The sequence below is a fragment of the Podarcis erhardii genome (genome assembly GCF_964252035.2).
Source record: "Podarcis erhardii genome assembly, chromosome: 2".
NCBI lineage: Eukaryota > Metazoa > Chordata > Lepidosauria > Squamata > Lacertidae > Podarcis > Podarcis erhardii.
The window spans coordinates 70,751,098-70,992,254 of record NC_138498.1 but is presented as its reverse complement, the minus strand read 5'-3'; the positions used below and the strand labels follow the sequence as shown (position 1 = coordinate 70,992,254).

The following is a 241,157-nucleotide window of genomic DNA, read 5'->3' as shown; positions in this document are numbered from 1 at the left end:
AACATATTGTACTCATGATATGGTTTGACCCGAGAGTGTTAAAACATTACAGGAATAAAGCTGTAGCAAAAATAGAGAGTGCTTGGTGCTGTGGTGTTGGAAATATAAATTCAAGAGTGGGAACCATTGTGAAAACAACAGATTGCTGTGACATCTCAAAGACTATTGCGGCATAAGCTTTCATGGAACAGTGCCTGCTTTGTCAGATACGTGAAAAACACTTGGCAAGTGAATGTAGATGCAATTGCAACAGCAAAGGTGCCTGTGATTTCAGAATGATGTTTCCATTAGAATGGGACCCAAATTCTGGCATCCCAAATTCTAGTATGACAGCCCCTCCAAGTGTCCCTATTTTCCAGGGACATCCCTGGTTTAGAAAAGTCATCTGGTTTTCTGATTTGATTCCAGAATGTCCCACTTTATGTGTGCTACAGCACAGGACAAACGCCAGTTCCCTTGGCCTGAAAAGCGAGATGAATGCCGCACCTTATGGTCGCCTTTGACTGGACCTAACCATCCAGGTGTCCTTTATCTTTGTAAAGTAAGAGCATAGAGCATATGGGTACCCTAATACTGTCCCCAAATAATATGGGTACCTTAATACTGACCTCAAATAATACCAGCAGTTCACATCATTGAAGGCCATGAATTTGTGAAAACCTTCCTGTCTTAACTTTGTCTGACTTAGCAACAACTAATCAGTGAGAAGGTGGGTGTAGCTGTCCTTGGACAAAGGGATTAAATTCTGCAGTGCTGGAACAGAGCAGAATTTAAAAAACAAGTTTGAAGGAGACGTCCCTTCCTATTATAAAAGCAAATGTATATTTTTCCTTTTTTGGTCAAACAGGGTTTGCAGGTTTTTCAAATAATATCAAAAACTGCACAATCAGAGGCAGAGATGCAACACAGACACACTTTGAGCAATAAGTTTTATTTAAAATGACCATCTGTCTCCATTCTAAATCATTCCAGCCTTGAACGGAAATTTGTAAAAATAAAAAATGGTAATAAAAAAATCCTGCAAAGCGGGGATTGGGGCACTCTCTGGGGCAAACAGATTAAGCATTTTAGAAATTAAGTGTGCTGAGTTTTCTTTCTTTTTTTTGGCAGATGTAGATTAAGTGTGGAAGGATGGGGTGTGTGAAAAATATAGGGTGTTAACACACTTGCTGCAAGCTTCCTGGTAAGGTAAGGTCAGAGGGCAGGCCTTCAATCACATTCCGGATAAGAGCAGATTTAGCAGAATACCAAAAGCGTGTGTTAACTGATAAAGGTGGCGGCAGGGGTCAGAAACTAAGTTATAGAAAGGTAATCTAGGAACCACTTTCCATGGAAAGAGCAGAGGTCAGGTCCTGAAAGAGCTGCCTCAAGGTGGAGGTAGAGATTAGCAGTGAAAGGCTTCTTCAATTGGTTGATAGGCCATGAGTTGTTAGCCAATAGACAATCGCCCCTCCACAAGAGGATGGTTGCGTCACGTTTGCGCAGCGTGCGTCGGAAAACTGAAGACGGGGTTCCTGCCGAAGGAGGCGTGGAGAATTAAAAAGAGTGACGATTACACCATCCAATCAGAATGAGGAACAGCACAACGCCAGGAACACATCGGTACGTGATTGGATTATCCTCCTAGGAAGGCGGACCTTGGACAACACGGTTGCTATGACGGCAGAATGCCCACCTTCCCGGCGCCGCCATCTTGTTGTTGATTCGAACCGTAGGGAGCGGGTGAGGGCAGTGTTTGAAGCCGGCCTGGGGGGACCGAGTAGCAGCGCCCCCCGGCCGGGCAGGGAGAAGTTTCCCTTGGTAAGTGTCGGTCTCGGAAGCGGGGTTTGTGCGCGGGAGGCGAAGGGGAGGGCGCCCCTCTTCCTCTCTCGGCTCGGATCTGAATGAGTGTCGGGAGGGGGAAGAGGAGGCCGGTCGGCGGGGGGGAGAAGGAAGGAGCTCGGTGGGGGCTGAGGCGAGGCAGCGGCGCCTGAGAAGAGAGACCAGGCTCCCTGGTGGGTGTGGTGGGTCCGTGAGGGCTTCTGGGGCTGCCCCCCGAGGGAAGGATCCTGCGCAGGTGTCTTTCCATTGGGGGGGGGAGGCGGAGGGTGTTACAAAATGGGAAGTGGAAGCGGCTCTCCTGCCAGGCAGCCCGGTCTGCCAGTCGTCTTCGTTCTCGACGGGCTTCGGGGCTGCCGCTTTTGCAGGTTCTGCCGGTTCCTTTCCTCCCCGGTGGAGACGCGGCGCCAGGTTGGCTTCGTTCAACCGTCTGTTTTGGAAGCGGGCTTTCTGGTGAATACACGGCGCGCTACTCCTCTTAGTGGTTGACATCATTAGACAAGGCCACTTTGGGATGCGTGTGTAGCTTGGAGTCAGTAGCTGCTGCACAAGAAATTTGGCGGGGGGGGGGCCTTCGCTCATGCCGTTTTTCTCTCCCTCCCCCTCCCCTGCCTGGGAAAAGCCTTTAACGAGGTGACAGGTTGAATCCCAGAGGTCACCATGTCCGTTGGGAAATGGTGTTGGTTTTCAACAGAAGGCGACTGCTTGGCACACCGGACCTAAGTAAGTATGTTGGCCCCAATCCAGGGAACTCTGGGAGTAGCAGAAGGCTTTGTAGGCAGTAAGTATCCAACAACTGACTTTGATGGATCATCCTTAACATAGAACCACATGTAGGCAATTGTACTGGAACTGGACAAGTAATAACTTTGCATTTTAATATTTTCTCTCTTCCCACCACTCAAATCTTGTTCTAGTATAGGGTTGGGTAATCTCAGTCCCAGAGACTGAATGTGGCCCTTCAGACCTCTGGGACTGGCCCTTGGGACTTTCCCCAGGCTAGACCCATCACCAGGCCTTCTCTCAAAGCTGCAGCACACATTGACTGCTCTGCACACTCCTCAAGGGCTTTTGCCTGACAAGAATGTGTCTTTGAGCTGTGACTCTGCCTTTTGCTTGCCTGGATGTAGAGATGGGGGTGGTGTGAAGAAACCTTTGACTTTAGTGTGGCTCACATGTAGCCTACTATATAAAAGTAAAAACTGCTTGGGGTCTTTTCAGTAGTGGCCCTTCACACTTGTGGAATGCTCTCCCTAGGGAGACACAACTGGTATCATCTTTATTTTTGCGCACAAGGCAAAGACGTTTTCTCTTTACCTGGCGTTTGGTCCTTAATTTGAAGGCAGTGTTCGAAATACCCCTGGCACCAGGTGTGTTTTGTGACTGGCATTGGTCCAATTGCGACCATGTGGAGATCTCTGGATGCCAGGTTGGCGACTGACATCTCCATCTGTCTGGCCTCTCCAGCTTTCTTAGGCAGGTAAGCAGAAGAGCTTATTTACTGCATTCATAGCCCACCTTTTTCTCCAAGGACTACATGGTTCACCTGCTCCTCAGTTAATCCCTACAACGACCATGTAAGGTAGGTTAAGGGACTGTGACAGACTTCAAGGTCACCCAGTGAGCTACATGACTGAGTGGGGATTTAAACCCTGATTTTCCAGGACCTAGTCCGACACCCTGACTACTACACCACCCTGAATTCCTAGAGTACTTCTGCTATGGGGATATATAAATTAAGTAGGTACATAAATATGGGGAAAGCAAAATGTTACTTAGAGAAGGATCTGAAATATTTTCCTTGAAGATTGAATTTCTTTTATTCTGAATTGTTTTATCTGTTGTTTCAATGTAAGTTTATTTGGATCCTTCCATGAAAAGAGTAACTAACAACTATGATAAATAAATTGCCCCACCAACTTTTGTCTCTGGCCCCTCTCACTCCTGGCATATGGGTCCTGGAAGGTTGTCAATGAAGGAATGCAGGCTTTGGTCTGAAAAAGGTTCCCAATCTCCATTCTAGTATATTAGTGTTCTCTCACTTGCTATAACATTTGTTTGTACTTAACATAGTAGCTTGAGCCATAATTCAAAATGTTGGTGCAGGGGAGCTCGCACAGTATAGGTGACACTTAAGTTACACGGTTTTGCATGGATACTCCAACCCTCTTGTATAGCCTTGGTTACTGCTTTTCTTACAGAAGGAAGTCAGTTCGCCTAAAATCAGCTGATGAATTTTGTTATACAAGCAAAAAAATGCCTACAGCAGAACCTATTTATAACTAGCTGTGTGTTAAATTTGCAGAGATCCATGCATTCAGAAAATGATTATGTCAGGAATCAAAGTTAAGATGATTGAAAGTATATTTCACTAAAAAATACACCAACAAGGAAATATTTAATGCTTCTTGAAAGATCACTGCAGCTCAGTCAGTAGAGCATGAGATTCTTAATCTCAGAGTTGTGGGTTTAAGCCCCATGTTGGACAAAATATTTCTGCATTACAGGGGTTGGACTAGATTACCCTTATGGTTCCTTTCAACTCTACAATTCCATGATTCTATTATTTCTTTTAAAGTAACCTTTGCAGCCCAGGGACCATAGTTATTAACTACGATCTGCAGTTTTTAGTGCAGTGGGTACCTTGCGATTTGTATTTTATTCATCCTGAAAACTCATTTTAATTAGGTTAGGTTGATAACTTGGCAAAGAATTTAGGTTTCAGAAATATGAGTGCTTTTCATCAACTTGGATTTGGTATGAAGGTTACACTCAGACTTTTTGGATACAAACCAGCCATTGTAATGTAAGAAGAATGACTGCAATATGCTCTGCATGTAGTTGCCTTTAGTGACTAACGAGTACATTGGTTTTCATCCAGTGTGCCGTGGTACCCTGGGGTGTCTTGAATGATGGTCAGGGTGCCATGGGCAACACTAGCCTCTGTCCTTCTTTCCTTCCCTCCCTCCTCTGATGCCCTCTCACATCTGCCCCCCAAAGGCTTGCACAGCTGTTCGTTGCAGCAGCCCTGGTTACAAGCTCCCCAGGTGAATGGTGCCTCTGGAGCTGACCCAGGGGGTGCTTCCCAGGCCCCTGTGGGGCAGTGTGAAGAGGCTTCTCTCTTTGGGGCAGGAGGGCAGCTCAGGGACCAGGGTTAGCAGCTGCTGCTTCCTAAAGGATTCCCAAGGAGAGGGGAGAGGAGAGGAGGCTCAGGAAACACTCCACAAGGGACGGTGTTTGAAAAAGGGTGAGAGGCTGCCAGCTCTGCAGGCAAGGGGTGACATAACTGGGCTCCTGAGCCCCACAGGGCAGAAAGAATGTAACTGGTCAAGGGAGCCATGCACTGAAAAAGGTTGAAAACCTCTGAACTAGTATATCCCTCTTTTTGGTGGGAAGGAAGTCTGGTAGCATTATATGTTGGTGCTTCTGCAGCCACAGCATCATTTTCCAAGCAGATTTCAAGGTGCTGGTTCAAATCTACGTACCAGATGGGTAGGGCACATGCTAAACAGGCTGCCAGAACCCATGTGTTCTATCACAATGGGTTAGCCAATGGGAACTTCCTTTGACATGCAAATAGCAACTTGTCAGAATTGTGGTGGGCAAAGGAAGAGTTAAACTCCTCTCTGTGGTCCTAAGGTAGTTTAGGTTCCTCTGTGGCTGCCCTTTATGTAACCCCCCCCCCAAAAAAAACCCCTCACCCATGCATGCTAACCATCATATTTTGTTTATCTCTGCTATCATTTAAAAACACTTATCTTTGTTACTATCCATGTGTCATATTGAAACAAAAAATGAGCATTAAAGGCTGATGGTGTTGCTTCTTCACAAATTTGAATTCCTGAAAATTTATCAGAGCCAGAGAACATATTTCAGGAGTGTACAATTTTGGCTGGCTATGGAAAGTGGTGGGAAGGTAGGATTATCATTTTCTGTTTTTAACCAAGTTGTATTTTACAGTGGAACCTTGGGTTACAGACGCTTCAGGTTACGTGTTTTCGGGTTGTGCACTGCGCCAAACCTGGAAGTACCGGAATGGGTTACTTCCGGGTTTCAGCGCATGCGCAGAAGCGCCGAATCGTGATCCGCATGTGCGCAGACACGGTGTTGCGGGTTGTGAACGTGCTTCCCGCACAGATCATGTTCATAACCCGAGGTTCTATTGTAATTGCATTTGCCTGAGATACTATAGCAGACATCCATGCGTCTTAATATATTGATAAACTTCACAAGCCTCTGTGATAGAATGAGCTATAAATTAATCATTGGTGTTTTAGTGGGTCAGATGAAAGGTGAATCTTTTTGTAGTTCTGTGAGGCAGAAATTTGAGCATAATTGAGTTCTTGTTGACATTAAATTGTCTCTGCTTGGCTTTAAGCATTGGTTCCTACCTGTGCTTCCCTAAATTTTTGATAAAAGCTGCAACCCTAGCCTAAACTATCTTAAGCTTTATCTTTCTTACTGTAAATTTCCACTGTTGTGTGTTTTTGCTTTCATTATACATATATATGCCTGAAAGGGTCTAAAGTAGTGCAGAAATGACATTGCTTACATAATTGGCCACAACAGTAATTCAATCATAGTCTCTGCTTAGGTGATGCCACTTCTATCTTCCCTGTATCAAGTGTTTGAACTCTGTAATTGGTACAGAATATGGGAGTCAAAATTCTGACTGGCATGTCTCATCTTGCTGATATTTCACCAATTATAAAAGAGTTCCACCGGCTACCTGTTTGCTTCTTAGCTGAATTCAAGGCGTGAGTACAGTGGTACCTTGGGTTACAAATGCTTTGGGTTACAAACACTTCGGGTTACAGACTCTGCTACCCCGGAAGTGGTACCTCAGGTTAAGAACTCTACCTCAGGATGAGAACAGAAATTGCTTGCCAGCGGCGTGACGGCAACAGGAGGTCCCATTAGCTAAAGTGGTGCCTCAGGTTAAGAACGGACCTCCGGAACGAATTAAGTTCGTAACCAGAGGTACCACTTTACTTATGTATAGAAACCATAATTGCTAATTTTAGTCTGTTTTGAGATTAATCTATTGCTTTTATTTTTTATCTGTTTTTAATTGAATTTTGTTTTTGTTGTTTGAATACCGTAATAAAGGGTGGAACTCAAGTATTTTAAAAAAATAACCGTAAATTATAAGGGTGTATCGAAGTTTGCAGTAACTTTCTAGTGTTTGAACTCCTTAATGAAGATCCATTGGAGGCTGTTTTCTGGAGACAGTGCAGACAAGACATTGTTATTGGGAAGATAATTGGTGCCAGATAAACGTGGATAGCCCATCGTGTTTAGGTGGGGCTTTTTCTTTTTGCAGTTTTCTTTTTAAAAATTGTAAACTGCCCTTGGACTGACTTGTAAGATAGGATAAATCTTAATTAAAATTGACATGAATTCTTAGGCTGCTCCCTCTGTTTCCTAACAGTGTGACAAATATCAAAATAGAATTTACTGGCTGTTGGCCGCAGCATGCTTTTGTTGATAATATTTGAGTAAAATTTATAAAATTTGCTCTCAGTGCAATGCTCTTGAAGTGCCTATATCTTTTCTTGGTGTACATGAAGCTACAATCCTGTGCACACCTGTCTTTGGGTAAAGCCTATTAGGTAGAATTCAGTGATGTGCTAAGTGAGGTATGGGGGCATAAAATGAGTTCCACATGAGCAGTGAGACTCCCCACTCCTCCCCTTGTGTGCCCCCCATCAGCATTTGAAACTTCCATTGTTCTAGTGTGTTTTGTAACAGGGAAGTTCATTAGCGCAAGCAGTTTCTGAGCTCTGGGCACAGTACTGTGCATAAGATTTCAGATTAAAACTGCACAGTGCTGAAGGAAAGGAGGACCCTTTTCTGCCTCCCCACTTCCAGCCACTTCCTGAAGTCTGGAGAACAGACCCTCTTAAGAATATTAGGGGGGTGGGGCGGGCAGGGGAAGCATGGCTTTGTTTTTTGCAGTCTTCAGATAAGGACTAGACCATGTGAAAAATGAACATAAGATTTTAGCTGCAGTTCATTTTAAGCTTTGTATTCCTGTTATAAAAAAAATGCACCTAGACATTCCATTGTTGTCCCCATAACCTAGGTTTACGGTGCCATTTAGCTCCTAGCTTTCATATCTCAGTTTTTGCACTGCCCCCATGTACCTCTTAAATCTGTTCCGGGGGTTTTCCCAACCCTCCGAAGTCGCATAGCACAAGCAGCGCCCATTCTGTGCATGCAACAACTTAGTTGAATCCCACTCATTGAATACAGTGAGGACCCATCTCTGGGTAACTGTGTCTAGAATTGGGCTGAATGTTATCTGACAGCAAGCCTCTCTCCATTTGAACATTTGTAACATGGCACCATTTCTGAAAAACAAAAGTTCTATTGGAAAGCTTTCTCAAAATATTGTTACTGAGCTTCTTTGTGGAAGGATCTAAGCTTTTAATCCATCATCACCTCAGAAGAGTAGGAGCAGAATCTATACTTAGAGTATTGTTGGGACTGCAAGATGGAAATTTACTGAAAATTATTGCAAATTAGTGCTCTGAATAAGCCTGTACTCACTGAAGATTGTGAAACTTGCGGACTCTGCCTCTTCTTCCTTCCACTGCTTCCCTGCCATTAATCTGGCACAATATATGTAACTTAGGAATCTTATAAAAAGTGAATATTATGCACAGAGTTTTGAGACACATTTCTGTGGAAAGCAAAGAGCAGCAGAAAATCGTTTCATTTCCTGTTAGGAGTTATGCCAAGTCACTAGCATGGCCCTTTGGCAAAATTTGGGTCTTCCCACACAATGGCTTTGCTATGTCATGGCTTAAAGGCTGTTGTATAAATATGATGCATTGTGACTACCATAAGGACAAATTCTGCTCATGCTTGCAAAGATACCAGACCTCTGAAATATCATTGGTTCTTGACTAGTTTAGGAATAAGAAAATACAAATGTTATATGTGAGGGGTGGGAGCAGGGCAGAGGGGAGAATAAGAGCACAGGAGTTTCCATAACTGTAACTGGAAGTGTAAGTTTTATAGGTCCCCAGAATTGGAATCTCCTAAAAGAAAAAAATAGGTTACAGTTTGAACAGGTGTTTGGCTGGTGTCAGTTTTCTGTCTGTGGTTGCGGTGTGATTTGAGAGGTGATCCATGCTTCTTCTTTTTTAAAAAAAATTGCTGCCACATATTGTGGAAGTGCATGGTAAGGATGGCTGTCAGAAACTTTTCCAGTAGGAAAGAGACAAGAGATACAAAAAGTGGGGTATCACATGTGGCAGTTGGGTTTTTTAAGGCAAAGAGAAATTGAAACCATACACACAGCAAACACAGCTTTTGTTTCTCCAGCGTAATAAAAGGGCAACAGCATCTTGGTGACCAAGTCCTGGAGCAGTCAGACTGCAGTTGCAATTTGCCCCTTGCCTCTTTGCTTTTAGCAAGCATAAGTATGCCAAATTCCACGGGAATAATAATAATAATAATTACTATTATTATTTATTTATACCCTGCCCATCTGGCTGGGTTTCCCCAGCCACTCTGTATGTTGTACAGTTATCTCTGAAAAGGGAATACTTCCAAGCACTGCCTCAAATTATAATTATATTGACATATTAACATTAGTAATTTTGATAAAGCTTTAATTAGCCATTGAAGTAGTGCATCAGGTGCCACTGCCATCAATCCACACACTCATCTTACTGTAGTGATGTTAAGCTGCTCTAGCCATGATAGGCCAGCGCTGACACTTTCTCCAGTAGGAGAAGGGCAGCACTGTAGCATCTGTGCATGTAACATGGATATCTGAAAGGCAGTAACTCACTGTGGCATTCATGTTCTCTGGTACAGTACCTTCAAACTAGGGGACATAGTGGTAAGAAGACTGTATTATCTGTGCTCATGTGCCTGTTCCTTCAGTGTAGCCTGAGTCAAAATTCTAACAAGTGATTCACTTGGAAAAAATAGTTATTTGCCCCTGCTAAGTCACTAACTGCACAGATAATGCATTTTACTACTGGTGTCTTATTGATTGGCACCAGTTTTATGCTAATGTATCTTAAGTATGTGTCAGAGGTAGTTCCTCTTTGTTTTGTGTTTTGCTTTACTCTAGTAAATGTGTACATCTATTGCATTGTGCCCAGTGAAGCTTCTGAGCTTATACAAAAGCACAGAATGTTAGTTGTTCAGGGAACTAAACAGTTTGCAGTTCAGTTCCTTTGAGGGAAATGTCAATATGGCTGTAGTTAGAAACTTTACAAGGGAGAGACTGAGTTCTTGGGGTGTAGAGGCTAGGTTTAAGAATGATGGTGATCAGGAAATGGATTGAGAAAGAGGAACCTGCACGAAGAGCCAGGTTGCTATGTTAGATGAGATTGGGACCTGAGACAAGAAGGGACTAATCAAAGAGACCGCTCCAAAGAAACTATTCAGCATTTAAGGCCAGGAGACACTCTGTGCTGTTGAGGGAGAGAGGAGCATTAGGTCAAGACACGGTGGTTAAAAGAAGTGGTTGCTAGCTCTAGAGTCTAAACCTGAATACAGTGGTACCTTGGGTTACATACACTCAGGTTACAGACTCCACTAACCCAGAAATAATACCTCAGGTTAAGAACTTTGCTTCAGGATGAGAACAGAAATCATGCTATGGCGGCAGCAGGAGGCCCCATTAGCTAAAGTGGTGCTTCAGGTTAAGAACAGTTTCAGGTTAAGATTGGACCTCTGGAACGAATTAAATACTTAACCCAAGGTACCACTGTAAGGGAATTCTAGAAATTATGACTTCAGTTGTCACTGTAGCATTGTAACATGGCAACCCTAAGTGGGCAGCATGCGCCTGCTGCAAAGAATCTGTATGGCTGCAAAGAATCTGTATGGCTGCAAAGAATCTACTTGTTAGCGGACTTCCTCAACCCATATATACTTGAAGGCTTTTGTGATCTGAGCAACCTGCAGTAAACTGACTTGCTCCTGTAATCAAGTTTATTACCACAAAATATATCCACACTTTTGAGAGAATTATTATACCCTGCACATCTGGTCTAGTTGTAAACCAGAAATTAAATATTTTACAAAGTCTATATACCTGTTATTAACTTGAAATGCAAGAGAAATTGATTAAAGAAATAAGCACTAGAAGAAGAGCAGCAATCACTTAAGTGGTGAATTTCACTGTCATTTCTGCTGTTGGGTTTTCTTCATGTTTGGCCTTGAAGTAAAAAGAGAGAGTACTGGCGGTCTTCTGAAATTATTTGTAGTAGTTTCTGCAGCTGTGGTGAAAATTCTTTTTTAAAATCATATTTGTAAATGCTTTGTAAATTACAAAGATTGCTGTAGAGATCCATACATTGTCAGTTGACATGTGATGTGTCTATAGCGAAAGGGGTGCTTGGAAAAAATGCAGGTTAAGGATTATAAATTGTAGGGTTCTTCCACCAGTAAGATGATGTTTGAATATTGGGATTTGGACTGCTCTACTGGGTTTAACTAACTGAAATACGAGACACTTATCTGTTCCATTACCTCTCTTGAGCCAGAGTCTCCAAGCTCCTCATTTTATTATGCAGAACTGTGTGTTCAGTGTTTCAGATTGCATTGAAATAGACCTTTAGGAACCATAGGATTGACAGATTGAATGGTATTTGTTGGCTATACCATAAGTGACTGCTTTGAACATTATTTTTGCCATGTTGTATGAATGGTTGACAATTTTATCTAGTCTGTTCTTCAGTGTCCAGCATTTTCTGTCAGTTTTAATATTTGCAGGAAATACTGACTTCTAGACTTCATAACTTTCTTCTGCAGGAAATAAGAAACATAATCTTACATCTTTTCTGGGTTTCTAAAAATTAGTAAAGACAGGAGAAAGATGTATGCTGCTGCTTTGCATTTAGCTCCTGAAATATTTTCTGAGACTGCCTCCTATAGCAGATTTCCACTTTACTTCAATATTAAACAACAAACAGTGACTGGTGTATGAATTGAAACAAAATACCCCTTAAGTCTTACTTCCTATTATTATAGAATCATAGAATCATAGAGTTGGAAGAGACCACAAGGGCCATTGAGTCCAACCCCCTGCCAAGCAGGAAACACCAACATTATGTGTCTCAGTTCTCTGTTACAGAGCTCTAAAATTATTTTTACTCTTTGTTGTTGTTGTTGTTGTTGTTGTTGTTGTTGTTTAGTTGTGTCCAACTCTTCGTGATCCCATGGAACAGAGCACGTCAGGCACTCCTGTCTTCCACTGCCTCCCACTGTTTGGTCAAACTCATGTTGGTAGCTTCGAGAACACTGTCCAACAATCTCGTCCTGTTGTCCCCTTATCCCTGTGCCTTCAATCTTTCCCAACATCAGGGTCTTTTCCAGAGAGTCTTCTCTTCTTATGAGGTGGCCAAAGTATTGGAGCCTCAGCTTCAGGATCTGTCCTTCCATTGAGCACTCAGGGCTGATTTCCTTCAGAATGTATAGGTTTGATCTTCTTGCAGTCCATGGGACTCTCAAGAGTCTCCTCCAGCACCATAATTCAAAAGCATCAATTCTTCGGCGATCAGCCTTCTTTATGGTCCAGCTCTCACTTCCAGCTCTCACTACTGAGAAAACCATAGCTTTAACTATACAGACCTTTGTCGGCAAGGTGATGTCTCTGCTTTTTAAGATGCTGTCTAGGTTTGTCATTGCTTTTCTCCCAAGAAGCAGGCGTCTTTTAATTTCGTGACTGCTGTCACCATCTGCAGTGATCATGGAGCCCAAGAAAGTAAAATCTCTCACAGCCTCCATTTCTTCCCCTTCTATTTGCCAGGAGGTGATGGGCCCAGTGGCCATGATCTTCGTTTTTTTGATGTTGAGCTTCAGACCATATTTTGCGCTCTCCTCTTTCACCCTCATTAAAAGGTTCTTTAATTCCTCCTCACTTTCTGCCATCAAGGTTGTGTCATCTGCGTATCTGAGGTTGTTGATATTTCTTTCGGCAATCTTAATTCTGGCTTGGGATTCATCCAGTCCAGCCTTTGAAAGAAAACTAATGAATTTTATTTTCCTTGATGTGGTTAATTTTTGTCTGCACAGTCCTTACAATACTAATTTAATTTACTGGCTTTCTTTAAATAAGCTGTTTACTTTAAAAACCTCTCTCATATATGGGATGGGAAGTGCTGGTACAGCTGTTGGTGGATCACTATTATACCTCTACTCCACAATGGTATTTCTCCTAAGTGTTCAAGCAGAGGGAAATCTCTCTTCAGTGTAAGCTAAGCATCACACCAGCTGTTGCTGAATACAGGGTGATCTGACCTCTCTATTATTTCATGAAAAGCTTTATATAGAATGTACACATTTAATGCACATTAATATCATTTGCACAGCTTTATACGTCAAATTACTTTCATTATGCTTATCTTACAATTTAACTCCCAACCCCATCCAGTTTCAAAGTATTACACGATCTCCCTCTGTTTCCTTGAAATCATTTTTTTGTCTTTGATACTGAATTATCAGGTCCCAGCTGCTCAAATAACGTCTGTTTGATACTCTATTGTAATTGGTCTACTGTAGTAGGACATTGATTGCTTTTCTGTGTTTACAAAGAGCATGGTAACTATAGTGATCATTTATTTTAAAATATTTTTTCAATTGAAACACAGCTCTTGATAAAATTAGAATATAGTCCACGGGCTTCAATTCTACTCTGAACTGAACTGAACTAGTTCATCATTTATTCCTAACACTATCTTCTAGTATCTGGCGGTTGTTGGTTTTTTTTGCATATTCTCACCACATATGATAAAAGTCTCTGTTATAGCTCTTCCAAATTTTTCAGGCTGCTAAACACCATTGTGAATTAATTTTGAATCAGATTTCTTTAAAGCAGACTGTCACTGAGAAGTGTGAGCTTTTTGTATAAAGGCATGTCCCCATCTCCTCTGGGACTTAACTCTGTAGTTTTCTATTCCACTTCCCCATATGAACTTTTCTATCCACTTTCTGAGTGTTTAGTGATTTCCCATAAAATTCATTTGCTAAAACTAAATTTTCAAATTCTATGTTTTCTTAAATAGTCTTTGAGGTAAGCTGCTGCAATTTTGTCGCTTTTACAATTGTACTGTGGAGTGCTGGCAAAAGCTAATGGCGATTTTAGTCCAAAATATCTGGAGAGTGCAAGGTTGAGGTGACTGGCATAGACAATGGGACCTTGGAGGAAATTTTGTTCTTCTTGCTTTAAGAAATGGTGAAAACTCACTTTGCTAACATCTTGTGCTCTCTTCTTTTTTCTTTCCTCATCAGATGTTCTCCCTCTTACCCCAAAACTCCAAATTCACCAGTTTCTAATCCATAACCTCTTTATCTCAGGTTTTAGATGATACCCGCTTAACACTTCCTGTCTTCAGTTATGTTTAGATGTCAGGAGGAATGGGCTCTGTCAGCAGTTACCAATTATTTGTTGACAGCCTTATGATCCACTAAAGTAGAATTTGATCTCCTGTGACACATAAATACTCATAAACTGTTTCAGATGTAGTTGAGACAGTGCCGGTGCCAGGCTATTTTGTGCCCTAGGCAAGGCTAACTACTTGCACATACATACACACACACACACCAATTGTTAACTTCAGTTTTCAAAAAAAGGGAATGAAAGGCATAAAACTTGAAACTGCTAAATTTATTTTAAATTGCAAGAATAAGTATAGTGGTACCTCTGGTTATGTACTTAATTCGTTCCAGAGGTCCGTTCTTAACCTGAAACTGTTCTTAACCTGAAACACCACTTTAGCTAATGGGGCCTCCTGCTGCTGCCACGCCACTGCCGCACAATTTCTGTTCTCATCCTGAAGCAAAGTTCTTAACCCGAGGTACTATTTCTGGGTTAGCGGAGTCTGTAACCTGAAGTGTGTGTAACCCGAGGTACCACTGTAATGCAACCATCTTTGATTATCTTCCTCAAATACAAAAAGTGTTTTAGCACACAAATCATTGTGAATAATTTTGTAAATTTTATTTTATTACAGAGGTACCACTGTAATGCAACCATCTTCGATAATCTTCCTCAAATACAAAAAGTGTTTTAGCACCCAAATCATTGTGAATAATTTTGTAAATTTTATTGTTAAAATTTTAAGTCTCTTAAACGTTTCAATTTCAGGCACATTAAAACCTCACTTTGTGTGCCTTTTCCTCTCCAAAGTTTGTTACCAATTCCTTCAGGTTAAGTGCAGGTGATGCTTGGGCATGTTCAATTGATATAGTTGCCAAGCCAGCTAGCTTCTTTTGCAATTTCTTTTGCTTTTTTGGTCTGTTTTGACACCACTAACTAGGCAGGCTAGTGTTTTGAGTAGCAAGTAAGTTTTCTGTAAAAAAGGGGGGAGGAAATTGTAGCAGTCTGCAGAAAACTGTAAATATATATATCATTACAATTGGATCAGAGAGTGGAAGGGCTAATGGAAGTTCCTAGGTTTATCACTTCAACTCCCAAACATTAACTCTCACTCAAAGTCTTATTGCCAAATAGTGAAAATCATTTCTGTACTTCCTGTTATGAGTTACAAACACTTTAGACTGCTTTTGTAAATGGTAAGAACTGAAACTATTAACCTGGGCTCTTAACTTGTAAACATTGATGTGAATTTATTGGCTGATCTTCATGTTATCTTAATGGCCATGGAATAGAAATACAGGGGTTCGTTTTGAGAGGGGATAATTTTTCTCTGCCTATACAACCGTAGATATCTTATAAAACCAGAATAATTTAAGATGTTTCTCTTTCCTCTCTCATACACAATAAACAGCATGAGAGTCTCTTCCACCAAGCTTATCATACATTTTTGTGGCCTCTTCAGATTGTTCAGGTACTGTTGCTTTGTGTGTTTCTTAATAAGCAACTCCCTCTCAAAATTCAATTAACATTTGTCTGAAAGTAATAATTCACTGGCAAGCTCAGTTAAAACTACAGCTCCATTTGACCCCCAACCCATTCTTTTTGAATTTCTTCTGTGCATAGAAACGGGGAATTCTGGTGCACTTGGACTGATTCTTACGTAATGGATGTCAGTGGAAATGCTTCAGTATGATGAAGCATAGTCCACTTCACAACTATAATATGTGACTGTTCTTTAACCATGTTAAAGTACTCTTGTAGTACTCTTGGTGCCGTAATGTATCTAGTGGTATTCATTTGGTGGCTGTAATGTAAGAACCAACCCTCTGGTTCACATAGGCAACTTTTAGGTCTTGTAACCCTTTTAAAAAAGCTACTGTATTCCAAAGTGCAAAACGTACTAGCTGTAAGCTTGTTACAGTAGCTATATGTGTAGGATTACAAAGTAAGCATGTACTGATTACAATTACTTGTATTAATATTTCCTTTAAAAAAGATTATTCAACTACAACAATCTTCTTCAACCTTGGGTCACCAGATGGTGTTGTGCTACAATTCCCATCATCACTGACAGTTGGCTAAGTTAGCTGAGGGTAATGAGGGTTGTAGTGGTTCAGCATTTGGATACGAGGTTGAAGAACAGTGGATTAAAATACCTTTTGAATTTTATGTTGTGATTAGAGTAGTATCTTCATTCCTGGGCTGCAAGCTGATATTCGTTGCCAGTGCCAGAGTTTTGAGTGCTCAGTAGATCAGGTTCTGTAAGCTCCTTTGAAGGTGTGTGTGTGATACTTGATAAACAACTGAGCAGTTGCTAGTGTATGTAGTGGCATGTAGAAAATGCCAGTGCCAAAAGACCCCTCATCCCTATTGCCGCTTATTCTGTAAATGTGCTTATTGACTCGTTCATTCACTGTTCCATATCAGTCGTATGAGGATATTTCACCAACTGACAGCCAGCTAAAAACTGGTACACACATAGCTTGTAACATTTTGATTGTTGGAGAAACCTAAAAATGGCAAACAAACCACTGTTGTTAAACTTTGGAGGTTAAGCCTACCTCATAATATTGGTCAGTAGTCATTCACATAGTGAAACTAAGTAGATGGATGAAATGTGAAGCTATGGGAGCTTTTTTATCACATACTCGAAAGGAGCCTCTTTTGGGGGAAGGGAGCATTTAAGTGCTAGCCAACCATGTGAGTCTGAAAAATGGGACAGGCCTTACATACGTCCCTCTTCATTTGCTTTAACAAGTTCCCTACCTGGCAACGAGGGAAAAGGACATATCTATGCTTGCAGAATGCAAACTGTGTCCAGTAGCTTAATATAAGCCATAGATAAACAGAACAGCTATCACAAGTGCATCCTCGCCTGAGGCCATGAGACTTTCCAAAGTAGTGCCCTTACTAATCGGCTTTACACAAGATCACTGGCCAAATTAGAGCTCTGCAGAAGCCACCAATCTGTTTGGCAGTTAGACTAGACTGAAATCATTTTTGTCTACCTCAGTCATCTTCTATTTTAGCCTCCTGTTGAAATATCAAAAGCATGCCCTTACTGTGATAGGGGAGAGGAAGCATGCACCTCTCAGGGCAACTTTGGGGCACAGTTGGCTCAATCTGTTTTGTAAAAAGCGGGGGACTTTCAAAAATTGTATCAGAAGCTTGACAAAAACATACTCATGAAAATCATATTATAAACCAAGGCTTGAGAGGTAGTTTGCAAGCTCCTTGCTCTTCTGTGTTTATGCTTTGCTTGTTGGTAGCAAATGGTAGACCTAAAACATTGACCTTTCCCCTTCTCCTCATGACTAATTAGTGTTTCCCTTATCACATCACCCAACATGCAACAGTTGCATCTTCAGTGATGAAAGCCTGCTTTTTATTTTGAAATGCCTTTTCTTCCAGTTATTCAGTGAACCTTTTTCTACAACTTAACTGTCAGTTCAACATTTACGTGAACTGAAGGATGCTTTATTGGGGACAAGCACATGAGATGGCTCAAACGGAAGGCATGGGATGTTGTTGAACTAATTCCTTGCTGGCACAGAGGAGTAATGCTTTAAGTAAAGGATGGGCTTACCTTATTAAAAGATCTAGATTGCTCTGAATAGCTGGTAGGTCATTGCTCTTTCTCGGTTTTGGTCACAAACCTCTTAAGAAATTATTGTCAAGATCATTGATAAAATACAGAAGTGTGTAAAAAGAGTACTGCGTGTGTGTTTCTCTGTATAACTCATAGCTACATGGTAGACTTTGTACTGGGGCTGATGCAAGTGTCCACTGGCTAAGTTTTATGCAATCTTCTCTGTTTTGCAGACCATTGGCACATGCTTTCTTGCTAAGACATCTGAGTGGTAGAGATTTTGCTCCTTGAGAAACTCCTCCTTCCACCCCATGCAGCTCACCCCCAGCTCCAAGTGTGCGACTGGTGCCCTACGCAATGTGTGTTTGTCAAACCATGGAGGTGGGGAAGCATGGCAAGAACGCATCCCACACAGGAGGCCGAGGGGTCCTTCTGGAGCCTTTCATCCATCAGGTGGGCGGCCACAGCAGCATGATGCGCTACGATGACCACACTGTGTGCAAGCCTCTCATCACCAGAGAACAGCGCTTCTATGAGTCCCTGCCTCCAGAAATGAAGGAATTCACACCTGAGTACAAAGGTAACCCCCCAAATCTTTGGAGAATCTCATTTAAATCCAGAGCATTTTAGTGTATCTGGAGGGCACTCTTCTATCAATAATAATAATAATAATAATAATAATAATAATAATAATTTATTATTTCTACCCTGCCCATCTGGCTGGGTTTTCTCAGCCACTCTGGGAGGCTTTCAATAGAACCTTAAAAACAGAATAAAACTTCAGACATTAAAAACTTCAACTGTGCTGTGAATGTATACATAGGGTGGTGTCCTACAAATTAGTTCTGTTAGTGCAAGTACTTCTGGCTGCACAACAGAAAAGTCCCCTCTTCTTCCCGCATGCCTCATAAAACTATCCTGAAGGCTCCCCCAATCTGATCTGAGGGTGTGCCGGGAGAGAAGAGGGAGGGAAGTTCCATTGCACAAATTGAAATCTAATGGAACTATTTCATTACATACTATCCATAAGATCACTGTGAAACTTTGCCATGTATTTTCAGACAATGCATGGACGAGAACAATTCGTTTATATGCTTAGGCAGTCATAATATCTTATTGATGGCATTGCTGGCTGGCAGTACTTCTAAAGCCCAGTTGGGTTTAGTTTCAAAATCATATAAGCCCTACATAGTTCACTTAGACTTACTTCCCCGGTAACTGTGCTCAGGATTCTAGTCTTAAGTCTGGCTTATATCCTTTGAATCTCATAGTGGAGTGATCCAGTGACCATCGTCTCCTGGAGAAAGTAACATATGAGGCACTAAGACCATGCTGCTTTCTGGTGGAAATTTGTGCAAGTATGGCAACTAAAAAACAAGACTTTGAGGCAATGTGCATTTTCCCCTCCCTGTAATTTTGGACACAAAACTGTTCTGCATGGAGGATTCTGATGTGTATTAACTGGGCCTTACTTGTGTAGTTTCAAATGAGTCTTGAGAGAGAAATTTCTTTTTCACATCACCTCTTTTGCCATATATTGAAAGAGATAATTTAATTTTTTTGCTGATAATAATCAGCTAAACGGTTTGAGGATCTATACAACTTTGTAACATGCAGAAAACAGCATTATTAGAGAAACCAAAGACTAGAACTGAGGGAAGTCGGGGGGTGGGGGTTCTGTGGGGGGGAGGAAAAATGGGGGGGGGATAAGGATATGTTTTTGGATAATATGTCTTGTTATAATTTTGAATAAAAAAAAATTAAAAGAAAGAGTTAATTTTCTAACTTTAAAACGTAACCATTCCATCTTAGTAAGTTTTCCTTGTAGCTGCAACTTGGAGCTTAGGCCTTTCTAGAGTTTCTTTCACCTAGGACACCATATTGGCTACTCCTGCTATTAGCAAGTCTAGATCTCCCACAATAGGACTGAACCTGCCAGGTAGGGCTTTAGGGCCCTGTCAGTTGTCAAGGCAGACGCAGCACCGTGAGATGCAAATAAATCCCATGGTGCATTGCAGCATCTCTGTTCTGCCTTTGAGAAAGTCTTGCATGCATCTGATGTTGCTCCCAACCTTGCTGATTTCTCTTGAGCACCTTCTTTGATTCCCGCCCCCCCCCCCTTTTGTATATGTGTCTATAATCTTATCTGTTTTCACTTGTGTTTCCGCCTCTGTTTTGGCTGTCTGGTTCTTTAAAACTACTTAGCCCTGAGAACACCTTGCACAGCCTTATGGTACTAGCCTGTACATATCTACGCCAAGTCACTCCATTGATTTATGTGGGATGTACAGGTAATGCTTTATAGGATTGCAGCTGTGATAACTAACAACAAGCATTTGTTATTTGCAAAAGTTGTGAGGGCTTGGAAATGGTGTTTGGAAGGTGGAGCAATTGTAGTAGTCTGCTGCTGTATTTTTAATGCAGAGGCTATAAAGCTGTTGATACTAAATAAATTCTGTGTTTAATAAAACTAAAGTAGGAAGAATTAATGTTCTTAAATTCATACAGAAAGCAGATGGGCTGTCATGAATAGGCACATCATTCTTTATAGATGAAGCTGTACAGAAAAAGCCTGTCACAGAAGAAAACAATCTGCCCCATGTTATAGCAAAGGAGGGTGACTCTTCTTTAATAATATGTTGCTCTTGAATGGATCAGAAGATCAGGCACATTTTTCTATTACTACTGTTGGGAAAATGTGACAAGGAAAGCCAGTCTTAATTTCAATTCACGTACAACAAAATTCAATTTATACTGAAATAGCCTTTTTCACAAGAGAAAATAGGTTGCATCTCAGCCTGGAGTCATTCCAGTTAATATTAAGAAGCTGTGCCAGAAAATGGACAAGAGTGACTTATGAATGCACTCTTTGGGCACAGACTATGCAGATAATGGCTAGAGCTAAGCCTATACTAGATGTGCTTAAATACTTAATGTGCCTTCATGGGACAAACTTGACTCCAAAATACATTTCACAGTTATTTTTATTTACCATCAGAATGTCATTTCTACCCTGTATTTCTCCTTTTTGAAACGGAGGTGGTTTGAAAAGGGAACCTTTGAAAGCCTATAATTTGAAACTCAGTGTTTTCAAGATACTATACCATGCTCATTTTATTTACCTGTGTAGTAAACTTTTACTTTTAGAAACTATTACTGTTGCATCAAGTAGACCAGAGATAGTCATATATTCTCAAGGGCCACTCTGTTACATACATGTTGCATACAAAATCCAAAAGAGCTGTAACTTTATAAAGTGTATAATTTTTCTTTCTTGCACATAATCCTCTCCCCCCCCCCCAAAAAAAGTGCATCTGGCCAATTCCTCCTGCCCAAACACCATAATTGATGCATCTTCTGGATACACCATTGATGTGACAATAGCTGCTTTACACACACACACACACAGAGAGAGAGAGAGAGAGAGAGAGAGAGAGAGAGTGTCCATCCTATGGTTTCATTTTGTTTTTCTCCCTTACATGGTCCTTGGTAACAACCTCTTAGAGTGCTAGTTTTTGTGGCTGTTACCTAGCTACTAAGAAATTTCATGTGAGGAATGCCACATGTGGCTTGTGTCTGGCAGGTGTGGTGTCTGTCTGTTTTGAGGGAGACAGTGATGGCTACATTAACCTGGTAGCATACCCCTACGTGGAGAGTGAAGCCTTGGAGCAGGAAGATGTACCAGAGAGGGACCAGCCACGTCGCAAACACTCTCGCAGAAGCCTCAACAGGTCTGGCAGTGGCAGTGAGCACAAAGAGGAGAGAGCAGGACTGGCCAGTGACACATCAGAAAGGTACCATGTATTTAAGTTGTTTTTCATTAGTTCAGACATAGCTTTTCGGAAGTTGCTTCCCTTAAACAACATTTCACTCCCTTTTTGGCAAAATGTTCCCCAGTAAAGATACTGTAATCTTGTACATGCTCACTGGACATCTATTTCCTGAGATCCTAACAATTATGCAAAGAAGGCTCTCATACTGCAAGTATGAGAATGGTGCAGAATGCCCCCATCTCCTACAGAATTACTCTTGCAAAGCAACTAAATTTAGTAGCCCAAATGCTAATCTCTGTTGTAATCTAATTCCTAGCAAAGCTCTTATTTGTGATACCATATTGTGCCAACAGCTTCCAGGACACGAAGAGCCTCAAGAGCTGGCATTCAGATGTTCCATTTCAGATGCTAGATGGAAATAGCAGCGTGAGTTCTGAAAAGATCACATTTAACCCGTGGAGTCTGCGTTGCCACAAGCAACAGTTGAGCCGCATGCGCTCAGAGTCCAAGGAACGTAAGCTCTACAGTATCCTCCCAAAGGCATAGTGTGTACTGACTGCATGTTGGGGACTAAGAGGGGTGGCTGACTGCCACTGTCATCTGTTTGTTTTGGGAGGCAGTGGAAGAGTGCACCTTTGGGGGTCACTGACACCCTGCCAGTAAACCCTACTTGGAGCATTTTCATCTTTAAAAGACCTACCCTGCCCTGGTAGGCTGAATTGTGAGTCGGCATAACTAGTGTTTTTCTGTGGCCTTCAGTCTATGATTACCAGATTTTTTTCAGTGAATCTGGGGACACTTTTTTTGCAGCAACCAAGGGATTGAAAGACAGTGGCATCCGGATTATTAGTAGGGAGCATCATTTTGTAAACATATGTAGTTTCCATGGCAACCAGATCCAGGTTCCTTGGTTATGGATGGAGGGTGGGTAGTGGGGGCCCAAGGTTCAGCCCAAGCGCCTATCAGCTGTTCCGGGAGGCTTTGAGTGACCAGGGGGTCGGGTGCAAGCGTAGTTTGGGCGTGTGCTGCTTGCTGCTGGGGCTTGCCTTGCGCACACAGACATTGTCAAAGCTGCCAACGCTGTAACAGCCGCCACTCTCTGGGCATAAATTGGGGAACATTAATTAGAATCCGGGGTCATTCCGGAGACAGATTGGTGAATCCAGGGACATCTGGTAACCCTACTTCAGTCACTGTTTTCTTGTTTGGCCACCTCCTGTAGCCCAGCACCAGGACCCAAATATCAGTTCTGGAGTGGAAAGTCTGCTCTTGCTTTAAAAATGGGAGCTTTTCTTCTTATGGTATTAAGCTAGGCTTTCTCTTCCTTGGCTTGTCCCCTGCCCCTGAAGATGAAATGCTTGTTTCTTCCTTTTATCATTGGGGGTGGAGGTTTCATATATTTGTTTTTGTTCTTTCCTGTCTTGTTCTCTTTTTTGTCAGAGTTAAGATCTTTACCAGTGCATTTTCTGGAATGAAAGAGAGGGGACTTAGAATTTCTGTAGAAATCAATTAAAGCAGTTCTAGGAATGCTGAGTTTAAAGAAACAAATTTACCTTTACTGGCTCCTTAGAATTCCTTTTACTGGAGAACGTGGTACACCATTTCAAATTTCCCTGTGTGCTTGACTTGAAAATGGGGACCAGGCAGCACGGGGATGATGCATCTGAGGAGAAAGCTGCTCGGCAGATGAAGAAGTGTGCCCAGAGCACCTCGTCCACACTAGGCGTGCGGGTTTGTGGAATGCAGGTACCGTATAAGCTGCTAGCAAAACTTCTGTTGCATGATTAATAGTCAGGGCTGATACCTGTGCAAGGGGGCGTGTAATAGTATTTGGCAACCGCTTAGAATACAGAGAATCTCTGCTTTTTAAAAAAGCTATGTGTGTAATTTATAATTATATAGTCTCTCTCCCACAAATGCACATTTCTAGTCTTCATAGAGAGGTTTGAAAACTTTCCAGCACTGACTGCAAAAGGCTTCAATATCTGCCCTCTTTGTCAAAGTGTGACATTATCCCCCATGTTCAGGTATGCAATTAAGCGGGGGGGGGGGGGAGAGTGGAGCAATGCTTAGCAGTCATTAGCATAAAGTGGTTTACAATGCACACCTAAGCAGATCTACTCAGAAGTAAATCCCATTGATTTTAATGAGGTTTATTGCAATATAAGTGGGTATAGGACTGCTGTCTTACTTCCTGCTTAGCATAGGGCTGCACTTTGGTGTGTGGAGTTGGTGGCAAATATTACCAGCTGCTTAATAGCAAACAGTCTTGATGTGTCATAGTGAGCTTCCTTAGCTTTGAACTATGGTTAACATAGGCAACTCACCTGGTAGTGCTCACATGCTAGTAAATGGAATAGCGCTCCTTGGGATGTAAGACTTACTCTGAGGTTATTAACCTATGATCCTTGAGGAACCAAGGTAATATTAGGATGCTAGGCTTGGACATAGGAAAATATCTCTCTTTCTCAGATACATATATATTTGAAACCCAGTAATGGGCAAGGCTGAACAGAAGTTTCAACAATCTTGAAACCATATGGGGCTCTCTTGTTCAAATGGGTGGTGACTCCTTGCACAAAAAAAGCACAGAACATCTGCATTGGTCAGGGTGTCAGATAGGTGTCCCTTGCTTTGAGTGTTGTAGATACTCTCCTGTTGGTTTAGCATGCCTTCATAGCATGGATGCTGGTGCCCCCTGCTGGATGGTGGTCATTTGAAATACGTACCTTGCTTTTATTAAAATATCCTACTAATTTTACTGACAGCCATGATTCTGCATCAAGCTGCATTTGGAATTATTTTGAAGGAAATGTTGATTTCTGTGACTTGAGCCACCTTGAGTCCCATCAGGAAAAAAGGCGGGGTATAAATAAATGTAATATTAATTATAATTTTGCTCAGGGTGTTTTATTCAGCAACAAGGGTGCTTCCAAACAATTATTGTTAACACGAGGCATTTAGCCAGCCTGGAATTTTCTTTTGGGCTACTTTATCCAGCAGGGTGTTATGCAGTGTCCAGTTATACTGTATCATATTTAGGAAGGAAGTTGAAGAGACTTTTCTCTTATATGGGAGTACCCTAGCTTCCACCCATATCTAACACTTTGCCAGCATAATGTACAATCTTTCATAATTCTTTGAGGATACAACAAAGGCACACTGTTGAGGTTTGCCATTTTTAATTTGGCTGCTAGTCCACTTTTTCCTCTTTAAGTGTGCTTGAGTCCTGCTCCACTTTGGTTGTTCTGACTCTGGAATGTGTCCTAACCTATGAAGAACCGAGTCCTTGTAATGTTTTAATTTGGCACAGCAGGGACTAGAACTAGTTTGATGCTTCTTTTTTTAACAATTCTCATGATGATGCAAAGGCTTCCATGAGCTACTGCAGAAAAGCATAGCTGATCATTACTGCTTTGTAGCTTCATGCAGTACACGTTTGACTGTTCTTTGTAGACTAATGTATGACTTTTTTCTATCATAGGTATATCAGCTGGATACAGGCCATTATTTGTGCAGGAATAAATACTATGGCAGAGGTCTTTCCATTGAGGGTTTTCGCAATGCCCTCTACCAGTATCTGCACAATGGAGTAGAGCTACGAAAGGACCTGTTTGAGCCCATCCTTAGCAAACTGCAAAGCCTGAAGTCTGTACTGGAGAGGCAGGCCTCCTATCGCTTCTACTCCAGCTCCTTGCTCATCATCTATGATGGGAAGGACAACCGGTCGGAGACATATATGGAGCGCAGGGCAGAGATGCGCCTGAAACAAGTGGACATCTCTCTCCCAGAGAGCCTACAAGATGCCAGCAGCACAGAGGCAGTCAGTTTCCAGCCCAAGGTAGATGTACGTATGATAGACTTTGCACACAGCACATTCAAAGGCTTTCGAGATGATCCCACTGTACATGATGGCCCTGACATGGGGTATGTGTTTGGACTAGAGAGCCTTATCAACATAATGGAACAGATGCGGGATGAGAACCAGTAGCCTTGGGCTGGGCTCCTCAAGTTTGTCCCTCATTGATAGAAACAGACAGGACCACCACCCCTACAGAAAAAGCAGACTGCTGCTTTGAAAATATTCTGTTGCTCCAGTGTGTTTAACATCAAAGGACACAAAATCCTGGACGATCCTGGCAAAATGGCTTTGACTATCCTGGCCTGGACTTCTTGCAGGAGAAACAAACCCCATGGACCCCAGTATTGGGCATTTATATCTAGGGCGTTGCATTTGTTCAATACAGCCCTGTGATCATGTCTGTTAGGAATGTGGAGACTGACCCCATGGGAAAGAAGAGGGGTGATGATCTAGTGGTGTAGATTTTGGGATTCCAGTGTCCCTCTTCCTTGTCAGCCTTCCATCGAGAACCAGTGGTTTGAACCTCTCTTCTTTTGTTTGGAAAGGGCATTCAGATACAAGCTAACATTACTTATGGGGCTGATCAAGGCACATGATTTGCACATACTCCTCTCTGCTGTTGCTGCCCCTGAGCAGTTGTGAGAGACTCTTCTAGAGGGTACAGATGATACTTCATTTATCTTCTCCAATCTGGGCATTATCAGATCATCCCAAATGGGGAAATAAATGACCAAAGGAAAACTAGTGCAGTGCTTTAATGGTTTTGCTTTGCACCCCATTGATGAAGCTGGCCTACCTCCCTTCACCATTTCCTGCACATTGATAGAAACTCTCCAAATTCCAGAAAGGCCCAGTCAGGTGTTCACAATGCTGCCTTGGTCAAGAACTTCATGGGAGAGTTCAGCTGGCTAAGGATAGTGTTAATAGCACATTCATGTTGATCCCTTGCTGCTTTTGTGAAACTAATGATGTTTATCAGGTGCCAACTCCCCCTCACCCCACCCATGCGTCTTTCCATTTTGTAGATAAAATAGTCTCTTTTCCGACCTCGTTCAGATACAAGCACCATATTTTGTTGTAGTTTTCCTTTCTTCTTCCTTCCAGGGAGGCTTCCTAGCAAGACAGCACACTTCCATACATGTTCCGCCCACAATAATAAAATACTTGTGTGGGGTAATTGATGAGAAAAGTAGGCGTCTTTATTTTCGGAAACTGTCCTGATTTGTGGAGGGAAGCGTCTGTCTGGCTTTTAATGTATTGCCACCTGTGCTTGTTTTCACCTCAGGGAGTTGGTGTTTCCAGCCTTGTTCCTCCACTTTGTGACGGGTTGAATGCTGCTGTGCCACGTTCTGGCCCCACATACGTATATGGGATTCTGTTGCATGGGCTGAGGTGTTGGTGGCTTGTAGCATTAATCTTGACAGCATTAGTTCACTGCATGATTAATCACAATTTGCAGCTCTTGGTGGCAGTGGTGGCCCTAAGTGCTGTTCTGTGGACCTTGGAGGCTAGTTGCTCTAATTAGGACCAGGCCTAGTATACACAAATGCACTAGACTTCTTGGGCATGCACTTTGTTGGGGAGGCAATTTACTACCATAGGGAACTAATGGCAAGGCATTAAAGTTGAGCACAATTGTCGTAAACCTCTACTACTAGATGCTCTTGTAATGGGTTAGCATTTGCCCCAAAGCTCCTGTGCTGAATCTGTGCCTCCCTTTTGGGCAAGTATGAACTTCACAGGTTTGTCTTGAAAGTATTGGTTCTTTCATCAAGGAGCTGCTGATGGAACCGCCTCTCGTGCCAGCAGGTATTTACAGTTGACCCAGTGCTGAATGTTCTGAAGGGCAGGTGGGAGAGCAACCGTTGTGCATTGACCAATTTGGAAATTAGTATTAGATATTGCCTCTGTAATGAGAGGCATTTTCACAGGGAAAAGAGCAATGCCATTTCCCCAACGTTATCTTTGATTCCCAGAATTTAAGGGAACGGGTTTGCTTTCTGTTGAGCCTAGCTTTTGAAGTCTTCAGAATGGTTTTGAGGCATCACAATTTTGGTATTGTTTTGGTTAAACAGGATCTTTCAATATTGTTTTGAAGTTTTTAACTTTGTAATCTTAAGTAGCTGGTAGAGGGATAAAGTAACACTGAAAATACAGAAAATCACTCTAAAGAGTCATCTTCTTCCTGTTCTAATGATTGCACCATTTTGATTTTTTTTTTTTCATTAAAAAAAAAATCTGGACCATTCTGAACGTCTCATCATAAGTTCCAGAGCTTGTAAATAGCATTTCTCCTTCCTTTTGCCAGGTTTTGTTTTCATGTTGCTAATAACTGTTTGCTCCGTAAGGAACCAAAAATATTAAAGGACTTGGTTTTGTTGGTATTTTAGCATTGTGGTTAGTTTTCAGAAAGTATAACTGCAAAGCACAGTCTTGTTCAATAGCAATAAGCTTTCCAAGTTCATTTCTTTAACTTCAAGTTAAGCAACGGGACGTGGATGTGACTGTTCTTCATACTTGAGCACCTTGCATGTCTGAAGGGATTTGCCTTTTCCTAGTAGAGGTCTGCTTGCCACCAGCTCAGAGTACAAATTGAACTAATTTGACTAACATGCTCCTCTATTTGATGCAAGCCTGTATGTTGCCTCTTGCAGGGCTGTTTGTGCCTGCATGTGCACACACGTGCTTGTGTGTAGTCTGTTGGTGTTAGAGTAGCTGAAATTGAGATGTACTGGCAAAACTCTGTACGGAAGCATCTAGAGGGTTTGTTAGAGAAGTACCCATGCTGTCAGGGCAGATAAATTTAAATGGATTTCATTGCAGAGAGTTATTTCTAAGCCATCCCTTTGGGCGTGCAGCAAAAATCAGTTTCTGCAGCTTGACATTTGCTTTCGATTGAAAGCAACTCTGCAGAGTAAAAGTGCCTTCTAAAAGGCACCAAGAAAAACATGACAGAGCAGAAGGTATGAACTAGAATATTTGCCTTCAGCAGCTCTCCTTCCAACTGTTTGGTTAACTGTTTGTTCAAACTAGCATCTTGCCAGAGAAAAAGGTCTTGGGTCTCAGGCAAGTAGGTCACACATGTTTGAGTGCATCCCCTTTGCCCTCTTCTGTCCTGAAACAAAAGGAATTGAATCTACCCAAAACAAGCTAGTTTGTCTAATGACTTTTGTACAGTACATTGTCCCACTCTGTTTTGATATATAAATGGGGCAATGTATTTACAAAGGTAGACCCAGCATTTGTTGTTACACTGCAGCCATTCACCTTGCCATAAAGGCACCTGTCATTGGACACAATCGTGCAAACATGCCACTTCCCTGTTCTACCTCATTATCTGTAAAATCCTTCAAGATAATTAGGCTTATTATTTCATTTTAGGGGTGTTGTTACAGAACTGGAAGCTATATTGCAAGTGTCATGAAGTTCTCTAGAATAATTTTGCAAAATAAAATAGCTGAAGATGACATGGGGTTAGCTTTGAGGAACTAAACATAAAGCAACTGGACTATTTTCACCTGTAGTTTCAGACTGGGATGTTGCTTTTTAGTAGTTTTTAGCTCATTAAAATGCCTAGACAAGGGTGAGTGGTGAGAGACTGAGCATACGGCTTTTGTAAAGCAGGTGCTGCTCTGGACGCTGGGTCCAACAAAGCCATTTTGTATGCATTGTATACATTCAGGTCCTCTGCTGGACACTCATGTAAATAATCCTTCCAGTCTGTTCCTCCTGGAGCAGCACACCCTGTTTGTTGCCCTTACAGCTTGCTGACACTTTATGTCCAGTAGTGTTGATTCCTTTAGCAGGACTTTGCACGTACTGTGTAGTTGCCTTCATGTAGACGATGAATCAGCTTTTCAGCCTTCTGGAATACATAGCCAGCTATCTCTCTAGCAATACATAGGAACTGCTAGTGTTGGTGAATGCACACTGTAAGGGGTTCCTTTTCATTAAGGGCCAAATGAGAATTCACCAGATAAGCACTTGGATTTATTTTGTATTGGTGGCAGCTGCTGCCTTGAAAGTGTCTCTTCCTCCTCACCTAGAGGTTATTACTACACTGTGCTTTTTGTCAATAACTGATCTTGCCCTTTCAGTTGGAATAGGAGCCACCTTTTCTTTACTAGCACCTTTGTAGCCTGGACCTGCTGCATGACATTTCAGAAATATCGGCTCAAATATTTCCCTATGAATGATGGAGAGTTGCACTTTGGATAATATTCAGTCTAGATGACCCCAAAGAAGGCCCACTGTGTGTCACGCGGGGAAGGTATTCAACTCTTAACCATATCTGTTCCTGCACCTGAAGGAAGTCTGTGGAAGAAATGTAGCCGGGCTTCTGTTGAAAGAGGCTGAATGTCAGTTTCAATTTCCCTAGCCTAACACACATGCAGCTGTTTCCATATCAATCCTGCCCCTCTTCAGAGGACCAAACCACAAATCAGACCAGATCACATTTGTCTGCCTGCCTGCTGCTTACAGGTTGGGTTTGATGTGTAGTTTTAGGTCAGAAGTACTAGTTTCTGCTTGGGGGGAAGATGCTTTAGCTAGCCAGTTATCTCACTGAGAGTTACACCAGCAACTTGCCATGAACCCTTGGAGTGCACCTGAATACACATTTTGCTGCTATTGGTATAAAATGTGGAGGTGCAATCTGGGGGCATATGCTGCTCTGCACAAGTGCAAGGGAACCTGCTTTTATTGCTTGCTGTGAAAGGGTCACCACAGAATATTATGACCATTTGGGTTTAAAAGAAGAGACAAGCTTTGGTGGTTTCATGGACTGTTTTTGACTGTGGGGAGAGAGACTATAGGCCTATGTATTTTGCTTGTTTTACAGCAAGTCTGGAAAGAGTCATCCAAGTCAGGTTCAGACTTTGGTTGGTTGTATTTGTACTTACTATTGCATGCTTATCTCAGGAGCAAAATGTTGTTTTTTATACTTTGAAAAGTCTAGGTGCAGAATGGTCTCTATGAGAACTGCCAGAAAGGGAAGAAATGTTACTATGAGAGCAGGGAGCAGTACTGCACCCTACAGGAATGGTTCCTATCTGTCCATTTTGACTTGTCTGGAAGGGACGCAGCATTGCATTACAAACTTCTTGTATATTTTTCATAGTCTATTCCAGTGCCATTTTGTTGGGCCAAGTCAAGCTTTTGGGCATGAGAAATAACAGTATCTGTACTCCATACACTGCATCCCTAGCTCTCCTGTTGTGTATAAAAAGTCCTATGTGTATATAAATAAACTGCTAGACATTTAGCTGAGGGATAAGTGTCTTTTATGGGTCTTTTTCACTCCACCGGGCTTAATAACCTAGTTCACATTAATAATTGAATTTATATACCACCCTATACCCGGAGGCCTCAGGGCGGTTCACAGAATAAAATCAAAATGTAAAACCACAAAATACATAATCAAGTGCATAGCCACCCCAGTATGGCTGGGTCCGGGGAGAACGGGTGCAAGATGGATGTGAATTTGACTGCCTAGGGAACTGCATGAGATTACACACAATCATGAAATCTCTGGCTGGCTTTCTTTCACTTTAACATATTTTCTGTTTCTTCCTCCAGTTTTGTAAGACTTTAGGAGATTACTTCTAGGCACTAGTACTTGTTATTTTGCCCTTGGGGAAAAATGTTATTTTAATGGGGCTCATCTCACACAAAGCTGAGTTAAAAATGGTTCACAAATGTCAGTTGCTTAATGTAAATATTTAGTCCATGTTCAACTGCATATACAGCCTTACTAAACTGAAGTTATGTTTGAGCAGTTTCCATTATTATTTCAAAACTTTTTTAAAAAGTTAGTCTGGAAACAAGCTTAATAAATGCATTTATTTAGCAACTCACACCATTAACATTCCTTTCTACTTTTGTGGCTGCACCAAGAGAAAGTGCTTTCAAATTAGGAGGAGAAAAGAACAAAGGATGTGACTAAAGGATGGAAGACATGGGATAAATCAGCTAATGTTGAGCTATTCTGTGAAGCTGGACGCATTTCTCTGCTGTAGTAAGGGACTTTATGGAACTGCAAAAGCATATCCAGAAGAGTAGTCAGAAAGAGTTCAGCTGATGAAACCCCAGAAAGGAACATAAGATACAACTCATTCTTTTCTTGCACTAAATTATACAACCTTTCAAATGGCAAGGTCCTCCAGATCCACTGGATGAGGCTACATCTAGCAGCTCTAAAAGGGGAAGGAAACCAACATGGATGGATTCCTCATCTTTTTCTAGTAGTATCTTTGAACCACTCTGCATACAACAGTGCTATTCCTAAGAAATGTGCCAGGTTCTAGTGCTTGGAAAACTTGTGTGTAGGAGAAGAGGCTACTATAATAACAGCCATCCACCTGAAACAAAAACACAAACAGTAGTCAGTTTCTGCAAAAACACTGCACTCGCTCAAGTTTAAAGAGTAGGAGCTGAGCATTCTCCCTTTCCCTTTGTGAATCTTTCCTTTTAGTGATTCCTAGGAAGCTCAGTGACGTATTTCACAGCTATGCATGTTGCAACTTAAAACCCAGCCAACATCAGAAATCCCTTCAATGAATACCTGCTGCACCTTACTTTTCTGGTAGAAAATAGAAACAGTTGTCAACTAACATTGAAATGCCTGATCTGCACTGCTGGCTGGTTTGAAGTATCTCCGCTAGCACCCACATTTACTGGACTTCTGAAAACTCTTGGTTAGCATTGGGGAACTCCTGAAAGGAAGAGACTGTTGTTGAGAAGGGCAGCAATTTATCTCCTACCTGGTTCAACTACCACCCCAACAGTTGATGCGTCTCATATTACTGCTATGATTCTGGTGAATATAGCATGTCACATGGGATGCAGTGTTCAGCTTCCTGAGAAAGTTTTTTTTTCCTTATAAGAGCAAATTTCCAACCCTTATGACTGTGAAGATATACTCTGAAAGTGTGTGGGCAATGCTTGCAAAAATCTCAGAACTCGAGATTTCCAGTAGCTACAGGTTAAGGTTCCAGTAGATTGCATGGTTCCTTAGCCTACTTACAAAGTCAGGATACATTATGCAAAATAGAAAATATAAAGCAGCATTTGAAAAATAAAATTGCATGCAAATATACATATTTTATGTAGGTAGGTTAAAAGATATGTAGGTTAAAAGAAGGTATTCTTGGGATGCTGAACTTTTTTTAGTGCAGAGTACACACAGGGCTGCACACCATGCAGCCCATCAGTAATGGTCAAGTCCTGACTAACAACTGAGCTATATGGCACACATATTTTTCTAGTCGTTCTACAGCTGGGGTCTCCAATGCCCCCCATATATTAAATGAGGGGGTTTTGCATTTTTGTTTTGAAGCCTGTTTTGTCCTATGTTCATCTGGGGAATGTGTAGGCTTTTTGCCTATTGCTGGGGGAGAAGTTTCCGAGCATTGCATGTTCTTCCATGCAATGGACATTTTGTGCCCACAAGTTTTTCAAGATTTCCAACTATGTCCCTGGGTCCAGACATTTTGGGACCTCTTTTCTAAGCTAAGTGTCCTATTTTACTGACTCTACTTACCAAACAAAGGTTTCCTGGCCAGACTTTGGGTGATGGATGTGGGAGTCAGACAGAGAAACCTTTCTGCAAGTTCTACAGTGGGTTAAAAGACAAAACAAAGTTGGGGGGGGAACCCAACAGAGAAACCTTTCTGCAAGTTCTACAGTGGGTTAAAAGACAAAACAAAGTTGGGGGGGGAACCCTCCTCTCCCCCTGCCCCTCGCCCTGGGTAGGTCAACAAACTACTGCCAATCTTCATCTTGACTTGCAGACCAGCTTGCCTGCATGGGAAAGGGATTTCCAGGCATGTGTCAAACAAAACCTGAACCTAATTTATGTATGTGCCCCTAAGATCATAGAATCACAGAGTTGGAAGGGACCTCAGGTGCCAACAAATCCAGCTTCCTTCTGATGCAGGAAATCTACAAGTTTCCACTCGCAGACAGGCAGACACATACCTCCAAACCGCTTTCTTGTCTTTCCTAGTATCACAAATACAGAGAAGTGGTACTGCTGGGTGCTCTGATGTAGCTGCTTGATGTTCCTGATGCCACTGCAAATCTTTGCTGATGCCATCCAGTGTGGGTAAGAGAGAGAGTTGGCCTGGCAACCATGGATCACAGCTAGGGATCTAGGTGTTGCAGAGAGAGACTAACATCAGCTAACCATCTTGGCTCCCTCTGAAGAATATTATATTTAGTCCCAGCCTCTGCTGTTAGTTCATTTGTCGTAATACACGGGGAACACTGGCCCTGCGGATCTGGGAAAGAGTGCCTGAAGGAGATGGCAATGTACACACCTCTTGATCTCCAGGGCAGAGCTGTAGCTCTTCAATACTGAAACGCAGCCATGTTGGAGAAGGCTGGCGCAAAATCAGCCGCATGGCAATCGCCTGATCCACACTGCAAAGCATCTGAAAGAATTAATGTATGCTGTTAAAAAAATGAACACCTGCAACAACTGCTGACAAGACACTTGAAACAAGACTTATTGAGTCATTGCAGGTGCTGGAGTTCCTTCAGTCCATTTATGAAGTGGTAAGAGTGCTGGACTAGGACTGTTCAAATCTGTATTCAGCCATGAGACTCACTGGGTTACCTTGGGAGAATGATTATTTCTCAGCATCTTCTACATCACAGGGCTGTTGTGAGGATGGAGAGAATGTCTGGCTTTATTAGCTGCCCTAAGAGCACTTATGCTGGGGTGCAGTAAGAATCACTTCATAAATAAACAGATGCATGGATAAGCCTTCAGTTGACTAGTGCATAGTCCTAAGAGCTGTATCAGAAACCACCTGGCCTAATAAGTTACAAATGGTTGGCATTAATGGACAATATATTGTTCAAGAATAGAACTGGAAAACATTTTCAAGGGAGAAGCTCTTGCTGTAAGTTGTATCTTCACCATTCCCTCAGAAGTTTTTCTTAAAGCTAAAGGGGATGTAGGAGTAGCTACTAATGGCACTGGCAGTCCCCATCTACTAAGTAATGTGGGGGAGGGGAGTGGGAAATCTGGACATAAACACTGCACTTATCCCATATCAATAATTAAACTGGTACTTTTTTGAGGATGTTTAACGTACAGTTCCTATAAGTGTGGGGAACAAGAGCCAGCTGTAGTGAAAGTACAAAGGAACACAGGTTCAGAATAAAAGCTGCTTGGTAAGTAGTGCTCAAGGGACTCAACTTTGCACTTTGCAATGAGCACGTGCTCCCAACTGCTCCACCTCTGTAACAGCCACAGCTGAGGCATCCTCCTGTAAAAGCACTGTCTTGAAAAGGGAGCTTCGTCAGATTTTAGATCTTGCATTTCAAGTGCAATATCAGTTACCACAGAGATTGCTCCCTAGAGAAAAAGAGACTGCAGTTTGCCAAGTGAGCTGTTTATAAATGAATAGAAAGGAAGCAAGACACTGGCCTTTCACCTCCAGCTCCCAGTGGAGCCCGGTCATCCTAACCTGATTCCTGGAGAAACAGAAGTAATCCTGGGAGCCTTCCTCTGTGTGGGGGTTGGGCATCAGGCAATAATTATGTAAGCAGGTGACCCAGCTGGAGCGGCTTTTGCTTCCCTTGTTTGTGAAGTTTTGTTGCTGCATCCGCACAGTCAAGAAAGCTGTGTAATAATTCCTGAACACAATTTCCTGTAACTGAAAACAAGGCTGTCAGTTAATTACGCAGCTCCCTCTGCATAAAATAATTATTAACAAGCAAGCAGCCTGTGCCTAACATTTAGAAAATCAAAATCAAAACAGCAACCAACTGTGCAAAGAGTAACAGCAGAACTTGATGGAAATGCTTTTCTGCTGTAACTTCCATTGTACTGGGCTTAAAATGGTGAAAACTGGGGAGTGGGTGCTAGAGCAGAAATATCCACCCTCCATTCACCCCAAGCATTCTATCCAGGACTTGTACCTTCTCGAGAGAAAAGATGGAGGGTAAGCAGTAAGAGAACACAAGGTCAGCTACCTGAGGGCTTTTTGCTGCTGAAGCAATTTCAGAAAAATGTTGTTTGACAATTCTTAATGCTTATGTTGATGGTTGTTCAACTGAACCAGACAACTCTATGAAAGAGGACATTCCTGGGTCTACTGTTTCAGGTAGGTTGGGTAATATTTGCTGCATTCACAAGCCAGTAGCTGTAGTGGGTAAACTGTTTTTCTTAGGACAGGAGTGGCTAATCTTTATTTTCCCATAGGAGCTGAATTTACCCTTGGCTAACCCTCTGACTGTTGGCCAGTGGTGGGTGTCATGAAAAGTAGATGTAGCCACCCCATAGTCTTGTACACATACTCTAGCATGCACACACACATTATACTAACAGACAGCCCCAGCCGATCCATGCAGCTCAACTGAGAAAGGACATTATTGAAACCTCTCTGCATATTAAATAATAGATCTGATGACCAGGAAGATAGTAAAAAGTTCTGCAGGTCAGGGCGGTGGGTTAGTTGTGGAGCTCGGTCATCCAGTTCTGCTTTGGAATATAACCTGAAATATGTCGTCATTTGATTTTGAAGTTCAATATCCTGCTACTATCCTTTATATTCTCATAGTCAAGTAAGTTTATCCACAACTGAATGATGGGTTGGAGATGGTTCTGAGAGATCAGCCTCTTGCATGAGATGTGTTATAAGGGGGGGGGGGGATGTAGTAGTAGTTGTAATAATACAGTGGTGCCTTGCAAGACGAAATTAATCCGTTCCGCGAGTCTCTTTGTCTTGCGGTTTTTTTCGTCTTGCGAAGCACGGCTATTAGCGGCTTAGCAGCTTTAAGAAAAAGGAAACTAACTCGCAAGACATTTCGTTTTGTGAAGCAAGCCCATAGGGAAATTCGTCTTGCGAAGCACCTCAAAACCCGGAAAACTATTTCGTCTAGCGAGTTTTTCGTCTTGCGAGGCATTCGTCTTGCGGGGCACCACTGTAATAGTAATAATTATTAATAATAATAATAATAATTGCCACAAGTGTGACTTGACTTGTCACAAACAACTACCTGAAATTCAGAAGACATCTTAAGGCAGCCCTATTCAGGGAAGTTTTTAACGTGTGATATTTTACTGTATTTTTGGTTTCTATGGAAGCCGCCCAGAGTGGCTGGGGAGGGCCAGCCAGATGGGCGGGGTATAAATAAAATAATAATAATAATAATAATAATAATAATAATAATAATAATAATAATAATTAATAATACCCCGCCCATCTGGCTGGGCCTCCCCAGCCACTCTGGGCGGCTTCCATAGAAACCAAAAATACAGTAAAATATCACATGTTAAAAACTTCCCCTTAAGACTTCCGGGTTGACGCGATCGGTCTAATGGCGGATTCCCTCCGAGCTCCGGAGGGAATCGGCTCCGCTGAAGACGGGTCTTGCCGCGCCGGCGACGCGGGGACCCTTAGAAACCACAGGTGCTGATACCTGTGGACTTGGTGACTCAGTGGGCAACTTAAGCGCCCTCCTCGACAATCGAAGAGCCTTTTTAAAGGCTGCGGAGAGGGTACGAGGAATGGCGTGGTGCTGGGAGTAGACCGCTACTTCAGTGGAGTGAAGCCGCAAGCCATTACCGGAGAGCGTCAACTTTCTTCCCGACATTTGGACTGGAAATAAATACCCCGTGAGTAGAAGGAAATTTGGACTTTAAAAGAAATTTATACCTTTAATTTGGAACGAACGGGGGGATGTGCTAAAGGGAAGTCCGCACCCCCCTACATACAGACAATTTAAAGCAAGGAGCGAAAACCTAAGATCGGAATAAAAAATTTCGTGTCTTTTGGGACTGATAAGAGATTCCATTAATTTGTGAGAACAAGCTTTTATTTATTTTTAAGTTGCGCTGGAGGGAAGAGGTGAACTTTGAAAACTTTTGTGTACACCCCCCCCCCGACCCGGGAGCGTCCTGCATCAACCTAGCGTGAAAGAACAGGAGTTTGACAGCTGTCAATTGAGCTGTCAAACGGCTGGATCAAGATAAGAACTGTATTACGTTATATCTCTCTGATTTAAAGGTGTTACATTTAACTAGAAGTGGTTGGAAACAAAGTAAATAACAAGGTATAAGACTGTTGGCAAAGAACTCTAACAATGGCAATCCCCCTAGGGGGAACCAGTGACACTACAATGGCTGCAGAAGGAAAATTACTAGCACAAATAGAAAGAGCCTTTTTTCTCGTGGGAACTTTACAAGAGCAAGCCATGGCTATGGACAAACAACTCACGACCTTGATCGCTAAAACAAGCAATCTTGCTGATGGAACTAAGGATCTGACTCTGAAAGATTCTGCAGCTGAAACAGAAAAGATATCTTTGGAGCTGGTGGAAAAGGAGGCTGGAGGGGGAAAAGTACAGATAAAAATTTTTGAACAGGAGCTTTTGCAGTCAGGGAACAGAGAAGTTTTTTGGATTACAAACCATGAGAAGAGAAAAGCAAAGGAGGAAGCCATTGGACACTATGGAACATGGGAAGTTAAAAGAGTAAAGAAACATAACTGGGACTTCCTCCTCTTTTCTGGCTTGGATGACTTTGAAATTCGGGGACCCCTGGCAGAACCCTGGCAGCAAGCTTTTCCAATTAGGTTTGATTCGAGAAAAGATGAAGTGACTGTGACAGACATCCCTCGAGATCTGAAGACCAACAAAAAAGACTACCAACAGAACAGACAGAGAGAGACTGAAAGAGACTTAAAGGCCTCTGATGTGAGGAATCCGGGCTAGGAGTTTCATGGGAGGACAGCTATTTGGGAAGGGACAGATACCTGGGCAGGGAGGAAGGGGGAAAAACAGAATTCAAAAATTTTATGATTTTGGGGTTTTATAATTTTGATTTATATTTTAATATAAAAAAGGGAAATTTATGGTATAAGAACCTTGATCGATCTTAGATAAAGGATCTAATGTATATAAGTGAATGGGACAATAAATTGGGCCTAACAGAAAGAATTAAGTCTAAACATAATAAGAATAGGGTTAAGGAGAGAAACAAGAACTTGCTGAATCAAATATGGAAATTGGGATGTATGGGGGGGTGGGGGGAAGTCAGGGAAAGTAAGGATATGAAAATATTCATGTGTGGGGTTTTTTTTGTTTTTTTTTTTGTATGTGTTGTTATAAAATGTGAAAATCCAATAAAAATTTAATGGAAAAAAAATAAAAAACAACAAAAAACCAAAAAAACAACAAAACAACTTCCCCTTAAGATGTCTTCTGAATGTCAGGTAGTTGTTTATGACAAGTCAAGTCACACTTGTGGCAATTATTATTATTATTATTATTATTATTATTATACCAGCACTACTCTGCCAACAGACTAGGTGGCAGTGGGGAGACATGTTCTCAGTAATACTTCCTCTGCTTTGCTGATCTAATGTTCACCCAACTGCTGTTTTCCCCCTGAACTTTAGCAGTGGAGTCACTGGGGGTGGGGGTCTTGTGCAAATCAGTGTCTCAGCATCAATTCCACATCTACACTGTGAAAGGCAGGGACCAATTTCACAAGCTTATTAGGAAAATAAGGAGTGACAGGTATCACTCCTGAACATGAAGTCAGATTGAGTGCTATGAAGAAGGGAGGATGGAAGCATCTCTGTGTCCCTGAGGGCCTTCCTAAGTCATTTGCTGTACAATACATCTGTTATGACATTTGCTCCACTCGAACTCCCCTGCCTGTATGGTTTTTTAAAAAAATGACATTTCCCCCGTAATATTTTGTCACTGGGAAAATGAGGTTTCCTCTCCCTCTACTATCACCATTGAGTGCTGTGTAATATGCAGGGGGGGGGGCTGCTAAGATGAGCAGGGCCGTAAGCTTGATGGATGAAAGAGAGCGAGAGAGACCACGTTTTGGGCGCAGAAGATCCAGGATCCACCGGAATCTCCAACGGAAAAAATCTTCAGCTTCTCGCTCCCTACTGAGGGACACGAAGGAAAAGTCGGACCAAGATGGGACTTCGGGAGGCTGAAGGCGCCCCTCGCACTTACGAAGAAGGGCCGGCGGCGAGGCAGCAGCACGTCGATCACTGACGCACCGGATTGCCAGGACCACATTTGCCCGTCCACCTGCGCGGCGACCGCGTTTCTGACGGTGCACTGAGCAGCCTCGCGCGCCATGGCCCCTGCGAAAGCCGCCTTGGCCCCGCTTGCTTCCTTCCCTCCCGCCTCGCCGCCTCCACGGCCAAAATGGCGGCAGCGGGTGCGCCTGCCCACCCAGTGGCCTCTTGGGGGGGGGGCTGCGCCCTTAAAACCCCTACACTTAGGGGGTGGGGGGGAGCGTTCTAGGAGCGCGCGAAACTCTCGTCCACAAACGAGCCCTGATCTGGGAAAGGAGGACGTGACGCGAAGGCGTTCGAAATCTCCATGGAAACGACCGCGGTTCGGTCCTTTGTCCGGGAAGGGACAGTAGGCCGGAAAGGCTATTGGAGGTTGCGGGGAATTTCCGCCCGCCTATCAGGTTGCGGTGTTCGAAGTGCGGAAGCGCGAGCCGGCGCTCCTTTTACCTGGGGGGAGGGGGAATGGGCGGAAGGATACAGCGCTATTCGAATTCTCAGTACAGTACAGTAAATACGGTTTGAATTGCGCTCTTTGAAGCGGCATTTTATGAGGAGTTTTTATTCGTTTACTCAGGAGAATGTATAAACCGCTTAATAATAATATAAATCCTCTAAGCGGTGGACATAAAAACAAAAAGACTTATCAATAAAAAACAGATAAAATAAGCAAATATATGTGCTTGGATAGGCTTTCACATATTAGCGTATGTTACACAATTACTGAGTTCAGTGTTAGGGTAATTTATTTTGGAAGGTGGCTTTTTGGGGAATTTTTTAGTCACACAAAACAACCCTCACTCGCAAATCTTGCCCCACCCCATTCTAACTGGGCAATGGCAAGCTCTGCTTCTGCACACAGGTTTTTTGTGTGCTTTTCTGGCTGCTAAAGGATCCTTGGGAATCCTCTGCTTGAGACTGTGGAAAGCTATGCAGAACGAACAGTTCTGGACAGCAGACCAATGGCCTGAATGAACATAAAGACAGTTTTATAGAAAGTAGGGTTATGGCACAATCTGTCAACCTTTAACATGGTGCAAAACTCACTGCTGTTGCTGCCACTAACATGGCTACTGGAATGCGTCACTGAAGTACTGTGGACTGTTCTTTCTATCCCAGGAAAGGCTGGCAGTGAAGCTGCATGAGGAGGAGGAGGAAGGAAAGCATGTTAAGTATTTGTGTAGGAGGAGGGAAAAAGAACTTCCCAGAGATGTCTGCTTTGTTAAAGGCCAACGAGACATTGCAGTCCTTCAGCTGGAACAGTAATTTGCACTTCTGAAACCCAAAGCACCTTATTTCAAAGATGATGAGATACATTAGACTACTGCAATGCACTTTGCATGGGGCTACACTTGAAAAAGTGTCTGGAAACAACTTTAGTGCAGATTGCCACTGGCTGGCTGTTGTATGGAATAGTAAGCGGGGAATCGTACCAACCCCATTTTCAGAGCTAGCTGTTGGTTAAAGGGATCATGACTAGTGTACATGAGTACTAGTGTACTCTACATTACTTGGGACTAAAGTACTTGAAGGAGTAAAATCCAGCCCAGAGTTTGCAATCAGAGGAAGAGGCCCTGTTCAATATCCCATCGGTGAGAGTGACAAGGAGGATAGCAGAATGAGCAGGGTGCTCCTGATGGCGGTGCCCTGTTTATGGAACGCCACCTCCCAGGGGAAATCAGGCAAGCCCCCACTCTGGTCACAATCACATGAATTTTAAAAACTCTTTTTATTTGCCCAGACCTTTCAGAGGTAGTTTTATGATACATTTTTGTATTGAAAGTATTAACAGATGTCGTTTAATGCTGTTTTGATTTTTGTTTTAACTTTTATTATGATTCATATTTTTATGCCATTAGTTGTCTTGGGCTCCCTTTTGGGAGGAAGAACTGACTATAAATTTGATGAAGTAAAATTACACTTCATTCCCAGTTAACTAAACACTGCTTATTAGAACATCATATGTAATAAATAGGGGCCCTGATCCATCTAGAACAGGGTTGAAGAACCCCAGGAGCAGAACTTGGCCCTCTAAGTCTGTCTGGTCCTTGTGATTCTCCTAAGGCTACAACCCCTTCCCAGACACAGCTACAACTGTGCCAGCTTTGCATCTCCCTTGAGTGGTTTTGCTTGGCTGGAATGTGTCCTTGAACTCCATGAGCATAACCAGGATTTTTGTCGGGGGGCAGACTTTTGTTAGGTGGCACAACCTTATATTTTTATTGAATTGTAGTGGTTTTTTAGTGATGGGGGAAGCTGCCCCCCCTTCCCCCCTTGGCTATGACCATGCTGATAATGCATCTTGCTCGCTTAGATGGAAGACAGAAGTGTGCATGTGTGATTGTGCGTAGAAACTAGCCTGTGGTAAAAAGATGATGTTTACATTCATTGCTCTACCCCATTTGCCTCTGCCCCTCATCGAGCACTGTTGTGTGTGCCCCCGCCCCACCCCGCCCCGCCCCGCCCCGCCAAGTTGCCCAGAAGGGAATGAAACTCTGCAGCTGAAAATGGTTCTCAACCTCTGATCTAGGAGTTGATGGTTTTCAGAAGCATTGTTTACTGCACTTTTGCCAAGTGGATGAGAAATGGGTGCCGTGTGCACAAGTACCCATGCTGATTTAGCAGCCAGGTCTTTTTTCTTGTTTTCTTTTGAAGCTGACAAAAAAATTGTCCTGAACCCCTGGCCTACCTGGCAGCAAGTCAGTATGTCAAGTCCAAGGTCCAAAAGTCAGGAAATGCAGTCCAGGGTCCAGGGTCAAGTCTGAAGTCCAGCAGTCAGGATACAGTCCAGAGTCAAAGCACAATCCCATAGAGGTCCATCAACATGGGCAGTTGAGCAGACACAGCACCTCAGCTCTGCTTGCTTTTTGTACTTTACATGTTGATTGCAGCATCTGGCTTGATGAGGCATTCGACCTTCACCTGTTCCAAGCCTATTCCAACTGATGAATAACACACCTCCTCCCAGAGCTAGCGAGCCCCACCTGGCCAGCTAGTGAGCTGGGCTGTGGGCCCTTGCCTGCCTCAGCCTCCTGGAGTGCCACTCCTGCTGCTCCCGATGCCTCAGAGCCCACCGTGTTCGTGGAGACTGGGCCCCCTCTGGCTTTGGCAATGGGTTCTGCTACTCTGGTTCCTGTGCATTGACTTCCATGCCTTCACCATCCTTCATCACCCTGTGAGTACTTACTTCCCCATCCCCTGCTTGCCCTGGTATGTCCCAGCTACACCCCTTACCAGGATCCTCTTCTTCCTCCTTGTCCTGCCAGTTTATGACAAAAATGTTCAAAAGGGGGTGTGAGGGCTAACTTTAGGCCCCTTCCTTACCAAACCAGCTCTGCAGCCCCCCCCCTTTTAAAGGAAAGTGTTGGAATAGAACTCATTTCTTAAATAAGCTTAAAAACATGCTGAATGGATGGTGATTGTGGCTGATGGCAACCACTAGGTTAAAGATGTTGCTGTACATTTTCAAAGTGCTTACCCTTCTACTGTAGGCACATTTCAGTCCAGTAGTCAAATCAGTTATTTATGGAGGCTCTGAAGGGTGGAATGGAAAGGAGTGCAGCCTGTTCTTATACTTTCTGGGTGGCATGAACTGTCATTAGTGTGAGATGATGATGATGATTTAATTTATTATTATTTATATTAAATTTATATCCTGCCTGTCCTCCCAAACGAACCCAGGATGGCAAACAAGTGATAAAACAGTAAGAATATTTTCAAAACAATTCCAGTACAGATGCAGACTGGGAAAGACCTCCACTTAAAGAAGGCTTGTTGAAAGAGGAAAGTCAGGCACCAAAGAGACAACAATGACTACACCTGTCTAATAACCAAGGGGAAGGAATTCCAGTGGGAGTTGACTTTGATTGCTAAGTGCAGTACCAGGCTTTCTCAAAAGAGGTCACCCTTTTACCAAAGATGCCACTGCAGGGATGAATTCCAGAGGTGCTAAGTCTGTTGCAGCAAAAACAGCAAAGAGTTTTGTGGCACTGTGAAAACTAACAAATGTATATTGGTGCAAGTGTGTATGGGCCAAAGCCCAGTTCCTCAGATGTATAACCTCATTGGATAGGTAGGTTTCCTCAAACAGCAAGTGGAGATATTTTTACAAAGTGAGACCCAAGTGCTAACCTCTCTTCTCTCTTTGGCGATCACTGGTAGCCAAGTAAGATAGTATTCCATGAACACAGTCTTAAAAGTGATTCCGTAAGTGACTGTGGAGGCCAGTTCTAGATCCACACATCCTTCCACAATGGGGACATGGGTTTCCAGGCAGGAGTTGATCATGGTGAGAGTTTGCCAAACGCGCCTTCCTCTTAGCTTGTTTCTCCTTTTTGCCCTGAGTTTGTGCTTCTTCAAAGTCCACAGCACCTTTGGTAAAGGCTGTTCTCCAGTTGGAGCACTCACAGGCCAGTGTTTCCCAGCTATCAGTGCTTGTACTACTCCCCCCCCCCCCAATTTGCCTTGAGAGTGTCTTTAAACCTCTTTTGTTGTCCATTGGTATTTTGCTTTTCATTCTTAAGTTGGGAATAGAGTAGTTGCTTTGGAAGACGATACTCAGGCATCCGAACTATTTTCATCTGGTATATGAATAGACAAAGCTGTATCATTGGTGTGCAGAAATACCTAAAGAGTTACAATTACTTTCTGAAGTGAGCTAAATCACTCCTGTTCTTGTGCTAGGAGTAAGCCTGCTTTCATAAAGACTTCCATATACCCAAAAACTTGAGGTTGGTGGCAGTGCAGGGCATCTACTTACTTCTGGGTGCAAATCGCTTCCCATATGCAAAGGAATACACATGGGTATAGCCTTTTTTTGCAGTTCAGTGATTTTCAGTTTGGCAGTTAGTAGCTTTCTAATAATTCGTGTCTATCACGTCATTTTATTGTTTTATTTGGTTACAATGTGGCCCAAGTGATATTATTCACCTTGATATTGTACTGTTGGATAAAGTTTATTTCCCCGCCTGCACTTGAACAAAGCTAGCCCACACATGCATGTATCTATCATGTGACTGCTTAGCACTCAGCCAATCAGAGTTTAATATATCAACTGACTCTACTGAAAAGCAGTGTGTTTGAGGAAATGTAAAGTGGTATGAAAGTCCTGACTGTGGCAATTGATCTATAATGACTCATGCATACATGCCAAATAGTCTGAAGCTGTTGTTGAGCAAAGAAGATTCATGTGTGAAGTACATTTTAAGCTTAATATTTAGCTTTTGTTAATTTGGTTGTATCCACTTTAGAACATTTATCATCCTGATTCAGCCATCCTCCTCTTCTTGTGGTAGGGCATAAGTGGGGAATCTGTGGTTGAATTTACATCCATAAGCCACAGCCAGCAGGAATGGTCAAGGATGATGGGAGTTGTAGTTTAACAACATTAGGAGAGCCATAGTGCAAAGTATCATATGGAACGGTTATTCTGCAAATGTCATTGCCTATGGCAGGGATGGACTGCAACTCCCATCACCCCTGACCATTGGCCATGCTCCTGGAGCTGCTGGAGTTGGAGGTCAACAATATAGGAAGTACTACAGTTTTCCCATTCCTCACTTAAAGGATCCTGATACATACATACAAAAAAACACAAAAAAAAAACAAAAAAACAAATCCACATTCTTTTTTTAAAAAAATAATTTTTATTAACAATTTTTTGTTTGAATAACAATGCCAATAAAACAATACAATATCACATCTCTTAACATAGATCTTTTCACTTCTTTGGACTCCCTCGCATCTCCCGCTCCTGCGTTCCTGGTTATAATTTTATTCAGCAAATTTATCCCCTTATTTTGAGTCTTCATATCTAATTTTCCAATGTTATATCTCTAATTTTGACTATCATTTTATTCAAATCTTAAAAAGTTTAGATATAACCAACATATCCCAAAATTTTTATCATTTCTTAAATTTATCTTATCTTCATAATTCACTTCCTTGAACTCAATGGTGCCAAGTTGTTTATACTCTAGCATCCTTCTTAACATTCATACAATTTACAATATTTTTGTAAATAAATCTTAAATTTCTTCCAATCTTCTTCCACCGTCTCCTCTCCCAGGTCTCGGATTCTGCCGGTCATCTCAGCCAGTTCCATGTAGTCTATCAGTTGCATCTGCCACTCTTCCAGTGTGGGTAGATCTTGTGTTTTCCAATGCCTGGCGACAAGTATCCGTGCTGCTGTTGTTGCATACATAAAAAATGTTCGATCCTTCTTTAACACATTCTGGCCGACAATACCCAAAAGAAAGGCCTCTGGTTTCTTAGGGAAGGTATACTTAAATACCTTTTTCAACTCATTATATATCATTTCCCAGAAAGCCTTCACTCTAGGGCAAGTCCACCAGAGGTGAAAGAATGTTCCTTCATTTTCCTTACACTTCCAACATTTGTTATCAGACAAGTGGTAAATTTTTGCAAGTTTGACTGGGGTCAAATACCATCTATATATCATTTTCATAACATTTTCTTTCAAAGCATTACATGCAGTAAACTTCAGCCCAGTAGTCCACAACCTCTCCCAGTCTTCAAACATAATGTTATATCCAATGTCCTGTGCCCACTTTATCATAGCCGATTTAACCGTTTCATCTTGTGTATTCCACTTCAGCAGCAAGTTATACATTTTTGAAAGTACTTTAGTCTTAGGCTCTAACAATTCCGTTTCTAACTTCGATTTTTCCACCTGGAATCCTAACTTTTTATCAAGTTTAAAAACTTCTTTAATCTGAGCATAATGTAGCCAGTCTCGCACTTTGTCTTTCATTTTCTCCTGACTCTGCAATTTCCAATTATCTCCATCTTTTTCTAATATTTCCCAATACTTCGGCCATTTGGCCTCCATATTGAGTCTTTTCCGGGCCTTAGCTTCCAATGGTGAAAGCCACCTTGGAGTTTTATTTTCCAATAAGTCTTTGTATTTTATCCAGACATTAAACACTGCTTTTCTGACAATATGGTTCTTGAAAGTCTTATTGATCTTAACCTTGTCATACCATAAATATGCATGCCACCCAAAAGCATTATTAAAACCTTCCAAATCTAGTACATCAGTGTCCTCGAGAAGTAGCCAATCTTTTAGCCAGCAGAAAGCTGCGGCCTCATAGTACAACAAATCCACATTCAGTGCATAGAAAATAGTACAGGATTCTGCTTTGTGCAAATTAAAGAAATGCCATGCAAACCAACAGAGTGGATTTATAGATCTGTTATCATATTTCATGGTGTCATGGTGTCATGTGTGCAGAAACAGACATGCTGTTATTTAGCTTCTCTCAAAACAGCCACCCATATGTTAATGCACATTAAAGCATTTTTTTTCTTCGCTTTTCTTAAAAACAATTTTTATGTGTTGTACTTAATTTTTTAAAAAACATCCTAGGCAGTGCATTTGGTTTAAGCCTAGTCTTGTAGGCCTATTAACCATATTCTCACCATATGAAGCTGCCCTATTCTGTCAGGCCATTGGTCTACTCAGCACTGTTTATTCTGCTTAGCAGCAGCTCTCCACATCCCATGCAGCATTTTCTCCTCCCCTCTGTCCTGCTACGAGAGATACTTTAACTGGATATGGTGGGCATTGTTCCTGGGATGTTCTGCATGAAAAGCATTTGCTCTCCTGCTGAGCTATGCCTCCTCACTTATTATTGGAGTGGATCTGCAGGAAATGTAACCGTCCAGAATCAAGTGGTAAAAGTCCTCTGGCATCTTCAGCAAAGCTTTAGTCATTGATTTTCATTGGGAAATATATACAATACCACCTCTGCCCAAGATGTTCCAAGTCAGAGTAAAGAGAATGCAGCTAGATGGCCCAATGAACCATTTCATTAGAAGCCAACTTTGTATGTTTATATTGATTACAGAGTTCTTTGTAAAAGTGCATCTGTCTTTCACTGACTAATTGAAACATCCCTATAGTCAACCAGAAAATTAAATTAAATGAGAGAGGACTAGGCTTTTCAGACCTGGAAAATATATCTTACACACTACAGCGGTCCAGAGATCTAAAAGGTATCCAAACAGTAGGTTTTATTAGGAATGCAGTGAAACAGCTTCCTTGTCTGAAAGTTGAAGGAGCTTAATTGCAAAAGAATATGTAGTAGTGCAAAGCATTATACAGTATTCATTCTGCCATTGCTCCATATTAATCCTTCAAACTGTCCTATATTTAGAACAACTCTAAACTTAATAACAATTCTAGATAAATTATGGCTTGTTTCTATTGCATGTAAGTGTAATATCTGATTTGTTACTATGCCTCTTGAAGAGTAAGCCTCTCCTTGTCACTTTGGGGTATTCATCTGCCATCTCTGGTTTGTACATGTTAAGAGATCTGACTAGAAATGTTCTTCTCCTGGTCTCTAATTTTTATCATTAGTCCTGTTGATTTAAATTATTTGGAGGAAACCAATCCATTCTTATAACTTGTGCTCTTTCAAGATTTGCAGCACCTATACAGGTCTACCCAGAAGAAAGACTTGTTGTTTTCAATAGGGTTTATTCCCAGGTAAATAAATATAGGATTTCAGCTTTAGGCTGTAATCTTATACATTCATCTGGGAGTAAACCCCATTTAATTTAATGGGATAAATTTCTGAGTAGACATAGAAATGTGCTGATCATCTAGCAAACTCTGTTGGAATTATTGACAGCTGAGAGATTATAAAATAGTTCAGCGATGGCAATTCATAGAATCATAGAACTGTAGAGTTAGAAGGGATCCCGAGGGTAATCTAGTGCAACCCCCTGCAATGTAGGAAACTCAACACACGGTCCTCCTATCCAAACTGAAGCCATACCAGGCCCTGCTTAGCTTTGCAAATGTGCTAGCGAGTTTATTGCTGCACCAAATGAAGATTCTGGATCAGGCCATATGAGCAAAGAAGGTTACAAGAGGGTGCACATCCAGCACCCAGAATTGCCCATTTCTGGATCTGGACCTTAGACATACTGCCAAACATATGACACCAGCTGTCATACCACCTATCATCACTTGAATAAGCTCAGGTGCTGTGTTTCTGCCTTAGTAGGTAAACAATTTTGAACCCAGCCTTCTATGGGTTTTGGGCTACAACGCCCAGCCAGCACAGCCAATGGGCAGGGATGATGGGAGTTGTAGTTCAAAACCTTTGGAGGGCACCAGGTTGCAGAAGGCTGGTCTAAGCTCATATAGGGGCCATGAGTTTGGCATAATTTTTTACACTCAGTAGCAACTGTGCAGCCTGCTACTGTGTACAGGCTGTGTTAGACCAATGCCAGACCCTCTTCCTTTTCTACTGTACAAATCTTCATCTTTTACTTTCCTAAATAAATAAATAAATGGTTGGATTGGGGCATGTATGTCCATTAGGTTCAATGTGGAGCTAAACATCTCTTTCATATAATTCGACAGGGCCTAAATTTGCTTAACTTTGTTTGGTTCATGCCCCTTGTTAGTGCAGGGGTAAGATGCATACAAAGAGTAGACTGGGGGCTTGGCAGAGCTGTTGGGAATTGGCACTGGATTGCAACAGCTGCTGTGTAGGATTCTGGCCTGCTTTGCAGAAGGAGCTTAGGGTAAAGACATACTTGTTAGGAACCCCTTGCTTGTCTTTCCAAGCCCATTCCTTGGAGCAGTGTTTGCAACAAATGTTGGGTTCCCATTGCCAGAGGGTAATCCTTTCCCACCAAGCTCAGAGCTTCTCAGAGATGGATCTCAGACACAGCTCTGTTGTCAGGGATCAGCTGGAGAACAGCTGCCTGTAGAACAATCTTCTCAGTGTGGGTAGCAGACAGCAGGCCAAACGGGTAAACCCAGGAGGAGACCCACCCCAGAAAACCTGGCCAGGAGCCTTGACTGCAATGCTATCTTTCCATTCTGGTTCATTACCGTCCCGAACTTCCCATACAATATGGCCTCTCCTGACACACCCATGTCTTTTCTAAATTGCCACTTGCCAGATTCAGCTCATAATTGATAGCCTCTCTGCTGGACTGTTACACCAGGTTCAAAGGCTGAGCACCCATCATTCCCACACACCCTCCTCTCACTCCTCCATTGAGGCCCTGTTCAATTGGGGAAGGACCTGTTGCCCCAGGTGTTGCTGGTCTCAGGTCCCCACTTTGGCTAAGCTGGCTGGGGCTCTTGGGAGTTGTAACCCATCAACTGTTAATCAATGATACCTTTTTGCTGTTGGCATTTATGGAGCAGAATTAAGGTAGCCTATAGCCTATCATACTTCTACCATAAAGCTCATGTCATCCATAGCAATGTTAAGCATTGTGTACTGCAGCTGTATGGAGAAAACTGGCCTGAATGACATTCACATAGACATAAGTGGTACCTCAGGTTAAGAACTTAATTTGTTCTGGAGGTCCGTTCTTAACCTCAAACTGTTCTTAACCTGAGGTACCACTTTAGCTAATGGGGCCTCCTGCTGCTGCCGTGCCACCACCATGCGATTTCTGTTCTCATCCTGAAGCAAAGTTCTTAACCTGAGGTACTATTTATGGGTTAGCGGAGTCTGTAACCTGAAGCGTCTGTAACCCGAGGTACCACTGTATTTGAATAATGTGTGAGATGACTTCTGTGAAGTATAGTATTGCTTTATGGTGCACAGACTACCATGGAAGGATATCCTGGGCTTGATAACCAAAGAAAACGGAGGCTGAGTATGGAACATGCATGAAGTCCATTCATATGAAAATATGTGTAATGATGTGATGGCTGCTGTGGCTGCTCCTCATTGGTTTTCAGCGGTGTAGTTTCCTGAAAAATATTAGACTCATCATTTAACATAAATGGAAATTGGGTCAGGGAAATCTTTTTTAAAAGTTAAAAACAAAACCAGTCTTGGCTTATTCAAAAGAATATTGTGAGGATGTATGACTAGCAGATTACTTAACCCTGAAAGCAGATTGCTAGTCAGCTTGGTGAAAAAAGGAAATGGATCCAAGGGAGAGATACAGTAGCTGAACAGAAAGAAACATACTTCCTTTAAGAATGGGATTTCTACCTATTGGACTCATATTAAGTAGGGTAACAGTGTTTAATTCTAAGGTGTAGAACTGAGACACTCTATAGGAATCTCTAATATGATCGTAACATGACGACACATAGTTCAATTTGACACTTAGAAATACACAGTGAGTGAAATGTTTCTGCCTTTTAGTGTGCATTAAGGCCACATTCCTACACACTCTTACCTGGGAGTCTCATCAAACACATTGGGAATTAGTTCAGAGTAGACATTCACAGGATTACACGGTCAGGCTTGTTGATCATAAGATTTCTGATACTTACTTGAGAGTAGGCCATTTCTCTCAGTGGGGTTTACTGTCAAGTAAATGTGCATAAACTGGGCTGCATGCAGAACAGTTGATCAACTACAGTCTAGCCATGTACAAGCCAGCTTCACTTCAAGGTAATGACTGTAAAAACTGTTTCCTTGGCAAGGCTGCATTTAGTCCAGTGCTCCTGACAAAGCAGGCTATGATGGAGATCACCTGTCCCTTCTCATATGGCCCCAGCAGTTGGTAGCCAAAAGGTATGATGCCTTTGGATGTGGAATATGGGGAAATCCATTGTAGGACAGATCTACCCACTATGAATTTGTCAAATACTTTTTAAAAAGTCACTCAGTTTTACTGTTCTTGAGTAAGTAGCAGAAGTCTAATCTATTGACTCAGCTCCTTCCTATGCAGCCAGCAATTCTGTGCTCCTAATTCTTCCTAAACTCCTAGTTTAACCGTTGGCATCATGGGCCACTCCCTGCCCGACTCCTCTTGCACCTCCCCTTTACCATTGCTGCATACCCTTTACCCAGGCTCTACTAGGCAATTTGCTGTCTGGCATGTGCCTCTTTTATAGCTACACTCTAAGGAGTGGGAAAGCCAAGATGGGGAGAGTGGGGGCAGGGGCAGAGAGGGAAAAGACAGGCACTTGGCTCTGCTTCAGTTGTGTGGTTCAAAGGCAAATATTTCTGCTGGGCAAGGGAAGCCTCTTCTGCTCTTGAAGAACACCGACAAGGCGGGGGGAGGGGAATACCCAGGCCTTTCACAACAAAGCAGCTCAGGCTGCTCCTCTGTGCCCTTGCAGTCACGGCAGGAGGCAGAGTTTTTAAAAGGTCTGCCACTGAACTTTGGAGAGAGGCTCGGATGGAACCAAAAATAGGGAAGGCCTAACAGTGACTGTGATGGGCATATAGAGCTATTGAGCTGCCATCACATAATCCTACAGAAAGATCCCAAGGGAGATGGTAATTTCCCTGCACCCCCTTTGCCTGATCATGAGAGACAGGTAGAGCACAAGCTGACTGTTCTCCCAGTATTCATAATCACATCAAGGAAGTAGGTTAGTGGAAGCTGTCACTGGCTGCAGAGACACAATTTGGGATGACATGTACAGAGCGGCAGATGCGGCAGGGAAGCGAACAGGCGTCCGCAGCACACGGGAGGTCAACATTGTCTTATCAGACCACAGGAGAGGGATCCTCAGCCAACAGCAGCTCAGGGCAAAAGTGCTCCAGAAAAACCCCCCAAAGCCAGGCTTGAACTTTCTGGGAGGCAATGCTTCCCCAAGGAAGGCAGAGCTCAGCGTTATGGCAGAGGCAGAGAAGCAAAGCCCAGCACTGAAGCCTTCTGTGCCTCGCCCTCGAATTACAGCAAATGCTGCTGGAGTCAAGTTACAAAATATAAAATTTGCTCCACCCACGAAGGCTAAAAATTGCTTGTTTGTCCCCAGCGAGTTTGGGGCAGGCTTGATGCTGGGCCTCTCAAATGAATTTTTTTTTTTTTTTTAAAGAAGAAATAATGAGTGGCCTGGGGTGAGGTGAGGAGCTCCTGAGCAAGTTTCTCTTTAAATGTAGCTAGTCTGGATAAGGGAGGGAGCCATGTGATGTGGGTAAACTTCTGCTGTTAAGAGAGCCATAAATAGGGAAGGCCTTTTACAGAACCTTCCCTTCTCCCATCCTGGCAGAGTTTAAAATAGATGGGATGGGCTTAATGACTGCTTGTAAGCTTGCCAAAGCGAGGCCTGGAGCAAAAAAGCTTTGGAGCAGCAACAGGGACTGGGAGGAAGGGAGGGAGGGAGGGAGCACACAGCCTAGCTGTGCTTTCCTGCCCTTCTGCAGCAGAAAAGCTAACAAGGCTGGGCTGGGAATCTTATCAGAGGCGCCATGTGCTCCCCTTTCTCTTTCTGCAGGCACACACATACACAAGACTAGCAAATGGCACAGACTCCCAAAGAAAGAAGGTGTGTGTGGGGGGGGAGCTGCTCTGACAGTAGTGGGTACGGCTGGCAGTGGAACACATGGAGGCCTGCCACTCAGCCTCTTCAGAGGAGATGCTAGAAAGCTTTTAAGCATCCATTTTCTCATTCTCTCCACATTCTCCTTCTGAATACGGCCTGATTAACACACGGCTGAACAATCCAATTCATAGCCTTAGGGTGCAGCAGGAGCCACACACCAAAAATAGCAGCAGGAAAGTTTCAAACTTGCAATTGCTGAATGCAAGAAGGCAGCAGCTGCACTGTGCTGCCAATTACCCACCTTGACAGAGGCCGATTTGCCTTCCAGAAAGAGAAGACAAACCACAGGCTCCATTCTATACTTCATGTCAATCAGCTGCCCAAAAGATGCATGCAAACCATCCTGGGCTTGCAGCATGCCCTAAGGTAGGACCTGTGAGTCTGCACTGCTGGAGTTAAAACAAGGCTTGTGGCAAGTTCAAGGTGAATCAATCTGTTGTTTCCAGGTGTGTGTTTCTTCTCTGCAAGAGCCTAATACACAACAAAGAGTCTTGTGGCACCTTAAATACGTAATGGCAAATGTAATGTGGCAGATGCTTTTGTGGACTAGAGTCCATCCACTTCATTGAATGCATGAAGATTTTCCTGAATGGCTGGTATAGGCACATGTTTTAACTGATTTCAAGCTTGTGTTTTTCTCTTGCTGTAACCTGTCCTGGGACTTTGTGGTGAAGGGAGGATAACATACATTCTTTTTGGGGTAGTGATGACAGTAAACGATGAGGTTAGAGGGAAATGCAATGCAAAGAAGTGCAATGGTCATTCCATTACTAACACTGATAAATCACAAAGATTGTGTAGTCCAATCTTCAATTTGTGAAGATAGTAAACATAGCCTTAAAAATCTAAACATTTGAAACTTAATTTTGTCTTACTTACGGTGAAAATGTTAAAAGGGTGTAGAAAATTGGAAAAATGTGACATTAACATGGCTGGTCAGAATAGTAGTAAGAAAATATCACACCCAAGGTTCTTGAAGATGAAAACCCCACACACTCACTGGCCTGGGCTCCCCAGAAGGGAAGATGGAATCCTGTGTGTTCTATATAGCAGCCTTCACCAACCTGGTGCCCTCCATATAGGTTTGGACTACAATTCCCATAATCCCCGTCAGCACAAGCTAGCTGTGGCTGATGGGAGTTGAAGTCCAAATATGCCTGAAGGGCACTAGGCTGACAAAGGCCAATATACAACATAATCGTAGAATCAATTCTGAACATTCTTCCAGACACTTAACGTGATAAAGAAATGCCTTCTCAGATCCGTTCTTGCTGGAAGAGGGATCCTTGTGTGGAGAGCCAGTGAGGAGGCGTGGGAAGTGCTGGACTAGGATCTGGGAGATCAAGATTCAAATCCCTACACAGGGTTGTTGTGAGGACAGAATGGAGACGGGGAGAAGTGTGTACCCCACCTGGAGCGCCTTGGAGGAAAGGTGGCATATAGAAATAATAATCATAATGATAAAACATTCCTGGTGCGTGAGTGTAACATGGGCAAAGAATTTTTCAGCCCAAGGGTTGCATTCCCTTGTGGGGCGCCATGCCAGTGATGGGTGGGAACAAAGGCAAAAAAGAAGTTGGTGCAGTGGACACTTGAGGTCAGGATGAATCAGAGGTTTGCATGTACCAAGATTTCCAGCCAGGGAACAAAGAGGTCTGGTCACAGTTCAAGGCACATTCCAGTCAGGCAAAGGCGGTCGAGGGAGGGTATGGAGGCGCAGGATTGGAGACAAGTACGGCCTGAGAACAAGCGTGTCCAAAGAAGAGCCTAAAGACCAGAGATGCCTCATTTGGCCCCCAGGCCTGAGGTGTCTCCACTCATCCCATGCATCTCTGAGCAGAGCAGAATGCAGAGATGTGCTCTATCCAGGGAGAATCTTTATAATATGCAAGCACCCGCTCTCCCTGCCTATACCCATTATTATGACAGGCATTTTACTAGTTAATAAATCATGGCTAACCTAAAAACAAACAAACTACAAACCAGACACATTTTAGGAAGATAGCAAAACAGTAAGCAGAGTAGCTAACAATACATAAGCAAACCATCAACAGTAACTTAGAAGGAACTTCTGAATCATTCCTTGTATGTTGCAGTGCAGTTTGGCATATCCAGGGCCTTGCAAGGACACGTAACACAGTAGACTGTAGCAGTAGATTCACTTCAATCCAGCAAGCCAATAGTGTTTACCAGTTTCCAGAACAGTGCTTGAAAGCAAGATGCACACAGAATCAATAAAATGTCAATCTTACTGACTGCAAGTCCATACCTACTACACATAAAATGTATAAATCATCACAGCTTTTTGCTTTATCACCAGCTGAGCATTTGAAATTTGAGCTGCAAGCTGAGTTCTGGTCACATGGTATTGTTTCAGGTTCCTCTGAGGATGAGCAATGTTTGAACCAATATGAATTTTGCATTTGTGAGCAAAGGAACGGCAATGCCTACCAATTAGGTTAAATGTCACAGAGAGATTTGCAGAAACTGATTTAACTTGCACGGTGTGCAAACCAGTGATGGAAATGGATTGCACATCTTGCCAGAATTCCCTCATCTTTTGCTGGTATGCTTAAACTCATTGATTAATGTGGTTAAAGTGTTTTGGGAGTACTCTGCACCTGGCTAACCATGGCAGCTTTCACCACTGGTTTAAAAACAAGTACAAATAAGGCAAGTTATTGGTTCAAAGGAGATTAAATTAAAGATGCCCTGAGACGAGGTTGGTGACTTTTAACAACAACTGTGCATTAAGTTTTGTGGACAAATAATAATAGTAAGAGCTAGTGCTGCCATGAATCATGTCATGCTGCAGTCTTTTTAGAGGTGGTTATATTGAATGGCTAGTGTGCAACTGCTGTCACACAGGAAGACCTCCATAACTGACTTTTGGCTCATTTCTGTGACTGCTTTACTATGGCCATTAAATCATTTCAGAGTCCTACCTGTTCTATGTGTTGTTGGTCCTCAAGGATAAACATATCTGAAAAATCATCTGAGTACAGGCTAATTTCTTCGTCACTCGTCCTGTTGGTGTTGTTCATTTTAAAATTACGAGCATGTTTAAATCTCACTCAAACAAGTAGGTTGGTATTGTGTGGATGAAAACTGGAACCACAGCAGGGAGAGGGTTAACCTTTGCCTGCCACACCACGGTTCCAAAGATCATGCCCTTTAAAGTGTGTGTGTCTGTAGGATAAGCATGCAAAACCAAGCAATGGGTTGTATCCAAAGTAGAGCTATGGGACTTGTTTTGTCAATGCAAGGATTTCTGCTTGCACAATTGAACTTTCCCCTCTCTTTTGCCCACCATGCTGCCGCAAATCTGTTCTAAGGGTTTCCCCAATCCTCCAGAAAAGATGTGGAGAGGGCACAGATGGGGAAGAAGTTCCATCGTGCAAACAGAAATCCTTGTACTGATGGAACAAGTGCATTGGATACTGTTCTATGCGTTGTATCTAACTCAGAGCATTGAAATTAATAGTACCAAGTTAGCCATGTCTATTGATTTCAATGGGTTTCCTCAGAGTGTGGCTAATGTTAGTTACAGTTGGAAGCTAAAGGAGAATGAAAAGCACGGAAGTTGAGATGAGATCAGTGAAATTGTTTTGGATGCAACCAACAATGCCACTAGCTCCAGAACACAAATGGACTGTGCATTATAACCTTGCACACCCTGATCCTATGCATTTACTCATAAGTAAATCCCACAGAGGGTTTAATCAGATTTGCTTCCAATTGAGCGAGTATATACGGTAATTTTAACCAAGCAGCATATACATATTTAAGAACATAAGAAGCTCCTCAATGTCCGCCCCCCTGTTCTCAGCATGGCCAACTAGACTTCTGCAGCAACAGGTATTCAGAAGCAAACTGCTGCCACCCATAGGGGCAAAGCATAGCCACCATGGCTAGCAGTCACTGATAAGGCAGATTCATGCATGATAAAGCTAATTCTTTTTTAAAGTCATCCAAGTTGGTGGCTATCACTGCTTCGTTTTTTAATCTTCTAAGGGACTTACTCTTTAATAAGTGAAATCTGGTCTGCAGCCATAGTGTGTTCCTGTGTACTCAGTTTCACTTTGTTCAATGAAGCTTACTCCGCAATAAGGCTTGAAGCCTTAACAATGTAGAAAAATATTAGCTAGTGCAGGTATAAACCCAGTAAAACCAAATACAAACAGCTAAGTGTCAGTGACTTTTATGTGCAGGGAGACAACTTTCCTATAGAATTGAAACTGTGGTACGTTAATACTCTAGTACATCTCATTTTATTGATATTTATTACTCTAGCTCAGTAATTTTAGGGTATAGAACAGCAATTGAGATGTTAAAGAAATGGCTAGATGTTTCAAACGTGTTCCCAGTCTGAATTATAGAAAGGGAACAGGAAAACTGTCAACCTTGAATCAAAGGAGTGACAGTTAAATGTTCACTATGCAACAATATAAAATAAAAAGGTGGCTATGAAGTCCAATTCTCTCCTACCCTATACCTTCTCCTAAGCCAGCATCTTGCAAATCTCTACTAAGGCTGTTGCTCTAGTCATCGGCAGGGAGAAACCCATTCTTCCACTGCTAAGAGGGTGGAAAGCCAGCAAAGGTATGAGGCCATAAACTAGAAAAAACGAAAACACCATCCAGTATTGCTTTTACACAGTACAGTTGTCCTTAGATGACTTGGGACTCTTACTGGACTAAGAGATTTAAATTCATGTTCAGCCAAGAACAAACTGGGTAGTCTTGATTAAGGGCTGCAATCTTATACCCACCTAACTAGGAGTAAGCCCCATTGTACTTATCATGTACATCACCATACCTCTATTTCTCTTCTGTAAAATGGGACCTAGTGATCTACAAAATAGGGTTGTTATGAGGATGCATAAGAATTGAGACGCACTTGACAAAACAACATAACATATATTTGTAACGTATATGGAGAACGGTGCCTTGGTATTTGAAGGCTGCGACTCCACGAATCTTTTATTGGTTTGACACTTAAAATATTTCTTTCCAGTAACGCAACCTTTGTACTACTTGTCAACTTCACTCTGACCTTTTTCTTTTTTTAAAAAATGGAGAAATAACTCTTTCTTTCATCACTGGGGAGGATTTAAGCAGATACCATTGTGCTTTGTTTCTCACATCTCCTAAACTGTAAAATCTTTAAGCCAGTAATGAGTATACAGTCTTGAATTGTGCAAAGCAGAATGGAGCTCACTTACCGCACTCAACAGAGCACCCTCAAGCTCAATGGGATTCTTCTACTGCACTTTCTACAGCTTCTTTTCCAGTCTGAGCTTCCTATGTTATGGGAATATTGTGTGCTGGGAACCCAGAGGGGTCTAACGGAAGAGCTCACTAGCCTCTGCGTTTGTAGTAAAGTACACTGGTTTATTTAGTTGATATGTTTCTTTACAGAATGCAGAAAACACATTTTTAAAATAATTATATAAGGACATAAAAACACATCAGTGGTTGGTGAACACTTTTAATACAAGATTTTCTCCCACCATTACAGTGTCTAGTGGCATAAATAAACAGCACTGGTGCTTAGGGGGAAGGCGGCTGATGAGAATGCCATTGTTATTATTCTGTTCACTGCCCCTTCGCCTCCAGTTTCTATGGTGACAGGTAGGCCCAGGCCTGAAACCGTTTGCGCTTGCGCATGACCATTATAAAGTGGCATCAGTTGCTAGGGACAACGGCACTGTTTGGAAGGCCCTTCTAACTTGCAGCATTTGGGCTTAGGAGGCTGTGTGTGTTGATAACTTGGAGACATCTGAAATGCAGACCTGCCAGTATAGATTTTGGCACTGTGCTGCCATGGTCGCTAGCTTGTGGGGGGAGGCATTCTTACAAACGTATTTCTAGTGTCTGTTCAAAAGCAGTCTGCCCTAAGTGGTGCCACTTAATCCCTTTCCCTTCAACCAGCTCTCCTGTGTGAAGAGCAGAATCCATTGCTTCTCCTCATCTGAGACACACAACAACTTTCAAGCACTGAAGGGATAGAGGAGAGGTGTGGTGTTTTTTAAGGGGGGAAAAACTTTGTAGGGCAAATCTATACCTGTCAAACTAGACAAAGGCTAAACCTGAAGCATTCCTTACAGTCCCCCTCACTTCAACACAAACCCCTCCAGCCCACCTCAGGGGGCAGAAGCAGAGTGCAGAACTATATGGGGCCATAGTCAAATTAACATTTGTTTTAATAGACAAAATCCTATTCAAGTAGTCAAAAAAAGGCTTGATGGGAAATGCCACCCTAGCAAGTTCAGAGGTGAAGGTCATTTTAGCCATTCATCCACTAGTGTGTTAACTGGCCATGTCAGCACACCATCATACTTTGCAAAACAGTCAATATGGCTTAAAAGTGTCTGCTTTGTGTGCAAAGTCAGCCAGAGGCTGCCCAGCCCCCAGCCAGGGGATGGACTAATTATTGCAAAGGGCTTTTCCTCCCTCTAATGTACCAAAAATAGTCTCAAATGGACAAGAAAAAATTAATAACTCATGCTTAAAATCATTTTGTTGAAAAGGGGGGGGGGAGAAAGGCATGGGGGGTGACCTTGACAGTCACTCCAACTTCCCAGGAGAGACATGTGGAAGTTTGTTTTTTAAAAAGGCAAGAAACCTAGACATGGCTCTAATATTTAAAAACAATGACTATGAGAGACCAAAAAGAAAGGGAAAAAAATCCAAAATGAGCAAAGCAGTCAGTCCCCTTGAATTGATACTAAGAAGCTAAGCTCATACAAACTGCTGGCAGCATTACCATTTTTAATCACTTTTTTTTTAATAAAACAATTTGAGGCTGTATCAAAAATTTAGTAAAAAATTAGAGCTGAGAGTTCACTGATTTTCGCTATGAACTATTTCTGGCGCGCACGTGTTTTTTATTTTATTTTGCCAACCGCCAGACAGCTACTATTGCGTCTGTGTGTGTGTGCAGAGGACAGCAGTGAGTGATCGGGGGGGAAGAGGGACTGTTCCAATACTGTGGTCCAGGAGGAGTCTTGATGTGAGGAAACTGCATTACACTACATAAAAATATTGCATCTTCACTAAAATATCTCAAGAGTGTTTCGAAAGCCAAAGGATGCCTTCCAGATGGAAAAACCTCAGTGCAGCACCATGACCCTTGCAGCCTGCAGCTACCACTGTTGGGGCCCCGGTTTCCAAAAGGCAGCAAAGGCTGCTACATAGCTAGATTCAACCCTCTCTCTCTCTTCTTTTTGGTAATTGCAAAGAGCTCTCCAAATGCCATCCCTTTTTCAGAAACCTACGGCTATCGGCATGGCATCAGTCCAGCAATGGCAGGCTGGAGCAACAAGAGCTCGCTCTACAGTTTGCAAAAAGGACCCCAGCTGATGACTGAACTGTATAATGTGTGAAAAAATAGTATTCCTTTGATTAAAAAAGACGGTCCCTCAGCCTGACTGGCATTGGAAACACCCCTGGAGCTTATTTGTAGTAAAGCATTTCCCCTCCCCCTCCCCATTCTATACATACAAGTTTAGGTAACAGCAATTAAATGTAAAAACTTAACATGGACCTCAGAAAGTCCTCCGGTTTTAATTTTTTAGGCTACGTTTCATGTTATGCCCTGTAGCTAGACACACGTGAAATAGAAAAAACAGTACAGTTAGTTTTAAAGGCAAACAGCAGAGACCCAGCGTGCCACCCCTAGCGCTGCCTGCATGTCCAGCCATTCTCCCTTTGCACAAGATGCTTCGAGACGCCTGCTGTCAGAAATACTTTTTGAGCCAAGTAGATTTTTCCCCCCCTCTATGAATAAACAAAACAAAAGCTGTTAGGCAAAAATAAAATCAGTGTCCCGAAAATTCCACAAGCACTGTGGTGTAGCAAACGCATTCGGAGAGAGGGCCTGCCGGGACCGGGCTACGTTTGAGCTTATGTATGTTGGTTTCCTAATTGGTAACGGATTCGCAGGCCACCGACCCCTACAGACAACACTGGTGTGGAACTATAGGCCCCATCTCCGCAAGCGCCTCTTGTTCATTAAGGGGGGACGTAGGGAGGTGGAGACCTGTATGGGGTCATGTTCTTCGGACGGGAGCCTTTGCCCTCCATGGGTGCTGTAAAGGGAGGGGGTGGCTGGTAGGGCGGTGCGTTGGGGTCTTCGTCTCGCAGTGGCGTGTACTCTCCTATGGTGTCTTGGTTGAGTGGGGTGGTTTCTGGCATATTCTGATTTGGGTACTCCGGGGGCGGGAGAGGGGCTTTCTCCTCCTGTAGAATCAGCGGCATGCTGGAGGAAGGGGGAGGCTTGGAGTCATCCAGCTCATCGGCAAAGATGATGGGCACTCCCTTCTTGATAAAAGTGGCTTGGTCTTCTATGGTGAGCTTGCCTTTTCTCTTCTTGCGATAGCAAATCATAGCGATGATCCCAGCAATCAGCAGGATTGCTGCCACCACCACAGCGGGGATGACCGTGTGGAGGTACACATCGTCTTCGCTCGTCTTTTCTGGATCTCGCGGAAGCACAACTGTAGGCGGTGCCGTTGTAGGAAGTCCTTCTCTATAGAAAGGAATAAACTGAATGCGTCCGCAGCTACCAGCACCAATAACGGAAATGTTCTTAGCCGGGAACTCTGGCGCTAAGGCATTCTTGAAAGCGTGGCTTGGCTTGCCAGAATTATCAGCAATTTTTCTGCTCATGGTGCGAATCATCTCTTTGGGGCATGGATCCAAAGGCAGAGTATTGTTTGTCCACTCAACTACAATGGAGCCGTTGACAATGTTTTCTATGGTAATAGTGCTACTGTTTCTGTCTCCGAGGGCAAAAGCCAACTTCTTCACCAACAAAATTTTCTTATGAATGTCATTGACAACTGTAGTATAGTCTCCCTCTAATGCGGCTTTAAATTTAACGGGAGGCACCTCGTCAGCTCCAAGACCATGGACAAATATTTCAAATGCATCCACTGTTGAAAGGCCCCCTTTGTCTGTGGCATGCATGAAAAATTCATGCCTGCCTGAGTGTGTGCGATTGGGTAGTCCATACATTAGCTGACTAGTGCTATTGAACTGCACCCACGAGTTTTCTTCCAGCGGCTTCTCATCTTCTAGTTTCATGGTCAACTGCAGTTTATCAGTGGTGGTATCTTCCTTGTCATAGAAAGTGTCTGAAGGTATCTTGAGTTCAAAGTACGTGCCCACCCAGGCATCCACCCTGTCAATATGGTTTTTCAGTTCTGGCGGATCATTGGGCACACGAGGAGTTCCAACTGTAGTGGTGCGTATGCGAGTTGGTGGCGAAACTCTTTCTGGTGGAATGAAAGGTGATTTAGTAGTCCCGGGAGTCTTTGGAGGTCGAGGAATTTTGGTGGGTCTGGGAGTTCTTCGTGTCGTGCTCGTATCGGTGGTTGATGGTGTGGACGGTTTTGGCGTAGTTCTTTTTGGTTTCTTTGTTGTGGGCGGTGTAACTGCTGCAGTAGGTTCAACTTGCCCCGTCACTGTTGGCCGGATCTGGACAGGGGTAGTAGAAACTGCTTCTATCATTCTGGTTGGCTGAATTGGTCCAAGGGTTGGTGTCTGAACAATGGCACCTCTTGTTCTAATAGTAACGGTGGGTTTCCTAGGCAATGGAACAGGCTCTCTTACTGGAGGAGCTGTTGTTTCAGTGGGAGGTGCAATGGCTGGGGAAGTGGGTGTAGGAACAATTCTAATTGGCGGTTCTTGGAGGGCTGTTGTCGGAGGTCCAACAGCAGTCACAGGGGTTGGTGTAGCGTTAATCTGCCGCCTTATTCTCTTTGGAAGATTAGGCTTCTTGTTCGCAATGTGCCAGCCAACCACGGGGTAGCCAAGATGAGCAGACATTGTACCTTCCTTAGCTGGAGATTCAACATTGCTTATGTTTGGGACACTATTCTGGCTCAAAGAACAGCCTAGTTTCCAAGATAGTAAGGCTCCATTTTCCACCACTTTCTTTGCGTTCCCTGGGCCAGCCATGAAGGCTGACATGTCAAAGAGTCTATTATTTACAACGGGAACCAATTTCATGTTATAAAGTTCCACTTCTGAGAAGGTTTTCATTCGGTTTAAAAGTTCAATCCTCTGCTTTGGTGTCATTTTTGTTAAGTCAGCATCCAAAATTACAGTCAAAATAGTGACTGGTTCCTCTGCGCTACACACAAACGGTGCTACTTCATTCACATCTTGTGAAGCCACCCGTACCGACTGAGGTTCATTATGATCTTCAGGGTGAACCTCAATGGAAAAGACATTGGTGGTTTGGGGCACGTAGCTTCCATTAGATACCAGATGCATTGAATTCACTGAGATATAATGAATGCCTTTATCTGTATCAAGCGGGAGACCTTCCAAGGTGCTACTCTCTGGTTCCCAATGCAACCAAGAAGGCAAAGTTTCTTTCCCAGCTTCGGTAATCTATGAAAGAGAAAGAAAGAAACTGTCACAGGTAGTTACAACATTCTTTAGAAATAAGTATAACAGTAAACTCTGGTCTTTAAAGTTTGTGCAACAGGCGTTTAAGAACCCCTCCAGCAAGTACACATTGAATGTAAATCTTGAGCAGTAGCTCAACTTGATAGGTCAAAGTGATTGAAAACAACCAAGTTAATAAATTAAAACAGGATTGAAAACAGACACTCACTTGGTTGCTAGGGCCTAGGCTGAGCCCAAATCACCTACAGGTGACTAGGTAGAGAAACTTTTGTTAAAGGTAATGTTGGCTCTTTTTGCTTTTTGACTCACTAATTTTATTATTTATTTATTTATTTATTTATTTATTTATTTATTTATTTAATTCAAAGGAGCCCAGGGTGGTAAAACAAGTGATAAAACTATAAAAACATCTTCAAAACAATTTCAAGATAGATGCAGATGGGTAAAAAATTTAACTGAAAAGGCTTGTTGAAAGGGGATGGTCAAATAGGTACCAAAAGGTTTTTCCTAATAATTTAAAATGATCAAAGTCGTGCACTCAGTGTGTCTAGTGTGTTCCAATGTAGACAGAGGACCCTGATTTTTCACTGCTTCTTTACAGTATGCCTAGCCATTTTCATTAGGGCAACAAGAGCGAACACAACGTTCTACTAGATACGTACTGTGCCAAAGGGCCACCAGGAGCCAGAAAGAATAAATAAGAGTCCCTTTTTAAGGTTCCTGCTGGTGGTTCTGTTAGACCAACTTTATTGCTTCAAATATACATAATTGAAACACTCTGGAAAAAGTTTTTCAGAAACTTAAGGACACCAGTTAAGGATTCAAGTGTACTAAGGTCTCCTGAGACCTTTGTATTCAGGAACAGAACACTTGATTATATACTTTCTCATAAGTAACTTTGTTGCATGACATGCGGCAGCGGTTAGTTCTCAGAGTCCAATTACATATATGAATGTATATTCAAAATCCTCTGGCCTACTTTAGGAAGTGGAAACTTAATGTAAGAAAAAAAAGAAAAAAGCACTCCCATATGTCAAAAAGGATCTTATTAGAGGTCACTGCACCTAGTTCCTCCTCTTTGATTCCTGTTCCTCATTTCTTCCATTTCCCCTCAATTATATAGCTTTCGGTTATAATCCTGTATTTCTTGGTGTTGTGGATAGGAAGGAAGGAAGTAAAAGAGGCATGGATGAAACCTGTATACTTTTGTTGGTTTCATGGGAAGCCATGGGACCCAAAATATCAGTTAGCAGTCTGTATGTTTACTGGGATCCTGCTTTTTCTATAGCCATTTGTTATCAGAGTAACTATCTGATAGCATGCCAAGCTGAGTTTTCCTTCTTCAAAATAGATGGGAAAGCTATATAAAATCTATTTCTGTGCGAATTCCTGTATGCTTTGAAACCAAGAGAGTCCCAGCAACCATCCTGCCTAGAAGGAGGCAGCGGCACCATTTTGGTTCCATTTCAGGCAGCAAAACATTTTATGACTGCTCTATCTGTGATCTTTACAGTGCATGGTGCACCTTCAGTATTAAAATAATATTTTAAAATAAGTAGCAATGTTGATTTGGTGTCTAGAAACTGTATCCAACAACAGGTTCATCTTATTTTATTGAGGTTTGGGTTTTTTTGCATTCCAATGTATTTTTAAAATTGTTTTATTGGGGTTTTGTTTTTTGCATTACAAGGTATTCTGAGCCCATGACTAGAATCTGGGTCTTTCTAGGTACAGTTCCAAATGACTTTGCTGCAGTCTAGTACACAGCTGTGATTAAGTTCTCAGAGTAAAAGACATTTTTGTTTCTCTAAAGGTCTGGAGAATTCATATATATTTCATAACAAAATAAAAAAATTCCTTCCAGTAGCACCTTAAAGACCAACTAAGTTAGTTCTTGGTATGAGCTTTTGTGTGCATGCACACTTCTTCAGATACACTGAAACAGAAGTTTCCAGACCCTTCTATATAGTGAGAAGGTGGGGAGGGGTATTACTCAGAAGGGTGGTGGGAATGGGTGATTGGCAGATAGCTGTGATGAGCCTGTTGACGACTCTTAACGACTGCAATAGGTCTTACAGGAAAAAGCAAGGGGTGAGAAGGTGAAAAATGGCTTTGTCATGTATAATGAGATAAGAATCCAATGTCTTTGTTCAGACCAGGTCTCTCCATGGTTTTAAGTTTGGTAATAAGTTGCAATTCAGCAGCTTCTCTTTCCAGTCTATTTCTGAAATTCCTTTGTAATAGAACAGCTACTTTGAGATCTTGTATAGAATGTCCTGGGAGATTGAAGTGTTCTCCTACTGGTTTCTCTTAAAACCATGGAGAGACCTGGTCTGAACAAAGACATTGGATTCTTATCTCATTATACATGACAAAGCCATTTTTCACCTTCTCACCCCTTGCTTTTTCCTGTAAGACCTATTGCAGTCGTTAAGAGTCGTCAACAGGCTCATCACAGCTATCTGCCAACACGGCTACCTATATATTTCATGATTTGCCAAAACTCAAATTTATACTCTGCTGCCATACAGCCAAAATGGATCCATTGCATATGTACTGTACCTCCCTCCTCTTAAAAAAATAGGAAACAAAAGGGGAAACATAATAGGTGAACAGAAAAAAATAGGTGAACAAAAAAAATACTACTTCCATAACAGATAGATATCCCAATCCCAACTTGTTTCAGACTGTACAGTCATTTTCCGGGGAAATATTCAGTGTAAAGAATAGTAACTCAGTTGTATCTGCCTTAAGATGGTTCGCATTTAACTATTGTGATACATGCAAACTGAGCCTAAATTATGAAAATACTAATTCCTTCCAGTAGCACCTTAAAGACCAACTAAGTCAGTTCTTGGTATGAGCTTTCGTGTGCATGCACACTTCTTCGTATCTGAAGAAGTGTGCATGCACACGAAAGCTCATACCAAGAACTGACTTAGTTGGTCTTTAAGGTGCTACTGGAAGGAATTTGTTTTGTTTTGATTATGAAAATACTGGCAAATTGCAAGTATTGTTTAGCCCTCAGAACAGCTAAAGTTGAGGAAACAATTACATTTCAATATCAACAACATTATACAACACACATTTTACAAAAGGAACAATTAAATACTTTTTTTGGAGAAAAATTACATGAATCAATACAATAGATAATGGTTTAGATTTAATTTAGATAGCTGATTGCGACCAGCAGTTTTGATTTTATTTTTGGTAAGTGGTGTGTTAACAAGGTAAGGTAAGAAAAACGATGAATACCACAGATAGGTGAATGGAAAAATTCATTTTCTCAGAAAACTTACAGTGCAATCCTTTATGTGTCTACCCAGAAGAAAGCCATTTTCATTTTACTCTATAAAAGCAGGTTGCAGCCTGAGTGTAACACTTTTGTCCCACTGACATAAATGGGAGAATTAAGCAAATGCTAAAATTCATGAGTTAAAAAAATGTTTACTTGTGGCCAGATCATTCCCCGTTTTTCTACAAATACTGCCAACCACCTGGAGGTGCAAACATCTCAGTAAGCAAAATGCTATCTATGCTAACTCCTTCTGTTTTGGGTCCTTTATATTAACAACTTTCTCTTGAGGAGTTAAGTGTTTGTGAACATTCTGTGATATCACAGCAAGGCAGCCCCACTGAGAACATCTTCAGTCAGGGGATAGTATCTGCTAAGTGCTGAATATACTGCTCCCTTTTGAGGATTCATGTTTTTTTTAAGTAAGGAGAAATTTCAAAGTGTATGCCCAATTCTAGAAATGTTTCAACCATGTGCCTTCTTCCTCTTTTGTTCACTTCTTCCTCTTTTGTTCACTGCAGTCACTGAATCAGTTCAACAAAGCAAGGAGTGCAGTTAACGTTCTTCAGCAAGAGTAAACTCCAGTTTGGCAGGATGACAGCAGAGGCCAGCAGTCAGACAGTGTGAGCCACACCTTAAATTTAAGCCTCTTACCTTGTCAAGGTACCATATGTGGAAGTGCTTATAGAATATTTCACACTTCCTTACTGCAACTTTAAACCTTACTGAGGTAATGCTTGTATTCAATTCTGTCAAAAACACATTGCCAACTGAAGAGACACAGTACTGGACAGATTTTAAATGGCTATCATTTTAGAAACTAGGTGGAAGGATGAAAGGACATGAATTTGATATGCCTGACTCACAAGCAGACATGTAGTTAAGTCTCGAGGTGATACTGCATAGAAAGATTTTATACTTGGCATCTTTACAGCACTTTGAATATTTCAATAATATATGTGAAGCTTCTTAGTTTTTACAGTGGGTATCAAAGGTAAGCCAGTATTGCTACTATCCACACTACTGTATTTTCTGTAATTATAAGTTCTTAAAACGTTTTACTGTTCTATTTTAAATTGTACCCTACCCTGGGACCTTAGGGTAAAGGGCATGTTGTGGTGGTGTTGGTCAACAGCAATGATTTGAGTGAGGCCAACTAGTGAATTGCCGAGGCAAAGTCTTCCCAGTGCATAGCTTACATCCTTAGATCTGAAACTCTCCATTGCTGCTGGAGCTCTACTCTGCCTTTTATCTGTGACAGACTTCGGGTAACAGAAGCAAGAAAGCCAATGAAAGCTGGCAGAGTGCCCTGTGGGCACTAAAGCTGAATACTAGGAGAATGAATCCCCCATGGTTTCCAAGTATTAACATTATCACTTGAGAGGTGCAAATGATTTTTTTGGGGGGAAGCACTTTGGTACTAACCCAGCCCAATACAATAGTTAAGACCAAGAAAGGAACTACGATTTGCAGGTTACATGTGAACTGGATCAAAGACAGATACACACCTTCAATTTCTAATTGAATAATAAAGCCAAGAAAGAAAGACAGACATAAAAAATGTTCGCATGATGCTAAACAGGAATGAAGCAACAGTATGTTGCTTCCCTCATAAAACTAAAGCAGCTTTGCAGAACTTCCTCACACTAGAGTTCAGGAAATAAAGTTAACTCTAGCTTCTTTAAGTGCATTTCATACTATGTAGTATAGTATTAGGGCCTCTTCAAAAAGGAGACATGCAGCTCAAAATTCTAACACCAGACCTTTATGACAACCACACTGTACGTTTCCCTGCAGCATCCACACAAACATGACTATAATATGTATAACTCTGGACACAATCTGAAACACGCCAACCACTACCGGTGCAGTTTATGTAACTGAGCTCCAAAAGGCAAATGCAAGTAAAAAGAATACCAAGTATGGATTATGCACCAGACACTGTTTATATATGGGACTGGCGCCCTTTTGCTCATCCTTGGCCCAAGAGTAGCAGATCACTGACAATTTAGGCCAATTTAAATATACACAGATTTCAATTTCTTTTCTTTACTCCTTCCCTGATAATCAAAGAAGATGGGAGACAAAGCCAATCTCAGATAGTGAAAAGTGCAAGATAACTTTCTAGCACCATAATTTTGCCAAAGTATAAACCAGGGCTAGTTTTTCCATAATATGTCGCCAATGCTGCAGCTGTGAACTTAAGAAAACCCCTGCAGGATCAGACCAGCCGCCCATCTACTTGTCACTCTGTGCTTCAGATGCATCTGTGTGTCAAAGGGACTATTATTTTGTTAATGCCTATTTCCACAAACAAACAAATCCCATATACAGTAATTGCATCCTCACACATAGTAAACTTTGCAAGCAGTCAGACTATGGCTTTGACAAACACAATATTTTTTACTAAGATTTCACATACAAATATAAACCCAAGAAACACTTTTCTAGTCATACTGCATATATTGGCCAGAATATGTAGTGGAATCTAGAAGAAATTCCATGGTTAAAGCCTCACTTCGGTGTGTACAGACAAGTGGCTACATTAATTCCTTAAAAGTGCATGGCTGTGTTTGTGATTTTGCCTCCCCATGCTATCTTAGTAGAATAGAAAGATATTCAAGCCTAAGATGACTACAGATGGATAGATGAAAGGAGGCAGGAAGGGAAAAGAAGCTAAAAGGCAGAGAGTCAGGTCACTAAAACCTAGCCAGATTGCATGATTCTCAGATTATCATATCAAGACTCCTATACAGCTGGCTACTTTTAAGAAAGGACTTTTACCGCTGATTTTGTTTTTCTGAAAACTTACAGCTCTGAACACAAACTAATAAGGGTTTGTTTTTGAAGGATACAGTCCTCTCAAAACAAGAAAGCAGAGGCTTGGAAAAGCGTGTTATTTGCATATTTGAAAGCTATTGAAGAACTAATTGAAAGATAGCAGTGTTCACCATGCAAGAGAATCAGGTTAGTCAGTTACACCAGAAAGAGCCAAGCATGTCTCTCTCAGTCACCATTCTGCTTTTGTCCATTCAGTTGTCTAGTGAAGTCACCAAACCTACATCTTCCTCCTCAAGACATTGTTTCTGCCACACACTGAAATGACATGCAGACGAACTTGTTCAGCTGTTAACAAGCATATTGCCTCCCTGCTTTTGATTGCATAAAAAGCCCTAGATACAGTAAGCAACAAGACTTAGGGAACCTATTATACCCGCTTTGGAACAGCAGCATTGGCTACAGGTCCTATCCAAGCACAATTCAAAGTAGACATCCCCAGAGACCATCCTCTTGAGCATGAGCTATTCAGAAATGCCTCAGCAACCCAAGCCCATGTTCCCTGCCAAGTGAAGTAAGGGAAGTGGTAACCCGAGACACTCAAACCTTGTTACGGAGGTCCCTTCCAAGAGAGGTTTGCTTGGTGCTGCCTTTTTATTTTTGGCACCAAAAGTGCATACTTTAAGAAGGTCTGGGCAAGGGACATTGTAAGAAACCTTTCATATATTTTGTTCTGATTTACTGGTTTTACTGCTCAAGTGACTGCTATTTTTATTGATCTAGGTTTGTACTGGTTTCATATAAGCTACATGTAAGGGATGCAGGTGGCGCTGTGGTCTAAACCACTGAGCCTCTTGGGCTTGCCGATCAGAAGGTTGGCAGTTCAAATCTGCACAACGGGGAGAGCTCCTGTTGCTCTGTCCCAGCTCGTGCCTACCTAGCAGTTTGAAAGCACACCAGTGCAAGTAGATAAATAGGTACCGCTGTGGCAGGAAGGTAAATGGCGTTTCCGTGCACTCTGGCTTCCATCATGGTGTTCCGTTGTGCCAGAAGCGGTTTAGTCATGCTGGCCACATGACCCAGAAAGCTGTCTGTGGACAAACGCCGGCTCCCACAGCCTGAAAGCGAGATGAGCGCCGCAACCCCATAGTCGCCTTTGACTGGACTTAACCATCCAGGGGTCCTTTACCTTTTACCTTTTTACCATGTAAGTTACTCTAGGAGTAAAACAAACAAACAATAGGAGGGACATATTAGTTCTTCCTTTAAGTATTATTTCTTCCACGCCATTAAGACGGCATGGAGAGAGGGTCAGGATGTGCATGCTGAGCCTGCTCATCTATGCTCCCCCCCCCCCAATCCATGCAATGCGGAGCTTGTCTGCATAGGGGAAACCTACTGAACATATGCTGGCTCTATTCATGATTCGGAACCCTGCACTCACACCCACTCTCTCTATGAGACCTTAAATCAAATAGAGGAAATAGTGGGCTACTTGCTATTGTAAAGGGTAAGCCCCTTGAACAGTACAATGCAACCCAAATAAATGCAATTAATTACTGAATGCAAGCATCTTAAGTTCATAAAAGTGCTCACTTTTCTTGGGAAAGGGTGTATTACTGAAAACTCACACTCCCTCTCCCCCACAGCTTTGTTGCTGCTGGAGTTTGACTTCTGGGAGGTGCTTATTCCTAGATCTTAACAACTGAAGCCACCACAAAGCAGAACATGGAAGCAGTTGCAGGGAGGGTCTGATACAGAAGAGCGGCAATGTGAAGCCCGAAGCAGGAATGTCAGTGTGCAGATGCAGCAGTAAGTGTTTAGGGTGTTTGGACTCAAATATACCCCCAAAGTAACTTCTTTGGTTATCACATATTAATGCTATCCTGTATTTCAAACCCTCAAGCAATTCAATTTGAGAAGCAGTTATGTTCAGCGCTGCCTGCCCACTATCATCAGCACGCCTGTGAACTCTGCCATTTTATGCAAGACAGAAATATCTCCTTGGATGCTAAGAAAAAGCCTGCTTTTGTTTCCAATTATTACAAACAAGCATATCTCAAGCAGCTTTCATGGAAGATGATCATGTTCCTATGACTCATGGCAAAAAAGTAATTTGTACTCCAAATGGAACAACAGTGATTTAGAACAATTTAGATTTCTAAAATTGCCATCAAGCTATTTATGAGGTAATGCCTAGTGTCAACAAATGCTTGAAAGTAGATTAATACCCTAATCACAGACCACCTTCACCCCTGCCATCTATAAAACTCAGCGCTAACTTCTTGCTTCTGGAATGGATTTGATCTTGTCAGTTTTTGGGATCCACAGCACATCTGTTACTTCCTTTCAGTGCACTGCCCAATTTACTAATTTGTACTCCATCTCTGGGGCTTATATTCATGCTAAAATCCATTATTTACAAGCCCCACACCCAGTATCCTGGATACTACCACTATAATTTAATATTTCCCCTCAGAATAATTTTTTAATTCCTGAGGATTTTCAGAAGATTTTTGTCTCGACTGCAGATGCCTCACCCTGACTGGATTTAGCTGAAAAACGGATGTAGTGAGGTGGCCAAGTTTGCTGATGATACTCAATTGTTCAGTCATTAAAAGAAAAGGACCTCCCCAAACTGAGTAAATGCGCAGTAAAATGGAAAATGTACGGAAAGTCTGCTTAAGTATGTTTTATAATTTCCAGGAAATGTTTGGGTTTTGATGTTGATTGACCTACAGATCATGGGTAGGCAAACTAAGGCCCGGGGGGCTGGATCAGGCCCAATCACCTTCTAGATCCAGCCCGTGGACGGTCCGGGAATCAGCGTGTTTTTACATAAATAGAATGTGTGCTTTTATTTAAAATGCATCCCTGGGTTATTTGTGGGGCCTGCCTGGTGTTTTTACATGAGTAGAATGTGTGCTTTTATTTAAAATGCATCTCTGGGTTATTTGTGGGGCATAGGAATTTGTTCATTTTCCCCCTCCAAAATATAGTCCGGCCCACCACACGGTCTGAGAGATGTTGGACCGGCCCACAGCTGAAAAAGGTTGCTGACCCCTGCTCTAAGCAAAGGGTCAAGCTACGTCTCCACCTTCCCCCAAACAATGGAGGCAACTGAAACAGGCAATGTCCAGTTGAAAATTTGACCATCTGAACAAGCTTGAATGCTGAAGCCATGTTGGTTTTGACTTCTCAGCATAACAAGGAACAGTCAGTGAATGAAAAGCAGATTGGAAACTTTGCAAGAACTCATGAAGATTGCTTCAATTCTAAATTTAGGAGCAAAAGAACTCCCTTGCTGGGTAAGATCAAAAGTCTACATGGCCCAGCACTCTTTCTAACACTGGCTAACCAAATGCTCAAGATACTCACTCCAGGGGCATGATGCAATTAACTATCCACCATTTGTCCAAGCATCTGGTAATCAGATAAACTACTTTTGAATATGGAAGCTCTAATATTGATTGGGAGATCTATTCTCCATGTGTTTATATATTCCCTTTTTAAAATTAAAATAAACCTAAACCAGTAGCCACAACTACATTTTGTAGCGATCAATTCATTATTATACTTTGAATTAGAATTCCCTTGCATCTGTTCAAGACCTAAATGCAACATACTTCAAGCCATCTGGGACCTATTAGTCACAGCTGTATTTTATTGATCATGAATTTTAAGAGAGTCAGACTCAAAGGTCAGAAATTTAAGAAGAAAAGATGCACTATGATTGTTATCCTGGAAAATAAGGACAAAAGCTGCATAAAACCAAATGCTGACCTCGAGAAAGCTATTTTTGATATGCAGTGAACATTCTGCATTATGCCTTCTTCTGGGACCACCCAGGAACACCAGTCAAGCATCTGAACCTCTAGACATCCAATGTAACCACTAGAGGGAACTACAAGGCTCACTCAAGAATACTAACTAAGTAGTACTGACAACTAGGTGTAAAAATGAAAAAAATGTAAGGAACATGCCTGGTTATAGTATAACAGTGGAACTGCATTCCAGATGCTAAATTCAAGGCACATTTTTTAATTTCTTGTTTCAAAACATTCAGTCTATTCATCTGGAGAAAATGGAAACACTGAATAATCAGTGGGCAATTAGAATATTTCCACTATGCATACCAGACATTTAACCATACCCCGGCAAGATCCATTTTAAAGATGTGGAAATGACCCGAATTTGAAGTGACATTTGTCTTTGGTGTCTGTAATAAACAACTTCTCTATGAGATCACATTGTTCAAAACTCAGCAAAGTTCTGAACAGCTGCTCCATCTAATACCATTCTGCCACTCCCACTATAACGCCTTCCATTTCCAGATGTGCCCATATTTATTATAAAGGAACTATTCAGAGGACAACTCATTTCCTCTCTCATATGACAAGAGGGCATGCCAGTAATTTCACTGGGTGGTCACTGCAAAACATTGACTGTCTGATGAAATGCTGCCGGTCTGAAAACATTTCATTTAATCTAGAGTCTAGCAGGGTGCTTGAACAAGGGACCTGTTGCCTGAATCCTGCTCTCCGTTTTGTTGCTCACTGTCCAGGGCAGAATGCCAAATTTTGAAAGAGGGCACTTCTCCACACATGACCTTTTTGCAAGCAAAAGGCCAAAGGAAAAAGAATCTATGATACAACATTTGCACCAGATGCTAAGCGCATATTGATGCTTTGGACTCTCAACTAATCACCACTTGCTGCTATTTCCCCAGCCAGCAGATATCCTGATGGCTGAATTGGCAGGAGGATTAAAACTTCTGCTAGTGACCTTCATCCAAGCCACGCAGACCATGTATACAATTACTTACTGGTTATCTTCTCCTTCTTTAAAATTCAATGCTAGAGGACACTATTCAGGAGCGGCAACGTCAAGAGACAAGGAACTGTCAGTGTGAAAAGTTTGTTTGTAATTAGACTGAGTCATATCTTCCAAGTGTGGAACCCACTGTTGGAAGCTAAAAGGCCAAAATCCGCCACAATGGGAGGCATACATGACTGCACCAGTGAAAAACTGGACAAGATCTTCTTTGAGTCTCTTAGTACATGCCTCTGTGACAATCCCTTTATATCCTGGGAGTCCACAGGTGTTACTGAAACTACGTACGGCAAATAGCATTAGGTTCCCACAGACCCAGGCATGCACAATTCTCAACCCATTAGTTAGCAGGCAGCCTGCCAAGTGCTCCCACTGCATTAGCTTGAAGCTTTCACGGAAAGTGCTCTTTGCACCACATTGACCCTAATCTTGAGTTCATGTTCAGTTAGAAATCCATGTGTTAATCTGCTTAACAGAAGGCCAGGAGGGAAAAACGCAGCATAGATGGCAACTCCTTGCTACATCCAAATGCCTCAGAAGAATGTCTCTCACAGTGCAGCTATTGCATTAATAGGGACAGAGCCCTGCCCATGTGACCCCACTCACAGCTGATAATGAGCCTGTTTGGTTTCTCCGAACAAAACTGCTCAGATCCTGTTTGTGGGACGAAATCTCCTTAATATCCGATAAGAATAAACCTGTTAAATAAACCTGTTAAATAAAAGCCTCTCCAGCAGATGGTGATAGTTATTGGACTTGTGAAAAGAAGTCTCCAGACTGCGCAAGCAAAGCAGCTTTGCATAGCTTTATTGCCAACTAGTCCGTCAGTCACAGAAAACACCATTTAAATGGAGTCAACAATTAACCAAAGATTAAATGGATTTGGTTTTGCTCTTGACAATTCACAGACATGGCACCATCTGTGCATCAGTTATGTGTATGTACAGCACTGCAGAGAGGTTGAAAGGAAGGAGATTCCATCTCCAAAGGAAATACTTTCCCATACTTCCATTTTGTTGGAGGTCACAGAACCTAGCTATTGTAGCTTCCAAGGCAGATCCAGATTGGTCCTCCATTCGATTGCTACAGAAACACCTGCTGCCAAATGTTTATCTATTCCTGATTATGGGGTTTTTTTGAGAGGGGGGATTCCATTTAAGAGTGTTCAACAAAAGTGATCACCACCAACATACCCAATAATTGCCTCTTCTGTTTAGTAGGAACCTACTTTGCTCTGCAGAATACCGTATTTTTCGCCCTATAGGACGCACCGGCCCATAGGACGCACCTAGATTTGGGGGGGGAATAAAGGGGAAAAAATTATTCCCCCCCCCCGGTGCGGGGCTGGGGCGGGGGAAGCCCGAGCTTCCCCCTCCCCCAGCCCCCAGAACGCGACCCAGAGCGATGCCGAAGCTGCGCGTAGCTTTGGCATCGCTCTGGGAGCTTGCAGGGCTGGGGGAAGAGGAAAGCCCGAGCTTCCCCCTCCCCCAGCCCCCAGAACGCGACCCAGAGCGATGCCGAAGCTGCGTGCAGCTTTGTCATCGCTCTGGGAGCTTGCGGGGCTGGGGGAGGGGGAAGCCCTCTGCCAGCCTCCAAAGCAGGTCGGGAGACAGCGGGAAAGGCGCGCTGCGCCTCTCCCGCTGTCCCCCGAGCTTGTGGGACTGGCGGTGGGGCTCTCCTGAAGCCTGGAGAGCGAGAGGGGTCGGTGCGCACCGACCCCTCTCGCTCTCCAGGCTTCAGCGAAAGCCTGCATTCGCCCCATAGGACGCACACACATTTCCCCTTCATTTTTGGAGGGGGAAAAGTGTGTCCTATAGGGCGAAAAATACGGTATTTGTTGAAATTTTACTCAGCAGTGTGACCAGATAAAAAGATAGAGTAATTATTTGCTAATTATTGTTGGTCCCTTAAGTATTACACTGCACCCTTTTGGCAAGAAGACTAACACAGTTCTTAAAGCTCATGTAGGGTAGAAGAAACTATTTTAAAATGGCATTGTGACCTTGATGGCAAAACAATGCAGGCTTGAAAACAGACATTTATTTGACCTGCAATTAGTAAGACTCTCCTCCAGGTGACAAAGGAGAGAAGCTTTTGTAAAGCAAAGAGAAGTGCTGATTATTTTCTCTTCCTTTCATACCTCTGGTATTGTATTCTGGTAGAATACAATTAATACCACATGGATGGGGCAAAAAGGCTACAAGAAATTGTTATGGGCAAGTAATTTCTGTGTATTTGCTTACAGATCTAAGGTGTTGTTGTTTAGTCGTTTAGTCGTGTCCGACTCTTCGTGACACCATGGACCAGAGCAGATCTAAGGTATACAAATCCAATTTGAAGGTTCACATGTCTAAAAAACAAACACTGAAAATACTATCCTAGAAAAGTGTGGAGAGCTCAACATGTCAGAACTTCCCAAAAGGTTTAGATGTCATAAGACTGTGGGGATTAAGTATATTCATGCATTCAAAGTGTTTGGCACTAAAGAGCTAATCTACCGTATTTTTCGCTCTATAAGACGCACTTTTCCCCTCCTAAAAAGTAAGGGGGAATGTTTGTGCGTCTTATGGAGCGAGTGCAGGCGGGGGCTCTGCTCAGCGCTCCCTTTAAAGAGCCCCGTTGAGCATGTGTATGGCTCTCGGGAGCTTTTCCCTGAGGAGGGAGGAGGGCTGCCCTTCTCCCTCCTCGGGGAAAAGCCCCCAAGAGCTGCACACATGCTCTGCACGCTCTTTAAAGGGAGTGCGGCTCTTGGGGGAGCCTTCCTCCCGCTGCCAAGGAGAGGCTGTGCGCGGCTATCCCAGAAGCCAGAACAGCAAGAGGCTATCCCAGAAGTCAGATCCCTCTTGCTGTTCTGGCTTCTGGGGTTCAGAATGTATTTTTTTCTTGTTTTCCTCCTCCAAAAACTTAGGTGCGTCTTATGGTCTGGTGCATTTTATAGAGAGAAAAATACAGGAAGTGAGGCACATATCAGGTCACAGATGTCAGAAATAAGACTGCAAAATAAGGCATAAACTTGGGCATGGGGCTGATTAACCAAAAATGGAAGCAGTTTGAGAGTTTTTTTACCCCGTGATTTTAAGTGAAACAGAAGAGCAGATTATGCTGATTACTAATTCAGTTACTGAGTAAATTTCAATGGCCTGTATTATGCAGATTACAGGCCATAACTGTTATTAGTCCTCCTGGTTTTTAAATCCTATAGATGCTGCATAAAGCAAGGTGAATAAAATAATTTCGCACGTTTCCAAGCATAAGTTGGCAGTTTAGCACAGTCAGCATAGCAAGTTTGGGCAGGATACGATTTCTTCTTTTGAGAAGATGTCAGGCTGCCTTTATCCTGCACTGAAATTCAGCCTGTAGTTCTGTCCTCTGAGGTTGTCCAAGCTTAACACACCTCTGGCATTGCCTAAAATAAGTTACATCTCAAGATCTCTGAGCATCTTAGTGATTAAAACTAAATATCCTAAAAGGGAAGCAGGACTACAACTGCTCTTACAGTTTGGGAACTACTTAACAGATTACAAGCAGATTCTTGCCCCTTACTTTCAGTTATCAGTGCCTATCACTTTCTCTTGACCTTCAAGCTGTGTAAGGCAACACCCATCTGGCTTTCTATGAATGTACCATGCCAACAATGTTGCTAGCAAAGCACTAGTTTCAGCACAGGATAGCAAAGCAGTTCTTGCACAAAAACTTGCAGAAAAACTGAGAATGAAGCCTCAGTAACTAAGCTACATGTCTTTCAAGATATAAAAGAATGAGCATGGGTATGAATGATATCTCTTTTTGCCAGCCCATGTTGAGGCCTGGCAACCAGACAGTTGACTACATGCCAAGAACCTTTTTTAAAGCATAGGGCACAAAAAGAGTTCTGATCACCTCTGAATTATCTGTTTGAGAGGTTCCAGCAAGGGGGACTCTACATCTTTGACTAACCCTTTAACTAACACTTTCTGCCTACTCTCCACAATCCCAGTGCAGTCAATTACTCATATATGCCTTGTTTCCGTCCTCCACTCAAAGACACAGGCTCTTTCAGCACAAAGACAAGCAAGTGACAAGATGGTCCAAACCTCCCTTTTGGGAATGCTTTTTTTTTTTTTTTTTTTTTATAATAATTTTTATTAATTTTACAACATAAAGAAAAAACAAAACAAACATAATGCGACTTCCCCAAACCTCCCCTTCACTGCATCCAAATTTCAAAATTTTTAGCAATTCTTCATCCCATTTTTATATTTAATTCTCTTTAAAAAGAGTTTCTGCTTTATAAATTTCGATTTATAGCTGTAATTCTTAGTGTCCAATCCCCTGACATCTTAACATTCCGAAATTTTACAACAATTTTTAAGATAGATTTTAAATTTTTTCCAGTCCTCCTCCACTGTCTCTTTCTTCTGGTCACGGATTCTGCCGGTCATCTCTGCCAGTCCCATAAATTCAGTCACCTTGGTCTGCCATTCTTCCAGAGTAGGTAGTTCTTTAGTCTTCCAATACTTCGCCAAAAGGATTCTTGCTACTGTTGTTGCGTACATAAAAAAGGTCCTATCTTTCTTTGGTACCAATTGGCCGACCATGCCCAAGAGAAAAGCCTCCGGTTTCTTTACAAATGTCCACTTAAGGATTTTCTTAATTTCATTATAGATCATTTCCCAGTAGGCCTTAATCTTTGGGCAGGTCCACCAAAGGTGATAAAAAGTTCCTTCACATTCATTACACTTCCAGCAATTGTTATTGGGCAAATGATATATCTTTGCAAGCTTGACTGGGGTCATGTACCACCTATAGATCATTTTCATTATGTTCTCTTTCAGGGCACTACATGCCGTAAATTTAATACCTGTGGTCCATAACTGCTCCCAGTCAGCAAACATAATATCATGACCAATATCTTGTGCCCACTTAATCATAGCTGATTTAACCGTTTCATCTTGTGTGTTCCATTTTAGCAGCAGATTATACATTCTAGACAAATTCTTAGTATTGGGTTCTAGCAATTCTGTTTCTAACTTTGACCTCTCCTTCTGAAATCCTAGTTTTCTGTCCTGCTTAAAAGTTTCATTAATCTGGTAATAATGTAATTTCACAATATTTTGGCCAGTCTGTATCCATGTTCAATCTTTTTACCGCCTTAGCTTCCATTGGTGACAGCCACCTGGGGGTTTTACTTTCAAACAAATCTTTATATCGATTCCATACATTATACAATGCTTTCCTAATAATATGATTTTTAAAATTTCTATGTACCTTTACCTTGTCATACCATAAATATGCATGCCAACCAAAACTATTATCATAGCCTTCCAGGTCCAGAATGTCTGTATTCTCAAGAAGTAGCCATGGTTTCAGCCAGCAAAAAGCTGCTGCTTCATAATAAAGTTTTAAGTCCGGCAGGGCAAAGCCCCCTCTATCCTTTGCATCAGTCAAAATCTTAAATTTAATTCTGGGTTTTTTGCCCTGCCAGACAAATTTAGATATATCTTTCTGCCACTTCTTGAAACAGTCCATCTTATCTAAAATTTGCAATGTCTGGAACAAAAACAACAATCTCGGCAATACATTCATCTTAATTACAGCAATTCGGCCTAACAAGGAAAGTCTCAATCTTGACCATATATCGAAATCTTTCTTCACTTCAGCCCAGCATTTCTCATAATTATCTTTAAATAGATTCACATTCTTAGATGTTAAGTTCACCCCCAGATATTTTACCTTTTTAGTAATTTCCAAACCCGTTTCTCTTTGAAAACTATCTTTTTCCCCCACCGTGAGATTTTTTTCCAACACCTTTGTCTTGTGTTTATTCAATTTAAAACCTGCTACCTGACCAAATATTTCAATAAGTTCCAAAACTCTTTTTGTACTAGTTTCTGGCTGTTGTAGTGTCAAAACTAGGTCATCTGCAAATGCTCTTAGCTTATAATGTTTAGTTCCGACCTGTATACCTTTAACCAGCTGGTCTCTTCTAATCATGTTAAGGAAAACCTCCAGTACCGATATAAACAATAGAGGGGAAATTGGGCATCCCTGTCGTGTCCCTTTCTCTATTGGAATTTCATCCATAACCATACCATTTACAATAAGTTTGGCCTTTTGCTCAGAATAAATTGCACTTATACCATTTTCAAAGTTCTTGCCTACCCCCATTCCTTGGAGATTCCTCTTCATAAAGCTCCAACAAATATTGTCAAAGGCTTTCTCTGCATCCACAAAAATCAAAACAGCTTTTCTATTTATGTCAGTTTCCAAAAGTTCTAGAATATCTATAATATTCCTCACATTGTCTGACAAATGCCTGCCTGGTAGAAAGCCTGTTTGGTCCCTGTGAATCTCCTCTAACAGCACTTTTTTGAATCTTTTTGCTAGAATGTCTGCAAAAATTTTATAATCCACGTTCAAAAGTGATATAGGGCGGTAATTCTTGACTTGATGTTTCTCAGTTTCTGTCTTTGGTATAAGTGAGATGAATGCTTCCTTCCACGATTCGGGAGCCTTTTTCCCCTCCAAAATTTGATTGCAGACTTCTTTCAATGGTTGTATTAACCAATCCTTCAATACTTTATAATATCTCGCAGTTAATCCATCTGGTCCTGGTGATTTTCCCAGCTTCATATCCTGGATGGCACTCTCTATTTCTTGATCTGTAATTTTCTCGTTTAAACTCCTTCTGTTGTTTTCAGAGATTTTTGATAGTCCGTATTTTCCAATAAATTCTTCTATCTCCTGTTCATTTTTTGGCCCTTGTTTGTATAATTTCTTAAAGAAACTTTGAAAACAATTACTTATCTCATTTGGTTTATTAATAGACTTCCCATCTACTTCGAGTGATGTCACTGTATTCAATTTTTGTCTCTTTTTCAGTTGCCAAGACCGTAGCTTCCCACATTTATCTGCAGATTCAAAAGTCTTTTGTCTCATTTGTTTAATTTTCCATTCTATTTCCTGGTTCGTCAATTCCATATATTGTGTTTGATAGAATTTTATTTCTCTTAATATCTCCTGGGATTTAGGCTTAGATCTCAATTTCTTCTCCCCTTCTTTTATTAGATTCCAAATTTTCTCTTTCTTCTCATTCTGCTTTTTCCTCTTTATTGAATTCTGTTGTATTAGGAAGCCACGCATCACGGCTTTACTTGCGTCCCAAATGATTCTTTTTTCTGTGTCTGATCTCAAATTGATCTCGAAGTAGTCTTTAAGTGTTTCTTGGGCCTTTTTGCAAATTTCCCCATCTCCAAAGAGAGTGTCATTCATTCTCCATCTAAAGGTTCCAGCTGTTGTCAGTTTCATTTCCATCTTGACAGCATTATGGTCAGAGCAGGTCTTTGGGCAGATTTCTGTTTTTTTAACCTTTGATGCCAGATTACTAGAAATCCATATTTGATCAATTCTAGTCCATGTCATTTTTGCTTCAGAGAAGAAAGTCCCCTCCCTTTCCAGAGGGTTCCTAGTTCTCCAAATATCGATCAGATCCATAGTGTCAGTCAGGTCAAAAAAAGTCTTTGGTAGTCTTCCGTCATTAGATATTGTTTGTCTTTGGGCCTTATCCATGTTTGTAGAGACGACTCCATTCATGTCACCCATCATTATAATTTTAAAGTCCAAAAAGTCCATTAAAGTCTCATGCAACTTCTTGAAGAATTCAGCCTTCCCCTCATTTGGTGCATAAACTCCAACAATCAATATTTTTTCTCCATAAATTTGGATTTCCACTGCCAGGTATCTTCCTTGGTCATCCTTAAAGATCAATTTTGGTTCAAATTTTTCCTTGACATAAATCACAACTCCTCTTTTCTTGACTCTATCTGATGATATAAATTCTTGTCCTAATCTCTTGTTTGTTAAAAGTTTTCTATGTATCCTGGCAATGTGAGTTTCTTGTAAACAGATTACGTCTAGATGTTCCTTCTTTAATAAATGAAATACTTGGCCCCTTTTTCGAGGGTGGTTCAAACCATTGCAGTTCCAGCTAAAGAGTTGCAGAGACATTTTGGTTACTGGGTAGACCTTCCACCGACTGCACCAAGTTGTTGTTCCTCCTCGGTCGGTGCTCGGTTCAATCCAAATGATAGATTTGAGATGTCCGGTACTTCCTCCTCGCTGACAGTTCCTTTCTGAAGATCCTCTTGATTTCTTTCCAAAAAGAACTCTTTATCCTGGTTTGTTTTTATTTTAATTTTCTTCCCTTTGTAGCTAAAGGACAGCCCTTGTGGAAATTCCCACCTGAATGGGATGTTATTCTTCTTAAGTAGATCAACTAGTTCTTTAAATTGAGATCTAACCTCCAAAAAGTATTTAGGAATATCCTTGAAGATTTGAATCTGAGAATTTTTAATGACCAAGGCCTTCTGGAAATGTAGGTTCAATATTTTGTCTCTTTGTTCCTTTGATCCTAAGGTAATTAAACAGTCTCTTGGCTTCTTCCCTTGCTTCCTGCCAATCCGAAAGGCTGAGGTTATCATAAATTCATCTTCCTCTCCATCTAGCTCATCATTCCAGAAGTCTTGAAATTTGTCTGTAAGGAATTCCCCGAGCTTGTCCTCTTCCTCTTCTGGAACCAGTCTTAATTTCAGATTCTTACTTTTCCTTTCCAGTTCTAGTAGGGCTAATGCTGAATCATGTTCATGTACTTTTTTTACAATAGGCGCAAACTTTCCTTTGGTTTCTTCAGCAGTGGACCTAGCACTCTCAGCTATTCTCCTTGTTTCCGTAGATTCTTGAACCAAACGGTTTATAGAATCTGTATTAGATGAAATTGTTGTTGTATTCAGGTCTAGTCTTGTTGTCAACTCCGTCAATTTCTTTGAGTTCTCTGTAGACTGTTTAGTGAGTTCTGCAGATTGCTTGGTAAGTACTTCTAGTGACTGATTTATTTTAAGCAGGGCCTGTGTCATTGACTCCATTGATGCTGCTGTTATTTTTTCTTGTGCAGCTGCTGCTCCTGATAAGGAGCCTCTTTTTTGAACTTGTTTTTGAGCCTGCTTTGTTTTACTTCTTGTTGAAATCTCTTCTGGCGGGTTGCTCATAACTCAAGGTCATTCACACAGGAAAGTTGCAAGTGGAAAATCCCACTGGATACTCCGTAATGTAACTAAAGCCCTCTAGAGGAGGAAATTGTAACCGTCCAAAGGCACCCAGAACAAAGAAACAGAAAGTCCAAAGGCAAAAGTCCCATTAAAAGTCTTTAGTTTGTAGCACTTTACTGTTAAAATTGTAATCCACCAAAGTCCCGAGTATGTTTCAAAATAAGTCTTATTTTGTAGCCGCTGTCCTTTGACAGCTCACTTGACAGTTCCTTTTTTCAGGCGATCGCTGCTCCGGCAGCCTGGCCAGAAGTATCAGCAGCAGAGGTTTTTTATTCCTTATCCCTTTCTTTTGCAGGTTAAATTAATTCTGTTTCCTCCCCCCCTTCTCCTGCACAACAGGGGGGAGACCCTTTCGATGTCTGGTTTAATAAGAGTTAAAAGGAAAGTCCATTTAAACACAGCTTAGTCTTTTCATTGCTCCGTTAATCATGCAGTTCCGGGAGGCTGACTTCCTTAATTTTGCCTTCCCGTTTTCAGCCAAATCTTCTAAATTTTTTAAGTCCCGTCTTACTTTTGCAGTCTTACTCACGGGTATTGTTGTTGCCAATCGTTGATTTCAGAAAGGAATCGGCGCTCTCCGTTAATGGCGACGCGGCTTCACTCCGTAAGCTGGGTAGCGATCCTCAGCACCGCGCTCACCCCGATGCCGCTCCGGAGCCTTTAAAAAGGCTCTTTCACGATGCCGGGGGGGCGCAAAGGTGCCCACCGAATCTCCTTGCTCACAGGCTTCAGCGCCTGTGATTTTAGGGGTCCCCCGCTTGCCGTAGCGGGTAAGACCCGAACTTACGGAGCAGTCCTGCCTCGGAGCTTGAGGCTAGGACCGCCATCAAACGCTGGCGCCGACCGGAAGTCCCTTTTGGGAATGCTTTTGGGCAATAAATGGTTGCTCCCATTCTGGTACAAATTACTGTGGTTAAATTTTTGTGTTTGCTGTATTCAGTTTTTTTCCTGTGCTGTTTTGTGGCTCTTTCACTGCTTTTATTGCATTTATATATTTTTTTAAAGTAGAAATAAAAAAGTGGTTCCTTAACTAAAAACAAGGAAGAAGGGGCAGGAAGGAGTGCAAAGTCAGCAAGTACTTCCTGATTATTTACAGGTCTTGTATCCCATAAATGATTCTAGGTTCTTTCTAATACAGCCTCAACTTTTTGGCTGAAAAGCTGTTGGTTAGGCTGGCTGACTAGTGGCAGAATTTATCTCTTCGGGCACTGCAACACCTTCCCCCAGAACAGCAAGTTTCACATCACTACCACAGCTACCTCTCCAGTTGGAGAAATGATACATTATTTGTCTGTAACATTTGAATTGTGACAGGCCATGCAAGCCCTGGACTCAGTGGTGGGCTAGGTGAGGGCCAATAAACTGACTCTTTCAAGATGGAGGCACTGTGTGAGAGCAGTTCCAAGTCTGGATAACTGATTAATTGCTTGCTTTGAATGGGGCTATACAGGAGGAGCAGGTTTATAGTCTGGATGTCTCTCTATTGCTAGAGGCCCAGGTGACCTGGATGGTTAACAGTGCCTTTTATCAGGTTTGACTGATAGATAGACTGACTTAGAAGCTGCAGCTGGTGCAGAATGGCTTGACTGCTCACCAGGGCAGAATATTATGTTGGTGCTGAAAGAATTACACAGCCTGCCAGTTATCTACTAGGCTAAGTTCAAGGTGCTGGTATGGGTGTACAAAGCCTCACATAGCATGCAAAGTTTTAGAAGTTTTTAAGCAGGGGTTGAATGTCCATCTATCATGTATGAATTGGTTGAGATTCCTGCATGCCAGTTGTTTGGATTAGATGACCCTTGAGACCCCTTCCAACTCTACAATTCTATGATTCCTCTTTCAATAAGCCTTCTGAAATCTTTATCTCAGTTTTTGAATTGGTTTGTGTCAGGGCTGCCTCTAGGTCCCAGCTCACAGAGGACCAACGCCAGGCTGATATTATGTACAAAAGTCTTTATTGAAGTATAATTTCCATTTTAAAGCCAGAGCGTGCAACCCTACGTCTAGACTCTAGATAGGCGAAGTCCCCTCTGAGTCACTGCCCCTTCCGCACCAGTTTAAGATCCTAGCCCGGCTCCACCTCCTGCGCTGTTCCTTCCTCCTCTGGGTCCTTCTGCCCCCTGGGGTTTCCTCCCTCCTGGACTCTTCTGACGCTGACCCCCCTGAGTCTTGCCCTTCCTTCCGGCGGGCTTTGGGACCTGGCTCCCTATCCGGGCTACCTGCTGTGCCGCTCGCCTGTACATTTGAACTTGGCGCGCGCGCCCAGCCGGTGACTTTCCTCTTGACCGTTTCCCCGCTCTCCGATGGAGGCGTGGCCAATCCTGACTCATCTCCTCCCTCTGGTGGTGGGAAGACTGGTCCCGATGCCTGGGACTCCTCCCCCCCACTACGCTCTGGTGGGGACGCTGGTCCTGATTTCCAACTGCTGCTCAGGGAGTCCCCGCTGGCCCCTTCCTTCTGGGGTTTCCCCCTTGGCACCCCCCTTGCCCTGGCCATCGGCGCTCCTCTCTGTGAATCTTCCGATTCGCTGGAGAGACTCGTGGAATCTCTCTGACCACTGTCACTGCCTACACCCCCCTCGTATTCCTCCTCCTCACTCTCCATTTGCTCCTTCTGACAGTTTGATATACAGTGGTACCTTGGTTTACAACACTATCCATTCTGTAGGTCCGGTTGTAAACCAAAACAGGTTGTAAACCAAGGCACGTTTTCGCCAATGGGGCCTCCCCCCCAAAAATGTATTGTAATCCAAAAAAATGGGTTGTAATCCAAAAAAAGGGACACGCACTTCCAAGTTTGACACGGTTGTAATCCAAAGCGGTTGCAAACCAAGGTACCATTGTATGTGCTGTTGCTTTTTAAACTGTCTTTATAAAAATAATTGTTTTAAAGTTGTTTTTGTGTGTGTGTGTGTGTTTTGCACATGTTTTTATTATATTGCAAATTGCTTTGGGGTGTCTCATGGAAAGTGATTCATAAATAAACAATAAGATTACATTTAAAAATAAAATGTTAATAAAAAATATCAATAATTATAATACAACTAATAAATTAAAGCTGGGTCTGGCAGCCTCTGTAGCATCCTAAGGCCAGGAAAGTACATCATGGATGCCTGTTCCTACCAAAGTCAGAAAAGGAATGCAAAAATTTTATGCCTAGGAAAGTGACTATGCTTGGGGCGTGTTTATGACAAGTTCTCTTCCCCTAGCATCAAGTTTCAAATTCCATGAAAAGCCAACCCAGATTTCAAAATAGGATCATGTTAGACAAAATAGTATAGTAGATACTTATCCTGATTTTAAGTCTCTGTGACATTTGGATGTAAAAGTCAATTTCTAAGCACACCCATTGAGGAGAGAGAGAAGACAAAGACTAGTAAGATAGAAGTAAATACACGGCAGAAGATATTACAGCCCCAAGTTCTCACCTGGATAATTTCGCCATTAGAAGCTATTAGTTCTGTTGGGATGGTGACTCTGAAGGAACGACCCACTACAGCAGAGCTGTCAGGAATCCCCACCACCGCTGGCACATTCTCTCGGAGGTCTGAAAGCACCGAATGCATGGAGGCCTCTAACTGGTTTTCCCAGTCCCGTACAACTTCTGAGGCCTCACTAGGCCAATGGCACTTAACAGTAGTAGTCACCATCAGCACTAGCAAAGTCCTCCCCAGTATTGGGGACAGCTGTATAAATCTAAGAGTCATTCTCTCAGCACGTGCCAAGTACTCCGTTGTAGCCAGAAAAGAGATCCAGGGCCCAGCAAGCTAAACAGAGCCGTGCAGCCACCAATCCTTCACACCAGATTCATTGTTGCTAGTCTTGGTACCTGTAAGAGAAACACACACAGAGTCAATGAGCAGGTGAAGACAAACTTCATGATGACCCTTTGACTAAGGTTCTGTCGTCTGACTAGTGCATGAAGCCTTTCAGAAGCTTGAAACCCAACTGCCCAAAGCACTCTCACTCTACTTTCAAAATTCTCCAGCTTCTGCCCCAGTCCAGTTCAATCTTTCTGTCAAGGCTTTTGTTGACCCTCCCACACCCACAATGTCTTCATCATTTTCCGCTTTTACATGGAGCTCCCAGGGCCCTCCCATCCAATTTTCTGCAACAGTTTATAACTTCCTGGCTTCAGCAGTGCCGCAGCATTAAATGTTTCCAGGTCATTCACTCCCCATACCCTCTATCTTTACTGAATCATAAAAGTATGTGAACAAAGGAAGAAATCAAACGATGTATCATCATAGAGCGGGGCAATCTTTCAAGGAAACAGTAGTAAGTTTGCACAGGGAGTTTGCACTTTAATTATCAGAACTTAAGAGCCATTAGTGGAAGATGTTGCATGGACATTTAGTTCCGCTACTTTGAGCTCAACTCCACACTACAGTTTTCCTAGCCCCAAGTTGGAATGTTACAAACAAGTAATCTAAAGATGACAGCTGTTTTACGTAGGTCACTGCTACCCAGACATTGCTTCTGTGTAGGAAATTCCATACAAACACCATGTTGCTTGGGAGAATTGTGTCTATATATTCTGAGAGGTGTGCATGCTGCAAGAATTATTTGCAAAATAGGCTTCCTGCTGCATGGACCAGAGGCAAAATGCCGAAACACATCCGGGTACATGAAACTTCCTGCAGAAGAGCAACAGAATTCCATCCTGCGTGAAGACATTTGCTCTGTATTCCTTATTAGGCAGGTGCATATCTCTACCCACACGTTCTCTGACTGGAATCCCCTCTTGATATGAGATCCCCCCGCCTCCACGCTTCTCACTTTTGTATTGCAAAATTTTCAAATATATTTTCCAATTTCAGAAGTTGCAACACAGAGATAAATGGGGTCCTTTATCCATATTTATATGCTGTACACAGACAACCTTTTCATTAGGTAGCAGACATTTTCAATACTACTGCTTTTAATAGGGGAAAGTATCAAATGTAATAGCTTTGCTGGGCGTTGACACATCATGCAAGCTTGTCTTTCACCAGCTAAAAAGAATCTACACTGACGAGCAATGTCTTTATAGTTTATACGAACACTTTGCTCCATGTACACTTGTAAAAAGCACAGGCCCAGAACTGCTCAGACAATACGTAAATAATAAACTAGACTAGCATTTGCTCCGATAAAACCATTAAAGGAAAGATCTTCAAGGTCAATGAGTAATAGAAGGCTTCCTTAAAGCTCAAGAACCAAACTGATGATGTGATTACAAGAATTCCCAGTTAGGCACACCTTCTCTAGTAAATGGGAACATTCCTCCCATGCGCTAAGGATTGTGTCAGAACAAGTTCTGACCCAATTTGGAAGAATACTGATCTGCGGGTTGACATTTCATGTGTGCATTCCAATGCACAATAAAGTGTCTGAACCAATAGCTTAGACAATATTTGAATGCATGAATGTGCTTCTTACTACATTTTGGTAGCCTTGGGGCAGTAGTAATTTCTGTCTGGAGTGTGGAGGAAGGGGAGACAACACAGGAAGGAGCATCACGGTGTCAGTGTGTGCAGTCTATGAGGCTAAAAGACAGCAACTCTGGAGGTAGCTTCAGCCACATTAGTGCAAATGCACACCCAATGCATTAATGTTGTCTTTTGCTTTGGGCAGAAGCTCCACCCCCACTGTGTGGCAACTGCACCATATGCTAATATGGAAAGACTCCACTTTGTGGGTGGGGCAGAAATTTCAGCTACCCAACTTCCCCCTTCAAGCCACCAGCGTCTTCAAACAGCTGTGAAGGCTTCTTTACAGGTGCAGGGAGGGAGGGAGGGAGGGGCCTTTTCCCCAAACCTATGCCATTTGATGCATCTATCTTGGAAACAAATGAGTAATTATGTACATTGTAATGAGCAGGCCCAGTCTTAAAAGCTACCTGGATGGAGAATCTGGGAACTACACTTAAGCCACTGAGTTCTTTTGAAGACTAATGGCTTAGAGCAGTGAACAAAATATACTTATAGAATATGACTGGATTTGACTTTGTCTAGTCAGAGGGACCTCAGAGCTTCTTTGCATGGCTCAGCTGAGCATTAAACGGCCCCCACTCCACAGCTGAGAGAGCTAGGGCAGCAGAAGAAGTTTAAAGAAGTCGAGGGAGGAACAAGTTGTATCGGGCCCAGTGATACAGCTTGCTCCTCTCTCTGCAGTATAAGGGGCAGGACAATGGTGGCTTCACCCGGCAGTATATCGCGGGTGAAACCACCGCTGTTCCTGAGTCCCTCTGCTACCAGCGGCTCAATGTTGAAAGTGGCACTGGTAGCAGAGGGACTCAGAAGCAGAGTTAGTTTCACTTGCGATATGCTGCTGGGTGAAGCCGCTATACATCACCCAGGACCAGATGAAACACCTCCTACTAGGAGTGTCTCTGTTCAGGATTCCTACCAAGCCAGCCAGCCAGGCCCTTCTCCAATATACTATAGCTGTAAAGGAACTTAAGCAAGGCATACTATTCTTCTTTCCTTCTGGTCCTCATGGTTCCCCAAAGTATGTCAATAGCTGCCTCTTATTTGTGAGTGGCTCTGTTTTGACGCCATTTATGACAGCACTCACAACATGAGTTTGTTATCTGGAGGGAGCAAATACTGAATGTGTTAATGGTTCCTTTGGACGAACTACTTACTACAAGATCAGCAAAGCTGCCTTGCAAATCAGGCACCTAGTCCTTTATACATTGCGGTACTAAAGATTGTGAGGAAGAGACAATTGGAAATTGCAGAGTTTAGAGAAAATGAAGGATAAGGTGCGAGACTGGTTACATTATGCTCAGATTAAAGAAGTTTTTAAAAATGATAAAAAGTTAGGGTTCCAGGTGGAGAAATCGAAGTTAGAAACTGAATTGTTAGAACCAAAGACTAAGGTATTATCTAGAATGTATAACTTGCTGTTAAAATGGAATACACAAGACGAAATGGTTAAATCGGCTATGATAAAATGGGCACAGGACATTGGGCATAACATCATGTTTGAGGACTGGGAAAGGTTGTGGACCACTGGGCTGAACTTCACCGCATGTAATGCTCTGAAGGAAAATGTAATGAAAATGATATATAGATGGTACATGACCCCAGTTAAACTTGCCAAAATATACCATTCGTCTGATAATAAATGTTGGAAATGTAAAGAAAACGAAGGAACATTCTTTCACCTCTGGTGGACATGCCCTAAGGTGAAGGTCTTCTGGGAAATGATATATAATGAGCTGAAAAAGGTATTTAAGTATACCTTCACTAAGAAACCAGAGGCCTTCCTTCTGGGTATTGTCGGCCAGAAGGTGTTAAAGAAGGACCGAACATTCTTTATGTATGCAACAACGGCAGCAAGGATACTCATCGCAAAAAAATGGAAAACTCAAGATCTACCCACACTGGAAGAGTGGCAGATGCAACTGATGGACTATATGCAACTGGCCGAGATGACTGGCAGAATCCGTGACCTGGGAGAAGAGAAGATGGAGGAAGACTGGGAGAAATTCAAGAAGTATCTACAAAAACATTGTAATTTGGTTGAATGTTAAGAAGGATGCTAGATTATAAAAAATTGGCCACCACTAAATTAGATTTGAAATTTGATGATAAGTGAGACTAAAGAAAATATAAAACTTTTTGGAAGAAGTGCTAGATTATATTTGAATGTGTGGACATGAGATTGTAAACAAGTTGATAATTTGTTTGGAAAAAACTTTTAACGATGTAAATGGGAGCGGGAGACGCGAGGGAGTCCAAAGAAGTCATGAAATTATGTCTGTGATAGAAGTAAGATTGTTTATTATTTGTGCATTTATATTTAAAAACTTTAATAAATATTTATTAAAAAAAAAAAAATAAAGATTGTGAGGAAGTTTCTGAAATGAACAGGAAAATAATCTAAAACAAACAAAGTGTACCTTTATTCAAGGTCCAAACATCAAAGAAAGCTGGTCACTTCAGTGCTCCATGGCTCTTTGAAAAACAAAAAAACTTAACACTTGGCAATACAAGCACTGCCTTTCCACCAGCTCGTATGTTTACATAATGTGCTGCCCACCTGGATTTGGGAGCAAAACACTTACAGGCTCCATTTATCAAAATGTGCTTACTTTAATTGGAAAAATATGATCCAGGAGTGCTTTGTTGCTGTTGGCCAGAACCACATTAGAGCACATAACTTTAGTCTTTATGAACAAAAACACCAACTGCAAACAGCAACTGCTTGTGACAGAATGCATAAATCTTCATACAACAACTGCAAACTGCAAAAAGAACAAAACATTGGCCTCCAAGACCAAATAAGTTAAGGGAAGCCCCGAAAGCCCCTCAATACCTTAAGGACCGTCTCTCATACAAAGTGACCTGGACCCTGTGTTTGTCATATGATGCCATTCTCTGTGTCCCTCCTCCTTGATGGGTTCAGAGTGACCCCCCGACTGTGGAATGCTCTCCCCAGAGAAGCTCACCTGGTGCCATCATTACATTAGGCACCAGGCAAAAGCATTCTTCTTTAGCCAGGCCTTTAGCCACTGAATGGCCTGTTAAAGCTTTTTTGTGGGGGGAGCCAGGTCAGTTGACTGTTATTATGTTTAGTTTATTATTATGCAGACTATTATTATGCTTTTTATTATGTTTTTATTATCAATGGTCCATAAAATGTGTTATTAATGCTGTACACCACACTGGAAGCTTTTGATAAAGGGTGGGATATAAACTGAAGAAATAAATGATAATAAAGCAGCTTCCAAAATTATGTAAAAACTTACACTATTTTGTAAGGCCAGATAATGCATATTATACAAGTCATCAGTCCCACAGCAGGAAAAAAATCATATTAAAGCCTTCATACAAAAACTGCTCTAAGCCGTTACATTTCTACCCATATGAGATTTACTACCAACATTTCAAGATACATATAAGGGCTGCAAATAGAGACAATGCACGTATTTTTATAACCCAATAAAATCTTTAATAAATATATATATATATATATATATATATATATTTTTTTTTTTTTAAAAGACGCATACAAGGGGAGAAAGCCCAGGAAGGCCTTTGTGTAACCTTCACCCCCTGTCAGTAATGCCAATACTCCTCAGAGAGATAGATTTTCTTGAACCAATTTCATCTCTTAACAGGAACACATTTCTCCCAGAGGTTAAGAACCAACCTTGAAGAATCTTTTCACCCCAAATCCCTCCTTAATCTAAATTCCTTTCCTCGATACTCCACAGCACCAAAATATGCAAGACCTTTGGACCAAAGTTCTGCAAACTGGAAGTTTTACTCTGACTCCCTGGGATGCTTTAGGACCAAGGTTACTATGCAAATATTAGTCTTGCTAATCACATTTCAGGTATGTAATCAAGTAGACCAAAGGGAAGGACACAAGATAATGAATGTTCTGAAGTGAAAAACACGCAGTACTTCAGACAGTTCTGGTTTAACAGATAGATTGTGCAAGGAGGTAAAGCTGCATAATTGCTCATAGTTTTGTACGTACACCTTCCTTTTTACATAGAGATTATCTTAAGCAAAGGGCTGTTTTGAAGTTGGCCAAGTGGATTTGAGTTGTACATAGTATAGCTACTTCAAAATTCCTCATCCCTTGAAACTTAAGGCATTTCTTTATTGTGACAACATGTTTTGAGGCTCTCCTCCAGTTCATTTATTCTTAGTCTCAGGAAAGTTAAAATAAATATAACTATTTAAAAGCTCTTCACACTACCCGCCACTGTTCCTCTTCTGTGGTATAAGATTATTCTGCTGCTATCATATGTACACTGCATGCATGAAAGGAAGTGGTCCCAATATATGAACCCTACTGCTTTTCAAAGAGGTGAAGAAAAGTATTTTTAGCAAATAAGTCTTGTACACTGCTTTGCATGAAGCATTCAGAACTACTACAGTATCCTAAAAGAGAGATACTAATATTTCCTTTAGATGTCATTAGGGTGCATTTAATCCAAGGTGAATAGATTTAACCACATGAAGTACATTAATTTCAATTTTAATGTTCTGGTTTTTGCTACCTAGTGACTTCTGCTTGGTAATCTGTGTTATATGTCTGTCCTATGGGAGTGAACTCTTCAAATGCGCTGAAGATCCTGCAACTGAGCTGCACTACTGCTTTAAATTGGTTCTGTTCATAGCTATGTGAAGGGAAAGCACTGTGGTATGAAGGGAATAAGCTGAACAAAGCCACACTGACCAGCAACATTTTCTTTAAGTAGCTCAATTATGCTATATATGACATTACCAGGAACTTTTCTTAGAAGTAGATAAAAGTTTTAAAATAACCTCAAGTGGGCAGGAGTAATGAAACAAGTGCCACACTGCTCTTCCAAGTTGTGCTACATTAGACTCTTATTACAACTGTAAGAGAAATCGCAGAGTGCCATACTGCACTTGGGCAAGTAACATGCATCTATAGGAATCTATAGGTGTGTGTAGAGTATAGAATAGGCCATGATGGACATCTAATCACCAGCTTATTTGGAAAGCTACTAGCTTCCACTCAGAACACACCACAAAAGAATCCACATGTCTACAGCCAAGCCCTACAATTGCATTTGTTCACAGACTCAGAGAATTGTGACTTTCAAATTTTCCCCAGACATTCCTTGGAATCCAACACCCATGCAATGCAATGAAAAAAGAGATAAACAAAACTGGTACACAGGAATATTCTACTATAGAATACTATTCTACTATAGTGCATATCTAGAAGAGAAAACTACAGATCGCCATTTGTCACTTTCAGCTCCCAGTTAAAAACAATCAAATACATCATGATCTATAGCACACTTTCTTCTCACAGGCTTTGGATGACAGGCCCACACTTGTATACAGACACTCTCATGAACAACTGGCCATAAAACAGACGTCAAGCCACTAGACCCTGCCACACATCCAGATCCAAACCCTGCTTCTGTCCCCATGTCAACTCCACAACATTACAAGATCTAATAACACCATCCCCACCACAGCTTCTAATACAAGCCATCTGCCAACAATTCCCTTCTACATGGAGAGGTGGCCTGCTCTAGATAACCCACTGAAGAAGCAGGTATATAACACAGTCACTGGAGATCCAGATGGCATTAGTGGCAAGAACTGCCTATGTCTAGCTCCAGCTGCACCACCAGCTTTGGTAGGGCTACCTTGTGAAGATCTGAGAACTGCATTTTGTGCAAAATGTGACCACCAGATTGGTGAGTGGTGTATTTAATCAGAATCATAACACACCACTCCTGTGAAAACTGCACTGACTGGCAGGATGCTACTGAGCCCAATTCAAGGTTCGACATAAACATATAAAGTCTTACATGACTTAGGTCCCAAATACTTGAAGAAATGTCTTGGCCTGAGCCTTAAATTCTGCTAGGAAGGCCTTTCACATGGTTGCACTGCTGGGCATAGCTTGATGTGAATGTGATGATACAGGAAAATACCTTCTTGATTACAGCAACACATCTGTGGAATTCCCTTCCCCTAGAACTGAACTGTGTGTTGTGACATGTTAGTGTATTGGCTGCAGTATGTAGGTTTGTCATGTGAATGCTCCCCACTCTCCTCCAGGGGCTAGAAAGGGGTTAGTTTAAACTCTGGTTTGCTAGTAAAACTGAATTACTGTGTAACAAAATGATGCAAAACTGAATTACTGTGTCGCGAAATGATGCATATCTAAAAAGTGTTGTCACCAATATGAATAAAAATTTCTGTCTTTTGTAAACTGTCCTTAGATCTAATTAAGGGAAGTATAAAAATTTGATCAAATAATTAGAGAGTGCTGCTTTCCCCCCCAAAAGGGCACAAATGTGTGATAAGAAATGTCAGTATCAGTGGGGGAACATTTCAACCACACTCTAACAGATCATAAGATAGCCATGATAGAATGCCAAAGGGAAACTGCAACATGAAACTGTTGGATTAGCATCAAACTTCTTGATGAATTCTTTCTTGTGAACCAAATTGGGATATCACACTGCTTGTTTCAATTGGCTTACCAATGCCAGGATGCCTATGTTAAGGGAATATAATTATCACATTCTGCATTTTATTTCCTCCTGAACTTAAAGTTTATAATTCCCCTTCCCCCAACCATAGATATGCATCTCTGTTGCAAATACAAACACATCTGAAACAGTGGGCTGCCATCCACAAAAGCTTATACCAGGATAAACTTTGACAGTGTTTAAGACATCACAAGACTTGGTCGTTTTCAGGAAAGTCTTTGCAAGTGATTTTGCAAGAAATGCTGACTACAGAAGTGGTTTTGGACTTTGCTCTCTTTCTCAGAGTAAGCCTTCATGCATTACAAAAAGATGACATGAAACACAAATCAAATCAAAACATACGCAAAACTACTTTATGATTGGCCATATTCAAATACAGAAAAGAGGGTATGAGGTAGAGAAGGGAAGGGAACAGAAAAGAGGAATTGTAATTAGCAGGCACACTACATTTTCAACACAATTTTGTGGAGTCCGTCTTCTTTTTCTTAATTGGTATCATTTGTGGCTGAGTAAAATTAAGTAGTCCTGTACTGGGTAAGTGTATTGCAATTTTTTTGCATTTAGCTAACTTGGGTGCATTTTCCATCCATGTAAGCGAAAGCATGCATCTGTGCAATGCAGAATCCAGCTAAAGCTCATTTGCTATTCATTTTTTTAAAACTTAAATTTCTCTGTTACAATGGAAAATCAGTACAGTACCATACCACCAAAGCACACACTGCGGGCTTGAGACCTGGAACAGAACACTGGGTGCTTGTGAACAGGTCTTGTCCTATCCTCCTCAACTTTTTGCTGAAACTAATTCAAACCATACATGAATTTGTTAGCCACTGATACTTCCTGTTTAGTCAGAGTCAGCATGATGTACTGGCTACAGTGTTTGACCTAGATATGAGAAAACTAGGTGTGAATACTTGCTCAACTATGAAGCTCACTGGGTGGCCGTGGGAAGTCTCTGTCTAATGTTCCTCACAGATCTGCAAAAGCTAAAATTCTTCTTGGAGCCCTTTAGAGGAAAACAGGGGTACAAGCAAATATATACAGTCCTATGCAGCAATATGCATCTTATAGGAGGCTTTCTCTGCAGAGAACTGAAAGGGGGAAGCATGTACCTGGTGTCCCGTGTACCTGGTGAAAGCATATACCAGCATAAGCTTTGTATGATTTTCTTTTCATCAACTACTTCTGTTTAAATAAAACTAAGCACACAGCAGCCCTGATCCCAGTGCTTCTAGGTTCCACTTATCTCAGAAAGCATTTGTGCATGTTGAGTAGCATATTAAGTATATTGTGTTAATAAAGGAATGAGCAATGCATCATGCGATGAGAGATTTTAGTCTTCAGGGCCAATATCTAGGCCATGTGTCTCCTGATTTTTAATATTTGAGGGTTTGGTGGGTGTGGGTGGGTGTTTTTTTCTTTTATCTTGGATGATGGCTGGGATCGCTAAAAGGAGAAGTGCAGACCTGCAGTCACCCTGCCCTCTTCGTTCCCCAGAATGCCTCTGGGCTCAGGGAAAGTCTTCATAGGAAAAGGAGGGCAGGGCAGCTGGAGGCCAATGGTTTGTTTTGCAGCCTGTGTAGGAGAGGGGGAAAGGAATGCTGCCACTGTCTGGTAAATTTGGGGGAGGAGAAGTGACTTGGAGATATTTAGGGGGCATATTTTACCTGGTTGTAGGTTCTGGTGTTACAAATTGGGGTTTTTTTTGTCGGGGGGTGGAAGTGCCTGTCCTTTTTTGTTTAGGGGCATTAAATAAGAAAATAAGCCAATGTACCTGGATATGTAGATTTGTATTTATTTATGGAATTTATAGGCAAATAAAAACAAAATAGAAGCTTTTTAATTTAAACAACTAAAAGATGCTAGCATTAAGAAATTTTACTGTGCATTCACGCTGTGTTTCCCAGAATTAAATATTAATATTACATTAATTCAGAGGGTTGTTTTTCTCACCTCTGCCACTGTGAAGTGAAGCAGAGAAACCCAAAGACTGATAAATGGCAGTCACAATCAACGGCAGGGTATGTCAGTTTCTCATTTACCGATCACTGAAATTATGTTCTCATGAGCCTGAGCTTTGGAAAAAGCTGCTCTCACCTCGCACACCACAAGCCCACAGCTCCAGGTTGTGTCCAAGGATATGTGCCCCCCACAAGCTTCCTGTCCCACCCTGACAGAAATCATCTCAACCCCCAGATCTAATTCATATACACTTTCCTTACCCTGCTCCAGATTATACCCCCCAAAATCAGTTTAAAAATAAAAAATAAAATCTGAACTTTCAAACTTTATGCAAAGCAAGCAAATAATGTAGTAATCAATTATTTTGCATAATGTATTCTCTTGCAACATCTAAAAGTACATAAACCTTGACAAGAACCTACAGCAGTGGTTTTCAACCAGTGTGCCATGGCACCCTGGGGTGTCTTGAATGATGGTCGGGGTGCCGTGGGCAACACTGGCCTCTGTCCCTCTTTCCTTCCCTCCCTTCCTCTGATGCCCTCTCACATCTGCCTCCCAAAAGCTTGTATGGCTGTTTGTTGCAGCACCCCTGGCTACAAGCTCCACAGGTGAATGGTGCCTCTGGGGCTGGCCAGGGGGTGCTGGTTGCAAGGAGCTGAGGTGGCCTTGGAGTTAAGCAAGCAAGCGGATGAGGGAGCCCAGCCAGCCCTTGCTGCTGGAAATGGACAGACTAGTGGCAGGCAGGGTGGGCAGGCACTGACCTTTCTTGTGCTTGCTGTGTGCAACGTCTGCCCAGAAGCTGAGTGCCCAGTGCTGAAGGGGAGATTTTTCACCACGAATGCCCAGCAGCGCCCACTGCTGCCTCCCAAGGTAAGGTGCCGGCCTCATGTTCACCTTTGGCCAGTCTCCATTGTGCCACGAAGGCTGGAGGCATCTTCTTCCCAGGCCCCTGTGCGGCAGTGTGAGGAGGGACCTTTCTTTGAGGCAGAGAGGGCAGCTCAGAGACGAGGGGTGGCAGAAGTGGCTGCTCAGAAGACTCCCAAGGAGAGGGGAGAGGGGAGGAGTCAGAGGAAGCACTCCACAAGGGTGTTCAAAAAAGGGTGAGAGGCTGCCAGCTCTGCAGGGGTGACATAACTGGGCTCCTGAGCCCCATAGGGGCACCACTGGAAGACTGTAGTTGGTCAAGGGAGCCGTGGACTCAAAAAGGTTGAAAACCTCTTACAGCAACAGAATTGTATATCCAGCTCCTAAGCATGAAATAGAAGCACCAAATCTGCACAGGCCTATGTATGTGCTAGTGAAGCAACGGGTGTGCAGGTGACCAATCACTTGGGGTTTTTACATCCCTGTTTAGTGATATACAGTGGTACCTCGGATTAAGAACTGTCCTGTTTAAAAACGATTCAGTTTACGAACTCCGCAAAACCGGAAGTAATGTCCTGGTTTATGAACTTTACCTCGGTCTAAGAACGGAATCCAAACGGTGGAAGGGAACCAGTGGTGGGAGGCCTCATTAGGGAAAGCACACCTCGGTTCAAGAATGGACTTCTGGAACGGATTACGTTTGTAAACCGAGGTACCACTGTAGAAGTGATTTTTTCTATGTTCCCTCAAACGTATTCCAAAGAGTCAAAGCAGCATGGATAATGTTACTCAACCTATACATGACAAAGGGGTGGGAGGAAATAGACCACTGAGGAGTATCATGTTAGTCTGTTTGAAGGTATATTCCTAGCCCTTACATAAAACACATGAAATTCAGCTGATCAGAACACAAACTTTGCCACACCATATCCAACATGTAACAGGCCTTTGCTTTAGAGGTCAAAGCTAATTTTGTATTGCACTCAGAAACTCTCTAGGAGCGAATATAGCCTATGGAACATACTGTAGGATAATATCCTACTCTGTAAATAGCACAGCTCACTCAGGCATTTCAGTCACCCAATGAAAACTAAATAAAAATAAAAATACACTGGTAGACCCTCTTGCAAGATTGGCACATAGCTGTTAAAAACAAGTCTCCTTTTTGCTATGCAACTGTTGCAATTAAGCTATCTGTTTATAGTTCATGCACATTATTTGTTCTTGTTGCAAAATCTGGGACAAAAGGTTGAAAGTCAAGGAAAACTGGAGGGGAATAGAAAGGTTGCTAATCTCCCACAGAAGCATGGAATTTAATGAAACAGAGGACACCAATGTGATGCATCCTTGTTGTCCACAGGGACCCCTCCCCACATTGAAATCAGGCTTCGAAGAGGCATTCTATCATAGCCAACAGAATAGGTGGCAGAGTGTGTATGGGGTGCCTGGTTTGAAAGTGTGCCCATGGGCCCCCAAAGGCCAGAGAACAAAAGGAAATTCTTACCATGAATTTCTGTTCCCAGAGCCTTCTGGAGGACAGCCCTTTAGCTAGACAAGTGGGCTTTGTCTGACAAGGCCTTCAGTAGGAAGGTACAACAGAGAGTGGTGCAGCCATTATACCTCTTCAAGCCCACTCAAGTCGGCAAGCTCTGGTAAATCCCAGAAAGCTCTGGTAAAAATCACATTTTATATTTTTTTTAAATCCAAATCGTTTGCCTTTCTATCCCCGTCTTCCTTTCCTTGAAAGCCATAATGTCCCCTTCTCCAGTGTTTCAATCACACATTTTCTAGCTACTTTATCTCCAGATCTAAATAGGCAGTAAGTTACCTCTGCATCTTGGTGAATCTGCCTGTTCTACAGCTGTATTAGTTATAGGCAGCTGATAGAAGAGATCTAAAAGACCAGACTAGGTCTACAAGCCTAGATCTTTCTGCTTTAAATACATGCAGATTCATACTATGTCTTCCTAGCTTTTAGCTACCCTAGAACGAACTAGAAAAACAAGGCTGGTGATTATTGTTGATTTACCATCTCTGCCTCTTGGCCAATAGTGTTTATGGTACCTCAGGTTCTCAATCACTTTACATACTTCAGATATTTTAGATTGTTGAAATTTCCTGTTCCTTAATGAGCTTAGTTAAAGATACAGTTGTAGGCATCAAGATACACACACACACACACACACACACACACACACACACACACAAAACTTATTGCAGTCATCTTTGTAACTGAAGTGAACAGAACTAAACTAAGTATTCCAAGTGTGTGCGGCCCATTCAGACACCCAAGCCTACAATATGTAAAGTAGGCATCCCCAAACTCGGCCCTCCAGCTGTTTGGGGACTACAATTCCCATCAGCCCTGATTACTGGTCCTGTTAGCTAGGGATGATGGGAGTTGTAGTCCCAAAAACAGCTGGATGGCTGAGTTTGGGGGTGCCTAACCTAAAGCATCACCTTGTGGCCATTAAATACAAGTGCAAACACACTATGTAAACCACACAGACTTCACGGCATTACTGCCTCCCTACTGAGCATCATTATTTGGTCTGTCAAAATGCTATTTTAATATCTCCTTCCTGCTTTTCTTTATTTCATCCAATACTGATTTGCACAACTCAGAAATCCTTAAACTTGAAACTTCCTTTTCCAAGCACTCTTAAGAGCTGTTCAATTTTTAGCAATCCTCAAAAAATAAAAGTCACCTCATGCCTTTCCAACTGGCCCATGCAATATGCTTACAGCCAAATCTATTTAAATTGTTTGGGCGAGGCGGTACAATATGTCTGGTGCTATTTTCAAAAATATGCAGTGTGGGTGATAGAAGCAAGCAAACAGTCATAGTCTAAGAGTGCTTGGATAAACTAGTAGTGACACTCCAGGTGCTCAGGGAGCAACAAGAAAAAAGCCTACCACAGATTGGGAAATGAGAGCACTGGGGTTTTGTTTTCTTTTAAAAAATCTACTTTATTCTCAATCCTCCTCACTCACATTCATCATAGGCAGAATAGTATATCTTACGATACTGGAGCTAGCTCTAAACCCAATTAGAAAAATAGCAGAAATGATTGTGCTCCTCCGAGACCCGGGCCTCAATATGAAGGACTATCCAAAGAACCAGCAAAGAGGAACTGAGAGAGACTTAAAAGCCTCTGACGTGAGATCGCCAGGCTGATAGAATATGGACTGTTGGACATTGGTTTGGGGATCGAAACTGGGAAAGGGAGGGTGGGGTTTGATCAATCCAAAGGTTGTATAAATACTTTCTTTGATATTTCTTATTTTGTATTTTTGGTTTGCTATTAATATAAAATTGGGAAATTCGTGGAAGGGAATCTGGGTCGACCTTGGAAAAAAGGGTTTAAGTAGAAGGACTGATATAATAATGAAATAAGGTAAAAACTTAAGAACTTGTTGAACTAACATTTGGAATTGGAATACAAGAAGGGAAGGCGAGAGGAAGTCGTGGGAAATAAGGTATAAGAAAATAAGGACTGAAAGTATACTTGTCTTGTGTTTTTTCTGTCTTTTTGTGTATTTGTTTTATTTGAAACTTCAATAAATATTATATTAAAAAAAAAAGAAAAATAGCACAAATGGCAATTAATAAATCCAAATAAATTTAAATGCCGTTGTTCTGCTTTACAACAGTGATTTCAGTGTTTGTTGCCACTATGCAACTTGTAGCTTCTGATTTAGAAGTCAATGCCTCAGGAAAGTTTAAACATTCTTTCCAAAAGAGAGGCTTATAGGATAAGCTACTTCCAGCCTCTGGATGTGGAACAGTACAGTTTATAAACCCCTACAGGTAGCTCCATGTTACAAGTTAATTAGCACAGAGAGATCCTTCAGGAGATCTGGTCAACTTCACTGTGGTTAAGTGAAGAGTACAAGTTGTTTGAGAATACCCTCACTAATCCTGTCAATAAGGAGATAATACCAAGAGATACAAATTCCTTGGTATTTTAGAAGTAACAGCATATTAGAGAATCTGAAGCATGCAAACTATCCCAATCTGAAAAAGAAGTCTGGTTTAGACATCATTATTAAACAGTTTGTTGTAAATAAACGATGGTTTTGAACAAGCAGTGTGCTGGTGCACATTGCTCAAAAGTCCCTGCTTCACCATGCTCCTCCTGTTGCTGCACCAGGCAGAAAACAAGCCAGAGGCTGGCTTTGCAATACTGTGAGCTGGAGCTGGTGGGCTGTTTCCCTAAAACAAGCCCAACTGGTAAGCTAAGCAACATCGGTTTGTCTGGCAAGAAAAAACATGAATGCTGGTTCACATGTAACTCAAAGCCACCTCCTGATTTGCTTCTGCCCCAGCTTGGCCACAGCAGGCGAAGTGGGGGCTTCTAAGCAATGTGCATCAGCTCACTACTGCTTATTCACATTCATGGCTTGTATTTAACATGATCAAACATGATGTCCAAACCAAACCGATGTCTGAATGCAGTGCATTAAACCAAAAAGGTTCAATGTTTGAACTATTCTTTCCCAAACAGATTAGAATGGGGCAATATGGATTGCAAAGGACAGAATGTGTATTCAACCATGGGAGACCAAGTTTTAAATACTTGCTCAGTCATGAAGTTAAATGGGAATCTTTGGGCAACTTTGCAACTCTTATCTTAAAAGCGTGGCAGGAATAAAATATGCTTGCACTCCAAAGTAGGGTAACTGAATAGCACCATCTAGGTTGTTGTGGTTCTAGGAACAAGGTGCTTGATGGCACATATATGTGACTTCTAATGGTCTTGCTGGAGCAAACCAATATTCACCTCCATCAGCACTCTGCTTACAACAGTTTTAACCCAGATGCCTCTGGAAGCTGACAAACTTAGACACAGTTGTAATGGCCATTTTGTTTGCCCCTCATCTGATATTCAGAGCTATGCTGCCCCTGAAAATAGAAGTTCTTTAAATTAATAAGCTGAAAGATGCAGTCCTTTGATCTGGAACCAAACTGGAAAATTAAGGATGATTTGGGCAATACTCCATGGTCTTCTGGTCTGCTTTTGTCAAAAGACCTATTCTTGCAGATTTCCTTTGAATTTGATCAAGTTTTATTAGAGAAATCTGTTTCAAAGCATTTGATCTGTGAACCACCTTTTGTCAGCATCTTGCAAAAAAAAAAAATGTAAGTGATAGCTGGGCAAGTGTTTTGAGAGTAAAGAATATACTCTTTTCTCAACCCACTGAAATTTACTTTACAGCTGAATTCCATTCTTCCTCCTCCACTCCCTAAAACATTTCCCATAACTTTCATCCACTATCAGCTGTGTGATTTGCTGTTCAGTAAACATACTGATGAGGCCAGCCAAATGTGAATTATTAGGTCCAGTGAACAGAGGTCAAGCCAAGGTTTCAAGAACATCATGCCATCTCCTTACTTTCATACAGTATTCTTTAAATCAGTGGTATTCACGACAGCACTTGTAAACCAGATTACAGCCAGAGCAGTGACCAACACTTAATAGCTGCATTCTGAAGCCAAATCAAGAAGAAAGGAAATCTGCAGTTAATCTCACAGCAAGGAAGATGCACATCTTTCAGTTCTGTATCGGCTGTTAAGTGACAACGGATATAGAAATCTGTTGCACGAGTCAGGTCACAGATTTGTGTTTTTTTAAAAAAAAACTACTCTCAGTGAAATATGTTGTGACAGATAAGCACATCTGCCTGTCCCCACCTGTTGCCAACATTCCACACATTCCCCAGAAACTTCTGCTGTGGCAATTGATAAGCAGCCTCCCCTCCATCAGAGGAAAAACGCCTGCAGAAAAGTGGGAAACAAACAGGCTCCTACACAAACAAATGCTGCTCCAAGGCCTGAAAGAGGCCAGTGGATAGTAGTGGTAGAGGACAGCAGGCGTAGTATAGCGGCCGCAAGACTAAACTGTGGACCTGGGAAGGACCCAGTGTGACTCTTGTCTCAGTCATGAACTCACTGGCATCCCAGTTCTTTCTCAGTTCTCCCATCAGTAATATGAGGGATAGTACAAGGCTGTTGTAAGGATTCCAAGGTAGATAATGCACACGAAACACTTTGAAAGCTTGAAAGTGCCTGACACAAATGGTTAAGAGGATGGAGCTGGGAGCAGTTGTATTTGTGAAGACTTCATTAGCTGCTGCTTCTGTCCATCAATCTAAAATCTACCTCTTTTATTGTTAAAATTATTGGTTTCCATTAGGATGGAGAGGTGGCAGAATATGTTTATTCTTATTTCTTTGTGGATTTCTGAATATAGGTCCAATCACACTTTCCAAGTCCTTGTCAAGAATGAGTTTGCTTTTATGACTTCCCTGTTTCTGGGAAGTTTCTGCAGAGTATCTCTTCAGCTGCTACAGAGAGGCTCTGTCCATGCTGTTCGGCCATACTAAAAAACAAATGCATCTGACTGGCAGAATACAGTAACCACTACAAGAGCACAAGGTCTTTGTCCCTTTCTAAAGGAAGTGACCCCATTAGCTGCCCAGGCAGCTGACAGAACAGATGGTGGAACAGCTGCAGCCCAGACTAGTTGAACCAGCCAATTCTTACAGGTACCAGTATATGAACTTTATTTAAACGTTCATACTTAGTTCACAGTAGTTGTGCTGTGAAGTCCACCAATTTAGTTAATTGCGCTTAGAAGTGCAGCTCTGAAACTACTGCCAACATAAAAAGTTTACCAAACTGCATATTCCACAAAGATGCATATAAAGAGTTATAAGGAGGCACACTTACTCCCCTTACTTGCAGCTTCTAAGTGTAAAATGATTGCCTACTATCTCACTAATGTGGCAATAACATGCCACACCATAATACATGTACATACACACAACCTTCTTTCTTTTCTGAAATACACCCAAGTCTCTGCTACACTGTGGCCTGGACCTGAATAGGCCAATCTTTGAAGAACGGGTCATGCCTTGGAGCGTAGGTTTGGACTTAGTATTTTTATCTCTTCCAAACCTATGATTCTATAAAATATAGGGCCAGAAGTGTTGTGACTAGTTTCAAATGAGTAATCGTTTTTTTTTAAAGCTTCACCTAAATCAGATATATATGGAAACACCTAAGTAAAAACAAAAACAACTACGCAAGATGTTTAGTATCCTAAACAATACTTTTCATTCTTACTTCTTGAGACCTAAATAATGCTTCAGTGGAAAAGCAGGAAACTACCATTCAAAAATTTTACTGTTAAAGGGGTTTTTGTTTTGTTTTTAGTTTCCACTTGAGAATCAGGGAAACAACAGACGGCTCACTTTAATAAAACTGGGAATAGAAGAATTTTGCAAGCTAAAATGGAAAGTTCAAATACACCAGCAAGCTCAGAAGGCAGGTTTGTCCCAAACTACAAGGAACTATTTTATTCACATACAGACTCCATGAGGTCTCTGTTTTGGTAATACATATGAGACAATGTCCTTCTGATAAGCTCTCAATTACACCAGCACTCGGAAAATATTCCCACAGGAAAACACACATTCTTAACTGCTCACTAAACAGATTAGCTAGCTAATGAGTCTATATTTTGACTATCAGTTCTGGATTAATTTCATTTTGCATTCCCACATTATGTGCTAGTTCTAATACCATACTTTCCCTAATTAGGAAACATACTTGGCACTAGAAAAAGCAACTAGTCAAAGCATTTTGTGCATGAATCCTTTTTGTTCTTTTTCTTATAGCATGAGAGGCATCAGCACACCATTTTTGGTGGACTACAGCACTTTCTAAACATGAGTACTTCAATACCTGGGATAGCTCAGGCAGTACAGCCTGAGACGCTTAATATGGGTTCAAGCCCCACGGTGGGCAACATATTCCTGCATGGCAGGGGTTTGGACTAGATGACCCTCGTGGACCCTTCCAACTCTACAGTTCGATGATTCTATGAATGATGATTGGGTTTCCACAAAAGTTTGCACATTGTGACAGAGAATGAAAATCTGGACAAAGGAAAGGAAAGTATGGGGAGATAACTTGCTTGTTCAACAGAAGCAGCAGCATAGCACAGGGATCTCCAGTGAAAAGGTCAGTATTTTCCTGCAAATGCCCCAGGGATAGCACCTGCACAAGATATGGGTGTGACCACAGCTCTGGGCACACCTGCAGCATCTTCAGGCCAACTACAACCTATTGCAACTATTAACTGTATTCTAGAGATGAGGACTGTCTACATAACAGATATGTACGCGTAGAGCTTGCTCAGAGCATTATTAGTACCTCCTGTTCTCAAAAAAAGATTGAAACAGAATATGAGAATAGAAAAGGCACACAGAGAGGCCAGACTGACTCCAGAAATCTAAAATAACCATGCCAAACTGCCTGAGAGACAGTAAAAATAGTTTGGCTTTCCCTTCCTTCCCAAGACATAACTTTGCAGGAAATGACTACACAGAGCGTCTCTAAATACTGAGCTTAAAAAGTAGCTATTTTAGAATATTTATCTCGAGATCTATCTGAAGAATGGCTAGCAAGTCAGAAAGCTGGCTTTTAAAATGTATCTGTTCTGGGCCAAGTTCCAAGCAGTGTCAGTTGCTGTGCTAATTTGAGATTATAACCTTATTTTAGACAACTAAACATCAAGAGAAAATCTCCCTCCAGCCTATGAACTGCTCATATATACAGGCACAAAGAGCAAAACAGCAAACCAACTGAGCAAAGCACAGAAAATTCTCATACACTAAGAAGTTCAAGAAACAATACTGCCCACCTTGCAAATGTCAGAAGGTCAAAACTAACACCCCCATTAAAATTATAAGTGATTTATGCCCCGGAAGGAATTCCTGAGCTACTAAATGAAACACATCCAATAAAAATAACATTCTTTCTACATGGTTACCATATAGCTTAAATCACATAATTATGTTTGAAGAGATTCAGAAACAACCATCCAGGAGACCACCATGGCTGTGTTTTCTCACTAAGTGCACCAATTTCACACGGTAGTACCATAAGCCAACTTTCCCAACTCAAACATTCCTGACATTCCTATGCTGAACTGCAGCTTCAGATATTAAAACACAGAAATCAAAGAAACATTGATTTAATCAGAAATAAGGATCTATAGCGACATTTGTATTTCTTTTGATAAGTCAGTCTCCCTGACAGATTTTAAACTCTTTTCTACATATCGTATCAAGTGAGCAATCACCACTTCATATGGCATGACTGCACCATCAGCACTAATTCTGGAATAAGATCTTCATCAAATGCCCGTTATGATGTTTTCACTGTATCCTTTGCTGGATAAATGCCAGTCTACACCACAGAGCCAAAGTTTCTCTCATAAAGGTCAGCATCCAGGTTCCCCCTTTTCATCAGCCCCAGCTAACATGACTAACAGCATGATAGGATCACCATCTGGAGAGCCACAGGCTCAGATTCAGATGCTACACAGAATCCTGTGGAATCTAACCTAGAAGAAGGGGTTCAGAAAGAATATATTCTGGCCCTACACATCCATTTGCACCGTAAATAAGGAGATTTGCACCACTTTCAATTGACTGCAATATATTCCTTTACAGCTGTACAGTGGTACCTCTGGTTGTGAACAGGATCCGTTCTGGAGGCTCGTTCGCAACCTGAAAGGAACACAACCTGCGCCTGAGTGTTGCGATTTGCTGCTTCTGCGCATGACATCATTTTGTACGTCTGCGCATGTGCAAGCGGTGAAACCCGGAAGTAACCCTTTGCGGTACTTCCGGGTCGCCATGGGTCGCAACCTGAAAATGTGCAACCTGAAGCAAATGTAACATGAGGTATGACTGTAGTTTCAAACTTCTTACTTTCAGGGAATCCTTTTCACACTTCTCTTGGGCTTCTAAAAAGCACACTCCATTCACTAGGGCTGGGCGATATATAGGACTGGTTTGAAGTGGTATCTTGATAACTGGGACATCGTGATAACTGTTTCTTAATATCTGAGCTGGCAGTATATCGTGAATAACAATGTGAGTAAGGTCTTGGCAATATCGGGTATTCAACATTGGCAATGAGTCATAGTGAATACAAATAATCTGGGACTGCCAAACTGCTAGCAGGCAGAAGTAGCAGTTGCAGAAACACCTTGCCATGACCGTGGTACATGCTGTCAGTAGTGGCGACAACCTGCAAGCCTTGTGTTGGCGACGGAAAGTGGTGGTAGTACAGTAACAGCAGTGGCCTGCATGGCCTCACGACAGCAGAGAGAGAGTGATGGCAGCGGCAGCAGACTGCGAAGCCTCGCAGGCTGCAGATTATTATGCCATGGCTGCCAGGTTGCTGCCGCTTCTGCTGCCTAACAGGCCTGCTGGCAGTACCAGATTATTTGTATGCACTATGACTCATCACCATACTTTGGATTGTCCAGAATACCACCATTTGGTAGCCAAGCCCAAAACCAAAAGTCCTGTTGGGATGCATTTTGGCTTGCCTGCTGCTGAAAGGGACCATGAGGTGATTGATAATATCATCATTTATCAGTTTTAGACCCTTAAGTAGTAGCAGCTGCCAGGACATTGACCTGTTCACATTTACGTTGTTCCTTCTTTATTTCAGATATCATGATATATCGGTATATCACAATATATCACGATATAGAAAACCAGTTATTGCCCAGCCCTACCATTTACACAAGGTGCTGGTCAGGTCTGCTTGGCCTCAAAGCCCTGTGTGAACAGAATACACCTCAGATTTCTGATATTATCCATACGGAACTACAACATTCCCTGGATGTAGCTAGAAAAACAACTTATGTATTTAAGTCATCAGATGAAGAATCATCTGCTGCTCAACCTTCCACCCCACCCAAAAAAGGCCTCTGGCAGTTTTGTACCAAAGCCCAGAACTGGTTCAGTGGTTGAAACACAGCATTTTACAATAGCATTCTTCAAGACTTCTCTTACAATCATCTTGTCTAATAGAATACAGATAAAGGACAGTAAGAGCTGTTCGACAGTGGAATTTGCTGCCAAGGAGTGTGGTGGAGTCTCCTTCTTTGGAGGTCTTTAAGCAGAGGCTTGACAACCATATGTCAGGAGTGCTCTGATGGTGTTTCCTGCTTGGCAGGGGGTTGGACTCGATGGCCCTTGTGGTCTCTTCCAACTCTATGATTCTATGATTCTATACAAACACATAAAACCCAGATTTATGGGGGGGGGGTTTAAAAAGAATGTTCACATTGAGGCTTAACTAGATCAATCATTGTGCATTTTCTAATGAAGTCTATCACAAGGTAATTCTAATAAATCTTCAGATTAAAGAAAAGAAACAAGAGATTAGAAAATTGATATAATAATTGAACTGTAGAGATGTAAAAGAAAATGGAAAAATGGAAAAATTCAGAATATGACTTCCCATTCTTAGCACCACTACCTTAGATCACGGAAAGATACAGCAATTGGAAAGCTCTATAAAGTAGTTTCTCTTTTAGGATAATGAAATGTTTTAAAGCAGTGTCTTAAAATAATATTGTTTGAAATCAGCTATGGATCTTTCGGAACATAATGATATTGTTTGACAAATCATGGCTTAAATTGGACTGAAGAGGAGTGTTTGCATCTGTGTGCTGTCTCATCTCTGCTTATGTGTCCTAATTCTACACTTTGGGGGTTTATTTCTTGTTTGCCATTACTTCCAAACCAGGAAAGTGATTATAATTGTTGCTCACAAAATGGGAACAAACAGTAGCTTGCAATCCTGACTTACAAACAGAGCTTGAGACACAGTCTTCCAGATTGTGTGGAAAACTGGGAAACTGTACATTAAAAAAACCCTACAAGCATTTGAGAGCAGAGGGAGTATTACAGATACAACACTCATTCTTTGTTCAATAGCCTCTGCTTTATTGGATTGAGATTGTTTTATCTGAACTGGGCTGCTAACTGATTAGAGGAATAAATGAGTTTTGCTAGATTTCATGAATCTAATTTACTGGGATAAAATGGGATATAAATGCATAAAAATAAATAGCTACTAGTAGAGAAAGAGTAACTTTTTGGATAAACTGCAACCAGATCTGATGCCTTTTACGCAGAAGCAAGTCATGCTCAGATCAATAGGGCTGACTCCAAGCTAAATGACCACAGGAGTGCCTCCCCAGCCATTAGGAGTCTTGTTAATTTAAATTAATATCCAAATGTATTGCTGTTCCTTATAGTGATGCTTATCTTCTGAGCTCTTTAAAAATACGAGTTTCTTCTGTTTTTGCATGACAACTCTGAACAGGTCAAGATCTTAAGAGCTACTTTAAAGTGAACCCAAAGGCTTGGACATGCCCAGTAGGATTTAACTTTTCTTCCTTTGAATGGCAGAACCTCTGCCCCCAAGCCATACCAAACACTGCTTTTAAAATTCCCCTCAGAACAGGGATTCAAAAGAAGTTTCCCATGAAGCAAGGAGTTGGTCTTTTTCAAGAAACAAGCCCAGTGCCTCTTTAGCAGCACGCTGAACTAGCTCCAAGAATCTTTGGATCCAGGCCGCTCCATTCTAAATCCAAACAGAATCTTCCTTTTCTGTGTGACAATATTGTTTCTATTCTATTTATTCCAGTTGGCAAGCTATGATATACTTTGATACTTTAGGGTACAACAGCCTAAGCTCCACTTTCAGAACTGTATATTTATAATTGTTTACATGCAGTAAAGGCACTAATACTTTTAAAGACTAACAAATGATGCAAACACTTTTATTAAAGTTTTCTCATTTAAAAAAAAAGAAAGTCTGACCAGAGTTTGGACATATACAGAAAGTTAAATGGGTTGCTTATTAAGGGTGAAGGTGGGTCTCAAAAAGTTGAAGACAATTGCCTTCTGGCCAACTGCTTCTCCCCTGCGACTTAGTTGTAGACCAGTAAACTGAAGACTCGTGTTATAAAGGACAAGGGTAAAGGTAAAGGGACCCCTGACCATTAGGTCCAGTTGTGGCTGACTCTGGGGTTGTGGAGCTCATCTTCCTTTATTGGCAGAGGGAGCTGGTGTACAGCTTTCGGGTCATGTGGCCAGCATGACTAAGCGCTTCTGGCGAAGCAGCCCACAGAAATGCCATTTACCTTCCCGCCGGAGCAGTACCTATTTATCTACTTGCACTTCGTACTTTCAAACTGCTAGGTTGGCAGGAGCAGGGACCGAGCAACGGGAGCTCACCCCGTCGCAGGGATTCGAACCGCCGACCTTCTGATCAGCAAGCCCTAGGCTCTGTGGTTTAACCCGCGCCCCTCTCCACAGTGCCACCCGTGTCCCTCTAAGGACAAGGGTACCATCAGATATTTGAGTACTGAACTGCACTGACAGGGATGCCCTCAAAGTACAGTAATACATCCTTTGACAGCTGAGGTGATAACTGTGGCTAGTTAAGATGCGGGGGGAGCTTGTATTATTTTAATCCAAATCATGAGATTTCAAGTCAAATGCCCTTCCCCATAAACACTAACAGAAACGTTTCTGAAATACTAATTTGAGAATAAAAGCCCAGAGATTAGTTTGCAAAGACCAAAAAGTTCCTGTACTTAATGCAAACACACTTTTGCCCCATTTTATCTTTGAGACTTATTCCTTTTCAAATACCTAGCAGGAGTTGGGGTCCCAGTATCCCATTAATGGATTAACACCCCCCCACCTCAACCTGCAGCTCAATAATAATAAAATAATAGACAGTTGCTCGTAAAAACACATGTGGTTTAGACCACAGTGCCACCTGCGTCCCTTCTTCTCATATGTAAGAATTAGGTCACAACTTATAAACTCAAAAAAACCCCTGTACATTTAAAGCACAGCAATGGATGGAAGTCTTGTGGTGCAACTTTATGAATGAGTTTATAGTCTCAATTTAAAGCAGCACGATCACTTATTATGCCTTAAGGTTCATTTGAAAATCAACTAGCTATACTTATAAGAGCTTTATTGTACTGTTCACCTTGTGAATTTCTTCTGAAATGGAAGCATCTGAAAATGTGGTTTTGTAAGACTTTCTGTTATCCACTTTCAAATAGCAAGTGAAATTTAAAGCATTCCCTGAATTAAGTAGCAGAAATATAAAGCAGCTCATCGAACACAATCTTTTCAGGGGTTTCAAGCTTGTTTTTCATTCTACCTTAGGCTCTGAGTCCTAGCTTACACTTGGTTGGTTGGCATCTGTCTGTCTCGAGAGACAATGGAGTACACCTCTGGGGGTGAAGTCAAACTGCTAAGTTCGCAACACCCAAGTGACCCCACCCCCGGGGAACAAAACTGTGGGGTGTGTATGGAGGTTCTGGATTGTCCTGACAACAAGACCCCCCTCTTGACCTCACAAGGAACGGAAAGCAACGCGTTTGGCAATAGCTTGGCTGCAGGAGTTGCTGGAAGGAGACGTACAAGGTGCCATCCAACCGTCTCAGGGACTCCATTCCAGATATGTGTTTACTCATTATTTTCTTCTCCCGAAGATATCCCATACACCCCAAGCTTACACTGGGAGACAAGAAAACCTGCAGTCAAGAGTTCTAAAACCTTTACACATTCAGATTAACATAGGCAGCCACCAACCTTACTGTTATGATGGGTTCCTCACACCAGATTTTCATAACTTCACTAGTCTGACGAGCCCCTGAACTTCTAGAAAGAGCTCAGTTCATCAAAAATAAATCAACTAGTTTCTTTTACAAATAACTTTGCACAGAAAAGGAGGGCTGGTTCTTCTCTTGTATGTTGCATTGTCTTAAAAAGTTTTACACCTGGCAGAAGTTCCTTTGGTTAAGCAGATGCTCAAATATGCTTCACAGCTTGATCCTATGCATGCTTACTTCTGAGTTACCGAGTTTGATAATGCTCACCTCCATGTTAAGTATGCACAGGATTGCAGTCCTACAAACATGTGAAATGTCAAGAGATCACAGTTGGGGAAAATCTGTAAATTTCAAAATCTGGTGTCAGGCAATAATTTTATTAGGACCAAAGTGCCACAAATAACAAGCAAAGCTTCTGAGTTCACAAAACTCTTCGTATTACACCTGAAACACACATTTCCACCACCCTGTTGGGGTCACTGAGAACTCAAAATGGCAAACACCTGTTTCCTAATGAATCCTGAATAGAAAATGAAGACCGAGTATAGTTTTCCAAATCCTGTTTCAGTGCTCTAGCTTGAAAAACTGTCCTTGAGACTGACTCTAGCTAATAAACACTCATGCCACATGGATCTTACCTGACATTTCTCACTAACTTTTGTAATAATTTACTGGGACAGTTCATCAGAATAAGCCTCTACTGGACAAAACTCTGACCCTCCCACATCTGAGGGTTTGCACCAAAAAAGGCAAACATTATTTTTTTTAAAAAAATGTGCTTTAAGAAAATGTATGGGTTATACCCAAGTTACACAAATAAAAATCTGCTCATTCAACTGAGCTTTACCAGACCCTTGTCCACAGTACAAGCTGCTGTTACTCCAAGGAAAGTGCTGGGATCTGCAGAGGGCAGCTGCAGAGAGGAAGAAGGAAACTGGCAAAAGCAAAGCATTGGCAGTAATGGGAAGAACAGAGGAAGAAAGTCCTCTTCTCTGAGGGAGTCCAAAGAAGTGATGAAATTGTTATGACAGAAATAAGATTGTTTATTATGTGTGCATTTATATTTTAAAATCTTAATAAATATTTATAAAAAAAAAAAGAAAGTCCTCTTCTCATGTAGACTTACACTCATGTAGTTTGGGATGTAACCCATGTTATTTACTATGGAGGGAAAGACCAAAAATTGGAAAGGAAAAGGTAAAGAATGTTATGTGTTCGTTAATTAAGATAAAACCTGAATTACTATATATTTCACTTCATTTTTATGAAACGGATACTGTTTTTAAAATGTGTATTGTATGGCTGTCATTTTATGGCAGGATTAGTTTTCACAGGGGGCCGGCAGCAAAACATGGTTGGAAACCAAAGCCAGACAGGAATTTGTGGCTACCTGTGAATGTAGCATTATCATGAGTACATAGTGTGTTTCTGGAAAATTAGTTTCCAGATGCCCCAGAGATTGCACAATAAGAATGTACAGTGGTGCCCCGCAAGACGAATGCCTCGCAAGACGAAAAACCCGCTAGACGAAAGGGTTTTCCGTTTTTCGAGGCGCTTCGCAAGACGAATTTCCCTGTGGGCTTGCTTCGCAAGACGAAAACGTCTTGCGAGTCTTGCGAGTTTTTTCCCTTTCCCCCCCTTTTTCTAAGCCGCTAAGCCGCTAATAGCCGCTTAGCCGCTAATAGCCGCTAATAGCGCTAATCCGCTAATAGGGATGCTTCACAAGACGAAAAAACCGCTATACGAAGAGACTCGCGGAACAGATTATTTTCGTCTTGCGAGGCACTACTGTATATGGACTAATACTCAAAGATTTTGGTTTGAGAGAATAATGAGCTGTACACCTTTGCTCAGGGATCCCATTGTGCTGGGGCTATACTGTTTGAAGCATAATGAGCTGTAAAGCAACACTCTCGTTTCAAGAATCACTCGTCTCGGAACTTCCAGGTTGGCAACCCCGGCAATGGCAGAGCTCCTCCGATCGGGAGGAACTTGCTCCGTGGAAAGTAGGGTCTGAACCGCCACGGTGAAGGCGGAGACCCATTGAAATCACAGGCGGAAGAAGCTTGTGAACCTGGGATTCGGCTGGCACCTTTTGCGCCTCCCCTACTCGCGGGGAAACCCTGTTTTGGGGATCCGGAGCAACGTGGGGTGAGCGGCGCGGTGCTCTGAATCGACTGCTTCTTTCACGGAGTGAAGCCGCATTGCTGTTGCCAGAGAGCGCTGACTTTTTCTTGTGGACAATTGGATTTTAAACAACAACCCGTGAGTAAAACGGAAAATTGGATCTTTAAATATCTTAATTTGGCATCGAACGGGGAAGGTTCAAAACAGGAAGTCCGCCTTCCCCTTTTGTAAATAGACTGAAGCAAAGAGATTACAAGTTAAGGTCTCGGAAAGCCTTATGTAAAGGATTAAACTTCCATCGATTGAAATTATTAGACCCCCCTTGGAAGCAGGAGAAGAGGGGGGAAATTTTGGACTGTACATCCTGCAGGAGAGAGTGATTAAAATTAAATTACCACTTATCTGAACCTGGGAACGGGCTCCCAGTGATTGGCGTTTCGGGAGAGTTCATTGACAGCGAAGAGAACGGATGTTGACAGTCAGTTAAATAAGAGAAATATATTGTTTCCATTGTCCGCTTCTGCGTTTAAAAGGGAGGAAAAGTATCTGAAAATTGAAACTATCTTTACTTTTTTATCTGTGTTGGAAAAGATTGATACAAGTGGAGACTGTTCCCCTCTAGAGGGAGCTTTTGAAACTGTTACAAGAGTGGAGCTGGGAAATCTCCAGCTGCTTGATAAGAACTGTGAGAACTAGAGATTGATCTTGGATATTCAAGAATGTCGACAGGAGAAGCCTTATGGACTGCATTTTCTAAGATAAGCCACTTGTTGGAACAGCTTCATAAAAAGATGGATGCTATGACTACTAAAATTGACATTTTGGAACCAAAAGTGAGCACCAATACAGAAATTATTCAGGATTTGGCACAGGAATCTATTTCAACAGGACACATTGCTGAAAAAGAGGAGAAAGTTGCTGTTGTTGAACCTAAAGTAATACAAGGGGGAGCCTTAGCCTTACAGAGGCAAATTGAGGACTACAAGTTGAGGCCCTTTATGATTGAGACTAGAAAAAGTCAGATTTTGAAGATCGGAGCCTGGCCTGGACTAGAAAAGGAAAGTTGGAAAGATCCCTCTATGCAGGGATTAACTGACTTTTGGAATATGGACTTGGGTCAGGAGGAGATTGGAGTTCTGGGGGCCTTTGGATTTGGAGGAATTTTGAAACATGCTCGGAAATACTTTATAGATCCTAGTTTTAATTATGGAAATCTGTCTGACCTGTCGAGAAGGAATAAAAGTATCGTTGGATTGGAGTTTCCCCGAGATCTGTTCTTTAGCATCAAAGAATATGAAGAAGACTGGCAGAAGGGACGTGGAAAAGAGTTAAGAGCCTCGGACATAAGATCTCCAGGTTGATGGACTGTATGGAGTTGACGGAAGTGGCTGGTAGAGTCCGAGACTGGGGAGAGGAGATGGTGGAAGAAGATTGGAAATTTAAAGTCTATATATAGAAATATTGTAAAATTAATGAGTAATAGAAAAATGTTGGAAGGAAATTTTATGGCTTTAGCTGAAATGCTATAAGGAGTTAAGCTTAAATAAGTATACTAATTTTAATGGAAATAAGATTAAAAATATGTTGAGACATTTATATGATAGAAAATAGAGAAAGTTGGAAAGGAATTGCTGAAACAATTAATGGAAGTGGAATACAAAGAGGGAGGTGAGAGGAGGTCAATGATACAAGGGAATGAAAGATAGAATATGGAAAAGGTATGATGTATGTTTTTAAATTGTTTTTGTTTGGTTTGGTTTAGTTTATTGTATTAGTTTAATTTGTTAAGGTTGTGTTTTGTATTGTTTATGTATTGTATTGTTTTTTCTCTTTTTTGTTCTTTTTCTCTTTTGTCTTTTTTCTTCCTTTTCTTTTTTGTAAGCTTTAAAAGTAATAAATATTAGGTTTTCTTTTTTTAAAAAAAAAAAAAGAATCACTCGTCTCATTTTGTTCTGACCTGGTCCCTTTTCACAATTCACCAGATGTATTTTCAAGAAGAAAAATCATGTTTTGAAGACACAATGACATGTTTTATTACTCAGGAAAAACTCAGAGGCCAAATTAGTCCTTATGTCAGGAATGGATGCCTGTCAAGAAGAGTGTGTAATACCTAATGATTTAACTAGATAATGGACAGTGGTTGATAACAGTGCCCTCAATATCTGCTTGTCCTATTTCTTTGTTCAAACTTGTGTTATAGCTCCTACATTCTTCCTGGGAACAATATGTTTTCGGTCAAGAGCAGGGCAAATACACCACAATAACAAGGGGATTTTATCATCTGCTTAGGGTCTGGTAGTTTTGGCAGCTGCTGCCCAGCTAGTTCAAAACCACAGTTAACTCATATGACAGGCTGACAGGAAATCAGAAGAACAAAAAAAAAGTTCTGTCAGGACAAAAATAAGAACAGAAACTTGTAGTATATTGGAAAGTTAGGAAGGACTTTCAGCAAAGAGGTTCACCATAGCTATTACTATGCATAACAGAAAAAGTCTGTTCTCTTAACTTGCTACTTAGGACATGCTTCTGTATTAGTGTGTCAAAATACTGCTATGTCCATCCTACAGCTGCCTGAGTTTCTGATTCAGTGCTATGGCAAACAGAAGTGCTCCTGGGAGAAAGTTTATCTTCCACTCCCAGGACATTACCACCAAACCAAGCCAGTCACCCATGCAAAATGGGTCAGTCCAGCAACCATCCCCAGCAGCCGCAAGCCTGGGAGGGAACAAAGACACCTTGAACATCCTGCAAAAGAGGGTGATGAGGACTAGATTTTGTCTAATCTCCAAATAAAAATACGCAGCTGTGCCTCAAGTTGGCAGCTGTATCAGGTAACCATACAACTGAACCTGAAACCTCAGCTGCCAGAGACTCAAAAAAGCATTTTCATATTGTAAGCTCCTTGCGGCAGAACTTGTATACTGTAAACCATCAAGAGTACTGATTATAAAAGTATCAATAAAACTACTACTACTAATAACACCATCAGAACTGCCATAGTTTAGTATTCTATAAATAAACCTTGCAGATTTGTTCCCTAGTTATTGGCCCACAAAAAATGTTTACTAGTCTGCTTGTCCACAGTATACCATTTCTGGCACATCTATAGACTAAAAGAGCCAGCTACCTGCTTCCAATATTCAAAAGCTTTCTTGCCTGGTGATTCCGGGTAATCTGGCAGGGGCAATTACAAACCTGGTATAAATGCATTTTCAGTAATCTAACCAAAGCTGCCTTTTCCAAACTGGCAGAGATTAGGCCAGAACTGAAAGGTCAACTGATCCATTTACATGAATGAAGAAACTTGGTATTGCACAAAATGTTATCTAGGAAAATAGATAACTGATGTTTGTTCATTCAACCCTGTGGCAACTAAGGGATTGGAAGTGACACAAAAAACAAAATAATTGGAAAACAATTGGTCTATCAAGACCATTTTGTTTGTTATGGCTAAGCTATGTAAGAAATATTGCTTGGCAATCCCTGCTAAAACCATTAAAAAAACTTTTAAAGACTAAATTACATTCAAAAGGTTATTCAGATTATAACTTGCAGAATAAATGGCATATCATAAAGATGATAATTAAGTGGCAATAAATACTATCCAAGTCATCAAGGTAACAAAGTTAAAGGTTATCGGAACTGAGTACTTTCTTCTCATCTTCAATTTCTAATTTTGGAGAAAATAAATCTCAGATGAATATTCTTGAAAATATGAATTTGATCCTCAGTAGATTTAGTGATTACTTAAGTACTAGAGGGGTCTAACAATGGATAGGTAGCCGTGTTGGTCTGCCATAGTCAAAACAAAATAAAAAAATTCCTTCCAGTAGCACCTTAAAGACCAACTAAGTTAGTTCTTGGTATGAGCTTTCGTGTGCATGCACACTTCTTCAGATACACTGAAACAGAAGTCACCAGACCCTTCTATATAGTGAGAAGGTGGGGAGGGGTATTACTCAGAAGGGTGGTGGGATTGGGTGATTGGCAGATAGCTGTGATGAGCCTGTTGACGACTCTCCTATTGCAGTCGTTAAGAGTCGACTCTCCTATTGCAGTCGTTAAGAGTCGTCAACAGGCTCATCACAGCTATCTGCCAATCACCCAATCCCACCACCCTTCTGAGTAATACCCCTCCCCACCTTCTCACTATATAGAAGGGTCTGGTGACTTCTGTTTCAGTGTATCTGAAGAAGTGTGCATGCACACGAAAGCTCATACCAAGAACTAACTTAGTTGGTCTTTAAGGTGCTACTGGAAGGAATTTTTTTATTTTGTTTTAACAATGGATAGTTTTTGTTAAGCCCTTCAGAATCTCCCAGCAGGTCTTCAAGAAAATTTCAGTCTAGCAGCAGAGTAACTTTCAAAGTCACGGTAATAAGGCTAATTCCTTTCCAGTGAGTGGGTGGAAAGGGGTGGAGGGCTAGGGGAGGACTGTAAATGGAATAATTGTTTGCCTATGAATGTACTTTGCAAATCAGTTCAGTCTTCACATTGCTTCAAAGCCACAAGACATTAGCCTGATTGTAAACACTTTGATCTGATCCTCACCCTCTCCCCAAGTTTTCATCACCTCAGTTAGGGCAAGGTGCCCCAAAGGAGAAAGTATTTATTGACCATTGTGGCTTCTCTACATCTAGGTATCAGCCACAACAATTTAAAGTTGCTATTATGCATTCGAATCTCCTAGTGTGTCTGGGATCAGCCCCAAAGAGCCAAGCCACCAACGGAGGAGGGTAATATGACCTAAGAACCATTATTTAAAGAACTACTTTGTGAAGTCTTTCATGATTGAACTAAGATTTGAACCTGCATGATGAAACTCCATGTCCAAAGCAACATCTACCCTAATCAAGCTCAAGTTTCATCCAGGAGACAGTGAAAAAGGACAAGGGAGTCAACACAAATTTAATAAGCTTGTTTAAGTTCTATTTTAATTTCTATGAAGTTCTTCCTTTTTATCTCATTGCATTCAGGGCTTTTTTCTAGAAAAAAAGGTGCCGTAACTTGTTGAGGTTTCTAAGGGGGAGCACCCACCCAAAGTTGTTTTGCACAAACAATATTGTTTTTAATTTTAAAATATTGAATTTTAATATTACTTTTAATATTCTAAAAGGTCCAGAGCACATGAAACACATCTGAATGCTTCCTCGCATAAAAACAAGTTAAGGAGAAAACTAAGCAAGTCTCCCCCCCAACATACAAGCTTTCCAAAACCAGAAAGCTCCATCATAGGAGGATGATTCAAACATGCACTTCTCCATACAGTTTGAAGTAACAAACTCCAATAAAAACTACAGTCAATTTGAGAACATCAAATTCAGAATTTACAGGTAGCAAGTATTGATCACAGGGCCTAAAATTACAGGAGGTGGAAGTAAGAGGCTTTGGGAACAAAGCCCAATAACTTAAAAAATAATCTAATCTGTTCCCCAGTAGAAGCCAAGCAGTTCTGGCCACCTGCTCAGACCTTTGCAATGAGGAGTGCCTTTAAAAGGATACTACATACAATTGCAATTATGTGTCCAAGTGTTACGGAGAAAATGTAAAGAGATTCATTAGGCCTGATCAATTTCTGTAAAGATGCATAATAAGAAAGCACAAAAATATTGTTGTTACGAGCGCAAAATTTAAGCAAACAACTAGCACAAGTAAAAAACCTACTCAGGAATAATTAACCTGTAACTGTGTGAAATGTGGGGCTTGCAAGCATGCACACCCTGCCTGCTCCATCCCCCAATTTTTCCATGTACAGCAGCAGGGTATGAAAGGAGCCTGCAAGCATGTTTGCTTGAACACACTTACAAGCCTTCCTGCCAGCAGGAGCCCTCTGTGATCAGGGTTGCCAACTGCAGGGAGGCTTATAATTGTATTCAAGTGTGGCATGAGGTCTTGCCACTAAAAACAGCAAGGTTGGGGCAGAAAGCTAAAAAATCCTGTGCCTCTCACACAGTTACAGATTAATAATTCCTGAACAGGACAAGATTTAGTACTAATTTGATAAAAAGGCACCCAAGAATTCAATTTGAGGTACCCCAGACAAGTTTCTTAGAGGACAGCTACGCTGAGTAGTGCAAGGGTAGGCAACCTAAGGCCCATGGGCCGGATGCGGCCCAATCGCTTTCTCAATCCGGCCTGCGGACGGTCCAGGAATCAGCGTGTTTTTACATGAGTAGAATGTGTCCTTTTATTTAAAATGCATCTCTGGGTTATTTGTGGGGCATAGAAATTCGTTCATATATTTTTTCAAAATATAGTCCGGCCCATCACATGGTCTGAGGGACATTGGACCGGCCCCCTGCTGAAAAAGGTTGCTGACCCCTGGAGCAGTGTGACTGGATGCAATATGCTAATCTTTAACAGGGCAGGTAGATTCATGAGAACCACATTTGCAACTTCCTTATTCTGATGGCTGGAACGATTCTGTTTATCACAATCAAATTAAATGATGGACAAGTCCATGACCACCGCAACCCTCTTTAACTGTTTCCTCCACTTTGACCTGTCCTAAACTGTCCTTCAAGGCATCAGAAACAATTATATCATCTCTTTGTTTAAAAAAAAGTTTTAAAAACTGCTCTCGGGAACTAGTACCTTTGACTCAGACATTTAGCTACTATTAAAAGAAACTATTAAATATCATGAAACATACAGAGCCAGCAGTAAAGACAGCAGCACGCGAGACATTAACATGAATCCAAGCCTATCTCACTGCAACATGTCACATGACATTCCATTCCAAATACAAGTGCATTGGAAGCAGATATACGTCCTATAGCTTAGTTTTAAAAAGTCTTCTCTGCAGAAAATTTTATTGATCTATAAAACTTCTCTATTTCTATGATATGAAAATTTAAGCCAAGGGAGGAAAAAGAGCTCAGTTGTCTGCAGCAGAAGTCTAGAGACTGGGAAAGGATTAACCAGCTTTGACTCTGTCCTATTTTAGGATGCCTACTTGAAATATCTCCTGAACTAAATAACTAAACAAGGCCCCCCAATCAGAAAACAAACTGGAATTGTGAATAAGAATAAAATGTTCGTTCCTGGGCAGGAACAATTGAACTTTTTTGACGCTGTAAAATCTCATGTCATACTGTACACGGCTGTTACAGCACCAGCAACAAGAAGCCAAGACAAAACCAAAAGTTTCATTTTAAGTCCAGTGGGAAATTGCTAACACGAAGACCATTCAGATATATTATGCTGCATGCACTGAAGTAGAAGTACTATCCATTCTGCTTCTTCCGTAGCAGGTTCCCAAGTCTCATCCCTCCGTGCTGCAGGAGCTTAAGAGTCTGGCACAGCAAACTCTCTTCTAGCTGAGTGTTACAGAGGGAAACAGTATGCATATGGAAGTTTACAATAGCCTAGGAGACATTGATACAGTCCAGATGGAGCTCTAAATCCTATTGAGTTCAATATGTGCATAGGATTATTTCTTATAAGACACTCAAACTTGGGATATCCTCTGTGAATCTTCACTGCATAGTTCTGATGGCATTATTTCAACAGACATGTATGACATTGGGGACATCCCCCACAACTGTAAGGACAACCTCTCAGCTAAATGTATCCACACAAATACATGGTACAAAGGTGAGAATTTGTTCTTTTTCAGACAGGTTCTACCCTGATGACAGAAACTAAGGGGCTGAATAGGTACATGTTCTGCACGTAGAAAGACAACCAGTTCACTGGGAACTGACTTATATGCATTTGAAAATTGGTTTTGACCTATTGGCATGCCTCACTTCTGTTTTTTCCATGCAACAATTCTTCCGCTCAATGAGTGAAGTTCTGAATTTTCAATGTAGGTTGCAGGGATTATGCATTCAAATAAAATGATTTCAACATAAACTGATTTTCTACTTCAATGTCCCCAAAGCAGCTTACGATAAATGTAATAGGAACATAACACATTTAAAGTTAATAAAATAAACTCCCGGAAAACAATTAAAATGGCCTAGAGAAACCAGAACAGTCTCATGTTCAGAAACCAAATGCATAACAAAGATAAATTTTCTTCTGTCAAACTTCAGTAAAATAGACCTGGCTGATCTCCCTTGGAAGTTCAATTGTGCAGATACCTATCACAGTAAAAGCTACCAACGAATGACGTCAGTGGCACATACAGAGTCATAGAATTGTAGAACTGGAAGGGACGCTGAGGGTCTAGTCCAACCCCCTGCAATGCAGGAATCTCAGCTAAAGTATCCATGGCAGATGGTCATCCTCTATATATTTACAGTATTTACACCCTTCCTTTTTCCCTGACAGGGACATCGTTAGTTGATTTTTAATTCACAGAAAGGGGGAAGGCATATAAGGGAGAAGATGTCCCCTAAGTGGTTTGAGGCCTTAAAAAGTCAAACACAGAACCTTAAATTATCGGGGGGGGGAGTGCTTTTGGCTTAGCCTGGATACTAGCTAGGCCAACATTTACTTGGACCTTTAGAAGTTTCTGAACTACTGAGGGGAGCTCCAGCTACAGAATATCTCTCAATAAAAACTAAAATTCTAAGCCCTTTGAATAATAAGCATTGCATATTCTGGCTATAGTCCCTTCATCAAAATCTATGGAGTAAACCCTTACAGTACTTCTCCAGAAATCTATTGGAATTCCAGAAGCTTCAGCTTTCTAGCAGAGCTTTCCAAATTGGCACGCTAACCTATATTTAAGATACTACTGTGGAACAACCAATATTAAGAGTAAGCAATTCAGTATGTATGTGAGTTTCTACCAAATGTTCTCCAGTGTGACCAAGAGAGAGAATACAGGAACCTAGAAAGGAGGATGGGACATGTCTTAGACATAGTTCCTTTTCTATGCACGGAGCTGAACAGGTAGGGAAACTCAAACAAAAGGATACAGTATAAGCAACAAGAGGCCTGGCCTATACTGGGCCCATCCTCTTTTAGCACAAAACTAAAGATCCACATTCACTTTTAATGAAATGAAAGAAGAGGAGGGAGCATGTCCAGTAACAAGTGAATTTTGATTTGTAAAAGGTGCTTTAAACAAGTATTGCATATAATAATAATAATTTTATTATTTATACCCCACCCATCTGGTTGGGTTTCCACAGATACTGTATGTTGCTATCCTCCCCAAAATTTTCTTCCGCCCCCTACCCCCATCTTCTTTTTTTGCCATTGCTTTAAAATTTCCAGAAACTTTACATCTCTGATTCCACCCTGTATGCATATATTATACTGAGGGCAGCAAAAACCCTTCACCCAAACCAATTAATTGTTCTACATATTTGTGAATTCCAGTTCTATACAGGGCTATCTAGTTTTTTGCTAGCTCCTAAATGTCTCATAGTGACCTGACCCTTGTGACTGCAAATTAAGTAGCATAGGCAGCGATGCCTTAAGTGACATGAGGAATATATAACTACTCTGAAAGCCATAGTAGGAATCCCCTGCCCAAAAATGAAGTCTGTTGGAGTTCCTATGTAAAAATTTGGGAGTATTTTAACATCACAGAGTATATTGAGTGATATATGAGATAGAAAACCTTACCTGATTATTTATTTAGGTGCATCCGATCAGAACTACCTACAATTAACATTACCGGTTTCACATACTTTTGTTATGATATTCCATTACTAAATTGTAATGAAAAGCTGCAAGTAATAATTTACACAAAATTCTGACTAATTAATAACACCTTGTCACTCCATACACTGCTGCACCAGCCAGCCCTGACAGATGCTGAAAAGCACAACCATATTCAACCTGTTCTGCATCCGTTGCACTAGTTAACAATTTCCTTCCAGGTCCAATTCAAGGTTCTTGTGTTAATCTTTAAAGCAGGAATTAGAAATGTCAGGCCTGGGAGGCAAATACAAGCCTCCCTATCAGGCTTTTGGGACTCTCCCCAGGCTATACCCCTCACCTCACCCACCATTCTACATCCTTCTTGAGCGCTTTGCCTGGCTGAACAGTATCCCTTAAATTATGGCAATGCCTTTTCCTTGCCTGGATGGAGAGATATAGAATATGTATGTGTTAGTTTCTGTGTGTAGAAATCTCTGGGTTATGCATGGCTAAAATATATTCTATTGTACAAAGGCAATGGTGGCATCTATTGCCCCAGCCACCTTTGCCTCTGTCCCCACACTAACTAGTAGTATGCAGTGGCCAGATCACTCCGCAAAGGAATGCAGCCCTTGGGCCAAGAAAGGCTTCCTACCCCTGCTTTAAAGCCGTGCATAGCCTAGACTCACATACCTCAAAGACTACTAGTCTGCTGAGGTGAGGTCAGTCAACAGGCTTTGTTATTTGTAGTGTCTTTGTGGCAAGTTACAACTGCAACAACTCAGAAGCACAGACCATTCCCAAACTGTCCTAGCAGCTATAGGTTAGGACATCTACCTCTTTGCTTTATTTTCATGAGGAAAGCAAGACCTATTTCTTTAGGATGATTTTTGGTAGAGGCCTTCCTGTAGATTTAGTTTACTACGTAACTGGATTTTCTCCTTATTAGTATCTTTAATTACTGGTGGTAAACTGCTTTGAGCAACCAGAAAAGACATGGAGCATGTCTTGTTGACATTTAAGAACTCACAAAGTTTATGGGAGGCAAGAAGCCACATTTATTACTTTATAGAAGCCACATTTATTAGTTCTCATTGATGCTTGTTCTTCTGTATGTTTTAACAATTCAAGCATTAGTAATACTTTCCACCAACTTATTAGGTTAATTACAGAGTTTAACAAAACACCCCCACCCTATGTTACTGTCTCATCTTCTGGTGAGATGGTAGATTTCTATAGCAAATTCCATATATTTTATATTCAAGTTATTTTAAAACTATTGGGTGTCAGGTGTAAGCCATCAACTAGAGACTTGCTAATTTTTAATTTGTTAGCAGTGGTTTTCAACCTTTGAGTCAGTGGCTCCCTTGACCAACCACATTTTTTCTGTGGCTCCACTGTGAGAGCCACTTACACTGGGGTTCCATTACAGGACATGTGTAAGTGGGGATTCTCCCGTTCCGCCCCTGCCCCACCCTGTTCTGCCCCCGCTGAGTCCCCTGAATGTTCCTCAGGGAGAATGAGAGAGAAGTAATGCAGGAAGATGTGGGCTGCAAGTTAATGAAAGAACATTCAGGGCTCCTTTGAACATTCCTCAAGTCTCCCCAGGGTGCCCCAGCACACTGGTTGACAACCAATGGGTTAGTGTATCCTGGAACTTTGAATCTTGACACCATTGTCTAACTATGAATTGATCTCTTTTTTTGTTACACTCTCCTCAAAGATGCAACATTTTATTTTAATTTTTTAAGGATCAATAAGGGTTATGCAGTCCGGGACCCCCATGTACCAATAAAACAAAAATCCTCAACATTCAAAAATTCTGTTTTTTACACTGAAGTATTTCAGTAATTCTACCATATTTTGATATTGTAGCAGTTATACACTGAGGTCCAGCGTTTATACACTGAGGTCCACTGAGGAACCAGGCAGAGGGCCTTCTCGGTAGTGGCGCCCGCCCTGTGGAACGCCCTCCCATCAGATGTCAAAGAGATAAACAACTACCTGACATTTAGAAGACATCTGAAGGCAGCCCTGTTCAGGGAAATTTTTAATGTATTTTTAATCTTTGTTGGAAGCTGCCCAGAGTGGCTGGGGAAGCCCAGCCAGATGGGCAGGGTACAAATAATAATAATAATAATAATAATAATAATAATAATAATAATAATAATAATAATAATTTTTATCTCACACATTATTTTGGAAAATAAAAGCCCCTACTTGGGATAAAGTCTTATGATCAATAGCTTGTCAGAGTGTGAAATACTGAACTGCATTTAGTAATCCCAGTAATTATAATGGGTGCTTGCAGAGAACTAACAATGATACTCAAAACATACCAGAACCTCCCTCTTCACATGACTTCTAGGAGGTCATGAGAAAAGTGAAAAAGTAGGACTTCACATGTATTGAGGTTTAAACTACTGAACTCAAGTATGTGTCAATCAATCTGCATTTAATAAGGAGGAGACTTGTGGAAGCAAAGGCTTCTCTCCCACGTTTACTGAAACAAAGCCAAAATATTTAGCATCAAGAATGCATTCCTGGTTCTCCACACTGGTGCCAGAGGTTCCAGCACACTGTTTAGACAAAAGAACAACTGCAGGAAGCACATGTAAGAAAAATGGAAAACTGATCAAATGGAAACATCTAGGTGTATGTGAATGGGTCCAAAGCTAACATCCCAGCATAAATAACAGCCAGGAAAGTCACCTATAAGTGCTGTCCTGTTTCAAATTTCATTACTCCAAAATGATCTAGAGTTTCAGAACCATGTTCTCAACACACTTCAGCTGTTTTCATTCAATGTTTCGCATGAAATAGGCATACTAACTCAAAAAACTCATTTTCAGCGGTCACAAGAGCTATGCTGATTGCCATCAGTCTAAAGTAGCACAGTAGCACAAACTTCAAGATGGGTAGAGAAGGATGCATTTTTCAGAATTAGAACTTGAGATATCTTATGCCTTGTGAAATGGTATTACCTGACTTTGCTTCTGTCTGAACTAATATTTAGGCTATTCATCCTGAGTGGATACAACAAGCACCTCCTCTCAAGGCAGGTAATTCAGCTGCATCTCTGAACTGGGGAGAAACTGAATGCTCTACTGAAAACTAAGCAGAGACAGCAAAGAATTGCCCACCTCCAGTGGAATCCAACTGCAAGACATACACTCAGAACAGAAGATTGTGCAGAGTTGCAACAGAAAGCCTTTACTGTTAGTGGATAAATAAAGGAGCCTAGGAGTCCAAACTAATTAATTTATCATTGCATGTTTGCAGCACAGTACTGTACCTCCACACAGTTAAAACAATTAGCAAATTAGCATAAAGTGGTGTGTAGATAATGGGCATTTTTGTCAAAAGGTCCCCCCCCCCCCGGTTGATACTATACAGGGGCCACTTTTCTTCAGAAGAGAGGAACCCACTTCCACACATTAAACTTCCCCTAAATGCTTATCAGCCTCCAGTCTGTAGGACACAAGGGTAGGAAAGTCATTACTTTTCAGCCAGCAGTGACAAACTAGAAGGCACCCGCTCTGACTGCAAAAAGATTAACATCCATGAAAGCTTATGTCCTAATAAATCCATTACTCTTTAAGGTGCCACAACACTATCGGTTTTACTACAACAGACTGCTGAGGCTTCCCCCTATGGAAGTTGTCATTTAGAATTGAGCTTTTATAGAATTGCTCCTTTCTATTTTTTAATAGCACTGAATATATACTTCACTTTAAGGAAACATCCCTTCAGGAAACATCCCTTCAGGAAACATCACATGTCCTAGCATATCTTCAGTTTACCAGCTAATAATAAATTTCTAGTTAGTCCAGAGAGTGTCAAGCTTCCATATCTGTTCTTGTATCAAATACTTAGTTATCAGAAATGTATTCAAGGACCCGAATATCTTAGAAACATGGTACACGACTTTATCTATCTGATAATCAGCAAGTGACATATAAATTGGTATGGAAGTTGTTTACAATGTAACTTTCCACTGTGAAATATTAGTGGGAGAGAGCACAACAGCAGAAAGTCATGCTGCTCTCTCTCAAAGGGCTAATACCTAGTTTTATAGATCTAATGCATCACATGTAAAAACACAAAGCATGTTAAAGATGGAGCAATTTCCACACTCTCAAAAAAAATTGAAGTTTCGTTAGGGTAAAAACAAGCTTCATTTTGGTCATACTACTTTCTCAAGTCATACAGGACAAAAATTATTTTGCTAGCAAATATGCAGACTACCAACATTTATTTTTATTTTTTTGCTAGATGAATGGCACAGCTATCTCTTCTAAGGAACCTCCCTACCTCACCTTCAGTGAATTTGCTTTAGAATAGTTGATCAAGCTACCTGAAGAAGCATTTTAGAAAGAACTACATGTATAGTAGCTTAGTTTTCTAAAGTGTTTTCAGTGAAATTTAAATCAGTTATTTCCCCAGGACTCCAATCCATTAAACATCTTAACATCAAGTGGGTGTGCCCTATTTAGAAGATCAAATATACAATTCAGCACATCCAATCCCTGCAGTGATTATACAGAGGGTACTTCAGTGCACACTGGTCCCCTAACCATGGACACAGCCAGCATAAATTACTGGGAAATGTACTGAGTGATGTAAGAAAAATGTACTGTATACTATACTGCCTTTTCTAGCCTCACTATTGCATTTCCAAATGTGCACTACAACACCAGACCAGGAAAGCTGCTGTTTTAACACGCCCTTACACGTTGCTTCTAAATATACTGAGCTTTTTTATAAGTTGTACTAGATGCCTGTACTGGATTAAGCTTTTGGAATGCAGTGCTCATTCTGCATGTGGTGGAACAGCCAGCAATTACTGGTATCATGACCGCATTACCTACAACAAGAATAATGGTTCCAAGGCATCGCTTTACAAGTCAATAGTACCTCTGGTGAATAAATTGATTTTTTAAAAAAACCAACTTGCACTTAACATGTTCAGTATCAATGATTCCTGCAGGCCTAGCTCTCCAGGATACAGACTCTAAAGCAGTCCCAGCATATAAACATGTACCTACAGAGAAGCAATGGCTCCTACTTAGCAGTTATAAAGTTTCTAGCACTTCCAGCTGTAGATATTGGCCAAATAGTCCAGCCCACAATAACAGCACAGAATTAGGTAGCAACCTTACAAGGATTACAGAGATTGTATGTGGAACACAGATCTGAAGCATTGAGTGGCATTGCTATTACTACTATAGTTAGCATCAAGTAATTCTATCAGCTACCACTTTCTTCTCAATCAGGGAACTGTGGGTGCAGATTGAGGGCCTTAGAAATTAGCATTGCTACATTAGATTGCAGATATAATGTTGAACCATATAGCTAGATCTTTCTGAGATTCAGCATGGCAGTATTATAAAAAGGGAGCTCCTGAAACAGAGAACACTTAGCTTAGGCCTTACAGCAGCTTGCTAGTCCAACACTAACTACCAGAGAACTCATTCCTCAACATGGCAGGCAACTGCAGAGTTTTTTTTAATGAAAGGGGGCCTGCAACACTCCCAAAATGGCAAAGGCACGGCAGCAATCTTCTAGCAGGACCTCAAAGATTTCCCTACCCGTTATAGATGGCCCAGTTTCCCAGTCTCAACAAAACATCATGGTACCCCAAGGCCACTCGTTCCTACCGCCTAGCAATCCAGAGACCCTTCAATCGCAACCCAGTATCGCCGACCCTGCCTGCGGCGCACCTCAATGCTCAACACACACACACACACACACACACACACGGGGAGAGCAGAGCAGTGCTCCCAGCGCCAATTGCACCTGCTCAGCCAGTATCGCACGTCCACCTGCATTCTGGTGGGTGCCCGATCTGCGCCCCCCCCCCCGCCTTACCATCAGACGCCCCTCCGGGAAGGGAAGACCGTGGCCCAGGCCCAAGGTGAGATGCTCCTCGTGGGGAGGAGGAAGCCCGAGAGTGGAGGAGATTCGGGGCGCAGGGAGAGCGAGCGAGCGCGGAGGGATCAGCGGAGGAGAGGTGAGAGTTTGAAATCCGCCAGGAGATCCAGCTGCAGCCAGAGCTTCTTGGAGAGGCCTCGGGGGCTCCCGAATCCCGGGCCTGCGAGGGCCCCGCGCCGGTGCTGGCTGCCGCTGCCGCCGCCGTCGCCCCCACGGAGCTTCCCTGGCGCCAGGGCTCACCTACCGCGGCGCGCTCCCGCCCGCCCGCCCGCCCCTGAGAAGCCCCAGCGAGGAGGCCGCTCCCTCCCGGGACTCGCCGCCGGCACAGTGACCGACAGAGGAGGCGACCGAGCAAGCGCGACGGCGCCGCGACACGTACCTGGGGGAGGGGCGGCGCACAGGAGCCTAGCAACCGCCGGCACGAGCGCGCCGCAACCAATCAGCGAAACCTTTCCGCGGGCCGAGCCGCAGCGCAGCGCAGCTCGCCAGACTCTGCCCGTTTGGCTCGCGACAGCCCCGACCCAACCCGCCGGGCTCCGCCTCGCGCGCGCCCGGAGTGCCTGCCTCCCCCCACCCACCCCCAACCGCAGGACACGCCCTCTCGCCGAAGGAAACCACGCCCCTCCTCGGCGTACAGAAACGGGCGCACGCTCCCCTGGCCACACCCTCAGGGCTCTATATATCACGCCCCCCATCAAGGGACCGAGACCACGCCCACCGCCAGACTTATTATTGGGCAGAGGTGGATAGAATTCCGGTTCTTCGTTTCCCGATTGGCCTGTCCTAAAAATTCTTGTGGGAGGGGAAAAGCGAAGGCAGCGCGCCTTGCCCCACCTGCAAACTCCGCCCACCGCTTCTCCTTTCTTCTTGGGGACAAAGACTGAGAAAGAGTGAAGAGCGTGATTCTCCATCCCTAAAATTCGAAACCCGCCATCTATCACTTGTTTTGTCAAATAAGCGATACTGAGGTCTTATCTGTTTAGAAGATATGACTCTTAGCTCTAGATCGGAGGTTGCCAGCTGTGATTATTCGCGAGAGGAATGCACTCTGCGCGCTCTCAGAAATACGTTCATCAGCAACCAAAGCACTTTAGTGAAATACAAGCTCAGAACAAATGCAGTGGAAAAGCAATCCATAAAATATGAATGCTGTCTATATTAAGAGTGCTGAAATACAGTGACTTAAGCATTGATTTAGATCACAGGTTGTCATCCTTTTTGGGTCCACCGCTCCCTTGACCAACTACCTTCTTTCTGTGGCACCCCTGTGGGGCTCAGGAGCCCAATTACGTCACCCCTTGCCTGCAGAGCGGGCAGCCCCTCACCCCTTTTTGAACCCTCCCTTGTGGAGGGTTCCCTCAGCCTCCTCTTCTCCCCTTTCCTTGGGAGTTCTCCAGGCAGCCACAGCTGCCGCCCCGGTCTCTGAGCTGTGCCACCTGCCCCCAAAAGAGATGCCTCCTTACATTGCCCCACAGGGCCCTGGGAAGCACTCCCTGGCCAGCAGCAGAGGCACCATTTCCCTGGAGAGTTTGTAGCAAGGGCCAGTGGCGTAGCGTGGGGGGTGCAGGGGGGGCCGGCCGCACCGGGCGCAACATCTGGGGTTAGGGCAAATCCACGGGTTAGGGGGGTGCAAATCCACGGGTTAGGGGGCGCAAATTACTTGCCTTGCCCCGGGTGCTGACAACCCACGCTACGCCACTGGCAAGGGCTGCTGTAACAAACAGTTGTGCAAGCCTTTGGGAGGCAGGGACGTGAGAGGGCATCAGAGGAAGGTAGGGAAGGGAAGAAGGACAGAAGCCAGTGTTGCCCGTAGCACCCCTGACTATCATTCAAGGCACCACTGATTTAGATAATGCAACCTATTATGAAGGCTCACAAGATTGCTATCACATCCCCTCTCAGTCTCCTCTTTACCAGGCATACCCAACTCCCTCAACTGTTCCTCATTAGGCTTGGTTTCCAGGCCCTTGACCATCTCGGTTGCCCTTCTCCGCACATATTTCTGCTTGTAAATATCCTTCTTAAATTGTGTTGCCCAGAAGTGGACACAGTACTCCAGGTGTGGTCGGACCAAGGCAAAATAGAGCAAAACTATGACCTTTTGTTGATGTAGCCTAGAGTAGCATGAGCTTTTTTGTTGCTGCATCACACTGTTTACTCATGTTAAATTTGTGGTCTAAGACCCATAGACCCTTTTCACATTTACTGCTGGTAAGTCAGGTGTCTTTCACCTTACATTTGTATGGCTGGTTCTTCCTGCCTAAGTCTAGAACCTTATATTTGTCCCTATTGAAATTCATTTTGTTAGTTTTAACCCAGTTCTCCAATCTGTTAAGGTCATCTTGAATCTTGACTCTGTCTTCAGTGGCATTGGCTCCCCCTCCCAGTTGGGCTACCCCTCCCAGTTTGCAACAACAACATGACAATTCTATATATGAAGTGATACTTTGACTGGCACACCAGTTTCGCCTCCCTGCACAACCATGAACATCTTAGTTCACAGAGTTGGTCAGAGTGTGTTGCCACTAGGGCGATATAATCCACAAACTGGTGAGGAAAGAAGTTGAAGGATCCTGGAGCGCAGAAGCTGAGATGACCTTCACAAGGAAAGTGGGGTGGGGAGAAGTGAATGGGACTGGGGGCTGGCAGGAGCCCCCGGAGCAAATAAAGTGGGTGGAAGGTCAAGATGCCCAGGAGCCAGAGCGCTAGGGGTCTATAGGCACTGCAGAGTATGTTTATCTATGTGGGTGCAACATGAGGATCTTAAGCACATTCTTGAGATGCCCCCTAGTCAATGCTGCCATTGTCCTCTACTTTACATGCAGGCACAGGCCCGACTCTTGCTACCTCCGGCCCACGGCCTGAGGAATGCAGTATGCTTGGATTTGCCCTTTCTCAGTGCTGACTCTGGGATTTTCCAGGCATTAAACTTGCCATTTTGAGGCCAATCCCATTGCAGCAGGAGTAAGAAAGCCTAACTGACATTGCTGTAAATAAAGGACCCCAGCAGTTTATTTCCCTGCCCACACTCCTCCTGAGAGCAAGATCTAAGAGTACACTGCCTAGATCTCTATAACTGGGGGAACTGGCTGGCTAAGTTATCTGTGGTACCGTTTCTCACACCAACGGAAAAAGGGATGGTGCTGCCTGTAGTAGCCATTGTTGCCGGCACAATAACAATAATCTTGCTCTAGAAGGATAAGTAGAGATGCAGGAGGATGGGTGAAGTGGCACAGTTCATCTGCCTTTGAACAGTTGAGTAAGAAATCAGGGTTGTCACCAACTAAGTTATACTGAGAGTAGACCTATTAAAAGTAATGAACCTAAGTTAGTCACATCCATTGATTTCCATGGGTCTTCTCTGAGTAGAATTTGGATACTACCCACAGAAATGTACCTTTTCCCAAAATAGATAAGCAGCGATGAACAAAGCTGCCTTCACCTGCAGTGGGCCCAGATACTTCCAGTCATGCTGGTGTAAATAGCAAAGTGCTCCCAGGAAAAAAGTCGGCATCCCTCACAACGGGTTAAGACCTTCAGTGCTGTCACACATGGAGTAGGGACAGTGTCTCGCAGCCACCTGTTTCTACAGTGCCTTATTATTTCCCCACAGAGATCATCGCTCCTCCTCAGCCAGCAGCTGAGCAAACACTCCCTGCTTTCCCAGGCTGCACCCAGCTGAGTAGAACGGAAAAGGGGGGTGGGAGCAGTAAGTTTGTTAGGAACCACAAGTACTCAAGAGCTGAAGCAGCCTTGATTTCTTCAGGGTCAGGTGTTGGCCTAGAACCTTCCATATTGACTGGGAGCATATCTATGTGAACATAGGCTCTAGACTAGAGTATTGGATGATCCAAAGTCTGGGACTGGGAATTCAGAACAGGAGTCAAAGAAGTGGTCCAAGCCAGTTTTGCAATACAGAGGGAGACCAAGGGGCTGTGGAACAGACCCTGAGGGATCAAGGGAGGTGGGTCAGAGAAGTCTGGTATACTCGGTATAATGTCCCAGATCAAGGTCTCACACCAAAGTGCTCAGACTGAAAAGTTTAAGCTGTACAAGGAAGAGCGGTGTGCTATTGAAGCTTATAGGCTGCTTGCTTTTTCCTGACACAGCAGAACAGTCAGTAAGTTTTGGTTAAAGGCTTTGCAGTTATCAGGGTGGTGATATAGTGATCTGGTCCCCAATTTCCAGAAACCAAGGATTGAGACTCATGATGCCTGACTATCTACATCTGCCTGGCATAGGCAATCATTGATTTCCTCCGCCACCACCAAATTTTTCCTCCTTTAAAAGATAGCCTATGTCTCAGAGCTTCATAAGATGGTTCTCAAACAAACATTAGAGTAAAAACAAAACAAATTCCTTCCAGTAGCACCTTAAAGACCAACTAAGTCAGTTCTTGGTATGAGCTTTCGTGTGCATGCACACTTCTTCCTTCCAGTAGCACCTTAAAGACCAACTAAGTCAGTTCTTGGTATGAGCTTTCGTGTGCATGCACACTTCTTCAGATCTGAAGAAGTGTGCATGCACACGAAAGCTCATACCAAGAACTGACTTAGTTGGTCTTTAAGGTGCTACTGGAAGGAATTTGTTTTGTTTTGACTATGGCAGACCAACACGGCTACCTATCTGTAACTGAAACATTAGAGTAGTCACATGTCCTGCTTTATAGAAAATAGACTTCTATTTGAAAGAGTTCTAATTGAAGTGCTACCAGTCCATATCCAGTTTAAAGGTATACAGAACCCTAAGCAGGCAAAAGGAGCAGGAGGGGGCTTGAAGTTACCCAGCAACACTTAGCACCTGGATAGCAAACTGAACAGGCAAACAGGTCACTTGGTCACAGTCAGTGTTCCTCACAATGGTGAATGAGATCTATTTCTATTTAGATACAGCAAAAATCTGTAAATTAGATTTTGAATATTATCCTCTTCTTTTAAAAACATTTTTAAAACAAATAAAAGCTTAGTATTGTGAGATACCACAACATTGTAACAAGTGGCTTGGCAGCAAAGCATACATTGAGCTGGTGGGTATCAGGCAGCAATGACTGAAAAGGGCAAAGTGTAATCTATAAGGCATATTTCCAGTTACAGATAGGTAGCCGTGTTGGTCTGCCATAGTCAAAACAAAATAAAAAAATTCCTTCCAGTAGCACCTTAAAGACCAACTAAGTTAGTTCTTGGTATGAGCTTTCGTGTGCATGCACACTTCTTCAGATACACTGAAACAGAAGTCACCAGACCCTTCTATATAGTGAGAAGGTGGGGAGGGGTATTACTCAGAAGGGTGGTGGGATTGGGTGATTGGCAGATAGCTGTGATGAGCCTGTTGATGACTCTTAATGACTGCAATAGGTCTTACAGGAAAAAGCAAGGGGTGAGAAGGTGCAAATGGCTTTGTCATGTATAATGAGGTAAGAATCCAATGTCTTTGTTCAGACCAGGTCTCTCCATGTAAGGCATATGTTTGTGTCTGGTAATGATGGCAGGGCAGACCCAGGACATTTTGCTTCTTGAAGTTTAGCAGCACATAGCAACACCAGCAAGGTGCATACAGTACCCAGGGCTAGTCAAGATATTTTGAAGCTGAGACAGAAAATCTGACAAAATCCTCTTGTCTACTTAGCAGTAAGTAATCACTGGATATCAAAATTAAATAAATAACTACTTTCTGCCTTTTCCTAATACCCCAAAATGAGCTGCCTAAGGCAGATTCCTCTCTCTCCCTGATGTCAGAGCTAGCCCTGGCTTTCCACCTAGGTACATGCGCTGGGCAGAATGGCCACACCATAGTCAGAAAGCCAGCCTGTAATTGTGGTTGTGAGGCAGGGGATTATACGCATTTGGCTTTGGCAGAGGGGCAAAATAGTAGGCCGCTGTATTGGAGCAGCAAACCAGGATTGGTTTCTGGTGGAAACAGCTGAAGTTGAGCTGACCGAATGGCAGCGTCTTTCCCTGCCCTTGTCTTGCTGTGTTTTCTGCACGTCTCCTTGTGTGTTGTTGGCTCTAGGGTATTTTTAGCTGCTCTCTTCTCTCTACAGGTCTACTGCACGCCTCTCGACTGACTCAGTGGCACCAAAATCCCAGTCCCTGGAATTGGACTTAGCTCATCTTACAGCTCTGTTTCCTTGTGTGTGAGACGTGCCAAACTGTAGGGCAGCAGCATACAGGACTGCCAGCAGGGGTGGATGAGAAGGAACTATGCTGTGAGCAGGAGGGATTATGAATGAGAGGGCTGCACCCTCAGTGTAAGCTCCAACTATGCTCTGGCCATTGCAGCTGCACTTTGAAGGGAAAGGGCTTGGGTGCTTTTGCCCTGAGTCACTAAGGGAGGGGTTATTTAACTGCCCATGGAAGCATGGAGAGTCAAGGCTCCACATACTTGCTTAAAAGGCCTCCTCAGCTTGACTTGCAGTCTCACTCTTATCCTCACACTAAAGAAGTTGGGAAAATCAGACTTCTAATGGGCCCAGTAGGTGAAAAACTGTCACGCAACTTTGCAGGTTTACTCAACTCTGGAGGCAAAGCAGTCAAGAATCTCAATTTCACTTTGATCATATGTCTATTTTCTTATTTTTTACACTTGGCAAAGGAAAGCTGGAAAACAAAAAACAAAAATATTCGTTTTTTAACTGAATTCCCTTTCAACCCAATCTTATGGTTGAACTAAACAATTACACATGTAACTACCCAGAGATATGAATTCTGGAAAACTGAATTTCCCACTGAAAATCAGAATCAGCATTATGTAGTAACAGGAATGAGAATTTCCCCCTCTCGAAATTTCAGAGTGTCAAAAATTATTCAGTCAATACCATTGTGGGGTGGGGTGGGGATGCTATCTGCAATAGTTTCCATCAAAGTACTTTACAACTGTAATCCCAGAGAAAGAATGAAAATACCCTCTGATTTAGCCAATATGATTATGACATCACTGGTCTGTTCCTCCAACTATTGCTTATCAGTCTACACTGGTGATGGATCACTAATGCAGCACCTGTGAGTTCCAGTGTACTTTCCAGTAGCTCCTATGCTGCCCCTCAAAAATCTACTGTAAGGGGCTGTATTCTTTCTGCCCAGTTCCTGATTGCATTGGCTCAGCCTGTGCCATATCCCAACAGAAGCCATTTCTTGTTTGGCATCAGTGGCACTTCCTTAAAATTCCAAATGCACCTGCTGACCAAAAAGATTAGTAATCCCTGGACTATAGCTATAGAGTTCAGTTTTCACCCTCTCCCCTGCGCCTTTGTTAGAAACTTCCTTACTGGGCAGGCCCCATAGTTTTATCACAAAGTGATAAAGTTCAAGTTTTTGTGAAAGATGGAGGATCAAATGTTGCTGAGCTCGACTCATTGCCTCTCTCCTTCCTTTCTTGAGCAATCTGTGGTCACTTTGGAGGACACAAAAATCCTGTCTTAGCACAGCAGACCTAGTGTGGGTGTGGAGATTGCAGCCCTTATTATGTGTGGGAGATTGGGGGCCACTGAGGACTGTTCCACACCCCCATCTCAAGAGACTGAAGGAATGCACAGAAAGTGGGTGGGTGGGTGGAGAACTCAAGGCGGGAACAGCATCCAGCAGGAGGGTGTTAGATCTGAGGAAAGGAGTGGCCGGAAAGTGTTGTCTGTTGCTGAGGGAATTCCCCCTGGTTGCTGGGGGAGGGAGGCAAGAGATGGGATCAATAGAAGGGTTGCCTTGCCTCTGAAGTGTGAGGAATGGGGGGTGGGTTGAGGTTCCTTTCACTTCTTTTAGGTCATTTTAGCTGCAGCCCCAAAAGAGGCATCAGGCAATTTTAAGAAAGAAAGAAAAAGTATTTTGGCACTTTAAAGATTAACAAGTATATTACGCCATAAACCTTTGTGGATTCAAGCCTACTACATCAGATGCCTGAAGTGAAATCTTATTTGGCATGTAAGGAAGGAGAAAATTGTAAGGTGAGAGTTGAATGGCAATAGGATGCAAAAATTACAGTCAGAGATAATTAGAATTTAAACATATGTTTACATAGGCACACATTTTACAGTAGCAGATTAAGTTATTGCCAATCATCTCAGCAATACTGACTGAACAAACACCTTTAGTGGGGCAGGGAATCATTCACAAGAAACAGACATAGATAGTAAATATATACTGCTATTAACAAGCCAATTAACATATATAATTTATTCCCAGTCCTCTAAAAAAATGAGACGCCATCTGCCCTGAAATCCTTGCTCTTTAATCCTAACTGTGACAGGCTGCAGTTGTTTGATGGAGGAAGTGCACTCTGTGCATGCTTATTCTGCACAAATTCCAAGGCTCAGCCTACTAGAGCTGACCTGTCCATAAATTAAGGTTTGCTCTCTAACTCCAACCAACCGATTCTCTCCCGAGTCACTACTTCTGAGTGGAGAAAAAGATTTACTTAGTGTGTTCTCTAGATAGCAAGAATTTTTCTGTCTTTCCAATTTTACTTGTAGTTCCATAGTTGTGCTGTTTACTTTGTAAGTGTCTATAAACTATAACTGCTGCTGTACCTCGTGTAGTTTTTAATTAAAGTATGGTAGGAATCTGGTTGGAAATGTGAATTTAAAGTGTATGTTAACACAAATTGTTGGGAAAGTGATATATGAAGGCTCTTTCAGGAAGTCTTTCATGTACTCCTGGTAACCTCCTACTCTGCTGACAGTGAATATTATATCACACAGCTGAAGTTAAAGGTGTGAAAATCACAAGGAAATACAGTGTAGAATTATTTACCACAGCTTCTCCTCAACTGCCATGATTTTCTGTTACAAGCACCAATTAAATCCTTATCCCAAGAAAAACCCAGGAAACTCCTCACACAGCACAAGTCACTGTCAATGACTGTATGGCTGAGAAGGTGAGGGACAGAGGCCTCTTATAGCCCAAATGCTCTTTACCAATTTAAGGTGGTTTTAACCCAGGAGCTGTGTACTGATGCAGCCAGTGACATTTGGCTGTAAATGGTTAAAATCAGCCTTGACCTTTGGACTCCTCTGTCATGCGGTCATGGAGAGTAGTGTGTGGGCAGCAAACAGGCAGCATAAGTCAGAGTTGCTATATTCAGAAAAGATATATAGAAACAGAACAATGAACCTCCACTTCACTCATATGCCTACATTGAAATATTTTTTTAAAAAAAACATACCTTTGAATGACTGATAATGGCCATTTGAATGCATAGGTTGCTTTGAAATGGTCATAGGAACACATACCAGTTTTCCAAATTGCTATTAGAATTCCCAGGCCTTCTCTCTCTCTCTCCCTCCCTCCCTCCCTCCCTCCCTCCCTCCCTCCCTCTCTCTCTCTCTCTCTCTCTCTCTCTCTCTCTCTCACACACACACACACACCCTGACCCATTCCACATATTTCTGTGGTGCGACTGTGGCAGTGAAAATAATTACAAAAGCAAAGCCACAACATCAGTGGGGCCTTTTCACTTTGTCAGGTGATCATGCCTCCTTAATCACAGCTCTCCCTCTCTTCCTGTTGATCTCTTTCTAGGTTGTCAACAAATTCTGCACCCTCTACCTTTAGCTGATCTGAAGAGCAGAGGTTTTCTTCTCCTCTGCTGCCATTCAGAACAGCTGGTGGGCAGATGGGAACACTCTAGAATCACTAGCTTGTAGAGTTGGAAGGGACCCTGAGGGCCATCTAGTCCAACCCCCTGCAAAGCAGGAATGTCAACTAAAGCATCCCTGGCAGACAGCCATCCAACCTCTGCTTAAAAACCTCCAGTGGAGAGTCCACCACCTAATGATGACCAATCACTGTGGAAACCTCAGAACAGTGCCCCTTCCTGTTTTATGATGTGTCCCACTGCTTCTCAGTGTTTCTGAAAGGCGACAGCGAAGGAAGAGCTCATACTGAAGGAAAGTTCTCCTTCTCCACTATCTGATTTCTCCTAGCTTTCCTGGCAGTAACCTACCATGAAATTGAGGACACTGCACATCACTTAGGCCCCCAGGGCCACTGATACGCTACACAGATAGCAAGGCTTTCAGTGATGCACCAGGCAACAATGCACACCCTTGCAAATAACATACCTTTACATATGGAAGCTTCCATAAGCACACACAGTAATAATACATATTCAATTGCATGTTCTGAACCACATATCATTCACATGTAAAGTTATAAACCACACCCCCATGTTTTGAACAACACATGAAGTTATCAATGACAAAAACATAGGTCCAACTCAACTGTGCGTATTAAGCAAATACATATTAATTTTTCATGCACAATGCCATTGAAAATGCATGAACCCATTTCATTTACTCAAAACCCAAACCAACTACAAGCAAAGGGAATTTTTACAAGCATGCATCAGAACAGCAGGTGCTATTCAAGTTCCTGGCACTGGTGGCATAGTCCTAGCAAGACATCCTGTGGTCAGCTTATCTCTTTTTCTACTTTGTTCATGTAGGATAGTGTCCATTATCTCTGGGATGTGTGACTTTACTGGTCAGCCAATACACACTATGGTCTCATAATCATATATCAAGGCAATTATCATTTTATTTTCCACTTGGTACCGTTGCTAGTTGAACCACTGTCGCATCACAGGATTTCCTGTGCTGTCACGATGCTATGCTCTATAAACCAAAAGTTTAGCTTAGTCAGTCTTACACAATTGCTATCACTGGAGAATCTGATCAAAAACATATACATGGAAAGTCTTCTCGTCAAATCCCTCCACAAACACTTTTAAAAGTGTTGTGCAAAACACCAGTCTCTCAACCTCAGCCACTCATCTGCAGCTCCTTAGAAAAAGATACTAGGGCTCCTCAGAAGGTTGTTGTAAGAACTGTAGAGATAGCACTACATGAATGCTACGTAGTACAGGAGGATTGCATCTTACACACTTTTAACTTGCGCAATTTCAACCATACAACTACAAGGTTGAAGGCTTGCTTGTTTAAATCCTGCAAGTTCAATGCAAGCAAGGTTTTTCCGGTATGGAAAGAGCTTTTAAGCTCTCCGCCTTGCTTGGGGTGGGGGGCAAGTTTCACTCAGCATGCGGCCTCTGGGATGCCACTGCTGTCACCTGGAGCGCAGCAGCTGGAGGAACAGACCAGGGATATTATAACCTTCTCAGCCAATGGAGGGATGGGGAGGATTCAGTCTCTCCTGTTGCCAGGCAAATTTTAGTAAGAGCAGTGATCCTTGCTCCTCTATTTGCGTGGCGAGTTCCCGCCCCCCACGAGGATAAATAAAGACACGAGGCACCATAATTAAGGTTAATTGGGCGAATTAGGCCACAACTTTATTGAATTCAGGAATGAGAGGCATTGGCTTAGGCATTGGTCCTATCGACTATCCGGCTCCAGCCCATTTGCTGGAGACACGGGGAAGGGTTAACACTTTATCGGGGGAGTCTCCTGCCAAGGCACGTCGACTAGGAGCTCCCCCGGGTCACCGCTCTGGGGCGTGCCTTTGGCCCACACCTCCATAGGCTTCGGACAGGGCCACGCCCCCCGGAGTCCTTTAACGGACCACCCTTCACTCACTGGGGGGAGGTGATGGCGTTTCTCCCCACACACACATCCTCTTAACCCCTTCTTACCAATGCCTACCGCCAATGCCTAAAAGTTGTGACGAGTTGCTACGAGGTAGGCGAAAAACCAAAAGGCTACAAATTGCCAATTGGGGAAAATTCCTACCATGCCCCTTGCGGCGACAGACCGAAGTCCATAGCAAAGTCAAAGACCTACCTAAAGCATACCTAAAAGGAGGGAGGGTGGGAAAACGTGAGGGCTAGCCGGCGAAAAGAGGGTGAGCCCCCTCTGCGCCGGCCCTAAATAGGGCAGACCTGGCCGGGATTCCCCTGTTCTCGCGGGGGCTGAAACCAGCCCCCGCTCACGTGGGGGTGGGCGTGAAGCCCGCAACCTGGGCAGGCCGGAAGTGGCTTTATTGAGTGTGTAATTGATGCAATGATGGGACTGACAGTGAAATCTGATCGTTTGAAGAAATCTTCATTGTAAAGAAGTGTATGTGGGATACTTTCCGTCTTGTTTACCTGTGTCCCATATTACCTCAAGCTGCCTCCATCAACTATATTTGAAATTCTGCCACATTTCTGACTGTGGAACTCAAATCTTCAGGTGTCTGGATTTCAGTGAGCAAACATTTAACACCCAAGGAAGGGTCTATTACTTGCTGTCTTAGAAGTTTTTGTTCAGCCCCTCTGGAACTTTGTTGCTGTGGGCAGGATGCTGTTATCAGAAGGCCACAGTGACAATGCAGTCCTCTTTGGCATTTTCACTATTAAATCCAAATTGTTGCATGTGCCACTCTTACCTGTCAATGGCTGGCATGTGGGTTTGCACTGCAGAGATGCAGAAGTAGAGAGTTGTCTTATCTGCATTTACAGACTTCTGTACCCAAAGTCTAGGCTGCGTCACTTATTTATTTATTGCATTTATATCCCACCTTTTTCTCTAAGAAGCTCAAGGTGGTGTACACTGTTCTTCTATGCTTCATTTAATCCCTACAACAACCCTGTAAGGTAGGTTAAGCTGAGAAGCAGTGATTGGCCCAAGGTCACCCGGTGAGCTTCATGGCTGAGTGGGGATTTGAACCCTAGTCTCCCAGGTTGTAGTCCAACACTTTAACCACTACACCACCGCACTTCATTTCCCACCCCTATCTCGGCATTGTAGACATAACCTTGCCACTGTGTGCAACTGTCCCTCTGAGTAATACCCTATTGTAGATCCCCAAGTCTGTGATTTCTCAGCTTTTAAGAACAACTCGTTACTGTTGCTAGAGTTATTTCATAACATTATTTTTCTCTCCAAGCCCGACTAACCAGCCTGAACTCCAGAGGAGTCAGGAATTAAACTGCCATGCTGTGTTTTAAAACTGTTGGAATCTCTGGCCGTTATCCCTGGAAGGCATGGAGACAAGTTTTGTAGCCAGGTTGTATTTCCTTTTAACATGTAATTGGGCCTTTGAACTCTCACACAACAGCCCAGCCATGGACTGGCCCGACCAGTTTATACTCAGAGGGTCATTGTTCTGAGTCATTAAGAGATATCTCCGGGCCTGGCTCACTACCCACCCACATCCTGCCATACAAAAGAGGGCAGAGCATAAACAAAGGCACCCTCTTAATGGAACAACTGTGTGACATTAAAGAGCCAAATGTTTCAAACACAGTACCTGCTGCCTTCGGTCACAGAGGTGAAACACAACGTCTGGCCACATTCAGCTTTTGCAATACGTGCATATTTATAGGATGAGTTCAGCTTCCAGTATCTGGAGCAGAGCTGAGCTGGGGTATCGGAAATCGGCTATGCAATTTCTGCACATGCAGAATGTTGCTGACAGCCTCTGCTATACAACCCCACCTCTAGCAGAGAAATGACTGACCAGGCAAACTTGAAAGGATGGGAAAACAAACTCACATCTCATTCCATTATCAATTCTGTTCATGCAGAATCCTATTGTCTGTGCCGTCCTCCGCCCTTCATGAGCTTATCTGAGGACGCAGGTATGAACGTATGAAGGGGCATCATACTGAATCCAACCACCAGCCCTTCTAGACCAGCACTGCCTCCTCTGAAAGGCAGCAGTCCTCCAAAGTCTTCCTGCAGATATCTGTACTAGCTGCAGATCTGGGATCCTCTAAATGGAAGATGTCACAGACTGAAACTGGGACCTCCTGCAAGCAAAATACTATATATGTTGTACCACTGTGCCATGGTCCTTCCACATGGAAGAGAAGGGGATAAAGTGGGTTTCTCTGTCTTCTTTCAGTTACTTACAACATGTTACCATTAGCAGAGAATCCCCCTGAAATGTCTACCTGAGAAACTTCTTTTCACCCTGCACTTAAAAACTGACCTCATTTTTATTATCACCTTCTTCTGCCCATTCTTGAAAGCAAGGCATTGGACATATAAAATTAAGATTAGGACAAAAGCAGAGCAGATCTACCTCTGTGACCTCTGCAACCTGAGTCTTTCTAACCAGGAACATTTCAGAAGTGATTCAAAGAACCCCAGGCCATTAAGCTGAGTCAGGATTTACAACGAAACAACTTGTGTGCACAGCAGACTGGAGACTAAGGGCAAAGGTATCCCTAGCACTGTGTAATTTTTATTGCCACTTTGGTTTTAGTTTGCTGAGCTACCCCAAAATAGTTTTCACTAATGCAAAAACCTGATGAAATCAAAGGGTCCTGATCTATCTAAAAGTAGTCATAGCCTATCCAATTAAACCTAATGGAACAAGAAAGTAAGAACTATCCCAACTCAGGCCATTTAGCGATAATAAAAATAGATACCCTCCACACCTGCTTAATACAGTGGTACCTCGGGTTAAGAACTTAATTCGTTCTGGAGGCCCCTTCTTAACCTGAAACTGTTCTTAACCTGAAGTACCACTTTAGCTAATGGGGCCTCCCGCTGCCGCCACGCCACCACCGCACAACTTCTGTTCTCATCCTGAAGCAAAGTTCTTAACCTGAAGTACTATTTCAGGGTTAGTGGAGTCTGTAACCTGAAGAGTCTGTAACCCGAGGTACCACTGTAGTCTAACTGGGTACAGTGGCAGACTTTGGGCTTTAAAATTTAAGCGGTGCCCTGTGTGAGGCCAAAATTTGCCACCACCACCCCACCTCTTCCCTTCTGCTGCTCATCATTGTTGCAGCAAACCCTGTGGTGTCCTCTCGGCTCAGTGCCCAGTGAGGGCAAACCAGTTGCACTCCCCTAAATCCACCTCTGCTGGCTAGAGCATGGATTAACAAATATGCACACACATGGTTTGGTCCTTTGCAATGGCTCCCTATAATATATTGGGACCTTTCTTAGGTTACCCAACACTACACCAAATATTTTAGCCACTTCAAGTTGTTAGTTGGGCTCGTGTCTTTGTGCTCAGTGTCATACTTCTTGTACCTAAAAGATTATAATAGTAAAACAGGTCTCACCTTGCAGAAAGAGTGACAACTTTCTGGGTATCAAACTGTGTCTGAGCTTTTTGGAGTTGCACAATCTATAGACTGGTCCTTCTCAGTACAGTCATACCTCGGGATAAATATGCTTCAGGATAAGTATTTTTGGGTTGCGCTCCACGGCAACCTGAAAGTAACGGAGCACATTACTTCTGGGTTTCGCCACTCGCGCATGCACAGACGGTCAAAATGACGCCATGCGCATGCGCGGAAGCATCGAAACGCGACCTACGCACGCGCAGACGCGCAGTTGCTTCTTATGTTCTATTCAGGATGTGAACAGGGCTCCGGAACAGATCCCGTTCGCATCCCAAGGTACCACTGTATTTTCCTGTGTCATTAGAAACCTTGAATAAAGGCTGAGAATTAAGTCCATGGGAATTAAGTGTAGCTGAGACCTCCTGAAATGATGAGCTGGTTGTTGGATCAAACAAAAACAATGGAGACTTGGATTGGTTAAGTGTTCCTAAACCAGGGATTCCATCTTACATAGCTAGAAATTCCATGCAAAGTATGACATTTTCATACACATTAAATTAATGTGTTGCATAGAATAGTTATCATTTTGCAACCTTAACACGGTGCTGGACAGAGGATTGTGTTGAAGACAACTGAAGAATGTCTTGGAAGGGTACTTCACATGTTGCAGCTTTAAGATGTACACTTATACACCATCTCCAGCTTGCTTACAATTTTGTGACATTTTAGTTAGCCCTCATAAATTTATTCCTCTATGGTGATTTTGGTATTCCTCCCACCCATTGATCAACACGGCTACCTACATCTAAAGCTGTAATACCTGATGCCCATAAGCAGTTTTTTAAACTCCAAGGAAATATACCAGGGCAGTCTGCCAAGGGTTTTGTATGCTCTTAATTGCTACAGTTTTAGCAGGTACACAACAAAGGTCTAAAACATGTACCAATTAAAATCACAATAAGCAAAGCAGCCCTCAGAGAGGAAGGGGGAAGGAGATTGTGGGGAAGACAAAGTAGGAAGCCTTCTGTCTTTTACTGGGCTACCTTAAGTGAAGGATTTTATAAACCCAAAGGCTTGCACATTCCCCAGTAATACTATCTGCATTTCTTGCAAATGATCAGCCTCTCCTTCCCTGGGGTCAGCCCAGCAACAGGACAAACACCTTCCCCACCTCCCAGTGCTTTGTCAGCAGGTGGGACATCTAGGATGGAATTGGAGGGCTGATCATCTGCATCTGTCATTCTTGTCCATTCCTGCTCTCTGTGTGATTCAAATGGCTGGGCTTTATCTGGCAAACAGATGAATGACTAGGAAGGAATGTTTATGGGTGAGGGGAGATAAGCAACTGCATTCTCCAACCTTGCCCAGACCTGCTGAGAACTAGTGGCCAAATCCTCTCTCACCTGCCAGCAACTCAGTAATGTTTCCAGTTCAAATACAGCAGCCTTTTAGTCTGAGCAATGAAAGAATGCTTTTATTCCATCACACCTTTGTCCCTGGTGTAAGAATCTTGCATTTGCACTCCACAGAGTAGAGAACCCATGCGACACCACAAGCTACGCACAAAGGCTCATTTTCCTCACAATGTGTCAGGCAACAGCTCCCTTGTTTAGGACAAAGACCTAGTGAAGTCCATAATACGAAAAGCAATTTCACAAATGCTGTTCAAAGCACTTTTGAATCTTGCTCGCACTGTATGAAAGTCAAAAATACATTTTTAAATGTGCCGGTATCAGGTTTTTAAATCAATTTACAGCCATACAAGAAGGTGGGTTTCAAATCACATTTCAAACTTCCTGCATCTTTCCAAAGAAATTGACAATACAGTGGTACCCCGGGTTAAGTACTAAGTACTTAATTCATTCCGGAGGTCCGTTCTTAACCTGAAGCACCACTTTAGCTAATGGTGCTCCGCGCTGCTGGAGCACGATTTCTGTTCCCATCCTGAAGCAAAGTTCTTAACCCGAGGTACTATTTCTGGGTTAGCGAAGTCTGTAACCAGTAGCATATGTAACCTGAAGCGTATGTAACCCGAAGTACCACTGTTGTTGTTGTTGTTGTTGTTGTTGTTGTTGTTGTTGTTGTTTGTTTGTTTATTTATTTATTTATTTATTTATTTATCTATTTATTTATACCCCGCCCATCTGGCTGAGTTTCCCCAGCCACTCCAGGCGGCTCCCAATCAAGTGTTAAAAACAATACAGCATCAAGTATTAAAAACTTCCCTAAACAGGGCTGCCTTCAGATGTCTTTTAAAGAGAAGATAGCTGCTTATTTCCTTCACATCTGAAGGGAGGGCATTCCACAGGGCAGGCGCCACTACCGAGAAGGCCCTCTGTCTGGTTCCCTGTAACCTCACTTCTTGCAATGAGGGAACCGCCAAAAGGCCCTCGGCGCTGGATCTCAGTGTCCGGGCTGAATGATGGGGGTGGAGATGCTCCTTCAGGTATACAGGACCGAAGCCGTTTAGGGCTTTAAAGGTCAGCACCAACACTTTGAATTGTGCTCGGAAACGTGGACCGGTGTTATGTGGTCCCAGCGGCCACTCCCAGTCACCAGTCTAGCTGCCGCATTCTAGATTAATTGCAGTTTCCGGGTCACCTTCAAAGGTAGCCCCACGTAGAGCACATTGCAGTAGTCCAAGCGGGAGATAACTAGAGCATGCCCCACTCTGGCAAGAGAGTCCGCAGGCAGGTAGGGTCTCAGCCTGCATACCAGGTGGAGTTGGTAGATAGCTGCCCTGGACACAGAATTAACCTGCACCTCCATGGACAGCTGTGAGTCCAAAATGACTCCCAGGCTGCACACTTGGTCCTTCAGGGGCACAGTTACCCCATTCAGGACCAGGGAGTCCCCCACACCCACCTGCCCCCTGTCCCCCAAAAACAGTACTTCTGTCCTGTCAGGATTCAACCTCAATCTGTTAGCCACCATCCATCCTCCAACCACCTCCAGGCACTCACACAGGACCTTCACTGCCTTCACTGGTTCTGATTTAAAAGAGAGGTAGAGCTGGGTGTCATCTGCATACTGATGAACACCCAGCCCAAACCCCCTGATGATCTCTCCCAGCGGCTTCATATAGATATTAAAAAGCATGGGGTAGAGGACGGAACCCTGAGGCACCCCACAAGTGAGCCTAGGGGTCTGAACAATCATCCCCCAACACCACTTTCTGGACATGGCCCAGGAGAAAGGAGCGGAACCACTGTATAACAGTGCCCCCAGCTCCCAGCCCCTCTAGACGGTCCGGAAGGATGTTATGGTCGATGGTGTCAAAGGCCACTGAAAGATCCAGCAGAACTAGGAAACAGCTCTGACCTTTGTCTCTAGCTCGCCGGAGATCATTGACCAGTGTGACCAAGGCAGTTTCAGTCCCATGATGAGGCCTGATTCCCGATTGGAAGGGATCCAAATGGTCCGCATCCTCCAGGCGTGCTTGGAGTTGTTCAGCAACCACCCTCTCAATCACCTTGCCCAAGAATAGATGATTTGAGGGGGGGCCGCCAGGGGGCGCATTGGAAGATGGCCAACAATAACATCTCTCCGACCCACACGAGGTAATTAAGAGGCTGATATGGGAGTATGCAGCCTCCCTTCGTTGCCCCAAGGGAATGGGGAACGCTGCCTTGCCTGCTGTGTCCATAATTCACCCCCGGATTCGAAAGAAGGGGGTGAGGGCACTAGGCACGAAGCCCTTGGGTGGGGTCCGGCTCTCCCGGACGCTGTCTCTGATAGCACACTGGCTGCATCAGCTCGAAATATATAATTGGAAAAGAAGCAAATTCACATATTTCAAGTGAAGAACGGGAGTGAAGACTGCTAACTGAAGTGACCTCTGTGAAACGAGAGCGACGGGTTGGATTTAACGGAATACAACATGAAGAAAATACACCAGGTTCAGTATGCCGGAGCGGGACTGGATGGGGGGGGGGGCTTTTTTTCTTTTCTTTTATGTGATTAACCAAAAAGGGAGTCGCCATTTTGACAGGTCCTGTCAAAAGATTCATGATCGGGAGGAGGAAGCTTTGTTTTCATATTGGATTCCTGGTAGAACCTCCTCGAGGACTGAGAAAGAGGGACGGACCTGTGAAAAGTTAACGAGTAGACAGCAAGAATGTTTTTCTTTATGGAAGTAATGAAATACGGTAGCTGTCTGAAATATGACTCTTGGACAAACGGAAAAATCCACACAGGAATACAAATTTGTTTCAACCCGCATATGGAGACTATCAGAGGCCACAAAGACAAAGAGAAAGGAAAAATATATGAAAACAACTAGAAGAGATGTGGAAAACAGCAAGAAAGGATTGGACAGAAGTGTGAACATTATTTGGACAGATTTGTGGACTTTTAAAGCAGCAGCAACAAGAGGATTGGATCCCTTTCAGAACTTGAAATATGGGTACCCCCCAAAAAAAATTAAAATTGGCTCCGTAATTCGGAATTTATGTGATTTGATTTGATTGGTCTGTTAATAAAAAATATTTTTTTAAAAAATAGATGATTTGAGACTGGGAGATAGTTGGCCATTATGGCCGGGTCTAAAGATTTTTTTTAAGAAGCGGTTTAATGACCGCCTCTTTCAGCAGGTCTGGGAAGGCTCCCTCACAGAGGGAAGCATTCACCACCCCATGGAGCCAATCACTCAGCCCTTCTCGGCTTGCTTTTATCAGCCAGGATGGACAAGGATCAAGAAGACAGGTGGTTGGTTTCACTCGTCCAAGCAGCCTGTCCACATCCTTGGAGGTAACAGATTGAAATTGATCCCATATAACATGACTAGACAGGATAGATGTGTGGCATGGCTCTCTTTCCTACTTCTCCCTCCTTTTGCATGACTGTGAGCATCAGTGGCATCATCAGCCCTTGCTGGACTCCAGTGAAATTGGCAAGGTCTACTTAGTGGTTGTTGATGTGCACCAGCACTAGTGTTCACATATCTGTCTTTTTTCAAGGAAAGACACAGGCATATTATGGCTTCAGTCCTATACCCATGGAAAACAAGGGAACTTGGTTCTGCATCTATAGGATTGCACTCTAAATTGACAAGGTTTCCCCTTGAACTTGCCAGTTCCACTGATAAGCTACATTAGCCTTTGCCAACCTGGTGCTATGAACTTTCAGAATCCCTAACCATTGGCAATGCTGGCTGGGGCTGATGGGAGACGTAGTCCTGGATGGTACAACATTGGCAAAGGGAGAGTCACAGATGGTCAAAATAAGAAGACCTTTTCTCTAACTTTGTCAGTTTCTCTAGACTAGAGGGAAGAGGGTGGTGGCAAACAAAATCCTATTGAAATGGGAAGAGTGCAGAAAGAGGAGGGGGAAAATTTCACATTATCACCAGCCACACTGTGCTGTTATTGTGTCTGTGTCTAGTCACAGGGCAATGTGGGCCACTATCCAAAGCAGGCAAGTTGGGGAGTGTCAACTCCTGCAATAGCTAGAGTGGGAGAGAGGCATTTAAAATTGGGGGGGAAAATAACTTGTGAGTGGTTGTAATGTACATTAATTGAAGCAGGGGAAGATTGTCAAATGATAAAAACACTTCAAAATGCAATGTGACTTCAGCTTAATTTATTCCAGGAATACTTTACAAATTATATAATGTGATGTAGTGGCTAGAGCACTGTGGTTTGGATGTGCTTTGAATCCCTGCTCAAGCTTTATACCAAACTTGGAGATTTTGGGCAAGTGGCTCTCCCTCAGTCTAGGCTGAGGATTTTTGTTAGGGGAAGCAGGTCTTTTGTTGGGGGGGGGGGCAGAGCCTCAGTTTGCTATGTATTTTTTATTGATTTTTATTGCTTGGGGGCAGCTGCCCCTCCCTGCCCCCTCTTGACTACTCCAGTGCTGTGACTGGAGCTCCTGTCTTGTAGCCATTGTAGCACTAGGTACCTCCTTCTGCAAGCACAAAGATTTATTAATATATTCTGTATTCCCCCCCCCCCAGCCCTCCAGAGCAAATTTGGGGTGGGGTGCACAGGGCAGTGGTGGGTAGGTAGTTATGTTGCACAAGTACAAATCTTCCTGCTAAAGGAATGAGTGCGTTGGATACTGCCCCCTGTTGCTTTTTGAATTGTAGCTGTGGGGTGCTGCTAATTTAATTGAAGCCCCACATTGGTAGAATGGGTGTTTAACTCCCCCTGCCCTACATTTTCCTAATCAAAATTTTATCCCAGCTGCTTTTGGCCCCACAAGGTGGACATGGGAATATAAAGTCACCTGAATCTCCAAATGTGCTTTGTAGGAAAAACTCAAGAGCAATAGATACCACAGCCTGCTTGCTGATCCTCTTTCTGCCTGGCAATAAAGGAGACAACAGTAGTGGTGAGGAGACAACTGCAGTGAGAAAGTAGTTTCAGAGGGAGAAGGGCCCACAAAAAGAGTTTTGCCCTAGAGCATATGAAACCTGGAGCCAGCTTTGGTTTACACTGTGCCTCCACCTATGCCCAGACTAGATATCAGTAAGTAAATGCAAATATTACAAAACATCAATAAGTCTCCAGTAATTTCCTTCCAAAGCAAACTGAACCTGGGCAAGTACCACACTCCTCCTGGAACTTCTCACCACATGGAGAAGAGGGGTGAGCATAACAGTATTCTATGCTCTGCATACAGTTCTGATGATCTTTTACCTTCATAGTAAGCCAAACATGCACACAACATAGATTGCTGCTGCCTTTTCCTCCTCTCTTTCTGAAATGTCCGGTACAAAACTGCCAGCTGACCATTTTTTTCTGCCACCCTCACCCACTTTTATATGTAGCTCAGCACCACCACTATGATAATTGATAATGGCCAATTAAATGGATGTGTGCAATGCCGACGAACAGTGGTCTCAACCCTACCATGCCTCCTTTGGAAAGTGAGCTGCTGTACTAAAGGCTACACAAGCACTATTCTGTACCAGGAAAGGTTTTCACTTCACCCAATGTATAGCGGAGGGCCCTGGTGCTCCTGCCGCATGGTCATGAAATGGTCACTACTATACTGTACGGACTTATAGAATAGCTTAGCTGATGGAACAGAGCAAAGATTGCTATTCATACTCAGGAGCACCATCACCTGTTAGACAATAGAGATATCCCTCACTCATGCTTCGTACAATGGTTAGCTCAGCTCTGACCACACAGGTGCTACCTGAAGCCCTTCTGAATTGGAAAGTAGTCCACCGGGCTTTGCATATGGTCCTCCCATAGCAGGCAGCTGGAAGGATACTGAGCCTGGCTGTGAGTCAAATAGGGATGATCTGCTTGCAGGAACGTGAAATTGTTTAATTTGCAGGCATTCATACAGGTAAGTGCAAAATAATATATTCCTCTCATTAACCAGTCCAACTGAATTTAAACTTGCTCTGTCACTTAAATCAATTCATGGAGAAAACAAAAGTGATGTTAGAGGCTGGAGACAGAAAGACAGAATGCACTCGCTAAAGATTCATAATAAGCACCAGACCTTTCATACACATTTAAATGCTTGAACTAGATTGAACTGTATCTTGCAGACTTGCAGGCTCCAGACATGGCTTCATGTTTCCAGTCTTGTCTCCAGTAGTTTCAAGTATACCTGCAAAATTAAGAGAACATGAAGACATAGAACTCCTTCCATAATACAAACAGCAGGGGAAAGTCAGCGTGAAAATGAAATACTAGAATGGGTATTAAAATCTCATCAGATGTTAAAAGTATGGGGAAATAAAAAGATCTTCCCCTGGTGCCAAACAGGAAATAACTTGGGTATCACTCAAGGCTTATTGGGAAGAGAGTTCCGTAGACCAGGGGGGCATCATATTCAGAGGCAGATTTAGGAGAGTGTGACCAGTTCAGCTGCACTGGGTGCGGAAACTTGCGGGTGCTGCAACTATGGTTTACAATGAAGCGAGATAGGTGGAGGGGCACTGAATTTTGGCATCACACAGAACACCGCTGAAATTTGAGACCCCAAGATTTTTGCCACTGCCACAGGGAAGGCCTTCTTTATTCATCTGGCGCCAGCTAGCAATCTAGTGACCGTGCAGTAGCTGTAGTTCCCAAACAGTCTCCAAAGTCATCCCCACACTGTACATTGCAGTAGTCTAGCTAGGGGAGCAGTTGCTTGAGGAATTCAGTTTGTGAATTCCAGTATGAACCAAGTTGATCTGCACCTCCTGGACTAATGTGCCAATCAGAACTTGATATCCACTGGCATTCGCATTTTTCAAATGTTACAATGCTGCTCTTGGGTTAGAAAAAAAACCCCAAATACATTTAGAGCAAAATCCTGCAGCCCCTCTCCATCATCACTATCTTTTTTGCCTTGGGCAAAAGAGATAGTGGAAATGCTGACTCCAGTCAACAATCTGTTGGCTGCTGGTAACCCAGGCTCCCTACCACTTACCTGCTTAAACTGGAACTATAGCCGAAGGCAGGATTTCACAATCTTAAAACATGTCTCACTCCCCTAAAGGTTTTGAGAAGCTCTTTCAAATGCACCCCCACCCCCCAATTGTTTAAAGAGGCCTCTGCTGTTTTCTTATCTACTCTCCTATTCCTGGTGATCAGGATGAGACTGGGATATGTCTGCAGTGTGAGGTTTTAAAGATATAGTGGTCCTGTGGCATTTGATGATCTCCACTATCTCTTCAAGCTGTTACTCAGCCTCAGTTTGCCCCATCAGACCAATGTCCGTTTTGTGCTTCTTCTTGTAAAGATATTTCAAGACATTTTCTTTTTCTTTTCCACAGTAACTGTGCAGTTTTTACTCATTTGTTTTGCAAGCAAGATTCCTAAGGAAGTGTTTCCATTGAAGAGACGTTTTCTCAGCATCAAACCACAGTTATTCATTCACAGGAAAATTGTGGTTCTTCTCCAAGTAGCACACCCATTGTTATTTTACTGCTAATACTGTGCAGAATATGATTGTGTAAGTGTCACAGGCAGGCGTGTTGCTAACTACTGAAAAGGATTTGGGACACGGTTGCATAAAATATGCTGATTTATATGTATGCATTTATATGTATACATTTGTATATATGCAAGTTTAGGTTCACTTTCAGAAGAAAAACAAACAAACATTAGCGCCTGCTGTCAAGGCTTTGAGCTATAGGGTGGCAACAGGATTTTCTAGGCCCAGTACTTTGCCTGCAGATTGGACTCTATTTCTCAGTGAGTTCTGGGCAGTGGTTGTGGCTTCCCACTGTACATATTTGATCAATAATAATAATAATAATAATAACAATAAATTTTATTTGTATCCCGCTCTCCCCAGCCAAAGCCAGGCTCAGAGTGGCTAACATCATATAAATAAGACAATATGCATAATACAATATACAATATGCAAATAAAGTAACATTCAGCATTCATTAAAATAATATAGAATAATATTAAATATCAGCATTTCAAAATTAGACAGAAATCCACTCAACAGTTACAATAAGTAATTTCTAAACTCCAATCAATAAAACAACAACAAACCACAGTGCACAACATAATACAATACAAAATGAGAAGCAGAGACTGGAGGGTGGGGCAAGGCAGGTGGAAAGAGGCCTTGCCTGATGAAGTCTCTCCCCTCACAGTTCTTCCTCCAGGCACAGCTTCCTTATGAGGAGACCCAGGGCCGGAGGGTGGGGCAAGGCAGGCGGAAGAAGGCCTTGCCTGATGGAGTCTCTCCCCTTACAACAACCCTAAGAGGTAGGTTAGGCTGCAAGGAAGTGACTAGCCCACCATCACACAGTAAGCTTCATGGTCACTCAAGAAGCTTCTCTATCACAAGCCCCTCCCCAGTTGCTGCACTGCCTTCGAACAAATAAAGGTAACAGATGGTTGGCATCTTACCAACACTGCACTTTGTGGCATGCTCAGTTGCCCTGTAAACGAAGTCCGTTTGCTTGTTTGTTTGTTTGTTTGTTTGTTTTAAAGGGGGAGGGGCAACAGATCCAGGACCTGGTGCAAAAAGCCCAGGGCTCAGGCCCCTGGACAGTGCCTAATGAGAAATGACACAAATTCCCCCTCATGCTTGCATCCTTTTGTGATCTTTGATTGCTGGGTTCTCTTACTATAGCATTCTAATGTGCTCATCTCACCCTTTTAGAGAAGTGGTGACTGCCACTCCCTGGGGCAAGGCCCTGCTATTTCAGTTTTTGTGTTTTAAATATTTTGGAAGGTAGCCAACTCAGCCATTCCACTGGTGCAAGCACTTTTGGCTACGCAACTGAACTTCCCCTCCCTCCCCTCTCAACCCTGTGCCCTCTAAATCTGCTGCAGAGGGTTGGGAAAAACTTCACAACAGATCTAAAAGTGTGGGAGGGGGGATTTCTGCTGTGCTTGCACTAGTGAAAGTGTTTGGCTGGATACTGCCCATTGCATCTAGTTCTTTGGATGCCAAAAATGTATCCTTCTGAAACTGCAGCACACTACTGCCCTGATTTCACTGAAAACAAAAAGCGCTGAAGAGCTAATTCCCTTGCAATGAGATTGCCACAAGGCCATCCATTAGGTGGGAATGGAATATCATGATGGTTGTACCAGACTACATTAGCATACTGTAGAGCACTAGAAGTTTTCTAAGATTCAAAATGCAACAGTAATTAGAAATCCATTTTCCCACAAGTCCAATTACGCCGCGAGTGAAGTGATGTTATTCGGAAATGTAATTTTTGTACTTAAATACAAGCAAAGGGTCTTAAAAACCAACAAATCCAATAAATTTTTGTGGGTCACCAAGTTTTTCAGAAACGCTAAATGCCACATGAAAGCCACATGAAATGGCTTTCCAATGAATCAGGCAGCTTGTTCATAAGAAGTTGAGGAGGAGCCTTGCTGGATAAAACCAAAAGGCCCAGCCAGTCCAGCATCTTACTACCCACAGTGGCCAACGGGATGCCTATGGGAAACCCACAAGCAAGACACAAGCACATTAACTCTATGGAAGAGCAATGACAAACCTAGACAGCATCTTAAAAAGCAGAGACGTCACCTTGCCAACAAAGGTCCGTATAGTTAAAGCTATGGTTTTCCCAGTAGTGATGTATGGAAGTGAGAGCTGGACCATAAAGAAGGCTGATCGCCGAAGAATTGATGCTTTTGAATTATGGAGCTGGAGGAGACTCTTGAGAGTCCCATGGACTACAAGAAGATCAAACCTATCCACTCTTAAGGAAATCAGCCCTGAGTGCTCACTGGAAGGACAGATCATGAAGCTGAGGCTCCAGTACTTTGGCCACGTCATGAGAAGAGAAGACTCCCTGGAAAAGACTCTGATGTTGGGAAAGATGGAGGGCACAAGGAGAAGGGGACGACGGAGGACGAGATGGTTGGATAGGGTTCTCGAAGCTACCAGAATGACCTAATTGTGGGAGGCAGTGGAAGAAAGGAGTGCCTGGCGTGCTCTGGTCCATGGAGTCACGAAGAGTCGGACACAACTAAACGACTAAACAACAACAACAAGGCAAAGGGCATCAGTGTGATGTGGAGAGGTGGAGGTCAACTAATCCAAAATGAGCAATGAGTATTTCAGATTGCTTCTGGCCTTGACAGCACAATCTCCCTCCTTCCCTCCCTTGTGTTTGCTTATCCACTGTCCTCCTGCCATGTTTGGCATTCATTCTTTGTACTTCCATTTTACCCATGCCACCATTCCCCTTCTCCTCCATTTCACTTTCTTTTCTGAAGTTTGTTTAAAACAGGAATGAAGAACCTGAGAACAGGGAGCCAAATGTGCCCCCAAGCCTTTCTATTTGGCCCCCAGGACTCTGCCCAGGCCATATCATCCACTTGCCCTGTTCCACGCCCTGCTTGCTGCTTTTGCCAGAATACAGTTCAGTGTATTCTTGAACTGTATTAATGTGTCTTCCTTGCCTGGATGGAGCTGGAGATATGTAGGCATGTGAGTGGCTGCAAAGAAACCTCTTTGCATGACTGGAATGCAGCTTACTATAGAAAGGTAAGAGTCACATCTATTGCGTCCCCACTTTTGCCTCTGGTCTTGCCCATCACTAACCTGTAAGCCCTGGAAGATTACTCCCAAGGAAATGTGAGCCTTTAGGGTGGAAAAATGTTCCACATCCCTGATCCAAAACACTGCCAGAAGTCCCTGTAAAGTATAAACAGTACTGGCTTGAATGTATTTCCTACAATACAGCAAAACAGCCAGCAAAATTATACATACATACATAATTTTATTTGCATGCTGCCTTTCCACAGTTCAAACCATGCTCAAGGCAGGTTGCAACGTGAAATATACACACAATTGCAACATAATAAATGTAGTCATAAACAGTAATTAAACATAAAAAATACATTGAATAATGTCCACATAAATCACAAGATCTAAAATAAAGATACAAAAAGATATCTCCCCCGCCCCACGTAACAGCCGCCCTAGCCCAATAGTCTGTTCAGCAGCCTCAGTTTTGTAGCTTGCATCAGTCAGGACCCCGCCCTTTCCAGCCAAGTGAAAAAAGGCCTGCAAGGCAGAAGGAGCAGGTCTTCCAGCACTCTCCTCTTCTGTGGTTTCCAGCAGCGGGTATTTGGAAGAATTACTGCTGCTAGCAATAGAGGTAGAAGTGGAAAAGGGCTTATGCTGAGCCACATTCTGGGTCTCTGTGATTCTCAAAGTTCCAATTCAGCAGCAAAGAGCAGTTTTTCCACAGGGGAAAACAAATGGATGTGTGGAAGCGATGGTTAAGTCTCAAAAGCAAGCAAAATTTTGTAAGTGAGTCTCCACAGTAAAAATAAAAATAGCCAAATAGCATTTTCAGAATCAGCTAATAAGTCATCACCAGGCCTAAATGTGTTACACCTGGCTTACATATGAGCCTTCAAGAAGAACTACCAACAAAGGAAGATTGGCAGATGAAATTGATGGAATATGTGGAAATGGCGAAGCTCACGGGCAAGATCGGAAACCAAGAAGATCAAGTACTGTATTTGTTAGAGACTGGAGTAAATCTGTAGTTTACTTTAAAAAACCACTGTAAACAGTTAAAATCATTGGTAGCGTTGTAATGACATTTGTAATGTGAAATTGATTATGATAATTAGGGATAATTGGTTGGATAAAGCAAAAGATGCAGAAAACTTAAACTTTTAATTTAAGAACCCATTGGAGGTATGGGAGGGAGTCCAAAGAGAACCCTGTAATTTAATGTTTGAATAGGTTAAAGTGTATAAAAATGTGAAAATCTAATTAAAAAATTATGGGGCCTTCAAGTCCTTCAGTGATGAACTGCACAAAGTCCAAAGCAGTGGTAAAATCTGTGGTGGGACAACCCAAAGCCTTTATAGGTAGAGTGTCTACTCTGTGGACTATATTGCTCAAGGCAACTTGCTTCAACCAAAGTCTCAGATTCATAAGAGGCCATGCAGTCCTCCCTACATTTAGGCCTTCAGAAAACTGTTGTGACAAGTTGTTGTTTTTTAAAGAACTCGGGTGTATCTATACAGTGGTACCTCAGGTTACATACACTTCAGGTTAATAATAATAATAATAATAATAATAATAATAATAATAATTTATTATTTATACCATCTGGCTGAGTTTCCCCAGCCACTCTGCGCGGCTCCCAATTGCGTGTTAAAAACAATACAGCATTAAATATTAAAAACTACCCTAAACAGGGCTGCCTTCAGATGTCTTTTAAAGATAGGATAGCTGCTTATTTCCTTCACATCTGAAGGGAGGGCATTCCACAGGGCAGGCGCCACTACCAAGAAGGCTCTCTCTCTGGTTCCCTGTTATCTCACTTCTCACAATGAGGGAACCACCAGAAGGCCCTCGGCACGGGACCTCAGCGTCCGGGCAGAACGATGGGGGTGGAGACGCTCCTTCAGGTATACAGGACTTTAAGAACTTTGCTTCAGGATGAGAACAGAAATCGAGTGGCAGCAGCAGGAGGCCCTATTAACTAAAGTGGTGCTTCAGTTTAAGAACGGTTTCAGGTTAAGAACGGACCTCCGGAACGAATTAAATATGTAACCAGAGGTACCACTGTATACATTTTGGATAATTTTTTTCTTCTTTATATTTTAAGAGATTTTGCTCTTATTTAAAATATATATTTCACCTTCTGGCCTTAACTGTAAATCAAAAGTGCCCAAGCATCTCCAGTCCCACCCCCCCGCCAATCTGGGTTCCCATGTGCCCTCCTTTACAGAGGACAAATCTCTATTTGAAGGGCTGTCAGAGGGCAGTCTTCTGATTGAAAGATTCCTCTGTGTGAAGCACTACCAATCCAAGTCCAGTTTAAAGATACAGAGAACCCAGAAAAGCGAAAGCAGGTGGAACCTTCAAGCTGTTTGTCAACAGGCAACAGCTGGCAGCAGACTGAGCAGGCACACAGGTCAACTGAATACTGTTTTACCCACTATGGTGAACGAGATGTATTTCTATTTAAATTATGGTAAGATAATGAAAACTTTGGGGACGCGGGTGGCGCTGTGGGTAAAAGCCTCAGCGCCTACGGCTTGCCGATCGAAAGGTCGGCAGTTTGAATCCCCGCAGCGGGGTGCGCTCCCGCTGTTCGGTCCCAGTGCCTGCCAACCTAGCAGTTCGAAAGCACCCCCGGGTGCAAGTAGATAAATAGGGACCGCTTACTGGCGGGAAGGTAAACGGCGTTTCCGTGTGCTGCGCTGGCTCGCCAGATGCAGCTTGTCATGCTGGCCACGTGACCTGGAAGTGTCTCCGGACAGTGCTGGCCTGCGGCCTCTTGAGTGAGATGGGCGCACCAACCCCAGAGTCTGTCAAGACTGGCCCGTACGGGCAGGGGTACCTTTACCCTTTACCTTAATGAAAACTTTATTGAGATCTGTGTCCTTGTTTTCTTTTGGTTATGTAGTTCCTCTTCTTTAGTGATGGATAAGTCATCAACCTAACAAGCATAAGCCAAGTACCGTGATACACCATAACATTGCAACAGGTGGGTTGGCAGCAAAGCATACACTGAGCTGGTGGGCATAAAGCAATGAGTGAATGGGGCAGTTTAATCTGCAATAGACGTGTGTGTGTGTGTGTGTGTGTGTGTGTGTGTGTGTGTATCTGGCAGTGGTGGCAGGGCAGGCCCAATACACCAACACCATACACACACACACATCCCTGCCCAAGACAAGCTACATACACTAGCTAGGGTGAGCCAATTTTATTTGGCACCTGAGTCAGAAAACTCTACAAACACATCTCAGCAACCTACATTGAGATCTTGTATTAAGGTTTATAAGAAAGGAGGAATGCTGAGCATGGCCTCCTACTCACTGTAAAACAACAACACACCAGACCCCTCAAATGACAAAGGGAAAGAAAGATTATAAACAAAATGAAGGATTCAAAATTAATCTGATGAAAAACACTGTCTTTAAAGAGAAATCTATTGTTGCTAACTAGCAAGGTTCATTTCCTGCCAAACAAAATTGTTCTGTTTTTCGGTAGGAATTTTTTGGAGGGCCAACTGCTTAAGAATTATTCAGACTTGAATTGATGCGTTCCTTGCAAACATCAAGAGTACCTTGGCACCTGGTGACATCATGTGACCACTTGTGGTAATGCACAAAGTGTTGTCTGGCCATTCCTTTCAGACTCCCCTCTCCTTTCCTTCTCTGATCATAGTACTGTCTTCCTGGCAGGATTGGGCCAAAGGTCACTGTAGCTTAGTACTTTGCTTCCATCCGTGATAGGGTATGTGGTGGATAACCATACTCCATTTGTCTTCAGTATCTGGTACCCTGAACATGGAGGTACTGTTTAGCAGTTATGGCCAATAGCCATTGATAGCCTTATCCTTCTTGAATTTACCTGTTCTCTTTTAAAGCCATCTAAGCCACTGCCTATTACCACATCTTATGGCTAAGAACATAAGATGGACCTGCTGGATCAGGTCTAATCCAGCAACCTGTTAACACGGTGGCCAGCCAGATGCCTATATGCTAAGTTACATATGTTAAAGTAGAAACTCTTCTAAAATGGCAAAGCATTGCTGCAGGAAATGGTGTACCGTATTTTTCGCACCATAGGGCGCACCGGACCATAGGGTGCACCCAGTTTTTAGGGGGGAAAATCAAGAAAAAAAAATATTTTCGCCCCAGCCCCAAAGAGCAGCGTACAGGCTGCGCACAACCTCTCCCTGCCGGAGGGGTTGCGCGCGGCTATGGCACAAGCCAAGGCAGCGAGCAGGATGGATCCCGCTAGCTGTTTTGGCTTCCCCTTCTTGCCAGGAGACGCTGCGCAGGGCTAAAGAAGCCATAGCCCCGTGCAGCCCCTCCTTGTCGGAGGGGTTGCGCACAGCTATGGAGCAAGCCAAGGCAGGGGGCGGGATGGATCCCGCTCGCTGTTTTGGCTTCCCCTTTAGCCCCGTGCATCCTCTCCCTCCCGGGAGAGGCTGCGTGGGGCTAAAGAATCCATAGCCCCGTGCAGCCCCTCCTTGCCGGAGGGGTTGCGCACAGCTATGGAGCAAGCCAAGGCAGGGGGCGGGATGGATCCCGCTCGCTGTTTTGGCTTCCCCTTTAGCCCCGTGCATCCTCTCCCTCCCGGGAGAGGCTGCGTGGGGCTAAAGAATCCATAGCCCTGTGCAGCCTCTCCTTGCCGGGAGACGCTGTGCAGGGCTTTTCTGGGAGGTGGGGGCATTCCCTCACCTTTCGCAAAACTGGCAGAAGCCACGCACACTTTAAAAGGGCTGCACGGCTTCTTCTGGCTTTCCTGGGAGGTGGGGGGATTCCCTCACCTCTTGCAAAAGCCCGCAGAAGCCGCACAACCCCTTTAAAGAGATCGCGGCTTCTCCTGGCTTTTCTGGGAGGTGGGAGAAGCAACTGATGGGGCCAGTCAGTCCCTTCTCCCTCCTGGGGAAAAGCCCGCAAGAGCGCACGGAGCTTGTGTGCGGCTCTTGGGGGCTTTTCCCGACTGCCTCCCCCTGCATTCGCTCCATAGGACGCACACACATTTTCCCTTGCTTTTTAGGAGAGAAAAAGTGCGTCCTATGGTGTGAAAAATACAGTAGGTACATTTCCCCTCCCAGACTTTGTGGTACTATTCTGGAAAGTGCTAAAGGGAATTTATAAGCAAGTTAAGGATTTTTAAAAGTTTCTCAGATACTGTGAGGGAGAAGGTTACTAAGGCTGCAGAGCCATGTTACACATACTTCTAATGGTGGTGCTATCAGATTGGGGGGGGGCAGTGCCTGATCTACAAATTTTGCCATAGGGAGCAAAAGTTAGCAGTGTTGCCCCCTTACCCTAAAGGTAATTTTTAAAAGGCTTCAAATAGGTTGGCGTTTGGGTGAATACAATATTGTACTTTGAAAATAATTAAGGAGTTGTCCTTTTTCTTTATACTGCCCTGTTAGTTTAAAATTCAAGTACAGGCATTTAAAAAAATCACTTTAGTAGTCAGGATATTGTATTGTAAGATGATACTAATGATAACACAAGACCATGAAAGCAGGAAATCAAGGCAGATTAAAGATCTCCAACATACTAACACACTTCTAGCTTCTTGGATATATACAACTGATGACACCCCTAATCTGCCCAAGCACTTCCACCCACATAGGCTACGAACTGCAAAGCAAAGTGGGAGACCAGGGTATGGGGAAGTCTCTGTAAGCAGGCCACCCTCTTGGTTTGCTCTGCCCAATGCCCACCTGCCGGCCCTGCCTAGTGCAGTGTGTCCTAGGTAGGAGACAGTGGTAGCCAGCAAGTTAAAAGGTGGAGTGGCTTATCTAGGCCCTTCTCCCATGGCATGCTGGGCACCCCAATGGTATTTGTAGAGAGGGAGTGCCTGATCTCGCTGGAGCTGCTCCCTGGGCATTTTGGCAAGCAGAGGTGGAGAGGTAAGAGGAAGGGGGCAGCAGTGGCTGTATAAGTGACAAGAAAGGAGGATAGGATGGAAAAAAGAGGAAGAAGGAGAGGTGGGACTGGTGGCTTGCCTGCCTAGCTTTGGGGCCTGCTGCACCTTAGAACAAGGACTGCTGTGCTTTGGCAAGGCTAGGCAAGGTGAAAGGGGCAGGAGAGGATTGGTCTGATAGCTGAAACTGGGCTGGGCTGCAGCCGGTGGCAGACCTACATTTTGGTGGTCCTGAAGCTTGAACTGTTATGGGGGCCTTATGTATGCAACCTCACAAACTCTGCCAGTCAGATGATTTGTGGAATTTGTGAAGCCAGGTACAATGGACAAAGCCCTGTGCATTTCACCCTCAAGGAACGATGGTAAGAGTCCATAGCTTCTGCAGTTTAAAAGCTACGTGTGTGCGGTCATGCCTCTCAAAATTAAGTAACCGCTGAAGCCTTGAAGAGAGATGCTTTGTTCTTATTCTCTCAACACAGAAAGACTACTGCCAAAGAGCTGACAACATATACGGCATCCAGAAGGGATGAATCAAACTGAGATACAATCCCACACTGACTCCTGCACTCAGGAGAGATTCCCATGGCTTGTCATGGGAAAGAAGCAGTGAATAGACAGTGGAAAAGTTGTCATGCCAGCAGCACATTAGGAAGCAGAAAACAGATGGAGCGAAAAAGGAAACCAAGTTCCTCAGATGAAGAATACTGCCGTCACTGTTTAGAAGTTAGTCTTCCCAGACAGTTCCTAATACACTCAACATTTCTTTCTACTTGCCATCCCCTAGCAAGCATTGTGTCCATAAGAACCTTGTCAATTATCACATAGATTGCCAAATGATTAGTTTGTTTTGTTCACTTAGTTTCTCTACCATTTTGTCTTTGGCAGAGTACATATGGAAAGTAACCACCAAATTTACCAGTTCTGTGAGAGTTTCTGTCTCTCCTCCTGGATATGCTGAACTCTCCAGCATAATTCCCAAGCAATCTAAGCTGCAGTGTCAAATGGATACACATGTTGTGTTCTACAAAGACCAGATTGTACAAGCCACACTGCTAGCTGCTCCATTAGACACCTACCGTAGGGGCCACAGGTTTACACGTACATCCATCAGAATGAAAAGAAAAGGCATCATATTTTGTTTCTACTAATATCAGTCTTCAAGTAAGAGAACAAATTCTGAGTACTAGCATCTATCTATCTATCTATCTATCTATCTATCTATCTATCTATCTATCTATCATCTATCCTTTCCTCTCCCCCTGCCACAGAATCAGCTATACATTACTTCAGAAACTCTTTTCCATCTGTCCCCTGGAAGTTCCCTAAGAATATCCCATTGCCCTTCGATGATGCTGTGCAGCAGCGTACCTAGCCGCTCGGGCACCCAGGGCAGTGCCCATGCCCTGTGCCCGGGGGCAAGGCGAGTCGCCCATGGGGGCGGGGTGAGCTGGGGCAGAGCATGCTGGGAAGAGCCTCCAAGGAGTCTGCCTGCCGCCTCCCCCTCAGCTATAGGGCGGCTGAGGGGGAGGCAGCAGGCGGATGCAAACCCCACACTGCCATTTTGGGCAGCGCAGAGCCTGCAGGCACCGAGCCACTCCCAGGCGTTAAGTACCACCCCCCGCAGTGTGGCACCCAGTGCACCCCACCCCCAGCCCCTCCCCAGCTATGCCTCTGATGCTGAGTGCTTAACAGCAAAAGATCTCTACTCCTCATTTACCACTCTTGTTTGTAGACCCTATGCAGCACCTCTCAGGACTTAATCACGAGATGCATCATGGATTCACAAGAAGTATGATTTCATTAGCCTACAGCCAAAAAGCAAAACCACATTGAATATGTCTAGATCTTGCCTTTCCTCCAAGTGGCTAGAAGTGATGTACATGCACCATTTTATGATGTACAACAAACTAGTGATGTACAACAAACTGGGAGCAGGGGTATTTGGGGGCACAAACCCATGCCACACATGTACATAATATTTGCACAATAATAATAGGAGGAGGAATTCAACATCACACTAAGGGGATAGTTCCAAAGGAGTGATCTCCCCTCTCCTCCCTGCATGCACCATTGTGGAGGCTCTCCCAACCCCCCTAAGAGCCAACTTTCGGGGTTTCATGGGGTATGTCCGGGAGGAAGAGGGGGAGAAGCCCCATTACACAAACAAAGCTGAAGGGGCTTTTCAGTTTTGAAAAAAAAAAAAGTTGAGTAAAGGGGGATAAGATGGTGTGAGAAAGTGGACAGGGACTTTTTCGCCCTCTCTTACAATACTAGAAACTCAGGACCATCCACTGAAGTTGAATGCTGGAAGATTCCGGACAGACAAAAGAAAGCACTTCTTCACACAGCACATACCCAAACCATTGAATTTGGTGGCAGCCAAATCAGATGGCTTTAAAAGATGATCAGAAAACTTCATGAAGAAGCAGCTATCAATGGCAACTACCCACCACAGCTATGTTCTTCCTTCACTGTTGGAGGCAGTAATGCGACTGAATGCCTGACTTCCGGGTTGGCGCGACTGGCTAATGGCGGATTCCCTCCGAGCTCCGGAGGGAATCGTCTTAGCAGGGGGTTGGGTCTTGCCGTGCCGGCGACACGGGGACCCTTAAAAACCACGGGCACGGAGCCCGTGGACATGGTGACTCGGCGGGCACCATAAGCACCCTCCCGACTCGTGAAGGAGCCTTTTTAAAGGCTACGGATCGGGTGCCAGGGAGCAGCGTGGTGCTGTGAGTCCTCCGCTTCCCCTGCCGAGCGAAGCCGCAAGCCATTCTTCGGTCAGCGCTGACTTCTTCCTATTAAATTTGGACTTAAAAGCAAGAACAACAACCCGTGAGTAATTTGAAAATTGGATTACAATATATTTGGCTTTGGATTTGGCACGAGCGGGGGAGCTAAAAAAAGGAAGTCCGTCTCCCCCCTATTGTAAACAGCTCAAAGCAAGGACCTGTCAACTAAGGTCGCGGGAAGAGCCGCCGGGATTGGATAAAGATACAAATTCCACGGATTTAAAAGGACTAAGCTAATGTGCTGGAGGACTAGAGTTTTACTTTATTTGAATTAAGTACCATTCTTCTCAAGCCCGGGAGTAACCCGAGTCAAGAGCCTGCTGAGGATTTACAGAAACCTTTGACAGCTGTCAAACTAGCTGTCAAAGTTGGAAGAATTGAAAGTTGAAACTTTAACCGGTTATATCGTTACAAAATATTGAAAACAAAGAAAGATTGTTACAAACAAATTTGACTTTTGGGTCGGAGGGGAAAAGAACATTAAGTAACCAGAATCCCTCTAGAGGGGATCCTTGGACATTACAAGAATGGAACTAAAACAGGGAATACAGGAAATACGTGCTGACTTGAAAAAGCTGATCTCTCTCGTGGGAAAGTTGTTAGAGATGAATGAGAAAGGCTTTGTTTTGTCTATGAGCCCCTCAAACCCGAAGTTATCTGAAGATATACCAACTGAATTGGAAAAAGACTCATTGCTCAAAACACAGGCAGCTGGACAAGAAAAAGAACCAAAGATTGAGGAGGAGAAGATATCTGCCAAGCAGGAGGAGCTGAAAGAAGGGACGGCTGAGATGATACAGAAGAGAAAAGAGAACTGGAGACCTGCTAAGAAGAACCTTAAATTGACCAAGGTGAAAGTCGGACTAGTTGGGACATATAGATTTTGGAAACAGTGTTGGAGCACCACCTGTAAACAAGTAGGATTCATTGGAAGAATCACGGTCAGTACCGAGAAAAAATATCTTCGACCCTGGGTGTTAAGCAAGAGAGACTTCCGAAGAAACCGGCTGAAAGGGACTGAGAGAGACTTGCGTGCCTTGGACGTAAGATCACCAGGCTAAAAAGATGGACCAAATGGATTTTGGTTAGGGATGGAAACCGGGGAGGGAAGGGTGGGACTTAACAGTCCGAAGGGGGTCTGTTCTTTCTTTGCTTTAGGAGTATAAAAATTATAGGTTTTTTTATTATTATTATTATAAAAATGGGGAATCGGTGGAGGGGAAATAGTGGCAACCTTAGGAAGGGTATATTATTTTGTTTTTTCTTTTTTTCTTCTCTCTCTCTATATATAGGGCTAAGGTATATATTTTAATAAATGGCTAAGGTATAATAATGAATTAAAGTTTAATTCTATTATAAAAAATTATCTTAATTAAACTAGGGTTAAGTGATTTTAAATAAACTACGTTTTAGGATATTAAGTGGAAAACTTGCTTGAATAAACAATTGAAGATGGAATACAATAAGGGGAGACGTGGGGAAGTCTTGAAAAGAAGTTAAGGAAAATGAGTTTAAAAGGTGGAAACCTTTTTTTGTTGTTTTTTGTTTTTTTCTCTGGTCTTTTTACTTTTTTCTTACCTCTTTTTCTTCTTTTTCTGCTCTGTTATTTGCAACCTTTTGAAAAATTTAATAAAGATCATTATTTAAAAAAAAAAAAGTAATGCAACTGAATGCCAATTGCTGGGGGCAGAAATGGGGAGAGTGTCATTGCACTCAGGGCCTGCTCACAAGCTTCTCACAGACACCTACCTGGCTGCTGGGAGAATAGGATGTTGGACTAGATGGGCCTTTGGCCTGATCCAGCAGGGTTCTTCTTAATCATCTTTTTTTCAGTGGTCCTCATCTTCTTGAGAGAGTAGATCAGTCAAGAACCAGAATGATCGGAAATATTTATTTATTATTACATTTATAATTCCACCTTTTCTCCAAAGAGATCAAGGTGGCATGCACACTTCCCCCTCCCAACCTCCCTTTTTAACCTTACAACAACCCTGTGAGGTAGGTTAGTCTGAGAGAGAGTGACTGGCCCAAGACCACCCAGTGAGCTTCATGGCCGAGTGGGCATTTGAACCCTGGTCTCCCAGATCCTTGTCCAGCACAAGGAACAATACAATAATGATACATGGTTTTCCAAGACAAGGACCAAGGAGAGAAAAATAATAATGTAAGGAACTGCAATAAAATATTTACAAATTTAGATACAGATGCTATTTTACCAGAAACCGTAAGAGGGCAGTGTAAACAAAGAAATGCCACAAGAAAGAATTTCCAGGGACCTGTAAGTGCTTGGTAGATTGGCTTTCCCAAAAGCTAAGTTAATTTTATGGTTTGCAGGCTTTTAAAAGAAAAGTATGCAATTCTTAGCCAGAATTTCAGGCCTGTTCTACCTCTTGTTTCTCTGGAAATCTGTCTTTGCCAAAATAATTCCTGCCTGTCGGGTGAATCTATGCAGTGTTTATCAAGTATTATTTTTAACTCTGATCACTTCAAAACTTTCACTGCTTTCTAGTTCCTCAGCACTAGTTATCTGTTGCATGGGTGAATATCCATAGATCCTTGTATGTAGTTATGTGTGTATAGCTACATGCATGCAACCATCAGCTGCATCCAATGACATGAGAATCAGGACAGTAATCTGACATATGCATTACTGCAGAATATCTCTGAACCTCTTTTACAGATACACTCCAGGAAACATTAAGAGCACAGCAGATAGTCCTAAACTTGCTTCTTCCCAAATCACATTTGGAGTCAAGGAGAAGTAAGCATGGGATCATGCACACAAATCCAATAGGATGTTCACTGTCAGAAGGTGATCAGTCTACCTGGGTCTTGGTTAGTGGGGAAAGATCCATGGCATACCCCAGGGTCCCATCTCCTCTGAAACTCTGATCCTCCTTCCACTTCTCGCCCCTCCCCAAAAGGTGGACATCTCACAAGTTTGAGAATTATTTCTATAATCACCAAATATAATGGGCAGTAGGCACTTTCAGAAGAGCAGTTCCCCTGGCATGCCTGGAGCAGATAAATAAATACCTCTTTGGGCAACAGCAAATGTCTATCTCATGTATGATTCCCGGATGGACTGCATTTGGTTAGTGCACATACGCCAACACAAAGTCATTCCTGGGAAGACATTTGAACCTATTTTCCTAAGGTTTTCTAAGAGCTTTGCTGAATCTGACCTTTTGTCTGTTCTGAACTGTCTGCCAATCAGTTTCACTGGATGACTCCTTTTATTTGTTCCTGAGAACTAGCTTCACTTTTTCAATAACACTCGCAATGGTATAAGCCTCTGTCATATCCTTCTTCACTTGCCTCTTTTCTAAACTAAAGAGACCCAGACCCACATACTGTAATCTTTCCTTATATGAGAGTTGCTTCAATCGCTTAATCTCTTGGTTTGCCTCTTTCTACACCTTCCTAAAGCTACAATTTCCTTTTTGAGGCAAGGCAATGTAAACCACACACAATATCCTAAATCAGGTTTGGGGAGCCGTTTTCTGCCCAAGGCCACATTCGCCTCTTGACAAGCTTCTGGGGGCCACTTCCCAGTGGTGGGTGGGGACAAAAGCAAAAATGGGAATAGTAATCATCCTGGCTTATCCATCCTGATAAGCCAGAGGCCTTATCCAAGTTCACAGACACATCCCAACCATGCAAAAACACTTGGGGTGTGAAGCAGTGGTGTTGCCTGAAGAGTGCCTAAGCCCAGGGAGTGTTCATAGGGCCAGACAGAAAGGCTAGGAGGGGTGCAGTTGGCTCCCAAGCCTGTTAGAAGGCTTTGTCAGCTGCTTTTTGGAATTCCAAGTATAGAATTATTTATACTTTCAGTTCTGTAAGGTTGGTGAGACAGGACTTCCCTAAGTTTACAGGAACCACACTGATTTGTTCTCAGCAAGGCCTTTTCTGTCTTGAACAACTCTACCTTTAGTAATGCTTACTTCCAAGGTACCCACTTACCCCAAAAATGAAGAGGTATATACCAAATGCACAAAAAGAAAGGAATAAGCCTCCAGCTGTACCTAAATCCATTAACTGAACCCACTATATTTTGAATACAAATCCTTGCTCAAAGATATTCTTAGGCACAATCAACTTGGGTCTCCCAATTCTGTTTGCCAGGTTTGTGCTCTAAATATATAGATATTGCCTCATTCAAGCAAGAATGCACTTTAAAATATTATTTGTGAAATTAAACATGAGTAACAGCTTTGACTTCCAGGACTAGATAACTATACAGTGGTACCTCGGGTTACAGACGCTTCAGGTTACAGACTCCACTAACCCAGAAATAGTACCTCAGGTTAAGAACTTTGCTTCAGGATGAGAACAGAAATCGAGCAGCAGTGGCGCGGCAGCAGCGGGACGACCCATTAGCTAAAGTGGTACCTCAGCTTAAGAACAGTTTCAGGTTAAGAACGGACCTCCAGAACGAATTAAGTTCTTAACCCGAGGTACCACTGTATTTCCCAATGAATTGACACTAACATGTACTAGAATCACTGATCTCCCCCATCCATCAACTGCACTATTGGCTTTTTTCCAATATAGTGTGTGATGTCTGCCGTGTTAACATTCACAACAGCCCTATCTCTCCTTGCTTCTAATTAACCTCCCACAATACAACTCCACTCCCATCTTCCAAGAATGTGGAAACCGGGGCATCCTAGAATCCTGCTGTTGGACTCTTTCATCAGCTCCCTGTCTAGTGGAAGATGGAAATTATTGTCCAACCAGGTACCTGGAGGACCACAGGTACCTCATCCCTGTCCTCACTATGTCTGTATGCTTATTCTCTACAGTAGCAATAACGGGACTTCTCTATCAAGTCCCTGAAAGTCTCACCAACTACCTCTCTCAGTGTATCCAAGTTATTTACTTTTGCCTCAAAGGGACAAGCCTTTTCCTAATAGCTAGGATCTCACTGCACTAAGCAAACACTCCACCATACATTTTTTTGCCAAACACTGGGTAACCAGTGCTAGGAACCCTACTTTCTACCAAGTGAATTGTCTTTGGCAAGGTTTAGAAATATTTTTGTTGGCTACAAAATCTCCATTCCCCATGTTTCCTTACTCTATTGTCAGGCTCTTCCAGGAGTCTAGTTATCTCTTTCATTGTAGCTCTTATCAGGTTTCACCTTTGGACTTTATAAACACTGCAGAAAGGGCTGGCCCAATATATTTTTCTGCCTAAAGACAAGATGGTACATATCCCCATGCCATGTACACAAGCCAACCAGACTAGCAATTGAGTTTTGTTTCAACATTGCAATGAGACAGTGAGCATCTTCTGGGGGCAACAGGTTAGTTTGGGGGGGGGTGGAGGTCTGGTCATACAGCACACACAGGTCTGTCCATTCTGCACCTCTCAGCAACTCCTGTGTGAGGCAGCTACCTCATTCTGCCTAAAAGTAAGACTGACCTTGACTACATTCAGTTCCTATAAAACCCCAGGAGGAGGCCATCTCCTGCAAGACTTGATAAATTTGGCTATGGCTAGCTATTTCAGCATTTGTACTAAAAATATTTGTTCTGGTTTCATTTTAGTTAAGCTTCAGATGGCCTGGTTGTTACACTGAGAGGTGGAGGGTATATCTGTTTGAAATTAAAGTCAGAGGTCTAATTAGTTCTCTCACACTATTGCTTCAAGTGCCCTCAGCAGAATTCCAATCTGAGGTGAATACTTGGATCTTAGAGCACTATTTGTCTTTGCCCTAGGCTTTCATATTTTACCTTTCAATATTCTTGGCATCTCTATACAACCAAGTTAAAAATAAACATATCCATCATCTCTCTCTCTCTCTCTCTCTCTCTCTCTCTCTCTCCAGTTTCTGTTTTCGGTATTCATATATAAGCTAATATTAGTTATTTGTTCAATTGCACCAATGGAATGCATTTCTTGAGAGATTTCACACATGCAGAAAAATAGTCTCACAGTCCTTAGCAATATTACTGAGTATCAAAGCTAAACACATAAGTATAAGTTTTAAGATTGATTTCTCAGATCAAGAAAACTTCCAGTCTCATTGACAATACTTTTGCTTCTGTCAACAACTAAAATCTCATTGCCAGTTGTGGTTAGCTTTGATGACTCACCAGATGAATAAAATAAATCTTAGGAGGTAAATAATATTGTTCTTGAGCTCAACAGACCACTAATCAAATATTGTATTACAATTGATAATGCAATGCACTTGATGTATATTGTTATGGATTTGTGGGTGCCCTGACTCCCACTAGATTCTGGGGTGTTTGGGGTTTAATCAGTGCTTTGAGAATTAAGATGGGTTGACAAATGTTGCATTTAGAAGTGTAAAAATGCAGGCTAACCCTGTTTTTCCCAGAAAAAGGTATTACCTGGGAGAGAAGCTATTAAATGGAATGAAGGCTGATGACAGCCAGTCATCAGCCCATGGGGGGAGCTATCAATGGGGAGAAGACTGTGATATAGGGAAGGGGGCCCTCCTCCAACTGTATGTGCTAGTGGGCAGAGGGGGAAAAAATAGGGTTTCATCCTGGATGATGGAGGCTGAAGAAAAATTGTTTTTGCAAGAGGTTTGAAAAGCAGGGGAGAAGTGAGCGAGAGCTCTTGGAGAGCAGGCTGGGACAAGATGTGAGAAGAGACAGAGATGGCTGTTTGGCTGCCTTTGAACCCAACACTATGCTTCTGTAGGAAGCAAGCCCCCCCTCATGTGAATGTTGGAAAACCCTCTACTGTAGACTCAGGTTGTATACACAGTATGTAAAAATAAACAATGTATCATAAAGACACTGCAGTTTCTATTGTGCCTATTTTCCAAAGGAAAAACAAATCCTGTGTGAGTGCCAAGACCCCTGGAATCACACCACTCAGAGATTGGGGTGGCATGGAACAATATATACCAAAGACAGCTTTGATGATAATTAAGGTACTTGGCTTTCTCTTCACATCTGGCAGTCCCACTGCTGTGGGATGCTGAAGAATGCATCAATTGGTTTGCCTCATTGTTGGACCCACTGTTCTCATGCACTCCCTTTCCAGATTCCCAATAGATTTCATGCAAAGCACAGTTTAAACCACTGTCTATGGGTAAGATAGCTCCATAATGCCCCATATGCTCCATAAAGTATCAAACCTTTGATCCAGCCACCATTAACCATTGATGGACAATCATGCTGAGTGAGAATAAATAGTAAGGTGTTCATATAGCAGCTAAAGCAGGGAAGAGAGAAATGGCAGAGTATCCATCATAACCTTGAATGTTAATAAATTAGGTTATAGAAGAGGAGAGTCCTACAGATTTCTATGAGTCTGCAGTTAAGATGCCAGATTTATATAGGTCCCTGTTCTGCTGCATCTGCAGAATCCAGAAAGAATTGGGAGTGGTAAGCATGCATGGCATTTTTTCCATTTGGAATAGAAGCTTATTGCCTCCCTGCATGCTGGCAAAAGAAAAATAAACCTGCCTTTGCATGACTGTTGCATAAGGAGGAGGAGCTGGGTTTTCTCTCAACCTCACAAAGATTACCACTTTCTCTCTGTGTGTGTTATTTATCTACACACAAAGAGAAAGAGGTAGCTCTCCTCCTCCTTTAAAGCAACATTTGAGCTTTGCCACGCAACATTTTACCAGTGATTAATACTGAGAAAGTCAACATACAGTTCTTACTTTCTAACATCTGCACATACACTTTTATGCTTCATTATTTAAAAGCAAGTTTTAACAAGACAGTCACGAGTCATTCAGGTTTACGTGCCAAACACAAATTTTAGCAACAAAGCCCTTTGGAGTAACCACCATTCCTCCTGGCACCACCTAACATGAAACCTGCAAAGTCAAGTATTTAGTTTGGTTTTAACAGAAGGGTTTGGGTTTTCGGTTTTGTTGTTTTTTGCATTTCTTATATTGGCCCAATATGTGCAATATATTAACACTCCTTGAGGGACATTGATGGAACCTTCAACTTTGGCCAGCTTCAATCACTACTGAACCTTAACAGAATCTGGCCAAAATAAACACAGATGGAATCCGCTCCTCCTCCCTGCCTCTTACACAATATTATTCTTGGCCCTCCTAAAGCAGGGATCTTTTAAGAGCTGCTCCTAGGAGCTCTGTAAGCAATAATCTGAAAAAAAGGAAATTGCCATTTCTGGCAACAACAAAAACATCTTTTTAGCACTAAATAAATTTAAACTATTTCTCAAGCCAATTACTTTGGAGAAATCCTACAGCAGCCTATTGGAAACTCATATTTAGGGATGTAACACCATACTCAGGTTCTGCAGTCTGAGAGGCTTATGATCTTGTGGAAGCCCCCTTGCACTGGCAGGGTATGAGATACCCTGCTGGTCTGACAGATATACTAGTGGAACATTCAAAATACACCAATGGAACACTCCACTGGCAGAGCTGTTCCACCTGCGAAAATATGCCACCAGAGTGGCGAAAACAGGGTGAAATTATGTGCGGGACAGAGGTGATAGGGGCAAGAATTACACTTGTGTCAAATTCTACACCCACCCAAGGCCACAGAGATGCCCCTGTCTAGGCTAGCTCCTCTAAGGAAACTCCCTCTCATTGAGTTCAATTATATATATATATATATATATGCTGCCCTGACCCTGGTATGACAGAGTATAGAATGTGGTATAAGTCAGGCTTCCCAGTGTTTTCGACTACAGCTTCTATCATCCCTGAGCATTGACCGGCTCGCTAGGAATGATGGGAGTTAGAAGTCCAACAACATCTGGAGAGCACCAAGTTGTAGAAAGCTGATGTTAACTCACTACCCAATGATAGCATACTACAACCACCAGTATATAAACCCCACTGCAACCAGTATATTATAAATTCTCCCACACTTGAAAGTTTGGTAATGGGAATTAAGAGGGAAAGGCACTTGGCACAACAGGAGAGCAATTTGCACCAAAGATGGGTACTTCACAAGACAGTTGCCTCCTGAACACACTTGGAAATTTGCACACATTGCTAACACTTTTCAAGTGGTCCATGGACAAAAATGTTGGGGAGCTGCTCCTCTAGACCAAGGCTTGCAACACCTGAGCATACAAAGCTGAGAAGCAGTGAGGCTTTACCAATTTTCTTTACTAAATACAGGGAAACATAGTAACTGTGCTAATATAAAATAGCATTGCTTGTTACCTATTTCTTTTTTCCAGGCTAGGCTCCTACACCTTCAGTTGTTGCATTACAGGCAGAAATTTCACGTCATCTTTTCTCATCAGGGCCCTGCAGAGAGGGTAAATGTTTAACCTGTTGAACTCTGCCCATCATGCATATTGTTGTGAGGCTTTTGGAGAGGAAGTTAAGCTGTAGGCCTGAGTGCCTTCCAATTCCTGGATCCAGCAAGGATTAAAATCTAGCGAAGGATTCAATTGTTGGAATAGCCAGGCCAACTTCTTGGTGAGTTAATGGACTCCTAAGTATGGGTCCTTAGGGCCACAAAGGAAGTGGCTCTGTGCAAGAAGACAAATGGGTGTCTGTCAGTCCATACCCCTCCCTGGGTCTGGTAGTTAGAAGAACAAAACCAGAGCTGAGGTGTGTGACTTAGAAACAAGAAGCAGGCTGGGCAGCTGAGAGACAAAGTCATGCCTGATTTCTGGCATCAGAGAAGCAATACCGTTTTGGGTGTTAACGCTGTGACACCCTCCACCATTGGCTCAGGATGTATACATGTGTAAATAAACCATATATCCTAAAGACACCACAGTCTCCGCCGTCTCTCATTCCAAGGAAACCAAACCCTGGGTATCCAGGGTAAGTGCACCGCTCAGAGATTGGGGTGGCATAAAACAAAATGTTAGAGGAACCCTGACTGAAGAAAGACAAAAACAAGCAACTTAGTGGTGCTCACCTGGAGGCAAAAGGAGTTGACATGTACAGTCACTGCTTGGATGTACTGAGATAGTGTGGGTGGGGGCTTTGAATGGGTTTCTGAGGTGAAAAGCTGCCTGATTGGGAAATTCGTATTCTAAGAGGAGAGGTCTATCTGCTCAGAATGCAAGGAACAGCTCCTCTATTCACCTCGCTATTACTCCCTCTGGGTAAAACAGGGCGCTGGGCGGGGCGGCGGCGGGGGGGGGGGCATTATTTTGTTTTTATTCTAACAGGCAACGGCCTGAGCAGCGGCAGCAACAAAAGAGCCATTCCTCTTTTCGCCCGCACTCCTCCTTTCGTGGCCTCCGGGGCCGCTCCATAAAGGGCTTGGCAAACCCAGTCACCTCGCCTTTCTCTCTCTCTCTCTCTCTCTCTCTTTCCCTGCCTCCCTCCCCGCCTCACCCCGCGGGCGGATTGTTCCCTTTGCTCTCCCGCCGCCGGGCTGGGCCGGGCCAGGCCAGGCCAGGCCTCGAGCCAGCAGCCGCCGAGGGAAGGAAGCGCCTTTTATGGCGCGCGAGGAAGGGCCATGTATGGCGCGCAGGGCAGGAAGCGCCATGTATGGGCAAGGCAGTTCCTGCTTGGAACCAAACGAGGGCTGCTTCCGCTCAGCTTTGGCTCGGCGGCTGGGATCGGATGACGGCGACGGCTCGTCTCGCTGCTCTCGCGGCTCGGAGGCTGGCAAAAGCCGAGTGAGGCGGCTTCCCTCCTGCGCTTGGCTTCCACAGAGGGAGCCAGGCAGCTCCCGCCATGCAGCGGCGCTTGCTTGCTCGCTCGCTTGCTTGCTGGGGGGTTGGCTTCCCAGGCGCGGGAGGCTGCCCGGGAGTGGGGGCTCCTCCAGCGGCGGCGGCTGCTACTACTACCAAAGCATGGCCTACTAGCGTGCTCCTTCTCTCCCCGCCCCCCTCTTTCCCTGCGCCTGGGCCGGCTCCAAGAGTGACGCAAGGCCTTTCCTGTCACTTAATGGTCAGCGCCGAAGCAGGGCTTTAAATTACAAGCAGCTGCTGGCGAACTGAGCCAAAACAGATTCTCCCCCGCTGACTGGCCCCGTCGGGAGAGCGCGCCAGCTTCCAGGGCGCGCAGGAATCCGGTGTCCTCGCGGCGAAAACCGTGTGAACCGACCGAGCCTGGGTTAAAAAAAAAGGGGAAAACAGAAAAAGTCTCCGGATCCATCCATCCCTCGCTGCAGACAGACCGAGTCAGCACCTTCCCCCTCATCCGCTCCCGCTGCGGCCGTCTAATAAAATCCTCCACTTGGCAGCTGGGAGCTCCGCGCTTGCCAAGGAAGCGGGGATTCCCAGAGTCGGCTAGGAAGAAACGTGGAGGGCGCGTTTTAAAGGGCGCGCAGCACCCTTTCGACGGTGGGTTGGCGGGGCAGCCGGCTCTGTGCTGCTCGCACGGGGAAGGCTCGCTCCTGGACCCAGAGAGGCGCAGGAGGGGCAGCGCCCACCAAAACGAGGGGCAGCTCGCTTGCATTTTGAGTACTGCCGAGTATAACCCAGTGCAGATGCCTTAAGTGCCCATCAGCGTACGGTCTCAGCTGATCAGACGCTCACCCACAATCATGTATTGGGGAGGGGGGCTTCCCCCTTTTTCTTTCTCCGCGTTTTAGTCGTGGGTCTAATCCTAGTGAGTTATGATGCATTCAGAAAGCTGGGATTTCTGATGGGTTAGCTCAGCATAAAAGGAGGTGAGCTCCTGGATACGTCATTTCACATCCCTATTTGCAGCTATGCCGCAGGTTTGCAGGCTCATAGCTGCCTTCAAAACTCACTTGGATTACAAAACCAGTATAAAGAGCCCAGCTCTCCTCTCAGCCCCTCTTTGCAGCCTTGGACCTCCAGAAAGCTCATACCTATAAGAGTACCTAGATATCCGAGATAAAACAGGAGAATTTGGGGGGATCTTCCCACTTTCCAATTCTGTGGTATATAAATGGGTCTCAGCGACTACTGCAGCGAAATTATTTCATTTCTAAAGGTGCCTGCAGTTGAAAACGTGCGTCTTTGTTATACCCTCTGTCCAAGAAACCCATCTCCATAACCCCAGATGCGTGGGGTCTGGTTGTGGTGACTCGGTGGTGGGAGAAAGGCATTCTGCACATGCTTCAAGGCACCTTTTATTTTATAGCGCCAAGGCTGAGCAGGCTACAGGAGTGAGTCCTATTGAGACTATGAGGAGGGTATAATAGACTGGAAGCAGGCATTAGTTGAGATGCCTGCATTGCAGGGGGTTGGACTAGATGGCCCTTGGTGATCCCTTCCAACTCTGTGATTCAATGATCCCGCTGAACCCAAAGACAAGACGCATAAAAGACACAAACTCGCAGCCAAACCGTTGGAGTCCTACCAGGGTCACAGATGAAAGCCCACTCCCGGAAGGAGAGATCTATGGGCCTGAGAAAGATATATCCAGAGGTAGGCGGGAGTGGGTGGAGAGGCCGCTCCAAGAACTCGGAAGCTCAGCCCGTTGACAGATTTATTCTACTGGAGTCCCTTTAGTTACAAATCTGGCACCGGGGAAAGAGATACTGCAGAGAAATATGTCCAGCAACACAAATGGAAAGTAAACAAGCAGCAAAGCTGGGCGAGGAAAGGGAGAAATGGAGACTGCTTCTCATCTCTCTCTCTGATTTTCTCAGTCTCTCCTTCCTCACATCTGTGTTCAGTGCCAGCCGGTTGGTTCTGTATCGATGGACTCCCTTCTCCTCCCCTGAGGATATGCCTCCCCCCCCCCGTTAGGACTGAAGCAGCCAATAATATGTGTCAGTTGGAGCTCCCGCTGGCTGCAATCCTGCGCGCTGCTTCCCTAGGAGAAATCTCATGGCAGTCTGAGTGGCAATGGATAGGACCCAACGATGTAAACACCCTTTTTGTCCCCCAAAGCCTCATCCCATGCGTTCAGCTATCTGAAGTTTTTCTAGTGGGCTCCGGGTAAATCGGAAGCAGCCTCCTGAAGCTGCGAGGAACCCCCACCTCCATCCCACTCCAACATGTCAATCAATGCCTTTCTCCCGCCCCCCAAACACTCTGACCAATGAGAACCCTGATGAAGGAACTGGCATTGGCTACCAGGTTCTGGTGGCGCTAAGTAGAAGATTCAAGCATCGCAAACACAAGCAGGATACAGGCTGTCAGACGGAGAGACTCCTGCAGATCAAGGACTCCCTGACTCAAGTCCCACGGGAATAATAATGATGATAATGATACTGGCCAACCTTACAGGGTTGTTAGAAGGATTGCCGATACTGTAATGAGAAACGGAAAGCATAATTTACTGCTTAGAAAGGAGTGATGGCTGGGTATCAAAATAAGCGTTCTTCCTAAGACAGAAGGCTAGAAGAGCGAATCCACAAGCTGCCTGGCTGTGGAAGCAGCCCTTCAAGGAAAGGTCGGGCAGGAGAGGAGTCTGCAGGTGCAGGATGCCTGCCTGCCTGCCTTGCACCAAGGGCTGGGCTCGGTGGTCCTGTTGAGAGAGAAGTGCTGTCAGTCGGGGGCTCCATTTCACTCCCCTGCCACATCTCCATACAGCCCTGCGGTAAGCAGAAGGTGGCCGCCGAGCTGCAGCCTCTGTTTGGCCATGGGATGAAGTGATGGGAGGAAGCTTCACCGGTGGAACTTGCGCCTGTGGCGCAGCTCGGAAACGGCGCAGAAAGAAAAGGTCGATTGGCTCTCAGGACGCTCTTGCCATGGAATTATGAGGATTTAGTATATCGCGAGGCTGACACCATCGCGCTAAGCTCGCCTATTTCAAAGCCAGCCCCCTTCTTGTGTGCCCGACCGACTTCCGAATATGTTTGCTGAGAACTCCCATTTGAAAGGCTGCAAATGCCCAGAGCTACTGGGGTGACGACCTTCTGGGGCGGCAGGTTTCCTCCAGGAATGGCAAAGAGATGCCACGCTGCATCTCCGTGCAAGGAAACGCTTGTCCCATTGCGTTTCTCCCTGCATTTAAGGCATAGGGGGCTCAGGGGGCGGGGGTCTGGTTCGTGAGCGGCCAGAGTGGGATTTCAGAACCAGCTTTCTCTCCCCCCCCCTCCCCGCCCCGCGCAAGATCCAAAAAGCCCAAGCCCTGCCCTCTGGGTTGCCTCAGAATAGCGCCTCCTCGGCGGGAGGAGCCGCTTTGGAGCAAAGCCATCATTTCTGCCCCCGTCGAAAGAAAAGACAGCGGGATGCCAAGTCGGGCAGCAGACTTAACTGGGTGGGTTGAGCTTGCTGGCGGGGGAGGGACAAGGGGGCTCAGTATCAGCCGGCTGCTGCCATTTCAGAAATAAGAGACTGGGTGGTGCGGAACTAATACAGTATATGGCGCGGGAGTGGAATCAAAGTCCCGTCTGTTCGACGGCGCGGACAGCCTCGCGGCTTCTTTTTCAAGGGGATGCTGGACGAAGGAGTTTCCTTTATTTCCCATTAGGAGCTGAGCGTCTCCTCCCAGCCCATCCTATTAGAATTTCCTCATCTTTCCTGCGGAGCGCAAGCACCCAGAGTCAAAAACAAGATCCACTTTGAAATCAGATGCATAAATCCCGTTTGCTTCGTAGAAAAATGCCAGCGATGAAAGTCGGAATGCAAACTTCTAGATACTGTTTTAGGGGGTAGGATTCAGATATTCAGTTCGGCATACCCCGCAGCCTAGGGCAGAGGTCGCCAACTCAGAGCCCTCTAGATTTTGCTGGACTCCCAACTCCGATTGTCCCCCCCCCCCAAGCAAGGGATGATAAGAGTTGCAGTCCATCATCTGAATGCCTTGGCTACCACTGGCCTATGGGGGCAGCGCCCGGTTTCTGAACGGCGGGGGAGCAGATCAAGCTGTCCGGAAGTAATGTCCCTTCCGCCCCCATGTCCTCCCCCTCACATCAGCGAAATGTCCTAAAGGCTGGAGAAAGTCACTAGATGGGAGCGAATGCACTCTGCACATGTGCAGAGGAAGTCTGATTTTCATGATTCCACAAGCCCCAGAGCCATGCAGGCTGCCCCTGCTTGGCGCAGGGTTTTCAGAATGATGTAGACACTCAAAACAAGTTCTGAGGCTGAGCCCTGTCTCGTCTTAGGCTCTGAGAATGGGGAGGTGAGAAAGGGCCCACCCAGAGATAGTAGAATTTCCAGCTGTTTTTCTGTCACAACTTCCTGAACTGTTTACAGCTTCAGAACAGGCAGAAATGTATCGGGTGGCGCTTTCCTACCACTCTGATCACCACGCTGCGAGATGCAGGACCTGTGAGGTTTCTGCCTGTCTTGCACAGGAACCTATCCCCCCCAAAAGTTGGCAACCCTGAAGAGAGCGAAAGTATTCCAGGATTGGAGAATGAGGGAGTCTCTGCTAAACCTCTGCTTCTGAGTATATTAAACCTGCAGAGCAGGGGGACCTTCTCTCTAGCAGCTCCCCTCACTGCAGTATAGCTTCACGGCTCACTTCCGTCATTATATAACTTCCAGCCTCAGTTCTTCATCTGTAAAATGGGAACTATAGTGACCTACTGCTGTGCCGGAGACGACGCAGGCTGCAATACTGTGCCCGCTGATCCAGGACTGAGCCTCTGTTGAAGGACTTACTCCTGCGTAAACATGCAGAAGATTGCGATCGAGAGCTGCAACCCTACACCCGTTTGCCAGGGAATAAACCCCACGACGAGGCTTACTTGCGTATAAACCGGAGCAGAAGGGAGACTCCGGGGTGATAAGCAGTATTTTGAGATTGAAAGGGAATTTGGCCCTTCAGAACAGTCAAGGTAGGGTCCAACATCCTAGAATGAGCTCCTCAGCCATTTGAACCCGGCTAGAGAAGCCAAGAGCCAAGCGAGAGAACCAATTCGCAGCCCCGATTCTGGATGGGTCTCTCTGCATGCCGCTACTCCTGATTTAGGGCAATGTTTGAAGCGGGAGAGAGAGACTGCATCTGCTCTGGAGCGAGCAGAGCAGGCTTAGTAGCTGTGGTGTGAGCAGCTAACGGAGGCAGCGGGGTTTGGCCAAGGTGCCTCCGTAGAGGGTCTCTCTCTCTCTCGGCTTTACTTAGTCTGGTCCTGATCTTGGGACCCGCAGCTCAGCCCTGCTATAGAGTGGGAACAGGATCCATCCCCACCACCCTTATAATGGGGGAGGCTGGAAGGAGGTCAGTTCTTTAGCTCCCTGGCAGAAGAGCTGTTATCTAGGGGCTTGAGGGACTCACAGCTGCCTGGGACCTCGGACCACGGGGATTAGGAGCCCCACATCCCGCCTGCCCCATCTAAGCCAAGTGCCTGGCAGGCTTCCCCCTCCCACCGGGATGCCTCCAGCGTTATCCGTCTAGGGTCACCTGCCTGGGGGCATGCGATCCCCTCGCCACCGTCTCTGCAGCAAACACGCCTCCACCAGCGAAATAAAGAGCCGTCGGGTTTAAGCTAACGGAGGGCGCTGGCGGAGGACTCAGCTGCGCTCTTAGGCACCGCAGAGACGTGCAGACACTTCCGACGACGAGCTGCTCGGCACAGACCTGGCAGATCCGGCGTGCAGAGTCCTCTCCCCTCCAACCTTCGCGAGGGTCGCCTCCCCCAATGCCCAGTGGGAAGGGGAAGGGAGGGCTAGTTGGCGTTTTAGGTCTGGGAGAGCAAGGCGACGTCGTTCAGCGTGGAACAAACCTCTGCATTGCATGAAGGGCGAATAGAGACATGAGCCGCACGCATAAGCATGACAACTGGGTCGTAGAGAACTTGGGCATCTTATTCTCCCCCTAGAGAGAAATCCAGAGATCACTTCCCACCACGAGGGCAGAGATTCCTACTGGTGCGGGACGAGGCCCAGCCCGACGGCTGGGCTGCAGGTACAGGAAAGGGCCGGAGCTGGAGTGAGTGAAAGGAGGGTTGCCGGGCCAGAGCCCTGGAAGCCTAAGGAGAAGGAAGGAAGGAAGGAAGGAGCAAGCCGGACTGCTGGTCTCTCGATATTTTTTATTGACTTTTCCAGAGGGTATTGTACACCAAATATCCCATTGGCAGTAAAGCGCATTCAATGTGTTTATAAGCCAAACAGTCACCTTTGTTTAAACAAACACAAGTACAAAGTCAAAAATAAAACCACAAAAATAATGAACCGCATGTTCATAACATACAAAAAATTGCCGCCTACTCAGTAGGTAACTACAACATTCCAACTGCTGAATATATTTATAAATTTTACACTTCTGTAACAAAAATAGACTTTTTGAGAAGTTCGGGGTTTTGTTTTGCTTTGTTTTGCTTTTTTGCTTACATTCTGTCTCCCGGCTCCTTTCCCCTTTTTCCTGTGTGTGTGTCTTCGAGCCTCAGAGTCCCCTTCCCCCCCACTTTCCCTTTTTTCACCTTAAGGCTAGATGCAAAGCATCCAATCGCAGAGTTGCATGACGTCAGCAGGGCTTCACAACAAGGCACCAAGACTTGGGACGTGTTTTGTTTTTTTGTTCTCAAAAGGAAAAACAACAAATCAAACCAAACGAAAACTTTTCGCCACGCGAGAGTGTTTCATCCTCTAGGTGATATTTACAAAGAACATCACACTCTGTTGACATGCTCAAATACATAGTTAAGTGCTGCTTTTTTTTGTTTGTTTGTTTCCTCCCCCACCCCAAGCCCCCAAAACAAGTTGTAAAACCCAGTACAGCTTTGTCGTCACGAAAAGAGCGAAAAATTACCATTTATACAAAAAAGAAAGAGCGCCAGCGAGAGAGATGGCCCTTCGTACTCCAAAGAACGCAATATGAATATGCAAAGAGGTTGTTCACGTCAAGAACCCAGAAGGAAAGCAAAGCCATGGCACATAATACAATATTACATTGTCTATGCATGGATTTTTTCCCCAAAGTCCCATTGCTCCCCCCTAAGGAATGAATTGCGGGCTGGGGGGAAATCATCGCGGAAGAAAAAAGACCTCTCTCGTCCATGCAGAAGTGGAGAGGAACTCCGGTGTCCGGGAGCTTGTGTCTTCAGGCAGTTGAAGTTGAAAGATAAGTCCCAACCCCAGCCCACCCCACGGCTGCTGGAAAGCTGGAGGGCCGGGTTGGCTTGCGAGGAAGCCCACTGTTCCTCCACCAAGTGCCAGAGGAAGATTCCTTATCAGCACCCCACCCTAACCTAGACGGGTGGGCGGGGGTCAGGAAAGTCTTGGTGGTGGTTTTGTGTGTGTGTGTGTGTCCCCCCTCGCCCCCTTTTCTCCTCTCAGCAGATCTCGATTGTCCTGGGCGAGAAAGTGGAGGCCATGTCAGAAAGTGCAGAAGTCACTTGCGAGCCGAAGGGGCTGCCGAGGCCACCGGGGGATGGGAACGGAGTGGCTGCCGCCTGGCTCTGGAAGGTGGAGGAGGCCATGGAAGCGTAGCTGGTGGCCACCGAGGGCGAGGGGAAGGAGGGGAAGGGTGAGGTCACGGGGGAGGCATATGAAGTCACGGGAGAGGCATAGGACGTCACGGGGGGAGAGTAGGAGGCCGGCCCCGGGGAGGGGTAGGAGGAGGCGGGGGACGGGTAGGAGGCCGGCGAGGCGGAGTAGGGCGCCAGTGGGGAGGCGGCCACGGAAGGTGCCGTCGGGGCGGCTGCGACTGCAGCGGCGTGTCCCTTGTCGGCGGCCTTCTTGTCCTTCTGCCGCAGGTGGATCTTGGTGTGGCGCTTGCGCTCGTCGCTGCGCGCGAACTTGCGCCCGCAGATGTCGCAGGCGAAGGGCTTCTCTCCCGTGTGGGTGCGGATGTGCGTGGTGAGGTGGTCGCTGCGGCTGAAGTTGCGCATGCAGATGCGGCACTGGAAGGGCTTCTGGCCCGTGTGGATGCGGATGTGGCGCGTCAGCTCGTCGGAGCGCGAGAAGCGGCGATCGCACGACTCGACGGGGCAGGCGTAGGGCCGCTCGTGGGGAGGGGTCTTGCTGGGCCGGTTGGGGTACTTGCGCATGCGGCTGGGCTTGACCAGCTGCGCCTGGTACGACCCCGGGAGGCTCTTGGGCTCCGCCGCCGCCGAGCCGCCGCCGCCCCCGTTACTCTGCGTGGCAAAGGCTTTGATGGTGGACAGCGGCGTCAGCGACGGCTGCGGGCTCGGGAAAGGCTTCTGCTCCGCCGGGCCCAGGCCCAGGTCGCCCCCCGGCTGCTGCTGCGGCTGCGGCGGGAAGAGGTAGTCCGGGATGATGGGCAGCTGGAAGGTGCTCTTGCCCGTCGGGTAAGCCGGCGGCGGGAAGGACAGCGAGCCCCCCGACGGGCTGGCGAAGGGCTGCTCCGGGAAGAGGTCGGCGCCGCCTGGGGCTGGGAAGGTGGGCGCCGCCGAGTAGATGGGGCTCGAGTCGCTGCCTTGCACCGAGCAGCTCAGCGCCGGGCTGGGAGAGGCGGACGACGACGACGGGATGGACGGCGAGGCGGACGACGCCGGCGGCGCCGCGGCGGAGGTGGCAGGCGGGGTGGCCATGCCCACCAGACCGCTGACCAGGCTGAAGAGAGGCTCGGGCCACAGAGGGGTGCTGCCCCCGCTGCCAGGCGCCGGCTCCAAGGAGAAGCGACCCGTGTACGTGATGGGCGGCAGGCGGGTGGTCTGGCTCGGGTAGCTGGTCTCCACCACCAAGGGCTTGTCGCTGCTCAGGGAGATGTCGGGGAAAGTGTCTGCCGAGAGAAGAGCGGCCCAAGGTAAGTCCCCACAGCGCCGCCTCCTCCTCCTCCGTCCATCGCCACCCCAAAGGCAAGCAAACAAGCAAGCAGGCATCGGAGCCACAGCTGCCACCCCCCAGCTAGCTGTTCATCTCGGGGCATCGCGCTCGTCTGGTCGGCCCCACTTCGGGGACTCCCCGCCCCCCCAGCTTCCCTCAGGGCTCAGGAAGGATGGAGCGCTACATCTTGCAGCGCCTGGCGCGGCTCCAGCTGCCGGAGCTACCTGGCCCGGGCGGGTGACGCACGTCGGAGAATCCCCCTCCCTCCCCGCGCGCTCAGGATAGCGGAGTCCCCTGCCCGACGGGGTGGAGGGCTGCCCCTCTGCCCCCCCATCCCGGGACGTGCCTCTGCCTACCTGCAGCGAGGTGCTCGTAGGACTGCTCTCCGCCTTCGCCCGAGGGGTTGAAGCTGCCGTTGCCTCCTGCTCCTCCGCTCTCGCTGCCGCCGCCGCCGCCGCCGGGGCTGAGGAACTGCGAGCCGGCTCCGGCCAGCAGCATGATCTCCTCGAGCTTGGGGTAGTTGGAGTCCATGGTGGGCGGCGAGTGCGGGAAGGAGCCGAAGGGATCGGCCATCTGCAGCGAGGGCAGAAGCTGCATCTCGGCCTTGGCCGCGGCCATGGGGGCGCGAGAGGGGGGGCGCTGGGCCGGGGGCTACGGCGCCCGTGGGGCGGCGAGAGGAGCGGGGGTCGACGGGGTGGGCGCTGGCCTGGGGTTCCCCCTGGCTGTGCCCGCGGGAGACGCTGCGTTCCCTTCCCCCGCCCGCCTTGCCTGGGGCTCCCCCTGGCTCGATTCGCTAGAAGCTCTCGGCTCCCCGCCCGCCCCAGAGCAGCCTCTATATATCGGGTCTCATCGGCCCCGCACCGCCCCTTTCCTGACGTACATGTCCAAATATGGAAGGCAGGAAGCCCTTATATGGCTCCCGGGCGCGAGGACCCCGCCTGGCGTCAGAGCCTGACACTGGGGGAAGCCGAGAAGGGGGGCTGCGGCCGGGCCCGAGGCGGGAGTCCCGCGGCCTGCCTGGGCAGCAGCTGGGGGCCCCGTCCCTCGGCACGGGCCTCGGAACCGGAGCCATAGCACGCCCCCCCCCCGCGGGGTCCCCGCTTTGCGGTCTCCGCCGCGGCCCCCGGAAGCCCCCGGACGCAGAGTCCATATAAGGCCATGCCCTTAAAAGGCCCTGTTCCGGCACGAGCCTTCCTGTTCCTTATATGGCAATTCCGGCAGGGGCGGGAGGCGAGGAGAGACCGGCGAGGAGGGAGGGGGAGGAGGAGGAGGAGCTGGGAGAGCCGCGGAGGAGCCCTTGGTCTCCCTGCTGCCCTGTGGGGCCGGGCGCTGCGGAGCCGCCTGATCGGCGCTCCCGGCAACTCCGCATCGGCGGGGTCCGAGTCGAGGAGCAGCCCTCCCGCCCCCCGGTCGCCAGGGGGCGCGCGGGAGAATGAAAAGCCGGCGGCAAGTGCAGCGGGCAGAGCCAATAAGCGGCGCCCGAGAAGCGCACCCGCCGCCAGAGGGCGCCCGTCGAACTTCCTGCGGGAATAACTTCCCAAGTTTGAAGCGTGCATTCTAGAACTCTGCTAAAGCGGATTAGTCGCGCTTTAAACGATAATCAGGGCAGGCGAGGGCGAAAGGATGGGTTTTTCCTCCTTTCTTGTCAATACGTGCATATGGGCGAAGTTAGGTCCCTGCTAGGACCTGGGTGAAATCGGAACCGGGCAATAAGTTCTGATTCCAAAATTAGTGATATGCATATGCACACGGATGTGATCTTGTATATGCATTTTAGGTGGATCGGCATCCTCCTTGAGGTGTTTTCCAGAATTGGGGCTTCTCCCTTTTTATGCTTTCCTCTTGCATTACGGCGGTAGCGTGCACGGGTTTCTTCCTGATACATTTCGGGGAGGCTGCTGCTGCCGACAGCCTGCCTTGTGCGGATAAGCACTACATGGCGGAGGCAACCACTGAGACCACGTAGCATTGCTGCACCTTCTTCTTGCTCGGGATGGCAGCTTGCCAGAGACACTTCGCACGCGCCCATTCTTACCTCAGGCGTTCATTTCCCCAACTGACCTCTTAGAGAAGTGGTCGAGCCGCCTCAATTTATTTTGGTCTTGCCCCCCCCCCCATTTCCAAGGAAAATTCAAGGATTCGTTTTCACCAACTTGAAGCTGCAAGGCCTTCGCGATGTTTGCATATATATTCAGCGAGCTAAACAATTGTTTCCTCTGGGGCCAGTTTTGGGGGTGCCCTTTGTTCCTCCAGGCCGAGCCGGGCGCTTCGTCCAGCCTGGGCTACCCTTGTAATCTGCTTGGCTGGTTTGGGGGCGGGAGGTTGGAGGGAAACAGAAAGCAGAGATTGTGCCAGCGCCAAGCACCCCGGGCGCGCACACTGCAGAAGGCTGCAGAGGCATCTCGTCAAAGGGAATTTCCTGATGATGCGAAATGCAGGGGAATCTCGGGGAGTTGCAAAGCAGGCGGCTCAGTGCTGCCCCCTGGCGCCCAGGGCCAGCTGCGACCGAGCGTCTCCTTCGCAGCTGGCTGGCCCTGCAAAACAGGCTGCTTGGCAGCAGCAGGTGGGATTCGCCCCACTCCCCAGCGCAGGCAGCCCAGGGATTCCTCGGTGCCAAGGAGAAGCCCCTGATGCTTCCCAGGCTTTCGGGTTTTTTCTTTTGGCTCTCTCTCCCCCGCTTCCCTCCCCCCCCCTTTTCTTGGCATCTGTCCAGCGAGAGAACCTGAGACGCAGTGAGATCTCACTGAGCCTGCGCGGCCGCCTCTGCAAGTGCTTCCCCCGCAGTCCTGGGAGACTCGGCTCGGAGCTGGGAGCTGGAGAGAGGCTTCTGTGCTGGAATTAGGCTAGTGCTGCAGAGAGACGCGGAATCAGCAGCCCAGCCCAGCCCCCCTCCGCGCGCGGGGGCCGCGGCGGAGGAGGAATCCCTGCCACGGGAGGGAAATCCTCGGCATTCACAGCCTGGGCGGGAGGCGGAGGCGGAGGCTGCTGCGAGCCGGGCAGAGGCAGCCCAAGCCGAGGCATCCTTTGCCCACCTCCTCCCGCCCCACGCGGCTACAAGGGCAACCCCCTCGGTGGGGAAGTGGACGATCTCCCCTTTTCTAAGCATCTTCTCTTCATTATTCTCTCTGTGAGGCTGGATTTCACCCCCTTCCCCAGCACAACTCCTGATCTCAAGGGGCGCGTGATTTGGGGGGCGATCACCCATTTTTACGGATTCCACTGAATTCCCAGGCAGCAGCCAGCCGGCGTGCAAGAACCTGAGCGAGGATGGCTCCATACAAGCTTCGTTGGCATGAGACGTCCGAGCATCGCCCCCTCCCCAATATTTCTCCTCCCTCACTGCGCATGCCCAGGAGACCCCTATGTGTCGTCGCCTGTCGTGTGCTCTCCTGGCCACGTCACTCTGCGGGCTCGGGGGGCTCCCTCCCCGGCTTGGCAGCTGCTGCGGGATCCCTTCCCTCCGCGGCAGGGCGAAAGAAAGACAGGCACCCCCTCCCCGTTAGATTAGTCATTCAGCAGCGTCGTCTGAACGCGGCTCCGTTAGGGGGACGCTTTGCAGAGCAGCGTATACCGCTGTAAGATCCGGGTCCGGGGATGATCCAAGGGAGTCCTTGCTTACGAAAGGAGCCCGCCTGAATAGACTATTCACGCTTGTAAGTCTCATTATCTAAACGTGTGAACAGGCCGCAGATGACCCCGCAGTTATATAGAGAGAAAAGGTGGGACCTGCAACAAGAGTCAAGATTAAGCAAAAATTAAACCTGCTTTAATTCTGCATGCTTCATTCCTTCTCCCCACCCCAGCCCACGACGCTCAATATACCTTGGCTACTGAGCATGCTCAGTCCTCATGAGGCTGTTTATAAGCCCCTATGGGTTTGTTTGCTTTTAAAGTTGTCCTTCTGCCGACTTCCGGATTTTCCCACATAACCTCCCGCTTCTTTCTCAGTGGCCCCATTTTGGCCGCATAGTCGTTGTCACTCAGAGCATGAGATTGCTGTTAGAGGGAGCCATGTGTGTACACCCCCACACCCCTATTTACCATCTTTTATTGTATGAGATTTTGGGGCAGTGTACAGCAAGAAACATGAACAAAAATAAGAAAATATGCTATAGGGAGAAACTGAAAGTGTGTTGACTATCAGAAATTCTGAAAAATGTGGATGGGATTGCATATGATGACATGCAATCATTACTTTATCACTAAACATGGTGCAAGGAAGGTGGCCTTTCCTCAAGAACAGCTGGCCACATACTCAGGCTGCAGTGAGAGAAACGGGACAGAATTCTGGCTTTAGAAAGTATCGTGGTATATTTTTAAACTGCTTTTATAAGTGGTTAAAGCTATTATATCATTCCCCCCACCCCTTTACGGACTTGGTATTTTAAGCAAAACGTTTGGCTTTATAGGCATGAAAGGCTATAAGGTGATCTGTGGTGTACATGCAATTTAAACTTAGTTCATACAATGAGTTGGACACGGAGTTAAGCCATGTGTGAGAGAGCTGGTTGAAGCTGAGTGCCCCCATGGCACCCTTCCAGGGCTCCATAAGGTCCTTGTTGGGTGGGCTGAGATGTGGCAGAGGGGGCTGAGGGGGAAGGGTGCCTCCTCTCAAATGGGGCAGAGGAAACTTATGCGAATGGGGGCTCTGCTCATAGAAGGAGCTTCCACTCAGCTTTTTTTGTGTGTGTGACCCATCCTCTCAGCCTTCCTATCTGCACAACAGCCGACCCCATTCAGCGGGGCTCCCCAACCCTTGGTGGAACAATGCTAGGTGCTAGGAAGGCTGTTGTGGGAACCAGAAGGTGAGGAAGTCAGTTTGCACCAGGCATGCTGAATTCTGAATCCAACCCACTACATTTTAAATTCATTTTTCAGTTATATCAGAAAAGCTATATCATATCACTCTGTCTGATTATTTATTCATCATTTTTCCATTGTTTGATACTACAGGAAACCCATATTCTTATACTAAATTTTTAAGTGTTTTATTAATTTAATGGCCCATAAACCACAAAGCAAAGACAAAAACAAATGCAGTTGAAATAAAGATGTCAAATGCTGTGATACCATCCATCCATCCAGAAGAGGGCACTCTTCTCTGTGATTGGGGGACAGGGAAATGCTGTGAGGTAGCACAGTGAAAACAGATTGCACTTGCTGTAAATTAGAGCGTGCGCACACACACACAGAGCTAATATTTTATGTTCTAGACTTCCTACTCAAAGGTCAAAAGGGGGCGAAGAATGACCATACTGCTGCAACCACTGGGCCAATCATGTGGCTCAGATTTACATGTTGTTACCTAAAGCAGGTGAGGAACCTATAAAATTAACCCATGATACCAGACAGCGCAGACGACGATCTGAAAGCATCATCTGCGATTCCACTGTTGAAAACTGAACAGGTCTAGCTTTGTAAGCTGCTGGGATGGGAGAGTGCCCTGGCAACCAGATGCAAGTTGATCTGAGTTGGAGCTGGATACAAGGGAAATAAATCAATAAGCTTACAAGCTGCTAAAATCAACAGGGAATTTTGCTGCTGACATCACTGAGATGTGGAAGTCACCACACGTGTGTAACACAGAGAACATGCAAAGACAGGCTTGAACATGCAAACCGTTTTCCAGAAGTAGCTCAAAGGAAATGAAGGAAGGGAAGGGTTCTCAGGGCCCCAAACCTGTTTTTGTGTCGTTGAGACAGGAGACTTGGAAAACAGGAGAACTGCAGATTACACATTCGCTCTTGGGCAAGGGGCTGGGTGATGCAGCTTCCTGTAGTGTGGCAGGGAGGGGAATAGGTTGTTATTCTGCCTTTGGTTGTAAAGATGTCTACGAAGGCTGTAGGTTGCACTTCCATCTACATCTCTCTGTAGGGGGATTGAAAGAAATCCTCATCTGCCAACATTGTAACATCTGTCAGAGGTAGATTCAGGAGGCTCCCCTCTCTCCCCTTCCAAGAAATCCCTGTTTCCTGCTCTGTGCTGAAAACAAAATGGATAAAACTAGGCCAGGTATTTTTGGGGCCTAATTCAGGTCACATTCTAATAAGTTTAATAAATAATCATAATAAATCCCAAAGGTATGAGGAGGAAAAAAACCCATTAAGGCTGTTTGTAATGCCATGTTTAAGAGCAGACCAGAACCTTTTATCCATTTCCTCTGTTGATTTCTAACACATTTGCTAATCATCTAATTTGTTGATAATGTTAATTAGCAAGCATAGGACTGAGCTCTTCCTACAAATAGCATTTCTCTAGTACAGTTTTTGATGTGTTTCAGATTTATTGTCCCTTCCTCATTGAATCCTTTCCTGAGAACTGTTGCATAATGACTAATGCTTGATCCTCTGCATGTCTACTCAGAAGCAAGTTCTACATTGCTGAATGGAAACTGAATCAAGTCAACACAGAGATACTTTTGTTCAGCAGAACAGCTAATTCAGAGCTGAGTGCATGACCTACCTTGCATGGGACTGTATGAGAGGGGCTTGGGAATACTGCTGGATTCAGCATTACTCAGGCGACAGCTGTGTTTCTCCCCAGTTTCGGATGGGGGGAAACCCTATTCGGATGATGTGCTAGTTCAGGGATGTCCAACTTCCAAGAGACTTTGACCTACTCCCACTATAAAAACACTGGCAGTGATCTACCCCATTGGATTAACCGAAGTTGTTCAGCTTTTATTGGGGAGTCAGACCCAAAGTTGACCAGGAACAACTGACCGGTAGATTGCGATCGACCAGTTGGACATCCCTGTGCTAGCTGAACTAGAGAAGGGAATCTACCATTGTTATGCATGCTTTGGTTATATTCGGGGAGAGATTTTATACAGGCGGTGAGGTGCTGGGACTTTACATGGACAGGAGAAAACCCAGTGATAAGCAGAGTGGCCCGATCTCCTACTCTGGAGTAACATACTCACCATGCTGCCTCTGAAATAAAGGGGTAAGTGTAGGCCTCTGATGATTTCCAGTCTTGTGGGAACTGCCTGCTCCCCAGGCTATCTGACAGTTTTGAATAAAGAAAAAAATAATTAGCACTCACTCCCATGTTTGTGTGCATCATAGTTCAGTTTAAGAGCAAACCATGAAGTTCTCAGTTCAAAGCTCGTTTCAGCATGAGGTGGTTTTAGGCAGCCTACCATCTTTCAGTTTCTGTTCTTGTTTTTTCTTGCTTATTTAAGGCATGTGACTCCAGCTCACAAGGGTTCCCAGGACAACAGCAGTTTTCACCTAACACACATAGAAAAGAAAAAGAAGCAGACTGACCCCAGGCAAACCTCTCAGGGGAGCAAATGTTAGAGATGGGACACCACAACCAAAAAGGCCCTGTCTCAGGTCACCACCCGCCTCATCTCTGGTAGTGGATGGAGCCAGAGAAGGGCCTCTGGCGGTGATCATAATACCTAGGCAGATTCAAGTGGGAAACTTTGGCCGTTAAGATACCCTAGCCACAGACTTTAAAGGTAAAGGTAAAGGGACCCCTGACCATTAGGTCCAGTCGTGACCGACTCTGGGGTTGCACGCTCATCTCGCTCTATAGGCTGAGGGAGCCGGCGTTTGTCCACAGAAAGCTTCTGGGTCATGTGGCCAGCATGACTAAGCCGCTTCTGGCGAACCAGAGCAGCGCACGGAAACGTCCATTTACCTTCCCACCGGAGCGGTACCTATTTATCTACTTGCACTTTGACGTGCTTTCGAACTGCTAGGTTGGCAGGAGAGCCACAGACTTTAAATTATATCAAATGTTAAAACCAATCAATAAGGATATGTGCTCAAAACCAGACTAGGAGCCAAAGTGGTTGTTTCAAAACTTATAATATATGATCCATACTCCCAGTGCCAGTCAGAAATGCAGCCACAATGTTTTGAACCACCTAAGGCTTCCAGACAGTCTTCAAAGGCAGCTGTGTGTACAGAACATTGCAATAGTCCCAGCAGGACCAGAGCATGGATAACTGTGACCAGGCTATTTCTATCTAGTCAGAAGTAGCCACAGCTGGTGTACCAGCCTAAGCTGTTGAGAGATGCTTCATAGCCTGAGAACCACTTGGGCCTCCCAATACAAGGTTGGATCTAATAATAATACCCACAGACTGTGAACCTGATCCTTCAGAGGGAGTCGTAATCCCATCCAGAACAGGTTGAATGCCACCATCCACCTTCCAGGTCAGATGATCTACCATTGACAGTAGTTTTGTCTTGTCTGGATTGAACTTCTGTTTATTGGCCCTTATCCAATCTATTACTGATTCCAGGCACTGGTCCAGTACTTACAGAGTTTCACCTGAATTTGATGAAAGGGAGACGGGTTGGGTGTTATCAGCATACTGATAACACGGCACTGCATATCCTCAGATGACCTCACTCAACAGATTCATGTAGATTGAGGGACACATTTCCTTCCAGGCAGCAGCCTTCCAGGGGTCAATGCCAGTGGTGGGTGGGCCCAGAAGGAAAAGCAGGCAGGGCAACAAAGGTTCATTTCCCCTTCGTACCACAGACTTCTTTCTACACACCCACTTGCACACCCCTCTCTATTCTCCAACCAGAGAAGCAAGTGGCACTGTCAAGAGTTAAAGGACACACAAGATGATAAGAAGAGTGCCGGATCAGGCCAGAGGTCCATCTAGTCACAGTGGCCAATCACATGTCTGTGGGAGGCCTACAAGCAGGACATGAGAGCATCAACACTCTGCCCACCTGCGTTTCCAAGCAACCCGTATTCAGAGACATACTGCCTCCAGCACTGGAGAAAGAACATTGCCAGGCAGAAACACTCATGGGGGTTGGAGAAGGGGTGTGATGGGGGGATATATGGCCTGAGAAGAGTCCAGAGGGCCAGATTAAGAGGCCTGGAGGGCTGCATTTGATTCCCTGTCCAGGCCTGACATTCCGGCACACCACAGCAAAAATGCCATGGGCCAAGGTGATAGTCCCCCAGCACCACCTGTAAGTGGCTATCCCAATGGGAATGGGCCACTGAACATTATGGCCTCAATCTCCAGCTCAGACACATGGTCTGTAAGGATATGATGGCTGATGAGAATGGAAGCTGCTGAGTGATCCAGAAGAATTAACAGGGACACAGCTTCTTGGTTTCCTGCATTGAAAGAAAGCCCCCTTTTCCTGCTGAAATTCAGCCGGGGAGCAGAGCAACCATCTTCATAACTATGTAATGATTAGTGTCAGCCAGCATGGGTTTGTCAAGAATAAATCTTGCCAGAATAATCTTCTCTACCTGATCTTTGAAGATCCTCATTAGAGGCCCTGCTCTGAGGATGCTTCCACCAAATGAAGCAAGGCAGAGGAGGCCTTTTTGGTGGTGTCACACCAGTTATGGAAGAGCCTTCCTGGAGAGACTGGTCTGGTGCCATCTTACAGTCTTTTTAGCATCCACCCCAGGCCTTTTAAACAGCTAGCTCTTAAGCTAAATGCCATGGGGGCACTTAGTTAAATGCTTTGCTGAGATCATGATAAAATGATAAATTACTGATCCACAACTTGAAGAAAAGTCATTTCCCCCTGCTGTGTTTCATCAGAGAATGGGGAAGGGATCTTCACTGCCCCCTACATGACCTTTTTGGTTTCCCTGTTCCTGCAACATCCCCCCAACTCCTATTCATGAAGCTGTTAATCTGCGTATGTGTGCTCATCTGCGCATACATGATGGCTGTTAGGGTATGTTCACATTACTGTTTACTTTGCATCCAGTTTTCTAGCCGGATTGACACTGGTTTGATTTTAAAAATACTGTATCATACAGCAGTATCTATCAAGAATTGTAGCTAACATGTGAATATGGCTTCAAATACTGGCAGTGGGAGTACACTGGATGCGGAGCAGGTCCTAATGTGAACATACCCATTGCCTACTGTCAGGGGACTGCCATCAGAACAGGGGAGGGAGGCAGGGGGGCTGTTGGGATACAGCGAGCCTCCGAAACTCCTGAGGAGCAGTTCCTCTTCCAGCAGTGGGAAAAGCCACACCTCCAGTGGAGAAGAGAGGGAAGGGTGCAGCCAAGCGAGAAAACGGCTCAAGGATGCTGCTGAGAGCCCCAGCGCCTCTCCTCGCCAGGCTGGCCAGGAGGGTTTGCGCAGAGGGGTGAAACGCAAGGAGGGGAGGAGGAGGCTTGGGGTGCCGAAGTTCTTATGTTGGGGGAGAAGCCAGAAAGGGCCACTCCCGGATTCTGCAAGTGACTAAGATGGATATGAACTTTGTAGATCTGCACTGTAAATAGTTTGCACAATAAAACCTGTAAAAGACAGGTCGGAGTTCTGCCTGGTTACTCACGAGCAACCACCATCAGCATCTGACACCTGCTGTAACACTGTTTGTTTTTATTATTATTACCCTTGTTAGTGGTGATGGGGACTGGGTGAGCTCTTCAGAATGAGCAATCTAACCTTTGTGTTTGAGCACTAGGAGAGATGATGAAGGCTAATTGACTTTAGCCCTGGTTTTTTTGGTATTGAGGTCTCAATAGGAAAAAGTTTGCCTGAAAGGGGTTTCTGTCGGTGCTAGGAAATGCAACTGTGCAATGACTGTGTGTATTTAATCATATATGCATCTATCGTGTATTGATCTATTTTGTTGTGCCTTAGAGGAGAAATGGTTCTTCTGCCGTAGGCTTATTGTTGCTTTACAGTATGCGGTTTTTTAAGGGGGGGGGGTTGAGTTGGCATCCATCTGTCTCTAGAGATAATGGGAGGCAGACTTCTTTGGAAGGGGGGAATATAATATGTTTGGGGTGGGATTAAATGGCTTTGGGGGCTCCCCTCTAAGCCTGTGATTGTATAGCTATAGCTGCAAGATTTCTGCAGAAAAGGGGACAGGAACACTTTGTCCAGCAATAGCTTCCTAGAAGTAGCATCACAGACACTAGGAGAGGAAGGGATGGAAGAGGCAACAAGGTTAGGACTATGTGAGTGTCAGGTTTCACCTCTCACCTCCTAGTAAACAGCAGTCCCATTGTTGCTGTGGCTTTGCCCCACCAGATGGGTCACTCTTTCCTGGAAGGAGAGCGCAGAAATTATCTGACCAGTTTCTTTGGTAAGTAAGCAGCCTAGCCAGGTCGGTTGAGTACTGCTTGGTTATGTAAGCTTTAGCGGAAGTGTTGTGATAGAAGCTAATTAGCTGTACAGTGGTACCTCGGGTTAAGTACTTAATTCGTTCCAGAAGTCCGTCTTAACCTGAAACTGTTCTTAACCTGAAGCGCCACTTTAGCTAATGGGGCCTCCTGCTGCTGCCGCGCCGCCGGAGCCCGATTTCTGTTCTCATCCTGAAGCAAAGTTCTTGTCCTGAAGCACTATTTCTGGGTTAGCGGAGTCTGTAAGCTGAAGCGTATGTAACCTGAAGCGTATGTAACCTGAGGTACCACTGCAGATGCTTCTGGAAGGTAAGCTGAAGGGGGCATGTCTCTCTCTCTCTCCTCCCCTGGCTGAAGGTGATGGTATTGCAGCTTGAAGAAAAGCAACAGTAAAGCAATCTCGACAGAGAGGCCTGGTTTGCTGTCTGGGAGAAACCAAAGCAATGGCTTTGGTGCTGGTGCCCCTCCCCCCCAATATAATGTGGGAACAGTTTCTCTTGGAGGGATAATGGTGGGATGTTTCCATTTTATTCTCAGCCTCTGTACCTGTGTAAATAAACAGAAAACATCACCAGTCTTCAGTGATCTTCATTTCAAGGAAACCAAGCCCAATGCAGGCCCTGGGAGCCCTGAAACTTGTCATAACATTATGTCTGCTGCATTTCCACACTCCGCTAAGAGAGTAATCTGTTTTTTGAAAATATTATTTATCGATCTACTGTACATGTACGGCTGCCCAAAAACTTAAATAATTCAGGTGACATACAAAAATTAAAAGAATAAAAAACAATATGGAAAAATACCATACAAAACAATAAAAGCAGCATAATTATTGTTATTTCTGGCAAGTATACAATAAAACATGAATCACAGAACTGAGAAGCTCGTATTATAAACTACATAAACACTCCCCTTGTGCCTCTTCAGTTTGGCACACTACTTTCTATCTACTCCTATTCTCTTTCTGTCCCTGGTTTCTGACTGTGGTTTTGTTGATTTCCTTTCCCTTATGAGTCTGCATCTCAGGAAGCTGCAGTCAATTGTGAATTCCTTGCAGTATGTTTAAGGCATGTATTTTGACACACAAAAGGACTGTTACTGGTTTCGTGTAGCACTGGCGCATAATGCCGCAAGGCCATTAGCAGCCAGTAAACATATCCATCCAGCATCATTTGAAAGCACTTTCTCACCTTGCTGATATTAGCATGAAAAGAAGCCGTTTTGGCTGGGTGGATGCTAACTCGGCAGGCGAGACATGTTAGCTGCCTGCGCAACTGACCGTTCGCCTTCTGTGACAAGTAGATGACCTCTGGTACCACAGGGGGCCTTCATAGAATCATAGAATCATAGAATCATAGAGTTGGAAGAGACCACAAGGGCCATCGAGTCCAACCCCCTGCCAAGCAGGAAACACCATCAGAGTACTCCTGACATATGGTTGTCAAGCCTCTGCTTAAAGACCTCCAAAGAAGGAGACTCAACCACACTCCTTGGCAGCAAATTCCACTGTCAAACAGCTCTTACTGTCAGGAAGTTCTTCCTAATGTTTAGGTGGAATATTCTTTCTTGTAGTTTGGAACCATTGCTCCGTGTCCGCTTCTCTGGAGCAGCAGAAAACAACCTTTCTCCCTCCTCTATGTGACATCCTTTTATATATTTGAACATGGCTATCATATCACCACTTAACCTCCTCTTCTCCAGGCTAAACATGCCCAGCTCCCTTAGCCGTTCCTCATAAGGCATCGTTTCCAGGCCTTTGACCATTTTGGTTGCCCTCCTCTGGACACGTTCCAGTTTGTCAGTGTCCTTCTTGAACTGTGGTGCCCAGAACTGGACACAGTACTCCAGGTGAGGTCTGACCAGAGCAGAATACAGTGGCACTATTACTTCCCTTGATCTAGATGCAATACTCCTATTGATGCAGCCCAGAATTGCATTGGCTTTTTTAGCTGCCGCGTCACACTGTTGGCTCATGTCAAGTTTGTGGTCAACCAAGACTCCTAGATCCTTTTCCATGTACTGCTCTCAAGCCAGGTGTCACCCATCTTGTATTTGTGCCTCTCTTTTTTTTTGCCCAAGTGCAATACTTTACATTTCTCCCTATTAAAATCCATCTTGTTTGTTTTGGCAGCCAGAGTTTTGCAGGAGAGGTTCAAGTGCATGCTGGAAGTTTAGGTTTGTGCAGTTAAAGTGGATAAAAGTACCTTGTTGCCCTAGCACAGCAAATCCACCACCCTGATGTTTTTTGTTTGCAATTTGGAAAGTGACAAGGAAATGTAGTGAAAAGGGTGGGATGACCAATGATTAATGTGAAGGAGTAAAAACACCCCTGTAAGCAAATCAGGATGAATGCTCATTGTCGTCTAACTGCTTTGAAAACCAGAATGAGTGCTCAATATAGACCGGACATAGTGTGATCATTGCATAAGTTTTGTGGAAGCAAATCAGGATGAGTACTGAATAAATAAGTTGTCTGGAGGAGTTTGACCCTGTAAGTCGTCTTAGCCTTGATGATACACTGCAAGATTGGCCTCTGAAGAGCTGGGTACAGTCCAATGTCTCCCCACCCTTTCAAAATTAGATTTGTAAGTGGCCGTTTGTGGCACCTGTTCCTTTATCTCAAATGTGGCATTGGAACTTACTATTAATATGGCAAAGGAAAGAAATGAGGCTGAATGCCTTGTCTGTACTGTACAAGGGACAACACGCCCTGTTCCGCCGGGCTGTAAATGTTTCCACTCGAGGTTATCGTAAATAGTTCGGTCTTTAAAAAGAAGAGGAAGAGCGATGCTTCTGCAGTACATTTGTTTCCAGACTGCTGCATCACCACCAGAAATAAGCATTGTGGTTTCTTGCTACACCTCAGTCACCCTGACACAGGAAATGCTGCTCTCTGCTTCTGTCACATTTTCCACAAGTCTGAGGGAAAAAATCAAGATTCAATGTGATCAGATTAAGGAGAAAGAAAACAAAAGGAAAACATCACTCACAGGACACAGACTGACATACCAAAAGGAAAGGAAAAAAGAAGAGTCCTTCTTATTGTCTGCTCCCTAAATCACTGCTGGCCAGCGACCTGCCTTTTGTATCTTCTTGGGTCTGATTACTCAATCAGATCACATTTTCTCATTGGCCATGTAGACTTCTCTCTACCCTTGGGGGGTCATGGCACATACACTGTTGTCATCAGGAACTGGTGGTAATAGTTGTTTTTCAGTGGCATCCCTGAATGCCAGTCACATTTCGATGTACTCAGGAGCAGATGGTCTGAAGCAATACAGTGCAGACTGGCCGAGCTGCCAAGATCTCAGCTGCTTTTCTGCAAATTACGTAACAAGCCAATTGCTATCAAACTGGGACAAGACGTAAGATTTGTGCTGCCAGCTCTGATCTGTGGCCTTGGAGACACTTAACATTTGACAGTTGTGCCTTGGGCTGGTAGATGTCTGTGATTTATTTATTATTTGTTCCCTCTGATTTGTAGCCAACGCTATTCAAAGAGCTTGGGTTGAGAAGCAACACAACCAACCAGCCAAAAGATAGCCAGCTCCTGTCTACACAATGTAAAGGTGTGTCTGTATACAAGTTAGATCAGGGATAGACAGTGTGGTGCCCTCCAGATGTTGTTGGATTATAACTCCCATCAGCCCTGACCATTGGCTACACTGGCTGGGGCTGATGGATGCTGTAGTCCAACAACATCTGGAGGGTAACACATTAGCTATTCTTGGGTTAGATAGTGACTTACTCAGAGCCCTCCTATTGGCTTCATGGCCACGTGGGGATTTGAACTCAGGTCTCCCCATTCCATCACTTCATTCACTACACCACACGGGCCCTCTGGCTAGCTGCCTGATGCCATAGTTTGTCAAAGACCATTTCTGCAGAACTCATGGTCTGAAGTGCTATTCTTCTCATTCATACTCTGGCCAGATTTCCCTCTTGACACAAAATTGCTCAATATGTTGAAAAAAGAGGCCATAGCTTTGTGTTCTAGTCCTCCTCACCACCTCATAAACTACAGAAACAACATTAAAAAGAACAACAACTATGCTGAATCTGTTATCTTGGGGGTAGGACAGTGGATCTGGCTGGGCGGCAAATCATTTTCTCTCCTACCTCTCGCAGGCCAAGTATGACATGCAGGCTGAGTCTCACCTGACATCACACAAGCTTTTTTGCCTACAGGGGTCTTTGGCAGACCCTCTCAAAGTACTAACTTGAGCAGAGCTTTGAATGGGACTTCTGACAATCAGCTGACTGGCGGTGCCTGCAAGCCCCATTTTGGCTGAGCCAGGTTTTACCTGTCCACGTGGGCAGGTGGGCATGGCTTGGCACAAAGTCGCCTCATGGGCTAAATGAGGCCTAGCTGGCCTGATTAGGCCTGTGGGTCAGAAGTTCCCAACCCCTGCTGATCTGATTTTGATGAAGTTCCTATTAATGGGTAGGGCAATTACATTTTGCTTAGCTATGAATAGACACACTCTAACACACACCACAGAGAAGGGTTAGCCAAACCTCCCAACACTCTGTATTACCCTTTACCACCAGGACTGAAGACATTAAATGGGCAGTTTTTTCTGCCATGAAAAGTGTCTTGTTTCCAACTTAAAAGCAACCGCCACCAAAAAACTGTAGTAACTCCATCCTATCAATGTTTGCATGGCAAGTACAGATCAATGAGAAGCAGCTGCTCTGGATCTACACGGACTATCTGGCAAATGGCTGGTGAGCCCCCATGAACCTCCAAATGTTCTTGGATTACCAACTCCCAGTCAGATCCAGGATCGGGGAAAAACCTGCAACAGATTTCAGGAGTGCTAGTCAGTGTTTGTTCATTTGGAGGAAGAAAGGTTTGGTTTTGTACAACAGGAAGTGCTGTGCTGATTAAGGAAGGAAGGAAGCCAGGCTCCTACTGGCCATACTAGGCTGGGCCAACCCAGAAGCTTCTGAGTGCTGTCAGTTGCACAGGCCAAAGAGCTACACCATGGATCTTTATATGCCTGAAGGGCTCTGAGGTTGAACACTCATAAGCAAACAGAGAAAGCTCGCAAGAATTGATCTTCAGGCTTTGATTCAAGACTTGGGTCCTTTGTGCCTTCAGACTTATAATAAGTCTCAGAGCTGCCATTTTATTGTCTTTTTCAACATTAATGGAACACTTGTTTTTCTTAATGACATGCCCTGGTAAGCCGAGCTGCCACTTTATTTTCTGTTTCCTTCCTCTCCTTAATGTGGGTATTGAGATATTTCCTCCACGTTTTGGAGCCTCCGTCAAGCACTCTGAGATCTTGGCATAAACAAATTAATTAAGCCTTACGACACCCTGACATGGTAGGTCAGCGTGGCTGAATCTAATTACTTGGCATTCTTTTTCATCCAAATGTCTTTCAACTTGTCAAAGGCATTTGATCTCCTCGAGTTCAATAGCACATCTAAGGTTTGAAAACTAACCTTTTGAAAAATATTGGCTTTAAAAATATATCCGACTTGCATTATTTAAGCCATCAACCACACAGATTTGTTTTTAAAGGAATTGTCTTGCTCTGAGAAGATTAAAGGCGTTTCACAGATTTAACACAAGTGTGATATATAAGAGAGACCTTAGCTCTCGCTTTACCTTGGCACCCCCTGTAGGAGCAGGGTCACGAGAAAGACTGATTTTGCTGGCCATATAAATGCTTCACCTTGGATACTTGGGGTTAAACCCACAGTAGAATGGCTCAATGGATTGTTAGCTGCTGCCACCTATGGAAGAGCAGGACTCTTACTGCTGCCAGCCTATAAGACCTATGGCAAGGATGTGGGGTGAGATACTGGTCACATCCAAAGCATGCTCTTTACATCTTATACCACTTTAACAGTCATAGCTTGCTCCAAAGAATTCTGGGAACAGAGGTTTGTTAAAGGTGCTGTGAGTTGTTAGGAAAAATCTTAACAAACTGCAGTTCCCAGAATTCTTTGGGGGAAGCCATGACTGTTAAGGGATGCGGGTGGCGCTGTGGGTAAAAGCCTCAGCACCTAGGGCTTGCCGATCGAAAGGTCGGCGGTTCGAATCCCCACGGCGGGGTGCGCTCCCGCTGCTCGGTCCCAGCGCCTGCCAACCTAGCAGTTCGAAAGCACCCCCGGGTGCAAGTAGATAAATAGGGACCGCTTACTGGCGGGAAGGTATAAGAAGGTATAAAGTGGTATAAGAAGGCTTTAAGTGTATGGTGTGGATTTGCTTTCTGTAGGTGATGCAGAATGCCCTTGGGTCAAATGACACTTGTATTTTTAACCAAGCAATTTAACTGCCCGAGAAACTGACACAGTGGCCTAAGCTTCATCAGACTGGTGTGAAACAAAGGTCAATGCTGAGTGCTTATTCAGGAACCAAAGAAAAGGAAGGATGGCAAGAAGGAAACTTGGGTCTTGGGATCTAACAAAAGGTCAAAATTTTGGAAATTTCCTCTGATTCCTAAACTTCTCAATAATCTGTGACATCAACACAATGAACTACACAATGTTTCACAGACCGTTAAAGTGGGACATTGCCCCCAGTCCACAGCGAATGGTTGATTGGTTTGATTAAATAAAATAAATAGAAAAGAATCCCAAGAAAATTAACAGCGACAGGTCTCTACAAATAGCAAATCTGGAAGTAGTAAAAAAATCAAGTCCTCTGTCTGTTTTTAACTTCCACATGCATACAACTGAAACAGGCCAGAGAAGCAATCAACACTTACCCCAGCATCTGAGGTGTTCCTCCGTGGTTTGAGAGTGCGAATGGAGATGTATTGACATTTCTGGACAGCATTTCGTTCAGGCATAGGCAAACTCTGGCCCTCCACAGGACCAGTGGTCAGGGATGATGGGAATTGTAGTCCCAAACATCTGGAGGGCCAGAGTTTGCCTATGCCTGATTTCATTTATAAAAGTAAGAGGTACAAACAAAAATAAGAAGTCATAGCAAAGTTTTTCTCTTCCACATTGCTGTGCAGGCTAGGGCCATCACTAGGAATTACACACCTGCCCAGCCCGCTTCTTTACAGAACATAAACTCCAGCCTTATGTTCCCAGGATGAGCAGATGAAGAAGCTGGTTGGGGGGGATGTGTGCCAGACCACCCCTTGCCCATAAGGGCCTGGCAGGCTGTAGGTTCATGCATGCTAAATGGGGAAAGGACAAAAACAGGAATGTGTTGTGCCCTGTGAGGATCGCTCTATGCTTGAGTGCTGGTTTGTGCTTATTGCTATGCATCAATCCTTGCCTTGTTCTCGACATCCTCTCTTTCTCTGTGCAGTGACTATAAAGCTTAGAAATAACACAACACAAAGATCTGAAATGTCTGCAAATCTAGCTGGCAGAATTGAAACTGCAAGAGGAACCTTTACTTCCTGGTTTTGTTTTGTTTTTGTTTGTTTTAAATTAGGCTTTGCACTCAACTTTTGATTAGTGCTGTTTTGGAAAATATTTATTTACACTGAGCTTCAAAGTGGTATTCAACACATCTTAGAAATATAAGCATGAAACACAGCTATTAAATAACCTGTTATAAGAATTTTAAGGTCAAAGTGGGAAACCTCCCCATTGTCTCTTTCCTCACAAATCCTGTCCTCACAAATCCTGTCAAGGGCACATTCAAGATATGAACAGGGTGTGAGCCTGTGACCTGTGACCTATATTCAGGAATTAAGTAGTTATAATAACAAAAGAGTGGCCAAAACCCAGATAATGCAACCAAGTAACTTGCCAGACAGGAGATAAACAATGCACTCAGATTTCTGTTGTAGACCGCCTTTTCTGTGATGTAGGTATGATGTATTGGGGGAGGTGGTCTTTGGCTACAACCCTTCTGTGATGTATGTATGGGGTGGTCTTGGACTCCAGGGCGGGCAATTTAAAATGTCTATATAAGGGCGGGCACATCTTTGTTCTGGGTCGTCCTCCTGTCTCCTACATGTGGGGGAGCATCCTGTTGCAACAGTTAATAAAGATCAGGTTTACTAGCTGCTTTGCTTCTCAATACTCTCTGGTTGGTCTCTGTTATTTTCTCCTAACGATAGAGAACCTACAAAAGGACTCTATATGGGCTCTTGGGTACCCCATAAGGGAAAAAGAGCAGTATTTTTTCTTATATCACGACAGTGGTTCAAGCTTTCACTGCTCCCTTAGTCTTGAGATGTTGGGAACTTCTGCATGAACAATATTGTCTGATGAATTCACTGAGTGAACAGTGCTAAAGGCAAGATCTGTCTCTATCTGCAGAGGAAATTAATCAACTTCTCCACCACCTTATAGATTCAGCCTACACATGTTACCCTACAAGGGGTGGTGGAATAAAAACGCTGACCCTTCAGCCAAAAGAAGACAAACTCAGCGCATGGAAAGAGTTTATCTTTATTGCTGAAGCATTAATCTAGAGGCCCCAGTGGTTATCTCAAAAAAGATGGGACCCCGAATACAAAAATCAAGACACTTTTATGACAATAACATGTGTGATCGCCTCGCGCACGATCCTTTTCAGCAATATGACTGGATAACTAAAGCATGGACAGCTTGTGGACCGCTAAAACTAATTTCATTGTTCAGAACAGCCTGCCCCTAATTACTATGGCAACAGGTATCTTTAAGCAAGCTCATACAAAATGTTGCTTTTCTTCTATCTGTTTTGTTGTTGTTGTTGTTGTTGTTTAGTCGTTTTGTCGTGTCCGACTTTTCGTGACCCCATGGACCAGAGCACGCCAGGCACTTCTGTCTTCCACTGCCTCCCGCAGTTTGGTCAGACTCATGTTTGTAGCTTCGAAGACACTGTCCAACCATCTCGTCCTCTGTCGTCCCCTTCTCCTTGTGCCCTCCATCTTTCCAAACATCAGGGTCTTTTCCAGGGAGTCTTCTCTTCTCATGAGGTGGCCAGAGTATTGGAGCCTCAGCTTCACGATCTGTCCTTCAAGTGAGCACTCAGGGCTGATTTCCTTATCTGTTACAGGAAGCCTATTCTGGGTCAGGAAAATTTATTGTTCTCCTGACTTTGATGCTAGCCCCCCATCCTCTGTAGAAGGCCAGTGAGTTCTTGGCATCCTTTACTAACCTGATAAGGTGAAGCAAGAGGTCTATAGTGGGTGCTATGCTAGCAAAAAAAGAAAGAAATGCAGCTTCTATTCCTAGGTGGGGGTGCAGGGAGAAGAGAAGAATAGTTTAAACCAGAAAGCAACTTCAAACTAACGAGCTGTCAGGAGTTCAAAGCCAAGGTACCACTGAATTCTTTGCAAAATAATTAGGCAGGAGAAAGATAGCTATTTCCAATACATTTCCAATACAGGACAAGGTCACAGCTACATTGTGGTTGTGGTTGTGACGTGATAATGTGTTTATGCAGACTCAACACTTAGCAGGCTGAGGTCAGTTGTCTATTAGAAATGTGTTCTGTAACAGAAAGTGTGAGTGTAGGTGTGTTTGCGATGGGTTCTGACATATTTCCTAGGCCACGACATCCACCTGGTTCCCAGGTTATGACACCCATGTATCACAGATTCAGCCATTGCAGTGCAGTATTTTAAGTCACTGTAATGATTGTATGGATCCCCTGTAAGATTGGCTCCATTTATTATTATTTTTTAATGTTAAGCAAAGCTCCTTGTTCCAGCACAACAAACATCCAAGAGGGCCTGATGTTGGATGTAGAGGTGAGAAGCCTAAAGAGATGATTTGTAGCCTTTTGCAAAGTTGATTTCTGTGTCTGTGTGCTTCTGTTTTGATCTCATGGCGGAATCTCTGCTGCCTTCCTTCTGTCAAAGGTTGGGGTTAAATTTTCTCAACATTTTCTTAAGATGTAATATTTACAAAAACTAAGATTCTACTTCCATCAGTGTTTATATCACAGGTATTAGAGTCGTGCAGAGGAATATTTAATACAGTCTACTCTGGCACTTGAGATAAAGCAGTTAATCAGTTGATCCCATCTAAAATTGGACCGGGCTTTGATTATGGATATGAGAAAAATAGATCTGCTATAATCTGGGAGTCTTATTCAACCCTCCCTGCTGCCTACTGCCAGTCAAGAACTGGAACCTTAGGAAGGACTGATGCACTCATTTCGGCCCTCAAAAGGACCGTGAGTGCCAGCTGGACTGAGAAGATGTGGAACGCCTTTCCCTGGACATTTTAATAATGAGACTGAAACACCTTCTGTTAGGGAATCCTTTTGCTGCAGGAGGTTGAACTAGATGCCATGTCCCCCCACAACCTTCCCTTCTTTCCTTTTCTTTTTGCAGAATTCCTGTAATAGCATAAATTCATATTTGAAGCTTTTCCTGGTACAAAGAGACATCACAGGGAGATTTCACCTGCTGAATTTCTGCTCCTGCATAGTTGCCTAAGGCAGAAGAGTCCCATGAAGTCCTGAGGTGCTCCAGAGAACCTACAGTTTGGGACAGTGGTCCTCAACATCACATCAGCAGCCCACTCTCCTCAACCCTGAGGCCTTGATGCTAAAGTGGAACCTGGGTGGGCTCAGTTGGGTGAGACTAACACCCTCGTATTCGCCCATCCAGGACTGCTTATATGCAAGGTCAGCCACCACAACCTTGACTCCATTTTGGATGGAGAACACATCCTCTCCACAGAACAGGGTCCAGGTGGCAAAATGGTTGGCTACTCCAAGGCTGTCCTGGCAGCCACACCGCTCCCAGTGCTTTGGTTATGAATTATACTGGGTTCCAGGGGTTCTGCTAGGGCAGGGAAACCAAGGAGGCCATTTGTGTGGGGTGAAGACATCCCTGCCCTCTCTTTCATATGAAAAACTCCATGAAAATGCGACTTGAAACACAGGGGGTTGGTAGGATGACTGTGTTTCATGCCACTAATGTGAATATACCCCTTCACTACTACTTTTTATGGGGGGGGGGCAAATCTGCTTCTCCCCAGTTTTCCATTACTTTTTGAGGGAACAGAGAAGAAAGCTGAGTGTATTAATAACAACCTTAGTAAAAGGAACAGTAGCTGAAGCAGCTCTAGTGTGTATCGCAGAGGCCTGTCAGTGCTTCTGCTTGCCAGGTAGCCATGGAAACATACTCTCCAGTACTGCTGCTTAGAAATAATTGGCAATTTCTACCTTTGCAGCTCAAAAGAATCTCTCCTGAAATCAATTCACACCTGTCTACAGTTGTCACCTTTTGCTGTGTTTAACAGGCAGCAGTTCAGCGGGTATTGCATTTCCCAGTATTGGGTTCAGTGAGGGAGGAAAGCTTCACCTGTTGAGCATCTTCCAGAAAAAAAACAGCACCTCTAGGCCAGTGAAAATTATACCTGGGGATAGGTTGCATAGAAAAATATTTTTCAAGGTTTTTCTGTATTGATATATATCACTAACATGTGAATATACCCTTAGTCTGAAGCTGAAATCATTGGTGTTCAGGGCTGCCAGCGAAGGCCTTCATGGGGGCTGGGCTGGTGAGCCCCACCCTCCACTGACTTTAATTGGGGTGTAGGAGAAGTGTGAATGAGGCATCTAATCATAAGCCTGCATTTTTATCAAAGCTTCTATATGTTTAATCAGGGCTTGCATTTTAAAATAAGCTTAAAGATTTTCAAATGTTTCATGCCAGGCAAAAGACCAGCTGCCTAAAAGGCCTTGGCAATGTTTTTCCTCCTAGGATTTATAGCAGAAAACAATTCTCAAAGTCGTAAAAAAAAGGAAATTACAGGCTGAGAGCGAGGACACTGATCCTACATGTTACAGAAGATAAAAAAGCAGAGATAAACACAATTAGGAATGGGTAAAATAACACCATGGGCCTCCCATTAAAACTTGAGCCGTATTTTCCTAAGGCCAGGAGCAATGGAGAAGCATCTAGCTGGCTGTGAAAGGAGGGGTGTAAACTGAAGAGGCTTATTTTGAAGCTGTTTTTTTACTGAGTTCCTTTTTTACTTTACAAAGGCCTTATTCCTTTTAAAAGGCTACCTATGATAATGTATGAAATATATTAGCTTAAATATATTGGCTTAAATGTAATTATGCAAAGGATTTAAGAAATGCTAGATTCTTATTTCATAGAGTCATATTGCAATAGGAGACCAGAGGGGCAAATGAGCCCAGCCTCCTGCCAGACAGGAGACGCCATCGAGCACTCCTGATATATAGTTGTCAGGCCTTTTTGTTTAGAAACCATCAAATGAAGGAGATCTTTCAATGTTGATGTGAACTCAAGATCCTTGACATCTGTTGAAGATAAAAATTTAAGATTAACCATCTGTTTTAGAAGGCAAGAGGGCAAGGAGGGCAAGAGGTGAGCTGGTAATTAAGATTCCTTGTTGAGACATATGTAAGATATATTACTACTTATTTGTCATTTATAGATGTAACAATATATAGCTCTTTGTGTTCCATAAAAGGGCAAGGAAATGGGTGTATCTTTTGTGATTGGTTCTAGCAAACAGCCAATAGGAATTTCAACTAGGCTGATTGGACAGAGGCAGCCAAAGGAGGAGCAAGGGGGCTGGATTAAGGAAATATAAGTGCTGGCCAGAATGGCAGGAGGCCAGGCCAGAGCTTGGTAACCATATACCACTGAGCCTCTCATTTATTTGTCTGACAAATAAATTATTATTTTAATTTCTCTATTGCTGCGTTGAATATTTCATTCCAGCTAAGCGTTAACCACAAGCAGGGCGCTACATGAACAAGGCAACAAATGAAAATGTTTGAATTCAACAATGCCAGTTCATTGTTTGTAGTCACGTTCCAAAGGTATCCTCTCATTTAACAAAGCATACTAATAACTTGGGGGCCATCCCCAACTTCTGATAGGCCTAATTATGTGCATATCTATAAATCCACCACTGTACAATCTCTAGGTGGACTTGGCAACCCAGGCTAGGCCAAGTTTTGCTTACTGATAAATACAGTGGTACCTCAGGTTAAGTACTTAATTCATTCCGGAGGTCCGTACTTAACCTGAAACTGTTCTTAACCTGAAGCACCATTTTAGCCAATTGGGCCTCCTGCTGCTGCTGCGCCGCCGGAGTAAGATTTCTGTTCTCATCCTGAAGCAAAGTTCTTAACCTGAAGCACTATTTCTGGGTTAGCGGAGTCTGTAACCTGAAGCGTATGTAACCCGAGGTACCACTGTATATACATCACTCATTGGTTTTACATTCCTATAATGGAGAATCTTGTAGTATTCCAGATTATATAATATTATTTATATCACCAAGCTTCTATTTCCTGATTTATAGTCCTTGGAAGATTGTAACTAATGAATGGCAATTAAAAACACAGTTTATTCTTGCCCTTTGCAGTTTGGGAGCATCTGGCAGAAGCCTATTAGATCTGGTCTTCCAAATCTACCTTCAGTTTCCTTTCTCTCTGAGAGAGAGAGTTCTTTTCATGTGTGTGTCCCCCCCCCTTTTTTTCTGCTTAGTTACTGTTTTCCCTCCTTTCATTTCCCTCAGTACCTGGAGCTTTTACTCTGAACAGCTGGTTCTTCTGTAACCATGACAACTCCGTGATGACATCAGCAAAAGGTCCCACCACTACTCTGTGGAGTCAGATCTCATTAATGCCTGTGATCCTTTTTTAAACTGCAGTTTAATACTCTCTTCACAGGCCAAGGAAATGATCCACTGGTGTCCCTTGGGGGGGGGGCGTGTTATACTACATATATGCACAAAGGCTGACGGTGTTCTCACACACTGTTTGGAAGCATGTGCAGTAAACATGGGAGTGAAGGTGGGAGGCCCTAACTAAGCTTAATGCACATTTTATACAATATGTAGGAGTTGCGTTTGGATTACACATACCCAGTAAAGAAGGGGGGAGGGGAAGTTAAACCTCATAAAAGGATAGCTAAGAAGCCCTACTAGGTGACACCGATAATTCTCCAAACTGGAGAAGGAGCAGTTAAGGATGTGAATTTTGCAGTGATCTATTGGGGGTAGGGAAAGTGGTGAGCCTACAGCACTCCTCTCCCAGTGACATCTTTTTATCAGCATTATACTGTATTTAATTTTTTTAAAAGTTTGTGCTAGAATGCCCTTTTGCCTATATTTTATTTTTTTAAATATTAATGCACTAGCACTTAAATGGAATTGGTATTTTACCCCCTTTTAACACAATGTTGGGACGCGGTGGCGCTGAGGGTTAAACCACAGAGCCTAGGACTTGCCGATCAGAAGGTCGGCGGTTCAAATCCCCGCAGCGTGGTGAGCTCCCGTTGCTCGGTCCCTGCTCCTGACAACCTAGCAGTTCTAAAGCACGTCAAAGCACAAGTAGATAAATAGGTACCGCTCTGGTGGGAAGGTAAACGGCGTTTCTGTGCATTGCTCTGGTTCGCCAGAAGCGGCTTAGTCATGCTGGCCACATGACCCGGAAGCTGTCTGTGGACAAATGCCGGCTCCCTCGGCCAGTTAAGCGAGATGAGCACCACAACGCCAGAGTTGGTCACCACTGGACCTAATGGTCAGGGGTCCCTTTACCTTTAGCACAATGTTAATCTCCCCCCCCCCCCGTTTTTTTGCAGCTTTTAATTCACACCAAAACACTTTTTAGGCTGATGCTTCAGCAGCTTCAAATCTATGCAGGGGTAGCTGGTTATGCAGTGGGTGCACTTTGGGACTCCTGCCACACTCCTACAATAATGGCACTGGCATGACTGCAACATTTTGCTTTTCTTTATTAGCTGATTTCTTGGGGGCAAGAGAATGAGTTCACCTATTTCCAGAAAAGGTTTCCACGCAGGCATCAGAGGATGGGAGTGGGTTGCTTTCTCTTCTGCCGCCATTTGCGCCCGTTTCCCATTTGTCACAGCTCTTATCATCCTCTCACACTCAATCTTGCTAACAAGCCATTTCCAAGTTGCGACAATATAATTGGATTTTTAAAATATATATTTAAAAACCTAGACAAATTAGATCGGTGGATAGAAGTATCAACCCTTATTAGTCAAATTGGCCAAGGCACGGCTGCTGCTGTTCAGAGTGTCTGTCTGTGCACACCAGGGAGCTCTGGGATGGGTGGAGAATTCCACTGTGACCTTGGCACTCGTGGACTCTTCCTTTGAAATGCCTGAGTCTGGCAATGTGATGGGGCTAAATATGAATGGTTGGATTGATCCAATAAGGCCAGGGCCGGATTTAGGTTTGATGAGGCCCTAAGCTACTGAAGGTAATGGGGCTCTTTATATGTCCAGCTGCCCTTTGTCAACAACAATTTGCCGCTGTTTTTGTGTTGAATGTATGCTATATGGTAATTTAGAGACCTAATAGATATCTAAAGCCATTTGCACAAAACAAAATATGTATTACCGTACTTACATCATAGGAGCCTACACAACACAAAACACTGTTGCTGTATGTAGGTTTTATTTTATTTGTTTTTTATCTTATATTTTGGAAATGTATATGCCCAAGAGAGTGGGGCACAGGGGTCAGCAACCTTTTTCAGCTGTGGGCTGGTCCACCGTCCCTCAGACCATGTGGTGGGCCAGACTATATTTTGGGGGAGGGGAAATGAACGAATTCCTATGTCCCACAAATAACCTAGAGATGCATTTTAAATAAAAGCACACATTCTACCCATGTAAAAACACACTGATTCCTGGACCATCCGTGGGCCGGATTGAGAAGGCGATTGGGCCGCATCCGGCTCACGGGCCTTAGGTTGCCTACCCCTGCTATAGCATGTTTAGCTTATACGTAAATCTGGCACTGAATAAGGCTGTTGGCCCCCTTCCTCTGCTCCATGGGAGGTCCCATTCCAGGGACTCTGCAAGAGATTGCAGTGTCTCGGAGCAGCATGAAATGAGGCCTCCTTCACAGGTAGAAAGAAAGGTGGAGGCAGACAGCTTTAAACTGAGCAGATTCCTCCATATCCCAAGAAAAGGCTTGGGAAAAGTTCTGGTGTTGCCTTGCTGCACAGGAACTGGAACAAAGTGAGGTGCAGCCCTAATCACACTTACTCGGCAGTAAAGCCCCATTAAACTGGGTGACATGCATTTCAGAGTAAAGAAGCATGCTTCCTCTCCAGGCTGACTTGTGCAACTATGCGCTTTTTATATGGTCCGAGAGGATAAGACCAGAAGGCTGGTTTCTGGATCTCTCTGTCAACTTTCCTTTTGTGTAGTTTCAGCAACCAACCGAAAGCAAGCCCCAACAAAGGGGAGATGTAAAAAAAAACTTCAAAGGCACAGATGTGCATATGCTACTTTATAGGTACAGATGAAAATATAGAAATAAGTACATAATTTAAACAGAAATGCAGTACGTGATCTCAGCATAGTGGGGGAAACTGCTTTTCAGAAGCTACCTGCTGGTGGGCATCTTCCAGGCCCCTCTTGCTCTCCCGTCTTAGACTTGGACATGACAGCTTTGTAAACAGAGGACTGTCCTCTGCAAAGGAAGGCATGGGGTCACCTGAGGAAGTGCATGCCCCCTTCTTCCCACCTGACCCTGCAGTTTCCTCATATCTTCAGCATGATATGTGCAACCCCCACCTGCAATTTTCAGCCTCACAGCCAAGGCGCGCATCCTTCAGTAATACTGATATGCAGCTCTAGTATGATGATAAGGCCCATATTTCTATTCAGTTGCAAAAACACATAAATGTCCTTGCAGCCTCAAGAACACTCTTCAATCCTCCTTTAGCTTCAATGCACACACACTGATGCAATTTATTTCTGCCTTATACATATTTATGCCTCCTCCCAGGCAGTTTCTTACTGCTGTGCTCAATAAAGCCATGCAGAGGCTCTTATTCAAAGCAGCCAGAGGAGCAGGGTCTCAGGAAGCACGGCTGCACTTCCCTCTGACGTCAGAGTCTGGAAATCCCATTTTAATCAGGTTTGTTGATTTTATGTGTCCCTTCTGAAGAACAGAATGAGAGTGAAATCTTGTCTAATTGCTCTGGGGAAGCAGATTCCTTTTAACTATACCATCGCTGCTGATTTTTGTTTGTACTTTCAGAGCTGGAGAGGAGCTGCAATTTTACATTGGAGGCAGACATCAGAATAGGTTGCCCTTGTTTGTAAAAAATACAAAAAATACAAAAACCCAGAAGCCTATTTCTGAAGATTTATGACTCCAGGGGTTTGTGCAAACTAAGACTCACTTGCCTGTTTGCTTTCTTATTGCATCAGACTTGGCTCCACGTATCTTCCTACAAAATAATACTGTTATAGCTGAACACAACTGTAGCTATATTGCCATGTGCACCCCAGTGATCGGAGTTTACAACAGTTTTCCTGACAGTAATAACTGTGATCAGGTAAGAGTGCTCTCTCTCCCCTTCCCCATGATGAAGGCTTTGGAAAAGAGCAGAGCACAGGACTGTGTGAATGATCAAGAATTGCATGGCTGAAAAAGAGAGACATTCTTTAAATGAGAATTATAGCACACCGTTCTGTAAGTATTATAACCCTTGTCTGTAAGTAATTCCACAGATATGATAAACTGGGTGCTATTCCACAGGTGCAAAACTCTGACTTTTAAAAATGTCACACTTTATATTGCCCGGCCAACATTTGCCCCAGCTGCAACAAAACATGTCTCTCTATCAGTCTCTATAGCCACAGCAGGCATTGTAACTCTCCACCCCCTGAAGGCACACTCTTCCATTGTCTCCCAAGACAGACGGATGCCAACAACAACAGATTGAGCACCTGTGTTGTTGTTGCCATCCATCTGTCTCAAGAGTCAATGGTGTGTGCCTCTGGGGTGAAATCAAACCATTGTGTGGGGAGGACCAAAACGATCTAAGCCTGGGCAGCGTGTACATGTATGTATGTATGTATGTATGTATGTATGTATGTATGTATGTGTCAGAGCTGCCTCTAGGTCCCAGCTCACAGAGGACCAACGCCAGGCTGATGTTATGTACAAAAGTCTTTATTGAAGTTTAATTTCCATTTCAAAGCCAGAGCGTGCAGCCCTACGTCTAGACTCTAGATCGGCGAAGTCCCGTCTGAGTCTCCGCCCCTTCCACACCAGTTTAAGATCCTAGCCCTGCTCCACCTCCTGCGCTGCTCTCTTCTCCTCTGGGTCCTCCTGCCCTCTGGGGCATTGCCCTTTCTGGACTCTTCCGACGCTGAGTCGCTTAGCTCCTCCCCCTGCCTCCGGCGTGCTTTAGGACCCGGTTCCCAATCCTCACTCTCTGCTGTCCCGCGCTCCTGTACATTTGAACTTGCTTCTCGCGCCAACCCAGTGACCTTTCTCCTAACCGTTACACTACTTCTATCACTGCTTCCCTCTTCCGTGACACTGGCCGGATCTGACCTCCCTTCCGTTGTCTGACTCTCCGAGGGAGGCGTGGTAGACTCTGCCTCGTCTCCTCTCCCTGGTGGGGAAAGCACTGGCCCCGATGCCTAGGACTCTTCCCACCCACTGTGCTCTGGTGGGGAAGCTGGTCCTGATTTCCAACTACTGCTCTGGGAGTCCCTGCTGCCCCCTTGCTCCTGGGGCGTTCCCCTTGGGACCCCCCTGCCCCTGGCCACTGGCGCTCCCTTCTGTGAATCTTCCGATTCGCTGGAGAGGCTCATGGAATCCCTCGGACCACTGTCCCCTCCTACACTCCCTTCGGATTCCTCCCCCTCCCCCTCGCTCTCCATCTCCCATCTTCCCTGTGCCTCAGCTCCTGAGCCCCTGACAGTATGTATATAGTTACAGATAGGTAGCCGTGTTGGTCTGCCATAGTCAAAACAAAACAAATTCCTTCCAGTAGCACCTTAAAGACCAACTAAGTCAGTTCTTGGTATGAGCTTTCGTGTGCATGCACACGAAAGCTCATACCAAGAACTGACTTAGTTGGTCTTTAAGGTGCTACTGGAAAGAATTTGTTTTGTTTTGAGTATGTATATAGATAGCCAAATTGTCTGATTGGTTTAATAATTTTTATATAATGAATATATCCTACAACAGACAGCAAAAATGCTGATACATTTTTGTATCAGCCCCTACAGATCCTTCCTTTGTTATCACCATTCCATCTAAATTCAGCGCTCTGCTTACTGTGCTCTTTGGTTTCAGACTTCCACTGATCAGTGTCACATTCTGAAGGCAGAGGAGAGAGATTTCCAGGTCATTAAGGAAAACATCCCCAGTCATTAAGGAACAATAAGGTTCTTTTGTCTGACTACCCATTGGTTTGTCAGCTGAAACCATCGTGATAAGCCCATTCATGACAACCAAGAAAGCAAAACTCAAAGGTGTTACGTATGACGCAACAGCAGTGCAGATGTATCATTTAGCATTAGAGGAAGCATTTTTGAAGTTATTTGCATGATTCAAGAAATGTATGCACAGATGGAATACCATCAGCACTTATTAAAATCCTGTTGGTCCCTATCTGCAGTGTTCACCAACTCTTCTCTCAACACTTAAAAGCAGGACTGTGGCTCAATGGTGGAGCAGCTGCTTTAGGTTCAGAAGGCTTTGGGTTTGATTCCCTGGCCAATCCAGGTAAAAGGTGATGGGAAAGACCTTTACCCAAGTCAAAGTCAGTTAGATAATCACACTGGGCTAGAGAGACCAAAAGTCTGAACTATTGCAAGACACCATGCAGAGGCTAATCTTGAAAAGATTCCATGAGTTAATATTCCCAGCAACCCAGAGCGGGGAATCGTGCTTTCAATGTGCTTTAAAGGTATAGTGTGTACAGGGCAGTGTCCCAAAGGGGTAGCAGTGGTCTCCTTCTCAGCTGGTGGTGTTCCTTGGATTACTTTCTGCATATGGGAGCCACAGAACTTGTACAGTTGCCCACTCTATGAAACTTAATGGGGTGTTTCCAAAGTAGTGCTGCTGAGTATGACGTCCTGTCAGCTGAAAGATTTCCACTTGTGCTATGGGACACACAGCTTTCTCCCCCCCTCCCCCAGTACCTCCTAAATATGTTTTAAGGTTTCCCTCAAGCCTCTGAAGCAGGTTTGGCGAGAACATGCATGAGAGGGAGGTCGAAGCCCCACACTGCACAGGCAGAAAACCTTGCTCTGTCAGGACCTGTCATTGGATAATGCTGCCCTATGGAACATGACTGCTTTTCCAAGATTTTCCCTGTGAATCAAAATGTACAGCAGGCAGTGGCCCTAAACTGAGCCAAGAGTTGCAGGCTTAATGTGTCGTAGCCATGGCAACATTACCTTTCTCCACAGTCCAGGTCCTCCTCATCAAAAAGTAGACGGCGTAAGTACCATGCCACCAAACAACTAAGATGTCTTGCCCCAGTCTAGTGTCCTCCTGCCAAACTTACATGGTTGTGTTTTGGTAAAGGCAGACTGTTTGACACAGGATGATTTTCCAGGTCACTGACTGATCACTTTCTAATGCTTGCCCTGCTTAAGACTGATGGAGGTGAAGAGTTGCCCAAAGAACTAGGGCTGAGTAGGACTCCGTAACAGGTAAGATGCAAAGGATTTGGAGACTGCCGCTTCCTCCTCCCTCTAACACTTGTCCTTTCCACAGTACTTTTACATCAAAAGTCACTGAGCCAGGAAGATTATGTTTTCTATTTTGAGAAGCCCGGCATTTTTTATTCTGTTTGCACAGCCCTCCTAAAAGGGCAGTTCAGAGTTTAGTTTAAATTAAAGTTTAGAACTGGCAGAGGGACTAAAAACAGACTAAGGGGGGATTTGTCTGTTGAGCCGCCCCAGCAGATGTCTGCACAGTGACTTCCATTGGTGCAATAGAGCTCTCCTCCCTGCATGCCCCCTGGAACTGGCTCTTGGGGGGATCAGGAGAACCACCAGGACAGCGCATGGGGGTAGGAGAGGGCAGATAATTCCATCAAGGAAGCAGACATGCTTGTGCTGACACAGCGATCTGCTTAGCACTACACTTGTACCTTGGAAGTCAAACGGAATCCGTTCTGGAAGTCAAATGGACTTCCAAAACGTACAGAAAGCAAAGTGCGGCTTCTGATTGGCTGAAGGAAGCTCCTGCAGCCAATCGGAAGCCGTGGAAGCCCTGTTCGGCTTCCAAAAATAGTTCGCAAACCAGAACAGTCACTTCCGGGTTTGCAGCATTCAGGAGCCAAAATGTCCGAGAACTATCGTACTTTTCCGTGTATAAGACTAGGTTTTTTTCACTTTAAAATAATGTTAAGGGGGGGGTAGTCTTATACATGGGGGAAATCTCCCCCCATTTTCTTACTTTTGAGTCCCCCAAAATAGGGGGTGTCTTATACACGGGGTGTGTGTGTGTGTGTGTGTGTGTGTGTGTGTGTTATACACGGAAAAATATGATAAGCTGTTCGAAAACCAAGGTACGACTGTACTTCTTTTCCCTCTAGGAGCTGGAATGTAGGAAGTGCCTGATTCAAATCTGAACCACTGTCATGGATTCCTGAGGCATTAATGAATACTAACATTTTTTCGTCCAAAACAGTGAGGAATGTTACAGCACCTTGAAGACAAATGTATGTATTCTGGAGCAAGCTTTTGCGAACTGCAGCATATGACAAAGTGGACTGTGGTCCATTAAAATATGTTCATCTTTTAACATGCCACAAGACGCTTTTGCTGTTTTTGATGGGACAACAGTTTGTTTGTTTTGTTTGTTTGTTTACACATACCATTTCCAAATCATCTTTGCTCCAAAAGAGCTCAAGGCAATGTACAACAATCATATTCCTACTCAGAGTAGATCCATTGTAATTAATGAATTTAACTTAGTTATGTCTATTAACTTCAGTGTTTCCGCTCTGAGTAGGACTGGCATTGACTATCACCCATTAATATTAGCACAAAGCTAAAAAGAAGAGTAAACTTCTCGTTACAACACTGAATCAAACATTGCTGCTGAGGATTAAGCATCCTATTATCAAACTACAAAATTCTGGGTAAACAACAATGTCTTCAGTTAACATCTGAAGACCAACAATGAGGGCAATAGAAGTGCTGGAGATTGTTCCAGAGTTGAGGCCCCATCACAGAGAAGACCTTCTACAGGTCCCCTCTGCAGGGAACTGTGAGAAGAGCTCCTGGTCAGGCATCAGCCCATTATAGGCACCAGCTGAAAGCCATGAGCCTAAATTCCTTGCCAGAAAAGAAAAGCACGCCTGATGTTGGATTCAGGGGACATGGAATAGAGCAGGCATAGGCAAACCCCAGCCCTCCAGATGTTTGGGACTAATAATAATAATAATAATAATAATAATAATAATAATAAATTTTATTTATATCCCGCCCTCCCCAGCCGAAGCTGGGCTCAGGGCGGCTAACAACAATCAAAATAATCCAATGATTCTAAAAACATTTCATTATAAAAATTAATTAAAATCAAATTTATGGCAACCAATAAGCAAAATTCTGTGCAGATTGCCAGAGGAGGGGGGTCAGGCTGCGCCCTGACCAAAGGCCTGGTGGAACAGCTCTGTTTTGCAGGCCCTGCGGAAAGATGTCAAGTCCCGCAGGGTCCTGGTCTCTTGTGACAGAGCGTTCCACCAGATTGGAGCCGCGGCCGAAAAGGCCCTGGCTCTAGTTGAGGCCAGCCTAACCTCTCTGTGGCCTGGGATCTTCAAGATGTTTTTATTTGCAGACCGTAAGTTCCTCTGTGGGACATACCAGGAGAGGCGGTCCCGTAAGTACGAGGGTCCTAGGCCGTATAGGGCTTTAAAGGTTAAAACCAGCACCTTAAACCTGATCCTGTACTCCACCGGGAGCCAGTGCAGCTGGTATAGTACCAGATGAATGTGATCTCGCAGCGAAGACCCCATAAGGAGTCTCGCCGCGGCATTCTGCACCCGCTGGAGTTTCTGGGTCAGTCTCAAGGGTAGCCCCACGTAGAGCGAGTTACAATAATCCAGTCTGGAGGTGACCGTCGCGTGGATCACAGTGGCTAGGTCAGGGCAAGAGAGATAAGGAGCCAACTGCTTAGCTTGGCGGAGATGAAAAAATGCTGCCTTTGTTATAGCTGTAATCTGCACCTCCATAGAGAGGGAGGTATCGAAGATTACACCCAAACTCTTAACGGACAGTGCTGGCACTAATTACACCCCCGCAAGAGATAGGAGTTGCCCCCTCAATCCCATATCACCCCGTCCCAGCCAGAGGACCTCTGTCTTCGAAGGATTTAACTTCAACCGGCTCCCACGTAACCATCCAGCCACAGCTTCCAGACATTTGGTCAGTGTGTCTGGGGCCAAGTCAGGATGGCCATCCATCAACAGATAGAGTTGGGTGTCATCGGCATACTGATGGCAACCCAGCCCAAAACTCCGGACAAGCTGGGCGAGGGGGCACATAAAGATGTTAAAAAGCATCGGGGAGAGAATCACACCCTGAGGCACTCCACACACCAAGGAGTGGCGCGATGACAATTCTCCCCCAAGCGCCACCCTCTGTCCCCGACCAGAGAGAAACGAGCGCAGCTATAGAAGGACTGTGCCCTGAATCCCAACGTCGGCAAGGTGGTGGTCCAGGAGTTTGTGATCGACCATGTCGAAGGCTGCTGACAGGTCTAGAAGAATCAGCAGCCCCGACCCGCCTCGATCCAGCTGCCTGCGGAGATCATCTGTTAGAGCGACCAGAGCCGTCTCGGTCCCATGACCAGTGCGGAAGCCGGACTGGAATGGATCCAGGGCCGATCCCTAGCTAACAGGGCCAGTGGTCAGGGATGATGGGAATTGTAGTCCCAAACATCTGGAGGGCCGGAGTTTGCCTGTGCCTAGAACAGAGCAATGTTAAAAACCAACAATTAAAAGAGTGGCAAGTCCACATGTTTTCTGCAGTCACCTACTAGGTAAATTCCAATTTTGCAGCAAAGGCTGACGATTTCAATCTTTCCTGTGACACTACTCTTATTTTTAGATTGCTAGAGTCTTGTTTAAGACAGTCAATATGGGGCAACATCCAGTTTCAGCAAATAAAAGAAAAAAAACAGGACACCAGGTCACCATGGAAATAAATGACTCAGAAGTCAAAAGTCACAAATGAGAAGGACATCTAACTTCTTGTTTTTCAAGGAATACAGCATAGTTCAGTCACTGCTGCTGTGAGCTGGCTGTCGGCCCCTGATTTAGCAAGAAAAGATTTATCTCTCTTCCCCTTGCTCCCTTTCATCATGCTTCTGCTTCCAACAGATGTTCTATGATTTAAATAGATTGAAAAAAACAAAATGATTGGTTCCCCCCCAAAACATGTCTTTCATGGCCTATTTATATGTTATAAATGTGTTATCTAAAGTTATGTGGCTCCCACAGCAACAATGTTCAGATTAACCTTCTGATTTTGGAAATATTGTGGTATGACAATTAATGGGAAATGACCGCAGTGTTCATCTGTGACCAGCTGGGAGACATTCTGGAAAGACTAGATGTACTTTGTGTGTGAGAGAGATGTGCAACAAAATCAGCTTTCATGACACCAGATCTGTACCAGATACAAAAAGATCAGCTTGCATCACAACTGCTGCTATACAAACAGACCCATTCCATAAACAATGAAACAGCCCCATGAATGACTTCTGAAGGCTCCAGTATAAACATGCTTACATGTATTAAAGAGATGTGGCAGGATCCAGAGAGCTCATTGCACAAGCTGAAGGCACCTGAACTTGCACAAGGGATCATTCAAGTGGGTTGCTTGACCCTCCAACGTGGCTTTGATGGAGTTGTATTTTATCATTTGGGGGTGGCACATAGCTTAGTTTGAAGAGCAGCCCCCAATTCATTATCTATGTGTATCTGTGTATTCAGCTATTATTGGTGTGGCAGGTTGCTTGTCAGTGTCAGTCTGCTACCCAAAGGAAGTTCTGGCTGGGCCAGAAGCAATGATGTGGCATCTCATAGTGATCACTGGATGACCACGCAAATCACTCTGGGGCTCTGGCCTGAGCAGCTGGCTTCTCCTTGCTGCATGGCTGCACTGACCCTGTGTAAGAGTTACATAAATTGTTATTATACCCAAAACTCTGTGATTGCTGCAGGCCTACCACCTAGTTTCCATCTCTTGGTGTGTATAACTTACAAAAAAAGATCACGTGCAGTATTATTCATCACATATGGTAATAATTTTTGTCCTGGTTCAAGGACTAAATACTCCATCACCATAATCCTTCTTTCTAGAAGTCAGAATATGTCCATAACCACGTCCATTTTGTCCCAGGGGAAGAAGGAAACACTTTGTGGTTACCTAGCAACCAACTATCCGCCATATTGAGTGACATTTCCTTGATTCTACTAAGAACCAGGCTGTGTACACAGTGTTGTTTACTCTGACTCCAGTGCGCTCCCACCACAGATATTTGGATCTGTGTTCACACTCGTTTCTTGTTAAACACATAGTTTTATGTGCCTTACCTCAAGTCAGCTTCAGTCTAAGTTGAAAATAGTACCTGCATTGATTCTGCAGGCTTCCTGCAGGTGGGTGGTTTTACATGCCTGACATCAGTGTGGGGACATCCTGTGGAGGAGCCTGCCACTTCCCACCTGTTCACCACCTGCAGCTTATGTCAAAATTAGGGGTATATGAGGAGATGATGACACTAACAGTGATAATAATATTTCTGCCCCTGCACTGGACTCCCTACCTGCCCCCCAAACATCCGAATTGGCTCCCCTACCATTCCATGCTAGGGGGACAAGCAAGGAGCATCCTTTGGAATCATAGAACTGTAGAGCTGGAAGGGACACGAGAGTCATCTAGACTAACCCCCTGCAATGCAGGAATCTTTTGCCTATTGTGGGGCTCGAACACACAACCCTGAGATTAAGAGTCTCATGCTCTACCCTTCTTGCTTGCCCCTGGCACCTCAAGGGAAAGGGAGCCAAATGGTTGCTGTGGCTGCTGGCAGCATGGCCCATTGATTTCCCCTGCCTCCCCCATGTGTAAAACATGGCTTCCCATTAAAAACAGACATTCCAGTTCATTAGCATTCTAGGACTGCCTTGCAGTACAAGCAACAATGAATTTTCTTCCATAGCCAGCAACACAATCCTAGCTATGTCTGCTCAGATATATGCCCTGTTTAATTCAGTTGGACTTACCCTCAGGTAAGAAGAGTTAAGATTGCCACCTTAAATGGAAATCCTACCCCTCCCTGTCCTTGAGAGTAAGCCCTAGTAAGCACAGTGCGACTTAATTCTGAGTGGCCCTGCACATGGTTGCACTGCCAGGCTGCCGTCTTATGCTTTCCCATTTACTTGGAAGTAAGACGACAGCTGCACAGAGCTGGGGCAGGGAAGCCAATTGAGCAATCTGCATCAGGTGAAGACATCCCCTCTCCCCCCACTAGTGTGGACAGAGAACATGGAAACACATCAAAGACCAGCGATTGCATGAGGCTGGACTACATGATCCTTGGGGTCCCTTCCAACTCTACAGTTCTATGAGATGCGTGATCATGTGCAAATTTGACTTGAAGCACATGGCATACAACCTCACTGCACTTGAAGCTGATACTGCACCCACAGACCTACTCTGAGAACACAACACAACAAGCCAACACCGCCCCACAGCCAAAGCTTACATAGGACCCCCACTAGACTCTGTGAAGAAGTTGTTTTGTGTCAGACATGATGAATGAGGAGTTGCCACCCTGCCCATAGCCTCTAGAGAAAGCAGGCAGCTATCAACCCAATTCTACACTCTGAATAAGACTAGGCAGTTGTTCGATAAATAGTTGCCTGATCTTTTCTATGGGTCAGTGTCCTGAAGGCATGTCCACCTACAAGAGAACATGTTTTGGAGGATGGAGACAACTTGTAAGAGCCAAGCAGCAAAAAACCTCTTGCACAAAGATAGAAGTTGATCGCTCAACTAAGCAGAGGCCTGACTGAAAAAGCATGGGAGCTCCCCACTGCTTCCTGATTAATATGCTAGGAGGCCTGTGTGACATTTCTAAAAAATGTCTCTGTGCTTCTGGGATTTGATGATTCAGTGCAGGCTGCCTAGGATTTCTGCAAAGCATCAGCCTTCCACATTTGCTGCGGCGCCTTTTATCAGCCTGTCAAACAGCAGTATTTCCTCCGCTTTGGCTACGACAACAAAAAGGGAGAATGTACAATTCACAGTTAAGTTGTGTGTAGCAATGGATTCAAAGGGCGCTGGCACACAGGTAAATCTACCTTTTAAATCAAGCTAAAGTCCAACTGCCACAGCCAGTTAATCATTTTCTCTTTGATCTGAAAAATAATAATAATCCAAGATTGACACAAGACTGTGAGAGTTACATGAAGCAGAGCATTTCCAGAACCCATATAGTACTTGATTTTAGCCTAGCTATGGGTGTATTTCCATGACTGCCTTTGTTGTTGTTGTTTAGTCGTTTCCGACTCTTCGTGACCCCATGGACCAGAGCACGCCAGGCACTTCTGTCTTCCACTGCCTCCCACAGTTTGGTCAGACTCATGTTTGTAGCTTCGAAGACACTATCCAACCATCTCATCCTCTGTTGTCCCCTTCTCCTTGTGCCCTCCATCTTTCCAAACATCAGGGTCTTTTCCAGGGAGTCTTCTCTTCTCATGAGGTGGCCAAAGTATTGGAGCCTCAGCTTCACGATCTGTCCTTCCAGTGAGCACTCAGGGCTGATTTACTTAAGAATGGATCAGTTTGTTCTTCTTGCAGTCCATGGGACTCTCAAGAGTCTCCTCCAGCACCATAATTCAAAAGCATCAATTCTTCATCGATCTGCCTTCTTTATGGTCCAGCTCTCACTTCCATACATCACTACTGGGAAAACCATAGCTTTTATTATAAGGACCTTTGTTGGCAAGGTGATGTCTCTACTTTTTAAGATGCTGTCTAGGTTTGTCATTGCTTTCCTCCCAAGAAGCAGGCGTCTCTTAATTTTGTGGCTGCTGTCACCATCTGCAGTGATCATTGAGCCCAAGAAAGTAAAATCTCTCACTGCCTCCATTTCTTCTCCTTCTATTTGCCAGGAGGTGATGGGCCCAGTGGCCATGATCTTTGTTTTTTTGATGTTGAGCTTCAGACCATATTTTGCACTCTCCTCTTTCACCCTCAATAAAAGGTTCTTTAATTCCTCCTCACTTTCTGCCATCAAGGTTGTGTCATCTGCATATCTGAGGTTGTTGATATTTCTTCCGGCAATCTTAATTCTGGCTAGGGATTCATCCAGCTCAGCCTTTCGCATGATGAATTGTGCATATAAGTTAAATAAGCAGGGAGACAAAATACAGCCTTGTCGTACTCCTTTCCCAATTTTGAACCAATCAGTTGTTCCATATCCAGTTCTAACTGTAGCTTCTTGTCCCACATAGAGATTTCTCAGGAGACAGATGAGGTGATCAGGCACTCCCATTTCTTTAAGAACTTGCCATAGTTTGCTGTGGTTGACACAGTCAAAGGCTTTTGCATAGTCAATGAAGCAGAAGTACATGTCTTTCTGGAACTCTCTAGCTTTCTCCATAATCCAGCGCATGTTTGCAATTTGGTCTCTGGTTCCTCTGCCTCTTCTAAATCCAGCTTGCACTTCTGGGAGTTCTCGGTCCACATACTGCTTGAGCCTTCCTTGTAGAATTTTAAGCATAACCTTGCTAGCGTGTGAAATGAGTGCAATTGTGCGGTAGTTGGAGCATTCTTTGGCAATGCCCTTCTTTGGGATTGGGATGTAGACTGATCTTCTCCACTCCTCTGGCCACTGCTGAGTTTTCCAAACTTGCTGGCATATTGAGTGTAGCACCTTAACAGCATCATGACTGCCTTAGGATGCAGCAAAGTTGTTGTTGTTTTTCTGGTGTGTATCACAGCCTTCCACCTCCCGCCCAGCTATTCACATCAGCACAGCTTCATTTGTGTCAGATCCGTTTTTGTTTCCTTCCAATCAGGCCAGAACTTACCTTAATCTGGCTGCCAGGACATGCTCCTGATGATCCTGATCCTGGAAGGAAGAAAACCAAAAGAGGCTTGGACAAAGGGGTCAGCCTCTCTTCTTTGGCCTTAGCCCTATCCCTGGCCGGCTGTCCATTGTTGTCCCTGGCCAAGGGTGGGTCAAAGGCCCGGCCAAGCAAGTGGGAGGCACCCGCCCAGGTGAGCCCCCGCCCGGTGCCACAAACCCCGCCCACCTGTGGGGAAGGGAGGGCGGAAATTGTGTACACACCAGGGGCTGTTCACAGGGTGGGGATGTTTTTATCCTATGCTAAGGTGTTCACAACCTGGCTAGAGACAAATGTATGCAGCCTTAGAGGACGCAGTGAAATGAAGCAGAAGAGTGTGATCATACTCACAGGGACAGAGAAGACCAGCTGGGAGGCATTTAATTTAGTTGACTTGAGTGTTGTCTTGGTGACATGACCATAAAGTGTTTGTTGCAATTTACTTTGGTTTCAGGCACAAAACAGTAGCCACAACATGTCACTAAAGATGAGGAGAATCATAAATGCTTTAGCACTAAAAATGAGTTAACAGAGATGAGGCATCTCTGGAGCATTCTCATAAATTATCCTGAATTGGTTTGTCCTTTCTGCTTTACTCCATGTAGATGCATATTTATGGCTTCTTGTGTTTAGATGTGGGAAGAGTGAAGTCAACGTGATCTAGTATCCCCCCCCCCACAGTTTTAATAAAATCACCCCCCTGCCCTTTGCAGCATTTCAGTCACATTTTATTAATTCTAAAATGAACAATCTACAGTCAGCTGCTGAAAAGTTCATTAATACCAGGAAATCCTGGGCTTGGAACTATGAATCTCAAAGATTGTGACCCTTTGTCAATATCTGAATCTGTTCCCCAAGCTCTGGAAATCAGGAAAATCTTGTTTGGGGCCTATGCCTGCACAACACCCACACCCCACAAGCCCTCCAACAAAGCTTGACCAAAAACAGTAGACTGCCACCACTCATTATTGTCTCCCAGTCTGTGGTAGGAGACCCTCAGACCTTTCTAGATGTCACTGCAGATTCAGCAAGGCAAGAGCTGAGGATCCACTTTCTGCTTGCAAAGCCTCAGGCATTCAGCTACAAGGTATCAGTTGACCAAGCAGGTCCAAAGCACTGGAAATAAGTATCCCAGCTTCCCAAAAATAAATCACACGACTGTTGAGGTGGTGTATTTACAGTGAGTTTTTCCATAAAAGAATACCAATAACAGGGCTGCCATACATCTGGATTTTCCCAGACATCACTGGGATTTCAAAGGTGGAATTGACGTCCGGGGGAATTTCTGAAAGGCGACGCTTTGTCCTGGATCTTAGACAAGTCAATCGAAAACAGATCCTAATGCAGATCTTTATTCCTGATTTGAATCTTCATATACCTCTTCTTCCCTGAAAGTTGGTGTGGGGCACCATTTTGTGGTTTGCCTCAAGGGCCAAAATGTCTTGGGCTTCCTTGAATAAAGGCTTGCCTTGAGCCCTTCAGGCTAGTGAAGTACTCAGGATTCAAGCCTACAGCTTCATCTCAGAGCAACTGGAGGTGCCAACAATAGCCACTGTATTAGGTCTTTAGATTGGACTAACTGCCAAGAGCCTGACCACCTGATCTCTAGAGCAGAACCTACCACCTGTTGCATTCAGAGTATCAGCTCCTGCCTAAGATTCTGAGAACCTCATTGTTGCTGCGACCCCTGTGAGCTAGGGGTCCATTCCAGAGATGATCCTCATATAGTGTCCATCTCTCTGATGGGCACATACCAGCCCTGGCAAGTGAAGATAAATGCAGCAAAGTGTTGCGTTCAGAATAAACTGTTTATTCTTTTATGTTTGTTGTTGTTTAGTCGTTTAGTCATATCCTGCTCTTCGTGACCCCATGGACCAGAGCACGCCAGGCACTCCTGTCTTCCGCATTCTTTTATGTAATGCCTAAAAAAGAATGGAAATCAATTTGGAATTCAATTAATGGAATATATATGCTAATTTGGAGCACAGAAAGGCAAACCAAAGGAGTTGGGGGGGAGCAGATCCTGTGGCTGGCTGGAATCTCCTTGATTTCAGGCTCTGCACTCAAGGTACATTGAAAAGTTTTAGGGAATAAAGGGCGGGGAATATGCTGCTATCTGGGGGATTAGCAAAATAATCTCATTGTGAGAGAGTTACACAGGAAGCGAAAGGCTAAGAGATGGTGATGTCAAGAGACCAGGAGACCAAAATAGAAACTGCTTACTAGCTCAACATCATAGCAGTATAAATGCTGTACATAGAGCATGAAACAAATAGCTCATGTGACAGATCAACCTACAAATCACCATAGTGCATTCATCTTTTGAAGGTGTCATTGTATTGGCAACAAAAATGAGAACTCAAAGGCATGAAGGGTAAGATCTTATATTTAGAGTCAAACAATCACACGATATGACCTTTGCTTTCTTTCCTATTCATAGAATTGCTGCCACTGCAGTGTTGGTGGGGAACAAACTAGAACAATACTAATCTTCCAAATCTAACGCTTCCTACATACTAGTCAAAATAATTTGGGCTATATGAACATCTCATGTGCCTTAAAGCAGAACACATGAGAAAACAAGGTACACTGTACCGAAGACTACCAGTTCATCGCCTATCAACAAAGGCATCAACACTTGTTCAGTATTTGGTGGAATTCTTGCTCTCTCTTTTTCTTTTTAGGCATCTTTTCGGAAAGATATAGATCTTCCTTAGAGATGGCTTTGGCCACCCTGTGTGGGATACCCAGGGGAGACACCTCCCTTGGTATTACATCCATTGTGCATTGTTCCTTGGACCATCAGAATGGAGTCTGTTAGGAGGTGAGACACCATGAAGTGTCAGTCACTACTAATTCACACAACTAAAATGGCATGGGAAGGATGTCATGAATATTAGGCCAATGCCCATCTACTACTGAGCCAGGTTCCAGGTCCATGTACTGATTTGCAAAGCCTAGAACAACTTAGGCCCAGTCTACCTTACTGCTCACCTAAATATCCCAGCTCAATCACAGATCATTTGCAGGAGTGCTTTTGGATTTCTCCCAAGTTGGTGAGGCTCATTGGACATCACTGTGAAATAGAGGATAGTACTAATTGACCCAGTGTTGTCACTGGAGACACAGATGACTTTTTATCAGCTTTGGCTTACAAACCAACTGTGACTCTATCCAGACAGAGATAACTTGGCTACCATAATCCTTGTTCAGGTACCCCATTTTGATGAAGGCAATACATTGCACCTGTATTTGAAAGTGCTTCAGAAATTCCAACTAGTCCAAAATATGGTGTTCAGGAATGAAATAGTTCCACTATTTTGCATTTTGCTTGGTTCTTATGAAATTGTTGACTTTGCTTTAAAGGTTATTCAGCACAGGATGATATAATGTACAGGAGAGTCAAATGTTCACAGGAAGGTTAAAAATGCACATAAGTTCTATTTTGTACCACAGTCAGAAATTCCCACTGGAGGAAGTTTTCATTGGAAGGTCAAAGAGGCATCCTCGGAATCTGGCAATTGAGGAGAAATATATACTTACCCCTTCATGGATCACTGCCTTGCCGTGGCGAAGGGGCTTGAATAACTCAGAGAAGCTATGAACTATGCCGAGCAGGGCACCCAAGATGAACAGGTCATAGTGGAGAGTTTTGACCAAACGTGATCCACCTGGAGGAGGAACCGGCAAGCCACTCCAGTATCCCTGCCAAGAAAACTCCATGGACAAAGACAACAGGCATATAAAAGTTATGACACTGGAAGATGAGCCCCTCAGGTCGGAAGGTGTCCAACATGCTACTGGGGAAGAGCGGAGGACAAGTACAAGTAGATCCAGAGCTGATGAAGCGGCTGGGCCAAAGCCGAAAGGACGCTCAGTTGCGGATATGCATGGAAGCGAAAGGAAAGTCCAATGCTGTAAAGAAAAATATTGCATAGGAACCTGGAATGTAAGAACCATGAACCTGGGTAAGTTGGATGTGGTCAAAAATGAGATGGCAAGAATAAATATTGACACCCTGGGCATCAGTGAACTAAAATGGACGGGAATGGGCGAATTCAGTTCGGATGACCATCATATCTACTACTGTGGGCAAGAAACCCGTAAAAGAAACGGAGTGGCCCTCATAGTCAACAAAAGAGTGGTGAAAGCTGTACTGGGATGCAATCCCAAAAATGATAGAATGATCTCGATACGAATCCAAGGCAGACCTTTTAACATCACAGTAATCCAAGTTTATGCACCAACTACTGGTGCTGAAGAAACTGAAATTGACAAATTCTATGAAGACTTACAAGACCTTATAGAAGTGACACCAAAGAAGGATGTTCTTCTCATTATAGGGGATTGGAATGCTAAAGTGGGGAATCAAGAGATAAAAGGAACAACTGGCAAGTTTGGCCTTGGAGATCAAAACGAAGCAGGGCAAAGGCTAATAGAGTTCTGTCAAGAGAACAAACTGGTCATCACCAACACGCTTTTCCAACAACACAAGAGACGACTCTACACGTGGACATCACCAGATGGGCAGCATCGTAATCAGATTGATTATATTCTCTGCAGCCAAAGATGGAGAAGCTCTATACAGTCAGCAAAAACAAGACCTGGGGCTGACTGTGGCTCAGATCATCAGCTTCTTATAGCAAAATTCAAGCTTAAACTGAAGAAAGTAGGAAAAACCACTGGGCCGGTAAGATACAATCTGAATCAAATCCCTTATGAATACACAGTGGAAGTGAGGAACAGGTTTAAGGATTTAGATTTGTTGGACAGATTGCCTGAAGAACTATGGGTGGAGGCTCGCAACATTATACAGGAGGCAGCAACGAAAACCATCCCAATGAAAAGGAAATGCAAGAAAGCAAAGTGGCTGTCCAACGAGGCCTTACAAATAGCAGGGGAGAGAAGGCAAGCAAAATGCGAGGGAGATAGTGAAAGATACAGGAAATTGAATGCAGATTTCCAAAAAATAGCAAGGAGAGACAAGAAGGTCTTCTTAAACGAGCAATGCAAAGAAATAGAGGAAAACAACAGAATGGGAAGAACCAGAGATCTGTTCAAGAAAATTGGAGATATGAAAGGAACATTTCGTACAAAGATTACCATAATAAAGGACAAAAGTGGTAAGGACCTAACAGAAGCAGAAGACATCAAGAAGAGGTGGCAAGAATACACAGAGGAATTATACCAGAAAGATATGGATGGCTCGTACACCCCAGGTAGTGTGGTTGCTGACCTTGAACCAGACATCCTGGAGAGTGAAGTCAAATGGGCCTTAGAAAGCACTGCAAATAACAAGGCCAGTGGAAGTGATGATATTCCAGCTGAACTATTTAAAATTTTAAAAGATGATGCTGTTAAGGTGCTACACTCAATATGCCAGCAAATTTGGAAAACTCAGCAGTGGCCAGAGGATTGGAGAAGATCAGTCTACATCCCAATCCCAAAGAAGGCCAGTGCCAAAGAATGCTCCAACTACCACACAATTGCACTCATTTCACACGCTAGCAAGGTTATGCTTAAAATTCTACAAGGCAGGCTTAAGCAGTATGTGGACCGAGAACTCCCAGAAGTGCAAGCTGGATTTCGAAGGGGCAGAGGAACCAGAGACCAAATTGCAAACATGCGCTGGATTATGGAGAAAGCTAGAGAGTTCCAGAAAGACATCTACTTCTGCTTCATTGACTATGCAAAAGCCTTTGACTGTGTCAACCACAGCAAACTATGGCAAGTTCTTAAAGAAATGGGAGTACCTGATCACCTCATCTGTCTCCTGAGAAATCTCTATGTGGGACAAGAAGCTACAGTTAGAACTGGATATGGAACAACTGATTGGTTCAAAATTGGGAAAGGAGTACGGCAAGGCTGCATATTGTCTCCCTGCTTATTTAACTTATATGCAGAATTCATCATGCGAAAGGCAGGGCTGGATGAATCCCAAGCTGGAATTAAGATTGCCGGAAGAAATATCAACAACCTCAGATATGCAGATGACACAACCTTGATGGCAGAAAGTGATGAGGAATTAAAGAACCTTTTAATGAGTGTGAAAGAGGAGAGCGCAAAATATGGTCTGAAGCTCAACATCAAAAAAAGGAAGATCATGGCCACTGGGCCCATCGCCTCCTGGCAAATAGAAGGGGAAGAAATGGAGGCAGTGAGAGATTTTACTTTCTTGGGCTCCATGATCACTGCAGATGGTGACAGCAGTCACAAAATTAAAAGACGCCTGCTCCTTGGGAGAAAGGCGATGGCAAACCTAGACAGCATCTTAAAAAGCAGAGACATCACCTTGCCAACAAAGGTCCGTATAGTTAAAGCCATGGTTTTCCCAGTAGTGATGTATGGAAGTGAGAGCTGGACCATAAAGAAGGCTGATCGCCGAAGAATTGATGCTTTTGAATTATGGTGCTGGAGGAGACTCTTGAGAGTCCCATGGACTGCAAGAAGATCAAACGTATCCATTCTTAAGGAAATCAGCCCTGAGTGCTCACTGGAAGGACAGATCCTGAAGCTGAGGCTCCAATACTTTGGCCACCTCATGAGAAGAGAAGACTCCCTGGAAAAGACCCTGATGTTTGGAAAGATGGAGGGCACAAGGAGAAGGGGACGACAGAGGACGAGATGGTTGGACAGTGTTCTCGAAGCTACAAACATGAGTCTGACCAAACTGCGGGAGGCAGTGGAAGACAGGAGTGCCTGGCGTGCTCTGATCCATGGGGTCACGAAGAGTCGGACACGACTAAACGACTAAACAACAACAACAACAACAATAAACTTATCCAGGACTCTACCGATTGGCTAATGAGTGGGAAGGGGAGTAAAAATCTGATACATAAGTCAGGTTGTAAAAGAGAGGAGTTAGCTGGAAAAGCTGGAACTGATGAATCTAACAGCTAGAAGAACTGGAACAGTTTTCTAGAAAGCTGGAAACATCCCTTAGGAGTGGGTGTGGGGGCATGCCAGAGATAGAGGCACGAACTTTTGAGGGAGAAGGGGCGGGACAATGTCATGCATGTGATATGAGGACATTGGGAGGAGCCAGGGGTGGAGCCAATCAGGGGGACAGCATGGCTTCAATGGTCGGCTGCTCTTCCTCCTCCTGCTGCTGCCACCAGCCAGGAGCTGCTTACCTGCTCCTTTCCTACCATGGCAGGAAGAGGAAGAGAAGGAGAAGCTGTGCTGTGCTCGGCTCCATGTTTGGACTTCTCTGCCCCTTTTGAACATTGGGGCTCCTGCCCCCCCCAAATACTGGGGTACCCAAAAGGGCTCAACCCCCAGGAGTTGGTGCCCCTGGTCAGGGAGATATCCATTTGGTGGCCATAAGAAGAAATGGTTGATTTGGTTGGTTTGCATGCCTCCTTTCTCTCTCACGGTGCAGCTAACCCCACAAAAAGATATTGACTGGAACTGGATTTTATTTTTTTTACTGTTTTATATTGAATGTTTAAAATGAAGTTTGCCACTCAGAGAACCTCATTTGTATGGTGGCATAGAAGTACTATGAATGAATGAATAAATAAAGAATAAAGAAACACATTTCAATTACAGTGGTACCTCAGGTTACATACGCTTCAGGTTACAGACTCCGCTAACCCAGAAATAGTACCTCGGGTTAAGAACTTTGCTTCAGGATGAGAACAGAAATTGTGCTCCGGCGGCGTGGCAGCAGCAGCAGGCCCTATTAGTTAAAGTGGTGCTTCAGGTTAAGAACAATTTCAGGTTAAGTACAAACCTCCGGAACGAATTAAGTACTTAACCTGAGGTACCACTGTACTCTATCTTGTAAAGAGCCACTCATTCAAACGACAGATTCCCCTTGGCAAGCTCGGATATGTAACTGGTTTCAACATTTGGCACACAGAGTTTGTCCAAGGCCTGTCCATTCCTAGAAATTCTGGGCTCCAAGCAAGGTCAATTCCAGCAGAGAAGTTTGCTTGACTCAGTATACTTCCCTCCCAACACCATCACTGCTCCCGCCATTTATTAAATGTCTTGCCTTTTCAGATTAATTAAGACTAGCTGCTTTGCCAGAAAGCTATATACACAAGCAATGCACACGGGCTGCCTTTGCTGTGATGGCAAAAATCGCCATAGCAACAGTGTGTTTGCCGCCTGCATTCCTAATAGGAGTGACGTTGTGCCTGCATTTGCCTATCAGGGAAATTGATGTGGAAATTGAATCTATAAATATTGCAGTTACTTAGCTTGCCTGCTGAACAGCTTTCTATGGCTAACAGAGGGGAAGTTAATGTTTTGAAAATTGGCCGGCTTGTTTTGGGGGGCTGGTGGTGGCTTCTCAACTGATCCAAAATGAATCTACAGGAAGAGCTTTTCTCTTAAGCTGAGATGCTGCCTTTTCTTCCCTCAGCAGAAAGATTTACAGTCAAGGTACCTGTTATAAGTGATAAAACTGCTCCTTTCCCCTCATGGGGTACCCAAGAGCCCATATAGAGTCCTTTTGTAGGTTGTCTATCAGTAGGAGAAAATAACAGAGACCAGCCAGAGAATATTGAGAAGCAAAGCAGCTAGTAAGCCTGATCTTTATTAACTGTTGCAACAGGGTGCTCCCCCACACGCAGGAGAGAGGAGGGGGACCCAGAACAAAGGTGTGCCCGCCCTTATATAGACTTTTGGAATTGCCCACCCTCAAACTTCAGACCATCCCCAGAAACATCATACATACATCACAGAAGGGATGTAGTAGCCCAGGACCACCTCCCCCAATACAACATACCTACATCACAGAAAAGGCAGTCTACAACAGAAATCTGAGTGTGTTGTTTATCTACTGTCTGGCAAGTTACCTGATTGTATTATCTGGGTTTTGGCCACTCTTTTGATATTATAACTACTTAATTCCTGAATCTAGGTCACAGGTCACAGGCTCACCCTGTTCATATCTTGAATGTGCCCTTAAGACAAGATTTGTGAGGAAAGAGACAATGGGGAGGTTTCCCACTTTGACCTTGCAGAGAAATATTTGAGATCAATTTCTTCAGGACCTTGTCTATGGGGTTTCAGACATGTGGTTTATATATACAGTTATGAACATTTTTTTATATATAGATGACCTTAAAATTCTGATAACAGTACCTGCGGGTGATGAACAGCTGATGATACATGCCATCTCCCCAGTGTTGGATTACCCAGTAGACAGACTAAACACCTATTTAGGACACCAACAAAGCGGGTGTACAAATTCCTTTAATAAATAAATAGATGACATTTGATATGTTTTTTTAGAAGCATTATTTATGTGGGTGGGTGGCCAATTTAATTTTTTAAAAAAATCTGAGAAACAAATTTTCTGACATGCCAGACTTGTACAAATGAATGGGTTATTTAAAAAATAATAATGCATGTGTCATGACTAGACCCACCTATAATCCATCAAGGAGTATCTCCCATATGGAAGTAGAAGGTGTGGTGATAGACGACACCCAGGAAAACATCACCACACACAGGGGGGAGGGGAAAGGCCCACACAATACACTTCAGTACATCCACAGCTGGGTAACATGCTTTTATGTTGTATTCCCTTCTCTCCTTAACACACTATTGGCAAAATCAAAATTAAATGGAGGGGGGCAGAATGTGGGCTGCCACTTGGCTGTGGAATGGATAATGTGAAAAATAGGCATGTGCCAAGAAGTTAAGGAAAAGGTCTCATAACTGACACAAGGGACCAGCTAAGCAGCATTGTGCAAATCCAGCCTCTGCTGAGACCCATAATAACAAGCTTTACTCTTAGCTTGATTTTAGGGAGCAGGTTGTTCACATGCTCAGAATGCTGTGAGTGCACTTATACAGTGGGCTCATCTCACTCAAATTACATTCCTTCATTCATGTTCTGTGCTTCTCTGATAAGCTTAATGGTAAAGGTAAAGGGACCCTTGACCATTAGGTCCAGTTATGGATGACTCTGGGGTTGCGGTGCTCATCTCGCTTTTTTGGCCGAGGGAGCCGGCGTACAGCTTCCGGGTCATGTGGCCACCATGACTAAGCCGCTTCTGGTGAACCAGAGCAGCGCACGGAAACGCTGTTTACCTTCCCGCCAGAGGTCTACTTGCACTATGACGTGCTTTCGAACTGCTAGGTTGGCTAAGGAGGAGCAACTTTCAGAATGTGAATAGGGAAGGTAAAAATCAGATGCAGCTCTACCACATATGATACCAAATCTGTCAAATAATGCATAAATGTAGTAGAAAATACCAACATCTTGCCCTAGACATTTGCAATAAATGATAAGTGTATTAGGAACAGGAGTAATTTTCTCCACAGAAGCACTCAACAGGCCTGTAACAAATTCAGTAACTCAGAATTGCTTGTATAATGTGCTCATTCACTCACCCACAGTCATGCAAACGTTCTTTGAATGCAGATGTTAAGAGATGTTGTAATGTTCTGATAAAGCATAAGTAGAACCTTTTAAGTAGAAAGGGTCATGTATTATCTGGTCAAACCATTTACCATAAGGAAAAGACTCCCAACTTCTGACAACCTGTTTATTGAGCATTCATCTTGATTTTCTGGCACAAAACATGCGGTGGGGGCTGGTTTTGCCAACCCCTAAGTATGCCTCTGCCTTCTTCGGCGATCTCTTGTAGCTGAGTAAGATTGTCTTCCATAAACACAGTTTTAACAGTGAGTCCGTAAGTGACTGTGGAGGCCAATTCTGGATCCACACGTCCTTCCACAGTGGGGACATTGGTTTCCGGGCGGGAGTTGATCATGGTGTGGATTTGCCAAGTGTGCCTTCCTCTTAGCATGTTTCTCCCTTGCATCCTGAATTCGAGTGTCTTCAAAGCCCATGACACCTTTGGTAAAGGCTGTTCTCTAAGTATGGAAGGATCTGTCATTTTCAGTTCTCTCAGCATCTCATTTTTCTAATCTTAAATTCAGTTCTCCATATTTGTGGGTTTGGTTTTTTAAGTCCTCATGAAAATGTTTCAGTATTTTAGTGCGAATCTCTCCTAAAAACACATGCACATCTGTACCTGCAATTTTCACATTTTTGATTGCAACTTAATATAAAGCATTTTTTATGCTATTTTCACAGATATATTTTAAAATGCATTTCCTTCTAGTATATGCATTTTTATAAACATTGCTTGGTTGTTAAAGTGCATCACAGAATTTGGATAAGTGCTAATTTTGAAGGATGGCTGTGTTTTGGTTCTCATACTGTTCTGGAAAGTGCAAATCTGATAAAATTGGCTTGAAAATGTAAACAGAACCACATTTGTCCCCCATCCCTGGCTGAGACTGATGGGAGTTGGAGTCCAACAGCAAATGGGGGTGGGTTGGTTTTTTTTTACAGTTTTCTCATCTTGCTCGATATAGAGTTATGATAGTTTTGTCCCTGGATGTTGAATGTCCAAAGGTATTCCATTATAGTATGCCAGTAAATGTGTTTGTGCATAAAAAAATGGATATGCTTTTGGGTTGGGGCTGTGTGCATCTGTGTTATGCGCAGAACCAAATGTACACACCCATGAATGCAATGAATTAAAAATGCACCCACTTAACACACTTGCCAAGAGGAAATGCACCAAAGCATTGGCTTGCTCCCTTAAGCAGGTTGCCTCTCTCAGTTGGGAGCGATTGCTGTGAACTCTGTTTCATACATCTGCACACCTGCTTCCTTACAGTGAGAATATCTGTGGAGGGGAGAAGCTGGCACATCCAACAGAAAGGACATGAGGCAACAGTCAGTGACAGAGAAGAGCAGGTTGGGAAAGGGTCTCCACTCCTATACAAGCTTCTAGGGGAAAGCCAGGCTAAGAGAGAGCACCCTAGACTGAATTTCAAAGCCAGGGAATTCCAGCTCAATCAAGAGAAAGAGACCAAGAAAGAGACCAAGTAACTTCCATCCATTGACTCGCAGTGTGGCAGCCCAGCACACCATCTTACGCAACACACAACACACAAATCTATTTGCTTCCTCTTTGGCTGGCTATGGCAAAGACACCCCCCTCACCATTATGGACACTGAAAGGAAGCAGTTTAAATTATGTCCTCTACTTTTGTGTTCCTTTTTGTTCCTGTACACAGAATATTCATGTTTAATGAAGGATATAGGAATTCCTCTTCAGACCTACAGAAGAACTCTGGAAATGTGGACTAGATTTCCCAACCTCTCCATTTAAATTAGTGAACACTAGTGAATCTCTAATATTTACATATAACAATTGCAGCATTTAGCCAAATCTGACTATACCTGTCTGTATTTCAGCTATTTAAATGGACATGTGTGTTTCTCATAGCTAAGGGGTCTAGTAATCTAACATCTCATGCAAAACACATAGTATTTATTATTTTACCTCTTTCTATCTAATAAAAATGTAAGAATGTCATCACACAGCCTCTGTTGGAGGATTTGTAGTGCTGCATCACAGTCCTGGATTTGCATGAAGTCACGGCGGGGTAGAAGGAGCAAACGTGAAGGAAGGTTGCAGCACTGAGAGGGGGAAAGCAGTGGTTTAAAACAATGACAGAAGTCTGACTAAAGGATGGAGGGAACTGGGAGGAAAACTGTGGTTTTAAACAATGTCAGAGGTTTGAATAAAGTACTCAGCATCCTTTCTCTCACAGCTGAGAAATGGCAGCTGAGAAAATGAAGAAGGCGAACAGCAAAAAGAGAAAGTGAAGGAGGAAAAAAACCTGTTTTAAACATAGCATAAGTTTTAGCAAGGCTTCCCCCCCCCCCAGTTGGAACTCACTGGTACTGAGTTCCGGCACCTCTTTAGCATTGCTGTCACTTAGAATTGCCCTTGAGATCATTATCTCAGCATTCCCATTCTGTTTGAAGATGGGCATCTATGACCATTTTCTATCTGATCCCACACACTGCTTTTCAGTATAAGAATGAGAAAACTAACATCAGAAGCAACCCTAAGGTGCATCACATCAAAGATGCTAGAGGACGGTTGTAAACTGATAAACTACTCCACAAATCTGAAATCATTTGGTTTCAGATTCATGGGGTAGTTTATCAGCATGTTTTACAGCAGCTTTATGAGAAGTGGGACAAGAGAGAAAACATTCTTATTTAAAATTCCTATTCAAAAAAGCCTGATCTTTGCTTCCCTGCTCAGAAGTGTTCAGAGAAGCAGAGTGCCATTTATGCAAGCACGTATCTCTAGTGGTGCAGGAAATTATAGCAAACTGCATCTCCTAATTGTGGTTTGGAATTTTCTTTTGCTTGTTCTCAATAAATATCTAGGTCAGAAAGGAATGCGGCGACAATACAGTGATCTTGTTAAGAGAATTTATGTTCCTCTCTATTGCTCTCCAATGCAATAAGAAAATTCTGAATTTTGCTTGGAAAGGTGTGTGTGTATAGTGTATACAGCATCAACAAAAGGTTGAGAGGCAACAGCGAGCTTTAAATGGGTGATATGATCCAAGAGGAGAAATCTCTCCAGCCAACGTCATAGCAAACAGCCTGCCATCACACACACCAAGACGCCAATTTAAAGCCACCGCATCACAATATTTCAATCTGAGCATGTCATAGATGCTGCCTCCCTGGCAACTGCAGGGTTAATGCAAAAATATTTCCCCCAGAAACATTTCTGCACAGTTAATTGGTTATGTCTTTTCCTTTCTTTTTTTAACTGTCCTCCATCAGATCACAAAGCTAGCATTTAGTTACCATGGTCACCTATTACCCTGGAAACCATTAGATATTTTCTATATTTTTAGAATTTCACAATTGGTTCCTTTCCCATAGGAGATGGATACAGTTAACAACATTGCCCTCCTACCCTGTCCCAGGGAATTACATTGGGCAGGGGCCGGGGGGGGGGGGCACACACAATGACAGCACAGTTACAAGTGTAAGTGGCATTTGCAAGTAGGTTACAAGACAAACAAATCCTTGCAGGATGCCCTTCCCTGTAGAGACGGCAACCAAGAGGCTGATTGGCTATTACTGGAATGAAACATGTGGAATAATGGGAATGAAAAACACTTTAAGTATGCTTAACTGGTGAGCCTTTCATTAACAGCACCAATAAAGCTGGAAAGGCTTTTTGTAGCCAAAGGCGAAAACTAACTTCATTCTACGGTCCCTCCATGACTTTCAAACCCGTAATTTTACACATAAAGATACAGTCTTTACATAAAAGCTATTTCAGACTCTCAGCCTGCATCATTATTCAAATCACTCTCATCTACTTCCAGGCTGTTGGGCACTTGAGCAAAGTTTCAGCAGGTGTGATACTTACTCCCTCTGGTGGACAAAAGATAACAATCCCGAGTTTTCCTGCTTTATTTTTAGGTGAATGATAACAGTCAAATCACAACAGGCAGGTGATCAAGGTATAATAAACAGTATTTAAACCTTAATTCCTCAATGTCAGCATAAAGAATAATCATATATTCTAATTTAGGGCTGTCCAATTTCCAGCCACTGGGGATTAACTGAATTTCAGAAGAGGCAGCACCTATCTTATTTTGCTTCAAATTATTGCCCTACTCAAGCTTTGCTCAGTGTGGTTTCAGCTCAGTGTTCAGACATCCATGGGAGAATACGTAACAAAGGACAAAACACTGTACAATTCTAGGCAGGATTCTCTTGTTTTAGAATGCTGCCTAAAATTGTAGAATGTTCTGTCCTTTGTCAATTTAATCAGAAACGAAACAAATCCCAAGACAACCACGTTGGTCCGAAAAAAATGCCAGAATCCACCATTGGGTAATACTTTTATTAGGACTACCAAAATGTCACAAAATAGCACACAAGCCATGGGCGTAGCTAAGAGGGAGGGCAGAGGCACAGCTCCCCCCTCCCAATACTAAGTAAAACAATAGAAATACTTAGTGCTTTTTTCCTAAAAAATGTTTAGGGGTACTCAAGAAAATCACCATTTTATAGTTCAAATTGGGAAAAATAAAAGGCAGGCCTTATGGTTTTTCCAAAATAGAGATTAGCCATAGGGTGAAACCTGATACCTGCAAGCAGTGGCGTAGCGTGGGTTGTCAGCACCCGGGGCAAGGCAAGTAATTTGCGCCCCCTAACCCATGGATTTGTGCCCCCTAACCCGTGGATTTGCGCCCCCTAACCCCCAGATGTTGCACCCGGTGCGGCCGGGCCCCCCTGCACCCCCCACGCTACGCCACTGCCTGCAAGCACCTAGCAGGGACTAATTCCGCCAGCCTGCGGTCTCCATCTTCAGGCTTCAAGACTTCAACAGTTAGCCCAATTTTGGGACTTTGGGGGGGGTGCCCCCTTATCTGCCTCACAAACCTTTGCTTCATGTAACATCCAGCCTGACATAAGAATTTTAAGGTCATATATACATATATATACTATATAGACTATATATATATATATATATATATATATATATATATATATATATATATAAAATGTTCATAACTGTATATATAAACCACATGTCGGAAAACCCCACAGAAAATGTCCTGAACAAATGGACCTCAAATACTTCTCTGCAAGGTCAAAGTGGGAAACCTCCCCAATGTCTCTTTCCTCACAAATCCTGTCTTAAGGGCACATTCAGGATATGAACAGGGTGAGCCTGTGACCTGTGACCTAGATTCAGGAATTAAATAGTTATAATAACAAAAGAATGGCCAAAACCCAGATAATGCAATCGGATAACTTGCCAGACAGGAGATAAACAATGCACTCAGATTTCTGTTGTAGACCGCCTTTTCTGTGATGTGTGTATGATGTTTCTGGGGGTGGTCTGGAGTTTGAAGGTGGGCAATTTAAAACGTCTATATAAGGGCTTGCGCGCCATTGTTCAGGGTCCCTCCTCTCTCCTGTGTGTGGTTGTGAAGCACCATGTTGCAACAGCTTTAATAAAGATCAAGCTTACTAGCTGCCTTGCTTCTCAATATTCTCTGGTTGGCCTCTGTTATTTTCTCCTCCCGATAGAGAACCTAAAAAGAGGACTCTATATGGGCGCTTGGGTACCCCATAAGGGAAAAAGAGCAGGTTTTTTCTTATAACACTGACGAAACATTCTGGAGAACTTTACAAATGCGCACATTTTGCAACATTTCTTGTCAGTCCTAATAAAAGTCTTGCCAATGCTTGGAGCTTGGTCTTTTTAAAAACAAGTTTCTATACACCACCTAATTCTTATAGGCACTCAGCAAAT

At 43.9% G+C, this 241,157-nt stretch overlaps 4 protein-coding genes and 4 long non-coding RNA genes across 16 annotated transcripts; 2 read left to right on the top strand and 6 right to left on the bottom strand.

The window, feature by feature from the left end:
• Nucleotides 1-1,487: 1,487 nt before the first annotated feature.
• Nucleotides 1,488-30,654, top strand: IP6K1 (inositol hexakisphosphate kinase 1). Of its 3 annotated transcripts, none has more exons than XM_081851224.1 (6): nt 1,488-1,602; nt 17,990-18,336; nt 21,340-21,550; nt 21,883-22,055; nt 23,100-23,275; nt 25,014-30,654. In XM_081851224.1, the coding sequence occupies exons 2-6, from the start codon at nt 18,114-18,116 to the stop codon at nt 25,518-25,520; spliced, it is 1,290 nt and encodes a 429-aa protein (XP_081707350.1). In that variant the 5' UTR covers nt 1,488-1,602; nt 17,990-18,113; the 3' UTR covers nt 25,521-30,654. The 3 variants fall into 3 exon arrangements, with proteins under 3 accessions (XP_081707350.1, XP_081707349.1, XP_081707351.1); XM_081851223.1 differs by lacking the exon at nt 1,488-1,602 and adding an exon at nt 1,642-1,800; XM_081851225.1 differs by lacking the exon at nt 1,488-1,602 and adding an exon at nt 5,509-5,734.
• Nucleotides 30,655-31,213: 559 nt separating this feature from the next.
• On the bottom strand, nt 31,214-39,863 carry LOC309335932 (nicolin-1-like). 6 transcript variants are annotated; one of them, XM_081851241.1, is made up of 7 exons: nt 39,381-39,863; nt 34,868-35,056; nt 33,710-33,823; nt 33,369-33,541; nt 32,932-33,003; nt 32,004-32,104; nt 31,214-31,750 (listed from the first exon to the last, which is right to left on the bottom strand). In XM_081851241.1, exons 1-6 carry the CDS (start codon nt 39,507-39,509, stop codon nt 32,050-32,052), a joined length of 732 nt encoding a protein of 243 aa, XP_081707367.1. In that variant the 5' UTR covers nt 39,510-39,863; the 3' UTR covers nt 31,214-31,750; nt 32,004-32,049. The 6 variants fall into 6 exon arrangements, with proteins under 6 accessions (XP_081707367.1, XP_081707368.1, XP_081707366.1 ...); XM_081851242.1 differs by having other exon boundaries at nt 31,214-31,425; XM_081851240.1 differs by lacking the exon at nt 32,004-32,104.
• Nucleotides 36,076-39,374, bottom strand: LOC309335939. The gene is made up of 2 exons (XR_014153814.1): nt 38,695-39,374; nt 36,076-36,397 (listed from the first exon to the last, which is right to left on the bottom strand). It is a non-coding gene; the product is annotated as an uncharacterized lncRNA (long non-coding RNA).
• Nucleotides 39,864-58,111: 18,248 nt separating the features above from the next.
• Nucleotides 58,112-130,627, bottom strand: DAG1 (dystroglycan 1). 2 transcript variants are annotated; one of them, XM_081851206.1, is made up of 3 exons: nt 130,472-130,627; nt 86,577-86,977; nt 58,112-63,142 (listed from the first exon to the last, which is right to left on the bottom strand). In XM_081851206.1, the coding sequence occupies exons 2-3, from the start codon at nt 86,853-86,855 to the stop codon at nt 60,755-60,757; spliced, it is 2,667 nt and encodes an 888-aa protein (XP_081707332.1). In that variant the 5' UTR covers nt 86,856-86,977; nt 130,472-130,627; the 3' UTR covers nt 58,112-60,754. The 2 variants fall into 2 exon arrangements, with proteins under 2 accessions (XP_081707332.1, XP_081707333.1); XM_081851207.1 differs by lacking the exon at nt 130,472-130,627 and adding an exon at nt 130,030-130,329.
• An 11,397-nt stretch (nt 130,628-142,024) lies between these two features.
• On the bottom strand, nt 142,025-151,341 carry LOC309335838. Its single transcript, XR_014153764.1, has 4 exons — nt 151,261-151,341; nt 145,376-145,470; nt 145,033-145,113; nt 142,025-142,425 (listed from the first exon to the last, which is right to left on the bottom strand). It is a non-coding gene; the product is annotated as an uncharacterized lncRNA (long non-coding RNA).
• Nucleotides 151,342-152,291: 950 nt separating this feature from the next.
• Nucleotides 152,292-176,529, bottom strand: LOC309335837. Its single transcript, XR_014153763.1, has 4 exons — nt 175,924-176,529; nt 174,787-174,873; nt 157,018-157,110; nt 152,292-152,604 (listed from the first exon to the last, which is right to left on the bottom strand). It is a non-coding gene; the product is annotated as an uncharacterized lncRNA (long non-coding RNA).
• A 5,888-nt stretch (nt 176,530-182,417) lies between these two features.
• EGR1 (early growth response 1) lies at nt 182,418-185,936 on the bottom strand. The gene is made up of 2 exons (XM_081850601.1): nt 185,492-185,936; nt 182,418-185,091 (listed from the first exon to the last, which is right to left on the bottom strand). Exons 1-2 carry the CDS (start codon nt 185,751-185,753, stop codon nt 183,680-183,682), a joined length of 1,674 nt encoding a protein of 557 aa, XP_081706727.1. The 5' UTR covers nt 185,754-185,936; the 3' UTR covers nt 182,418-183,679.
• A 1,793-nt stretch (nt 185,937-187,729) lies between these two features.
• LOC309334841 lies at nt 187,730-192,178 on the top strand. The gene is made up of 2 exons (XR_014153292.1): nt 187,730-188,788; nt 190,349-192,178. It is a non-coding gene; the product is annotated as an uncharacterized lncRNA (long non-coding RNA).
• Nucleotides 192,179-241,157: the final 48,979 nt, after the last annotated feature.

Bases quoted from the DNA above. Each gene is read 5' to 3' on its own strand.
- DAG1 (XM_081851206.1), bottom strand. From the start codon at position 86,855: ATGACTCTTAGATTTATACAGCTGTCCCCAATACTGGGGAGGACTTTG. The intron at 63,143-86,576 runs GTGAGAACTTGG...TCTCTTTCATAG, and splicing joins CTAATGGCGAAATTATCCAG to ATTACCGAAGCTGGGAAAGA.
- IP6K1 (XM_081851224.1), top strand. From the start codon at position 18,114: ATGTGTGTTTGTCAAACCATGGAGGTGGGGAAGCATGGCAAGAACGCA. The intron at 21,551-21,882 runs GTACCATGTATT...TTGTGCCAACAG, and splicing joins GCCAGTGACACATCAGAAAG to CTTCCAGGACACGAAGAGCC. The intron at 22,056-23,099 runs GTATCCTCCCAA...CTGGCTCCTTAG, and splicing joins CAAGGAACGTAAGCTCTACA to AATTCCTTTTACTGGAGAAC.
- LOC309335932 (XM_081851240.1), bottom strand. From the start codon at position 39,509: ATGGCGCGCGAGGCTGCTCAGTGCACCGTCAGAAACGCGGTCGCCGCG. The intron at 33,542-33,709 runs GTGTGTACATTG...TGCAACACCTAG, and splicing joins TCTGCCCTGGAGATCAAGAG to ATCCCTAGCTGTGATCCATG. The intron at 33,004-33,368 runs GTATGTGTCTGC...AACCCACTGTAG, and splicing joins GACAAGAAAGCGGTTTGGAG to AACTTGCAGAAAGGTTTCTC.
- EGR1 (XM_081850601.1), bottom strand. From the start codon at position 185,753: ATGGCCGCGGCCAAGGCCGAGATGCAGCTTCTGCCCTCGCTGCAGATG. The intron at 185,092-185,491 runs GTAGGCAGAGGC...TTCTCTCGGCAG, and splicing joins CTACGAGCACCTCGCTGCAG to ACACTTTCCCCGACATCTCC.